This window comes from Bos grunniens, chromosome 6, assembly GCF_055505025.1.
Source record: "Bos grunniens cultivar Pamir isolate PY7600 chromosome 6, Bosgru_T2T1.0, whole genome shotgun sequence".
Taxonomy (NCBI): Eukaryota; Metazoa; Chordata; class Mammalia; order Artiodactyla; family Bovidae; genus Bos; species Bos grunniens.
In genome coordinates, this window is record NC_141170.1 from 83430334 (window position 1) to 83700523 (window position 270190).

Consider the following 270190-nt stretch of genomic DNA (forward strand, 5'->3'; position numbering starts at 1 on the left):
CACTTGGCTGTTTTTCTGAAGTGTTTTTTTTTTTTTTTTTCTTTTATGATTTAAAGAAAAGATGGTGTAAAGAAGCAAGGTAGTGGTGGAAACAATGTCCCAAGTATTTTTTCCACCATTATAGAAATTTCATTCATATCAGGAAAACAGTGTTTGGTAAACGTTGCCATGTATGCTAAGAAATTATGAGTGTCATGTATCCATTGTCCAAAAACATTATTGTATTTAGGTGTGGAATTCTCAGTAATAAAGAATTGCACATACGTGAGGAAAAGCATCAAAGAACGCTTTCATATTTTCTAATGCAGTTCTAAGCACAGTGAATTGGAATAGAATTCAATCAGTGGCTTGATTGTAGCTATACCAAAATAGCCACAGAATGAACTGCTATGCAGTTCATCTCTAACTGCTGTGTCGTGCTGTTAGCGTCAAGCCTCATTCATTTCTTGAGGGCTCAGGGTGACGTACCCACTTATGCAAAGCTATCCTTGTACACAACTGAAAGAATGGAAGAGAAATTTGAATAATTGCTTTTGTAGATGTGACGAATATACATAAATTACTCTAGCGGGATCTTTTAGTCTGCTAGTGGAAGAGGAGGTTTTACTTTAACATCAGAACTCCAGTTAAGGCATTGTAAGTCTGTCCAGTTCTCCTTTACTATATGCAAATGATTTCTGGTGGGAAAACGTTTATATCTTATACCTCCTCATCACTTGCATGTTAATTTTAAAAATTTTAGTATGTTTTTGATGAGTCATACTTAACATTTGTCAAGACATTTATTTTCTTATATGCATGATACTTTTAAAATAATTTTTATTGGGGTACAGTTGAATTACAGTGTTGCATTTCAGATGTATAGCAAAGCGAATCTGTTATACAGATACATATATCCACTTTTTATAGATTCTTTTCCCATATAGGCCACTACAGAGTACTGAGTAGAGTTCCCTGTGCTATAGAGTAAGTTCTTACCAGTTATCTATTCTGTATACAGTACTGTGTGCTTTTACATTTCTTAATTAAATTCCCTTTGATACTCTTTAGGAAAATACTATGTGCATATTTTTAATAGTATTATGTTAGTGATAAATACTTACATTGAATAAAACAATAAAATAGTAGAATGTATTTCTAAATCATCCTTCTCTTAAACCCTTTTAGTATTTCTCTCCCAATTTTGATGAACTGCTTCCCCCACGTACATACCCTTCACTCAGGTATGCTGCTGCATTAAGGTTCCCATCACCTCAGCCCATGAAGACCAGCCCTTCCTTATTAGGGTTTAATGTTTCTTCCAATAAAATTTAATTATCTTATGTCTTATATCCCCAAGATGTTAGTTTCAGCAGGTTTTCTGTTGGAAAGGAATGTAAAACATTGGTACTAACAACAATTGAGATGCAACATTTCTGAGATGCTGCTATCTAAGATGTAACCAATAAGAAAAGAGAAGGCAATTGCAACCCACTCCAGTACTCTTGCCTGGAAAATCCCATGGATGGGAGAGCCTGGTAGGCTGCAGTCCATGGGGTCGCTGGGAGTCAGACACGACTGAGCGACTTCACTTTCACTTTTCACTTTCATGCATTGGAGAAGGAAATGGCAACCCACTCCAGTGTTCTTGCCTGGGGAATCCCAGGGACAGCGGAGCCTGGTGGGCTGCCGTCTCTGTGGTCACAGAGTTGGACACGACTGAAGCGACTTAGCAGCAGCAGCAGCAGAGTTACAGATAGAGAAGCAGTAACAGATATAGAGGCCTTTGAGAGGGGGATCTCTGGTGTTCTTTAAGACATATTACACAAAAGCCCTTGTTGGCCCTGAATGATGTTTCAATAAAGTATTAAAGTTAATGCATCCAATTTGTTTTATTTGTAAATGTTAAATGTTTCTCATTTATCATATTCCAACAGAAGAAGGGATGGATATTCCTAGCCATAGCATCGTTTTTGTTGTTTCCAAGTTATGTCTGACTCTTTGTGACCCCTTGGACTGCAGCACCAGGCCTCCCTGTCCCTCACCATCTCCTGGAGTTTGCCCAAGTTCATGTCCATTGCATTGGTGATGCTGTCCAGCCATCTCATCCTCTGATGCCCTCTTCTCCTTCTGCCCTCAGTCTCTCCCAGCTTCAGTGTCTTTTCCAGTGAATTGGCTTTTCACATCAGGTGACTAAATATTGGAGCTTCAACTTCAGCATTTCCAATGAATATCCAGGGTTGATTTCCTTTAGGATTGAATGGTTGGATCACCTTGCTGTCTAAGGGACTCTCAAGAGTCTTCTCCAGCACCACAATTCAAAAGCATCAGTTCTTCAGCACTCAGCCTTCTTAATGGTCCTACTTTATGGTCTTTCACATCTGTACGTGACTACTCAAAAAAACATAGCTTCGACTGTATAGACCTTTGTCGACAAAGTGATGTCTCTGATTTTTTAGTACACTGTCTAGGTTTGTCGTATCTTTTCTTCCAAGGAGCAAGCGTCTTTTAATTTCATGGCTCCAGTCACCATCTGCAGTGATTTTGGAGCCCACGAAAATAAAATTGATCACTCCTGACACTTTGTTACCATCTATTTGCCATGAAGTGATGGGACCGAATGCCATGCTCTTAGTTTTTTGAATGTTTTTTAAGCCAGTTTTTTTCACTCTCCTCTTTCACCATCATCAAGAAGCTATTTAGTTCCTCTTCAATTTCTGCCATTAGGATGCTATCATGTGCATATCTGAGGTTGTTGATATTTCTCCCAGCAATCTTGATTCCATCTTGTGCTTCATCCAGCCCTGCATTTTCATTATGTACTGTACATATAAGTTAAATAAGTAGGGTGACAATGTACAGCCTTGATGTACTCCTTTCCCAGTTTGGAACCAGTCCATTGTTCCATGTCTGGTTCTAACTGTTGCTTCTTGACTTGCATACAGGTTTCTCAGGAGGCAGGTTTCTCAGGAGGCTGCTGCTAAGTCGCTTCAGTTGTGTCTGACTCTGTGTGACCCCAGAGATGGCAGCCCACCAGGCTCCCCTGTCCCTGGGATTCTACAGGCAAGAACACTGGAGTGGGTTGCCATTTCCTTCTCCAATGCGTGAAAGTGAAAAGTGAAAGGGAAGTCGCTCAGTCGTGTCTGACTCCCAGTGACCCCATGGACTGCAGCCTACCAGGCTTCTCCGTCCATGGGATTTTCCAGGCAAGAGTACTGGAGTGGGGTGCCATTGCTTTCTCTGGGAGGCAAGGAAGGTGATATGTAACTCCCATCTCTTTAAGAATTTTCCACAGTTTGTTGTGATCCACACCGTCAAAGGCGTTAGTGTAGTCAATGAAGCAGATATAGATTTGGGGGAGATTTTCCTTGCTTTCTCTGATACAGTGGATGTTGATAATTTGATCTCTTGTTCCTCTGCCTTTTCTAAATCCATCTTGAATGTCTGGAAGTTCTTAGGTCACCTACTAATGAAGCCTAGCTCAAAAGATTTTGATCATGACCTTGACAGCATGTGAAACGAGTGCAGTTGTGCAGTAGTTAGAGCATTTTTTGGGACTGGAATGAAAACTGACCTTTTCCAGTCCTGTGACTGGAACTGCTGAGTTTTCCAAATTTGCTGGCATGTTGAGTGCAGCACTTCAACAGCATATTCTTTTAGGATCTGCAATAGCTCACCTGGAATTCTATTACCTCCACTAGCTTTGTGGAGCTTTCTAATGCCCACATAGAAATGCTTCCTAAGGCCCACCTGACCTCACTCTCTAGAATGTCTGGCTCTAGGTGAGTGATCACACCATCATGGTTATCTGGTCATTATGACCTTTTTTGTACAGTTCACCTGTGTATTCTTGCCACCTCTTCTTTTTTTTTTAAATTAATTCATTTATTTTAATCGGAGGCTAATAACTTTATAATATTGTAGTGTTTTTTGCCATACATTGACATGAATCAGCCATGGGTGTACATGTGTTCCCCATCCTGATCCCTCCTCTCACCTCCCTCCCTATCCCACCCCTCAGGGTCATCCCAGTGAACCAGCCCCGAGCACCCTGTCTCATGCATCAAACCTGGACTGGCGGTCTATTTCATATATGATAATATACATGATTCAATGCTATTCTCTCAAATCATCCCACCCTTGCTGTTTCCCACAGAGTCCAAAAGTCTGTTCTTTACATCTGTGTCTCTTTTGCTATCTTGCATATAGGGTCATCATTACCATCTTTCTAAATTTCATATATATGTTAATATACTGTATTGATGTTTTTTTTTTTCTGACTTACTTCACTCTGTATAATAGGCTCCAGTTTCATCCACCTCATTAGAACTGATTCAAATGCATTCTTTTAAATAGCTGAGTAATATTCCATTTTGTAAATGTACTACAGCTTTCTTATCCATTCATCTGCTGATGGACATCTAGGTTGCTTCTGTGCCCCGGCTATTATGAACAGTGTGGCAATGAACGTTGGGGTACACGTGTCTCTTTCAATTCTGGTTTCCTCAGTGTGTATGCCCAGCAGTGGGATTGCTGGGTCGTAGGGCAGTTCTATTTCCAGTTTTTTAAGGAATCTCCACACTGTTCTCCATAGAGCTTGCCATCTCTTCTTAATACCTTCTGATTCTTTTAGGTCCTTGCCGATTCTGTCCTTTATTGAGCCCATCTTTGCATGAAATGTTCCCTTGGAATCTCCAATTTTGCTGAAGGGATCTTTAGTCTTTGTCATTTTATTGTTTTCCTCTATTTATCTGCATTGTTCATTGAAGAAAGCCTTCTTATTTCTTCTTGCTATTCTTTGGAACTCTGCATTCAGTTCAGTATATCTTTCCTTTTCTCCTTTGCCTTTCACTTCTCTTCATTTCTCAGCTATTTGTAAGGCCTCCTCACACAACCACTTTGCGTTCTTAAATTTCTTTTTCTGGGGATGATTTTGGTTACCACCTCCTGTACATTGTTAGGGATCTCCGTCCATAGTTCTTCAGGCACTCTGTCTATCAGATCTAATCCCTTGAATCTATTCATCATTTCCACTGTATAATCATAAGGGATTTGATTTAGGTCATACCTGAATGGCCTAGTAGCTTTACCTACTCTCTTCACTGATTCCTAAGAAGTCAATATTCACTCTTGCCATCTCCTGCTTGACTGCATCCAATTTGCCTTGATTCATGGACAAAATTCCAGGTTCTGATGCAATATTGCTCCTTACAGCATTGGGCTTTAAAAGTAACATCTTGTAAACATATAGTACAATACTACCACCAGAATCCTTACATTGATTCAAGTAAAATATAGAACAGCTCATCATAACTTTGATTCCTTAATATTTATTGAGTAAATGGATTAAAATTAGTGAGAGTTTACTATGCAGTGTGTTTTATATTCTTTCTTTTATTAATTCTAAGCATAGGGCTGCCCTATGGCTCAGCTTGTAAGGAATCTGCCTGCAGTGCAGAAGATCTGGGTTTGATCCCTGGGATGGGAAGATCCCCTGGAGAAGGGAAAGGCTACCCACTGCAGTATTCTGGCCTGGAGAATTCCAGGAAATGTACAGCCCATGGGGTCACAGATTCAGACACAACTGAGTGACTTTCCCTAAGTATAGGCCACTTTTGATGAGGCCAGTTGAAAGTAGAAGAGTAAGGTTCAAGGTCTAGCTGACATTACAGCAGTCATTCTTTCTGATATAGCATGCTGCCCCTGAAAAAAAATCTCCACAGTGTGTCTCTGCTTTGTATGCCATCAAGTTGCATTGCACATATAACTGGGAATATATGGGCATCTGTTTCCATTAGGAAAACTTTGCTTATGCAGCTTTGTGGAGCCTCAGATATAGGAAGATTTAAAACATGTCCAGGTCATCCAGCCCATCAATTGTTGAGTCAGGATTAAATTTGCAGTGTTTGTCTTCTGGATGTCCTCCTTTCTGTTTCACCTTTTGTATCATAGTCTCATCCGCTGAATGATCAATGTTAGAGCAATGCAGAGAAAGAAGCAAGGACATTATCGAAGGAGTCATTTGTATGTTCCAAAGGAAGAAAAGTATTTTTATAGTAAAATCTGTGCAGATGAGTTATTTATGTTAAAACACATGCAGTTTATTACAAAATAATAAATGCAAAACTGAAAACTAGGTTATTTCAACAGTCTTCTACCATCACGCTTCCAGTCTTTTGGGGTGTCAAAAACCAACGTCTTTCTGAGCCTCTAGGAACTCAGACCCTTACCAGTACAAGGCTGCAGTAACAATTAATTTATAGAGCAAATATGCATTGAATATCTACTAAATGTCAGACTTAGAATACTGGGGACAAAAGCCCCTAATACCTTTCTAAAGGGGGGGCACAGAATTTTAATGAATATGAAACAGGTGGATACATTTCATATGCTTTGTGGAGGGAATCAATAAGGCTTTCAGTTCAGTTCAGTCACTCAGTCATGTCCGACTCTTTGCGACCCCATGAACCGCAGCTCGCCAGGCCTCCCTGTCCATTACCAACTCCCGGAGTTCACCCAAACCCATGTCCATTGAGTCAGTGATGCCATCCAACCATCTTATCCTTTCTTCTCCCCTTCTCCTCCTGCCCCCAATCCCTCCCAGCATTAGGGTCTTTTCCAGTGAGTCAGCTCTTCGCATCAGGTGGCCAAAGTACTGGAATTTCAGCTTCAACATCAGTCCTTCCAATGAACACCCAGGATTGGTCTTCTTTAGGATGGACTGGTTGGATCTCCTTGCAGTCCAACGGACTCTCAAGAGTCTTCTCTAACACCACAGTTCAAAAGCATCAATTCTTCAGTGCTCAGCTTTCTTCATAGTCCAAGTCTCGCATCCATACATGAACACTTGAAAAACCATAGCCTTGACTAGATGGACCTTTGTTGGCAAAGCAGTGTCTCTGCTTATGAATATGCTATCTAGGTTGGTCATAACTTTCCTTCCAAGGAGTAAGCATCTTTTAATTTCCTGGCTGCAATCACCATCTGCAGTGATTTTGGAGCCCCCAAAAATAAGGTCTGACACTGTTTCCCCATCTATTTCCCACTTCATGGGAAACCAGATGCCATGATTCTAGTTTTCTGAATGTTGAGCCTTAAGCCAACTTTTTCACTCTCCTCTTTCACTTTCATCAAGAGGCTCTTTAGTTCCTCTTTGCTTTCTGCCATAAGGGTGGTGTCATCTGCATATCTGAGGTTATTGATGTTTCTCCCAGCAATGATTCCAGCTTGTGCTTCTTTCAGCCCAGTGTTTTTCACGATGTACTCTGCATATAAGTTAAATAAGCGGGGTGACAATTTACAGCCTTGACATATTCCTTTTCCTATTTGGAACCAGTCTGTTGTTCCATGTCCAGTTCTAACTTACTTCCTGACCTGCATATAGGTTTCTCAAGAGGCAGGTCAGGTGGTCTGGTATTCCCATCTTTTTCAGAATTTTCCACAGTTGATTGTGATCCACACAGTCAAAGGCTTTGGCATAGTCAATAAAGCAGAAATAGATGTTTTTCTGGAACTCTCTTGCTTTTTCAATGATCCAACAGATGTTGGCAATTTGATCTCTGGTTCCTCTGCCTTTTCTAAAACCAGCTTAAACATCTGAAAGTTCACGGTTCACATATTGCTGAAGCCTGGCTTGGAGAATTTTAAGTATCACTTTACTAGCATGTGAGATGAGTGCAATTGTGCAGTAGTTTGAGCATTCTTTGGCATTGCCTTTCTTTGGGATTGGAATGAAAACTGACCTTTTCCAGTCCTTTGGCCACTGCTGAGTTTTCCAGATTTGCTGGCATTATGATGATGCATAAAAGAGCAATTTCATCAAATGTGAGAGCTCAGAGAAAACTCTTTAAGGAAGTAACATTTAATATGAGGATACAATGTTGAAAGGATAGGTTCTTTTTGCTCGGAAAGAAGTCTTGTGGCCCAGGAACTAGTTTTGTCTAAGTGCTTGCCTATTCATTTACCAGTCAATTCTGCTGTCCACTGAGTCCTAATTGGAATTATCAGTGGCAACACTTACATATGGCCTCTCCTTGTGCCCTAAGCTTCTTCACAACATGGTGGCTGAATTTCAAGGATCGGGAAGAAGAGGGAGAGGGAGCTAAAGCATGATAAAATTTTTAGTAAATGTATCCCTTATTTAGGTAATTCTGAGAGATATTTATGATTGATAGTTGATACACAGTTAAATGATCAAATAGACATTAATACATCTAAAATTAAATGTGTGATAAATATTCAATTTTTTACTAAAGAAAAAGTCTGAAATTAAAATTTATATCTATGGTACCAAAATAGACTTGCAACTTTTTACAGATTGGCTAAAAGGGTTAAGGTGGCAGCTAAACCGTACTGTATATTGTAGGTTTGAACCATAATAGTTAATATTCCTCCACTGTCTGCTCCTTTGAACAAAAAATTACTTGCTTTCTAAGTGAATTTCCTCCAATCACATTAACCCATGTCCACTTCTTTCTCTTTAGCTACCTCTATCCTGCCATTTTACTTATTCCTGGGTGAGCAAACCTAATGTTCTGACTTCAACAAATAGCTGCAGCTGTGTGTGCTAACAGAGAGATTCTCAAGGGAAAAATGGGACTAAGCAGAGAGAAAGGAGAAACACAGACCAGTGTTGTTAGTGCTTAAGTGCACGGGCTTTCAATTCTGAGTTTGAAATTCCACAGTTTACCATTTGTGTGACTTGTTTACTTAACGTCTTTGTACAATGGTTTTCTTTCTATGACATAAGGTTTAAAATATAGTGCATGTTTAGTTGGTCAGTAGTGTCTGATCTTTGCAATCCTTTGGACTGTAGCCTGCCAGACTCCTCTGTCCATGGGATTTTTTTCAGGCAAGAATACTGGAATGCGTTGCCATTTCCTACTCTAGGGGATCTTCCCAAGCCAGGTATCAAACCTGTGCCTCCTGTGTCTCCTGCATTGTTGGTGGATTCTTCCCCCCACGAGCCATCAGTGGAGCTCTTAGAAATAGTACCAGAGAGAATGCCCATAATAAAAAAAAAAAAAATCCAAAAATAACAACTGCTGGAGGAGGTTTGAAGAAAAGGGAACCCTCCTACTCTGCTGGTGGGAATGTAAATTGATACAGCCACCATGGAGGACAATATGGAGATTCCTTAAAAAATTAGGAATAAAACCACCATCTGACCCAGCCATACCACTTCTAGGCATATTCCCTGAAGAAACCAAAACTGAAAAAGACACACGTACCCCTATGTTCATTGCAGCACTATTTACAATAGGCAAGACATGGGAGCAACCTAGGTGTCCATCAACAGATGAATGGATAAAGAGCTGTGGTACATATACACAATGGAATCCTACTCAGCCGTAAAAAGGAATGTATTTGAGTCAGTTCTAATGAGGTGGATGAACCTAGAGCCTATTATACCGAGTGAAGTAAGTCAGAAAGAGAAAAGCAAATACCGTATAATAACACATATATATGGACTCTAGAAGGATGGTACTGAAAAATCTATTTGCAGAGCAGCAGTGGAGACACAGACATAGAGAACAGACTTACGGATAAGGGTAGGGAGAAGAGGGAGCGGGTGAGATGAATGGAGAGAGTAGCACGGGTGCATATACACTAACATACGTAAATAGATGCCCAATGGGAATTTGCTGTGTGACTCAGGGAACCCAAACGGGGGCTCTGTAATAACCTAGAGGGGTGGGAAAGGGCAGGTGGTGGGAGGGAGATTCAAGAAGAACGGGACATATGTACACCTATGGTAAATTCATGTTGATGTATGACAGAAATCAAACCACTCTTGTAAACCAATCATCAATCAATTAAAAATAAATATTTAAAAAATAGTACCAATCAAGTTAAGTATAAAGCAATATAAAGTTTATGAAGCATGGCTCAGTACTTAGCATATTTTAAGTCCTCAGGAAATGTGAACTCTTAGGCCATAATTTTTTTTTATTAATAAGAAGAATGGCACTAGTGAGGGTGAGCACATGGAGAATTAGGGTGATGTGAGTGTCTACCATGGCATACCCTCCAGGGTCTAGTCTTGCAGTCCAGTAGACTGCAGGGAGACCCAGGAGAGTAGCTTAGTATCACCGCGAGCTAGCATGAGTGCAAGCAACACTGGCTTCTCTGTGTATCTGGACCTCTCATGCATCCTCAGCAATCTGAGTCTGTTAGCTCCATTATCATCCACAATGGCTCTTGCATTTTCACCTAGACATAGTTTCTTTAGCTCTGTAGGTCAAATCAGGTGAGGTTTGTTTGCTTCTCTCACTGGGGCTCACAACAGGTTTATTTGTGCTTAAAAGGGAAATATGGGCCAGGCAGATTCTAGAGTTTGATAAATTCTCTCTGAAAATAGGCATGCTTGGACAAAAAAAAAACACACAGCGGAGTTCCTATCCATCCCAGATAGATGAGGAATTCCTCTCTCTGATGCTTTTGTCATGTTGCATATCATGTTGTCGAATGATGTTGCTGTCATTACGGGCCGTTTAAAGTTGGCCCCACTCTCTTGTGTAGCGGCAGTTACTTAGCTTTCCATCCTGATGACAGTTAAGTCCCAAGTTGACTGTGTTACTCAGGGCTTTGCAAAGAAACAGAAGCAATAGGATATATAGAGATAATAAAAGAGGAGATATATTATAGAAACTTGGCTCATTTGTTTATGGAGGGTGGAAATCCCATAGTCTGTCATCTGTAAGCTGGAGGACCAGAAAAGCCAGTGGTATAATTCAGTCTGAACCCAAAGACCTGAGAATCAGGAGACCAATGGTGTAATTCCCAGGCCAGAGGCCTGAGAGCCAGGGGGCACTGGTATAAAGAGTCCCAGATTCTGAAGGCCCAAGAACCAGAAGCTCCAGTGTCTGGGGCAGGAAAAGATAGACATCCTAGGTGAAAAAGAGAAAGCAAGAATTCACCTTTCCGTTGCCTTTTTTTTTTCCATTTGGGCCCTCAAAAGATTGAATGATGCTGGCTCACTTTTGTGAGAGTGGATCTTCTTTACTCAGTCTATTGATTTAAATGCTAATCTCTTCTGGAAAGACTCTGTCACAACCAGGAGTAATGTTTTCCTAGTGTCTGGGCATTCTTAGGTCAGTCAAGAGGACACAAAACCACCCATCATGTTGACCAATTGGCTGTAATTCACCTTCATGGTCTTATCATTAGGACCCAAGGTCAACCTGTTCCATGTCCTTATTTTTTTCACCTGTTACCCAAACACAGACTCCTGGGATTAAGTAGTGCTTTGACTTACTCTCGTGTCAGTACAACTTTATGTTTCTGTTTCCTGACCCCATCCTCTCCTTGGTTCTCCCTAAACTACTTTCCTAGGTCTACCACTCCATTGTTAATAAACTTCAGAGATCCTAAAACTCTTCACTAAATATTTTGTGCCCTTGGTGCTAGATGGAATCTCGTTTTTCCTAGAAGACCTTGACTAACCTTTTCTTCTTCCCAGCAAATCTGCATATCCTCTCTCTTGTCTCTCAGAGCACAGGAATAGCATCTGAGCATCTTTGCACACCACTGTCACTGAGCACACACACACTCCTTGGCCTTCTTAAAAAAACTGCATGCTCTTTCATGGTTCATGCCAATCACCCATACGACCTCCATCTCTCTTAGGTCTAAAGAGCAACCCATAAGCTGTTTTTTTTTTTTTTAATGGTGTTTAATTCTCTGCTGTAGATGACACCATCTACCTGCAAAATCCTTGGTTTTTATGCTGTGAAATTCATACTAGGGCTTTCAAATGTCCATACAACATGGGTTTTTTTTCCACCTCAAGTGATAGTTCACATTTTTAAGTTTGAAAGTGTAAAAGACACGAGACATTATTCCACCTACAAGTTAATGAATTAGCTGGCCTTTCTTCTTCTATCTACCTACCTACCTCAGTTCAGTTCAGTTCAGTCACTCAGTCGTGTCCGACTCTTTGCGACCCCATGAATCACAGCATGCTAGGCTTCCCTGTCCATTACCAACTCCTGGAGTTCACTCAAACTCATGTCCATCGAGTCAGTGATGCCATCCAGCTGTCTCATCCTCTGTCATCCCCTTCTTCTCCTGCCCCGAATCCCTCCCAGCATCAGAGTCTTTTCCAATGAGTCAACTCTTCTCATGAGGTGGCCAAAGTACTGGAGTTTCAGCTTCAGCATCAGTCCTTCCAATGAACACCCAGGACTGATCTCCTTTAGGATGGACTGATTGGATCTCCTTGCAGTCCAAGGGACTCTCAAGAGTCTTCTCTAACACCACAGTTCAAAAGCATCAATTCCTTAGCGCTCAGCTTTCTTCACAGTCCAACTCTCACATCCATACATGACCACTGGAAAAACCATAGCCTTGACTAGACGGACCTTTGTTGGCAAAGTAATGTCTCTGCTTTTGAATATGCTATCTAGGTTGGTCATAACTTTCCTTCCAAGGAGTAGGTGTCTTTAAATTTCATAGCTGCAATCACCATCTGCAGTGATTTTGGAGCCCCCCCAAAATAAAGTCTCTCACTGTTTCCACTGTTTCCCCATCTATTTCCCATGAAGTGATGGGACCAGATGCCATGATCTTTGTTTTCTGACTGTTGAGCTTTAAGCCAACTTTTTCACTCTCTTTCACTTTGATAAAGAGGCTCTTTAGTTCCTCTTCAATTTCTGCCATTAGGATGCTGTCATCTGCATATCTGAGGTAATTGATGTTTCTCCCAGCAATCTTGATTCCAGCTTGTGCTTTCTCCAGCCCAGCATTTCTCATAATGTACTCTGCATATAAGTTAAATAAACAGGGTGACAATATACAGCCTTGACGTACTCCTTTTCTTATTTGGAAGCAGTCTGTTGTTCCAAGTCCAGTTCTAACTGTTGCTTCCTGACCTGCATATAGGTTTCTCAAGAGGCAGGTCACCAACCATCTATTTATCTACTAACAGAGACCGCAAACTAATGTATGAGAAAACAGATGGCTTACCTACAGAGCATTTCAGCAGTGCCCTAACTCCTCTTGGGCGAGCACAGTGAGGGCCAGGTATCAGTTCTGCATGCAGAGGTTGCACTGTAGAATAGGAGCCCTGAAATTAGGATAACTAGAATTTATAGGGCAGCTGGCACATCTGCCTTCCTCCTCTCCAGAGAGAGACTTTTGCTCCAAAATATAAACAAATTTTCTCCAGGGAGGAGAAGAAAGCATTTCTAGCTTTTATGCAGCACTTTGGTATATAAACACATGGCCTCACGGGAGATCTATATTTGGGGTTGCTGTTCAGCCATCCTTTTTTTTTTTTTTTTTTCAAAAAGCCGGGACCATCCAGGAACATGAAGACAATAGTAGTTTCACAGGACTCTGGGCCAAGTGGTCAAACTGCTTTCACAGCAGCCCAGACCCACTGCAGGTCCCTTTCCTGCCCTGGATCCCACTCACACATGGCAGTCTTCCATGGCATCCACTGCAAGTCAGAGTACTATTCTTACCAATGCAGTGTTCTGCCGTGGACCCAAAGATACTTCTTTCTTAGCTTTCTACATACTAAAGTCCTTTTAGGTGTAATGTGCATTTATTTGTAGGGGACATACCGTCATGGCCTAGGCCATTGGGCTCCTCAAAACTTTACCAATATAGTTGGTCCTGATTAATTCTTCATAGGGTTTATCTCCTAGTTTCCAGAGTTCATGCATTTAACCAAAACCTCTAACATATTTGCAACTTTTTGCTCAGCTGGTTCTATCAATGTGATGTTATCCATAGAGCATACTAATGTGGTATTCTGTAAATGTTCAGATGGCCCACAAGTCTTCTAAGTATGTTACGAAAGATGGCAGGAGAGCTAATGTAGCCCTAAAGTAAGACCATAAAAGTATACTGCTGTCTGTTCCAAATAACCACAACATTTTCTTAAACCTTCCTTCGTAATAGGAACAGAAATGAAAACATTTGTTTGATCAGTGGCCATGCACCATGTATCTGAGCCCATATCCACATCCTACACAGCAAACAGAATTTATATGTTTGATTAGAAACTAATTTGGGATATAGTAATAATCCAAATAATTTGCATTCTCTGAGAATTTAATTTCTGCCATTCTCTCTAAGATACATTACTGTTTTTGATTTGCTAACTTGGCCAGTGGGAGTAGGATGGGATGATGACAGTTCAGATGTTTCCAAGTGGCCTTTGCCACTACAGTATAATCTACTATTGCATCTTCCCCTATACAGAAAAGCACTAAATGCATTAACTTTAGATTCTTGGCTTTCTTTAACAGTAATCTTTTGATAGTCTGACTACCTGGTTTATGTTTCATAAGCTCCTATGAATCCTCATTCCTCTCTTACCTCTTTGGAGTAGTCCCTCAGACAATTTGAAGCTGTCTTCTAGGCTTAAGTCCTCAGAAAATCCACCAAATAAAATATATTTCTCAACTTTTAGGTTGCCCATTTTTTTTCAGTTGGCACAGTTTCTTTAGATAGATTATACTGTCTATCAATCAGGAAAAGAAACTGTGCCAACTGAAAAAAAATGGGCAACCTAAAAGTTGAGAAATATATTTTATTTGGTGGATTTTCTGAGGACTTAAGCCTAGAAGACAGCTTCAAATTGTCTGAGGGACTACTCCAAAGAGGTAAGAGAGGAATGAGGATTCATAGGAGCTTATGAAACATAAACCAGGTAGTCAGACTATCAAAAGATTACTGTTAAAGAAAGCCAGGAATCTAAAGTTAATGCATTTAGTGCTTTTCTGTGTAGGGGAAGATGCAATAGTCTGGGCTCACTGAAATCACTTCTTTGATATACACCATAAGTGTCTAGGGTCAACTTTCCTGTTTTTATTCTCTTGGATCCCCTTAGGGTGCATAGTTGGGAGTGGCTGCTGGCTTGATGACTGCAACATCCTTTGTTTACTGATATGGCAAGAAACATTTTTCACCCACAAAACTTATTTTGTTGTTGTTGTCTCTTAATCGTGTCCAACTCCTTGTGACCCCATGAATGCCAGCACGCTGGGCTTCCCTGTCCTTCACTATCTCCCAGGTTTTGTTCAAATCCATGTCCATTGAGTCAGTGATGCCATCCAACCATCTCATCCTCTGTCATCCCCTCCTCCTGCCCTCAATCTTTCCCAGCATCAGGGTCTTTTCCATTGAGTTGCTTCTTTGCATCAAGTGGCCAAAGTATTCAGCTTCAGTATTAGTCCTTCCAATGAATATTCAAGGTTGACTTCCTTTTGGATTGACTGGTTGGATCTCCTTGCAGTCCAAGGCACTCTCAAGAGTCTTCTCCAGAAGCACAGTTCAAAAGCATCAATTCTTCACTGCTAAGCCTTCTTAATGGTCCAGCTCTCACATCTGTACATGACTGAATTCTAAAGACAACCAAGAATATCTATACCAATGGTACTATTTAGGACCAGGTACTGGAGAAATGACCATTGAGTGCTTCTGGGGACCCAAGAAACTCCCCGTGACCCAACCTGCAACAATATTGTACTTATAAGTTTCACATTCTTGAACATCAAGTTAGCTCAGGATCAGTGTCTAACTTTCTTGGAAATATTTCATACCCCCATCCTGTGAGTATGTGGTTACTTGAGTGAATGGCTGTAAATCTCTTTGAGGAAAGACTGGGAATCATTTTTCTACATGCTTGGCCACTTGCATGGTTTTGTAGGGTCTTTCCTCCTGAAGACTTTAGTCAATACGTTTCAGATCCGCAAAAGGCTCAGGTCAAGAAACTGGGCAAGAATTGGAAATATTTTGTAGGCAGAGGCCCTCAGCCTTCTTTATTAAATTCTTTTGATTTTATGGATTGAGTAGTACCCTTGTTGGTTACCACCTAGGTGTGTACAGGGGAGCTATATTTTACTAATCATTTCCATGGTGCCCCTTGCTTCAGGTCCCCATCTGCCACTCCAAGCTTGCAGCTCATTGACTTCATTGCAACTTCTGATGGTTAAGTGCCATTTCCTAGCTTGTATTATTTTGAAATTCTGACATTCCTAATTCTGTTTTTTGAACCCACTTGTAATAGAATCTCCTTCTGTTCTCCCTTGCTTACAGATGAAAAGTCATTAGGTGTCTTAATGATGCTAGTGGCACTCTCACTGGAGTATAATTTATTAATTTTATAGATAAAAGTATCCTCTAACTCGATGCATAGAACATGGTCAACTGGTAGATTTTCTAACTTTGTGTTGATGTCCATCTAGATGCCTACTTCTACTACCTGCAGTTATTCCATTTCTGTCTCATTTACTCTGGGCCAATGGTCTCTCCAAACTTCTAAATGTCGTCCAAATTAGAACTATCTAATTAGCATATTAGCACCATCTTCTGGCGTCCTTGCAGATTATTAGATTTTGTATTATGGAAGAATACACTTATGTTAATAGACTTTCCAATATCCAGCCTTCTGTTCATCTACATGCTCCTTGTCCAACTTCACAGGATAGCACTCTCAGCATCCAGTTCCTTATATCATGTCCAGGCTCCTGCTGGGACATGCTGGCTAAATCATGCAGTTTTCCAGGATATAGTCCATTTCCTTTCTTTCAGTTACAGCCCTTCACTGGCCATGCTTTGTTGCAGCTTGATGCTACTTTTTGGTCTGGGGGCTAGGAAAGAATGCAGGGCTAGGTTCTTATGATTGGGTAGGAGTATGATCTAGAGGCTGCTGCCTTGTCTTCAAGCAAGAGAAAACTGGGACCTTCTGATTCCCCCTGTAACAGGGAGGTGTGGAAATTTCCTGTAGATCCAGAGGGCTCAAGGGGATCTGAAGCTTAATTATTCTCTATCAACATGGCCTCACCTCATGTCTCAGAGTCTCACTACTTTTTAGCCGGAGCTTTGGCTTGATGGCATCACCAACTCAATGGACATGAGTTTGAGTAAACTCCAGGAGTTGGTGATGAATAGGGAGGCCTGGCATGCTGCAGTCCACGTAGACTTTTTGTTAAAAAGTCAGACATGACTGAGCGAATAAACTGAACTGAGTTAAGACTTCAGTATTCTTTAGATATGAGCTACTGGCCCAGACCCTTTGCTTTATCTGTCTTAGACTGTAGAAAACATGCTAAAGAGTTACTTTATATGTGGCCTAGGAGGACCTCTAACTTTCACATTTTGCTTTTAATTTGTGAAAGTACCCTTGACTTTTCAGTGTCTTTCTCCATATATCAGTTACACTTAGCAAGAGCAATCAGATTCCATTGTCCTTATAATTAGTGCTTCTACTGAACCTTCCAAAAGCCTGATGTGTTGAGCCAGCCCGTGCAGTTCCCTTTTTTGGTGTTTCATCCATTTCATCTGGAGAAAATGTAATAATGATCAGTTGCATCAAACTTCATTCTATTTTGCTTGATACCTTTCTTTTCCATTAAAAATTCAAACTGAGTTGCAAGCCCCTACTTCAGTGTTGGGCACAACATAATTGTTTATTAAGTATGTAAATATTAGATTTCTTTTAGGGACTGTGTGATGATTTTCACTAATTCCAATAATTTATTCCTTTTTAATATAGTACAACTAGAACCATCTAATTTTCATAGCTTACATACTGGAATTGGATTCTTTCTATTGGAAACAGATTGCAGTGGTTATCACTGATCAAAAATCTGCCTGATCAGGCCAGTGTGATGTGTTAGGGTCTGATCAGATGGCTCCAGGCCATAGCTTTTGCTCAAGCTTTTTGGAAGCAGACATTATTATTCTTGACAGAAGCCTCTCTGCATGTAGTGAAATAAGCTTCAGTTATGGTTCTAGATTAAAATTAGAACCAATTGTGTCAACATTAGTTGCATCAACCATATTACTTACATGGAGAAGTCATCATCTTTATATACATATACACACATTTCCTATATAAAATTTTAAAACTGAATTATAACTCACTATGGATACCAACAAAATTCTGGTAATGTTTCCTTAACCTGTGGAACATAATGAATCAGTTTTCATAGCCTCCTTTGTCTATACTCACAGAAACCTCTGCCTTTCCTTCCTAGTTCAAGGGAGAATAGCATGCTCTCATAGAGGGGGTGCCATTTTGGCTAGTTTTTGTCCTTGAGGGTGGAGAGGGTCCAAGAGGAGCAGGAGAAGGGGATGACAGAGGATGAGACGGTTGGTTGGCATCACCGACTCGGTGGACATGAGTTTGAGCAAGCTCCTGCAATTGGTGATGGACAGGGAAGCCTGGCTTGCTGCAGTCCATTGGGTTGCAAAGAGACATGACTGAGTGACTGAACTGAACTGAGGGTGAAGGTCAAGATATTCAAGTGTAACTGATTTCCCTCTCCCAAAGAGAGAGAGGATGAGAAGGATGGAGCTTTGTGGAAAATTCCTGGTGTTTGCCTGGATGTCATTTGCCAGTGTGCAAAACAGCAAGGCTTTCATCTCCTCACAGACATCCATGCTTGGCTCTTGCCACCTGTGCACTGCTGGTATCTGGCCCTGAATCTAACACACCACTGAATATACAAAGGGATCTGTTTTTTTTTTTTTTGTAATTTCTGTTCTTGCTTGAGCCCCACTGATGTTGCTCCAGCTAGGCAGTCAGCTGCTCAGACAATGAGAGCCTGTCTCTTCATCTTGCAATTTCCTGCTTCCCATTCTCCACTCCTATGATCCAACAAAAGGAATTCATTAAAGGAGTTAAGTGCTTGGTTATTATCAGAGGAGGGAAAACAGATTGAGCTATTTTTGCCCACAGAGGTCTTTCACAACAGCCACTGAAGTCAGCTCTTTCCTCACTTACAATAATCATAAAGAATCAGCAACAGTTTCTACCGATCACTGCCTTATGCCAATATAGAATAGGCAGAAAAGTAACTGATTTGTGTTGCTAAAAAACAAGTACAAACTATGCAATTATTTAAAGAACTCATCATTTTCTTTTGTTCTTTGCTTATTTATGTGCCTCTTGTATCATCGCTGTATTTATTGATAAGTTCTGAATGTAAAGCAAGTAAGACTGATACATGATTATTAATTTTCCTGAAGAGCAAATAAAAAACCTTCTTTACTGACTCCAAAAGCAGTCAGTAAACAGAGTAAAACTCTTTAAAAGTCAGAGTCTCTAATATCTTGTAAGGTATTTACAAAAAGAACTGCTAGCTTATTTCTAAAAAGAAATAATCCATTTAATTTTGATATATACATCATTATATAAAAAAGTTGTTATTCTTTTATCATACCACTGTTTTCCAATTTCTATAAAATTTAATAGAGTTGAATGATTGCACTTCACATTCAAAAAGCAAAGAGAAAAAAATGAACATTAAGGTCTATTGAGCTGAGTCTTTTGGTTATTCAAGTATGCCTGTGTGCATGTCAAGTTGCTTCGATCACGTCCGACTCTTTGTGACCCCATGAACTGTAGCCCGTCAGGCTCCTCTGTCTGTGGGATTCTATAGGCAAGAATACTGGGGTGTGTTGCCATGCCCTCCTCCAGGGGATCTTCCTGACCCAGGGATAAAATCTACATCTCTTATGTATCTTGCATCGGCTGGCAGGTTCTTTACCACTAGCATCACCAAGGAAGCCGTGTGTGCTAAGTTGTGGCCAACCTTGTGACCCCATGGACTGTAGACTGCCAGGCTCCTCTGTCCATGGGATCTTCCAGGCAAGAATACTGGAGTGTGTTGCCATTTCCTTTTCCAGGGGATCTTCCAGACCCAGGGATTGAACCCATGTCCCTTACATCTCCTGCATTGGCAGGCGGCTTCTTTACCATGAGCACCACCTGGGAAGCCCTATTTAAGTATTTACTTATATTAAATAATTTGGATGTATTTTGTCACGCTTCTCTCTGTTTTACAAAGGAAGGCTGAGCACATGTTTTAGTTGTATCACCTAAATGGGAAATAACCTGCTCATAACTGGCGAACAAATATTTTTAAATGTACAATCATCAACTTTGATAATCATTAAAATTTAACTAGGTCAGTGATCACTCTCTTTTTCTCTTTGGCTGTAGGAAATAGCTTTTTGGTTAGTATCTAGCTGGCAACCATTCTCCTCCTTTGGAAACTGTCCCTGATACAGAAGGGATGGGTCTCCACCAGTTCTGGCTGTGCTGTGTGACCTGCTTCATCTGCTGTGGCTGACTGGGTCAGAGGTGGACACCTCACCAGTGGCCATTACATGATCCCAGGAATTTAGAAAGGTAAACTGAGAGACACAGAGGTTGGGAGCTTCTGGTAGTTGAGTTTTATTAGTGGCAGTTCCCCAGAGCCCTGTAAACCCCAGCGGCTGGTACCTGCTCTGATATTTACCTGAGATCCAGTTATTCAGCTCTAGCTGAGCTTCTGTGAGATGTGCCAGTATCTTCCAAAGACTGTGTTTACCTGTTTAGATCCACTTGTCATCTGTTACTTGCAACCAGATGCAATTCAACTATATATTGTCCTTATCACACATATATATTTGTTTTCACATTGTAAGTATTAATCCCATTTTACATTTCTCCTGCCTATTAACAAATGTATGATAAACATTTTTCTCTGAAAATCTGTACTCAAGTTAGAACATTTGCATTAACCATAATGAAACAAAATTTCAAGGATATATATTAGAAAATCTATCTTTAATATTGTAGTTCTCTGAATATTGTTGAAAAAAGTCCTTAATCTAAATATGCAGAAGGTAATCAGTCAAAATTGATTAATTTTTAAAAATTCAGTTATTGTATTTTTGGATAACTATGTTCCTAGAGAGCATATTTCTAGTGCTCAGTACATTGCCTTAATTTTTTGATAATTCTGTATTCTAATGATAGCAGTGTAAAGGGTAGTTTTAAAGGACACAGTGTAATAAAAATTATCTTAGCATTTTAAATAATGTTACAGGTCTAACAGAGCATTTTTTAGTAACACAGATTCTCTAAAAATATTTGTAATTCTTTTTAAAATGTGCACTTCTTGCCATTTTACAAATAAGTAATATCAGCATCCAAAGCAACCTTTTTGTAATATCAGAATGTCATTCCCTAATGAGGAATCAAATAAGTGATCCCCTATCTCATTTACTACACACACACACAAAAGCCACTTATCAAAAATTCAGCTTATTCTTGGCAGATAAAGTAGCAACTATTTTTGTCCTTTGTTCCCTTGTGTGATTATCAGCGTCTCTCAATTGTGAAACACGTCTTCCCAAATGCATATATTCGGTCTCATGCTCATCATGGATGCTCCATCAATATTATTGAGTGAAGATATACCTCTCTGGGAAGCTAATGAAGAACAGAGGCAGGGAAAGCCAAGATGGTGCACCTAGAGGAGAACCCAGAAGCTATGAAACAGTAGTGCGAACAGAGGGAATGAAAGAAAAATACCAGTTGTCAGCTTAAATGGAGACAGTGGAGATAATTGAACAGCTGATATAGTAGATAGGAACGGAGAGGATGACCCACAGCATTATTTTCTTTCTTTAGGCCACAGCTGTGATTCTGGTGCAAATAAAATGTGTTTCTGATTCACTCATAAGGAACATCAATCCATATGGTTTCTGCAACAGGAGAAGCAGATACAAAGAATGAGGCTTAGGAAGTATGACAACTAGATTCACTGCTGCTGTTGCTGCTAAGTCACTTCAGTCATGTCTGACTCTGTGCGACCCTGTAGACGGCAGCCCACCAGGCTCCCCCGTCCCTGGGATTCTCCAGGCAAGAACACTGGAGTGGGTTGCCATTTCCTTCTCCAATGCAATGAAAGTGAAAAGTGAAAGTGAAGTTGCTCAGTCGTGTCCGACTCTTAGAGACCCCATGGACTGCAGCCTACCAGGCTCCTCCGCCCATGGGATTCTCCTATACTCGTTTAATTGTGGGAATGTTTGAGTCTTTCTTTTTGGTTTTTATTAGTTTGTTTTGACATAGATTTATAATGAATTCTATTTCAAATCCTGGTAATCATACAAATAAAATACTGTTCTTCGCTTTACTTTATACATTTTACAGAATTTCACCAGTGACTATAATTCCATGAGCTTTAGCTAAGACATTTTCTCTTTTTTTCTTTTCTTCCCTGTCTTTTATGGTTCTTATGTTTTTGTTTGTTTTTTCAATATACCTGCTGACTAGCTAGAGAGGAAGTAGTAAGGATCCTGGGGCAGCAGAGCTGGGCATTACATTTTTCGAAGATAATTTGCCCACATGATTGAAGAATATGCAAAGAATTATTCATCCAGTTGAGACCTACCAGTAAACTTACCCAGTTGTGCATAACTCTTGTTATTATTCACTAGAGAGTAGTGAAGCCCATGTAACTGACTAAAATTAGTTGATTTGAATTAAATTCTAACATCCTCACTTGGGTATCTATCACTGAATATTTGGTCAGGAAGTGAGCTCTTAAATCATCATTCCCCCAAGTGTTTTCCTTAAAACAGTGGAGCTGGAAATGCTTCCACTAGAAGTTTCACTGAGTTTTGGAAACACTGCCTATAATGTTACACTCATAGAAATGAAAAAAAAAATAATATTGATAAATTGAAAATATTAGATAAAATGCTAAAATTTTAATGACTCTGAAAAGTACTGCTGTAGAGAAGTTTATCTATCACATTTTTTTATATCTATTTAACTTACTAGAAACTAGTCTTTCCTGGAATACATTTGATGGAAATAAGATTTTGTGAGTTTGAGATGTCTAGTAATTATAGAGTATTATTCTTTAGTTTATTTAACCTCTTCTGAGTCATACTCAGTTTAGAAATGGATGAAGGCTGTAAATGTTTTTAGCCAAAGAAAGATATATAGACATATGGACATTAAATTTTACATAATGTTCAAAATTTTGCATATTATTTAAGGGTGATTGCTAAAAGTCACCACTGGCACCATGTTAAGGAAATGTGAACCTTCTGCTTCACTCACAAATTAAGCTCCTCTTTGGGTACTGCTACCATGAAGAGGGCATGGCAACCCACTCCAGTGTTCCTGCCTGGAGAATCTCACGGACAGAGGAGCCTGGTGGACTACGGTCCATAGAGTCACAAGGAGCTGAACACGACTGAAAAGACTTTGCGCTCACACATGCACCATGAAGCATTCTTCATGGTATGTGTTCAAAACTTTTACTACTGACATTTACGCAGTGCGATATGTGCCTTTTGTCCTTGTCATGACCCTCTTAAATCACCTTCAAGAGGAAAGATATAGACATTATCAGAGAACCTGGAGTAAGGAAGTCAAGGTAGATATTTTTGTCCCCTTTTTATATACAATATAAAATTGTAAATGCTTTCCTTTAGTGGATTAAGTTCAGAGATACGATTTCCTTACTCCATTTGTATTATGCATATTCAGAAGCATAATATTGAGTTCAAGTCTGTAAAACATTCTGAGCTTTATTATAGTCCGAGTACACAATGCATAATGTATTTGGTTAGTGTGAAGTCTATGCCAGATATATTTTTAATAATTTTTTCTATTATTTTCTTTTTTTTTCTATGCAAGTTAGGATTGTGTAGGTAAATAAGTAGATTTTCATTTGCAATTTAAGTTTCTTTGCTTATGTATATTTTTACTAAATCAAAAGCCTTTTTGGAATTTTCAGATCTCCAAAATACAAGAAGTTATTTCTTTTTTAAAAATATATTTATTTTTTAATTGAAGAATAATTGCTTTACAGAAGTTTGTTGTTTTCTGTCAAACATAAACAGGAAAAGTTATTTCTTTATTAACAAACTTGAAAACTTTATTTCAGATGTTTTTCCTTTGGTTTATTTTGTCCTAAGTTTTTATGGGTCAAGGTTTTGTTTGCTTGTTTGCTTTTTTTTTTCCTCCTCTTTTTTATAGTATTCCTCATAGTAGAATAAGGAATTACTACATTTAATCCCAAATGTATATTTATTGGATTGTATATTTATTCAAATAATATTTTATATTGTTTTAATTCTATTACACCTTACTCCTAAAAACTTGACTTTTTCTTACAACATTGAAGACAAGAAATGAAGAAATACTATATGTAATAAAGAGTGATTTAATTAGAGTTCATTTGATCTTTTTAATGAAGTATACTAAATACCATTATTTCTAATTTACATCTAATTTTCAGAGATACAAAGCTATTTCCTAGGGTCACATAGCTAGAAAGTGGTTGAGCTGAAACTTTAAACTGACAGATTCTGATTTCAAAAGTCAGTATGTTTTTATTCAGGATTGGGAACACGTGTATACCCCTGGCGGATGCATGTTGATGTATGGAAAAACCAATACAATATTGTAAAGTAAAAAAAAAAAAAATAATAATAATAAATAAATAAATTAAAAAAACATAAACTGATGGAATCTTTGACCATTAAAAAAATAAAAATAATTTCAAAGAAACTGGCAAAACAAGTTTTTGGGTTGAGGTTGTTGAAATAAAAAAGAATTTGCCTTTAGAGAAGCATATTGCTATGGCTAAAAGCACAATAAATATTGAGTTAGTTGTACAATAGACAGAGATACCTTTCTTCTTTATGTTTTTGTGTCTCTTACCTTTGTTTTCCCTTGTTTTTTTCCCTGTTTTAGGATTTAGATCTATGGCATGTCATATAGAAAAACACTCATAATTTTTAATGCATTACACATACACACACAATTTTGTATTTTTTCTGAAGTATATCCATTCCCTAACCCCGAATGTGAAAGGCCTTAAGTAGCTGGCCTAGTTTGGAATCTTGTCTCTGGTGTATTTGCTGAGTTCACACCTGCTGCTTCTCCATCTGCTACAAATTTAGATCTGTATAGGACCTTCTTGAAATATGTGGAAAATGTCAAACATACTCCCAAAAAAGCAGTCTTTTTTTAAAGCTGATTGTGTCCTTAGATGACTGAGGTTTTTCTTTCCCTAAAGATTCAGTTCAGTTCAGTTGCTCAGTCATGTCCAACTCTTTGCAACACTATGGACTGCAACATGCCAGGCTTCCTGTCCGTCACCAACTCCCAGAACTGGCTCACACTCATGTCCATCAAGTTGGTGATGCCGTCCAACCATCTCATCCTCTGTTGTCTCCTTCTCCTCCTGCCCTCAGTCTTTATCAGGATCTTTTCCAATGAGTCAGTTCTTCACATCAGGTGGCTAAAGTATTGGAGCTTCAGCATCAGTCCTTGCAATGAATATTCAGGATTGATTTCCTTTAGGATGAACTGGCTTGATCTCCTTGTTGTCCAAGAGACGCTTGACTCTTCTTCAACACCACAGTTCAGAAGCATCAATTCTTCAGTGCTCAGCTTTCTTTATGGTCCAACTCTCACATCCCTGCATGACTACTGGAAAAACCATAGCTTTGATTATATGGACCTTTGTCAGCAAAGTAACATCTCTGCGTTTTAATATGCTATCTAGGTTGGTCATAGCTTTTCTTCCAAGGAGCAAGTGTCTTTTAATTTCATGGCTGCAGTCACCATCTGCAGTGATTTTGGAGCCCAAGAAAATAAAGTCTGTCATTGTTTCCATTGTTTCTTCATCTATTTGCATGAAGTTATGGGATCAGATTCCATGATCTTCATTTTTTGAATGTTGCGTTTTAACAGCTTTTCCACTCTCCTCTTCCACGTTCATCAAGAGGCTCTTTTTAGTTCCTCTTCACTTTCTGCCGTAAGGGTGGTGTCATCTGCATATCCGAGGTTATTGATATTTCTCCTGGCAAACTTGATTCCAAATTGCGCTACATCCAGTCCAGCATTTAACATGATGTGCTCTGCATATAAGTTAAATAAACAGGGTAACAATATATAGCCTTGAAGTACTCTTTTCCCAATTTGGAACCAGTCCATTGTTCCATGTCTAATTCTAACTGTTGCTTCCTGACCTACATAGAGATGTTTCTCAGGAGGCAGGTAAGATGGTCTGGTATTCCCATCTCTTTAAGAATTTTCCACAGTTTGTTGTGATCTGCACAGTCAAAGGGGCTTCACTTGTTGCTCAGCTGGTAAAGAATCTGCCTGCAATGTGGGAGACCTGGGTTTGATCCCTGGGTTGAGAAGATCCCCTGGAGAGGGAAAAGGCTACCCACTCCAGTATTCTGGCCTGGAGAATTTCATGGACTGTATAGTACATGGGGTTGCAAACAGTTGGACACGACTGAGCAACTTTCACCCATCACTCACATAGTCAAAGCTTTAGCATAGTCAGTGAAGCAGACTAGATTTTTTCTGGAATTCTCTTGCTTTTTCTATGATCCAATGGATGTTGACAATTTGATCTCTGGTTCCTCTGCCTTTGCTAAATCCAGCTTATACATCTGGAAGTTCTTGGTTCATGTACTGTTGAAGCCTAGCTTGGAGAATTTTGAGCATTGCTTTGCTAGTGTGTGAGATTAGTGTAATTGTGCGGTAGTTTGAGCATTCTTTGGCATTGCCTTTCTTTGGTATGGAATGAAAACTGACCTTTTCCAGTCGTGATGCCACTGCTGAGTTTTCCAAATTTGCTGGCATATTGAGTGCAGCACTTTCACAGCAGCATCTTTTAGGATCTGAAATGGTTTGGCTGGAATTCCATCACCTCCACTACCTTTATCCGTAGTGATGCTTCCTAAGGCCCACTTGACTTCACACTCCAGGATGCCTGGCTCTATGGAGTGATCACACAATCGTGGTTATCTAGGTTATTAAGATCTTTTTTGTATAGTTCTTCTGTATTCTTACCACTTCTTCTTAATAACTTCTGCTTCTGTTAGGTCCATACCATTTATGTCCTTTATTGTGCCCATCTTTGCAACAAATGTTCCCTTGGTATCTCTAATTTTCTTGAAGAGATCCCTAATCTTTCTCATTCTATTGCTTTCCTCTATTTCTTTGCATTGATCACTTAGGAAGGCTTTCTTCTCTCTCCTTGCTTGTCTTTGGAACCCTGCATTCAGATGGATATATGTTTCCTTTTCTCTTTTGCCTTTCACTTCTCTTCTTTTGTCAGCTGTTTGTAATGCCTCCTTAGACAAACATTCTAACTTTTTGCATCGCTTCTTCTTGGGGATGGTTTTGATCATTGCCTCTTGTACAGTGCTATGAACCTCCGTCCATAGTTCTGCAAGCACTCTGTCGATCAAATCTAATCCCTTGAATCTGTTTGTCACTTTCACTGTGTAATCTTAAGGGATTTGATTGAGATCGTATCTTAATGGTCTAGTGATTTTCCCTACTTTCTTCACCTTAAGTCTGAATTTGGCAATGAAGAGTTTATGATCTGAGCCACAGTCAGTTCCTGATCTTTTTGCTGACTGTATAGAGCTTCTGTATCTTCGGCTGCAAAGAATATAATCAATATGATTTTGGTATTGGCCATCTGGTGGTATCCATGTGTAGAGTAGTCTCTTGTGTTTGGAAGAGGTGTTTGCTATGACCAGTGCATTCTCTCAGCAAAACTCTGTTAGCCTTTGACCTATTTCGTTTTGTACTCCAAGGCCAAACTTGCCTGTTACTCCAGGTATCTCTTGACTTCCTACTTTTGCATCTCAGTCCGCTATGATGAAAAGGACATCTTTTTTTTTTTTTTGGTGTTAGTTCTGAAAGGTCTTGTAGGTCTTCATAGAGCCATTGAACTTCAGCTTCTTTGGCATTAGTGTTTGGGGCATAGACTTGGATTACTGTGATATTGAATGGTTTGCCTTGGAAATGAACAGAGATGTTTCTGTCGTTTTTTGAGACTGCACCCAAGTACTGCATTTTGGACTCTTTTGTTGATGATGAGGGCTAATTCTTCTAAGGGATTCTTGCCCACAGTAGTAGACATAATGGTCATCTGAATTAAATTCTCCCATTCTGGTCCATTTTAGTTCACTCATTCATAAAATGTTGATGTTCACTCTTGCCATCTCCTGTTTGACCTCTTCCAATTTACCTTGATCATAGACCTAACATTCCAGGTTCATGTGCAATATTGTAATGTTGTTCTTTACAGCATCAGACTTTACTTCCATCACCAGTCACATACACAATTGGGCATTGTTTTCACTTTGGCTCAGCCTCTTCATTCTTTCTAGAGCTATTTCTCCACTCTTCTCCAGTAGCATATTGGGCATATCCAGTAGCATATTGCCTAAAGATTAGCACTCCCTCCTTTGTTTTCAGTGGTTTAGAGTTTATTTAAAGGATGAAGTCAACTTGATTGTGGTTTAAAGAACACAGAATTATCATTTCAAAAATAAATGTCACTTACTTGATGGTAGGCACTTAAAAGATGTTATCTATGCTATACTTATATTAGTTATACACCTGAAGGGATTCCCTGGTGGCTCAGTGGTTAAGAATCAACCTGCAGTGCAGGAGTGGCAGGGGATGCAGGTTTGATCCCTGGGTCTGGAAGACCCCCTGGAGGAGGAAATGTCAACCCACTCCAGTATTCTTGCCTGGAGAATTCCATGGAATGAGGAGCCTGGTGGGTTATGGTCCATAGGTTTGCAAAGAGTCAGACATGACTGAAGCAACTGAGCACGCACACATACACCTGAATTGTATAACAAGTTCTAGTCATGAGTTTATTTTTAGCAATTGTACAAATGAGTTTTTTTCCATCTTACTCTTAATACATCCAGTGAAAGATATTTGATATTTAGAAATGACATCTAATAGATTGAGTTATTCATTCAAATATTTACTCTGAGCAAGTTTCTACCTGAAACTGTACTATGAAAGTTCAAGAACGTGTTCAGTAAGGAACTTTATTAAATTATATTTGTGTGGGTATATGGGTCATTCTTAAATACTAAGTTCCTATTTTTTGTGCTGAAAATTTAGACATTTAATTTTGTGTTTTATTTTCTTGGACACTTGTATGTAAATTTATTATACTTAAATTAATTACTTAAGAATTATATATTCATTTGCCAACAAGCAATAAAGAAGTTATTAGGTTAAGAGTGGATATAGTGGTTTGGAGAAAGATAATGAATCCTAAGTCTGTTGTATATGAGAACTTTCAAGGATTAGAAGCATGATTATGCTTCCAGGCTATGTTGGATTTTACTGTTAATAACTTTTATCCCTTCTAGAGACATATACTAGAATATTGCCATGAGTTCAGGTGAATTTGCTTGGAATAGTTTTTGCAGCAATTAAGTGTTATTGGTTGAAAGTCTATTTTAATCTAGCCACGATGACAAGACCATACAATCTTAGGTGTTTGCTTATTTATAAAATGAAGGCATTGGACAATTATAAAGTGATGGTCTAATGCTCAGAAAGTTCTAGGCTATCAGGCAGCTTTTTTCTGTTAGTTTACCCCTGGGAAGGGTTGACTGGGGAGGATCACTCCCCAGGATCACTCTTCTGTAAGAGCTGTGGCCACGAATTTGTTTTCTAGACTCTGATATACAGAACTGCTAAGGTTGTTTAGTCTTCCTACATTTGCATCAGATCCTAAATCTTGACTTTGCCTCACTCCTATTTTTTTTTTTCCTACCTTTTCGCAATCTAGACTGTCTTGAATTATTATTGCTTTGCTTGGGGGGGAAATTCACTATAGCAATCTCACTCTCAGCTTCTGTCTGAACTTAACAGAATGAAAGCATCCACCAAAAAGAAAACTTAACTAGATAACCACAGGCAACATAAATTCAGTCAAGAATCCACCTAGGAAATTTGGCCTTTTACAAGGCTTTGTGTGCTTTGAGGATTTTCCTAAAGCATGATGTCAATCAATCAGATTCTTGGAATTCATATGTTAGGAGGCTTTGATTTTTTTTTCCTGAAATAAAACAGTGAACTTCTACAAGGTGAATATTGTATCTCAGAGATTGTGAGGCCCAAATACATGAAAATACACCTTTTTTATATTTTTGTTTCACCTCTGCCCAAGATATGTATGAAATCACTTGGTTTAGAACAAAATTCTCAGCATAATCTTTCTTTAAAATTCTAATTTTAAAATTCTAAATTTCTAATTTCTCAAAGTGTCAAGATTACAATAAAAGCTTGATTATTTTGCCAAATGCCATGAGTTAAAGTAGACATTTTGGGCTACCCAATGGATATAGTGATAAGGCATTTTAAGTGGTTTATTTTTATTCTCTTCAGTACTCACCTTTTTGGTCTGGAGCCTGACCTTGGTCTTGCCAACTCACAGGGGACTCCAGAATCTCAATGGGAACCCCTGGCTTTGATGGAAACCACGCTGCTGTGCTGTCAGGATTCCCTGATGCTGCCTGGATGAAGAGTACTGGTTCCTCTGTCCCTAGAGCCACATCTCACCCACATGCCCCTGGCCATTTCTTTCTGGACCGTTAGTGGGTTATCATTTCAGGGATTTTTTCCCCTATTACCTGTATATCTAAAGTTTACCCCAGTATGTCCTTCTTCGCACAGATGAGTAAATTGCAGAGTATTTTTTCTCCCAATATGTTCTGTACTACAAAGCATCCAAGCCTTCCCTAACTAAATGTTGTGAGGTACCTTCACAGTTTGTGCCAATCACTCCATCGCGTCTTTTCCTTAAGGAAAAGAAATGCTTTTAATTCTATTGCTCGGTGGACAGCAACTGGGACTTCTGGTTAGAGCTTCTAGACACCTAGAAGAAGCGGCAAGTCAGAACATCCATCTCCATCTATTCTGGACATAATGTGGGCCTGCAATAAGGAGGAAGTCAGTGCAATTTGCCCAGCCACCCATCCTTAGGATGGTCTGGGACTTCTTTCTTTCTTAAGAAAGAACCTGATTATGAATGGCCTTGACTATGGGGAGTTATGATTTAGAAGGATTCCATTTGACTGTGTTATGTTTTTAAAAGAGCTGTTTGGTCATACGTTTCTACTAGACATAAAAATAGAAGAAAAATGGTTCTTCTGCCTCTCTGCAAAATTATAACAATGAAAATAACCAGAAACAACAGCAATAACAAAGTATCTTCTTCCTGAAGACATTGAAAATTATACAGTCTGTGTTTCCCGTTCAGATTTTGGTTATTAAGAAACTTAGACTTCTAGGGTTTAAATGTATTGTTCCACACCATATTCTCAAGACATTTTTCTCCACTCTCTATAAATGAGGTCTCACATTTTAAAACATTTCAGATTTATTTTACAGTGCAGAGTGGTTTTTTGGTTTGTTCATTATTACTGTAAATCAGGTCTGAATATTTCTTATGTAGATTGGATAAGAACAAAAAATGCATTCAGAAATCAGAAACATTATACAGATATTAAGTGGTAAAGATTAAAATGTGAACAACTTCATGCTGAATGCATTCCATAGTTAAATATGCAAGATTACAAGATTGGTTTATTTTAAGCTAGTGATGGGTGTGTGTGGCAATAGGGATGGAGAGGTTTATCTGTAAAGAAATTGCTCTAAGAATTCAAGTCAATTACAGACTATCAATATGAATTATCATCTATAGGAAGGTGACTATTAGTGGAAATTATTGCTACTCCAAAAAGAATTACTTTGAGCAACCTGTTCCTAGTGCATCCAGGAATTTTTGGCATGAAAACAATGACTAAAAGCTGTGTCTAATGGCCTGGAACTACATAGGACAGTGACAAAACAGTGAGAGCAAAACTCCTCGATATTGATTTGCAGAGCTGTTCTTAAACATGACTGACATAGCTTTGAGTTGGACTAGAATCTTTTTCAGAATGACATCAATGTTCAACAATATTTCATCTCCAAACATTGCTCTCATATTCAGAACTCAGTATCGGTTATTAACAATATATAATATACAAATGTTTTAAAACATGCTTTTATTTTTGGTTTAGAGGACATGAAGAAAATTGTGAAAAAGGTTTTTGTCTTAGTTTTACCCTTTTGCTCACCATTCTCTGGCAGATGGCCTAACTAAAAGCGTAGTACAGGTTGCTAGGCGAGCTCACAGCTGATTGCTGGGGAAGCATGCCAAGAAGGCGTGCCAGATTTCTCATCATTCAACATGGCAGTCCATTTTCAACAGGAGTGTGTCCTGCAGAACTCCAATTGCTTAGCAGCTTCTCAAGACTTGCCTTGATCATTGCTATAAAGATCTGGGTGAGGCCTTATATGACAAATAATATGTGCTAGATGTTCATCTATCTGGATTTAGTCTTTGGTTATTTTTACCCCAAGAATTGATCACTGTCAAAAACTGTAGTATTGGATAATAATTTTCTGCCACTCTAACTTAGTTCCCAGAATAATCTGTTTCAGACAGTTCATGTAGCACAGGATCCTGGCAAGCATCTTACCAGCTCACTTGCTTTTTTGGCAGTGATCCTAGGGACTCACTAAAGAGGAAACAATATTTTCCTTTGTGACTACTGGCATTTCTGTTGCATTTTGTGTAATACAAACAGTTTTGTGTAAAATGTTGCCTCCTTTGGGGTAAAAAATGAGAGTAGTATTGGGAAAGATAATGGGAAATGAATGAGATTTGTGAAATGAATGGAAATTCAAGTGCCTGTTTTTCTCCTTTCACTTTGTGGTTAGTACAAAATCTATTTTAGACCATATATATATATATATATATATATATATATTTATACATAAAGAAGTGAAGTGAAACTTGCTCAGTTGTGTCCAACTCTTTGTGAACCCACGGACTATACAGTCCATGGAATTCTCCAGGCCAGAATACTGGAGTAGGTAGCTTTTGCCTTCTCCAGGGGATCTTCCCACCCAGGGATCAAACCCAGGTCTCCTACATTGCAGGCAGATTCTTTACCAGCTGAGCCATAAGGGAAGCCCAAGAATACTGGAGTGGGTAGGCTATCACTTCTCCAGTGGATCTTTTCTACCCAGGAATTGAACTGGGGTCTCCTACATTTCAGGTGGTTCTTTACCAACTGAGATATCAGGGAACCCTATATATATATATATGGAACTCTCTCTCTCTCTCTCTCTATACACACACACACACACACACACACACTCATACATATACTTGTCTTTTTTTTCCTGTGACCAGAACCAAAATTACTGAATATATGATTATACATATACGTATAAAAAACATATCACTTGAATGTGAAGATGTATGACTTGATGAGTATAGCTGTGTCTAAAGACAGATGTGTTCCATGAATGCAATGTTTGGATTTGGTACATATTTATCTCTTAGTAAGTTATGATTTCTCAACTTTCTTTGATGCTAAGTGATATTCTACAAATATCCATACTGGTTATTCAACCATTAAAATCCTCCTGTAACTCTTAGTAAATAGTCTCTGCTCAAGTCTCCAGAGTGGCTCTGTGTGTGTCCAGCCATGATCTACCATCATCCTAATCTTGATCACTGTTTTATTTATTGAGATATAATTGACACATAGCATTACATTATTTTCAGGTGTACAATATAAGGATAAATATTTGTATATGTTTTGAAATGATCATAATAAGTCTTAACATCCATTACCACCATATTTTTTGTTGTGATGAGAACTTACATTTTAATACTCCTTATTTTATTTGGTTGTGTTGGGTCTTAGTTGCAACATACAGGATCTTCACTGCAGTGCATAGACTCTTTAGTTATGGCACACGGGCTTGGTTGCTTTGCAGCATTTAGGATCTTAATTCCCTGACCAGGGATCAAACCTGTGTCCTCTGTATTGCAAGGTGAATTTCGAACCACTGGACCACCAGGGAAGTCTCAACCTCATGTCTTTTTGACAATAGCCACTCCAAGTGTGAGGTGATATCCTGGTGATTTTGATGTACATTTCCCTGATTATTAGTGATGATTCACCTTTTCATAACCATGTTGGCCATCTTTATGTCTTCTTTGGAAAAATGCCTGTTCAGATTTCCTGTCAATTTTTTATTTGAATTATTTGCTATTGAGCTCTGTGTGTCTCTGTGTATTTTGGACCATATTAACCTCTTAACAGATATATGATTTGCAAATGTTTTCTCCAGTTCAGTAGATTGCTTTTTCATTTAGTTGATTATTTCCTTTGCTTGCAGCTTTTTATTTTGATATGGTCCCACTTGTTTCTTTTTTTTTTCTTGCTTTTATTACTTTTATTATTTTCTTTCGAATCCAAAATATAATCGCCAGGACTGATGTCAAGACCTTACTGCTCATGCTTTTTATTCTAGGAATTTTATGGTTTCAGGTCTCACATTCAAGTCTTTCAACCCTTTTGAGTTAGTTTTGGTTTACAGTGTAAGATGGTAGTCCAGTTTCATTCTTCTCCACGTGTCTGTCCAGTTTTTCCAACATCATTAATTGAAGAGACTGTCCTTTCACCATTGTACATTCCTGGCTTCTTTGTTGTAGATTAACTGACCTTATATGCAGAGATTTATTTTAGGGATCTCTATTCTATTTCATTGAGCTATCTGTTTTTATACCAGTACCATATTGTTCTGACCATTACAGTCAAGGAGTATGGTGCCTCCAGCTTAGTTCTTTTTCAAGATTGCGTTGGCTATTATAACTTTTATTTTATTTTTTTAATTTTATATAATTGTATTAGTTTATATTAGGATATATATTAGGAATATAGCTAAACATTTAAAATATTTATTTCTTATTTACCTTTAAAAATAGTGTCCCCTACTACTACCACCACCACTCCCGACCACCACTTGTACTACTACTACGAGTAGCATCACTGATTCGTTGATCACTTATCATAGGTAAGTCATGGTCCTCAGCATTCTACTTATATCAACTCATGTAATCCACACAACACTGCTTTGAGGTACTATTACTGTCTTCTGCATTTTTACAGACAATAAAACAGAAACATCAAGAGCTACGTAACTTGTGCAAAGTAACACAGGTAGTAAATAACGTACCTGGGAGTTAAACCTGCATAGTCTAGTTTTCGAATCCAGCATCCTCACCACTACTGCTCCCAAGCTAATTAAGCAAGCACTCCTGATTATTTTCGGTAAAGAATATTGTATTCTTTTCTAAATTAAACACACAGACTTGCCACTATATTTGTTTAGGTTTGACTTTACTGGAGCCCAGCTTTGCTTTGACATTTACAGATGGTCTAGCTTTCATCTCACTGCAAGACATAAAGCAACCTGGTATTTAGTTCACCTGCAAAAGGCAGTTAGGAAACCCTAGAGGAACCTAATTAAAATGCAGCACATTTCCAAGGCACCATATCTTGCTGTGTTGCCATAGAAACAGTGGGGATTTTTGGTCACTGACCTTTAAGGGAATCTGAGGATACATTTTCATAAGGTTCATAAAAAGAGCTACTCAAGAATATTAACTGTATTTGCAGTATCAACTTTCAAAATCCCTATGCAATCCTATCTGATTTTAGAAGTATATTCTATCAGCAAAACCTACTAGAGGCTCAAACTAGACTTTTTGAAGGAATGTTTTTTAACTGCTTCCAATATGCCATCTGTGCCACTGGCTTTAAAATAATCAAAGGCAGTAGAAAAGAAACATAAAAGAAAATCTTAGATAATTAAATGGGAGACACTGAAGCTAAAATAAAATTTAGAAATAGTTTTGGTATTATAGCTATTCTATTGCATTTTGATTTTTGAAAGTTATCTTACTCAAAGAATAAAATACAGCATTACTATATCACAAAATACACTTAGAAAATCAAGGCTTATATAATTTGAAAATACGTTATTAATTCACGTACTTTCATTTGTTCATTTATAAATTCATCCATTAATAAATATGTATAATTGAAAACATTTTATTTATACTTTATATATGTACTTTAGCCATTTGATAGAAGCTAAGTACCCATGATGCAATAGGAAGATGAAAAAGCCTGCCTTACTATAATCTAGTTACTATGTTAATATTTTTCTCTTCTACTGAAAATAAATAACTTAGTTTTAATGACATGATCTGCATAATTTAGTTATAAGGAAAGATTGATCAGGGTATTAGGAGCTAATTTTCCTAGAATTAGAAATAAATCTCCATATGTATGAGTATCACTTATTTTAGACATAGACACCTGAAGAAGACTAGAAATATAGTAATAATTATATGTAGAAAAGCAAGGCTACTACCCCATTCTCTAGACTTCAGTGAGATACTGACATACTTGTGTGTCCTCACTCTGAGAAACGGTGTGGCATTGGCCCCATATTGATTGGACTTCTGCTTTGGCCATTTCCCAGCTCTGTGGCTATGAGAACGTTACTTAGCCTGCAGGTACTCCCGTTTGCTCATATATAGTGAGGACAGGAATGGAACTTAGAGCTGTTTTGAGAATAAATCAAGTTACTATTGATCAATCACATCTATATTTGATATATGGTAATTAAACAAGTATCTCCAATTCAAATTCCAGGGACAGAGCAAACAGGGAGGTACCAGCCTGGTTGTACTCTTTCCCAAGACAGAACACAGTAGGATGAATTCATGCCAGATAAAAAGACATGCAGTAGACAAGGAGTCTGTCAAGTTTTCAGTTGGAATTTTTCTTCCTCAATATGGATGTGGGAAGCACTATGATTGTCCTTGAAGTGTGTGTATGTGTCTGTGTATGCGTGCCATGAGTGCTGATCCAATAGTTACCCACTGGATGAGCCAGGACAGGGAATATTAATATCTCATGCTGGTGGGGAGCTTTTGAAAAAGATCTGACTTGGAATGTTCAAACCACATATTCGATTGTTGTACTGCCAATTGTGGCCAAAGCCCATCCTAACCTGTTTTGCTAAAGTGCATGGAGCATATGAGGCTAAATAACTCAAATTTGGGGGCATGAGTTCTGCAAAATAAACCTGAAAGCAAGCTAACCATCAGGCCACTTGTCAGGCAGTTGTCTCAGGAGTGGCTGAGACAAGATTCCTGACAAGGCTTATGTGCCTTGCACTACTTTTTAAGTGCTTTGTTCAAAATAACCACTTCTGGTGTATGTCTTCCCATGGTATTTTCTAGGCACATATTAGTGCTAGAATAGAAGGCTTCTTGTACAAAAAGATCTCATTTTCCATGTGGTTTCTTCATTAATGTATCTAATAAAACAAGAGTTACCACTTTTTTCCAGTTTGACTACAGCAGTTTAACATTCTCTCTAGTCTGTTTCCAGTTATGCAAAAAGGAAAGTTTCTGTGGTGATCAGGCTTATAATCATTATATTCATCCTAACTTGCTTCCTTGCCAATGCCTAATATACATCAAATTACTCATGATTGCATATAAGCTGCCTAGCACTTCTAGAATTGTTCCTTAAAATTCTATTTTCTACTGGTGACTTTTTAAAAGGACTATGCTATTTTTCTCCTGAATAATTAAAAAGATAAATCAAAAGATTGATTTGTATAGGTCTTTTGACATGCAAATTTATTGTCAGTACTCATGTGGAGTTAACAGATCTTCCCTAATTAAAAAAAAATAAGAAAATAAACTTTTTTAGAGATATATCCTGGAATTCATATGTTTAGCAGAATTCAAAGGCATGCAGGAAATTTTCGTAAATCTAGAGATCTTAAGGCAATTCTTTGGTAGTTCCCAGAGATGTTTAAAAGGTATTTCCTAAAAGGAAAAGCATTTTTTTTTTTAAAGAAAATGCTAGGTTAAAGTTAAGTTCTCTTAGAGCCTTTAATGTGCTAATATGCCTTATGAGTATCCAAAGAAGACATCATCAAAATTATCTTATACTTCACTATTCCATAGAACTCAGTTTTTGTTTTTATTTATTTATTGAAGTATATAGTTGATTTACAATATGTTGGTTTCTGCTGTACAGCAAAGTGATTCAGGTGTGTGTGTGTGTATTCTTTTCCATTATGGTTTATCCTGCGACACTGAATATAGTTCCCTGTGCTATACAGTAGGATATTGTTTATCCATTCTATAAATACTAGCTTGTATCTGATAACCTCAGACTCCCGATCCTACCCTCCCCCTGGCAACCATAAGACTGTTCTCTACATATGAACACGTTAGTCTGTTGCATAGATAACAGTAGTTTCCTTTGTGTCATATTTTAGATTCCACATATAGCTGATACCATACCACATTTGTCTTTCTCTGACTTACTTCACTTAGTATGATAATCTCTAGGTCCATCTATGTTGTTGCAAATGGCATTATTTCATTCTTTTTTTGGCTGAGTAGTATTTCATTATGCATATGTGCCACATCCTCATCCCTCGTCAATGAACATTTAGGCTGTTTCCATGTTTTGGCTATTGTGAACGGCTGCTATGAATATAGGGGTGTATGTATCTTTTAGAATTATAGTTTGGTCTGGATATATGTCCAGGAGTGCAATTGCTGGCTTATATGATAATTCTATTTTTGTTTTTCTGAAGAATCTCCATACTGTTTTCCATAGTGGCTGCACCAGCTTACATCCCCACCAACAGTGTAGGAGGGGAACCCACTTTTTTAGTATAGCCTCTTAAGGTACTAGTGCATATCAAAACAAACTTTGGACAGTGTTGCTTCAGGAAATTTCCTCAGTAAAGGGTTAATATTTCACCTCTTCTTTTTTAAACACCTCTAAAATTCCTCCTCCTTCACATGACTGTTAAGAACTTTTAGTTGCGTTACTTCTCGTTTCATGTTTATAAGCATGGTTTTATCATTAAAGTGAGAGGGGATGAAATTTTTGTAATGAGATACATTTTATTTTAATTTTCACCATTTATATACAAACACAAGTTAATAAAACATACCACAAAACAGTAAAATTTTATAGTTAATATTTATAGGTGCATAGTTTCATGCTCACATATTTATTATATATATTAACAAATTTCACAATACATCATTATTCTTTAGAATCATTAAAAGACACCATAGAATCTTATAATCTATGATAGTAAATCACTCACAATTTTTCAACAGCAACAAAAAAATAGTGAAGATTTAGAAATTAGTCACTTAGGTGTTTTTAATTTGTTTTAACATTTTATATTTGAAGCCACAATATCCACAGCACACAAAGACCCTGCTACCATTTATTCAGTGAGAGGGAAGCACCGAAATGCTGAGTTGGTGGGGCAGGTACAGATAATCCAATCACTGCTGATGGAAGACTTCAAAACACACTGTGAAAACTTTGAGAAAAATGTCATGACTGGGCATGTTGGAACCGAGCACTTATACAGGGTGGAACATCTGTCAGCAGGTCTCAGGAAATTGGGAGCAAAGATTTCTCTTAGGCTTCGGGTTCGTAGTCCTGATACCCTTCCTAGTATAAGGAAAATCAGAAATGCAACATGAAGTTGAGTATAAGTGACCAGTAACCAAGGGCTTCAGGGAAAATGGGACAGGACATGGCTTGCCATTTTGAAAAAAGGATATAGTCCTACAGTTCTAGAACTATTCTCCTACATCCAGTACAATTTTCTTTTTAATAATTTCATCTGCCTGTCAAATAAAAAAGTGAATTAATTAGGGTGGTAGTCAGATATCCAAATTCTACTTCCAGATGTGCTGTTTAACAATCTGTGACCTGCTCCTGTAGGACAAAGTAGCTAGTCTGTCTTAATCTGACTCTCATTTTCTTCAATTAAAGTGTGAGAACCAAATCAGGTAATTTTTCAGAAAGAAATTAAGACACTTAAAGACAAGTCACATTTTCCCTCCTTTTACTTTCCCAATTGAAAATTTCATCTTCATCTGCAGCTTTAATTATTCCTATTTCAAAGCTCCTCCTTTCCCCTCCAATATTTGAATAACATGTACAATAAAAATACTAGTGGTCTTAACCAAAGAGGCCAAATTAGTCCTCCTAAAGAACAACTCTAATAATATCAGAATCCTGCTTAAAAACAAACATATTTTCAATACTCAAGCTGCTTTCTGAATAAAGTACAAACTTAAGTGGCTAGGTTCTTCTAGTAGTTCCCAAGTCATCTTGGACCAATCTCTGCAGCCTTCATCTGTCACTATTCTCAGAGCTTGAATCACATTTAATTACTCACTGTGCCTCAGACATATCCACCTGGATTCCCAGGCATGTGTGCCTTGGAGATTTTCCTGTGCTAGAATGTCCTTCCTTCATTTTGACCTGTCACATCCCCCACCCCTTCCCACCCACCTCTTCTATAAAACTTACCCTGATTGAGCTAAAAAAAAATCTTGTAAAATACTAACTTTGTGCATGGTGTATATTTTTGCCCCTGTGATACCTCGTGCATAAAAGGCAGTAATGTTTGTCAAGGGTACCATGATAGATAAATGAAGGGATACATTTGTATTTTTTTTTTATCAAACATACTAAAGTGTAAACTCCTTGTGTTCTTATACTAGCAAATACTCTCTTATTCTCTATAGTGTTTAGCACTGTGCCATGCATTGGGAGCCCAAAAAGTTTGTTTGGGATTTTCCATAAGATCATACAGAAAAATCCCAAATGAACTTTTTGGCCAATCCAATATAAAAAAAAAAAAACAGAATATTGGTAAAATTAGGAAAATAAACAATTTAGTCTGTTTCTACAGGTGAGAGATTATCAATATACTTTTAAAAATGCCATGAAGAAGAACCCTACTATAACACACTTTAACTCAGGTTTTAATGGTGATGTCTCATTTTGATATCAAGGTTAATATTGTTCTCACAGAATTAGTGCTCCCTCTTCTATTTTTTTGATAAGTTAATTGACATTAATTGTAATTAGTTGATATTTCTTTAAATGTTTGGCAAAATTTACCAGTGAAGCCATCTATCTAGTCCTGGAATTCTCTTCATGGCTAGGTTTTTATTTTTTTAATCATTCAATATTTTTGTTAGAAATCTATTCAGATTTTCTATTTATTCCTGAGTCAGTCATTCATCTAAAGGTATTTTCTAATTTCCCTTCTGAAACATTTTCTATTGAAGAAACTTTATGCTGTTTAGAATGATGGACTGAAATATATCCATTATTAAAAACCATGCATTTATCATATTTCTACTCTATAATTTTGATTTACTTTTATTATGCACACATCCAGCTGGAAATGTATGGTCAATAATAATTACGTTCTCTTGGTATTTAGTTGATTTCTCTAACTTCCCATTTTGGGATTTGTTTTAGAAGGTAACGTTTCTAGTAAAAAAATTCTTTAATGTAGGGATCAGCAAACTCTTTCTGTAAAGGGCCAGGCTGAAAATATTTTAGGCTATGTGGTGCACATATGGTCTCTGTCACTGCTTCTGCCTTTTTAAAAAATAACTCTTTACAAATGTAAAAACGATTCACAGCTTGCAAGTTGTCCACACGCTAGACGTCCTGGATCTGGCCAACTTGTGCATCTAGAGAGTAAGTCATTCTCTTTAAGAACAAAGGTAAGGGAGATCTGAAGGTACTTGGGGTACTGATTATTAGACCCAATTTGAACTTCTAAGCTTTCTGTTTGGAGTTTTATATGTATAAATTCTTACCTCAGAAGGCATTTCATAAGCCTCATTGTCAGGATCCACAGGCATATCTTCCAGAATTCCTTCCTGGGAGGCTCCTTCTTCACCCTAATATTTAAATGAAAAGCAAACAAAGATTATGAAGAGGTACTGTTATTTACTTCTAAAAATCACAATCATATTTTGAAAAAAATCTTATACACAGTATGGCAGGGATGTGGTAAAAAATGACACTCTTTAATATTACTGTTAATATTCTAAATTATACAGTGCCTTTGGTAAAACATTGAGGCTACATGTGTTATTTACCCTAAAAATGTATGTTTTTTTTTTTTTTGCCAAGTAATTTACCATTCAGAAAACAGTCCAAAGCTAGAAAACAAAGGTGTTCTTAATAGGATCAGTGACAGAATAAAAAATTATTAACCTAAATATTCTAATAGATGATGAAAAGATAGAAAAATTATTCAGCCATTCAATAGATAATTATGAAAGCATCTATACTATGACATAAGTTATATGAAAATAACCTCTTTTATAATGTTTAGCAGTATGTAAAGTGTTGTATATATTATAGATATAATAGGTAGAATTCAGATACAAAGGTGAAACAGACTGGAGGAAGGCACAACAAAATATTAAGGGTACTATTTGTTGGGCAGTTATGCATATATTTTTGTAAGCTTTTAACTTATGTATACTTTTATATTATAAATGGTTATATATTTTATACTTTATGTCTAAAGATGGCAAAGAAACAAAAAAACTGAAATTCCAAGATTGAAACTGTACATATTTGGAGGAACAAAAATCAAATATTTGGTCAGAAAAGGGATATCACAAATTCAACCTGAAATGGCCATGGTTTTACTATTGTTCTTCATTAAGTACCTTTTGTTGCTTTGCATTTATTCCAGAAAAGGAATTATATAAAGGAGTCATTGAAATTGAAAAAGCAAGGAAGCAACATGAGCCTATATAGAATTACTCAAACATATCAAATAGTCCTTCAGTCAATGTGGCTTCTATTTAAAACTATGCCTGATGTGGGGCGCTTCCCAGGTGGTACTAAAGAACCTGCCTGCCAGTGCAGGAGCATAAGAGATGCAGGTTCGATCCCTAGGTCAAGAAGATCCTCTGGAGGAGGTCATGGCAATCCAATTGAGTATTCTTGCCTAGAGAATCCTATGAACAGAGGAGCCTGGCAGGCTATAGTCCATAGGGTCACACAGGGTCAGACATGACTGAAGCAGTTTTGCACGCACACGTCTGATGTAAATAACATCTCCCCATGTCTTCATCATGTGAATGACTGATAGGTAGGGAGAGGGATAAGGAAATGTCTGACTGCAAGAAAAGGTCAAATTAAAGCCCATTCTTAAATTAGCTGGGCAGAGAATTTTATAGGTCATCCTCCTCTGCCCAACTCCTGTTTAATTGATCTACAAAGTCCTAGTTGTTTACAAATGAAATAAGGTAATATAAACCTTCCCTAAAATACTTCTAAACATGGAGTAAAAGTGGTGTTTTCAGTGTTTTGCCTTAGGTAATGTCAAGAATACAAGTTCTGCTGATTGGTGGTTAGATATAAGGACTGTAATATCACACTTGAGTTCAAATCCTAGCTGCTAAAGATTCCAGACCTTTTGTGATATTGGGCATGTTTCTTAAGCTTTCTCTAAGCACCAAATAGCCTTGGTGATAAAATGGGGCAACGATTCCATTTTTTCATTGGGAAGAGCCAGTGACATCATTAGCCCTCTCAGAAGTATTTAGATTAACTTTTAGTGATAGTCAAGTATGAAAATAGTAAGGTAAATTTCCCGTTACTGTCATTTTAAGCTCTTAGAGCTTTATTTCTCTAACCTAATTTGTTTAAAGATTCTGATACAGACTGGACAAGTCAATATGCAGAACTGACTTGCTTTCTATCACAAATAAGGTGTTAACTGTACAACTAAGACTGGTGAATGTTATTGGATATGTGTGTCTATGTGTACTTGGGTGTGTCTTTTGCACCTTTCAAAGTTCATCCAAGTAATGAATTCTTTGGCTAGATTGATCATGTATTGGGTTCAAGCAAAAACTACCTCTATTAATTTTAATGATTTACTTAGGTTGCAAGTATTTAATAATCACTTATTTTTAAAAGTACATGCTTTTCTGATCATGTATTTACCTAATCCTTAAAATTACACTTCAAATATCCAGTTTTTGAAGTAAAATATGTCACCTGTGGGTCAGGGCTTGAGAAACCATAGATATACTATTAAAGAGGCCAAGTGATGAGGCAGAAATGAAGATACTTAGATAAATGGGGAAAAGTGGAAACAAGTGAAACAAATACCATGATGGTCAGTAAGTATTAACATGGCATAAGAGGCCTATATTTTCAGATGATCGTTATTCTCTAAAGGAATATATGTTGATTTCACAAGTCTGACTGCTGACTTTAAATGTTGTTTTTTAGAGAATAAGACTATTGATTTCATTAAAATAAAAACACATTAATATTAATAAGCTATCATTAAGATATTTACCTGTATTATATTACATGAAGTAGAAATAGCTCATAGACCTCCCATGAGGCAGAATATCCTTAACCACATCTTCCCAAGAAAATTTGGATTTAAAGAGGTTTAGTAATTTGTTCAAACTAGCACAGGTGACTCTAGACTCTGTGCCCTTAACAACTATCCTGAACTACTTCCCCAAAAGAATTTTGGGATTCAAAATGTTTTATCTACAGATTGTAGAAACACCAATAGGAAATTCTGTCATATCCCTGACTATGCCTTGACTGTTCATTTAGGACCCAGTTAACAGTCTATTCCTTGTAAACAAAATTGTCTTATAACTTGATTGCTGAAATCCATCAAAGAAGTTTATTCACAAGCATTATATGTTCTCTGGGCCTGTTGTACCCTTCATACTATAAAAGTTTACCCAGAAGGAAAAAAAGAACAAAAAGTATTAGTCAAAACACAACTGAGAATTGCCTTTATCAAAACACTGATAAATTCTCTAGTGTGTAAAAAAAAAAAAAAAAAAAAAAGAGAGAAACTAGTGAGGGTTAAGGAAATAGTGGGGATGAAGTGGAGTATAAAAGATAATTACTCAAAATTCTTTAAAAATAGGGGTTATGATGCTCAATTGCCTATTTTCTGTCCAGTCTTGTGCTGCAGTATAATTTCACCATCCTACCATATCCTTTACACATAGCCTATTGGCTCTAAATATTCATTAAAGTGCTACCCAGGGGTCAGAATAGGATGGGGCAGTATGAGGAAAGCACAGCACAGGTAGGAGATGGACTGCGGAATTGGAATCAGCATTGACCAGGAAAAATGTGTCACAGGAAAGTCATCAAACATGTATCTTGCCTTTCTGGTAAAAACTGTACCCCAGGGTAAACAAATAGTTGGCCACAGGTTTTCTTTATACAGATACAGCCTTTTCTTCTATGAAATGATCATTAACGGCTTGCCAATGTGACAGGAAGAGAGATAACCGCATACATGTGCCCTGATGGCAGACATATCAACACCTATAAAAATATCTTTGCCAAACATTAGAATTTCACTGAAACCTAAATATCACTAGAACTGACAGTTTACAGCAAATATAAGAGACTGAAAAACAAGTTCACATCATTGGATGCAATCAGCAAATTTTGGACTGTGGGAAACGATACAGGACAAATAATTACTTTAAGTAAATTTTGCAAGAAAAACAAGTTTTGGGAAACCTATAAACTGGACTTGAGAGAGCATTAGAAAATTACAATTTAAGAATCTTATTTCAGTCTTATTTGGAATCCTAGTTTAAGAAAATGAGAAACAAACATGAGGGGAGAATTTCAACATTGCTTTGGATATTTAATTAAGGAGTTACTGTTTATTTTTAAAATGTAATATTGGGGTTTTACTTAAAGAAATTCCTTAAATTAAAAAAATAATCAAAAGTTTTTAGATCAAAGAAGATATCTGGGTATTTGCTTGGAAATTATGTGGTGTGGATGGACAGAAATGAGTAGGCTGTATGAGAAACAGGAGTCTATGTGGTGGTGATTGGCTGCATTTGAAGGGAAGCAGGATATATACACTAAAATGTGACACTTTGGCAAGTGGATTACTTGAAGTGAAGGCAATCAAGGCCCAGCAGACTCCGGAGTAGCTTTTTACCTCCTCCATAACTGCCAAAAAGAGCATGGATTAGAGGCCGGTACCAGAAAGAGCTCTTACCAGAGATAACTTTATTATTTTTTTTTAATCTGAAAGCTTCATCTGCATGGCAGGGCAAACATCTGATTACCAGACATCTGTTCTTCTCATCTTCCTGTGAATTACCCTCCTCCCCTTTGAAACTCAGGCCGCTATCCTATTCTTTAGCTCAGGGTAGTATATAAGCCTCAATTGCCTGACTGCCTTTGAGTTTCATGTCTTTGTGGGGCTCCCATATGTATAAAATCAAATTTGTATTTCTCCTGTTAATCTGTCTTATGTCAAAATTTAGTTACGAGACCAACCAAAGAACCTATAATGAATGAAAGGAAAATGTTTCCTCCCCAGTAGTCTGGCACCCAATGTGGGGCTCTCCTTTGGCTGGACATCCTGTGTTCCATGGCTGCTATAGCTGAGAGATCCTGGAAGCTCTGGTAGAAGGTAAGAGTTCTTACCACATCAGTTTCCTGGGTCTCTGCCTGCAGGACGTGGTGGAAACAAAAGTAGGAAGAGTTCTTTTCTTTTTCTACATTTAGATTAGCAGGAGAAAATATTGTGTGAACCACTGTCTTTGGTATAGTGACTCTGGTAAAGATTTGTTACGAATATTCTTATTTTCTTTTGTCTTTTGTGTGGTTTGTCATAAACAGGAAAATAATAGGGTTGAATATAGGCACAGATTTCATAAGCTTGTTGTTTAAACTGGTCTCACAGACTGGTGAATTCATTGTTCTCACCAGGCTGGTGTCTCTTTAGACAAGTTTTGCTGTGTTTCCCCTATATTAAAAAACAACAACAAATGAAGTATTCTTTTTGTCTTGCTCAGCCACATCTGCCTGTTTCAATTTCCCTTTCCTATTAAGATTTGCAGAGAATAACTCTGTCCAGATCACTAGGCCCAGAGTATAAAGAATACTTGTATAAATCTTGAAAGTCAAGAAGTGAATTTAGCACAATCACTTGGGCTGGCTTCACTGCTCCTTACAACAACTCCTACTTTTTCCAGGGGCCTGTAATTGGGTTGGGTTCTGCTGGCTTCAGGCTTTCCTATGCAATGCAAATATATTCTGGTCCCCCAAGGTAAAGGGGGACCATACTCTGGTAGTTCGAGTAAATTACCAAGTCCTTTTACCTCCACTTTCACAGATTTAGAGAGGCATTAAAAAGATTAGTTGCACATTCTCAGTCCCACTTACAGGGACTCTGATTTGCTGCTAAGATGTATTCTCCCGACCATAAACATTATTTTGGATATAATGTAGTTAACAGAGAAAACAGAAAGTTCCCTGTGGGGAGAAGGGGCATTCTTAAAGAAGAAACAGATGGCCCAGGCCCTCCTAAATAATCAGGGAAAGGATCAGGTTGAGGCCAGTATCCAGGGGCTAAGGGAAGCAATAGTAGGTTTTTCCTCCTGAGGTGAGTTGGTTGAAGATTGAATTGTACAGTCAGGGGAAAAAAAAAGAAAAACATTAAAAACTTTATCCAGAAGTTTAAAACACATATAGCGTTAAACCTTGAATTCCAGAACATAGAAATCTTTTGATTTCCATCTTCTTTGGAAATCTCCTTGATATAAGGGGGCAAATTAAGATAATGTATTTGAATGGGTGAACCAGCCATTTGATATCACTCAGACTGCAACCCAACTCTTTGAGGAATTAAAATCAACAGTCCTTGTCTAATAAACCTTCACAAAACCAGAAATGCACCTCTAGAAAACAATGCAAAATACACCTATCTTTTACCAGCCTCCAAACTTCCCCTTTTGATTTCAAAGTGCTTGTACACACTGTAAAAGATCAAGACGTTGAGACAAGTGTTCTAAAAAGAAGGAAAGTAGTAATTATTCTAGACCTTGGATAATAAACACACTCCAAAACTCCTTGGAGACATCATGCATTCTTTGTCCCTTGAAAAAGTAAATCTTCCATATCTTTCAAATGTAAACACCCCAGGGAGGTAACTAATACACAGCCCACAATCATCTGAGACAGAAGTAAACAAGGGGGCATGGAGAAAAGGTTTTTGAAAATACAAACTGCTATAAGTTTTCCCTCCCTCAAAATTTAATCCACAGCTCCCATAAGATTAAAGTCTTCTCCACAAAAATTAGTAAAATGCTTTAGCCATTTGAGTAGGTGAACTTCACTTGTTCCACCTTCCAGACACACAATTTGGATTCAGCTGTTACTTATGAACTAGTGAGCTCTGTTCTGTTGTATCTGATTCTTGGCTACAATTTTGGGACGGAAGCTATATGTTGACTACAAATTGGCACTTGCCATCTACCTCTACAAGGATTAAATCACATGCTGCAGCAGCTGCTGATTTTCAACACACCCTGAAAGGAGTTCAGGGTGGAGAGCTGAGATGAGGCAGTCTGTGCTCTGGGAAAACTCGCAGGACAGGTCTTTAGATATTTTCAGGAGCCGATTTTTATTAAGCCCAATTCTTGTATCTCCTTATGCCTAGAAAAAGCACTAAAATATTTCATGGTGATGACTGTTCCTTGTGACTAGCAGAAAGCTTCTGAAAAATGTGTCTGATTGTATGTCTCTCTCCCTTTACCAAAATCACATATATACTGACCATTCCCCTGCTTCTTTACAGCAGTTTCTCAAAGCTATCTGAGGTGCTGTCTCTCAGACTTGCAGTACTCATTCTGCCCCCAAATAAAACTTAACTCGCAGCTCAGATTGTACATTTTTTAGAAGCTGACATATAGGATCTCTGGCTGTGTATTTATATACATCTATAGATGTATGTTGGGAGAAGGCGATGGCACCCCACTCCAGTACTGTTCCCGGAAAATCCCATGGATGGAAGAGCCTGGTAGGCTGCAGTCCATGGGGTTGCTAAGAGTCAGACAGGACTGAGCGACTTCACTTTCACTTTCCACTTTCATGCATTGGAGAAGGAAATGGCAACCCACTCCAGTGGTCTTGCCTGGAGAATCCCATGGACGGAGAAGCCTGGTAGGCTGCAGTCCATGGGGTCGCACAGAGTCGGACACGACTGAAGCGACTTAGCAGCAGCAGCAGCAGCATAGATGTATGTTATGCATATGTGATATTTTTCTACCTCTGGAAGGTATAGCCACAATTACTTTGTTAAAAAACAAAACAAAACTGACTTTAACTGGCTTAAAGAAAAATATGCACTTATTAATTTATATATTTTTAAACCCTCAGAAATAAGACACTAATCCAAATGCTTTCCAAGTTCATGTGGTCTGTGGTAATCTTTGATAAATAAAACTAGTTAAAAAAAAAACTAGTTTAAATTTGTTAGTTTAATTAAAATATCTTCAGAGCTTTCTACCTAGGTTTACTAAAAGTCAAATAAGCCCATATTATCTCTGTTACAGAATTTGTCAGAAGGAAAAATAACCTAAGATGATGGCTTGCTGCTTTAATGTCTCATTTTATGAGTATTCTAAACATGGTTATTAAAAACAAGTGAAATAAATAATTGTAACAGAGATACAAATTTTAAGTGAACTTTTCAAAAATAATTATGTTTTACTGTATGTCCTAAATCTCTTTGGTAATTTAGAGTTTTGCTATATTAAGTTAAATGATGGAAATTCATTGAGGTCATTTCCAAATAAGATAAAAGACAGAAAGATCAATTATTGGTTTTCACTTCTTCTTATAGAGAAATTGAAGATATCTGCACCTGTCAGTAACATGTCTTGTGCCATATTAAAAAATTGTACTATGAGAAAGTGTACACTTCTAGAAATTATGCAATATACTCCTAAAACTGCTAATCTATGGAATATTAGTCTGACAGTTCACAATTTCTTACTTAGTTTTCATTAGATATTAAGATTTCCAAGACTTAAGAATTATAATTAATGTATGTAATTAAAACTCTGCAAGAAGGTAAGATGTGTTTGAGAAAAGATATAAAGTATAGAGATATGATTTATTAAGGGAAAAAGACTAATTTTGTCCTAAAGTAACAATTATTTCTCTTATTTTCTGCTTTTTCATTTTGAAACTAAATGGATGTACAAAGTTGAGGAGGAAAATGGGGATGGAAGAAGAAAAGAGAATATTGCCTTGTGTAGTTAAGTTGGGTAAAATTGAATAAATTTATAAATCTTTTCAAGAATAAGCTTTAATAACAGTATATTCATATTTGTATAAAATTTTCTTTCATCTGTTAAAACAACAAGATTTCCTTAGCCTCCTGGTGTGCCCTCTGTAAGACTGTGAAAGGATCTCATCACCCTTTGAAGTAATCCAACTAGAACAAAGATTCCATATTTTATCAAAATCATTTCTTGTGCTTCATGTTATATTTACAAGTATTTGATTACTTAAGAAAACTGAGTCTTATCTATTAAAAGAGCTATTTTTTTTAACAACTATATAACTTTCTGTGTCTGCCTGCAAAGTATTTTGTTGTCACTTTGGTTATGTGGATAACTAAATATTATATCACAATGACCTATGATCCTATTTGAATTCCTCATATCATACTCTAAATGAAATATTTTTGCCCTTGAAATAATTGGCATTTTCAAGAGTGTCCCTGAAACAGCTCTAAAGATTTATTCTCTCATATATATATATAAAGGATGTAAAACATTGTTTATTTGATGTTAAATTACATGGTAAGCATTGTCAGGCAGGAAGTAATACTAAATCTTTAAGTTATATTTCTCTAGATATATGTTATTAATGTGTACTACAGAAATTGTGTACAATTCCTAAAAACATTATATGTAACATTTTCAGTCATAATTCCAGTTATTACCTAAAAATGTCACAAAAAATAATCAAATTTCCTTATCAACTGCATTCTAATGAATTCGCATCAAATCTTTAACTATGACTTTTTTCTCTTTTGTGATTAACAAACACCTTGTGTTTTACTCTAGTGCTTTGGGAAAAGTGTACCTGCAAAAGTGCTTCACCTTTAAGAGGACTCCTGGAAAGAAATATAACAAGTACTGGTTTCTGATACTTTCCAATCATACCATGGAACAGACACAAGACTTCGAAAATAAACTATGGTACCAATGGGAAAAGGTGGGAGGGAAGGGATAAACTGGGAGTTTGGATTACCATGTATATATTACTATCGATAAAATAATCAACAAAGACCTACTGTATAGCCCAGGGAATAATACTCAATATTCTGTAATAACCTATATGGGGAAAGCATCTGAAAAAGAATAGATACATGTATAATTAAACAAGTTTGCAGTATACCTGAAACTAACACAATACTGTAAATCTACTATACTGCAGTATAAAACTGGACATGGAACAACAGACTGGTTCCCAATAGGGAAAGAAGTACATCAAGGCTGTATATTGTCATCCTGCTTATTTAACTTACATGCAGAGTACATCATGAGAAATGCTGGGCTGGAGGAAGCCCAACCTGGAATCAAGATTGCCAGGAGAAATATCAATAACCTCAGATATGCAGATGACACCACCCTTATGGCAGAAACTGAAGAACTAAAGAGCCTCTTAATAAAAATGAAAGAGGAGAGTGAAAAGTTGGCTTAAAACTCAACATTTAGAAAACTAAGATCATGGCATCTGGTCCCATCACTTCATGGCAAATAAATGAAGAAACAGTGGGGGGCGGGGAAAAAGGATTTAGATAGGGCCTTGTACCAGAAAGACAGCTTTAACCAGAGGTAACTTTCAGATAAATTTTATTTTATCTGAGAGGCAAAGCAAACATCTGATTATCAAACATCTGCTCTTTGCCTCTTTCAGTGAATCTCTTCCTCCCCTTTGAAGCTATAGTCCCTATGCTTTAGCTTAGGATGGTGTTATGAATTTCAATTTCCTGGCTGCCTTTGAATCCTGTATCTTTGTGGAGATCCCACATGTACAAAATTAAATGTCTTTCTCCTGGCAATATGTTTTATGTCAATTTATTTATTAGACCAGCCAAAGAATCTAGAGGGGAAGAAGGAAAAATTTTTCTGCCCATTTTCCATCTTTAATTTTTGTAAGTTTTTAAAAGTATGTGTTCATTTCAATAGCTTTTATGTTTTCTGAATATGATTATTCTAAATTTCTCAACTCCATAGTATTAATATATATTTAAACATAGTGAAATATTTGGTAACTATTCCAAGAAAATATAACAAGAAACATTTCAGAGAGTCACTAGTTATAACTTTACCCAGATACCTGTATATTTACTGTTGTATAAACCTACCTCTAAAAAACTGTTATTTAGAAAGATCTCAACATAGTTCAACTCATTTAGAACTGTACCTAAGTATGCATTGAATGCTATAAAAGGAACCTTGAAATTTTGTATTTTATGGATATTAAAGACTTGTTTTTAAAACAATCATATTTGATGTGAAATGCAGCTTCTATTCATTTTTACCACAAAAGACAAAAAATAACAATATAACAAATGTTGAACACCTTTGAAAAAACATTCTGTTCCCATTTTTACGTTAATGATGTATAAACTCAGAACATGTTAGGGTAATAAAATACAGGATAAAAATATATGGATTATGATATATGCCTGCATGTTTAGGAAGAGAATCTGTGTTCTATAGGTTCTATAGGGTAGTATATATAGATGTGGTAAAATAATACCTTTATTCTCTCTAATAATACCATTTCCAGAATATCTCTGGCCTCCTTTTAAAAATGGGATTGCTTTAAGGATGCCAACATATTGTACATGTAGTATCTCACCTCTGCCCACAAACCCTGGAAATAAAAATGGTTATCAACAATATTACAGTGGTACAGCCCTCCATTGCTAATGAGCAAAGACACAGACTTACGAGAAGCTGCATGGAGCAGAAATGGTTGTGACTGACCTTTCCCACTATAGGACACAAACTCATGTTATTTTTAAAATGGAGCTCTTCTGTCAAATAGCCGATATATAACCAATTACCAACTGATATCTGTCTAGCTGAATTCTCTATAAAACAAGTCATAAAATGAGACTTAACTCATAATACTTTATAGGAAACCAGCCAAGGAAGACAGAAAGCATATCAGCTTAGAGAAACAAGACACAGCAGATCACTCAGACCATTCAACTAGTCTATTCCTTTCAACTCAGTTACATACAGAGAGGGCTAAGAACTGCATTATTTGTGCAGTGAGTTAGATGTAAGAGAGAATGAGTAAGTGGAAGGGCAAGGCATTGACAAGAATTAAAGAGTGATAGACCTGGTATAGTCATAAAGACAAAGCTATAATTACAGCATTTTGAATGTTTTTGCCCTGTTATTTCAATAGAGCAGTATTTTTTTTTCTTTTTTAAAAATTTTATTTTATTTTTAAACTTTACAATATTGTATTAGTTTTGCCAAATATCGAAATGAATCCGCCACAGGTATACCTGTGTTCCCCATCCTGAACCCTCCTCCCTCCTCCCTCCCCATACCCTCCCTCTGGGTCGTCCCAGTGCACCAGCCCCAAGCATCCAGTATCCTGCATCGAACCTGGACTGGCGACTCGTTTCATACATGATATTATACATGTTTCAATGCCATTCTCCCAAATCTCCCCACCCTCTCCCTCTCCCACAGAGTCCGTAAGACTGATCTATACATCAGTGTCTCTTTTGCTGTCTCGTACACAGGGTTATTGTTACCATCTTTCTAAATTCCATATATATGCGTTAGTATACTGTATTGGTGTTTTTCTTTCTGGCTTACTTCACTCTGTATAATAGGTTCCAGTATTTTAGATTTTGTTGAACTTTTCAAGAAGAAAACTATTTCAAGTTTTTATAACATACTGCCATGTTATGCTTTAGATCTCCTAGTCTATAATCTTTCCATTAGCATTTACTACTAATTTGTATAAGATATGGTCTAAGATAAAAGAAAGCACACACACACACACACACACGCACAACTCTAGATCACTGATTATCTCTGGGGTTATCTCCTGAGACCATCTTAAATCTCCTAATTAAAAAGTGTAGCTGCAGCACATCATTTCATCACAAATTGCACATGTTACCAACAAGCAAAATTAGCAACAGGCTGAGTGAAGATGGGGCTTCTGGTCATCTGTTAGGCTTTCTTATTAGCAAAATGACCTACACCCCTCATTAGCTGTGTTAGATACCTATTGAAGATTGTCTCAGCAAATTTACAAATTACTGCATCACTTGGGGTTAGTCAAACTGATGACCACCATTAAATCATGTAGTAAGCACAATATATTATATACACCTACAAAGAAAATTCACACCTACAAAGAAATGTTTTCAGATTAAAAATGTAATTCTAACTCTCCACAGAAAAACTACTAGAACTGATAAATGAATTTGGCAAGGTAGCCACATACAAGATTAACATACAGAAATTGGTTACATTTCTTTACCCTAACAATGAAATAGCAGAAAGGAAATGTAAAAAAAAAAACCTTTAAAACTGCACCCCCCTCAAAAAAAAATACTTAGAATAAACCTGACCAAGGAACTGAAGGAACAAAGGAAATCAAAGATTATTCAAAGAAATGGGAAGATATCCCATGCTCTTCAATAGGAAGAATTAATATTGTTAAAATAGTAATATTACCCAAAGCAATCTATAGATTTAGTGCAAACCCTATCAAATTATCCATGGCATTTTTCACAGACCTAGAATAATCCTAAAACTCATATGGAACCATAAAAGACCCAGAATCTAAGAAATCCTGAGGAAAATAGGAAAAGCAGGAGGTATAACTCTCTCAGACTTCAGACAATACTACAGAGATACAATAATCAAAGCAGCATGCTATTGGCACAGAAACAGACATATGGATCAATGGAACAGAATAGAGAGCCCAGAAATAAACCTACACTCCCACAGTCAATTAAAATTAGATAAAAGAGGCAAGAATATAAAATGGGAAAAAGACATTCTCTTCAAGTGGTGCTGGCTAAGTTAGACAGCTGTATGTAAATCAGTGAAGTTAGTACCCACTGTCACACATGCACAGAAATAAACTCAAAGTGACTTAGACTTGAATATGAGACAAGACACGATAAAACTCCTAGAAGAGATCACAGGCAAAACATTCTCTAACATAAACTGAACCAATATTTTCTTGGGTCAATCTCCCAAGAAAACAGAAATAATAACAAAAACAAATGGGACCTGATCAGACTTAAAGTTTTTGCGTAGCAGAGGAAATCATAAAAAAATGAAAAGGCAACCTGCAGAATGGGAGAAAATATTTGCAAATGATGTGACAAACAGGGCTTAATTTCCAAAACACACAAACAGCTCATAAAACTCAACAACAACAAAAACCCAATAAAAAAAAATGGGCAGAAGTCCTAAATAGACATTTCTCCAAAGAACTAGTACAGCTTACCAACAGGAACATGAAAAGATGCTCAACACAGCTAATTATTAGAGAAATGCAAATCAAAACTACAACAAGGTGCCTCACACCGGTCAGAATGGCCATCATTAAAAAGTCTCCAAATAACAAATCCTACAGAGGATGCAGAGAAAAGGGAACCCTCTTAGCATTATTGGTGAGAATGGAAGTTGGTGTAGCCACTATGGAAAACAGTAAGGAGGTTCCTCAGAAAATTAAAAACAGAATATATGATCCAGCAATCCCACTCCAGGGCATATATCCAGACACAAATATAATTCAAAAAGATATATGTGCCCCTATGTTCATAGAGAACTATTCACAACAGCTAACACACGGAAACAGCCTAAATGTCCATCAACAGATGAATGGATAAAGATGTGGTTCATGTACATAATGGAATACTACTGAGCTATAAAAAGAATGAAATAATGCCATTTGCAGCAACATGGATGCAACTAGAGATTATCATATCAACTGAATTAAGGCAGAAGGAGAAATACAAATGCCACATGATATCACTTATATATGGAATCTGAAACATGGCCCAAATGAAGCTATTGATGAAACAGAAACAGACTCACAGACATAGAGAAAGGACTTGTGGGTGCCAAGGGAAGGTGGGAAGGGATGGACCGTGATTTTGGGGTTGGTGGATGCAAACTGTTATGTATAGAATAGATAAACAACAAGGTCCTATTGTATAGCACAGAAAACTATATTCAGTATTGTAGGATAAACCATAATGGAAAATAAAATTTTAAAAAGTATATATGTATGTAACTGAATCACTTTGCTGTACAGAAGAAATTAACACAACATAGTAAATCAGTAATACTTCAATTGAAAAATAAAATGAAAAATGCAAATCTATTATAAATAATAGTTTTAGAGAAACCAATCTGATTTTGAAATAAGTACTTAAAAATTGGTCATGCTCTATTTTGGATTATACATTATCATATTACTCATTTTCTTGCCTTTTGCTTTTCTAATTCTTTCTTTAGTCTTGGCACTCCTTTCACAAAGAAAGAGAAAGGGAACAGATGAAATGAAAACTAGTTTGTTTTTAAAAGGTTTGGGAGAGAGGAGAGAGTAAAGCTAACATATTAAATCTATTTTAGTGCTATTCTTTGGGTGTTCTTTATCAGTAATCCTGAATCCAGCTTTAAATATATTCAGCCATAAACTATAAAATAATTAGTCTGTTAATTGGTCTATAAATCAAGAATCAGTGTGAAACCATTTTTGAGAAGAAATTTTCTTTCTATAGCAAAGAGGTAGTATTCTATCTTAAATCTTCATCCTTGGTAAGCATAACAAGTAGCTTAGTAAAACTGCCATATTTATGAAAGTGGCATGTAATTAGCTGACTCACCTAATACAACTTCACAGCAGAGCAACAATTGCCAGCTTTTCTCATGTTATGTGGATATAGATCTAGCTGCAAATACTAATACACAATAGGGAGTCTGGGAATAATGTAGTTTCAGTTTTCAGGTCCAAAGATTAATCCTCTTCTTCCATTAATAAAATATTTTATGTCTAAATATATATTTATATTTGCTTATTACTTAAATCTGCATGGATAGAGTTCTTGAAGAGCTTCCACTTGGGAAGTGCTTGCATAAGACATCAACATGAAAGTGGGTCAGCCTTAGGAAGATCAACTCCTCTACTTAGCTAAGAAGGAACCAGTCCTTTCACCTTTGCAAATGCATTGATATTTGGCGGCAAGTCTTAAAACTAGTGGGAAGATCCCCTGGAGAAGGAAACAGCAACCCACTCCAGTCTTCTTGCCTAGAAAATTACATGGAAAGAGAAGCCTGGTGGGCTACAGTCCATAGGGTCGCAAAGAGTTGGACACGACTGAGCAGCATATATTCATGCACTTAAAACTAGAAACTAGAAGAGGAATCAGTGGAGAGGGTAGATTTTGGCCTTAAGAAGCCTCACTACAAACAAAGCTAGTGGAAGTGATGGAATTCCAGCTGAGCTATTTCAAATCCTAAAAGATGATGCTGTGAAAGTGCTGCACTAAGTATGCCAGCAAATTTGGAAAACTCAGCAGTGGCCACAGGACTGGAAAAGGTCAGTTTTCATTCCAATCCCAAAGAAAGGCAATGCCAAATGTTTAAACAGCCGCATGACTGCACTCATCTCACGTGCTAGCAAAGTCATGCTCAAAATTCTTCAAGATAGGCTTCAATAGTACTTCATCTGAGAACTTCCAGATGATCAAGCTGGGTTTAGAAAAGGCAAAGGAACCAGAGGTCAAATGGCCAACATCCATTGGATCATAGAAAAAAGCAAGAGAATTCCAGAAAAACATCTACTGCTTTACTGACTATGCCAATGCCTTTGGCTGTGTGGATCACAGCAAACTGTGGAAAATTCTTCAAGTGATGGGAATATCATACCACCTTACCTGGCTCTTGAGAAACCTCTCCATGCAGGTCAAGAAGCAACAGTTAGAACTGGACATGGAACAACAGAGTGGTTCCAAATTGGGAAAGGAGTATGTCAAGGCTGTATATTGTCACCCTGCTTATTTAACTTACATGCAAAGTACATCATGTGAAATGCTGGACCTGGATGAAGTACAAGCTAGAATCAAGATTGCTGGGAGAAATATCAATAACCTCAGATATGCAGATGACAGCACCCTTATGGTAGAAAGCAAAGAGGAACTAAAGAGGCTCTTAATGAAAGTGAAAGAGGATATTGAAAAAGCTGGCTGAAAACTCAACGTTCAAAAAATTAAGATCATTGCATCCTGCCCCATCACTTCATGGCAAATAGATGAGGAAACAATGGAGACAAAGATAGACTTTACTTTCTTGGGCTCCAAAATCACTGCAGATGACGAGTGCAGCCAAGAAATTAATATATGCTTGTTCCTTGGAAGAAAACCTATGACCAAACTAGACAGCATATTAAAAATCAGAAACATTACTTTACCGACAAACAGCCATATAGTCAAAGCTATGGTCTTTCCAGTAGTCATGTATGGATGTGAGAGTTGGACCAAAAAGAAAGCTGAGCACCGAAGAATTGATGCTTTTGAACTATGGTGTTGGAGAAGACTCTTGAGAGTCCCTTGGTCTGCAATGAGATCAAACCAGTCCATCCTAAATGAAATTAGTCCTGAATATTCATTGGAAAGTGAAAGTTACTCAGTCATGTCCGACTGTTTGCAACCCCATAGATTTAGTCCATGGAATTCTCCAGGCCAGAATACTGGAGTGGGTAGCCTTTCCCTTCTCCAGAGGATCTTCCCAACCCAGGAATCGAACAGGGGTCTCCTGCCTTGCAGGTGGATTCTTCACCAACTGAGCTATGAGGGACTGATGCTAAAGCTGAAGCTCCAGCTCTTTGGCCACCTGATGCAAAGAACTAACTCTTTGGAAATGACCCTGATGTTTGAAAAGATTGAAAGCAGGAGTAGAGGGGGATGACAGAGAATGAGATAGTTGGATGGCATCACCAACTCAATGCACATGAGTTTGAGCAAGCTTCGGGAGTTGGTGATGGACAGGGAAGCCTGGCACACTGCAGTCCATGGGGTCGCAAAGAGTCAGACATGACTGAGTGACTGAACTGAACTGAACTGAGATACAGAGTGTGCTTTCGTATGTTAGGGATCCTAGGGAATGCTGAAAGGCCCCTCAGAAAGAAGGAATTTCTATCAAAAACCAAGGCTCAAGTGTTTGCTTTCAAAAACAAGTGGAAAACTCATCTTAATACCTGAAGGGGAGAAAATACTTCAGGCAAAACAAACTGCTCAGACACATAAGGGTGCATAGGACCTCTAAGGCTCTGAGGCAGAAAGAAAAGCCAAGATCTTCAAGATCAGGGCATGTGAAACCCAGGAAGAGAATCTTAAAGAATGAGTAAACATCTGTCTTCTTCATCTAAGAGAGAAGACACTAGGAAAAGATGTAAAATAAATGGCTGAGCAGGAATGCAATACAGCCATGTGCAGGTGACAGCCTGAGGTTTCACGATTCTCCATGATGCTGGGAAGAGATCCTTGTCAGATGTGAAGGGTTTTCAAGATCTGGAAGGAAAATTCTTCAAGAGAACCTCAGCTTTCAAGTTGGAATATTTTTGTCTAGCATATAAGACAGGGGATGTGGAGGGATCCCACAAAACACAGTGGTCAACTGCAGTAGGTACTGAAGTTACTCTACTGTGTAAATTCTACCCTTGTTAAGATTTGTCATATCGGGTGTGGTTGTTTCTTTTGGATACTGAGAAAAACCTTCCTCTATCCATGTCTCAACAAATATGAGATAAAACAGAAGATTATCAAGACTTAGAAGACTTGGAAGATTATCAAGAAAGATAATGGGTTGTGTACATCCTCAGTTCAGTTGCTCAGTCGTGTCTGACTCTTTGCAACCCCATGAATCCCAGCATGCCAGGCCACCCTGTCCATCACCAACTCCGGCAAAACAAACTCCAGGAGTTTACCCAAACTAATGTCCATCGAGTTGGTGATGCCATCCAGCCATCTCATCCTCTGTCGTCCCCTTCTCGTCCTGCATCAGAGTCTTTTCTAATGAGTCAGCTCTTCGCATCAGGTGGCCAAAGTACTGCAGTTTCAGCTTCTGCATCAGTCCTTCCAATGAACACCCAGGACTGATCTCCTTTAGGATGGACTGGGTAGATCTCCTTGCAGTCCAAGGGACTCTCAAGAGTCTTCTCTAACACCACAGTTCAAAAGCATCAATTCTTCAGTGCTCAGCTTTCTTCACAGTCCAAGTCTCACATCCATACATGACCACAGGAAAAACCATAGCCTTGACTAGACGGACCTTTGTTGGCAAAGTAATGTCTCTGCTTTTAAATATGTTAGCTAGGTTGGTCATAACTTTCCTTCCAAGGAGTAAGCGTCTTTTAATTTCATGGCTGCAGTCACCATCTGCTGTGATTTTGGAGCCCAGAAAAATAAAGTCTGACACTGTTTCCACTGTTTCCCCATCTATTTCCCATGAAGTGATGGGACCGGATGCCATGATCTTAGTTTTCTGAATGTTGAGCTTTAAGCCAACTTTTTCACTCTTCTCTTTCACTTTCATCAGGAGGCTTTTTAGTTCCTCTTCACTTTCTGCCACAAAGGTGGTGTCATCTGCATATCTGACGTTATTGATATTTCTCCTGGCAATCTTGATTCTAGCTTGTGCTTCTTCCAGCCCAGCGTTTCTCATGATGTACTCTGCATATAAGTTAAATAAGCAGGATGACAATGTACAGCCTTGACGTACTCCTTTTCCAATTTGGAACCAGTCTGTTGTTCCATGTCCAGTTCTCAGTTGCTTCCTGACCTGCATATAGGTTTCTCAAGAGGCAGGTCCGGTGGTCTGGTATTCCCATCTCTTTCAGAATTGTCCACAGTTTATTGTGATCCACACAGTCAAAGGCTTTAGCATAGTCAATAAAGCAGAAATAGATGTTTTGAAGGTCATTCAAATGAAGTATCCTTAAATGCTTAATTATCCATTGTACTCTTACATGAAATAACAGCTAAGGTGTATTTAGTGTTTACTCTATATTAGTTGTGTTTCAAGTGTTTCACATGCATTATTTCATTTTAAAAACCAACTCCAGGTGGTTACTACAATTATTTATTTTTTCAGTGAATGAACAGAGACTCGTAATGTAGCTCCAAGCCCCAAGCTCAGCTACAAAGCAATTTCTTGACAAAAGCATCTTACTAAAACATTAAGTTAGGCAGAATGTTAAAAGATAAGTTAAACAGAAGATAAAATTCAGTTTAAAAAAATTAATACTCTCAAGATGCAGTGTAAAATATGCTATGAACAAATATCTGAGCTATCTCTATTACTTAAACATTTGTCACTATTAGGAAAAAATGTTTAGAGGCTCAAAGAACTGTTGATATATATCTGAGTGGTATATTTACACAGACAAAAATCAGAACAGCATTTTAATCACAGGGTTGTTAAATCTGCAAACACTAAGTTGATTAACTTTCTGTTACAGGGTAAAATAGCTTATTATGAATTCAATACATAACATTTTTCAAGTTTAGTCCTTTTCATTACACTGGTTCTTATAGACTATATCATCAGAAAAAAATTGTTCATTTTTTCCCCTAAATATGTGACACAGAAATTACAGTTTTCAAAATGGTTTGAAACATCACCTGAGTTTCTTTCTTCACTCCTTTGACCAACAGTAAAGCTTTTGCCTGGGTCACAGAGCTTCTCCTCCTCAGTTCTGCACTGGAAATGGTCATCTCTACCAATAGCAGCAACATAATTTATCATTCTCATAATAAAAAGTAATGATCCAATAAGTCCCTGGGCAGATGTTACACTTAGTCATGGTGTTTATTGATTGATTGATTCTGTATTATTCCAAAGAGAATTGAGAAAATTAAGATTTATTCATCACAGCCAATGAATAACCTTTATTTTGTCTAATATTATCTTTTTTATACCTTTAATTAAGCACTAAATGCTTATTTGTGTTCTTTTAATTACTTTTAAAGCATCTTTTATTTCTGGATAACATTACTGAACTCTCAGTAACTCAATAGAGTTCTATATTTTTTTCAAACATTCTTGCTCAATTTGGTTCATTTATATCTCCCTTTTGTTTTGGGTTTTTGTTTTTGTTTTTTTTTTTTTTAGTAGAAACTCACGATTAGTATATATCAGAGGGAGAAAAAAACAAAGAACATGCAGAATATTCTGTATTTAAGGTACTACAACTGTTTCGATGGCCTTAAGGAGTAGGTGGGGTGGGTAGAAGCATGTGTGTGAGTGTTGCAAAGACTATCTACTGAGGATGATTCCTAATTCTAATTAATTGCTGAGAAACAGAAACTGTATATACTATTTGTAATGTGGAAGCACAAGAAAGAAAATATGCATTAAAGAGCACCGGATGTGGTGGCAGACTGACCTAGTGGCAAATTCTATCTGTGAGATTTTGAGCAATGCAGATGTCTCAACTAGAAGATGGTAACATAACAACTTTCTCTCAGAGGACAAGATGGTGGAGGAGTAGGTGGATGTGGAGTACATCTCTCTCCACGGATACATCAGGAATACATCTCAGACACAGAAGTACAGGCAGAACATCAGCTGAGAGTGGACAGGAGAAAAGAATATATAGAGCCATGCAAAACTCGAGATGAAGCCCTGAGCCTTTGTAGTGGGAGCACTGACTCCAAGACCCTAGACTACCAGAGAACTAACCCTAGTGGGTATCGAATAGTGAGAACTCACACAAAGGAAACCACTGGATTACAAGACCCAGTATCACCCAACCACCAGGAGCACCCTGTGCAGGATGCCTCGTCTAAACAATAAACAAAACAAAAATAGAAACCCAATCATCAGCAGACAGGATTACCACCTCACTAGGCCTTGCCAATAAGAGAAAAAACAAACAAACAAAAACTCAGCACAAATCTCACCCTATAAAAAGCTTACACGAACCACTGGACCAAACTTAAGAGGACGGAAACCAAAAGGAAGAAAGAATTCCTTGAAGCCTGGGAAAAGGAGACCTCAAACACAGTTAGTTAAAAAAAAAAAAAAGAAAGAAAAGAAAAGGCAGAGAAATACTACACAAATGAAGGAACAAACTAGAAACACAGAAGTCCAAATAAATGAAGAGGAAATAGGCAAACTACTTGAAAAAGAATTCAGAATAATGATAGTAAAGATGATAAAAAACCTTGAAAACAAAGTGGAGAAAATGCAAGAATCAATTAACAAAGACCTAGAAGAATTAAAGAATAAACATGCAGAGAAAAACAGCACAATTACTGAAATTAAAAATATTCTAGAAGGAATCAATAGCAGAATATCTGAAGCAGAAGAATGAATCAGTGAGGTGGAAATAACTTCTGAAGAGCAGAATAAAGTAAAAAGAATGAAAAGAACTGAGGATAGTCTTAGAGACTTCTGGGACAATATCAAACACATTGACATTTGAATTATAGGGGTCCCAGAAAAAAAAGAGAAAAAGAAAGGGTATGAGAAAATTTTTGAAGAGATTATAGTTGAAAATTTCCCCAACATGTAAAAAGAAATAATCAAGTCCAAGAGGCACAAAGAGTCCCATACAGAATAAACCCAAGGAGAAACACACCAAGACACATACTAATCAAACTAACAAAGACTAAACACAAATCAAGAATATTAAAAACAGCAAGGGAGAAGCAACAAGTAACATATTGGGAAACCTCATACGCTTAACAGCTGATCTTTCAGCAGAAACTCTGCAGGCCAGAAGGGAATGGCAGGATATATTTAAAGTACTGAAAGAGAAAAATCTGCAACCAAGATTACTGTATCTGGCAAGGATCTCATTCAAAATTGATGGAGAAATAAAAAGCTTTTCAGACAAGCGAAAGTTAAGAGAAACCAGAACCACCAAATCAGCCTTACAACAAATGTTAAACAGCCTTCTTATATTTTGAAGAAATACAAAAGAAGAAAAAAGATCTACAAAATCAACCCCAAACATAAGAAAATGGCAATAGGAACATATATATCAATAATTACTTTAAATGTAAATGGATTAAATGCTATAGCCAAAAGACACAGACTGGCTGAATGGGTGTGAAAACAAAACCCATATATATATATATATATATATATATATATATATATATATACTGTTTTCAAGAAACCCAATTCAGACCTAAAGACACATATAGACAAAGTGAGAGGATGGAAAAATATATTCCATGCAAATGGAAAGCAAAAGAAAGCTGGAGTAGCAATCCTCATATCAGACAAAATAGACCTTAAAGAAGATTACAAGAGGTAGGAAGGACACTACATAATGATCAAGGGATCAATCCAAGAGGAAGACATAACAATTGTAAATACCTATTCATCCAACATAGGAGCACCTCAATACAAAAGACAAACACTAACAGACTTAAAAGAAGAAATTGACAGTAACACAATAATAATAGGAGACTTTAACACCCCACTCACACCAATGGACAGATCATCAAAACAGAAAATAAGGAAACACAAGTCTTAAATGATATGTTGGATGAGATGGATCTCATTGATTGAAAGATAAAAAGCACATGATAATCTCAATAGATGCAGAAAAAGCCTTTGACAAAATTCAGCACCCATTTATGATTAAAACTCTTCAAAAAATGGGCATAGAAAGAACCTACCTCAACATAGTAAAGGCCATATATGATAAGCCTACAGTAAACATTATTTTCAATGGTGAATAACTGAAAGCATTCCCCCTAAGATCAGGAACAAGACAAGGGTGTCCACTTTCCCTACTATTATCCAACATAGTTCTGGAAGTCCTAGCTACAGCAATCAGAGAAGAAAAGGAATAAAAGGAATCCAGATCAGAAAAGAAGTAAAGCTCTCACTATCTGCAGATGACATAATACTATACACAGAAAACCCTAAAGATAGTATCAGAAAATTACTAGAGCTAATCAGTGAATTTCACAAAGTTTCAGGATACAAAATCAGTACACAGAAATCACTTGCATTTCTATATACTAACAATGAAAAATCAGAAAGGGAAATAAAGGAATCAATCCCATTCACCATGGCAACAAAAAGAATTAAATATCTAGGAATAAACTTACCTAAGGAGATGAAAGAACTGTACACAGAAAATTATAAGACACTGATGAAAGAAATCAAAGATAAAACAAACAGATGGAGAGATATTCCATGTTCCTGGGTAGGAAGAATCAATATTGTGAAAATGACTATACTACCAAATGCAATCTACAGATTCAATGCAATCCCTATCAAATTACCAGTGGCATTTTCCACAGAACTAGAACAAAAAATTTCACAATTCATATGGAAACACAAAAGACCCTAAATAACCAAAACAGTCTTGAGAAAGATGAATGGAGCTGGAGGAATCAACCTTCCTGACTTCAGATTATACTACAAAGCTACTGTCATCAAGACAGTATGGTACTGGCACAAAAACAGAAATATAGAGCAATGCAACAAGACAGAAAGCCCAGAAATAAACCCATGCACCTATGGGTATCTTATTTTTGACAAAGGAGGCAAGAATATACAATGGGGCAAAGACAGCCTCTTTAATAAATATATCCTCTTTTACATGGAGAGCTTCATGTAAAAGAATGTAATTAGAACACTTCCTAACACCATACACAAAGATAAACTCAAAATGGATTAAAGATCTAAATGTAAGACCAGAAACTATAAAACTCTTAGAGGAAAACATAGGCAGAACACCCAATGACATAAATCAAAGCAAGATCCTCTATGACCCAGCTCCTAGAGTAACAGAAATAAAAATAAAAGTAAACAAGTAGAACCTGATTAAACTTAAAAGCTTTTGCACAGCAAAGGAAACTATAAGCAAGGTGAAAAGACAACCCTCAGAATGGGAGAAAATAATAACAAATGAAACAACTGACAAAGGATTAATTTCCAAAATATACAAGCAGCTCAAACAACTCGATGCTAGAAAAACAAACAACCCAATCAAAAAGTGGGAAAAAGACCTAAAGAGACATTTCTCCAAAGAAGACATACAGATGGCTAACAAACACATGAAAAGATGCTAAACACTGCTCATTATTAGAGCAATGCAAATCAAAACCACAATGAAATATCACCTCACACAGGTTAGAATGGCCCTCATCAAAAAGTCTACAAACAATAAATGCTGGAGAGGGTGTGGAGAAAAGGTTACACTCTTGCACTGCTGGTGGGAATGTAAATTGATACAGCCACTATGGAAGACAGTGGAGATTCCATAAAAAACTGGGAATAAAACCACCATATGACCCAGCAATCCCACTCCTATCCACAGACCCTGAGGAAACAAAACTGAAAAAGATACATGTATCCCATTGTTCATTGCAGCACTATTTACAATAGCTAGAACATGGAAGCAACCTAGATGTCCATTGACAGATGAATGGATAAAGAATATGTGGTACATATATACAAAGGAATTATCTTATCCATAAAAAGGAATGTATCTGAGTCAGTTCTAATGATGTAGATGAACCTAGAACCTATTATACAGACTGAAGTAAGTCTGAAAGAGAAAAACAAATATCATATATTAACACATATGTATGGAATCCAAGAAGATAGTATTGATGAACCTAGGGCTGCAATGGATATGCAGTTATAGAGCACAAACTTGTGGACACAGTGGGGGAAGGAGACAATGGGAAGAATTGACAGAGTAACATGGAAACTTATATATTACCATATGTGAAATAGATGGCCAGAAGAAATTTGCTGTATGACGCAGGAAGCTCAAACTGGTGCTCTGGGACCACCTAGAGGGGTGGGATGGGGTGGGAGGTTCACAAGAGAGGGGACATGCGTATACCTATGGCTGATTCATATTGATGTATGGCAGAACAAAACACTCTAAAGCAATTATCCTCCAATTAAAAAAAATGACAGCTTTTGCCTTATCTTACTGACTAGTTGGCTTTGACTCTCCAATGAACTGCAGTGTTTTATTTGCTCAAACTGGTGCACAGGCTCTCCTCTTTGTTTTCCTTTTGGCTGCCTATGATACAGCTGAAAGCTTTTGTACTAAATGATAGATAGACCTGTTACATCATGGGTACATCTTAGAACTTAGATGAGAAGCAAAACTACAGAGCTATCAGTGTAGATGCTACAAATACAATGTTCTAATTGTTTTTAACTGAAGACTTTTAAGCAGAAGCAGTGTTATATTTAGACAATATCAAGGATGAGAAATTCACAGAACTTGTACTTGAAGATAAATATACTTTTCTTGATATTTATAACGTTGTTAAAGAAGCACCTCTTATCCTTGCAATAATTAGCTTTTCATAATTGAAGCAGAACACATTATATTTTAAAAGCCCTGACTTTTCCTTTGCAGACTCTTGGGTCAACCTCACAAAAGGGGCAGTACTGTACTTGTGAAACTCTAAAGTGCTAGATCAGTCAATTATAACCTCATCATAAGAACACAACACAGGAGGAAATATACAGCACTGAGATCTTAGAAATGGAAAATACCAATTGTGTAACATGACTACAGATCTTCCTTGACTTAAAATGTATTTACATCCCAATACCCTATGTAAGTTGAAAACCTAAGTTTAAAATGCATTTAATACAAGTAACCTACCTAACATCATAACTTAGCCTCAGTTCAGTTCAGTTCAGTCGCTCAGTCATGTCCGATTCTTTGCGATTATATGAATTGCAGCATGACAGGCCTCCCTGTCCATCACCAACTCCCGGAGTTCACTCAAACTAACATCCATCAAGTCAGTGATGCCATCCAGCCATCTCATCCTCTGTCGACCCCTTCTCCTCCTGCCCCCAATCCCTCCCAGCATCAGAGTCTGTTACAGTGAGTCAACTCTTCACATGAGGTGGCCAAAGTACTGGAGTTTCAGCTTTAGCATCATTCCTTCCAAAGAAATCCCAGGGCTGATCTCCTTTAGAATGGACTGGTTGGATCTCCTTGCAGTCCAAGGGACTCTCAAGAGTCTTCTCTAACACCACAGTTCAAAAGCATCAATTCTTCGGCGCTCAGCTTTCTTCACAGTCCAACTCTCACATCCATACATGACCACTGGAAAAACCATAGCCTTGACTAGACGGACCTTTGTTGGCAAAGTAATGTCTCTGCTTTTCAATATGCTATCTAGGTTGGTCATAACTTTCCTTCTAAGGAGTAAGCGTCTTTTAATTTCATGGCTGCAATCACTATCTGCAGTGATTTTGGAGCCCAAAACAATAAAGTCTGACACTGTTTCCACTGTTTCCCCATCTATTTCCCATGAAGTGATGGGACCCGATGTCATGATCTTCATTTTCTGAATGTTGAGTTTAAGCCAACTTTTTCACTCTTCTCTTTCACTTTCAACAAGAGGCTTTTTAGTTCCTCTTCACTTTCTGCCATAAGGGTGGTGTCACCTGCATATCTGAGGTTAATGATATTTCGCCTGGCAATCTTGATTCCAGCCTGTGCTTCTTCCAGACCAGCGTTTCTCATGATGTACTCTGCATGTAAGTTAAATCAGCAGGGTGACAATATACAGCCTTGATGTACTCCTTTTCCAATTTGGAACCAGTCTGTTGTTCCATGTCCAGTTCTAACTGTTGCTTCCTGACCTGCATATAGGTTTCTCAAGAGGCAGGTCAGGTGGTCTGGTATTCCCATCTCTTTCAGAATTGTCCACAGTTTATTGTGATCCACACAGTCAAAGGCTTTGGCATAGTCAAGAAAGCAGAAATAGATGTTTTTCTGGAACTCTCCTGCTTTTTTGATGATCCACCAGACGTTGGCAATTTGATCTCTGGTTCCTCTGCCTTTTCTAAAATCAGCTTGAACATCTGGAAGTTCACGGTTCATGTATTGCTGAAGCCTGGCTTGGAGATTTTTGAGCATTACTTTACTAGTGTGTGAGATGAGTGCAACTGTGCGGTAGTTTGAGCATTCTTTGGCATTGCCTTTCTTTGGGATTGGAATGAAAACTGACCTTTTCCAGTCCTGTGGCCACTGCTGAGTTTTCCAAATTTGCTGTCATATTGAGTGCAGCACTTTCACAGCATCATCTTTCAGGATTTGAAATAGCTCAACTGGAATTCTATCACCTCCACTAGCTTTGTTCGTAGTGATGCTTTCTAAGGCCCACTTGACTTCACATTCCAGGATGTCTGGCTCTAGGTAAGTGATCATACCATTGTGATTATCTTGGTTGTGAAGATCTTTTCTGTACAGTTCTTCTGTGTATTCTAGCCAGCTCTTCTTAATATCTTCTGCTTCTGTTAGATCCATACCATTTCTTTCCTTTATCAAGCCCATCTTTGCATGAAATGTTCCCTTGGTATCTCTAATTTTCTTGAAGAGATCTCTAGTCTTTCCCATTCTGTTGTTTTCCTCTATTTCTTTACATTGATTGCTGAGGAAGGCTTTCTTATCTTTCCTTGCTATTCTTTGGAACTCTGCATTCAGATGCTTATATGTGCTCAGACCAATTACTTTAGCCTATAGCTAAATCAGCCTATAGCCTATGGCAAAATCATCTAACACAAAGCCTATTTTATAATAAAGTATAGAATATCTCATGTAATTTATTGATGTTCTCATGAAAGTAAGAAGCTGAATCGGTGTATGGCTATAGAGTGGTGGTGGATTGTTTGTTCACCCTCCTGACTGCATGGCTGACTGACAACTGTCACTGCCCAGTATCATGAGGGTGTATTGTACCACATATTGTTAGTCTTAGAAAACATTAAAATTCAAAGTATGGTTTTTACTGAATGAGTATCACTGTCACACCATCAGAGAGTCAAAACAATCCTAAGCTGAATCCTCACAAGTCAGGGACTGTATTTATGACAGTCCCTGTATAATCACAATGACTTGGGAACAGTGTGACTTGCTTCCAAAAATGTGCCATACATTTTTAAAATGTCTAACATTTTGGAAGGCAAGTTTAGAATTAAACTTGTTCTGTATTGAGATCTGACCTAATAATGATGATTTTTATCTTATTATTTATCAATGAGCACCTCCAAATTTGATAAAAACTATGATACAGAAAATGTTTCTCTACAGCTTAATTCAGATAGAAGTTCTATGTTTTGTGTTATACTACCAAATATCAAACATGCGATCATATTGCCAATATTAACATATTCAATTAATCAAAAGGAAATAATTAGCAGTATAAATCTAATAAACATAATTTTGCATAGTACATATATCAGGAATCATAGAATGTACAATGGTTTACCTCAAGCAACCTCAAGTCTAGATAAATAACTAAAAGATACATAAAAGGTGGTAAAATACAAGGTAGTAAATGTGATAAAAGGGCAGAAGAAAGGTAACAATGAAATGTTCAGAATGAGTTGTGATGACTTCTGGTTAAATGAAACATCATTAGAACTGGATCTGAATGTTTTTGTCAGACTAGCAACTTCAGGAAGAGGACACATCACGGAAAAAACACAGTGACAGAGAAGTGGTTTTGGCTGACTGGAGCAAGGGTATGGAGGTGGAGGAGTACTATGATGGTTACTCATGGGGTTTAAACAGAGAAGAATACTTCTGTGTGGACTTTCCTGGTGCTCCAGTGGTAAAGAATCTGCCTGCCAATGCAGGCAACATGGGTTCAATCCCTGGTCCAGGGAGATTCCACATGCTGTGGGACAACTAAGCCCAAGCAACACAACTATTGAGCCCACCACCCAGCTACCTGCACCCTAGAGCCTGTGCTCCACAAGAGAAGCCACCACAGTGAGAAGCCTGCTGACCACAATGAACAGTAGCCCCGACTTGTGGGAACCAGAGAAAGCTCACAAGCAGCAACAAAGACCCAGGACAGCAAATAAATAAATAAATGAATATCTACTAAAAACACCAAACATAGAAAAAGCCCAAAGAACTGTTCTATGTATCACCTAGAAAAGTTGTATGGTATGCATTTTGTTTGAGGAGAAATGTACTGGCAATGATGCACAGAACAGTTTGGAAGGAAGGGGACCAGAAATGGATGGATCATTTGTAGGGGAGCACTCACAGCAATAATCCAGAGGAGGGGATGATATGACTAGCAGAAGGGAGTGAAAACAGAGCAAAGGGATTGCTGTTGTGAGCTACTGTAGAAGTTGATTGGACATAATTTAGCAACTGTTATTTACTAACTGTGATAACTCATTTTATCCTACCTGCAAGCCAACAAGTTATCCTGCCATAGCTCTATGAATGCTGGCCAAAGACACAAGAGTCCTGAGTCAAAGACAAATGACTTCATTCCTCATAATAAAAGCAGTAGCCAGAGAAACATCATTTTCTTCTAAACAAACTTTTATTGTTTTGCTTACCCTCATCCTAGATTCCTATAGACTTTGATTAATTTGATAGCTCTGAATTATAAGTCTAGGGAACTATTTCTCTTTCACTCTAACCTTTTAAAGTGCTGGGAGTCTTTTTTGATGTGACTCTTCTATCCCTTTTTTTCACATCTCAAACCTAATCTGGTGTAGAGTACCATGCATCCCATCCCTGTGGAAACCAAGACAGGCAGTACAAAGATGGTTTTATCAGAAAGTCTACTGCAGCAGAAGAGCCAGTGCCCACAGTTTACTTTCCTAACAGACTCAGCAAATCTTCCCTGGAAAAGAATATCTGCCTCTCTTGAATTTTTTCCTAGGCAAAAGGAATATTTGAAAGCCACTGGATGTTCCAAATAAAACAAAAATAGAACTGTATTGGTGTTGTCATGCGCTTATGCTCAGAAAACAGCAGGTTGGAGCTTCTCTGAGACTAATGGTTATCACAGCAGAAAAATTCCTGCCCAGAACTGACAATCTAATCATTTTAAACCTTTTTATCATCATCATATAGTAATTACTATAAAGTATAAAATAACTATTTTTATAAAAAAAAAACTTTAAAAAGGTCTCTGCATAAACAGATAAAAGTGGCTCCTGCCCACCATTCCCACTGCCCTTGGGACAGGGGACATAGGCACATCAAAGGAATTGACAGAAATCCTTGAAGCAGGTGTGAAAACCAGAAGGATCAACTATTGACACATCAATGTTTCTCACAAAAGATAGATACAAGCATTTTACTTCAGGGAAAATACAGACTGATATAATACAATTGTCACTAGTTAAGAAACTTCTCGAAGCCATTTTCAATGTACAGCTGATAAGGTATTTTGACAGATTATCTAATCTGTATTTTACCTGCACACCTGTAAAATAAGACCTCCAAAACCCACATACCCACTAGTTACACAGACGTGATATAAAACAGGTTTTTACCAAGTATCTAAACGTGAAAGCTTAGTCCTTCAATTTTACGTTCTTCATGGCCAAGCACAATACATACTGAATGGATTAATTATCAGTCCAGATTGACGTGGGTTACTTTGAATGACGTTCAGAACAGAAATTATTTCCACAAATTATTTAACGATGAACCTGTATATGCATTACCCCTAAATCGCTCCATAACTAATATCCCACTTTTACTCTCAGCTATTCAACCTCAGGTGTTAAGTACACCTCTCTCCTCTGGGCCTCTTTTTAATTTCACAGCTATTTCTGGCACGTGAGACAACCGCCTTGGTGCCTGTGAACACACAACACCATGGAGTGCAAGGCATCTGGAAAAAAAAGGATCTCACAACAGGGAAATAATTCAGGGAACAAAGACATGTTGGAAATATAGCATCTATGCACTTTTCTACTTATAATCTAATTTATATCTCAGTCATTTTAAAAAGAACAGAAGGTGTTAGAAAATTCAGTGCTGCCTGGCTGTGCTTCATACTGTGGCCACTTAATACAAAGCAGTGTCCTTGGTTGGTATCACAAAGGACAATTTAGAATTGAGAGCTCAATCTCTAAGGACGGTTTATACACTCTATCTTGAGGCAAACCAAGGAGAGAGAGTTTATCATTTTCAGAAAACACTGTCATTATTCAAGTTAGAGAGAGGACTGATGAGAGATTTTTTTTAAGATTTAGAAAGATCATGAAGGCAAACTGGCTTTTAACAAGAAATAATTTTATGCATTTCCTGGCTGACTGAAATTATAAAGTCCAGAAACTCAACTGATGGCTTAAGTTTTTTTTTTTGTTTTTTTAATTACAATGGAGGAAAACTGAGTATTATTTGGACTATCAGTTGTGAAATTAAGCAAAAGGGAAGTGTGGCTAATGGGTTGTTTTAATATTCATGAATGTGATGGTTCAGCATTTTCTCCAGTGTTTCCTCCAGCAAGACCACTAATTAACGATCATCTTTACAAATGGAACATATCATTGTCTGAGACTATTTTTTTCTTTGCCAGGAGTTAATACTTCTTATTTTGAATATATTTTATTATGCTACTCCATATTTCTCTGTTTATTTCTACTTGAAAATGTCTTGATTTTTTTTTCATTCGGTCCTCTTACTCTCACTATAGGATTTTTAAAAGGCTGGTTTACTATATCGAAATCCTCCAACTGTGAAGTCAGCAACATTTTGATTTCCTAGGATCCATCTGACATTAGGCTGACTTTGTGAAGCTTAGACATCAGCATGAAAGAAAATATTATTTTTAAATAAAATGTATGAATCAAAATGAGAGGTCAAATTTTTACAGAATGTTTTGTGTCTTTAAAATCTCCCTGCTGTAATTACCTGAAGTTCTTGGCTAGATAATTATTAAGGGACTCTTGTGATTGTCCCTTTTCTCTACATAGATCACCACATTAATTAAGAGAGGATCACTGGAGACACACTGCTGTTCGGTACCTTTAAGTACTTTTAGTTCTTCATTATCAAAAGAGAAAAAAAATGTATTGAGAAACACGTTGCTTCTCAGCCAAATTTTCTTATATACAGATATACTCAAAAAGGTCTCCAGAATGGGCTTAATTTTATTTCTGTACTTTTTTATAAGAGGTCATTATGAATTTTACACCTATTTTATAACCTGTAATGCACTTTTCTGATTTCAGCTGAGCTAATAAAGAAATAGGAATCAGTTGCTTGTTGCAATCAAAATGCTAAAGTTATATATTTACACTGTATCACTCTCTAAGGTGTGAAAGCTTAGGGAGACAAGATGCAAACTGATAACTGATTAGTCACCAAGAGATTCAAATCTACGTAGAGGGGCCTTCCTCACTTAGTGCAGTGATGAGAGATCCTGGCTGCTGGCTATAGGGATGCAAAGCAGAGCATAACCATTCCTACACTTTGGAGAATGTCTTATTACATTGTGCTGCATTAAAATAAAAACACAAGCAAAAGCATGCAAATTGAGTGTTAAAAACTGCTTCACTTTCCTCACCAATTTTCTTAATTTTTTCTAAGGCCAGGTCACATGCCCACTAGAAGAGAAGGGATCTGAGAGAAGTAACCTATATCCCGGAACAGTCTAGGCACCCAGTACTTGCTTTGTAAGTATTCATCAAATGAGCAATCATACCTCTTATATGAATTCTTCCATGATATCCTCTCTCAGAGCTAATCTCTCTCCTGTGTGTACCCCTAAACATTTTCCCCACAGAGGTAGCTCAGTAGAGACTGCCTGTTTCAAAATTATTGGTATAGGCTGATGTCCTCTGTTGGGTTGTAGGTTTCCGAGAGGAGGCATAACATTATACTCAACATTACCTTCTACAGTTGCCAGGTGGCAATAAAGGTAAAGAACCCATCTGCCAATGCAGGAGATGCAGGAGACCAAGGTTTGATCCTAGGTCAGGAAGATCCCTTGGAGGAGGGCATGGCAACCCACTCCACTATTCTTGCCTGGAGAATTCCATGGACAGAGGAGCCTGGCGGGCTACAGTCCATGGGGTCACAGAGTGGACACAACTGAAGTGACTCAGCATGCACGCATGCATGCACCTTGTACAGTTACACCTTTGCCCAGTGCCCAGCAAACAATGCCAAGTAAGTTTTAAAATAAAGAATAAATTAATGTGTATAAAACACCAGCAGAGGAAACAGAAAATCTGAGTTACTGAAAAATTAACTCAATTTAATTGTTTTAAAATAGGAATCCCTCAGTGATTTGTAACAGAAATTAGGATTCAGATCCGAGTAAGAAGAGATATAACCACCCCAAAAAGATAACACAATTTGTTATATGTTAAATACATACTGTGTGACATTATGGTTTTACACATTTTTATTTACCTTTTATGTACAGCTAGATATAGAACATTAACATCACTACAAATGGGCAACATTTGAAGTCCTTATTATAAATACAGAGCCCCAGGCTTTGTCCTTTAACTACTGAATCAGAATTTTTGAGGAAGAACCAACAGAAATTTGAATTTAAAAAATAAGCTCTTCAGGTAATATGCAGAGATTAAGACTAACATTTTCTTAATCCATTGTTGCAAAATTTTACCTATGCATTGTCTGGTAAGACTCCTTTGAGAAAGGAATTTTTTCCTCGGGAGAAGGAAAAAAGATTTTCCCAAAGCATACACTTCTAGAAAAGCCTTAATCCTTGGTACTCCATATCCCAAGGCAGTGAGAACCACCTCACTCCTTAGCCTTACTCCCTTGCTGAAGAAGCTCCCAAATCTCATTACAGATGGTGCATTTTATATTCCTGGTGTTATCTATGGGACTCTCACAGCAGTTTAGTGTTCTGGATAAAGAAAGAAACTACCTACCCATCTTAAAGTACATAATAATACAGTGGCCTTTCAGAATTACAAAACATAAAGGAGTATAAACAAAGTTTAAACCAAGAGTGTCTTGACAATAGAATGAAATTGTAGACTAGGTATTAATAGTAGCTAATATATATTTCTAAAGTTTTGTTGTTGTTCAGGCATTCAGTCGTGTCTGACTCTTTGCAACCACATGGACTGCAGCATGACTGGTTAACCACTTGCTAATACTTATTAGGGACTTTACTATACGAGGTAGGTGCTAGGATGAAGTCCACTCTACAGACGTAACAAACGTATCCCAATTCTCTCAATGTGTAGAGTGTGGAACCAGGAAGCTTAGCTCCAGAAACTGTGCTCTGAAGTAACAGGCCACACTGCCCCGCAAAGCAAGCCTGGAAGTGTGCGGATGCACATTTAAGCATACTGCATACTAGGGAGTTATTTGTGTTAAAACTCTCAGCCAGTGCTTACTTTCATGGTTGGAATTCAAGCAAATGGAAAAATATTTGTACCTTCTAAACCATTAAAACTTTAGCAGAATTCATAAACAGTTTTATCCCTGTGTATCTCAGCAGAACATTGAAGACAGAACAGTTGGGTAGGAACTTACAGAACTATAATTCAAATACAAGTTCAAGAAATGTTGAAGGGAAAAACAAAAAACAAAAAACAAACCTCTCTATTACTAGCTACTCCTAAGTCTCTCCTTCCCTCTGGATTTAACTTTAAATCCTGCCACATTTCTCAGAAACTAATATCTTCTAACAGACTTCTACAAAGGTGTTTGCAAAAAGAAAAAACACTGAACACAAAGCATAGTGTTTACTTCTCCTATTAACTCCTTTTAAAGCATACCATATCAAGAAGCAGTGACAAGAACACACAGAAGAATCATACAAAAAAGATCTTAATGACCCTGAAAACCATATGGTGTGATCACTCACCTAGAGCCAGACATCCTGGAATGTGAAGTCAAATGGGCCTTAGGAAGCATCACTATGAACAAAGCTAGTGGAGGTGATGGAATTCCAGCTGAGCTATTTCAAATCCTAAAAGATAATCCTGTGAAAATGCTTCACTCAATATGCCAGCAAATTTGGAAAACTCAGCAGTGGCCACAGGACTGGAAAAGGTCAATTTTCATTCCAATCCCAAATAAAGGCAATGTCAAAGAATATTCAAATGACCACACAATTGCATTCATCTCACACACTAGCAAAATAACGTTCAAAATTCTTCAAGCTAGGCTACAACAGTACATGAACTGAGAACTTCCAGATGTTCAAGCTAGATTTAGAAAAGGCAGCAGAACCAGAGATCAAATTGCCAGTGTCCATTGGATCATAGAAAAGCAAGAGAATTCTAGAAAAAAACATCTATTTCTGCTTCATTGACCATGCTAAAGCCCTTGACTGTATGGATCACAACAAACTGTGGAAAATTCTGAAAGAGATGGGAATACCAGACCACCTTACCTGCCACATGAGAAACCTGTAAGCAGACCAAGAAGCAAAAGTTAGAAACAGACATAGAACAATGGACTGGTTCCAAACTGGGAAAAGAGTACTTCGAGGCTGTATATTGTCACCCTGCTTATTTAATGTATATGTAGAGGACATCATGCAAAATGCCAAGCTGGATGAAGCACAAGCTGGAATCAAGACTGCTGGAGAAATATCAATAACCTCAGATATTGCAGATGACACCACACTTATGACAGAAAACAAAGAGGATCTAAGAGCCTCTTGATGAAAATGAAAGAGGAAAGTGAAAAAGTTGGCTTAAAATTCAAAATTTGATAAACAAAGATCATGGCATCTAGTCCCATCACTTCATGGCAAATATATGGAGAAACAATGTTGAGAGGCCCTTGGACTGCCAGAAGATCAAGCCAGTCAATCCTAAAGGAAATCAATCCTGAATATTCACTGGAAGGACTGATGCTGAAGTTCCAATACTTAGGCCACCTGATGCAAAGGGCTGACTTATTAGAAAAGACCCTGATGGTTGGAAAGATTGATGGCAGGAGGTGAAGGGGATGACAGAGGACAAGATGGTTAGATGGTATCACTGATTCAATGGACATGACTTTGAGCCAGCTCCAGGATATGGTGAAGGACAGGGAAGCCTTGCGTGCTGCAGCCCATGGGATTGCAAAGAGTCAGACATGACTGAGCACCTGAACAAACCGACAAGAGCATACCACCTGCTATAAAATTAATTACAGTTTCTTATCATGTTTAGTTTTGTTAATATAAGCTAAGCTAAGTCACTTTAGTCGTGTCCGACTCTGTGCGACCCCATAGACGGCAGCCTGGGATTCTCCAGGCAAGAACACTGGAGTGGGTTGCCATTTCCTTCTCCAGGGCATGAAAGTGAAAAGTGAAAGTGAAGTCGCTCAGTCACGTCTGACTCCTAGCGACCCCATGGACTGCAGTCCACCAGGCTCCTCTGCCCATGGGATTCTCCAGGCAAGAGTACTGGAGTGGGGTGCCATTACACAAATACATGTGTAAACACACACACACACAAGCAAGCATGTATACATATCGTAGACTAGAATGCTTTTTTTTTTCATAAATTTTATAAATAGAATGCTTTCTTAGAGCATTTCTTGACCTAAATGATGTCAATTGTTAAGTTTTAATAGTACTTGCACACATGAGAAAATTAAAAACAGGAATAAAGAAAGGATTATTACTATGTGTCCTTTAAATGTTATTTTTAACAAGCTCACCAATGATTACTAAAATATCTAAAAGAAAATATCTGTATTAGATTGGGATGAACTATTTGATTCAAGCTCAAATAACTTGAGTTGTAAAATGTAGATTTTTGTACTGTAGAAAACATAATCTGAAAGAAAGGCAATGTCAAAGAATGTTCAAATTACCATACAATTGCACTCATTTCACATGCTAGCAAGGTAATGCTCAAAATCCTTCAAGCTAGACTTCAACAGTACATGAACTGAGAACTTCCAGATGTACAAGCTGTATTTAGAAAACCAGAGGAACCAGAGATCAAATTGCCGACATCCATTGGATCATAGAAAAAGCAAGAGAATTCCAGAAAAATATCTACTTCTGCTTCAGTGACTATGCTAAAGCGTTCAACTAGGTGGATCACAACAAACTGTGGAAAATTCTTCAAGAGATAGGAATACCGGACTACCCTACGTGCCTGCTGAGAAACCTATATGCAGATCAAGAATCAACAGTTAGAAGCGGACATGGAACAATGAACTGGTTCAAAACTGGGAAAGCAGTACGTCAAGGTTGTATATTGTCACCCTGCTTATACATAATGTGAAATGCCAGGTTGGATGAATCACAAACTGGAATCAAGATTGCTAGGAGAAATATCAACCTAAGATATGCATATGATACCACCCTAATGGCAGAAAGCAAAGAGTAACTAAAGAGCCTCTTAATGAAGCTGACAGAGGAGAGTGAAAAAGCTGGCTTAAAGCTCAACATTCAAAAAACTAAGATCAAGACATCTGGCCCCATTACTTTATAGCAAATGAATGGGGAAAAAATGGAAACAGTGACACTTTATTTTCTTGGGTTCTAAAATCACTGTGGATTGCAACTGCAGTCATGAAATTAAAAGATGCTTGCTCCTTGGAAGAAAAGCTATGACAAACCTAGACAACGTATTAAAAAGCAGAAGACATCACTTTTCTGTCAAAGGACCATATAGTCATGGTCATATAGTCCAGCAGTCATGTTCAGATGTGAGAGCTGGACAGAGAGAAGGCCGAGAGCCAAATTGATGCTTTTGAACTGTGGTGCTGGAGAAGACTCTTGAGAGTCCCTTTGACAGCAAGGAGGTCAACCAGTCAATCCTAAAGGAAATCACCTCTGAATATTCATTGGAAGGACTGATGCTGAAGCTCCAATACTTTGGCCACCTGATGCACAGATTCAACTCATTTGAAAAGATCCTGATGCTGGGAAAGACTGAGGGCAGGAGGCGAAGCGGGCAACAGAGGATGAGATGGTTGGATGACATCTCCAACTCAATGGACATGAGTCTGAGCAAACTCCAAGACAGTAAGGGACAGAGAAGCCTGGCATGTTGCAGTCCATGGGGTCACAAAGAGTCGGACACAACTTAGCCACTGAACAACAAAGAAAACATAATTCCAAAGGTTACAGTTCCTTGACTAGTAAAATATTAACTGGTTTTGTGTCTATTAGCCAATTCATTTCAGAAGTCCTATGACTTCTATATATTCAGAAGTCCTGTGACTTCTAACAGTCCTGTGACTGTTTCTATAAATCTTTATCCCTCAAATTCTCATTTGAACCAGTCTTACCAGCTTAGTGATTCTCATTTTTATGATATTATTAATAACAATAATAAAACCTTCAACATATATTTATTTTGGTGAAATATATTTTTTTATTTTCATATTTTTTTTTTTTACTTTTTGAAAACTATAGCTTATCACACTGTAGAAAGACAAAATGGTATATTTACCTATGCTTAGTCACTCAGTCATGTCCAACTCTTTGCGACCCTGTGGACTGTAGCCCATCAGGCTCCTGTGTCCATAGGGATTCTCCAGGCAAGAATATTGGAGTGGGTTGCCATGCCCTTCTGCAGATATTTACCTGGGGCATTGCTAAACAATTTTTCCTCTTTAAGTGTTAACATTCTGTATAATTCCATGTTATTTAAAAACTCACAAAATGTTTTGTGATAATATTTATAGTCTTCCTAAGTAGTATAATCTACTATCTAAATGACATAAGTAAACTTCCTTAGAACCTTTCATTCTTTAAAGGTAAAAAAAAACAAAAAACTATGTTCCAAATCTCAAGGCCATACTCAACATACTGACTCCTTAATTAGGATCTAAGCAAGAAAGTGGATTTTTAAAAAACATACATCCTATGCGTGTTTCTGTAAATTATTTTTATAAGTTATATTGTCTCATTCATTTCCCTTTTTATTTGGAATGTATAACATACTCTCATGGTTTCAGAGAAAGCATGTGTCTCCTTCCAAGCATCTTTTCTGGAGAGTATATGTATGACAAAATCTGAACAAGAACAATGGCTACTCAACTCATCAAGTGGCCTTGGCAGGACAAAAACCAGATGATCTAAAGCCATGAAGGGGTCTGACTATTGAGAAAGCCCCAGGGAAGTGGCCGCTCCATTTCCTCTTTGAAAGGTTTTCATATAGAGCATCTATCTGCTCTCCTACAGAGATGAGGGTAACTCCCTAGACAATGACTCCTCCTTCCCTCCATGTTCCTCAGTTTACATATACACCCAAGGAGATTAATTAACACTTGTTCCAGGAAGAAACACAGACAATAGAATCCGATACTGGTATAGTCCTTAGTGAATAAGCATAAAACTTACCGATGGAGAGGGAGATATTTTGAGAGAGGAAACAAGCACTGGATTTTATTGTTTTAAAAAATTGGTATTTGTGGTAAAGGTATGAACAAAACATACTTTTTTTCCTGAAAAAACAGATTTTTTGAAAAACACAACACTGAAATTCTGCACCAAGTATCTGATGCTTTTGTGACAACAGTCTGTCGCTTTAAGAGGCTTACATAAAATGAGCCATTGGACCTAAAAGATCTATTATTATAGCATGTTCTGAAGATCTGACAACCTTCAACAAATGGATGGTTGTGATCCTACAGGTGGATACATAATTATAAAGGCACAAGTAGAATGCTATCCCTTTTAGGTATAAATCAGTTTATATAATATAAATACAGATTGTTTTTCCAAAACAAAGGCAGTCAGTTTTTAAATATCTCTACTCTGAAATGGACACTTCATCATTAAAATTCAAGAGTCCTTGTTTTTTGAAGGAAACTATGGAACTAAATGCTTTTGAGAACTTGGCTACATCTGAGTCATTTCAATAATTAAATTCCAAATTCACTTTTGAGTGATGACTTTGGAAGCTGTCAGAACCAACCAGTCATAATTTTTCTATTTATAAGAGTTACTTTCTTCAAAGAAACTTAAGTGTTTTATGTATACTACCTAACAATTTCTTTTCATAGCATTTCAGGAGGATAAAAAATGTGCATGCATTAACTCTGAGGTGAGGTGATACTGAGGTGTTTCTCAGCTGTTTAATTTAATGCAATAAATCCCATGTTTACACAATAATGCTTAATATTTACAAGCATATCCAAATTTATATTAGAAGATTTTTACATTTTGGAAATGGATATATAGCATTTTGTGACCAAAAGCATTACCACAGTTCCATTGCTGTTATTTCTTTTTTTGGTTTATTTCTTGCATATTTTTAGCTCATAAATCAGAGACTACATAAATAGGGTAATGAGAGAGGAATAAAACTTCAATGCCTTCCCATAATCTATGCATAAATCCAAACTTTTTCATTGAAAAATCTGAAATAGCTACAGCCTCTGTATCTTCCTTCTTCTCTCATATCCCCTATGTTCTATCTATGCAGGTCATTTCATGACTTAAAAACCCCCAGATTCTCCCATCCACAGGGCCTTCACAGGTCAGCTCATTCTGCCTTGGATTTTTCTGACCCACATTCTAATTACCCCACCCTAAGCATTCTCTGATCACACGGCGGGCCCCTTCTCACCTTTCTGATCTCAATCTAAATGTGACCTTCCTGTATGAACTTTTCATAAACTGAACTGGCTGAATCCAAATGGGTTTCCATTCTCATCCCTCTGTGCATCTATTTTATAATGGTTTGTTTGTGGGGAGAAAAAATGAGAGGGAAATGGTCTCAGGAGAGCAGAAGTACTGATGCAGAGGTGTAAAAGGGGAAACAGTATCTGTTCCCTGAATGGCTCTAGGGATCTTAAGGAGGGGAAGAGAGAGAGAGAAAAAAAACACTACAGCAAACCCTGAAGGTGCCTGTTCTGATTGACGTAATTGAAGTACTCAGGGCACCAGAAGCAAGGTCATCACTAAGGGTGGCAGCGGCATGATTCCTCCCTTAGTAACTCGAAGACAGTAGATTCCAAAAAGGAAAGGAAAGCAGATGAAAGCAAGCAGATTTGTTCTTGAGCACATGTGAGATACCCTTGGGGATGGCAATAAATCACTGGGAGGCTGCGAGGGGTGGCTGAAGCCCTGCAGATGGAGGGGATTGGAGGGGAATAATGTTTATCCTCAGGCTGTCAGGTCCAAAGATACTTGGGTCAAGTAAATGACCCCTGGGATGATAACAGTCAGTGATTATCTGCAGTTACAGATCTGTCTCTGTACGAAACCAGATAACACCATCCTGAAATTATCAAAAGCCACAAATCAATCCCAGTGCCTTGTCATGCACTCACATAGTGTTTTCCCTTTTCCTCCTTGCCACCTAATGGATACTGGCAAGCTGTCAAATAAACACAGAAGTGAGAACAAATGATGCTCTCTAAATATATAAGGTGAGTCATCAGTCAGACTTGGTATGGTCAGGGAATTGAGCTGTTTTCTGACTAGCTTTATTTTAGTACAGCCATAAATCTAGCTGTAATTAATCTCTAACTTCAATGACTCAATACATTTAAGCATTTCATTTGACTCTCAACCGTGAAAAATTGCAACTGATTTGACAGTAGAAATGTGCTCTCACTTGCATGCATATGATACTGCCAGTTCAACATATGCTTTCAGTTTTTTTCCTTGTGATATTGATGGATATTATGAAACATCTTCTATCTCTCCTAGTTCCCTCTGGCCTAATATGATGATGCATTTTAGGGGCAAGGGAACATCATAGAACTTGTGGCCAATGGTTAGATTTTTCTCCCAATATGAAATAAGTCAACTTGTACAGAAACTCAACAAAGCATGGAAATAACTTTTTATTATTTTTTAATAAATTTACCTGAGGCAGATTCATTTTGATATTTGGCAAGACTAATACAATTATGTAAAGTTTAAAAATAAAATAAAATTAGGAAAAAAAAATAAATTTACCTACTTTAAATATCATTCCGGTCAATGAAGAAACTCTGTCTTCTATAACTGATAGTAAAGATTATTTTTAACTGAGATATGGCAGGAAAAATTGCTGTTTTAATCACTGGGGTCACCATTTAAAATAGATAAGCATTTACTTTTTAATCTGGAAACGAGTTAAAGCAAATAGTATTTTATATCTAAATCACATTTAACATGTTTTAAAATTGACAGTAATTGTTTTTAAATTTTAAAAATGTATTTGAACATAGAAGCACCTCAATACATAAGACAAACACTAATAGACATAAAAGGAGAAACTAACAATAACACAATAATAGTAGGAGACTTTAACAGCCCAATCACACCAATGGACAGATCATCAAAACAGAATATTAATAAGGAAACACAAGTCAAATGATACATTAGATGAGATGGATCTCATTGGTATCTTCAGAACATTCCATCCAAATGCAGAAGAATACGCCTTCAAGTGCACATGGAATATGGAGAAGGCAATGGCACCCCACTCCAGTACTCTTGCCTGGGAAATCCCATGGACGCAGGAGCTTGGTAGGCTATAGTCCACGGGGTCACAAAGAGTTGGATACGACTGAGCGCCTTCACTTTCACTTTTCACTTTCATGCATTGGAGAAGGAAATGGCAACCCACTCCAGTGTTCTTGCCTGGAGAATCCCAGGGACGGGGAAGCCTGGTGGGCTGCCATCTACGGGGTCACACAGAGTCGGACATGACTGACGTGACTTAGTAGTAGCAGCACATGGAATATTCTCCAGGATAGACCACATCTTGGGCCACAAATCAAACTTCAGTAAATTTAAGAAAACTGAAGTCATATCATGTATCTTCCCCAACCACAATGCTATCAGACTAGATATCAATTACAAGAAAAAAAACTGAAAGAAACACAAACACATGGAGATTAAACAACACATTTCTAAAAAACCAACAGGGTACTGGAGAAATCAAAAGAGAAATAAAAAAAATTTCTAGAAACAAATGACAATGAAAACAAAATAACTCAAAACCTATGGGAGGTAGCAAAAGCAGTTCTAAGAGGGAAGTTTACTGCAATGCAATCCTACTTCAAGAAACAAGAAAAACATCAAATAGACAACATAATTTACACCTAAAGCAACTGGAAAAAGAAGAACAAAACCCCCAAAAAATTAGAAGGAAAGAAATCATAAATATCTCAGCAGAAATAAATGAAAAAGAAATGAAAGAAACAATAGTAAGGTTTAATAAAACTAAAAGCTGGTTCTTTGAGAAGATAAACAAAATAGGCAAACCCTTAGCTAGCCTCATCAAGAAAAAAAGAGAGAAGAATCAAATCAACATAATTAGAAATGAAAAAGGAGAGGTTACAACAGAAAATGCAGAAATGCAAAGGATTAAAAGAGACTATTACGAACAACTATATGGCAATAAAATAGGTAACCTGGAAGAAATGGATAGATTCTTAGAAAAGTTCAATCTTCCAAGACTGAACCAGAAAGAAATAGAAATTATGAAGAACCCAATTATAAGCACTGATATTGGAGCTGTGATCAAAAATCTCCCAAAAAACAAAAGCTGATGGCTTCACAGGAGAATTTTATCAAACATTTAGAAAGGAGCTAATGCCTGTCCTTTTAAAACTCTTTCAAAAAATTGCAGAGGAAGGAAGACTTCCAAATTCATTCTACAAGGCCACCATCACCCTGGTACCAAAACCAGACAAAGACAACACAAAAAAAGAAAACTACAGGCCAATATCACTGATAAGCATAGATGTAAAATCCTCAACAAAATTTTAGCAAACAGCATTCAGCGACACATCGAAAAGCTCTTACACTGTGAGCAAGTTGGGTTTATTCCAGGGATGCAAGGATTCTTCAATATATGGAAATCAATCAATGTGATACACCATATTAACAAATTTAAAGATTAAAAACCATATGATCATCTCAATAGATGCAGAAAAAGCCTTTGATAAAATCCAGCACCCATTTATAATTAAAACTCTTCATGGGCATAGCAGGAACCTACCACAACATAGTAAAGGCCATATATGACAAACCTACAGCAAACATTATTCTCAATGGTAAAAAACTGAAAGCATTCCCCCTAAGATCAGGAACAAGACAAGAGTTTTCACTTTTGCCACTATTATTCACATAGTTTTGGAAGTCCTAGCTACAGTAATTAGAGAAGACAAGGAAATAAAAGGAATCCAGATCAGAAAAGAAGAATTAAAGCTCTCAGTGTTTGCAGATGACACGATACTATACACAGAAAACCCTAAAGATAGTATCAGAAAATTACTAGAGCTCATCAGTGAATTTCACAAAAGTTTCAGGATACAAAATCAATACACAGAAATAATTTGCATTTCTATATACTAAGAATGAAAAATCAGAGCAATTAAGGAATCAATCCCATTAACCATGGCAACAAAAAGAATTAAGTATCTAGGAATAAACTCACATACAGAAAATTATAAGACACTAATGAAACAAATCAAAGATGACATAAACAGATGGAGAGATATTCTATGTTCCTGGGTAGGAAGAATCAATATTGTGAAAATGACTATACTACCAAATGCAATCTACAGATTCAATGTGATCCCTATCAAATTACCAAAGGCATTATTCACAGAACTAGAACAAAAAATTTCACAATTCATATGGAAACACAAAAGACCCCAAATAGCCAAAACAGTCTTGAGAAAGATGAATGCAGCTGGAGGAATCAACCTTCCTGACTTCAGATTATACAAAGCTAAAGTCATTAAGACAATATGGTACTGGCACAAAAACAGAAATACAGATCAGTGCAACAAGATAGAAAGCCCTGAAATAAAACCATGCACCTATAGGTATCTTATTTTTGACAAAGGAGGCAAGAATATACAATGGGGCAAAGACAGCCTCTTCAATAAATGGTGCTGGGAAAAGTGGACAGCTTCATGTAAAAGAATGAAATTAGAACACTTCCTGACACCATACACAAAGATAAAATAAAAAAGGATTAAAGACCTGAATGTAAGACCAGAAACTATAAAACTCTCAGAGGAAAACATAGGCAGAACACCCAATGACATAAATCAAAGCAAGATCCTCTATGACCCAGCTCCTAGAGTAACAGAAATAAAAACAAAAGTAAACAAGTGGGACCTGACCAAACTTAAAAGCTTTTGCACATCAAAGGAAACTATAAGCAGGTAAAAAGACAACCCTCAGAATGGGAGAAAATAATAACAAATGAAACAACTGACAAAGGATTAATTTCCAAAATATACAAGCAGCTCATACAACTCAATGCTAGAAAAACAAACAACCCAATCAAAAAGTGGGAAAAAGACCTAAAGAGACATTTCTCCAAAGAAGACATACAGATGGCTAACAAACACATGAAAAGATGCTAAACACTGCTCATTATTAGAGCAATGCAAATCAAAACCACAATGAAATATCACCTCACACAGGTCAGAATGGCCCTCATCAAAAAGTCTACAAACAATAAATGCTGGAGAGGGTGTGGATAAAAGGTTACACTCTTGCACTGCTGGTGGGAATGTAAATTGATACAGCCACTATGGAAGACAGTATGGAGATTCCATAAAAAACTAGGAATAAAACCACCACATGACCCAGCAATCCCACTCCTCAGCATATACTCTGAGGAAACCAAAATTGAAAGAGACACATGTATCCCATTGTTCATTGCAGCACTATTTACAATAGCTAGAACATGGAAGCAACCTAGATGTCCATCTACAGAGGAAAGGATATAGAAGTTGGGGTATATATACAGAATGGAATAGTACTCAGCCATAAAAAGGAACACATTTGAGTCAGGTCTCATGAGATGGATGAACCTAGAACCTATTATACAGAGTGAAGTGAGTCAGAAAGAGAAAGATAAATACCGTATTCTAACACATATATATGGAATATAGAAAAGTGATACTGAAGTATTTACTTACAGGGCAACAATGGAGAAATAGACATAGAGAATAGACTTACGGACATGGGGAGAGGGGAGGAGAGGGTGAGATGTATGGAAAGAGTAACATGGAAACTTACATTACCATATGTAAAATAGATAGCCAAGGGGAATTTGCTATATGGCTCAGGAAACTCAAACAGGGGCTGTGTATCAAACTAGAGGGGTGGGATGGGGAGGGAGATGGGAGGGAGTTTCAAAGGGAGGGTATATATGTATACTTCTGGCTGATTCTTGTTGAGGTTTGACAGAGAACAGAAAAATTCTATAAAGCAATTATCCTTCAATAAAAAATAATTTAAAAATATATTTGATATGTGTGGTTATTCCTGCACCTTTATCAAGATTTTAATTTCTCCAAGGATTTTTATTCATCCACAGAATCATAATAGCAAGGCTATGTAAAATCTCATCAAGCACTAATTTAACACCTAAGTTTTTATTAATTGATTTGTAAAGAAGACAAGATTCAAAGGAAGAGGGATCATCTGTGGACAACTCCATTTCCAGATTCCAAGAAAACTATTAAAACATTTATAGTACTGAGCATGAGTCAGACGGTTGTGTGCTTGCCTGTATGGCCATATTGCACAGCAGTGGGGGGTTTAGTGTAAGAAGGTTCAGTCATTCATTTAGTCTCCAATTGGAGCTCAGGCAACTGTAATTTGTGGTTACAATGATAAAGTTCCACAAAATGATGCACTATTTGTAGACCTATGTTAAAAATTGTTCAGTGGAAAGAAAAAATTACCTATTTTGAAGATAAAAATGCACAAATGCAGCAAGAGAAACTGGAAGATTTAAAAGGTTTGTTTTAAATAGAATTATCACAAAATTTGCAGATGGTGACTGTATCCATGAAATTAAAAGACGCTTGCTCCTTGGAAGGAAAACTGTGGCAAACCTAGACAGCATATTAAAAAGCAGAGACATTACTTTGTCAACAAATGTCTGGTTAGTCAAAGCTATGGTTTTTCCAGTAGTCATGTAGGGATGTGAGAGTTGGACCATAAAGAAGGCTGAGCGCCAGAGTGGATGCTTTTGAACTGTGGTGTTGGAGAAGACTCTTGAGAGTCCTCGGACTGCAAGGAGATCAAACCAGTCAATCCTAAAGGAAATCAACCCTGAATATTCATTGTAAGGACTGATGCTGAAGCTGAAGCTCCAATACTTAGGCCACCTGATGCGAAGAGCTGACTCATTAAAAAAGACCCTGATGCTCGGAAAGATTGAAGGCAGGAGGAGAAGGGGATGACAGAGGATGAGACGGTTGGATGGTATTACTGATTTCATGGACATGAGTTTAAGCAAGCTCCAGGTGATGGTGAAGGACAGAGAAGCCTGGCATGCTGTAGTCCATGGGGTCACAAAGAGCTGGACACAACTGAGTGACTGAACAACAACAACTCAGCATATGTTTGTTAATATACTATTTTCATTTCATTGGTTCAGATATATGACTTGTCTGTATACAAAAAAAAAAAATCTCACACTCAGTATACTCTATATGACCATAAACCACAAAGTAAAACTTTTTATGATTATTAGCATAAGAAAGGTGTAAACAGCTAGATACCTTTCACAAAGGTGTACTGGGATGACCCAGAGGGATGGTATGGGGAGGGAGGTGGGAGGGGGGTTCAGGATTGGGAACACGTGTACACCCATGGCGGATTCATGTTGATATATGGCAAAACCAATAAATATTGTAAAGTAATTAACCTCTAATTAAAATAAATTTAAATTTAAAAAAATAAATTATTAAATATATTTAATAGAAAGATTTCACCAATGACTTGAAATCTTAAATACATATGTGATTTCAAAACACACAATGTTAATTTGTCCTGAAAGTAACAGCTCTAAAAGAATTTAAGCAGAAATATTCTCCTAAATGCTTTGTGATACTTAAGATAAAGCACAGTCCCTCAGAACTCTTGACAAAACGCAACAGAAAGAAGCAAAGATTTCAGAGAAAGTTGAAAGAGTTCAGGCAAAGTCGAAAAATGGCCTGGCCTGTTTCACCTATTCCTTACATTTTTAAACAGTAAATGGTAGATAGTTTTCTAGAGAGCCTACAAAATTGTTAAAGTTCATTGTTTGGACATAAATGAGGAATGCAGTTAGCTACCCTATTTTTATTTTAGTATTTTCAAAGGCAAATTTTAAGCAACACTATATACTTTTAAAGTACTCAAATATATACTTTTAAAGTATTATATATACAATATATTTACAAATAATGCTTTATTTTAAATGTAATTGACTAAAATTTTCTATACTCTCCCTCCTTTGGCCTAGGATTTTTAACATTCAGCAAATGGACAAGCAAAAAATTCAGTGGAATAACTGGAAAGAACCAGAAAGTAAATCAATATCTGATAGCAGTAATGTGAAGAATTTTATGCATTATTTGGGCCTATAAATTATCTAATGTCCTAATAATAAACATAATGGTTTATCCAACTAATTGTAGCTGTCATCCTTAGAGGCTACTAGCAACTCAACATAGTGAATTACACCCTAATAAAGAGGTCCTTTGTATAGAAATTTGCTCTTATTCTAGTCTCCAAATACTTTTTATTCTCCAAATTCTTTTTAGGCTCTAACTACAAAGACGGCCAGAAACAAAAATTCTTCGTATACAATAAAGGAAGTCAGGTATTCATTTATTCTCTTCTTGCCTTCAATCTTTCCCAGCATCAGGGTTTTTTCCAATGAGTTGGCTTTTTGCATCAGGTGGCCAACTTATTGCCGCATCAGCTTTAGCATTAGTCCTTCCAATGAATATTCAGAGTTGATATCCTTTAAGTTTGACTGGTTTGATCTCCTTGCTGTCCAAGGGACTCTCAAGAGTCTTCTTCAGCACCACAGCTCGAAAGCATTAATTCTTTGGCACAACATCACTGTAATCCAAGTTTATACCCCAACCACTAATGCCAAAGAAGCTGAAGTTGAACAGTTCTGTGAAGGCCTACAAGATCTTTGAGAACCAACACCAAAAACAGATGTCCTTTTCATCACAGGGGATTGGAATGCAAAAGTAGGAAGTTAAGAGATACCTGGAGTAACAGGCAAGTTTGGCCTTGGAGTACATAATTAAGTAGGGCAAAGGCTAACAGAGTTAGGTAATAAAAAGACTACAACAAAACTTATTTCAGAAAACTGCTATTTTCCTAATATATGCACAGTTTTCAGTGTCTTTGAAACTGTAAACTCTGCCAGTGTGATGACCAGATGATGAGCAGGTGGCTGTGTGGTATGATCAATTAGAGTCAGAAATTAAAGTTTTTCTGTTTTACTTTATAAGCTGTTTCGGTAGGGGGGAGAGAGAGTAATGTGTATAATGGGTGCAGGAGGAGATTAAATGGTAAGCCATTATCTGATGCTGAAACCAACATTTATTAAGTCATCCATGACGAGACAGTTCGATAAGAGTTGAGCACTCATATAAATCTTCAAGGGCCAGAATCTCTGAAGTATGACAGAACACTCAACTGCAAGCACTCCTAATTTAAAATACCACATTAGGCAAATGTCTCTGGTGCTTTGAGCTCTACTCAGTGACAGGTTTGATTTCAATATGATTAACATTATCTGAGGACAATAAAATGATCTCAAATTAAAACCCCTTTAAAATTCTCTACGCAAGTCCCACATAGAACATCCCATGAGTATTATTTTTCAGAATGGTCTTTAACATTAAAGATAATTATAGATTTATTGGAAGCTAAAAAAAATAGCCATCATTCAATGCTGGTCTGTGCACCACTTGGAATATTATTATGAGAGGACAAAAATTTATTCCAGAGAAAGGATATTATTATCTAGCCACCAAAATCCAACTGGATTCAGTATAAGTGAGCAATGCATTAAACAGACCTGTGGTTTAAAACAGTGATGGTCAAGTGCATGGTCTAAGGTTCTCACACAAACACTTTCATTATCTAATTTTTGGACACTTAATCTTTTCATAATATTGTGTATGGGAAAAAGTCCCTATTACAGAATTCTAGATGCACATTACCACTTCTCTAACTGTGCTTGTATAATCACAGACAAGTGGGTAAACCCCTTGCTGGACTACATCATCATCTCTGCCTACACTGCCACACTGATTTTGTGAATTTGGGAGTTATTTATATTGGGAATGCTTCCCCATATAAGGCCTTTGGGAATAAATGGTGCTGAATTAACTGAGACACTTTTCATATACTTGTGGAATAAGAAAATGTAACCAGTAATCCTTCTATTGAGACATTCATACAGAAATGCTTATAGAAAAAAATTATGTTGTTTACCTTGGCATTCTTTCATGAGAGGAAAAATAAAGGTTATATCCACACAGATGGAACAGTCTAACTCACAGACACATTTATTCATGTTTCAGGCCTGTGACTGAACTCATTTTAAAAATATTTTCATTTATAATACAGACCTTCTCTTCTATAACTGGATATTTTTATACAAGTACACCATTGTCATTCTCTTATTTATAGTTATATCATCCATTTAATTTAACCCTTTAATCGTATTTATTTGCTGATGCTTTGGTATATTATATTTAATAAAACATATAAATGTAATATACCAGCATTAGTCAGGAACTATTTAGCAACTCCAAACTCTTTTATGTCAAGAAAGATAGTAGTTTTCCAAGAAACAAGCTTTTTAAACTTAGCATTGATCTGTGCCAGCTGCAGCCTCAGGAGAGGGCTGTGTGAAGTGCACAGAGGGCAAATGAATGGGTCAGTCAAACGCCTAGTGGGCTATTATTATAGTAATCTTTCCTATGGTACTTTACCAAGAATTCTTGCCTTTCCTCATAAAACCATGTGTGTGCTCAGTCACTCAGTCATATCTGCTCTTTTGTGACCTCATGGACCGTAGCTCGCCAAGTACCTCTGCCCACGGAATTTCCAGGCTAGAATACCAGAGTCATTGTCATTTCCTTCTCCAAGGGATGTTCCCAATCCAGGGATCAAACCCCCATCTCTTGCATTTCCTACATTGGCAGGCAGATTCTTTACCACTGAGCTGAAGCCCCATAAAATCATAATGATAGACAAACAGCATTAATCTGGGTAGGCACAGCCATCACTACTCTAAAGTCTAGCTGGTACGTGTCATATGAACAGAGAACTAGAAGTGTTATCTGAATAGCAAGTATGGCCACAGTGGATAGAAATGACAGTGGACTGGATATGTATCTAGATATGGCTTGGAGCCAAAGGACGTTCCTAAAATGGCATCTACTATTTAGAAACTGGGTCGAGAAAGCCTATAATTACATATCTACTCTATCTACGCAGCACTCATTCATCAGAGAGCTCTTCCAAGAAAACAGAGGACAATGCATAAAATATAAATTTCATTTCTTTCTCAACCCCAATGTACATAAAACTAGGCATGAGATATTTTCTAGCTAAAAAAGCAGTCATATGTTCTAGCATCAGCTTTCTGTCTCCCACATCCATTTTCTGCAACAATAAAGGGATGAAGCCATTTATATTTTATGCACATTTGTTACATCTAATTCTTTGTTTTTCATTTAGACAAATAGGCCTTTATACCCTAGGTACTACAGGAAATCCCAAAGCTCAGAAAATCGGTAATGAGAATGGAAGGAATTAACCATCATGAAAGCTGAGCACGCAGCTACTATGCAATACTGCTCAGAGTTCATTTAACAGTGTCACCAGTGGAACAGCTGTTCAATCAGCTTTATTGGAGCTCAAGTCTCACGTCCTAAATCTGAAATGTCTCATTTTAATAAAGATGGTAACTTTATGCCTTGCAAAACAAGCAAACAAACAAGAAAGAAAAGTCCTCAAACTTTTTTTTTAATGAATTAACCCTTTGTCTTTTCTCAGATCTTTCTCTTCATCTTCAGATCTTTGATAATATTTCAAGGACAAGCCTATGTAACAGTATAAACTCTAGACTAGGTACAAAATCTTATACATTCAGATCAGATCAGATCAGTCGCTCATTCATGTCTGACTCTTTGTGACCCCATGAATCGCAGCACGCCAGGCCTCCCTGTCCATCACCAACTCCCGGAGTTCACTGAGACTCACGTCCATCGAGTCAGTAATGCCATCCAGCCATCTCATCCTCTGTTGTCCCCTTCTCCTCTTGCCCCCAATCCCTCCCAGCATCAGAGTCTTTTCCAGTGAGTCAACTCTTCGCATGAGGTGGCCAAAGTACTAGAGTTTCAGCTTTAGCATCATTCCTTCCAAAGAAATACCAGGGCTGATCTCCTTTAGAATGGACTGGCTGGATCTCCTTGCAGTCCAAGGGACTCTCAAGAGTCTTCTGCAACACCACAGTTCAAAAGCATCAATTCTTCGGCGCTCAGCCTTCTTCACAGTCCAACTCTCACATCCATACATGACCACAGGAAAAACCATAGCCTTGACTAGATGAACCTTTGTTGGCAAAGTAATGTCTCTGCTTCTGAATATGCTATCTAGGTTGGTCATAACTTTCCTTCCAAGGAGTAAGCGTCTTTTAATTTCATGGCTGCAGTCACCATCTTTAGTAATTTTGGAGCCCAGAAAAATAAAGTCTGACACTGTTTCCTCTGTTTCCCCATCTACTTCCGATGAAGTGATGGGACCAGATGCCATGATCTTCGTTTTCTGAATGTTGAGCTTTAAGCCAACTTTTTCACTCTCCACTTTCACTTTCATCAAGAGGCTTTTTAGTTCCTCTTCACTTTCTGCCATAAGGGTGGTGTCATCTGCATATCTGAGGTGATTGATATTTCTCCCGGCAATCTTGATTCCAGCTTGTATTTCTTCCAGTCCAGCGCTTCTCATGATGTACTCTGCATATAAGTTAAATAAACAGGGTGACAATATACAGCCTTGATGTACTCCTTTTCCTATTTGGAACCAGTCTGTTGTTCCATGTCCAGGTCTAACTGTTGCTTCCTGACCTGCATACAAATTTCTCAAGAGGTAGATCAGGTGGTCTGGTATTCCCATCTCTTTCAGAATTTTCCACAGTTTATTGTGATCCACACAGTCAAAGGCTTTGGCATAGTCAATAAAGCAGAAATAGATGCTTTTCTGGAACTCTCTTGCTTTTTCCATGATCCAGCGGATGTTGGCAATTTAAGAACTCAAATACTTTTTCAATAAATGAATAAGTGAAGTCTGAACAGGAAATTACTGTAAATTGTAAACCGACTTTAAAATAGGTGTAGAGTTAATGTCTGCTGCTGCTGCTAAGTCACTTCAGTCGTGTCCAACTCTGTGCGACCCCATAGACGGCAGCCCACAGGCTCCCCTGTCCCTGGGATTCTCCAGGAAAGAACACTGGAGTGGGTTGCCATTTCCTTCTCCAATGCATGAAAGTGAAAAGTGAAAGTGAAAGTGAAGTCGTGTCCTACTCTTTGTGACCCCATGGAATGCAGCCCACCAGGCTCCTCCATCCATGGGATTTTCCAGGCAAGAATACAAGTTAATGTCTAAATTAGCTAAATTACATAGTGTTAAGTCACTAATTTTTCACCACTAAATTTCACTTTATTCATTAAGGAAAGATGGATGGATTATCTACAGATTCTAATATATCCAGAGGACATGAGTTTTCCTAATATGTAACTGTTAAAATATAAATTCAGAACATTTAAAGAAAAATATAAAGTCAGAACTTAAGTCTTTTAATTAACTTCAGATCAATGTTTGCTTTCCATAAGGAAAAGACTATTAATATGAACAACAGAAAATTTACAAATTATATGTACTATTGCAAGAAGTCTGAAGAGTGAAATTATGACCATAAAAATCAGCAGACCCAAACAAATGAACACATTTTTCAATAAAGCTTATAGGTACCAAAGGATATTCAACTTTAAAAATTCTACCTTGGAAAATAAAATGGGAAATGACAAAAGGATTAAAGCTATAATTAGTGATATAATTGCTGTCATCTACAAACTAATTTCTTTTAATATCTATACTGGAACCAACAAGTTATCTTTTTTTAACCTTAAAGAATATTTATATGACCTTGCTATGCAGAGCTATCTTAAGCAAGATCATACTCTTGAAGAAAAAGGAAATGAGGAGATATGAAAGTTCTCATTTTCTAATCCCAACAGATATAATTTCACTGATACTCCATTTCATTACAAATTTACGTGTGTGTGTGTGTGTGTGTGTGACTAAGTCATGTCTAACTCTGCGACCCCATGGACTGTAGACCACCAGGTTCCTCTGTAGTGTGTCTCCAGGAAAGAATTCTGGAGTGGGTTGCCACTTCTTCCTCCAGGGATCTTCCAGACCCAGGGGCCGAAATTGTGTCTCCTGAGTCTCCTGCATTGGCAGGCGGATTTCTTACCACTGAGCCACGTGGGAAGCCCCTATGAATTAGAGCATGAATATTTCTTGTAGACCAATTTTACTGACAATCAAATTGCACAAATAATTTTAGGACTATGTGGTATTCAGAGATATTGTACTGCTAATTGGCATCAATAAGTAACATTCTGAAATTAGTACAACTAGTTGAAGGTTTGTTTGGATATTGATAAATCATGTGCTTGATTTCTAAAAAGATGGAATTCATATTTTAATAGGCTTTATCCTTATGTTATCTGTCACAAATTTGGAACCCATTTCTTTTAATTTGCAATTTATATTAGAAAATTAAAATATAACTTTAATAATTAAGAGATGACTTTGAAATTTAATGCTCCCCATCGCATATCTTCTGGGATTCTTACACTTCCTTTTGCTTCCCTGGAGTCTCAGTGGTAAAGAATCTGCCCGCCAGCACAGGAGATGTAAGTTTGATCTCCAGGTTGGTAAAATCCCCTGGAGAAGGAAATGGGAACCCGCTCCAGTGTTCTTGCCTGAAAAATCCCATAGACAGAGGAGCATGGTGGGCTACAGTTCATGAGGTCGCAAAAGAGTCAGACACAACTTAGCAACTAAACAAAAACAGATTCTTTTTAGGGGTAAGAATTCTGTGGAAACCAAATTCTGTGACTGCCCTAACTTTTAAATCCCAAATTTCTAATTTGCATTTTGGCAAAGAGGCCAAAACCCTATGAATAGTCTTTTTTATCTGTCTTTCCCTTCTCCCAGATCCTGCAAAACCTAGGGCTTCTCTTTACCATCATCTTTTATTCTTTCATCACTGCCTTTAATCATCCTATAGCCAATTCTTTCCAGGCCATTCTCTAACCTCTATTTTATAGCGATACCTCTCTATCAGAACGCTTTTAAACATGGATATAAATACACTTCCCTTTAGAGTAATAACCACCACTCACTTTGCAACTGCTATCCTACAAACTTATCTGGGACTCAGCAAGTATACTGTGCCAAACACTTAAGTCCCATGAAGTAGAGGTATTTTTATCCTTACCTCACATGTAAAGAAACTGTCGCACATAAAGATTAAGGCATCTTGCCCAAAATCTCATAGCTGGAAAATGGTCTGACTATAAAAATGCAGCTTTCAATCATTGTATTGTAAAACTTCCTATGTATCACTATAAACCTTTCATTGCATGGTCTTTACATTTAGGATCTTCAGTTTTAAATGTATTCATCACACACTCATCACACTAGGTTTTCACTGACATTGGAAGTCAATTGCAAAAAAAAGTTAGTCTGCTGAGAAAATAAAGGTAGGCCTAGAGTACGTGACTGTGTTAACAAAAAGTCTGAACTTTATTTTGCATGGGGTAGAATGTCACTGAGGGATTCTACTGGGGATGGGCAGAATCGCACTGTGAAGAGCTCTAACTGAGGTCACAATGGGAGAGGAGAGAAGGCTCTAAACTATGTTAATATTGATAAATTTGGGAGGAGGGAGAGAATCAGAAAATACTTGAAAAGTGACATTTCCAGGCCCCTGTGAATGGCTGGATGGAGGGTTAGAGGGAGGTTGGCTGCTACATCTCAAACACTGAGGACTATCGTGACCACAGCATTAAAAAAGTGGTATGTTTTCTGCCCTGCTCTCAGTACCACTCTCAGCCTAGACTGAGCAACCCCCTCCCACCCCGCCCCGTGGCTGCTTCCCCATGCAATCAAATTTCCCAGACCCAATGGATCTGGATCATAGAAACAGGAAAGATCACGATAAAGCCTGAGGCAGCTGGGCTGTGAGTGATCAGGTAGTTTGGCTCTATATTTGCTTATATATCTTAGTCTCTGACAGACTTGTTTTGAATAATGTTTTTTTTTGTTTTTCTTAAACAACAAAAATCTAGTCAAAAACAGGATTTAAGTGGTTCCTTATATCTGGAGGTAAAACTCCTCTTTGCACCAAAGCAGTATTCAGAACACCATGGATGCTGACCAAATTTAGATAACTAATTCTCATAGTCATGCTTCTATAACTTAAGGGGATCCATAAATTATACACACACAAATATTATATAATTAAAGTCATGTGACTTGCAAGACACTTGCCCAGTTGCAAAAGTAAAACAGGTGTCATACTTCTCTACCTCTACTACTTCAGCAGAAAAGCTGACCTTAAAATGAATTTTTCTTAGCTCTACTTGTGAAAGAGCCATGCTTCATACCAGATAGGTCAGCACAGCTTAGGAGTCCAAAGTCACGTAAGGTAATGATTAACTAGCTCAAGAAAGTATCAAGAGATAAAATAAGGGGCTTCCCTGGCAGTCCAGTGGTTAAGAATCTGCCTTCCAGCACAAGCGAAGCAAGTCTGATTACTGGTGGGGGAAGTACGATCTCACATGCGTGGGGCAACTAAGCCTTGTGCTGCCACTGGAAAGAGCCTGCATGCTGCAATGAAGACTCAGCATAAGTCTATATACATAAATATATTTGTCCATGTGCACACACAGAAAAATCTCTAAAATGGTACACCCCAAATTTATGGTAGTAGTTTTATTAGAATAATGTATGTATTGTGAGTGAAAATATAGCTGATGGCACCCCACTCCAGTACTCTTGCCTGGAAAATCCCATGGATGGAGGAGCCTGGAAGGCTGCAGTCCATGGGGTCCCTGAGGGTTGGACACGACTGAGCGACTTCACTTTCACTTTTCACTTTCAAGCATTGGAGAAGGAAATGGCAACCCACTCCAGTGTTTTTGCTTGGAGAATCCCAGGGACGGGGGAGCCTGGTGGGCTGCCGTCTATGGGGTCGCACAGAGTCGGACACGACTGAAGTGACTTAGCAGTAGCATAGCTGTATTAAAAAATGGCTCACTTCATAAGTTCATAGTTTAGGGAGTATGGAGAGCAGATGATGACAATATAAGAAAAAGCACATCAAGGCAGGGATGAGCACAGAATAGGTGCTTCATGAATAGCTGGAGAGTGACAGTCATGGTGGCAGCAATTAGGACTTTAATGCAATTGACATATAAGTTCATTTGGCAAGATGCTGCATCTAAGCAGTGGCTTTCACTATGGTGCTGACTTTGAATATTCCCAAGAGGTGCAGGTCTGAGTAATAAAAACCTACTGCACATTGGATTCCTTGGACTTAATTCTCTCCAAGTGATAAGAATTTAGACTGCTTAGAGGGGAAAATGGCTTTCACTTAGCTAGGGCTGGATCCACTGACTCTAAAAGCTGGGGCTAGAGGGTGTCTATAAATACATCCTTCAAGAAACTCTTTGCAGCCAAAGACTCTACCTCTTTTCCATCATGTTTCTTTATCTCAAGATGGAGGCAAGAAGCCTGAACCCAGAAATCAAAAAACTCAGAGATGCTCTCTCATTTGAAGCTGGAGTGAAACTGTCCTGTCCTGAAAGCATCTGCCAAGACCAGAAATGCTCTCTTAACCAGATTGGGAAGTTTTCCATTTCTGTCACTTATGAGAGTTTTAGGGATATAATGCTGATAATTCAACTCTTTTATCTCCAGAGAGTTGAGAAAAATCCAGCCTTAATGAGTGCTCACTACCTGCCAGGCGCTTTTCTAAACACTTCATGTTATAGCTTGTTTATATGGAATATTCCTATTGTTCTGTCCTTGGGAGATTGGGAGAGAAGCAAACTGACTTGCCCCGGATGGCAGGGTCTTTAAATGGGAAAGCAGAACTCTTAACGCCAGTAATGCAACTCAGAGACCACCGTCAACATTTCTACTGTAAGCCTCCTAAGAAGTCAGGGCAAATTAAAAGTATGCCGTATCCTATTAACTTAGGCAGAAAAAAATCTCAGAAGAAAAAATCTTATATTCAACAGAAATATTTTAAGTATAAAAAACATAGTTTGTTTAAACAAAGTGGTCTTTTATGAACTTTGCGTGAAAAATGTATGTTTTGGTTGTTTTGTGTAATCTTTGACTGAGTGGCCTTTGTTCACAGGGATACTTCACATGCTTTCTCCCTCTGTTTTAGGAGAATTTATTTCTACTTAGACACCACAAGCCTATGGGTATCTGCAAATTGATTCATTTATTTTTCTCATTGCATTTCACCACTGTGAAAAAGCACAGGAAATACACCTATCTGTAATCATGCCCATCTACATCTATAAATAAGATTTTGTTATATAACATAAAAATATGAAAGACCACCATACTCGTTAATCTATAAGATAAAACCACTATTTGAAAATAAAGCTTAGTAAGTAGATATATGGGTAACACTAAGCTTATGACTTTCCTTTTTAATGTGTGGATTGTAAGTAAATTTGGGAGCTAATGGAGAAGTATAACAGTTAAAATCATGGGCTTTGAGCTGGACATGTCTGTGAATTCTAAACACTGGGTCTGAGCAAATACAAGTGTTTTTAACTTCTCAAAATGCCTACATCCTAGGCTACTGTGAAGATTAAATGAAAGAATACATGTAAAGGCCATAATTCAGTGGCTGGTATATATTAAATGCTCAATAAGTCAATGATAATAATGATTTGCCACCAAGTCATACCAAACTGAGCAGCTTAAAATATGGTGTTCCTCTGGTTCAATGACATAGTTATCTATATTTTTTTCTTTTGGTTACTGATATTGGGATACATTTTTAAAATTAATGTTATAGTCCCCTGTCTGTCTCCTTAAACTCTTACAGTATTATTAAGTTCATAGCATATGTTATTAGACTCAAGAACATATAGAATTAGTATTATGCTATATGTTTGGTTCAGTGGCATAAGTCTAAGAGCAATTAACCAAGACAAAAAGAGATATTCTTGGTCACTCTGAAGATTTACTCTTCAAAGATACTATATACTGATATTCTGTTAAATTGCTCCCAAGAAAGCTAATTCTGTTCCTTGTACATATTTTCACTCAACTCTTCAGCAAGCATCTGCTCTGTTACCAACACAGCAAAGGGGTTGGAAATTCCAGGAAGAATAAGATGCTACCCCTGGCCTTCAGGATCTCAAAGTCAGTAGAGGAAACACATGCACAAGACAGTCTTACAACAAAGTCCCTGTCTGCAGCAATAGATGGATATCCAAAGGATAAAATTATTTGGAGAAGTAAGGGGTTTCATTAGGAATTCTCACTACATGTTTGAGTAAAAAGTGCCTAGCCATTGGTAGATGACAAATTTATGATTTTGGAAGTCCTGTGATCCCCTTAGTCTTAAAAGATATTGAGGGTTTTTCTCATTGAAATGTGGTGATATAGTTAATCCTTATATGAAAGGAACACTGCTCCCAATCAGAAATTTCCTGCCTCCTAGAATCTCTTTGTAGAGAAGGCAATGGCACCTCACTCCAGTACTCTTGCCTGGAAAATCCCATGGACGGAGGACCCTGGAAGGCTGAAGTCCATGAGGTCGCTAAGAGTCAGACACGACTGAGCGACTTCACTTTGACTTTTCACTTTCATGCATTGGAGAAGGAAATGGCAACCCACTCCAGTATTCTTGCTTGGAGAATCCCAGGGACGGGGGAGCCTGGTGGGCTGCTGTCTATGGGGTCGCACAGAGCCGGACACAACTGAAGTGACTTAGCAGCAGCAGAATCTCTTTGAGCCTCAGATGAGCATGTGGGGGGAAGGACCTGTTGAACTAAGAATACCTTCAGTGTCAGATAGGTGAGCATAGACCAAGAGGTGAAATCTTGATGTTTGAAGTGTTCACAGAACTAAATTTCTTGCTGCATATTCCTCCCACAAAATCTGGGGAATAGAACAATGAGTGTGGAAAGTGAAATCTCTCAGTCGTGTCCGACTCCTTGCGACCTCATGGACTGTAGCCTACCAGGCGCCTCCATCCATAGAATTTTCCAGGCAAGAGAATTGGAGTGGGTTGCCATTTCCTTCTCCAGAGGATCTTCCTGACCCAGGGATCGAACCAGGGTTTCCCAAATTGCAGGCAGATGCTTTACCATCTGAGCTACCAGGGAGTTATGTTTAAAAGTGATGAGAATTCACTGCAATTCATTTAATTCTTTGTAACTATCCTCTTTTAAGTCATCATTGCTTCTGTATTAATTATCCATAGGGTTCTTTATCCAAAGCTATTAATTATCCATAGGCTTACAACTGATTAAGCAAGAGCAGATTTGAAAATACAGAACAAAAGAAGTAGTTTTCATTTCAGAATTACATTCTTCTCCTCCATGAACAACTGGCATCTTTTTCTTTCAGCTTAGGCTGAAACCACATTTTTCTCATTTGATTTCACAAGCATTTTAATGTTTGCTAAAAGATTTAAACAAAAATATTGGGCAGTGAAATTGAGAAACAAAGTAAATAGCTGACTACAAAAAAAGACCTTATAAGTTTCTAAGTCTACTGAAAATATACCTAATATTTAAATAGAGAAGCAATTGCTTTATAAAGTTATCTAAATTTAGAATATGAATGTATATCTATGCATGCACAATCACTTTAGTCATGTCCTGCCAGGCTCCCTGTCCATGGGATTCTCCAGGCAAGAATACTGGAGTGGGTTGCCATACTGTCCTCCAGGGGATCTTTCCAACCCAGGGATCAAACTTATGTCTCCTGCATTGCATGTGGATTCTTTACCCAGTGAGTCACCTGGGAAGCCCATAAATGTATAGCTATAAATTGGTTAAAAAAAAAAAAACAAAAACAAGTTTAGCTATGCTTAATGCTTATCTTGTTCTATATAGGTATTATGTATATATTATACATAAATGGACCTTAGGAAGCATCACAACAAACAAAGTTAGTTGAGGTGATGGAAATCCAGCAGAGCTATTTCAAATCCTAAAAGATACTGTGGCTAAAATCAATATGCTAGCAAATTTGGAAAACTCAGCAATGGCCACAGGACTGGAAAAGGTAAATTTTTATTCCAATCCCAAAGAAAGGCAATGTCACACAATGTTCAAACTACTGCACAATTGCAATCATCTCACACACTAGCAAAGTAATGCTCAAAATCCTCCAAGCAAGACTTCAACCATACTTTAATCAAGAACTTCCAGATGTTTAAGCTGCATTCAGAAAAGGCAGAGGAACCAGAGATCAAATTGTCAACATCTGATGGATCATAGAAAAAAAGCAAGAGAATTCCAGAAAATCATCTACTTTTGCTTCATTGATTACACTAAAGCCTTTGACTGTGTGGATCACAACAAACTATGGGAAATTCTTAAAAAGACTGGAATACCAGACTACCTTACTGGCCTCATAAGAAACCTGTATGAAGGTCAAGAAGCAACAGTTAGAACTGGACATGGAAAAATGGACTGGTTCCAAATTGGGAAAAGAGTACATCAAGGCTGTAAATTGTCACCCTGCTTGTTTAACTTATATGCAGAGTACATCATGCAAAATGCTGGGCTGGATGAAGCACAAACCAGAATCAAAATTTCTGAGAGAAATATAAATAACCTCAGATATGCAGATGACACCACCCTAATGGCAGAAAGCAAAAAGGAACTAAGGAGCCTCTTGACGAAAGTGAAGGGGAAGAGTAAAAATGCTGCCTTAAAACTCAACATTCAGAAAATGAAAATCATGGCATCTGGTTCCATCACTTTGTGGCAAATAGATGGAGAAACAATGGAAACAGTGATAGACTTCATTTTCTTGGGCTCCAAAATCACTGCAGATAGTGACTGCAGCCATAAAATTAAAAGATGTCTGTTCCTTGGAAGAAAAGCTATGACAAACCTAGACAGAATATTAAAAAGCAGAGACATTACTTTGCTGACAAAGGTCCACATAGTCAAAGCTATGGTTTTTTCCAGTAGTCATGTAAAGATGTGACAGTTGGACCATAAAGAAGGTTGAGCACCAAAGAGTTGATCCTTTTGAACTGTGGTATTGGAGAAGACTCTTGAGAGTCCCTTGGACTGCAAGGACATCAAACCACTCAATCCTAAAGAAAATCAGTCCTGAATATTCATTGGAAGGACTGATACTGAAGCTCCAATACTTTGACCACCTGATGCGAAGAGCTGGTTCATTAGAAAAGACCCTGATGCTGGGAAAGATTGAAGGCAGGAGGAGAAGGGGACGACAGAGGATGAGATGGTTGGATGGCATCACTGACTCAATGGACATGAGTTTGAGCAAGCTCCAGCAGACAGTGAAGTACAGTCTGGTGTGCTGCAGTCCATGGGGTCGCAAAGAGTCGGACACAACTGAGTGACTGAACAACAACCATCACCATTACAACCCTTATCTTGTTCTATATATAGGTATTATGCATATATTATATGCTTCTCTGTTTTCAAATCTGCTCTTGCTTAATCAATTATAAACATCATGAATCTATACTCAGAGGCATAGAAACGTATCTTTTTATTTTTCAGACTTGAGGTTTATTCTTGAGTTGCATGAGGTCTGTAGGCAACAAAACCAAAAGGATTATTTTCTTCAGCTACAAAACAATTCATTAAAATTCAACATTTATATTCATATTAAGCCCCCTAGCAAATTAGGAAATGGGCCAAACATTCACCAGATAAAAGGAATACATAAAAACATTTAAGCACATCATATTTACGAGGTTGACAATGAAAGGATTTTCTTTCAAATCAGGATGCCTGCTCTCACCACTGTACAATTCAATATTCCACTGGACGTCTTAACTAGTTCAGTGGATAAGAACCCTCTGTCCATTCTCTAAAAGTGCTCAAAAAGAAAGCCTAATAATTTAAAAAAAAGCAAAGGTGAACATATTTCTAAAAAGAAAAGGTGGAGGAATTGACCATACTAAAAATGAAGGCCTTAAGAAAAATCTATAATTATTAAAACACTATGGAATAGACATAGAGATAAATAAACCAAAAGTGATGGAGTTAAATGGAAAGCTCAGAAAAAAGAGCCATGCATAGTGGGAACTTGATCTATATCAGAGCTGTCACAGCAATCAGTGGGGTAAAGAATGACCATTAAGTAAAATGATTGCTTCCATTCACAAGAATATACCCTAAAATCAGCATATCTTTAAGATTCAAAATTTATGTTTATCTGGGTAGAGTAACAGAGTTGCCTTAGGTAAAGCTGCTGCTGCTAAGTCGCTTCAATCGTGTCCGACTCTGTATGACCCGATAGACGGCAGCCCACCAGGCTCCTCTGTCCCTGGGATTCTCCAGGCAAGAATACTGGAGTGGCTTGCCATTTCCTTCTCCAATGCATGCATGCATGCAAAGTCACTTCAGCTGTGTCCGACTTTGTGCGACCCTATGGACAGCAGCCCTCCAGGCTCCTCTGTCCAAGGATTCTCCAGGCAAGAGTACTGGAGTGGGTTGCCATTTCCTTCTCCCTAGGTAAAGCTACTTTCATCATATAGAGAGTCAACAATGAAAAATTTTTTAAATGAAGATGCCAAAGTAGGGCAGTGTAGGCAAAGAATGATTTAAGGTCCCTTTTCCTTACATCCATTTGACATTACGAAAAAAAAAGAAAATTGTAATGTTTAAAATATATACTTACATTAAGTCCTCTACATATGAACAAGCATGTTCGTAAGTTCAACTTGTCTGTAAATAGCCTAGGCACCCAACTAACACAGTCAGCTATATAGTACTATATTATAATAGGTTTATAAAGTTTTCACACAAATAATCCATAAAAAACATACACAAAAAATAAAGGAAATGTTTTTAATATTACAGTACAGTATCTTGAAAAGTACAATAGCACAGTACAATAGCTGGTATACAGGGGCTGGCATCATGTGAACAAGCAAGAAGAGACGCTGACTGAAGGAGGGAGAGGAGGTGGGGGATTGTAGAGTTGAAGGATCATCATCAATAGGAGATGGAGGACAAGCTGCAATTTCACCCACATGTGACACTGATGGTCCATGTTCTGGTCCCTTGTTGGATTCAATTATATCTACCCTTTTGAGAAAATGATCCAGTAATGTCCAGGTGCATGCATGCTCAATTAATACTAAGTTGTGTCTGACGCTTTGTGACCTTATAGACTGCAGCCGGCCAAGCTCCCTTCCCGTGGGATTTCCCAGGCAAGAATCCTGGAGTGAGTTACCATTTCCTTCTCCAGGGACTTTCCTGACCAAGAAATCAAACCCAGGTTTCCTGCACTGGCGGGCAGATTCCTTTACCACTAAGCCCCGCCCCAATGTCGGGGTGGTAGCTCTTTTTTTTCCTGTCAAAGATGACACGGTAGCACTGGATTGCATTCTGAACAGCTGATGCAACCTTTCTGCACCATTCTGTGTTTGGGTCTTATGCCTCAAAAACTAATAGTGCTTCCTCAAATAAAGAAAATCCCCTTGCCATTTTCTGTAATATGAATCTCTTAGGCTCTTCAGTTACTTTTTCCTCCTCTGGTCTCTATTCCTTCTTTCTCTGGGCACGTTTGAAATTTTGAAAGTTTGCAACTTGAAGTTCTGGATGAAGCACAAGCTGGAATCAAGAGAAATATCAATAATCTCAGATATGCAGATGACACCACCCTAATGGCAGAAAGCAAAGAGAACTAAAGAGCCTCTTGATGAAGGTGAAAGAGGAGAGTGAAAAAGCTGGCTTGAAACTCAACATTCAAAAAATGAAGATAATGGCATCCAGTCCCTCACTTCATGGCAAATAGACAGGGAAACAACGGGAATAGCAACAGACTTATTTTCTTGGGCTCCAAAATCACTGTGGACAGTAACTGCAGCCAAGAAATTAAAAGATGCTTGCTCCTTGGAAGGAAAGCTATGAAAAATGTATGCAGCATATTGAAAAGCAGAGACATTACTTTGCCAACAAAGGTCCCTATACCCAAAGGTATGGTTTTTCCAATAACCATGTATGATGTGAGAGCTGGACCATAAAGAAGGCTGAGTGCCAAAGAATTGATGATTTCAAACTGTGGTGTTAGAGAAGACTCTTGACAGTCCCTTGGACAGCAAGGAGATCAAACCAGTCAATCTTAAAAGAAATCTACCCTGACTATTCATTGGAAGGACTGGTGCTGAAGCTCCAAAACTTTGGCCGCCTGATGTGAAGAGCTGACTCACTGGAAAAGACCCTGATGCTGGGAAAGATTGAGGGCAGGAGGAGAAGGGGGAAACACAAGATGAGATGGTTGGATGGTATCATGGACTCAATGGATGTGAGTCTGGGCAAACTCCAGGAGATAGTGAAGGTCAGGAAAGCCTGGCATGCTGCAGTCCATGGGGTCATAAAGAGTCAGCCACAACTGAATGGCTGAACAACAAAACTTAAAGGTCACAAGAATGGCAAAATGTCTCAATAAAGTAATCTCCTTGAAATTAAGACATGTAAAAAAAAATGAAAAAAATAGAATGGTATATGACCAAAAAAAGCAAAGGATCCTTAATCTGAAAAACAGGAGGGGCCATGGAGAATCACGATACTGCTTCTTACTTTCTATCACTGGTGAATATTAATAGAACTCTGTAGCCAGAACCAGAACAGTTATGGCGTTTGCTCTAGAATCATTTTGAAGGGGAAGCCTGGAGCCGTGATACTAAGCACAGACAATTTGGCATTTGGCTCCAAAAATATGCTCAGTTTGTTTCATCTTCCCTCAGCAACAGGCTCTCAGCCAAATAATTTTTAACCAAATCTCAGGGCCCAATTTTGCTTCAACTACTGAGATTCTATTTCAAGTTGCTGTCAAGATAAGAAGAGAGTGAAATACTAACACTTGTGAGATCCCAAGACTAAAGCCATCCAGTTCTTGTTTCTGCATGAAAAATAAAAAGATATTGAGGAAAGAAAGTGTGATATTACTCATCCACTTAATTGGTTTCCTCCACCTTAAAGTCCAAGTGGGTACATTTTTGTGGTTTCTTGGTTTTCTAAATCTAGATTTGGTAGAAGACAAAGTATAGACTTTTTAAACAAAATATTACACTTCCAGAATAATGAGTCATTTAATATCTAAGTCTTAGACTTTCCTTAGACTGAGTCTTCAGTTTATTTTTACAAAAAGTAAAATATGAATTTGATTTCTGAAAGGTGCAGAAATGAATAAAAACACTTTACCTGTTTCATACTTCGATATTCAATTCTTTTAACACTATATAAAATTTCTGCTTTTTCTTTCCAAATGACAATACAATGAAGCATTTTCTTTTAAGATACTGATATAATTGATAAAATTTAGAATTACAAGGTATCTTTCACCTCCTGGTATAACTGTGAAGCTGAATTTAAGCTTTTTTTCCCTTCAAATATGAAATAATTGTTACACATCATAGCTATGTCTTAAGTTAGAAGTCAAGATCTAGCACCAACTTTAATCTCTCCTAAAATTTTAAATATAATAAATATGGCTTGATGTTCCAAACATGTCACATTTGCTGGCTGATAACATTTGTATTGTTTCCATTGAATAAAACATATCTTTTCCTTAATGTTTTTGCTTTTTAATCATATCTCATAACCCACCTCTGAATTCATGAATATAAGAATAGATAGATAACATAAGGTCCATTACAAAGACTTTCGGTGTAGTGTATGCTCTTTCTGTTTCTTTCTCAATGGCATTAACATAGATTTTAAAATTGTTATAATTCATTCTGCTTTTCACAATTCATCAAATAATAGTCTATCTACAAAATGAAAAGGGATCTTTACATCATTCAAAGGACTACATTTTAGAAGTAATAACATATTAAATTCCTATTTTGGTAACAAAACTCTTATGATCATTTCTAAATTCTTTTGGTATTATGCCCACTTAATTTTCCTTCATGATCTTTAGTTAATTATAGTTTTTCATTGCTGCTACAACAAAATACCAAATATGTAGTGGCGAAGACAATATAAAGGTATATCTTACAGTTCTAGATGTCAGAAGTCTGAAATGGCTCTCCCTGGGTTAATGTGGAGGTGTCAATAGGACTGTGCTTGTAGAGGTTTTAGAGCAGAAACCATTTCATGTGTGTTTCAGCTTCCTGAGTGTCCCCATTCCCCTTGGCATGTACTTCTTTTGGCATATGGCTTTTCTTGGAAAACCAGAAACAGTTTTCAAGCCTTTCTCAAGCATGATCTCTCTAACACTGACTCTTCTGCATCCCTCTCTCGTTTTCAAGAATCCCAATGATTAAACTGTGTGGCTCAGTGGTAAAGAACCCACCAGCCAATGCAGGAGACACAGGAGACTCGGGTTCAATCACTGGGTGGGGACGATCCCTTGGAGGAGGAAATGGCAACCACTCCAGTAATCTTGCCTAGAGACTTTCATGACAGAGGAGCCTGGCAGGGTCAGAGAGAATCAGACATGACAGCACACATGCATGTCATTAAACTGGCCCCATTGGATAAACCTGGTACCCTCCCCATCGCCAGGTTAGCTGACTAGCAAAGGTAATTCCATCTGCAACCTTATTTCCCTTTTTCTGGACATAATACTTCTACAGGTTCTAAGGATTAGGACATGGACAACTTTAGAAGTTGAAGGAGGAAACATTAGTCTGCCCACAACACTAACATTAACAGAGGATAAGATGGTTGGATGGCATCACTGACACAACGGACATGAGTCTGAGTAGGCTCCGGGAGTTGGTGATGGAGGGTGTGCTGCAGTCCATGGGGTCGCAAAGACTCGAACACAACTGAGCGACCAAACTGAACTGAACATTAACCTATCATTCTTAAAGGGAAGACAAAGTTTGTTTTGTAAATAATATTTTTCCTCAGTATTATGCCTTCCTTTCATTCAGGAATTTAGTTAGAAATAAGATGTATAAATATGAATTAAATACTAAAATGTACCAGTACTACCAATAAGACATATAAACTAATCCTAGTATTTCAAAAATACTCAATAATGGTACTTGTGTTGCATCTGACACTAATTTACTATAGTTCTTACCTATCAGAAGATGATTTATATCTGATTATATTTCCTTAATTCCAGGTCTTTCCCATAAGTATAGAAAAGACTCTACTGTGACACAAATTAAAAGGCTATCATCTCAGCATTTCTCTGTATTCCTTTCTCTTCAACGGGCTCCATGATTAGAACTATTATACTAACTAAAAAAATCACTGGGCCACCTTCTTTTAGAATCCTTTAGGCAATTACTTTTTGTTTTTAATTAATATATAGTATACATTTTTTTTCATATCTCCAAGTGACCAGTATTCTACATAAAGTGGTTAGGGATTTATTTATCCTCCAAATTATAAGTGTTTCAAGATTTCATCAAAGACTAATCACTGGAGACAGAAGTCTGTCTGTGTTTCCTCTCTCTTACATTCTGCTAAGACAAACACACACACACATCCACACACAAGGTTCCACTAATGATTATTTCTTTGGTTCCACATCAGCTCCCAATCCTAAATCACTGTATCCACAGGGATCTCATTTGCCTGCCAGTCCCTCCTCAAGTTCCCTCTATCAGAAGTACCTCCATTTAGGATGCCCTGCCTTTCTGATACATGGCAACAGATGAGATGCTGAGACTAAGGAGAGAAAGGGCATAACTCTCATCTTCGTAGAGCAAACGACCAGCAAACTGTCCCCTATTTAAGGGAAAGTGGCTTCACTTCAATATATTTTCAAGATATTTGAAAACTGGAACAGATCCTTTTCAGTTACTTTGCTTTCATCCATTACAGAAAAGACCAATTTTTAGACTGAGGCAATGAAAACTGAGAAATTTTTACTAGGATGGCCTTCGTGTTGAAGAGCTGACTGCAGCTTCAACTACACTTCAGCTACAACTCTTCCTCTGTATTCATTTAGGGAACTTTGATTCCAAGACACATCAACAGTTGTGCTTCTCCTGAGCTACCACTGCATTTATAGGTGGATAAATCAGAGATTATTTCCATAAATTTGATCACATTTTCTTCTTTGTGCCACTACACACTGGGACTGAAGACAGCATGTTTCAAACTTTTTTTTTTTTTTAATTGTCACAGAGAATTATTGGATCAATCACTGATTTCTGATTGCAGAAAAGTAAATAGTAAAGCATGCAATAACAGTAACACTAATTTGAAAGAGAAACCATTTCCAACAAGCAACATTTGAGTCTAGATATAGAGATCATGGACAAAATTCACAAAGAACACTGCCAGCAAAGAATTGAATCAAGTCTTTCCCTCCCAAAGAAATTTGCTTAATACTTTTAAAAAATGTTTACTCCCAATATTTACACTTGTTTATATACTTTCAAATATATAAAAGTTTATTTGTTTCATCTAAGAGACAAGTTTGGGGAGCACACAGAATTTTTTGATTTAAGTGTTTAAAAAGTTCATCCACACTCGGAGGAGCTGAGTAAAAAAAAAAAAAAAAAGAATAAACAATAAATGACTTATTTTTTTCTCCCTCTCACTTCATATCAAACCTGTTACATTCTCTTGATTACACATCATAAACATCATACATTGGTTGAAGATGACATTTTTCTCACAACTACATCATGGCAAATAGACGGGGAAAGTGCAAAAAGTGTCAGATGTTATTTTCTTGGCCCCCTGAAGCAAAGAGCTGACTCATTAGAAAAGACCCTGATGCTGGGAAAGATTGAAGGCAGGAGGAGAAGGGGACAACAGAGGATGAGATGGTTGTATGGCATCAACAACTCAATGGACATGAGTTTGAGAAAGCTCCAGGAGATGGTAAGGACAGGGAAGCCTGGCATGCTGCAGTCCATGGGTCCAAATATTCAGACATGACTGAGCAATTGAACAACAACAATTATTTTCCTGGGTTCCAAAATTACTGTAGACTCCGACTACAGTCATAAAGTTAAAAGACCCTTGCTCCTTGGAAGAAAAGCTTTGACAAACCTAGACAGCGTATTAAAAAACAGAGACATCACTTTGCTGACAAAGGTCCACATAGTTAAAGCTCTGATTTTTCCAGCAGTCATGTATGGATGTGAGAGTTGGACCATAAAGAAGGCTGAGTGCCAAAGAACTGATGCTTTGAACTGTGGTGTTGGAGAAGACTCTTGAGAATCCCTTGGACTGCAAAGAGATCAAACCAATCAATCCTAAAGGAGATCAATCCTGAATATTCATTGCAAAGACTGATGCTAAAGCTGAAGCCCCAGTAGTTTGGCCACCTGATGCAAAGAGCCAACTCATTGGAAAGGACCCTAATGCTGGGAAAGATTGCAGGCAGGAGGAGAAGGGGGTGACAGAGGATGAGATGGTTGGATGGCATCACTGACTCAATGGACGTGACTTTCAGCAAACTCTGGGAGATAGTGGCCAGGGAAGCTTGGCATCTTATAGTCCTTTGAGTCACAAAGAATTGGACACGATTTAGTGACTGAGCAACAACAAAATCATTACTCATCAAAATGGCCCTTCTGATTTTAGTTTTGCTGCCTTCAAGTCAGACCTCAACATTGGTGAGAAGTCATTCTAAAACACTAATCTTAAGGTCCTCCAGGAGCTTCTCACCATCTGTGGAATAAAGTCAACTCTCTCTAGCAAGAGATCTAGCCCTACCTAACTTTCTTATCTCAACTCCTGCCTCTCTTCCACATGCCTCCCTGTTCCGACTGACTCACAGTCAGTAAAGACACAATACGTCTTGCCTTTTCCTGAATTTAATTTGTGCTCTTTGCTGCCTATGTTTTCGCATGTTAATCCATTGGTCCAGTATGCCTTTACTAACCTGTATACAGGGGGAACTGTGGTTCAGAATAAAAGGAACATCAAAAATGCCACCCCTCATAGTCCCTTCCCAATCTTCTGATGTCAGCCGCTGCTGGTTGCACAATTTCTTATGGGCTTTGATTGATTTTGTGCCAGCATTGCCTTAAGTATGCTGTGCCTTCTTGCTTTCTGCCTAGCATTTTCTCCAGCGCCAGAGATAAGATGGAACCCTGGCAGAATTGCAGAGCTAATATTCTGGTGGCAGCTGTCAAACAATGGAGCACAGGAGCTAATGGGTAAATGTTTCTTCTTCTTGTCCTTCAGGCAGATAATTCAGGGAAGCTGTCTACATGGTTCTCAAGAGGCTGCAGAGACTTAAAGGCTCCGTTGCATCCAAAAGCATGCCTTTGTATTGGCTTTTTCTCCATACCTGCCACACTCTTTCTTGTTCCTTGGGATTACCATCAAAGTCAACTACTTGCATTCTCCACTGTGTATCAGACTCTGCTTTGGAAGACTCTGACAAAGCTAAGACGAGGCCCACAACACAACCTGTTTCTGTGCTCCCAGGTCCCTGAACCTACTTCTATTACAGAACTTAGCGCAGAAATTTCTTTTTTTTTAATTTAATTTTATTTTTTAACTTTACAATATTGTATTGGTTTTGCCATATATCGAAATGGATCCGCCACAGGTTTACATGTGTTCCCCATCCTGAACCCTCCTCCCTCCTCCCTCCTCATACCATCCCTCTGGGTTGTCCAAGTGCACCAGACCCAAGCATCCAGTATCGTAGTGTGAGGTTTTCTTTATTTATCCTGAAACTCTAGTTTAATACAGTCCCTGACAAACTACAGATGTTCAGTCAATGATGTTTAAATAAATAAATAGTTCTCATTTATGGACTTTTTGTTAAACTGCAAATTTTAGGAAACAGACCTGTAAAACACACCTATAAGTGTTATAGAACCTAGTACTGAATGTCAGCTCAAAAATGTGTGTGGAATGAAATAAAATGAAGGAAGCTGATTCACCAAAAGAAGAGACATTGGCCAAAGTCTGGAAATTAGATATACTGCCCCAGTGTAACTTCTGATAAGTTGTGTGAGAGAAAGAAAAACAAGACAGGTAAATTTTCTCAGCATTCACATCTACAGATATTAACCTAGGGAGAGGAAAAATGTGTAGTCTGAAGAAAAAAGGGAAGCAAGTGTGACTTTTACCTCCCTCAGACATAGTCAGCCTTGCTGTGAAGCAGGCTCAAGACAGCCCTGCCTGGACATATCACTAGCACTCTAACCAATGACACTTTTATGTTTCAAGATCCATCAGTTCAGGTCAGTCGCTCGTTTGTGTCCGACTCTTTGCGACGCCATGAACCGCAGCACGCCAGGCCTCCCTGTCCATCACCAACTGCAGGAGTCTACCCAAACCCATGTCCATTGAGTCGGTGATGCCATCCAACCATCTCATCCTCTGACATCCCCTTCTCCTGTCCTCAATCAAGATCCATAGCTATAAATAAATGGTGCTTCCCAAGTTTTCTTCTCTTTTAAAGTTTCAAGAAAACATTACAGGAGAGCACAGATACTGATGTTTTGCTGGGTCATGCATAGTTTCCTTTGACCCTTTGACTGCGACAGCTAGTGTGATGGTCACTCATGGTCTCCTTATACAATATTCACCAATCCACCAATGAAAGGTTATGAGATTTGCAATAATCAGCCCAGAGTCTCCTGACCATCCCTCTACTGGCATTCTGAAGGTCTGAAAGTGAATTCTGTTTGTGTGATTACATATAAAACACAAGAAAACTTTTTACTTGAAGGTAAAACTCATGCATATTCTTACAGCTATGTCAGCAATATCTTTAAGCTAATATTGCTTTTCAGATGTAAATGTTGATTCCAGTATCGTGGTTAGTGTGCACAGAAGTATACCTTATCAAGGTTTGGAGAAAATATTACTAGTAATTGTATAAAAATGTGAAATTATGTGAACAGCATCATTACAAACATAGAAGACAAAGTTGAAGTATTTTTATAATCATGTTATACTTCAAATGACCTGAAATATTGTGTATAATATTTCAAAATTATTTAATTAGTTAATTCCCAAAATATTTATTGTAGCATTTCTTTTTTTTAGGGAAAAATAATTTATCCAGTTGTAAAATTTTCAGGGGGCTTCCCTGATGGCTCAGTGGTCAAGAATCCACCTGCCAATGCATGAGATGTGGGTTGGACCCCTGGTCTGTGGCGTCCCCCTGGAAAAGGAAATGGCAACCCACTCTAGTATTCTTGCCTGGGAACTCTCATGGACAGAGGAGCCTGGAGGGCTACAGTCCACAGGGTCACAAAGAATCAGACACGAGTGAGTGACTGAAAAACAAATTTTTCAGGTTAGGGAAATAATTTATTTACCTTAAATATTTATGAAGATAAATGGTTATGATAAAAATTATTAAGATACAAAGCAAAAGCTCTACCCACACTTAATACACATGACTAGAGAAAAAGGACAATAAACATTTCATCTAGAATTCTGGGAGTAAGTAGAACTCTCTTGATTTCCTGCCCTAGGTTTTCAATGGAGTTTAGAGGCAAGGGAAAAGGCTAGACTCTTTTGTCAAACTGGGTCTACGAAAAAGGTTGTGAAGATTTATATTTTTTAAAGTCTTTGGCTGAAATGATAAATCGCTAACATTTTTTCATCGAAAAGCAAGTATTAGCCCTTATTAGCTCAAATACTCAAATTTCCATTCACTCCTAAGAAACGGTTCCACACTTAGTCATTCTTCACACACACACCCTCTTTCTCTCACCCTTCTCACACCGAAATTGTTAACTTTTTTCTCTATTATCACATTTGCAATCTGGTTCAGGCCTTCAGTGATCTCTCACCTACACTTGTGCTTAAATTTCTTAATTGCAATTCCCATCTCTAATCTCTTATTTCCATATGTGTCATGAGAGTTTTCTTTCTAAAATCAAATGTGATTTCACCACACCTCTGTTGAAAAATGGTCAATATGTCCATATTGCTACCAAGCAGAGTTCAAATTCACATCATACAAAGAGTCATCCACCACATGGTGCATGCCACTTCCCAGCTTCACTTCTTAGTATCTATCCCTTGCTGGTTTCTCAGCAAGGTGCTAAAGACACAAAAGTGACTGCAATAGCCATTGCTCTCACAGTCTGATTGGGGAGATGGACAATCAGATCACTATAAAAACAGCCTGGCTAGGGCAAGGCCAGGAATGTACACATGGGAGCAGAGAGAAAGGATATCTAATAAGCCAGAATGGGAGGAGGAGAGGGTTCAGGAGGAATTCCTGGAGGAGGCAGTGCCTGTGTGAAATAGTGAAGCAAAGAGAAGACTAGGTAAGGGGAGAAAAAGACACAGGAGCAGCACAATGGCACCAAGGCAGGAAAAACCTGGTTACACACAGTTTGGTGCTGCTGATGTTCGAATAACCCTTCTCTGAAGCTTTTCACTATCTTCTCATTCAGAGTTCAATCCTTGACTCCCAGTATTTTCACTTCACTTTATACTAACATCCATTGCTGTGTCTATCACATTCTTTCTAATACTTCGACTGACGTGCCATGACCATTGTTTGTCTTTGTCTCTCAAACCCACAGTGTGACCCACACAAGTTTTCTGTGCATATAGAGGCTGCATAAGACTGGGTGGTTTGGTGGGGCTGGAAATATAAAATCTCCTATTGTGGACTCGCAGAGAAACTGGGAGAAAAAGTCCCTGTTGTTAAGAAGGGACTCATGCTCATAAATTATCCCTTTTGAATATTATGTTAAATCTTGAACATTTTAGAAATTAGAGCCTAAAAAAGACTAAATTCAAGAAACATATACCCAAGAACTTAATATTTGGGGTCTCAAACTATTGTGAGATTGGTTATAATAAAAAAAACAGATGACCCTTCCCTATTTTTTTGAAACTGCTGTAATTTCTGAACCCACTGATTTCCCAGGAGGTTCATCTATGTCTCAGTTTCCAGAGCCAGCCTGACTTAAAGCTCTAGACACTTAAGCAACTTCAAATGCCTATCTACATCTCTATAATGGACTTCTGACCTATTTCCATGTCCATAACGTGTCCTTAATTCCCTTCTCTTTGGAGTCAGACCTGAAAAACATTAGACACCACGTCACCTTCCTGTGAGGCTCATCATGGAAGTGCTTGGGAACTATCACTAGGCATCTACCTTTTGATCTAAGTCTCCCATAAGATTTGTCTGTTAACGAGCTGATGGTATCCATCTGGCTCAGAGAATCATCTCCCTGTCTTATGTGCTCCAAAGTACACATATAAACTGATAACCCCCTGCATGACATATATGGCTCTGTCCCAAGAGGGTGCTTTCAAGCCTATATTCCAGAGATGCAGTTTCCCTGCCTGAGGTACCTCAACTTGTATACCTAGGATCCTGCCTTGAATTCTGCTTCTTGGTGCCAAGTACCTGTGCCCGCTCATTAGGTTGGGCCCTATCATGTTCCTGTGGAAACAGAAACCCACTCCTTAATGGTCACCCAGGATGCCTGTCAGTACTATCATGGCCCTCTCTCCCTGGCTCACCCACACACTCCCTGTGTGTGGTGGTGGTGGTGGTGGTTTCCACTGGGTTCCTGAGGAAAATCTCTCATGGATCTCATCTACCTGGTTACCTGCCTTTTGGTAAAACCCCAGTGTAGACCTCTGGTGCCACTGAGCTTTTTCACCAGTGCTACACATCTTAGATTTCTTTTTCCTGCCTGTTAAGAGATGTATATCCTTAGCCCATATCTGAATACAAAGATAGTGAATAAGGAGTGAAAGTCGCTCAGTCATGTCTGACTCTGCTACCCTATGGACTGTAGCCTGCCAGCCTCCTCTACCAGTGGAATTCTTCAGGCAAGAATACTGGAGTGGGTAGCTGTTCCCTTCTCCAAGGGATTTTCCTGACCCAAGAATTGAACTGGAGTCTCCTGCATTGCAGGAAGATTCAAAGATCACAAAGGTTAAATATGACACAAACTCTAAAGAGTTTTTAGAAAACATGTGATGTACAGAATATATATGGTCATGACCTCAACCCATAAGCAAAAATTTCACTTATATTTATAATGAGGACCTTAAGAAACACTACATCAGCTTATCATTTTATAAAAGTCTATCAATAAGTGACATGCAAATCATTTTTCAGAAGTCTACATCCATATTAGAAAATAGGAAAAATAATTTTCAAAAATTATTATAATGGGCCATTGTTAGCAATCTTTTTATCTTAAAGAAACTATCTTTTAAGCATTTGACGGCCAGTTAGAAATATAAATAAGCACTCCAAAATCTTGAGATTCCAGATGACTCTATTAGGGCTTTCAAATTATCATTCCTACCTGTAACTTCTCCCTTCAGTACATTCTGTGCCTTGCCATGAGTTTTATTATTTGAAAGCTTCAATTTTATCATGTTATTTCTTTCATCAAAAGTTTTCAAGGACTTCCCTGGTGGTACAGTGGATAAGAAACCCCCTGCCAATGCAGGGAACATGGGTTAGATCCCAGGTCTGGGAAGATTCCACATGCTGCAGAGCAATGAAGCCTATGTGTCACGACTACTGAGCCCACATGCCTAAAGCCTTTGTCCTAAAACAAGAGAAACCACTGCAGTGAGAAGCCTGTGCACCACAATGAACAGCAGCCCTCCCACACGGCAACTAGAGAAAGTCTGTGTGCAGCAACCAAGACCCAGTGCAGCCAAAAATAAATAAATACATTATTTAAAAAATTTCAAGGATCTGATTAAATTTCCCTATTGTATGTAGATCCCAGACAATCAACTCCTAGCTGTAACTATTTCTTCTTCTCCAGAATAATTGTTTATAATACTCATACAACTCTTTATTTATGAATGCATTGATTTTATTGTTTGATTATTAAATAACTAAAATATTAGTCATAGTAAGTGATTTTAAAAATTCATTAATTTACCTCTCCTTATCAATTAGTCTATAAACTGAATGGCTGTTGAGTAGAGGCCCAAATGACTGCAGAATTCAATTATATTTCTTTATATAGAGCCTCACATAGAGGGCCTCTTTTATGCACTTATATGTCAAACAAAATCAATAGCAAATCAGTTGATTGCCTCAACTGGCTAAAGTTTGTAACAAGACCTGCGTGAACAATATATTGTAAGAAAAAGTGTGAAATATGTTTCACTAACTTGAAAAAAGGCAACTGAAAGTCATGAAGTTCCCTAGTTTATACTCTCCTCATAAAGTCAAAGCCTGTATAGACTCATAGCTTCATACCAGGTATCGCTCTTTGACACAAGGGGAGAGCATCTCTAAGCCCGACTGGCTGCATTGCCACACAAACTGTAGTCACAAGAGAGGCAGACATCTCAGTACCATTCAGCATCATTCATTAAAAAGCAAGTTGTGTCCCAGTGAGTGCAGAATCCTCTTTATAGCTCACATTTAATGTTAAACAAGAGGCCAGCTTCTTTTACTCTCAGTTAAATGGCTCTACAGTAAGATAATAGGGGCTTCTCTGGTGACTCAGTGTTAAAGAGAACCCACCTGCCAATGCTGAGACTGGGTTTGACCCCTGGGTCAGGAAGATCCCCTGGAGAAGGAAGGGGCAACCTACTCCAGTATTCTTGCCTGGGAAATTCCACGAACAGAGATGCCTGATAGGCTCACAGTCTATGGGATTCCAGAGTTAGACATGAATTAGTGACTAAACAACAAAATAGTAAGAAGATGGTGCAGCATTTTACCTAATGCTGTTAGCATCCCACTTTCTTTTACAATTATACACTGGCCTTAGATTTTTTTTTTTTAAATCCTTCATACTTTGTTGCTAAACAAGCCCATAAAAGGGAAAAAAAATTCCTAACATTTATTTTATAAACTTAATTCTCAAAGGCGAGATAGCCAAATACCTAACTTTTGCTAGCTTTCTTTCAGATACACGTCTTTTACAAACACTGAGAACTAGTCAACTTGAGTAGTAAAAACGTTATTTGGTTCCTTTCTCAATCTCAGAGGGAGTATTTAATTTGAAATTTGTCATTAAAAAATAATGATGTGGAAGGTATTACCTTTACAGTTTTCTTTAAATATGGTGAAATTATTTAAGTAATGTGAGAATGAGTACAATCTAGAAAAAAAAGTCTTTAGATTTGAGACTAGATGGTTAATAATCATGACAGCAAAAAACATCTCCAAGGTGAATGACCTATTTGCTGAACTTGTTTTAATTTTTAAAAGCCACTACCAATTGAAAATATTCTGCTTTAGTTGAATCTGTTTTAGCTGAACCAACAGAAGCCTTTTTAAAACATTTCTTTAAATCTTTAAAAAGTACCCTCGCTGCTGGCCTCTCTGGAACAAGAGCAGGATTCTGTGTGGCTGGTCCTTTGTGAATACAAGGTGCATGCATATGGCCATAGTGGTTTCTGCATGCTAGGAAGACATGTTCTGACATACTAACATCTTAAGTACAAAGTTTTCTAGAATTATTTCATTTCTTAGAACTCCAAGCCTAATTCCAATCACCCTTGGACGAACTGGTCCCTCCAGCAATGGTTAAATTATTATTTATCTGCTAACCAAAGGCCACATTAAGGTCCATTCATATGATATTGGAAGACTCAGGTAAGACAAAAAATTAAGCTTATTCCAGTTGTCAACAGAACGATAAGAAAGATTTTTAAGAATAAAAATAGTAGTTCCAGGTTTCAGTTATTTGATAAATTTCACGAGGGAACAGGAAAGAAAAAAAGACTGTATCTACAATGTAATTTAAAGGTCTGCTGCTGCTGCTGCTAAGTCGCGTCAGTCGTGTCCAACTCTGTGCGACCCCATAAACGGCAGCCCACCAGGCTCCCCCGTCCCTGGGATTCTCCAGGCAAGAACACTGGAGTGGGTTGCCATTTCCTTCTCCAATGCATGAAGTGAAAAGTGTCTACTCTCCTACTTATATATATATATTTTCCATGATGCCTTGAGAAAATATACATTTCCTCCTGATCTTTATGTACATACTTTCAGTGTATCAAACACTTTTACTTGAGGTATGCAATCTCATATCACTACCTGCAGCTATTGTTCTTATGATCAAGTGAATGGGCCACTGGCAATCGAACCAAAAAAATCTGTTTCATATCCAGTTTTAGGATCTATAAGTATGGCTTCTGAATGGAAGAAAAGATATCTTCTTGAGTCTACATTTAAGCATAGTTAAAGTTACATTATGAGAAAAGCTTTATCATTTTTCATTCACATATGGTACAAAAATAAGGTTTAAACATTTTGTTATCTCTAGCTTTAATATCTACCTTTACAAAAATTTTAAAATATTTGTTTTGAAGACGAATTATATATTTGCATTCAAATTTAAAAGTCTAATAAGTAAATGGAAGTTTAGGAAACATACTTTTAACTGTGGGTTTATAAACTATATGAAGAGATCTTTATTTATAATGATAGGCTTTTTTCCAGGATAAATGTCTTAACATAGCTTTCCCCCCTTTTTTTTTAATGTTAACTTTCAGTATGAGGTTGGGATAATAAAAACTAATTTATATGAGGTTTGTATTTTTCAATGTTTGTGTTTGAAACACTTTGTAAATTTGACATAGACAGTACTATAGTTTATGGTCTATGTTCTTTTATAATCTTTCAGGTCAGAGTTACTTTCATAAGTGAAGAAACAAAATTCCCAAGAGAATAATCTGTGGTAGAGAAATAACTTTAAACCATAAGCAATTTGAAGTACAACAAAGAGACCAGGGTCAAGGCTAGATAAGATAGAGGAAAATATACTGAAAAAGGAAGAAAAAGAAAAGAATATGTGATGGCTTCACTCTAAATTCCTTCATGACTCAATGATAAAACTAAATCTAAGGGCAACTTAATAGTAGTCAGTAATTATAAGCTGAAATAACAAATGAATAGGTGAGAGATGGATGTATGTCTGGTGACCCTTGGCCATCTTGCATGAGTAGTCCAAACTTGTTAGACAAATTCCATGTGATATACTTCTTCCACCTGTGAATAAATGGACTCAATCATAGGCATTAGGAGAACACGGGATGGAAAACTTAGATTGCTATAATAAGGGGAGGGAAAGGCTTGAAAGTCCTTGTTGATGAAAAATTTTGTACAGTTGACAATGTGTAACATTTCTAACAATCAACATAGAAGTCCTGCCTTGGAGAGAAACATTTACATTGGATGTTGTCACTATCAATCATCTTTCAGTAAAAGGAGAGAAAAAGTGAAAGTGAAGTTGCTCAGTCATGTCTGACTCTTTGCAAACCCATGGAATGTAGCCTGCAAGGCTCCTCTATCCATGGAATTCTCCAGGTAAGAATACTGGAATGGGTAGCCATTCCCTTCTCCAGGAAATCTTTCCAACCCAGGGATCAAACCCAGGTCTCCTAGACTGCAGGCAGATTCTTTACTGTCTGAGCCACCAAGGAAGCCCATAAAAGGAGAGAGGATGATGATAATTTTTTTTAAGTTCTTTCTAAGATGTGTTGGAAATGGGGAACAGAGGAATTGTATCTCCACTGCTTGAAAACATGAAACATCAAGGAAAGGACATCAACAGCAAGAAGGGTCTTCGTAACTTTTGAAACAAAGAAGCCTTAGTAATAAAACTATAGCACTAGGGAAAGCAATAGTAATTTAGTGCCCATTCTACTACCTTCCATTTTTATGACCTTGGCCAAGTCACTTGATTAGACTGGGTCTAAAAATGAATCTGAAGATGAGGGCCTATAATGGTCCATTCCAATGCTAAATCTGGTGATCCTGAGTCCACAGTTACATCTCAAAATTTCCCTGGCATTTCAGAAGCTTCCCAAGGCTATCAAATTTAGTATATGTTTATAAAATATTCATGGTAGTAGTTTTTAAACATAACACTACCACACGTGTAAAGAGATGTTTTCATTAAAATTTCTCTTACGTGGTTCCTTCCCAAGGTAGTGGGCTGCCCCGGTGGCTCAGTAGTAAAGAATCCACCTGACTAAAAAGGAGACACAGTTTGATCCCTGGGTCAGGAAGATCCCCTGGAGAAGGGAATGCAACCCACTCCAGTATTCTTGCCTGGAGAATCCCATGGACAGAGGAGCTTGGCAGGCTACAGTCTTCAGGGTCACAGAGTCAGACACAACTATACAACTAACTGCTCCCAAGGTAATGGAATCTGAAAAAATCTTAGAAACTCATTTAGAATTGTTGATCATTCTACCTGACTACTAAATTTAAGAATCCAACAATTTTCCTTTTAAAATAACAAAATATTTTACTTTAAATATCTGAAGTATTAAATCATTTTCATCTACATGCATAAATTCACCTTAAAGTAACTCTTTTTTTAAGAAATACAGAATTAACCAATATTTATCAAGCAATGTTTACTCTTCTAAGAGTGTGGGAAGAGAATGTGAAGGTCTAGCAACATGAAAGAGATTGATCGCACATATTATGTAATACAGATTTGGAAGACAGGGTGGCACAATTTTATTATTAGAGAAACAAGCTGTTCTTTAGGAGCAAGAATATTGAATTTTCTGGTTTTCTCCTTCCAGTCCCACTATGCCTCTGGCATCACATAACTTCTGCCAATCAATTTTATCCAGAAGGTGGGATAAAATGCCAAATTATATTTTTGGCAATATTTCAGGGATTCTGATTTTTTTCCCCTCTTTAAAACTGTATCACATGAGCTAGATTTATTTTGAAATCTCCATGAAAAACAAGTCAGGTTTTATGAAATTGGCCCCTTTTAGAGTTAAATGTTTTTGAAGATGCTTCATATAATTCAATTTGTTCATTTTATTATTTTTAATCTTGTGTATAAATCTGTACTCTAAAAAGAGCTTCAAAATTTCACCATGCTCTGACATTACTATAGAATATTATATTTATTGAAAGATAGAGGTTAATATATTAATTAAATGTCTTATTAATCGTTAAGAAATGTTAGAGAAAAAATATAACCTAAAATTGATATTAAAGATCACTCAATGAAGTTGACCATTTTATTTATCAAAAGTGAATGATAATAAAAATATATAGCATTTTACCACTTGTTAAATACATAAGCATAAACACATATGTTTTCATTTATTCTCACAACTACTGTTATAGACAAGTAATATTATCCTCCTATAAAACATAAAATTTAGGGATGATAAATGACACAAATTAAGTCAGAGAGCTCTCAAACTATGTGATGATTATCATTCCTGAATTATTTCTAGAGGATCAGCTACTTCAATTGATATCAAAAGATATATTCAGTTATATAACTATGTAAAGTTCTAATTCTTTAGTGATTTCATATGCGTTTGTTCAGGAAATCACTGCAAAACCAACGTGAATACATTAAAAATAAAAATGTTTATTAAATATAACACAATTATTGTACATCAGAGATTTTCAATAGTTTTAGCAGCACATATGCATCTTCAACATTTACTTCTCCAATCCTTCCTAAGGAATTGGTGACAATATAAACAAAAGTTTAAACTTAAGGATATTCATCATAACATTATTTATAATACATAAAATTAAACTAAATTGTGTTATTTTATTCACAAATAAGTTGAGACATGTGATTTGCCCATAGACAAAGACGTAGTTAGGGACCAATTTGGGACTCAGCTGCATGTTAACTATCTCTTGATACAGAACTCTAACAGGACATTATACTGCAGAATCTATGGTTTTCCCAGTTGTTTGTTGGATATGGGTATGGATTTATGTATAATTGTTATTAAAATTATTAGTCTTTTAAAAGAAAGGGGAGGAAAAATAGATTATAGCTAGTAAGTTATTATGCTGCCACATGTATCAAATGCTAGATAATACACTTCATATTAAATATATTGTCAAGGTAGAAAAAAAAAATACGTAACACAATCAAGCTTATATACGACAAGCCTACAGCTAACATCATACTCAGTGGTGAAAAGCTGAGGCTTTTCCACTAAGGTTGGGAGAAAGACATGTATGCTCATTCTCATCACTTCTATTCAACACAGTATAGAAATCCTAGCCAGAGTGAGAATAGCATATGTATTTGTTATAAAAGGTGATGACCTAGCTGAAAGGGTGTCTGACCTCCAAAATACATCCAGTAATAAAAATATAAGGAGCATTATAATAAGAGTGTATAAGGCTATCTGAGAGTGGAAAAGGACTGACTCATTGGAAAAGATCCTGAAGCTGGCAAAGATTGAAGGCAGGAGGAGAAGGGGACAACAGAGGATAAGATGGTTGGATAGGATCACCAACTTGATCGGCATGAGTTTGAGCAAGCTCTGGGAGTTTGGGAGGGACAGGGAAGCCTGGTGTGCTGCAGTCCGTGGAGTTGCAAAGAGTTGGACACAACAGAGAGACTAGACTGAACTGAACTGAAGCATATCTACAACACAGATGGGTTCATGGCATTTTGCCCACATCTGCACTCCTAGCTGGATTAATCTTAATAGTCATTACAGTTCAAAATGGTCAACATGATTAGTTGATTGCATAAAATGTAGAACTCATGTTACTAACATGTTCTATTCTGGTCATGGCTATAAAAAACAGTCTCTACTCCCTGAATGTTAGCATGTATAAACATGTTTAAATACAGAATTTTGAGACTAAAAAAATTAAGAACTGATATTTACTATAATTATTAACTCCCAAATCCAAAACATCATCTGCCTCTTCTTGACATAATATTCAGGATGACTTTTAACCATCCAATAGAAATTAATTATTAAAATGGTACTCATGAATATTAATTTTTATTAAGTGACACAAGCCCTATGTATGATATTGCACATATTCATCCTTTGTGAGCTCGTTGACACAAATGATTATGTCCCTTCAAAAAATTTATAAATCTTCATTACTTAGATCAGTTTCAACCAAAGAGAAGGTGTACAATATATGTTTGTTGAAGTGAAAAGAAATCTCCTTCTAGTTAGCATGTATCTACAAACAATGCTTAAAAATAGGTTATATCAGAGTTTTCTAGCTATCCACCAAAATCTGTTTTCTCTCGTTGTCAGCACAGGTGGACTATATTCCATTGATACATTTTCCAGTCTACCTTGAATTAGTAGTGGTCAGCATCCAGTTAAGAGAGAGGGGAAATAATGCATGCTAATTCAAACTGGGAATGGATATGTCCCTTAGACAATGATGAGACTGCAAAATGGGAGGAGTCTGAATCCCTTAATCACTCTTTGGAGGAAACTCATTTAGCAGCCCAAAATATCCATGTGAAAGACAAATAGCCATTTATTATCTTTGAGTAATTTTATAGAAATGCAGTCTGTGGTATTAAATACATATATGTTTAGTAGATATTTACTGAATAAATTAATTCATTTTTGCAGTTTGATTTTTTAAAAACAACTCAAAATACACTCAAACAAATCAATCCAAGTCTGTGTCCCAACCACTAATGCCAAAGAAGCTGAAGTTGAACCATTCTTTGAAGACCTACAAGACCTTCTAGAACTAACACCCAAAAAAGATGTCCTTTTCATCATAGGGGACTGGAATGCACAAGTAGGAAGTCAACAGATACCTGGAGTAACAAGCAAATTTGGCCTTGTAGTGCAAAATGAAGAAAGCACTCGTCATGGCAAACACCCTCTTCCAATAACACAAGAGAAGACTCTACACATGGACATCACCAGATGATCAATACTGAAATCAGACTGATTATATTCTTTGCAGCTGAAGATGGAGAAACTCTATACAGTCAGCAAAAACAACACTGGGAGCTGACTGTGGCTCAGATCATGAACTTATTACCAAATTCAGACTTAAATTGAAGAAAGTAGGGAAAACCACTACACCATTCAGGTATGACTTAAATCAAATCCCTTACAATTATACAGTGGAAGTGAGAAATAGATTCAAGGGACTAGATCTGATAGAGTACCTAAAAAACTATGGACGGGGGTTCGTAACATTGTACAGGAGGCAGTGATCAAAACCATCCCCAAGAAAAAGAAATGGAAAAAGGCAAAATGGTTATCTGAGGAGGCCTTACAAATAGCTGAGAAAAGAAGAGAAGGAAAAGGTAAACGACAAAAGGAAAGATATATCCATCTGAATGCAGAGTTCCAGAGAATAGCAGGAGAGGTAAGAAACCCTTCCTAACTGAGCAATGCAAAGAAATAGAGGAAAACAATAGAATGAGAAAGACTAGAGATCTCTTCAAGAAAATTACAGATACCAAGGGATTGCAAAGATGGGCACAATAAAGGACAGAAATGGTATGGACCTAGCAGAAGACGTTACTTCTCCAGGGGAACTGTCCAACCCAGGAATTGAACCCAGGTCTCCCACATTGCAGACAGATGCTTCACCAACTGAGCTATGTGGGAAGCTCCAAGAATACACAGAAGTATACAGAAAAGATCTTCACAACCCAGATAACCACGATGGTGTGATTGCTCACCTAGAGCCAGACATCCAGAAGTTAAGTCCAGTGGGCATTAGGAAGCATCACTATGAACAAAATTAGTGGAGGTGATGGAATTCCAGCTGAGCTACTTCAAATTCTAAAAGATGATGCTGTTAAAGTGTTGTACTCAATATGCCACCAAGATTAGAAAACACAGCAGCGGCCATAGGATTGGAAAAGGTCACTTTCATTCCAATCATGAAGAATGGCAATACTAAAGAATGTTCAAACTACCACACAATTGCATTCATTTCACATGCTAGCAAAGCAATGCTCAAAATCCTCCAAGCTGGGCTTCAACAGTATGTGAGCCCAGAACTTTCAGATAGACAAGCTGGATTCAGAAAAGGCAGACGAACCAGAGATCAAATTGTCATAAACTACTGGATCATGGAAAAAACAGGAGAATTCCAGAAAAAAACTACCTCTGCTTCACTGAGTATGATAAAGTCTTTGACTGTATAGATCACAGTTAAAGAGATGGGAATACCAGACCACCTTACCTTCCTCCTATGAAATGTATATACAGGTCAAGAAGCAACAGGTAGACCTAGTCATGGAACAACAGACTGGTTCCAAACTGGGAAAGGAATATGTCAAGACTGTATATTGTCACCCTGCTTATTTATCTTATATGCAGAGTACATCATGTGAAATGCCAGGCTGGATGAAGCACAAGCTGGAATCAAGATTGCCAGGAGAAATACAATAACCTCAGATATACAGATGACACCACCCTTGTGGAAGAAAACGAAGAGGAACTAACAATTCTCTTGATGAAGGTTCACTTTCATTAGAGGAGAGTGAAAGAGCTCACTTAAAACTCAACATTCAAAAAACAAATATCATGGCGTCTGGTTTCATCATTTCATGGCATCCAGTTCCATCACTTCATGGCATATAGATGGGGAAACACTGGTGGACAGTGTCCAAAATCAGTGGATGGTGACTGCAGCCATGAAATTAAAACATGCTTGCTCCTTCGAAGAAAAGCAATGACAAACCTAGATAGCATATTAAAAATGCAGAGACATTATTTTGCTGACAAAGGTCCATATTGTCAAAGCTATGGTTTTTCCAGTAGTCCTATATGGATGTGTGAGCTGGACAATAAAAAAGGTTGATCTCCAAAGAATAGATTTCTTCAAACTGTGGTGTTGGAGAAGACTCTTGAGAGTCCCTTGGACAGCAAGATCAAATTTGTCAATTCTAAAGGAAATCAACCCTAAATATTCATTGGAAGGACTGATGCTGAAGCTCCAATATGTTGGCCACCTGACGCAAAGAGCTGACTCATTAGAAAAGACCCTGACAAAGATTGAGGGCAGGAGGAGAAGGGGACAAACAAGATGAGATGGTTTGATGTCATCAATGATTCAATGGAGATGAGTTTGAGCAAGCTCCAGGAGATGGTGAAGGACTTGGAAGCCTGGTGTGCTGCAGTCCATGGGGTTGCAAAGAGTTGTACAGGACTGAGTGACTGAACTGACTGAAACCTACAGAAAAGTGTTAATAACTGTACTAGAAATCCCAATACCCCTATTATCCAGAACCCCTAATTACTAGCATTTTGCCCTCAGTTGCTCTCTCTGCCCACATGTTTGAGTGTGTGTAATTTTTTCCCTGGTCTGGTGGTACATTAACCTTAACAATACTCCAATGTGTACCTCCCCAAAACAAAAGGATTCTCCTATACTGACACAATACAATTCAGAATCAGGAAGTTAACTGTGATATGACACTAACAACCAAAGCAAAATACATGAATTTATTATATATTTATTGTCCATTCAATCATTTGTTCAGTATGAGAAATATAATCATTCTGGCTACGTGTTTCACCCACCATCTTAGGACCCGTCTGTTCCTCTCCCACTTTCTTTGTGGGCACATTGCATTTAACCTTTGTTGGGCAACCCCTTCCCACAGACTTGCTCAGACATCTGGCACCAAAGTTAGCATGTCTCCATGCCAAAAGGGAAGGGAATTGAGGAAAGAAAAGACAAATGAGAAGAGCAAGAAAAGAATGTCTAATTAAAGCTACCTGAAAGGAAATGTTAGCAAATGACATTTTTGAAAGTCAGTAGCAAAAATTTCTGGGGACTGCTTAATGTGGACATTTATATTTCTCTCAAAACTCTATCTGAATTGAAAGGAAGAGTTGAAAGGGCTGAGAAATCAGAGTTGGCTGCCTGGACTTATAATTCTCTTTAATGAACAGCATCTTTTTGCTGCCTCTCTAAATAACAGGGTTTGGCAAACAAAGATGAACGTTTCACTCAGCTTGAAATCTCAATCTTTCTTCTCTTGTTTCCTTAATTGTGAAATATCTTTCTGGGCATGAGACAGTTTAAAAGCAGCATGAGAACACTGAACATTCTATTCAATGGTCCAGTAGCATAACTCGGATGACCAACGAGACCCTAATTACATGGGCCCAATTTTTTTTACCTTTTCATTGTCTTTATTACAAATCAGAATGCTATTTACCTTTAAAATCTATGTGTAAGCCAGCATGATTTTTTTAGTCAAAACAAAACTCTTTTCTGAAATCTAGCTACAGAACAAAAGAGGTTTATAGGTGTATAGTTCACATTCAGAAACATTTTGCCTCATAGATGTTTTAGTAAATGCTTCATTTCTGTGTAGGATGTATAAGATTCATGCTAAAAATACACTCCCTTCCTTGATTATTCACAATAGATGCAAAAAAATTCCCACAAATGAAAAAAGACAGAGGTGACAGGGCAGTATCTTATTCAAGATGCAACAATAATTTCGATTCTATATAATAATTTCATATGTATTCGTTATACTGAATAATCCTGTAAAAATCTCCTAATATGCTACATTTAGAATTTTATCAAGTACTTTGACACAGTAACAAAAAAGCAAAAGTTGTCTTCAGTATCTGTAATATTATTGCCAAACGGGGCTTAAAAGAACCCATGTATGTAAGGATAAATAAGTCATAAAACAAATTATGACTTAACGATTTCAACAGGAAAAGAACACTGTTACCCAGGGCACTATCTCCTCAATTATGAATGTGTTTCTTCCAAAAATGTGTTTGCAAATTATTTTCTGGAGCAAAGACCTTATTTCCAACACCGGAATCACATGAAGGGTGTTTTAGTTCCCAAGGCAAATCCAAAACAGTGTCTCTTATTCATGATGTCATGAGACTATAAAACAGTATTATTGGTACTACTATGTAACCAAGAAAACCAAAAGTTTATTTTCAAGGCCCATGTTTCTCTGTTAGCTCCAGTTGTTCTAGTTCTCAGTAGTAAGTTTTTCTAGTTTTCAAAAGTAAGAGAAATCCCAACATTCCAGGCAGGAGTGGAGTCTAAGCAGCAGAGGGTAAAAGAAGAGATGCTGCAGAAAGGGACTGAGTCTGCATGAGCAACCATGATCAGTACCTGTGATCTAGTTCTTTGCTGCCTAAATCTCTGTGCCCTAGGTCTCCAGCAGCAACTAGCAGAGAGAGGCAGGCCCACATTTTTGGTAACAAGTGATGGTCAAAGAAAAGTGAGAAGAAGCACAGGCAATGAATAAGGTCACTGAAAAGGTGGAAGGATAATGCCAGCAGTAGCCTCTGTGGGTAACTGAATCCCCACCTCAGGAAAATCACACCATTCATGAATACATGAACACACACACACATATAAATACACAATCAGCAGGTATCAATTTAATATCCTAAATGGAACCCTGCAAGCTAGTTCAAAATACTAGTTACTATTCAATATTTTTAACTGCCCTAATTCAGCATTTTCTGCCATGCTCTCTGCTATTAGTGAGAATGACTTACATTCTACATATTTAATTGATGTGTTGGTATATAACCCCAATTAAAGACTTTGTGCTAAGAAATATTTGTGGTCTTGTCTCACCTTTCTCAGGGGACATACAGACATAATTGAGACAGCTCAGTAAGTCATATGGAAAAATCTCTTAGAAAATAAAGGTCAAAGATTAAGCAGGATAGTCATTGAATTAATTTGTCTTCCTAACAGGAGTTACTCCACAGGTCAACACTAAAGTCATTGATGGATAGGTTTCTCATTCTGTTCTCCGTGTGTAAGAAGAACAAGTTGCTGATTTCCTCTGGTGGCCATTTTCTTGTCTCAGAAGAATATATTCATAAATTCTGCACAGCTGTGATTTAGTAGTATGACAAAAATGAAGAATGTGTTTCCCTTTCCACAAAGAAACCAAAGTACAAATCTTATCCTTTGATCACCCTCCCCCATCATCATCACTCAGCCAGGTGAAGGGTTTTTTATAACCCAACAATTTGCAAAGGTAATGACATATTGCTGCCTCAAAGTCATGCTGACTAAAATTTTCAAGCTTTGTGTAAACATACCTACTACTGAACTGCTGGCTTTTATGTTATATGGCAATGATTCCTACAGATAAAAGTGTCTTGCAAACAAGTAATTTTGACCTGCATGCTAAGTGCTCTTTGATCGTAACCGACTCTTTGCAACCCTGAGGACTGTCATCCGCCAGGCTCCTCTCTCCATGGAATTCTCCAGGCAAGAATATCAGAGTGGGTTGCCATGCCCTCTTCCAGGAGATCTTCCCGACCGACCCAGGGATCAAATCTGTGTCTCTTACATCTCCTGTATTGGCAGGTGGGTTCTTTACCACTAGCACCACCTGGGAGCCCAAATTTTGACCTATCCTCAGATATAAATAATGATCCCTCCAAATTGTTTTAGAGAATTAAAAAGAGCTCAAAATAGAAAAGGGCTTTCCAACTTAAGGAAATCAAATCTTTCAACTTGTACTAATATCACAAAAATTTTTCATCTTTGGATGGTTTGTATTGTATTGTTGACACATTTTGAAGAGAAATAAAGAAACAGAATCTAATCATTATGTTTTACTTATAGAATGCTTTTTTTAAAAAATGTTTTTTAAATGAGTTCTTCTGATCCCATCCATTTAGAGTATTTTAATATAACAGCAAATTTCCACTGTGGAAACAAGGAAGAGTTAAACAATTTTATAGCTAGAAAGAATCTTAGAGATCCTACAACACATATCCTCACACTTACAAATGAAACAGGGTATGTGTGTCTGAGAGACCTGCCTAAGCCATAAGTTAGTGGTGGAACTGGCTTATTAGGCCTATTGTGCTCAATTTCTCCCTAGGGAAACACAGCGATGCAGGTCATACCAAATTCCTTCACAACAGCCCAACAACTGGCCAGAGAATCATTCTGTGGACACCATTCAATATTAACACCATTATTTATTCATTCCCATTGCTAATTTCCTGGTAAAGACTGTCACCAGTATATAAAGTATGTCAACTTATTCTCTTGACATTTCCATCATCTCATTATTCTTAAACACAGACTAATCAGAGTCTACTCTATCCTTTAGCTTGCATTTTTCCTCTTAAAAGCCTACCATGGAGCTTGCATTGCCTTGTAAATTAGATTTAACCTGACAAAACATACAGTTTTCCCTAATTTGATAGCTGTTATCTATCCTTATACCCTCTATTCCAACCTCTACCTCAGCAAGGGTATCTTTTTTATCCCTCTTTATGTGCATGTCATTTGTCTTAGTGCCTAAATTTTGATAATCATGATAATATTAAAGCACCTATTACTTATGTCAGATTCTGTTCTCAGTGCTTTAAATCCATTTATTTCTTTAGCATTTACAATAATTCCACAGCTATAATTTGTCACATTCACATTTTATTGTTCCATGATTTAAGTGTTTTGATACAGTTTTTTTTTTGAATTTTATTTTATTTTTAAATTATTCTACTGTGGCTGCAATGAATTATCATACATTCAGAGGCTTAAAACCACACACTTATTAGCTTAGTATCTTGTACAAACCTGACAGGGGTCTCATTGAGTTAAAATTTAAGTGCTGATAGGGTTTGTTCTGGGGGTCTTAGGGGAGAATCTTCTTCTTTGGCTTTTCTACCTGCTTAATTAGCTCTTAATTCATTCTTAGCTCTTATCATGATCCAGTATCCTGTATATCATACTTGTGTGTGTGTGTGTGTTTGCTTAACCACTGTGAAAACGTAATTGCCCTGATGGCAAGACTTTTCATTTTCTATTTTTTGTAGTTATGTGCTAATGTCTTAGAACAATGCTTGATACATCATGAGCACTCAGTCCAGTTACGAATGAATGAGTCAAAATTTTGCTCTGCCACTTAATAACATGCTATTTGGGAAAAGATAGACTTTTAAAGCCTAATTTTTTCATATGTAAACTGGCATTATTAATACCAAGAGATTGTTTTTAAGGAGACATTGAGGTTATATCTGGGAATACCGGAGCACAAGACCTGGCATGTGGTATGAACAAATAGTATTATTATTAATTAAAATAGAACTCTGTTCTATTTTCTTCACAGAACCTATCCAAATTACCCTATTTCTTTACTCATATATTAATTGTCCCATGAAATTAAAATCTTATATACTTTGCCTCTGTATCTCTAGTACCCAGCCTAGGAACTGGTACAAAGTAGGAACTGAAGAATGTTTGCTGAATTAACGCTACTCGTACAGGTAAGAACTTTAGAGGCCTTTTATTCTACCACATGGAACAACAGACTGGTTCCAAATAGGAAAAGGAGTACATCAAGGCTGTATATTGTCACCCTGTTTATTTAACTTATATGCAGAGTACATCATGAGAAATGCTGGGATGGAAGAAACACAAGCTGGAATCAAGATTGCTGGGAGAAATATCAATAACCTCAGATATGCAGATGACACCACCCTTATGGCAGAAAGTGAAGAGGAACTAAAAAGCCTCTTGAGGAAAGTGAAAGAGGAGAGTGAAAAAGTTGGCTTAAAGCTCAACATTCAGAAAACGAAGATCATGGCATCTGGTCCCATCACTTCAGGCAAATAGATGGGGAAACAGTGGAAACAGTGTCACACTTTATTCTTTTGGGCTCCAAAATCACTACAGATGGTGACTGCAGCCATGATATTAAAAGACGCTTATTCCTTGGAAGGAAAGTTATGACCAACCTAGACAGCATATTAAAAAGCAGAGACATTACTTTGCCAACAAAAGTCCATCTAGTCAAGGTTATGGCTTTTCCAGTAGTCATGTATGGATATGAGAGTTGGACTATAAAGTAATTAGCCTCCAATTAAAATAAATAAATTAATTTTTTAAAAAAGAAAGCTGAGTGCCGAAAAATTGATGCTTTTGAACTATGGTGTTGGAGAAGATTCTTGAGAGTCCCTTGGACTACAAGGAAATCCAATCAGTCCATCCTAAAGGAGATCAGTCCTGAGTGTTCATTGGAAGGACTAATGTTGAAGCTGAAAACTCTGATACTTTGACCACCTGATGCGAAGAGCTGACTCACTTGAGAAGACCCTGATGCTGGGAAAGATTGAAGGTGGGAGGAGAAGGGGATGGCAGAGGATGAGACGGTTGGATGGCATCACCAACTCAATGGACATGAGTTTGGGTAAACCCCGGGAGGTGGACATGAGTTTGGGTAAACCCCGGGAGATGGTGATGGACAGGGGCCCTGGCATGCTGCAGTCCATGGGGTCACAAAGAGTTGGACAAAACCAAGTGACTGAACTGAACTGAATATACCACTTAAAGCTGTGCCCACTATTACAATGACTTTGTTGTGTGTTTTTATGGATTCAGTTTCAAAACTCAAAGTGGGATGCAGAGTAGTGTCTGAGTAACGAGGAGGGGAGAAGCTTTGAATTCTCCTTATTGTAAAAGTTCTTTACATTTTATGTGTTATTTAACTCTATTAGAATCTGATGAAAGCCAAGAACACTCCCCTCAAATTTCACATCCCTACCACAGCACAGTATTTTAGGTCCTAAAGACCATTTGATCAAACCTGTTCACAAGCCTCAAATAAAGAACCTTAAAATCTACCTAGAGGTTATGGTATATGATTAAATACGACACCGTATGTTAATATAGCAGGAATAGGCTATGGTGACAGAAAGCAGGCACCAAGTTATTATTATAGGCCAGGTGAGGTACTATTTTGAAGATGTGAATTAACACTGTTGTGGTGGAGCTGGAGAAAACACACTTAAGCAAAGCCAAGTCTATTATCTGAGTGTTTTGGAAAGTGTTGGAGAAGAAGTCATCCCTGACTCTAATATTGCCATCCTCGGTAGACCTGTACTTTGTATGTTTTTTACTTAAAAATAGTTATATTGGCTATGTGAAGAACTTGTGAAGAAAGAAAAGTTCAGAAGCACTTTAATGAACTTTTCCTCTATTTACTTCCCACATAATAAACTTAAACGTGTTTTAGCTCTCATCACATTACAATCCAGACCTCATCCACCAGATGATTATTCTTGGGGGATTCTTTGGCCTATAAAGAGAGGACTTCACAACCATTAAAAAGTCCCTAAAACACACTCTCACAGAACTGCTTCAACTGTCACCACAATACAGTGTTATAACTAGAAATAGTACCAAGTCATGCAACGAACATAATATTCCTACTTCTACTCTCAGGGTGTCAGGAAGGACCCTGAGCTACTTGATCATCAGATATTAAAAAGCAGCTGTTTCATGTCACATGAAGTGACCACTACTGCTTACAAGTCATGATAAGTAAATCCTGCCCAATCTTGATGGGGGATTGACACTTAAAATTGGCTCTAATATATACTGGCCAGAATAGACTGTAAAAAAATTTTTTTTAATTTCTCTTCTTTAATATTCCAAGAAGAAATAACTCCTCACCACAGACAAAAAAAAAAAAAAGAGTCCAATTTGGAAGACTTCAATGAAACTAATTTATACTACAATAGAAAAATCTAGCTTGATATCTGCCTCTATTAAAGTTGGTGAATTCAAAAAACTCCTGAGTCTTATTTGTCAAAATATCACTCACAAAGATACTGAAACGCTTATTTTTTTTTTCTCTTATGGAAAACTATTTTTTCTCTTATGGAAAACTAGGATGATTAGAGAAAGAAGCTGAAGAAGGAAATGGCAACCCACTCCAGTATTCTTGCTTGGAAAATCCCATGGACAGAGGAGCCTGGAAGGCTACAGTCCATGGGTCACAAAGAGTCGGGAACGACTTAGCGACTAAGCAAACAACAACAACATAGAAAGAATACTTTTAGAAAGTAGTATCTCCAGGTTCCCTAAAATTTATGTCAAACTCAGTATTATTTACTTTACAAAATAAAAAGATCATGACAATTTTTATTAAAAAATATACAAAGCAAAAGATAAATAACTCACTAAATAACGATTGATTTATTTCATTTGGGGAACCTCTCTGTTTAAGACTTGATAGAAAGCTGTGAATTTTTTAAAAATGAGAAAGGTACAACTCTTGCCCTCAGGAAGTTCCTTGCCAAATATTGGAAATAAATTATTTAACAAAGTCACTATTCATCAAAAGCCATAATATTTATTAAAAGATATTCGGATCACACCCAGAGAGCCCCAAGCATCCAGAAGTGAAAACATGGGGCAACAGAAGCAAGAGATGATGTGGAAAGCCTAAACTGGAAGCAGAGGGGCTTGCAGAGGCAGGTCAATGCCTGGGAGAGCATACTGAACATGGCGGGTGTTAACCCACCAATGGGGGTTGAGTAGGTGACAACTTTGACAATTGTGAAGCATAGATTTGGTGGCAGGAAAAGAAAAAAAAAAGAGATAATTTGGAGATACTGCAATTGCCCACCTAAGAGATTTTGAAGTCTTGAGGTGAATTCTAGAAATATGGTATCTAGAAAGCAAAATCATAGAACTCTATGACTGACAACAATGAGGCAAGTGAGTGAGGGAGAGGAAGAGCGGAGGATGACTGGAACAACTGACTCTGTCTGGGAGGAAGACAGAGGACAGTTGGGGGAGGAAGGTCAGGTCCTCATAGGGCCAGTGACAGAAAATGACCCCTGCATCAATTCCATTCCATGTGTTCTGAAAGTTCAATACCTCATCCAGCAAAGAGACCTGCTCTATTTTACCTCTGGACAAATCAACTAACCCCTTCATAGATCCAATATTTTATACTGGGAAAATACTGTAACTCTTTCAAAATGTATGTTATTAGTAGAACATTTTTAAGTTTGTTAATTTAGAACAAGGTACATCATCCCCTCCCTTGCTAAATGTCTTATGTTTCAATCATCTTCAAGTTAACTACTGCTATGCTGATCACAAGGCACCTAATTTGGGGGGAGGAGGGTGGTCTCAAATTGTTCTTACTATAAACCAGAGTCTGTAACTTTAGAATTCAACTATATTGAGGTATAATTTGGAGATCAAACCAGTCAATCCTAAAGGAAATCAACCTTGAATATTCCTTGGAAGGACTGATGCTGAAGCTAAAGCACTAATATTTTGGCTACCTGATGCGAAGAGCTGACTCACTGGAAAGGACCCTGATGCTGGGAAAGATTGAAGGCAGGAGGAGAAGGGGATGACAGAGGATGAGATGGTTGGATGGCATAATAGACTCAATGGACATGGGTTTGAGCAAACTCTGGGGAGATAGTGAAGGACAGGGAAGCCTGGCATGCTGCAGTCCATGGGGTCCCAAAGAGTCGGACACGACTGAACAACATAATTTGCCTAAAATAATATACACATATTTAAATGTACATTTCTAGAGTTTCAATGTATTAATGATCTCATATAACAACCACCACAATCAAGAAATCATATATTTCTATTACCTCCCCAAATTCTGCTATGTCTTTTTCTAGCTAATTCCCTCTCCCTGACCGTCCAGTGTGGTAACCATGAAGGTCAGTCTCTATTCAAAAGTTTATTTAGGGAAAGATGTGTTATCAGTCTCCCACTGCAGCAGCCACAAGATCCACTGCAGTGTAAGAACTAAGGTCAGGCTCCAGCCAATGACTGAGAACAGCAGAAACTAGGACCTGGACATTTCTGTCCAGTGTATGACTCCTCAACCAGCAATCTTTGTACCAGAGCTCTCTGTTGGAAGCTCAGACATCCCCTGAGCTGCACTGCAGCCTGAGGTTCTTCCTGCCCAATTCTCCCTTCAACCTCTTCTTAAATGGATCACAAACCTGCATGGTGGTCTCAAAGCTTTCTGAGCCTCCTTTTGCTCCCATTCTCCCTTCACAGGTTATTACCCTCAATAAATTTCTTGTAATTCTTACTCCATTTGGTATCTGCTTCCTGGATGACTCCCTGATGCTTCCTGAATTGATACTCTGCTTCCAACAACAGCTGATCTACTTTTTGTCAGCGGAGATAAGACTTGTGTTTTCTATGATTATAGTATGTATTCATTTGTGCATGGCTTCTTTCACTCAGCATGACAATTTGAGGACTTATTGATTTTGCTGAAGTTGTCAGGAGCTAATTGCATTTTTATTGCTAAGCAGTATTCTATCAGAACTTTTGACTGGCAACTGAGTTGTTACCAGTTGGAGCTAGTAATAGTGAAGCTGCCATGAATGGCTCTGTGTAATTCTCTGTATGGACATATCTTTTCATTGATCTTAAATATGCAGCAGTGAAACTACTGGTCATGAATTAGGTATGTTTTCAATTTTATAGGAAACTGCTTTTCTAAAGTTACTATAGCATTTTAAAATCTCATTGAAAGTATATAAAAATTCTAGTTGTTCCACATCTTATACCACCTTGCTATTAATAATAATGCTTTTTTCATTCCATGTATTACAATGGATATGTACTGATATCTCACTGTGGCTTTATTTTACATCTCCCTATTGACCAATGAAGCTGAGTGTTATATATCTTATTTTGCCCATTATTTTTTTTTATTGAGTTGGAGAGTCATTTAAATATTCTGCATACAAGTATTTTACCATGACATACTCGGTAATTTTCTATTGTTTATCTGAAAGCTTTATCCGAAATATTAACTTTAGCTTTATTGATAGAAAAGAAGTTTAAGATTTTTAAAGGACCAGGATACCAAGAGCAGTACCTAACATGTTTTGATGTAATACCATAGCATCTTTACTATGTACTATTTATATTCTACATCCTTAATCTCATTGAATCCTCAGAGCAACACTGTGGAATTTATCATTATTATCACTTTTCAGATGAAGAACCAGAAGCACTGCATGCATGTAACACTGCACCAGCAGGCGGCACAGGCTTTCTGGCTCTAGATCCAAGCTCTGCGCTGAATCGCTCCTTATGGAAGGCACCTATTTTTATTGAGCCATTTAGAGATTCCATAATGTTTCATGTTATAATTTAGGCTAAAAACAGTAAAAACTGGGACACAAACTCAAACACCCCAGGGATTTGAACAATTAGAAGAATAATGAGCACTTGACACGTGCAATCAAACTGTCAACATGCAACATACAACCCAAATGTTCCCAGAAATCTCAGTGTCATGAAAAGGCAATTCTTGAGTTAAGTATTCAGGTAACTTGGGTCCTTCCCTGTAGCCTTACAAGTTAGTCTAAAGATGAAAACCTGTAATTAACCTGCACTTAAACACCTACACATAAAGGAAAACTTTAAAAATAATGCAGCATCAAGCAATATTAATATTTTATCTAATCATATTGCTTGCACACACATTAAATACTCATTAATGAGTATGAATACTGCCAAAACAAATTTTTGGCAGTACTGTTCAAAACGAATTTTTTTGTGAGTCACATATGTAATTTAAAATCTAATTGCCACATTAAAATCTAAAAGGAAACAAATGAGTTTTATATTTTATTTAAGATATCATTCAAAATATTACAGCTTTAACATGTAATTTACATAAACACTCGAGAAGTTTTATTAATTTTTTCCATAATAAGTCTTTGACATCAAGTGTGCATTTTACACTTGCATCTCAATTTAGGCTGGCTACATTTCAAGTGCTTAATAGCAGCATGAGTTTAGGGTCTACCATAATGGATGATGCAGGTGTAGAAACCAACCTGAAACATTTATTAAGTACCTATCATACGTAAAAATTGTATTACCTACTAAGTAAACCAACAGGAAAAAAATCACAGTGCACCTCTAAGGTAATTACAATGAATTTGTGAAAAAAGATTTTCTACTGAGAAGACAATTGACAGCATGCAGCCATCTCTGAGAAGTTCAGTAGTGTTTGTAAGAGCAGGTTTGTAGAGCAAGTTTTGTAAGAATTTATGTCAGGGATTTCTGAGATATTGAGCAAAAGTATGTGTCTTAAGTATGTGAGATTTAGGAAGAGGATTTAGGTATAAAATATATACATATATATAGAGGTAGAAAAAGCTTGATACATTCCAGTGACAATAGATGAGCCAGCATTACAGACTTCATAAACTAGAAATTGAATTTGAAGAGTGTTCAAAGATTAGCCAGGTCTTAAGCATATGAATAAGCAAAGGAAGAGAGATATAACATTGAAACAAAAAAACGTAAACACTAAAATAACAGTCTAATGACATAAACATTCTTTTCTAATAAATGAGGTGCTAGTTAAATGTCTGAATGTTTGAATGGGATATGATGTGTCAAATGTATATATGGCAGCTAAAACTTTATTGGGAGGAAAAGAAAAGCCACAGGTTGATAAGCTGAGAGCCTAGTGTATTGATGAAGACCTAAGTTGATGAGAGTCTTATCCAAACCAAAATGGAAGCGATGGGAGAAATAATGGAAAAGATAAGGATCCTAGAATCATTTTATGACTAAATGTGGGAAGGATACACCAAAGGTTTACACTGTGGATCAAAGAGGAAACACTGGTATCAATGGTGATAAATGAATGGAGGGATTCATTCCTTGTTTGTAGGAAAGACTAAGTGCAACTATAGACTTAATGAAATCAAAGTGACTGTGATATCTAACTAAATATTTGCAGTGGACAAAGACATGAGAGTGCTTATAAGGAAAGAGATTCTGCTAGAAACATGCAAAGCAATAGTCATGAGACTATGTGACACTGCTGAGGGAAAAAGAACAAGAGTTACGGAGAGTAAGTCAGAAATCTACAAGGCAGATTAAAATAAAGGCCTACATTGTGAAAATGTGAGAAAGTTTTTGTAGAGAATGCTCTAGAGAATAAACTAAAGAAGAATAAAAGACTCAAATATCAGCTAGGTAGAAAGGCCATACGTATTGGTATGTGCAAACATACAGCTGCATAAATGTCAAGTTTACTATCTTATATGACAGTATTTCTATGTACACGATAACCTTTAACAGTACAGAAATGTAAGCAAGAGAGGATTGCCTGTGTAGTCACAAAATCCTTTTTCTATTATACCCTTGTCCCTGTCTTGCATAACACCACTGCATGTAATCTTAGTATTGTGTGTTCTCTTTATTAATAAATCCTTGTATAAATCTAAAGACAAACATGGCCTGCCAAGCCACACTCCAGGTTTAATTTTAATAAATTCCATAAAATGTTACCAAACATATTTTTGAGACCTTTATATTTTCACTGTTATTTCTTCCCATGCCTTCTATTTTTACTGATTTCTTTTGTGGATATACTGGTTTCTTTCTTTTACCTTTCAGAGACTCTCTCTACCCTACTCTTGTTTTGTGATAATAATGTGATACATTATTATAACTAAAGTCCAGAGTTTACCTTAGGGCTTACTCTTTGTTTTGTACAGTTCTGTGAATTCTAATAAATATATAATGCCATGTATCCATCACTTGGGCTTCAAAATCACTGCAGATGGTGACTGCAGCCAGGAAATTAAAACACACTTACTCCTTGGAAGAAAAGTTATGACCAACCTAGATAGCATATTCAAAAGCAGAGACATTACTTTGCCAACAAAGGTCCATCTAGTCAAGGCTATGGTTTTTCCAGTGGTCATGTATGGATGTGAGATTTGAACTGTGAAGAAAGCTGAGCACTGAAGAACTGATGCTTTTGAACTGTGGTGTTGGAGAAGACTCTTGAGAGTCCCTTGGACTGCAAGGAGATCCAACCAGTCCATTCTAAAGGAGATCAGCCCTGGGTGTTCTATGGAAGGAATGATGTTAAAGCTGAAACTCCAGTACTTTGGCCACCTCATGCGAAGAGTTGACTCATTGGAAAAAACTCTGATGCTGGGAGGGGTTGGGGGCAAGAGGAGAAGGGGACGACAGAGGATGACATGGCTGGATGGCATCACTGACTCGATGGATGTGAGTCTCAGTGAACTCCAGGAGTTGGTGATGGACCAAGTTGGTGATGGAGGGAGGCCTGGCGTGCTGCAATTCATGGGGTCGCAAAGAGTCGGACACGACTGAGCGACTGAACTGAACTGAACTGATCCATCACTACAGTATCATTAAGAATAGTTCTACTGGCCTGAACATCCTCTCTTCTCTATCTATTCACTCATCCCTCTGTCCTTACACCAACCTCTGACAACCACCGATCTTTTTAGTGTTTCCTTAACTGTCTTTTCCAGAATGCCATGTAGTTTGAACTACATAGGATGTAGGCTTTTCAGACTGGCCCATTTCACTTTGAAATATGCATTTAAGGATCTGCCATGTGTTTTGTAGCCTGCTAGCTCATTTCTTTTTCTCACCACATAATCTTTCATTATCTGAATGTACCAGAGTTTATTTATCCACTTACCTATTGAACGATGTTTTAGTTTTTCCCACATTTTGGCACTTATCTATAAAACTTCTAGAAACATCTATGCTGAGGATTTCCCAAAGAATATATTTTGAACTCCACTGGGTAATTGTTGAGGATAAGATTGCTGGAACATATGAGACACATATATTTAACTTTGAAAGACAGAGCCGAACTTTCTTCCCAGGTGGCTGCATCACATTGGATTCACACCAGTAACAACTGGTGGTTGTTACTGCTTCACATAATTACCAGCATTAGGTGCTGTGAATGCTTTGGATTTCAGCCATTCTAATAGGTGTGTAGTAGGCTTCATAGTTTGATAGCTATTTTGTGTGTTGGTAAATGTCTAAGGCAATAACAGAGGACCAAAGGTTCTGCTTTTCTATTCCTGTTGTGATTCAGTCACTCAGTCATGTCTGACTCTGTGACCCTTGGACGACAGCATGCCAGGCTTCCCTGTCCTTCACCATTTCCTAGAACTAGCTCCAAGGCAGGTCCATTGAATCAGTGATGCCATCCAATCACCTTACCCTCTGTCACCCGCTTCTCCTCCTGCCTTCAATCTTTCCCAGCATCAGGGTCTTTTCCAATGGGTTGGCTCTTCACATCAGGTGGCCAAACTACTGGGGCTTCACCTTCAGCATCCTTCTGATGAATATTCAGGGTTGATTTCCTTTGGGACTGACTGGTTTGCTCTCCCTGCAGTCCAAAGGACTCTCAAGAGTCTTCTCCAATACCACAGTTCAAAAGCATCAATTATTTGACACTCAGTCTTCTTTATGGTTCCACTCTCACATTCGTACATGACTGATGGAAAAACCATAGCTTTGACTATACAGAACTTTGTTGGCAAAGTGATATCTATGCCTTTTAATGTGCTGTCTATTTATGTCATAGGTTTTCTTCCAAGGAGCAAGCATCTTTTAATTTTATGGCTGCAGTCATTGTCTGCAGTGATTTTGGAGCCAAAGAAAATAAAGTCTGTCACTGTTTTCAGTGTTTCTCCATCTATTTACCATGAAGTGATGGGACCGGATGCCATGATCTTTGTCTTTTGAATGCTGAGTTTTAAGCCAGTCTTTTCACTCTCCTCTTTCACCTTCATTAAGAGACTCTTTAGTTCCTCTTTGCTTTCTGCCATTAGAGTGGTATAATCTGCATATATGAAGTTGTTGAAAGTTCTCCCAGCAATCTTGATTCCAGCTTGTGCATCATCCAGCCTGGCAATTCACATGAAGTACACTGCATGTAAGTTAAATAAACAGGATGACAATATACATCCTTGACGTACTCCTTTCCCAATTTGAACCAGTTCACTGTTCCATGTCTGGTACTAACTATTGCTTCTTGGATTTCCCTGGTGGCTCAGATGGTAAAGCGTCTGTCTACAATGTGGAGGACCTGGGTTTGATCTCTGGTCGGGAAGATTCCCTGGAGAAGGAAACGGCAACCCACTCCAGTACTCTTGCCTAGAAAATCCTATGGATGGAGGAGCCTGGTACAGGCTACTGTCCATGGGGTCGCAAAGAGTCGGACATAACTGAGCGACTTCACTTTCACTTTATTGCTTCTTGACCTGCATACAGGTTTCTTAGGAGTCAGGTAAGGTGGTCTGGTATTCCCATTTCTAAGAATTTTCCACAGTTTGTTGTGATCCACACAGTCAAAGACTTTAAAGTAATCAATGAAGCAACAGATGTTTTTCTGGAATTCTCTTGATTTTTCTATGATCTGACAGTTATTGGCAATTTGATCTCTGGTTCGTCTGCCTTTTCAGAATCCAGTTTGTATATGTGCAAGCTCTCGGTTCACATATTGCTGAAGCCTAGGTTGGAGGATTTTGAGCATTACCTTGCTAGCATGTGAAATGAGTGCAACTGTGTGGTAGTTGGAACGTTCTTTGGCACTGCCATTTTTGAAATTGGAATAAAAACTGACCTTTTCCAGTCCAGTGGCCACTGCTGAGTTTTCCCAAATTTGCTGGTATACTGAATGCAGCACTTTAACAGAATCATCTTTTAGGATTTGAAATAGCTCACCTGGAATCCCATCAACTCCATTAGCTTTGTTCATAGTGATGCTTCCTAAGGCCCACTTGACTTCTCATTCCAGGATGTCTGGCTCTAGGTGAGTGATCACATCATCGTGATTATCTGGGTCATGAAGATGCTTTTTGTATAGTTCTTCTGTGTATTCTTGCCAGTTTTTAATATCTTCTGCTCCTGTAAGGTCCATACAATTTCTGTCCTTTATTGTGCCCATCTTTGCATGAAATGTTCCCTTGGTATCTCTAATTTTCTTAAACAGATCTCTAATCTTTCCCATTCTGTTGTTTTCCTCTATTCCTTTGCATTGTTGACTTAGGAAGTGTTTCTTATGTCTCCTTACTATTCTTTGGTACTCTGCATTCAGATGGATATATCTTTCTTTTACTCCTTTGCCTTTTACTTCTCTTCTTTTCTCAGCTATTTTCAAGGGCTCCTCAAACAAGCATTTTGCCTTTTTCCATTTCTTTTTCTTGGGGATGATTTTGTTCACTGCCTCCTGTACAAAGTTATTCTGTCCCTAGTTCTTCAGGCACTCTATCAAATCTAATCCCTTGAATCTTCTTGTCCCTTCCACTGTATAATCATAAGGTACTTGATTTCTATTATAGTGATGAGGAAATGTATTGAAATTATAAAAAGGCTGGTTGCTAAATAAAAGAATTTTCTAACAGCCAAACTGTTCAACTAAGGAGTGAAGAAGGTTGACTTAACGACACACATAGGAAATAAACCTTTCCCTGTCTATTCTTGCACTGATATCAGTGTTCCATTTGGTAAAGATTTGAACACTACTGACTGTCTATACCTATTAATCGCTAGCAAGTTTGAGTAGCGGACACTTTTTCTGATACATACAAATTCACAAGTGAGAATCATGTGACTCGAGATGCGAGACTCTCCTGGGACATGCAGTGATCTCTATAATGTGGGGCAAGCACTTAGCCTGGCATCACTGAGCTTCAGTTTGTTCCATCTGAGCCACTCAATAATTGTGTAAAGTTGGTTCACTTGATTTCTAAAAATTTCAAAACTGATTTTGTGAAATGGAAAATACATTCCTTTTCTCTAGCCATCTTATTGTGAAGCTGTTGTAATAAAAACAAGCACTTAATAATAACTATCTGTGTGTCTGATACCATGCGAACAATTTGAGAAAGATAAAGCACTACCTATAAGGTCGTACCCATGATGGTCTTTACCCCAAAGAGTTCACTGTGTGTCAGGAAAGCTCACAACTAAACATAGAACAAAATGATCTGTGCTGCAGACACACTACTACACGTGTCCTCTGGAACACTAAAGCAGGATGGGAGAGAACTATATAACTATGAAACTCTCTTGTGCCAGGCTCTGGGCCCACTCTTGTCTCAGGTTGTTACCACACTTCTGAGATATGAATTTTAGTATTCTTACTTTATACAGATCATGTGACTGAATAACGAAGCAACTTGTTCATGGATACATAGCTAATGAATTTAGTTTAATTCCACTTTTCATGGAGAATTCGAGAAGGCTACATCATATACCCTTAACTACAGTGGCCATTTCTAGAATTCAATCGATACTACATATAGTAGATTATTCTTGTTAACAGCAGGAAAATGTGGGAACACTTTACATGGGATCCTTAAAGGCAAGCTTCCTATTTATTCAATAATTATTTTATTTGGTTTCTTTAATAAATGATACTGGGAAAACTGGACAGCTACATGTAGAAAAAATGAAATTAGAAAATTTTTTAACACTATACACAAAAATAAACTCAAAATGGATTGTAACGGCTGTGTGCAAAGTCACTTCAGTCATGTTCAACTCTTTGTGACCCTATGGACTACAGCCTGCCAGCCTCCTCTGTCCATGAGATTTTCCAGGCAAGACTCCTGCCTGGAGTGGGTTGCCATGCCCTCCTCCACGGGATTTTCCCAACTCAGGAATTGAACCCATGTCTCTTATGTCTCCTGCATTGGCAGGCGGGTACTTTACCACCAGTGCCACATGTGTTCTTGTCTGGAGAATCCCAGGGACGGGAGAGCCTTGTGGGCTGCCATCTATGGGGTCACGCAGAGTCGGACACAACTGACGTGACTTAGCAGCAGCAGCAGCAGCAGCAACCACATGGGAAGCCCCAGAATGGAGTAAAGACCTAAATATAAGACTGGATACTATAAAACTCTTAGAGAAAAACACAGGCAGAACACTCTTTGACATCAATCACAGAAATATCTTTCTTGATCCATCTCCTAGTATAATGGGAATAAAAACAAACAGATGGGACATCAGTTCAGTTCAGTTCAGTTGCTCAGTGTTGTCCAACTCTTTGTGACCCCATGAATCGCAGCATGCCAGGCCTCCCTGTCCATCACCAACTCCCGGAGTTCACTCAGACTCATGTCCATTGAGTCAGTGATGCCATCCAGCCATTTCATCCTCTGTTGTCCCCTTCTCTTCCTGCTCCCAATCCCTCCCAGCATCAGTCTTTTCCAATGAGTCAACTCTTCGAATGAGGTAGCCAAAGTATTGGAGTTTCAGCTTCAGCATCATTCCCTCCAAAGAAATTCCAGGGCTGATCTCCTTCAGAATGGACTGGTTGGATCTCCTTGCAGTCCAAGGGACTCTCAAGAGTCTTCTCCAACACCACAGTTCAAAAGCATCAATTCTTCGGTGCTCAGCTTTCTTCACAGTCCAATTCTCACATCCATACATGACCACTGGAAAAACCATTGCCTTGACTAGACAGACCTTTGTTGGCAAAGTAATATCTCTGCTTTTCAATACGCTATCTAGTTTGGTCATAACTTTCCTTCCAAGGAGTAAGCGTCTTTTAATTTCATGGTTGCAGTCACCATCTGCAGTGATTTTGGAGCCCAAAAAAATAAAGTCTGACACTGTTTCCCCATCTATTTCCCATGAAGTGATGGGACCAGATGCCATGATCTTTGTTTTCTGAATGTTGAGCTTTAAGCCAACTTTTTCACTCTCCACTTTCACTTTCATCAAGAGGCTTTTTAGGTCCTATTCACCGTCTGCCATAAGGGTGGTATCATCTGCACCCTTATGCAGATGAGGTCCTTATGGGACCTAATCGAAAACAAAAGATTTGCATAGCCAAGGAAACCATAAAACTAAAAAACTGGCAGAATGGGATAAAAATATTTGCAAACAATGAGAACAAAACAATGGGATTAGTCTCCAAAATTTACAAACAGCTCATGCAGTACAATATCAAAAAGAAAAAAGACCCCAATCAAAAATGGACAGAAAACCTAAGTAGATATTTCTCCATAGAAGATACTCAGATGGCTAGTAAGCACGTGAAAATATACTCAACTTCACTAATCATTACAGAAATGCAAATAGAAACTACAGTGAGGTATCACCTCATACCAGTCAGAATGGAGATCATCAAAAAGGCTACAAACAATAATGTTGGAAAGGGTGTGGAGAAAAGGAAACCCTCCTACACTACTGGTGGGAATGTAAATTGGTACAAACACTGTGGACAACAATATGGAAGTTCCTTAAGAAACTAAACACAGAAGTGCTATATGATCCAGCAATCCTACTCCTGGGCATATATCCAGAGAAAAACATGCTTTAAAAGGATACATACATCCCAATGTTCACTACAGAAATGCTTACAATAACTAAGATATGGAATCAGTCTAAATGTCCACTCACAGATGATGAATGCATAAAGAAGACATGGCACATGTATACAATGGAATATTACTTAGCCATTAAAAACAATAAAATAATGCCATTTCAGCAACATAGGTGGATCTGGAGATTGTCATATTAAGTGAAATAAGACCGAGAAAGACCAATATCATATGATATTGCTTATGTGATGTTGCTTATATAGAGTCTTAAAAATGACAACAATGAACTTACTTACAAAACAGAAACAGACTCTCAGACTTGGAGAATGAATTTACAGTTACCAGAGGGTGGGGAAGCATGAGGGGAGAGACAGACCAGGAGTTTGAGATTGACATGTACACACTACTATATTAAAACAAATAACCAACAAGCACAGGGAACTCTTCAGTACTCTGTAATAACTTAAATGGGAAAAGAATTTGAAATAGACATATGTACATGTATATGCATAAATGAATCACTTTGCTGTGTACTTGAAACTAACACAACATTGTTAATTAACTCCAACATAAGACAAAAATTTTTTAATTAGTTTTAGATATTGGCTCTGGGCTCATATTGCTATTTTATTTTTCCTCTTATCAACCAAGAAAGAAAAAAAAGAAAGGGAAAAAAATCCACACAAAACAGCTACACTTTATTTGTGACCTTCAGTACCAATCAAGACTGAATAGTATATCAAGATAAATTTGTGGCAGATGTAGTATCCTCTCTATCTCATTTTCATGGTTGCCCAGAAGTTAAGAGGCTTGGAATGATTCCAGCTTGACAAGGAGAAAAAGATATTGAACTAAGCGCCTAGAGTCTAAAATAGATCTGGGAAAACTATTCCTTTAGCTTTACTGAAATTTGTTGCAATAGCTGTTACACAGAGTTGGGTTGGATATTCTTTACTTTCCTAAGATCAAAGAACATTTTTATTCATTCTTGTATCCTAAAAGTTATCAGTGCATATAGCACTGGACATAAATTCATTAAATATTAATTGAATATCAGATGTGAAAAGAGGTAGGAATGTAAATAGGACCTCATATAATTTGTGGGAGCTATTTATGGTCTCTATTTGTCTATGAGGTTGCTCTTTAAACAGTTTTGCTATTAGAGTCATTACTGGTTGCTCTCTAAGGAATCCCCTTCAACCTTCACTGAAAATACAGTGTTTAAAAAGAACACGTGTACACCTGTGGCAGATCCATGTTGACATATGGCAAAACCAATACAATATTGTAAAGTAATTAGCCTCCAATTAAAACAAATTTATATTAAAAAAAAAGAATGAAAACGAAGAATGCAAACTGTGTCTAACATAGATCACCTAAAGGATCTGAAATGAGCAGATAAAAGATGACAAGTTTTAATATCCAGACATAATTGGTTCTGAAAAGAAATGACTCTATCAAATAGTGTGAAATGTGCCTGAATGAAACCCAACAATGGTGTTCTCAGAAACAATGCACCTTAGAAAAGTTAATATCAGCCAAGTACATTATAACACACCACCCAACTTTTCTCCCAGTGAGATTTACAGAAACAATGTATCTCCAACAGGAAAAACTCCAATGTTATATTAAATGAGAACTACACTTCAAATATTTTAAAACAGATTCCTAAAGTAGCAAAATGAACTCTAAAAACACTAATAAATCGTCTATCAATAATCCTAACAAGAACGTACAAAAAACAAATTAAGAAAGAAATATTTAGAATTGAGAGAGACGCTCATAGGTACTGCCATTAAAAGCAAGTTGTGAATCAATCTGAAAAATAATATTAGACATATAACCAAAGTAAAAAAAGAAGAAAATTCACAAAAATATTACACAGATAAACACTTTTAAAAGTCTATTTTACCAAATTTAAGAAATAAATTTTAAAAGAATTAACCTTGGGGGAAGTAAAATCCATCTCTTTCTATGTGGCTGATTTGAGTTCAAAGTTTGGGTAGGCAACCACTAAGTGAACATTTTAGGCTGAAATAATTCCACAAAATGTTACAAACAATAAACAAAACAAAATTTGGCACCCTGATTCATATAACCAATTTTCCCAAAAATTTTAATTCAGTAGAGAGCATGAATTCCAAGCAAATATCCAAGACTTTTTTTTGTGTAGGCATAAAAAAGTACAGATGATCACCATCACTGTGGTTGGCTTTGGGAGTCAAGTGTGGAGAGGGATACAACCATCTGCTCTCGGGCCCCTCAAATTTTACTCTATCAATTAAAAGGGGTCCTAACACAGAAAGTGAAAAGGACTGTGGCCCTCAAGTTATCCTGCTCACACCACTGACCCAGGCATCTCAATCTGAGAAATATATTTTGGATCAAGAAAGAAAATATATGCTAAATTTGCCTTGATTGTGAAGCTAGTGGCCCTTAACACATAGTTTTCCTATAGGTAGGATATCAATTAATTCCCTTCTACAAAGGAGGATATGTTAAACTAAAATGGTTTCAACCAGATCAGACATTACATTAGGCAGAATTTATCCCTTGTTTTTAATGAATTGTTTACTGTAAAGAAAATCTATCACACTCAAAGATACACCTTGCAGTTAGAATATTCTAGATAAACCAGTACAACCTATGAATAAGTTATCAAGTTTCACTTGATCAAAATTCAGAGATGACTACTGCATATCACAAAAATTATCTAGCTCTTAATGTTTTTCTCTGCTCCTAATGACATCTGTATTGCTGAAGTATTCCAGAAGAAATAAGTGAAGGAGCCTGTTGTCTCAGCCAGTACCACTCAGAGTTGCACATGGCTGATGAGTCCGGGTGGTAAGAAACGACACACTGTTCCTCAGCGGGCAGCCTTTCCCTCCCTCTTATCTTCTTGCAACTGAACACTGTCACATTCCTTGCAGAGGAAACACATTTCAGAGCTGTCATCCTTGCACAAAACGCAGAAGCAGCGGGGGGAGTTCCTTTTTCAATCTGCTTAAACATTTCATTTTATTATTTATATATCAATTACCATGTGAAAGTCTTAAGTTTGTGTTTGGATATAAAACACAGTAAGTTGTTTTGGAAGGCATTACTTTCAAAGGAAGACACACAGCAGCAAGTCAGGAGCAAGGGCTCATCCCTTTTCAAGAGCAATCGGAAGCTTTCTGCCTTGCTAGTCTCAATCTTCTTTCTGGCATCTTCTGCTCACCAACTGCTTAATATTGGATGCCTGCAGTTCGGCCCATCTGTCCAACAGTCATTCTAACTTATGTGGTTTACTAAGAAAATGTTTATTGCCATATGAATTATGTATAGTGATGAGAAGTTTTGAAAATCGCCAATATTTATCTTATGAATGACATGGTTGCTTTGTTCTTAAGGAGAAAGTTAATTTCTTGTATCCATGTACCATCAACCAGAGTTGTGATAAACATGTGCAAAAGCAAGAACTTATGTGAAAGGAATGAAGGATAAATGTAATCTCATTAGAACAGGCTCATATTTCATAATATACCAAATTACTAACAGGCATCAAGATCACAGGGAAATCTGAAGGAGAGACTATCTTTGCCATTTTATACATTCTTGTGTTTGTTTTTTTTTTTAATATCGGAAATTCTGAGTAGTCAGGTTTTGTTTTTTTAAAGACTATACCATTTGCACTTGCCTTCAAAAGAAGGAAACAGTCCACATTTAAATGCATAAAACTCATCTTATATGTATTTCTTGACTACTGGAAATGTGCTCGGCAGGTCTGAAGGACAGCAAAGAGTCCAGTGCAGCTGGAGGACAGTGCACCAGGGGAAACGGGGGGCAGGAAATGAAACAATGAAAAGCAGATGACGTGAGGCCTTAACCCCAACCCTTGAGAAAGGGCCTGGATTCATTCTGTGTGATAGGAGGCACTGGATGATGGAAAACAAGAGAGGGATGATTTGACCTGCTTCAGAAGAATTTCTCCTACTAGTGGAGAACAGACTATCTAGGTTGCACGAGTGGAAACAGGGAGATCATTTAAGAGGCAGGGGAAGGAATGCAGGTGAGAAATGATGAAGGCCTGGCCTAGGGTTCTGGCAGTGGAGAAGGGAGACGTGGTGAGATCAGACATATATTTTAAAATACAGGTAAACTAATTAGCTAAAGGACTGGACAGAGGATGTGAAAGGAAAAGATGGTTTTATCCTTAGCAACAAAATACATATGTGTATGGGTGTGTGCTTGGTTACTCAGTAATATCCAACTCTTGGCGACCCCATGGACTGTAGTCCATCAGGCCCAGTCTATTCATGGGACTCTCCAGGCACGAATTCTGGAGCAGGTTGCTATTTCCTTCTCCAGGGGATCTTCCCGACCCAGGGATAGAATCTGTGGCTCCTGCATCCCCTGCACTCCAGATGGATTTTTTACCGCTGAGCCACAGGGAAGCCCCAAATATGTACCATAGGACATATCTGCAAATGCTAAGAGATCTAAGTGAGGTGAAATTATTATGCATTTCAGCAGTAAGGGAAAGTTTTTGGAGTTCTGAAGGCTTGAGCTGGGCTTTTCAGCCTGGATAAAATTCATATAGGAGTCATAAAGCCTTCTCAAAGTTATGGTAGAATGAACGAACTTACATACTGTTTTAAGTAACTGGAAGGTCTTTTGAAGACACTTGTCTGTCTCAACTGCAATTTTCTTGAGTAACTGTGGAACATATGGTTGAATAGGAAGGAAGGATCTTGAATAACAGGATTAGGTCTTGGGGTTTGATTCTATGGGTAGTGGACATGGTTAATGTTCAAATTTCCAGAATACTAAAGGAAGTACTGTCAAAGTCATTTCATGTATGCCAATGACAGAAATTTATGGAGATGCATTTATAAAAATTTTGAATTCTGAAAAGAGTAAATAGAGTTCTAAAGAAAATGCAACCATAAATTGCATTTTGCACACACACACTGCACATTCATATAAAACCATCAATGATAACATAAGCACTTCCCTCCAGTAAGTCTTTACAGTTTCTTTTTATAAAGGCATCAATTAGTTTCAAATAAGAACAAGAAATATGTGGAGGGAAGAAATTTCATTCTTTCTATAAAGAATGAAAACAATATCTAAAAAGAGGCACTTTGGGAATTTTTTTCCCTCTTAAAGCCTTTTTGTTTTAATCATAGTTGCCTATATTTTTAAGTGTGAAAAACTAATTTTTATTTGCAAATGTAACTAAATTCTACTTTCAAAAATATACAATATTGGTTCAATTCTTGTTATATTTCAATAAACTTTTAGGTCCAAAAATGTAATTTATATTGAAATTTGACCCTAGCAATTTGGGATGATCAGATTTGTTAGTTGCTATTAACCAAAGGCAGTACCTATTAATGAGATGATATTCAGATTATAGAGAGGCTAAAGAATGTAAGGTCCTCCTAGTCCAGGGACAAAGCTTTTGTTTCTTTATAAAATAAACTGAACACTGAAGATGGAGCTATCTTCTTCCAATAGAAATAAACTGACTATAGTAAAAAGTCTATCAAAAAGTGACACTTTTGCAACTTCCTGTGTATTATAAGAGAGGTTAACAAAAACATTGAGAGGTTATTAGTAATTCTGGGGATTTGGTCATGCTGTGGGCATGCTGGTACTTCACTGGTGGCTCAGATGGTAAAGAATTCACTTGCAATGCAGGAGACCTGGGTTCAATCCCTGGGTTGGGAAGATCCCCTGGAGAAGGGAATGGCAACCCACTCAAGTATTCTTGCCAGGAGAATCGACAAAGGAGCCCAGTGGGCTACAGTTCACGGGATCACAAACAGTCAGACATAATTAAGTAACTAAGCATGTGTCCATATACTGAAATGAGAAAGGCAAAGTTTTGAGGATACGTGAGTATAAGAAGATGACCTCTTTCTCAGAACCCAAAATATTTATAATCACATTTTGTAAAAAGATTTGGCAAAGTCAAATTGTGAGTAAGGCCCTAAATGAGTAGATATACTTGCCAAAAAAGAGAGAATAAATAATTTAATTCAATTGGGATGAACACTCCATTACTCTTCAAAAACCTTTGTTAAAATTTATCTTGAAATTTGGATTTCCAATATTCCAAATATTTGGAAACAAATATTATTAGATAGCAAAATAGACTTTATTATTAGATAGCAAAATAGACTTGCTGAAATAGTTTTTTAATTTTGTTTGATAACTGTGATCAAGAGGAGTAAATGGAAAAAGTGTACCATAACCAGAATTTTTTGAGAAATAATACGAGACTATGAGTGGTATGACATCTCACTCAGAGACACCCTTACTTCAAATCTGAAGGAAAGAGAAGCAGCTGGAGATGCAATCTTCAAACACAGGCAACACTATGAGTAGACAGACTCCTACATACTCTCACCGTGATTAACAGCTAGATGTCAATGCCTAAAGCAGAAGAAATTGGTCTCCTATATCCCCATATTTCTGATGATGCCTGGCACAGTATTTTACACATGGCATGATTTTAACAAATATGGATCAAAGAAATGGATGAATAGATAGGTGAGTGGCTGAACAGTAAATACTATACTTGTATTCTTCAGTACCTATAAAGCTAAGATGACTTTTGTTTTTCAATCAGTTGAACAAATATAAGCGGGAACTAGGGCACTAAGAAGGAAATTAGTCTCTTTAAGTTCTAATTACAGTTAAAGCAGAAGAATGCTTAGTCAAATAAATGTTGAATAGTGTATGATATTACAAATCCCATTTATTATTCTTTTGTTATGAATGCAATACATACTTATTAAAGGAAATTGAAGAAAGTATAAGTAAACAAAGGAAGACAATAAAATGACTGTAATCTGTGACCTGGAAATAATCACTCAGTCACAGTGTTTCCTCAAGGGGTTTTTCTGATTGGTACGATGCCTGGGGAGCACCACTGGCATTTAACAAGAAGGCCCAAGGCTGAGAAACATCCCACAGTGAATGAGAGAGTCCCCAAAGCAAAGAACTGCCCAGTTGGAAATGCAGAGTGCTGCATTGAGAACAATTGAGAGTCTGGCACATTCACTTCATGTCTTTGTACACATGCATCACACACACAGTTGTTTTTTTAATAAAGGTGGATTATACTATACAAACTGTCCATATTGTTTTATAATCTGCTCTTTTCACTTGCTGCAGCAAGAGTATCCTTCCTCTCCATCAGTTATTCTTCCACACCAACATTTTGACGACTGCTCAGCGTAACCGCTCTAAGGATCAACCAGAATGCCTTAAACTAAGTCCCTACTGTCAAACTTCTAGCATATTTTAAAAACTTCATATGATAATCAATGCTGAAGTGAGCATCCTTATATAATTTTTATGATCATTTAAGTTCTCTGAAGTGAAACTGCTGATTTGAAAAATATGCATAATATCAATGTTTTTAATATAGATTTCCAATATGACCTCAAGAATGATTTGAATCAATTTTTCTCCAACCCTTCTGTTGAAAGAACATCTCCAACATAGAGTGGCTGAAAATGTAGCACCAGCTGAAGGCACTGTGATCCAAAATAATAGCTGGTCCCTTTTCTATCCCACATCCAAGTAGGTACCGGGACTCATTGTTGAGACAATTAAACTAAATCATGAAAGTTCAAGTACCAGACTGTTTCATTATTCTTCCATCAATAAAATACAAAAAGAAAGAAGAAGAAGGGATTTTCAGGGGAACAGATATGAAGTGGAACACTAGGGTTAGTCTTTTCTCATGAACCCTCCTCTGTGGAGGCAGGTGGTACCTCATGAGGTTGCAGATGTCTGTCAGCAGAGAGACTGGCGTCTTATTCCCTGACAGGATGCAACCTGAGAAGCAGGGCCTGCTGAGCTTTCCTGGTGCCAACAGAGTATGAGCCCACAACCTCTCGGACCTGGGGACTGACATACTGCATTGGAGAGTTCAGTTTCCATCGCCCGCACGTGCCCTGACTCCTAAGAGTTAAGGCTGATGTGGGAAGGCTCCTAGGTTTCCCATGGGTCCAGATAAGGCCTTGAAAAGAAGTGTTGGCCAGGGGTCGGCTAGCAAAGATGTGAAGACAATGACAGGGCAGCATGCTTGTCCCAGACCCCTGAGATGAGGCAGTGACCAGTCCAGCCAATTTAGGCCATGTTGGAGAGTCACCAGGATATCAGTGGCTGTGTGAAATGAGACCCACACCCCCTCAAGAGCAAAGATATTCCTACCCACATCTATCATACCTTCCCCCTCTACAGACCTACCTTCCCATTTCAGCTGAACTTGGGGGAAAGGGAAATTTGAGCTCCTGGTAAGCTCTAGCAAAAAATAAATCTTGATTTGATTGAATGTTTATAAAATGAGTCTGTTTTACATTGGAAATAACTAAAATAAGTTTAAATACAAGGCCTTAAAGATGAAACTAAGCCTTAGTGCTTATCATGAAGTTGTTAAAGTCAGATGAGCTTGAGGTTGTTCCTCCTCTGGAAATGCTCTCATTCTAGAAATTGTTGGCATGGAAAGTTAGCTTGAGGAAGCCCTCTCTGGTCCTTTTCCTTTTGATGGACTTCCTTGCCTTTGAGTAAAATGGAAAAGGGCCAAGAAGATGCCTAAGCCAATTTTCACAATTGCAAACTACTTAGACTTGCCCCCATCTGGAAGCTCTATCGGAACTGGGTACCAAAGCTTCATAAGAACAGAGTCCTTTTCTTGGCCTTGCCCCAGGGAAAATGGGCTTCCCAGGTGGAGCAATTGGTAAAGAATCTGTCTGCCAATGCAGAAGATGCCTGTTCAATACCTCAGTCGGGAAGATCCCCTGGAGTAGGAAATGGCAACCCACTCTGGTATACTTGCCTAGGAAATTCCATGGACAGAGGAGCCTGAAAGACGTGGTCTCAAAAGAGTCAGATACAACTTAGTCACTGAACAACAACAAAGGATCTTCTAGAAAATGAGTATAAAAGAGGATTTGGATATGGGATGCTGAGTCCTCATAATCTCTCTAAACACCTCTAATCCAGAAGCAAAAAAGCAAGTCGTAAGAAGATGAGGCACTGAGTGAGTGGCAAAAGTTTCAGTTAGCCTGGGGCACCTCAAATCTGTGTTCCACAGAATACCCAGTACTACTCTCCATGGGTTTTACATCAAAAAAACACAAGGAAAGACAGCAACTATGCCACTAACACAATATATTAGGGCTCTAGAGTCTCCTCAGTTTAAAAGAAAGATTGCTAACTTTGTTTTCTCCAGCATTTCCCAAAATTATTTCTTTCCAATTTTCAGTTCAGTTCAGGCACTCAGTCATGTCCGACTCTGTAACTGTGTGGACTGCAGCACACCAGGCCTCTCATCCATCACCAACTCTCGGAGTTTACTCAAACTCATGTCCATTGAGTCAGTGATGCTATCCAACCATCTCACCCTCTGTCGTCCCCTTCTCCTCCTGCCCTCAATCTTTCCCAGCATCAAGGTCCTTTCAAATCAGTCAGTTCTTTACATCAGGTGAACAAGTACTGGAGTTTCAGCTTCAACATCAGTCTTTCCAATGAACATTCAGGACTGATTTCCTTTAGGATGGACTGGTTGGATCTCCTTGCAGTCCAAGGGACTCTCAAGAGTCTTCTCCAACACCACAGTTCAAAAGCATCAATTCTTCAACACTCAGTTTTCTTTATAGTCCAACTCTCACATCCATATATGATTACTGGAAAAACCATAGCCTTGACTAGATGGACCTTTGTTGCCAAGGTAATGTCTCTGTTTTTTAATATGCTGTCTAGGTTGGTCATAACTTTTCTTCCAAGGATAAGCATCTTTTTATTTCATGGCTGCAATCACCAACTGCAGTGATTTTGGAGCCCCCAAAAATAAAGTCTGACACTGCTTCCACTGTTTCTCCATCTATCTGCCATGAAGTGATGGGACCGAATCCCATGATATTCATTTTCTGAATGTTGAGCTTTAAGCCAACTTTTTCACTCTCCTCTTCCATTTCCATAAAGAAGCTCTTTAGTTCTTCTTCACTTTCTGCCATAAGGGTTCCAAATTTAACATGTAATAATCATTGGAACTGCACTGGGGAAATCGAATGCAAAATAATAGCAGTATGACTTTATTTTATTTATATAAATAGATTATTCAGACTTCCTTGGTGGCTCAAACGGTAAAGCATCTGCCTACAATACAGGAGAGATCCAGGTTCAGTCCCTGGGTTGGGAAGATCCCCTGGAGAAGGAAATAGCAATCCACTCCAGTACTCTTGCCTGGAAAATCCCATGGATGGAGGAGCCTGGTAGGCTTCAGTCCATGGGGTTGCAAAGAGTCAGACACCACTCAGCGACTTCACTTTCTTTCTTTTTTTGTGTTTGAAATTCACTTGTTAAACATCATCAAAATATAAACAAATATAGAAGAGACCTTCTACAATCACTAATCTAACACAACTCAGGGAAAATGTAGGCTCCTTCTTCACAAAACGTTTTAACTACAATGCATTACAGTTGGTTGTCTATTTCTTGTCCGCAATATCTCATCTCATTTATACTCTCACTTTGTGCAGTTACAGACAAGTAGGTTTGGTTCAGAAAGGTTAAATGAGTTGCCAGAGGTCTGGAAATGCATAATTGAACAAACTGGCCTAAAAGTCAAGCCATTAAACAGACTCAAAATATTCTGAACTCATTTAGTCCAACACGTTTATTTCACAGATGAGAAAATCCATGCTCAGAGGGATGAAATGACATCATCCAGAGAGACAGGAGCAACTCCATGTTCCCTGACTTAAAAGTGCATGCACTCTGCACTCAGCCATGCTTCTCCTAAATGTGACCAAATCCAATAGTGTGGATAAGCCAGGTGCTCAGTACGAAGACCGGAGAAGGCAATGGCAACCCACTCCAGTACTCTTGCCTGGAAAATCCCATGGATGGGGGAGCCTGGTGGGTTGCAGTCCATGGAATCGCTAAGAGTTGGACATGACTGAGCGACTTCACTTTCACTTTTCACTTCAATGCATTGGAGAAGGAAATAGCAACCCACTCCAGTGTTCTTGCCTGGAGAATCCCAGGGACGGGGGAGCCTGGTGGGCTGCCGTCTCTGGGGTCGCACAGAGTCGGGCACGACTGAAGCAACTTAGCAGCAGCAGCAGCAGTACAAAGACAGAGACCAGTTAGCTATCATAGAAAGCAGTTTTAGTCAGAAGACTTGTGATCTGCCCTTGATTCAAACACCAATATTAGTTTCCTTTTTCAGGAAGAATACTATAGAATAAGGATTGTTATTATAAGCAGTTATTAATATTTAATGGAGATTATTTTTTTAAGTGCTTATTTTATATATATTGCAATGTTAGAAATTAAAGATGAAGTCTTTTTAGTAACATTATATGTTTTGTGTGATGATTATATTAAGCCCTAAACTCAGTGACACACACAGGAAGTACATGCTTTTCCCAATTTTGCTACAGATAGTAAATAATATATAACCCACTGCATAATAACTGAGGCCTTAAGGCAAATCTGTGTGTGCTCATTCAGGAAACACATATGGCATGAAATAATACAGTGTATGATGAAAGGGCAATTTTCTGCTTTTTTATAAAATGCATATACATGTGAATTGCAGAAGATATGCTAATAGGGCTTCTCGGACTTACATCATTCCCTTGTGAGCACAAACAGTTAAATTCTATGTGATTTTCTTAAATTACAAATTCACATTATTCTCAGTCCCCAAAGCTGCAACTGAATTCATTCTTATGAACTGAGATCCAAATACATTCACCATATTGTGTAGGTGTGAAGAACACAAAAGAGAAATAAAATAGTTTCCATCTTTAATCAGGAAGATAAAATATATATATCCCTTCTTTTTATGTTTGTATTTATTCAATTATTTATTTATCCAAACAGTGTCTCAGTGTTCTTTGTATTAATGTACACTACAACCTTAATAGGAATTAAATAATACTTTTGGAATTTTTAAAACATCTCTTAAGTGATACTAGAACTACCAGGTAAAGAAGAATATTTAAATTGCAACTTACATATACAAATGTTTGGTAAAGTTTTAATAAATTTTTTTAAATAAAAGAATTATCTCATATTTGAGTTATAAATTACTAATTTTCCCCTCAGAGAAGAACAATTAGATTGATGAATCACCTAACTCTAGTTCTCATAATTGTGTATTTGCATGCAAAACACAATTGGCATCTCATTTGTTTTTATTCCTCTGAATTCAAATAAACAAATTTTGTTCTAGATTTGTATTTTGAATGTTTTGAGAACCTAGGATCTCTTTTTATATTGTACCTTGACAAAGTAAAAATCACCAAACACTTCCCGAAAATTAGAAAACTAAAAGCCTTTATCTGACGGGACAAAAAATCAAATTATTCTTACTTTTTAGGAACATGCAAGTTGATTATCACTGAAGTATGGAATAAGATTACTGTATGCCATAATCAATAAACACATCTTACTCATTTTATTCCTGCCACTTAAAATTATTAATGTTATTTTCCAGGCTTTTGATTAAATTACAAGGTGAAAATATGGCTCAGATGGTAATACAAGTTAAAAAAAAACCTAAATTTAAAATAATCTGACATATAATAGTATCTGGTTAATGCATGTGTGTGGGCTCAGTCGTGTCCAACTTTTTGCAACCCCATGGACTGTGGCCTGCCAGGCTCCACTGTCCATGGAATTTTCCAAGCAAGAAAACTGGAGTGGGTTGCCACTATCAAGAATATTGTGAATTTTGCATGTGAAGGACTGGTAGCAGTAGACGTTAACCACAGGCACAATGAAAATTAATTCATAGAAGTATGAACATTGCTCTCACACAGCATTCGGCAGAATTTTAATCCATGTGGAAATGGCAACCCACTCCAGTATTCTTGCCTGGAGAATCCTATGGACGGAGGAGTCTGGTGGGCTACAGTACACAGGGTTGCAAAGAGTCGGACATGACTGAGCAACTTCACTTTCACTTTCAAGCATTTATGAAGGAATAAACCAAATGTACAAATATTATCTGAAGCTGTTCGATGGTGTGCCTTGGAGCAGTTCTATCACACTCTTCCTGTATTTCTCTAACAAACAAAACTATCATCACGATCAGTTCTCTGCAGACTAAAATTGGATCTGCAGTCATGTATATTTTGCAGGGTTGTGATGCTTACAAATTATTAACCACTGGTGCCAGAACTCAGGTGCAAGTCTTTTTATGTTCCTGTGTCTCAACAACTAGAATATTGTGGCTCTTATCTCCATGTGCATGAGGTGATTCCATAGTATGCTGTCAAAAACAAAGGATAGTATTTATTGAAAGGATAAGTCTCTCTCATTTCAAACAAAGTGTTTTTCCTATGATGGATATATACGTGTTACAAAAACAAGTTCTCAAAGACCAAAGATGCTCCTTTTTCCCAGGGGTTAACAAATCAGTCACCTGCCTGGATTTTACATTCCTTGGGACCAGAGCCATTCACGTGGTATTCAACTTTGCATTCCCCATAGTGCCCAGCTGAGCAACCAGCACATACAAATACCTATTAAATGACTGAATGCTATTGAATTGTAATGAAAATGTAATCCTAATTCTATGTCCCTTATAATCTTGTATGTAATTAGAAGGTGCTTTCCTGCTTACAACTTTATAAGATTAAGAGTCATTAGGAAACATGGCTCAGCGGGTAAAGAATCCACCTGCAATACAAGAGACACAGGTTCAATCCCTGGATCATGAAGATCCCATGGAGAAGGAAATGGCCACCCACTCCAGTATTCTTGCCTGAAAAATCCCATGGACAGAGGAGCCTGGTGGTTTACAGTCCACGGGGTCACAAAGAATCTGACACAACTGAACAACTAAGCATAGGAATCATGATTCATCCATCAAGAATCTGATGAAATATTAGATAAGAGAAATCCCTTCATAAGAGATGAGTTTCTAAATGGAGACAGTTTACACAGCATTAGTAGGCTTTCATAAAAGTATAGAATATAGACTTTTACATACTACATTGCAAAATATTATTGATTATAGTCATTTTGAAACAAAGCAATTGGGTAAATTAGGTTTCTCCCCTATTTACCACATTATGTTTTAATCAAAGATTACAATGATATTAATAGCATACACTTGTTTCCACCACAAACACAAATCAGGCAGTGCATTGTTCACCAAAGCTTTTAGTTTAGGTTTAAATACAATGAACAATTATGTTGGTTATGCTCAAGCACAAGGAAGGACTCAAACTAATTATTTGAGAAAATATATTATTTCAATTATTAAAAAACATTAAAGGAAAATGTTTACTGTAAATTAAAATATTTCACTAATCTTGACATCTATTACCACCTTATAAACAATAATAAAATCATGTATATGATATGTGTATACTTCAAAGAAATCTGAAAGGTCACCTTTGACCTTTGGCTTATTTGTGAAATCAGCCTTAAATGAATTAGCTGATGGCAACATTCATCATCTGATTAATCATTTAATTAAAAGGTCTGTGGTACTCCAGTGTTCCCATACAAATGTGTATCAAGCTAAACATGACAGCTCTGGTAAATCAAGGAAAATAAGGACACTTAAATGTTATAAATCATAATGTCAATCTGACATTTTTCATTTCAGCTTTGTCTTATTCACCTCATACATATTAAGGTAGGATCACAGAGTATACATGCTTCTACATATTTGACATCAACATTTTCTAGGATACTGTTTATTTATAATCTCAGCTAATTTTTCAAGATGGCACTGTTTAGGAACTTTATTCTGGCTCTGAAGAAAAAAACAGATGAAACCTGAATATTTCAATATTTCAAGTATCTGAGATTATAAAAATTTCAAGTTTATTTCTTGCACAAAATCTATTCATCTCCATGTACATAGGTCAGTGCCTAAATGGGATGTGATAATGAAGTTGACTGCTGTACTAATGGCAGAAAGCCAAGAGGAACTAAAGAGCCTCTTAATGAAGGTGAAAGAGGAGAGTAGAAAAGCTGGCTTAAGACTCAACATTCAAAAAAAGAAGATCACGGCATCTGGTCCCATCATTTCATGGTAAATAGATGAGGAAAAAATGGAAACAGTGACAGACTTAATTTTCTGGGCTCCAAAATCACTGCAGACAATGACTGCAGCCATGAAATTAACGCTTGCTCTTTGGAAGAAAAGCTATGACAAACCTAGACCACATATTAAAAAGCAGAAACATCACGTTGCCAACAAATATCCATATCATCAAAGCTATGGTTTTTCCAGTAATCATGTATGGATGTGAGACCTGGCCATAAAGAAGGCTGAGCACCAAAGAACTGACACTTCCAAATTGTGGTGCTGGGGAAGACTCTTGAGAATCCCCTGGACTGCAAGGAGATTAAACCAGTCAATCCTAAAGGAAACTAACCCTAAATATTCATTGGAAGGACTGATCCTGAAGCTGAAGCTCCAATACTTTGGCCACCAAATGAGAAGAACCAACTCGTTGGAAAAGGCCTTGATGCTGGGAGAGATTGAGGGCAGAAGGAGAAGGGGACAACAGAGGATGAGATGGTTGGATGGCATCATTGACTCAATGGACGTAAGTCTGAGCAAACTCCAGAAGATAGTGAAGGACAGGGAAGCCTGGTGTGCTGCAGTCCATGGGATCACAAAGAGTTGGACATGACTAAGCGACTGAATAACAAGCCGTACTACTTGTCAAGCAGTGGCCTTAATTAGTTTATTCAGAATTTTCAATTTCTACATGGGCAGAAAATTACAAAAATATAAACTTCAAGGACACTGAGGATCCAACTCTTTTAGGGCATTCCAGATAATATTAAAGAGATGTTTATTTGTTCATCAAGGATTTACTTGAGAAAAAACACATGCAGAGCACTATTGAGCGAATGGAATGGAGCAAACGCTGCAGTGAATGGCTGTATATTGTAAACCTACATGCACTACATAATAACATTCAAGTGCCTTTCTTTTATAATATTCTTGGTACAAGAGGATCATCTGTTCTCAATAGAACTTACAAATTTTACTTGTATAACATCGCTGTTTGAACTTAAAAGTTGAATACTTCTGCCAATGCATATTTAGACTATTATTACTATGCCAATCAAGTGAATGAGCCTCAAGTAATGAATTGTATGGCTCGCAACCTCTTGGTTGTACACAGGTAAAAATATAGATCAGTAGATGGATTATGCTGATGTATTAAAGGAGCTAATAATATCTGATTTTAAAAATTCTTAAAATTCATGATAGCTGATTTGTCCTTTAATCTAGTATCATAGAAATCATTACCAAGGGTGGCTTCATTCATATTGTCAAATTCACAAAAACACTTAGGTATCTGTAATCATACATCTCTGTTAACATCAAAAGGAGACGAGTACACCAGAATAAATATTCTCAAAGGCATAAATTTAGAAAATAGAGAAAAATAAAAATGAGCTACTAGAACTGTTGGTTTAGAAAAACAAACAAAATGGAAATAAGAAAGAAAGGAGAAAGGAGGGAGGGAGGGAGGAAGATTTGTCCCTTCATCAGTCAGGGAATGATGGGCCAAGTACCCTCAAAGTGCATGAGGACTGAGCGCTAGTGCAGCCAGTCACTTTGCAGTAATCATGACATTCAAGGGAGGCATCAACCACCAAGACAATGGCGCAGCTGTTAACCCACTTCAACAAGCAACGCCCAGTAGCTCTGCTGGTCACATTCCTCTTCCACCAAGCCTTGTGAAATATATCTCTGAATCGCTTTGATATTACTTCCTGTGTAGTCTTTGAATTAAACCATTTCTTTCTTTTTCCCTCACCAACACCTTGGTATTCACAATCATCTCCTCTTTCCATCTCCTCTTTCCATCTCCTCTTTCCACGGTAGTCCACTAACTGGTTCTGATTTTCACTATTTCCCTTCTTTAATCTGTTTCCCACTCTACAGGCAGAGATATCTTTTCAACATGCAAACCTATAACCTGAAATCCAGATTAAGTGCTTCCAATACTTGAATAGGTCCCTTTATTTTTAGAATAAAGACCAATATTTTTACCATGGCTAGCTGAGATGTGGGCTACATCCTTATCTTCCCCGGCTCCAGCTGTCCTTTGATTTGCCATGGTCCCCTCCTACACATTAGACTTTCTCATGCTGATGCTTTAGCCTGGAATGCTTTTCCTTTAACTCTCACTTCTGATAACTGCTAGTCATTTTTTGGATCTCAGTTCAGACATCACTTCCCCAAGGGCGCATCTGGCCTTACTCCTAACCCACAGTAACTGGGTCAAGCATTCAGATAGATATTCTTGGCATTAGGCACACCATTGCATTTATCACAGTTTATAACTATACACTTATTATGGGTAATTAGGTGATTATTACTGATCTTTGTCACTAGACTATAAGCACAATGAGGAAAAAACAGTGTATGGTTTTCTCATAATTTTAACCTCAATATCTAGCAAAATTTATGGCACACAGTGAACAAGTATTATTTCTTCAACGAATAATGTGTGTCAAAATGAGGTCATTAACAAGTGGTTAAAGCTACAACAAATTGCTTTATTTCCATTCACCAGAATCACTCTGATCAGAGTCTGAAGGGTGAAATTACTTCACATTTCATAATGAACAAATTCAATGATTTTGTTTAAACTCTAGAATTTTTAGCATCCCATAGATGTGGCCAAAATGAAAGTTCATTAGCATCTTTCATTAGTTATTACAGAAACAGAATTCTACTGCTAAATTGGCATTTTAAAATTTTCTATTATAGATCCCTCATTATATAAGAGTCTTAGGAGATCTTCAAAATGTCATTCAGCCTGTTGGTGACAGCATAGGGATGAAAATCAGCCATTTAAAATCCCAATTTTTCTTTTTTCTTTTTTTTTTTTTTTGCTACAACTATGCTGTAACTTTTAGGTTTATGACTTCATTTTCATTTTTGGACATTTGTAAGACACAACAAGTACCCATAAGAGAAATATCTCCAAATGGTTAACTTTGTCACATTATTTAGACTTCTGCTTTAAAACATTAAAATAAAGAGCAATATTTTTAGAAGTGTACGAAGCCTAATTTTGTAAGAAATTAAACATTTTCATGCCTTATTTGCAATTTACATTGTACACATTAAATGGGGGTGAGAGGAGGACAGTACAAGCTTTCCTGGTTTCTTAATATTCTGAGGCAAATAATTTTTCCAGTTAAGTCTACTTGTCCATAATTCTATTTATGAAAACTCAAAAGGAAGGTAAATTTTGAGGAAGGGGTTGGGGATGTGACAACAGCAGATGGAAAAGCACTACTGGAATCCAGTCTATTACAATTGGCTATGTGACCTTGGACTGAGTACTTCCCCTCTGTAAACTTCCTCATCTGTACAGTCAGGAAATTGGTCTAAATCACGAGCTCTATCTGTTGATGGGTTTCCATGATCCCATTAAGCCCTTTGGGGTGTGTATGTACATTTTTCTGGGAAGAGGATCCACAGTTTCTATTTTGTTGGCAAGGATCTGGGAAACAAAACATGTTAGTTGCCTCTGTCCTTCCTAGTTTTGAAAATGGAACAAAGCAACACATAGAATTATAATTTTAGATGGAAATCAGAAATAGTATAATTATTAGCGTGAGCAATAAGATTATTTGAAGAGCAGATTCTGCACAAAGGAATACTATCATCAACCACATATTTAAGTATTAGATGAAGAACTTCACTGGAAGGCCAGTTCAGATTTTCCATGAGTAGAATCAATTGTCGCAGACCAAGGTAATAACTACATATAACAAAATCTCAATATGTCACATATTTTCAGTCCTTCCTTTTTATCACTGTTTTAATGACCAATTCATGTAGGCCTGCTATATAGGATTACAAGGTGTGGAAGCAATTCAGGGAAGTTTGTCAGCAAATAAATACTTTCTTACACATTTCAGGATATCTATTCCAAAACATTTTGATGATAACTTTTGGATGGTTGAATATCCATGGTTGCTGTAGTACACACATATTTATTAAAGACAGAAATAAAAGTCACTCTGCATATCACTTATTTCCTTGTTCTATGTCTTAATGTAATAAATATTGCTTAGTTTTCTAGACACCTGTGAAATATCAGTGAACAAACTAATATCTTCTGTCCGCATAGTGCTTACATTTCAGAAGGGAAGAAATAAAATAAACAATATTCATAAAAATAATTAAGCCAGTTATTATTTTTAAAGGTGATAAATGCTTTGGCCAAAAATTTAAAAAGAGTAGAAAAATTAGGAACCAGAGGTAAGGAGAATGGTTCCAATTTTAAATATATCAGGGTAGGCTTCACTGAGAAGGTGTTATTTAGCAAAGACCTGAGGAGATAAGGGAGTGAGTCAGGGTTACTTATACACTGGAGAAGAGCTTTCTAGACAGTGGGAAGAGTCAAGGCAAGGATACACTTTATGGATTCAAAGAATAGCCATGAAGCCTTTGCGGCAGGGAAAAACCAAAAATCATTCTGCTGCTAATGATGTGACAGGCAAGAGCTTAATATCTAAAATATACAAACAGCTCATACAACTCAACAACAACAAGAAAGCAAACAACTCAATCAAAAAAATGAGAATACCATAATAGACATTTCTCCAAAGAAGACATACAGATGGCTAGGAGGCACATGAAAAGATGTTCAGCATAGCTAATTATTAGAGAAATGCAAATCAAAACTACAATGAGGTACCACCTCACATCTGTCAGAATGGTCATTGTTAAAATGTCTATAAACAATAAATGCTGGAGAGGGTGTGGAGAAAAGGGAACTCTCCTACACTACTGGTGGCAATATAAGTTGGGAAGCCACTATGGAAAACAGGATGATGGTTCCTCAGATAACTAAAAATAGAATCACCATATGATCCAGCAATCCCAGTTCTGGGCATATACCCAGACAAAACTATAATTCAAAAGAATCCATTACCCCTATGTTCGTAACAGCACTTTTCACAATAGCCAAAACTTGAAAACAACCTAAATGTCCATTGACAGATGAACAGATAAAGATGTGACATATGTACAATGGAGTACTACTCAGCCATAAGAAAGAACAAAATAATGGCATTTGAAGCAACATGGACGCAACCAGAGATTATCATACTAAGCGAAGTCAGAAAGAGCAAAATAAACACATGATACCATTTATATGTGAAATCTAAAGTATGATGCGAATGAACCTATCTGCAAAACAGAAATAGACTCTCAGACATAGGATCAGACTTGTGGTGGCCAAGATGGAGAGGAGAGAGAAAGATGGACTGGGAGTTGGAAGTTGGTAGATGCAAGCCATTACATTTAGAATGGATAACAATAACCACCTACTGTGGTACAGGGAACTATATCCAATCACCTGGAATAAACCATAATGGAAAAATATATAAAAAAGAATATGTATATGACCATAACTGAGTCACTTTGTTGTACAGCAGAGATTGGCACAACATTATAAATCAACTATACTTCAATTAAAAAAAAAAAGCATCTGCTTATGGTCATGAATTTTGTAAAATGTTCATCTTCCAGTTGATACCTCATTTTCTGTTGCTTATTTGTTTAAAATCAAAGTCCTAACTCTTGAACAATTTTCCTAGAATCTCATATTTGTCAAGAAAGGAAAAGTGAAAATTCTGAGAATTTTAAAATCACCCCAAAACCATGATTGTAGTTTAAGCCCTTCAGTTTCCACAAACATATATTTGGCAATGAATTGTTATATAATACACAAATATGCCATTTAATAAGAGATGATGTCACTATAAAGACATTAAGTAAAAGATTTTCATTTTGAACATTTAGAGATTGGGCACAAAGCATTTGCTATACTCCAACAAAGAAAAATTCCAAGATTCACAGCCAACATAAAAGCACCCATTCTTTCTGAAATGTCACGGTTCTTTTAGACATTTGTTACACTGTTCATTTCATTAACTTTTTTTTTTCCAGAAAAAAAAAATCACAATTATTGTGCAATTTCCACAGCATTTATCTGGGTGAATATCTCCAAAAAGAATACATATAAAGGTAGTACTTTTTTTTTAACAAGGGAAGCTCAGTCAGCTCTCCCGCAAGTAAGCATCTTATTCTTGCCTCTGTGCCTTGCTAAAAATTCATGGTGATCCACAAGCTTAGAAATGTAACAAGATGTACACAGTCCTACCTTGCCCATATGATCCTTTTTGCCAAAGCCAGTGGCAGCTGCAATGCTCCCTGCTCCTTCTACTGTCTTCTGTGCTACTGCAGTCACCCCTGTCACCACTGCCTCGCCAACGTTTGTCACTTGCTCTTTGGTCTTCTCAGCCACTGGGATGAATCAAAAACAATGACAGATTAAGGGATGGTGGGCCAGCAGCCACTAGGAATAATTTCACTTCCACTAACTATCAACTTCCAAAGACCTATATTCACACACATAGATAACTGGTGAGTCAGGAGAAGAAAAAGTTACTGAGATTGCTAAGTGAGCGTGGCTTAGCCAAACAACAGATTCTTTGCCAAGACAGTCTATGCAATCATGCAGATATTTAAAGGTGTTTCAAGCCTAATGATCACAAATTTAGGGCTATAAGCAATTTCGCTCTGATTTACATTTTATGAAAGAAAGTTTACAGAAAGCAAGGCTTGCAGGTGTAGTTGTATCAAACTCAGCACGAAATATTTCTTTATTGCAATTTCAATGCCAAGTCTTTGATCTCACTCAGCATGTTTTTTTCATCACACCTTCTGAGTCACAGAACACATACATGCTCTCACATGGTACCATCAGAAATAAAACAATAGAGTGAGGGATGACTATGCTGATCCTTTTATGAAACAACAGATAGTTGAAACAGAATGAGTTTTAGTGTTAAGATTTATTTTCAATCGTTTTAATGGGAACAAAAGAGCTAGACTTAAAGTATGAAATGAAATGGTTTGTTGAGCACACTTAATTTCTTTTCATTAAAAATAAAATATGGAGATTCAGTAGGATTTTAAAAATAAGTTAAATTTTAAGATGATGGTATAAATAGTTTGGGATTAGATTTAGAAAGAGATTTGATCTCATATAAAAAATTATCCAAGACTATATATAACTGTTGAATTAATCTTTCTATATTAACTCCATACAAATATCAAATAAACAAAGCTTCAATAAAATAAAAGTTTGTTTCAATTAATTAAGAGTTTTATGAAAAAGGAGTAAAAGATGAGGTTCTACACTTTTAACAATTTCAAGGTCAAGGGAAACAAGACAACTCCCCACCCAAACCTTTTTCCAGTCATGTATGGATGTGAGAGGTGGACTATAAAGAATTCATGTTTTTGAACTATGGTATTGGAGAAGACTCTTGAGAGTCCCTTGGACAGCAAGGAGATCAAACCAGTCAATCCTGAAGGAAATCAGTCATGAATATTCATTGGAAGGACTGATGCTGAAGCTCCAATAATTTGGCCATCTGATGCAAAGAACTGACTCATTGGAAAAGACCCTGATGCTGGGGAAAGATCAAAGGCAGGAGAAGGGGATGACAGAGGATGAGAATGGTTGGATGGCATCACCAACTCAATTGACATGAGTTTGAGCAAGCTCCGGGAGTTGGTGATGCACAGGGAAGCCTGGCATACTGCAGTCTATGGGGTCGCAAACAATCAGACACAGCTGAGCAACTAAACTGAACTAAAACCTTATAACACTTACACTCATAAAGCCTGGGTCTTGCATTCTTATCTATATGTAATGTTTGTCTTCTTTTCTGAGGAATTCAATGAGTTGTACTATGTGAGCTGTTAAGTGTTATGTGCTAGTCACCTGATTATTGTACAGATTTCATTTCACCAGTTGGGAGGGGCCAGTCCCTGGGTCAGGAAGATTCCCCTGGAGAAGGAAATGACAACCCATTCCAGTATTCTTGCTTGGAGAATCCCATGGACAGTGGAGCCTGATGGGCTACTATTCAAAGCACTGCAGACTCTGACACGACTAAACAGTAATAGTGTGGTCAGAACAATTGGGTTTTGAACACAATTGGGTATGTAGGGTCATGGAAGTTGAGGAGGTACATAAGGAAAAAAGGAAAACGAGTCTCACTCCTTAGTGTAGACAATAGGGGGAAATGAAAGTGGCCCCAAGAGTCTAAAAGCACCAAGAGTTCACAGCAGGTATTGCTTGCTATTTGCCTTTTGCTACTTCTGGGGATGTGGTGGATGCTTACCAACTAGTCATGGCTATACTCAATGCAAAGTTCAATTTAAACGCCAGTGAAAAACTGTACTGGAAATCTCATGTTTTTAAACATTTCCAGAATGTTGATGCTTTAAAAATAGTGAATTATGGGCTTCAAGTTCTCTTTTTTTTTCTTTTCTAAGAACACAAGTAGAAAATTTTACTTGAAAACGAACATTTCTTGTTATAAAATCTCAAAGACAAAAATAAATTTTGATCTTTTTAGAGATTCATAATTTTTCTTCTGCCAGCCATGAAACTTTATTTTTATAATTCTAGATTTATATACATACTTTTTTAATGCACATAAACTGCACAGTAAAATGCACTTTGTAGTTTATTATAATTTATTAGATTTTACCACTGTAAGAATAAGTAAATTATTTACATTACAAAATGGCAGAATTTACATGTAGCAGTGGTGAACCTTTTACTTTCTTAATTTATTTTTATTTTTTGGCTGTGCCATGCAGCATGTGGGATCTTTCCCAACCAGGGGTCGAACCCAGGTCCCTGCATTGGAAGCATTTAATTTTGACCACTGTACCACAAGGGAAGTCCCTGATAGACACATTTTAAGATTTCTGTAGGAACTGATTTACCTAGCAGATAATTTACTGACCTTAAACCCCTTTGTTAAAACCCACCTCAAAAGTTAAATTCCATGTTAATAACCTCTTTTCCCAACAACTGTCCTTCCTCCTCCTCCTGTGTGCTCATAAAATTTTAAGTATATCTTTACTACTGAACTTTTTATTTGCACCATAATTATTGATTTCCCAGTATGTCTATCCACCTCCACTAGTATATTTTGAGTTGATCAAAATCAGAGATCATATTGTCCTTATATTATTTCATTGTAATACTCATTAAATAATTTTGAGTACATTAAAAGAAATTTTGTGTATATGTCTAATTTATACATTAATTTCAACAATTGTTGACTCTAATTAACAATAAAATTCCACAAAGGAAATGTGGCACCAACTTTTAGAATAAACAGTAAATCTAACCTATAACATTAAAAAAAATTACAAAATTAAGATCTAGTTTTGAATTAGTATACAAATTACAGATATGAAGACAAGAAATGTATATTTTAAAGCAGTTTAACAGGGAAATTTAAAATGTAACATGTTGAAAATTAACTGTGTTCATTATTGTATAACAAATTTCTGTGTGTAAGAATCAAAGCCTGCAGAAGATCTCCAACAATAGGAATTTCTTTATATCATACTTTAATGAGGGAAAAAATGAGAATGAGTCAGCTTATATCAAATCATTTTTTTTAATACCTTCAAAGGCATGTCATTCAATAAGCCCAGATTAAGTGCACTCTCATATTTTCCTATAATGTGATGTACTGACAAGTGAAATAATAATGTCCTGAGATCAAAAAGCCAGGGATTAACGTAGAGTTTTCTGGATTTTATCTTCAGATTATCTAACTGGGAGGATTAATTTTCCCTGGATGTTGTAGGTAGAAAACGCCCAGCCTAAGTTTACTGAAGTCTGTATTTCTACAAAATAGTTAATGAAATGAATCTTGTGGAAATTTTTCTTTTAACATTAGCTGATAATGTTATGCACTTTATAACAGTTTCTCAATTCCCTGCTTTAAAAGTAATAACAAAATTAATAACAATTATTTAGTATTTATTATGTACCATGATAAACATTTTAGGTCATATATAAAAAGCAACCAATTCTCTCTCTGATTAACTACTGAGGTTATTACCTTAAACATCTATTTTCCCTTATAATATGAATTTAGAATTTTACATGAAATAACTTTACTCAACAAATTAATTTATCTGATATGAGAGAGGGATGGCCCTTATTGCAACTGGTTTATCCTACTGCAATTTTCATGGCCAGATTACTTATAACTACATTTTTGATATTTTACTACTGCCAGGGTGATTGACTGGTGCTGTGCTAAGTCACTTCAGTCATGTCTGCCTCTTTGCAACCTGCAGGGACAGGCTTTTCTGTCCATGGGGATTCTCCAGGCAAGAATACTGGAGTGGGTTGCCATGCCCTCTTCCAGGGGAGCTTTCCAACCCAGGGATCGAACCCAGGTCTCCCATATTGCAGGCAGATTCTTTACCATCTGAGCCACCAGGGAAGTCTTTGGTGCAATGATGTAAATACATTTTACGTCACTGGTGCAATGGTGTAAATACTGCCCATACCAAAATCATCATGGTCTCCCTGCTTAGAAGGATTTTCCATAGTGTTCTGGGGAACACTCACTGAATTGAACTCTAGTAACTATCGAAAAGGCTTCCCTTGTGGCTCAGCTGGTAAAGAATCCGCCTGCAATGCGGGAGACCTGGGTTTGATCCCTGGGTTGGGAAGAGCCCCTGGAGAAGGAAACAGCTACCCACTCCAGTATTCAGCCCTGGAGAATTCCATGGGCTGTGTAGTCCATGGGGATCACAAGAGTGGGACACTACTGAATGACTTTCACTTTTTTCAACTATTGAAAGAAAGTCAAATGAGTTTTGGAAATCCTGGGTTAAACTAAACTATGTAAATTTATTTACTATAGAACAGCTCAGTTTCTTTAATATGCTAAAAGGAAGACAGGATATGCAAAGTTTCCAAACACTTTAAAACCATGGAAACATTAGCTGGCAGGCTACTGTTTTTCAGAAACAATTTGCAAAATATTGTCTTATAGTACAAAACTTCAGTCACTTGTACCAGGCCAAGTGTGTATGCATGCATGCACACAAACACCTCAAAAACTCATGTTTACATTCTATCATTCTAAAAAAAACTCGAAAATTCTGACTTTGTCAATAGTTATCCTTGCAGCCCATCTGCATAGCCTCCATTGGATGGTAGTATTAGTTTATTCTCTAATTTTTACCACAGGCTCTAAACTTTGCAATATGCTTATCCTCTTTTTCATCCATATGGATTCTCCTTCAGTTATTACAATGAAAAGCTGTTAATCCAAGTAGATTATCTTCATATAGCATAGTCTACAACTGTCTGATAACTAGTTTTTACAAAAGTCATACTTTATAACATGCCATTTATAGAAGGTCCCTACAGGGCAGTTTATATATACTGAATCCAACAGAGCAAATGTATGTTGCGCACTTTAACTTAGCTTCTAGAAGAATTAGTTTCAAAGGGTTGTTTTTTATTTATTTACTTTCAGCTGCACTATGTGGCTTACGGGATCTTAGTTCCCTGAACAGGGGTTGAACCCAGGACACGGCAGTGAAAACCCATAATCCTCACCACAAGGCCACCACAGAACTCCCTGTTTTGATTTTATACTCTAACTTTTTTAGTCAAAAGTATGTATAAAAGGGCTTCCCTGAGAGCTCAGTTGGTAAAGAATCTGCCTGCAATGTAGAATACTCTGGTTTGATTCCTGGGGCAGGAAGATCTGCTGGAGAAGGGATAGGCTACCCACTCCAGTATTCTTGGATTTCCCTTGTGGCTCAGCTGGTAAAGAATCGGCCTGCAGTGCGGGAGACCTGGCTTTGATCCCTAGGTTGGGAAGATCCCCAGAGAAGGGAAAAGCCACCCACTCCAGTATTGTGGCCTGGAGAATTCCATGGACTATATAGTATGTATAAAGGTATATATAAAAGTCATATAAATATCTTTCTCCACTAGCTACCAAAATGTAGCTCAAGGTAGATTTCACTACAAAATGATAGTAAAACCTAGGTAATACATACCATTTGCCTTTAGTATTCTAGGTATTTATATATATTCTCATTCACTGAATTATTTTATAGATGAGGAAACTGAATCACAGAAAGGTAATGAATCTTGCAGAATAGTCACACAGCTAGTAAGGGGTAAGCAGAAATTTGGACTAAAGACTTCCGGCTTCAGTGTTTGTGGCCTTAACCAAAACATTGTATTAATATTCCCATTTGATTTTCTCAAAATCTATTTTATAACTTAGCAATAGAAGCATGTTATTTTGCTGAGGCCCTGCCATATTTACTGTTTTCTCATCATATGAGTTATATTTTATATCTGATTGTATGATTATATCTTATTTTATCATGCCTGTCAGAAAGCTTGGAGTACATAAAACATAAAACTCAATCACAGCAAGTCCATATATTAAAGTTGCTAAATTGTGATTTTTCTATTTCTATCATTATCCTCCTGCTCTTCCTCATCATCACCACCATAATTTTCATCATTTTTGCTATTCACTTATTGTAATCTTGTTACAGACCTAATTTCAAAATTTGGGTGAAATTAGGCCAAACAGAGATAAATACAATAAATAATTCACTGATCATCCCAAGGGTATTTCCTAAAATGTCTTCTGAATCAAGGAAGTATTATAATTTGTATATTTTAGTGTCAGAATATTTCATTGTACTCTATAGAAAATTTTCATTCAACTCTTTAAAAATGGCAGTCCTTTTATGATATTCCACTATCATTTGCCAGAACATTAAGTTGACCAGAATACTCAAATGTTATACTACTATAAGTTAAACAATGAAACTAGTCAATTCAGTCATCATTCTTGACAATTACAAACACTTTTACTTATTTATAACAAATACTTAACATACTTAAAATATTTAATATTTAATAAAGAATCAAGATTAAACAAAGCTGATGTTTTCTAGAATGCTCCTCTATGGGCAGAGTGGTTATTTATATTTACATTCTGAACGATACGTGCTGGGCTATCCTGCTTACTAGATATTTTCAATATCATCCTTGAATATAAGTTCCACAAAGCTTACCTGTTGTCACACCATGAACTACCCCTTCCTTGGTTTTGGATCCTACAAAAACAAACAAATTCAAACCATAAGCTTCAAAGTCACCTTTACTGCTAATGAGCTACTTTTAAATACATCTAATGGAAAAACAATATCTCACTCTTCAAAAACCCATATGTAAAGATATCCTCAGGGAGCAAAAAATTTTAAACAAAAAAAGTCAGTAACCATTACAACAAATACAACAAAGCAAAGCTAACAGGATACTCTCCAATTAAGATTTTAGCACACAGTAACAGCTTTTCAACCCCTTGTGTCCCACTTCACATATCAACTTACAGAAAGTTAAAAAGAAAAGGTGAGAAAACACAGGGTCTGGCTGGGAAGGTGATTTTGGATTCAAAACTGCAGAAGCTCTACTAAAATGCAATACAGAGAAAGATTCCTTAACCCATGGAACACAAATGGATGGGGGAAGGAGAGAAGGAATTCATAGTTGTTGAACATCTATTATGAAAAAGGCATTTTTCATCTCATTTAATGTTTGTGATAACCCCCCATTTCAAATCATGCCCATTTTATTCCACATGAAGCAATTACAAATTAAAGTTAAATGATTTGTCTGAAGTCACCAGCTATAAGCATGTTCAAATTAAGGGCTCTGTGACCCTAAGCCCATATTGTTTCTATGAAACCAGGCAAGCCTTCAGAAGGAATACTGTATTTGATCACTGAAGTATGACTAATGCTAGCTTCAAGAAGGGGTAAGATAGGAATTTTCCCCAAATCTTGACCATTACCAAACCTTTACACAAAGAGTTTATGAATATGTATTGCTAAAATTAAGTTTGTGAATAATTTTATTCATCAGCTCTCTAATATTGGATTTTTAGTGTAATTCATACAGCTTTATAATGATCTTGGAGAAAATAACAACAAAAAGAAAATTCATTTGAAAACTACCCTGTAAGCTAAATAAAGTAATTCTATCAGACAGAGAAGAATGTAAGGAAATTAGGACCAAAAAACTGGGAAATGAATATTTATCATACACTACCTGCCACCCCTTCAACCCCTTATTTTTAAAAACAACTAGTAAAAATATATTTTAACAGTTGGCCTGTAGTCTATTCTCTCTGCCTCAGTTATACCTGATAATTTAATCTTTGGCTAAATCATGGAATGTATCCTGAACCAAATATACAAGAAAGACTTAATGAGGTTGCTTTGTATCAAACCAATCACCTTTTTTTGGCTGTCATAATTGTTTAGTAGTATATGTTACTGATGATTAACTTTTAATTGATAAGTAATCTGTAATGAAAAGATAAAGCTACAAAATACGTGCCAAGTGGTATGTCACCAGTAATGTGATAGACAGATAGACCTTATAGATAATTAGATCTCATAACAGATAACAGCTGAAGGGATCCTAGATCTGATGGCATCCCTAAGCTGATGTAGCCCACATCCATTCCCTTCTTCTCTGTTATGACTTCACAAAGCTGCAGAGTGGAGATCAGAAATAACGCCTGGGCACTGCCAAGGACTCAATTATGCTGTTGTGCATGTCATGTTGACTATCTCAGTATGTTGGAGGTGAAGCAAATTGTGACTTGGGAGTTTGATATCAATCTACAGTCCAGACCACTGCTACTTATTGAGCAGAATTTCACTGGAAGAGTTTTGAAGGTCATTTTCTTTCCTTTACTGTTACAATACTTAGCATAGAACTACATTTTTTTTTGCTTTTGAATTTCACTCTCAACTTATAATTTATAAACCATTTGATTGAGAAATTTTTGGTCCATTAAACTGAAGTAGGTTGATTGAAAATTTGTATACAAAGATATCACAAAAGGAGAAAAAAACATAAAAATAATACTGATCCTTATGGTGGTTCATCAATTAGCATTAAAAGCTACTCTCTCATGAGGCTTAAGAAAACCATGTGCTAAACTTGTTCAGCCATAAGTGAAACAGGAAAATTTTCCCTAGTTACTTCTAATCTTTCAAGCTAGTTATTGATAATAGTTCTTATAATGAAGGATAAAATTATAGAAAGAAAATAAATGGACAAAGAAATTATTCTGTTGCAGAGTTTGTGTGCATGAGTTAATCGTTCAGTCCTGTCAGACTCTTTGCAACCCCGTGGACGGTAGCCCACCAAGCTACTCTGTCCATGGGATTCTCCAGGCAAGAATACTGGAGTGGGTTGCCATTCCCTTCTCCAGGGGATCTTTCCGACCCAGGGATCGAACCCAGGCCTCCTGCGTGGCACAGGTTCTTTACCATTGGAGCCACCAAGCAGCGTTTATTTGACAATAATAACCATGGCTCCTACATATAAAAGTACACTAACAAAAATTCTCAATGAAATGTTAATGAATCAAACACAACAATGCATGAAGAGAATTATACATCACAATCAGGTGGCATTTATCATAGGTATGTAAGGCTGGTTCAATGTTTGAAAGTCAATTAAGTAATTCTTCACATCAGCAGGACCAAAAAGACAAATGTCATGATCATATTAATAGATGCAGAAAGAGCATTTGCAAAACCGAACACCTGCTGCTGCTGCTAAGTCGCTTCAGTCGTGTCCGACTCTGTGCGACCCCATAGACGGCAGCCAACCAGGCTCCCCTATCCCTGGGATTCTCACTTGTGATAAAAAACCCTCCCAGTAAACTAGAAATAGAGAAGTTTCTCAACCTGATAGAAAATATCTACCAAAAAGTCTACAGCTAACATCATATTTCATTGTGAGACACTAGTAACTTTATTACCAGGAACAAGGCAATAATATCCCCTTTCACCATTCCTTCAACATCTTACAGGAAGCCCTAGCTATTGCAATAAGACGAGGAAATAAAAGATATCTGGGAAAGATGAAACAAAACTGTCAAGAATGAATAAAAAATATTCTGGTGCTAATAAGTTATTATAGAAAGATTGCAGGATGCAAGGTTAAAAAGTCAATCACCTTCCTATATACCAGTAATGAATGGAGCAGAATTTGAAATTAAAAACACAGTATCATTTACATTAGCATAAAAAATAAATAAAATACCTGGGCATAAATTTAATGCAATATACAAGATCTATATGGGAAAAATTATGAAGCTTTGATAACAAAATCAAAGAACTACATAAATGGAGAGAGATTCCACATTCATGGATAGAAGACAGAATATTAACAACATGTTGCTGCTGCTGCTAAGTCACTTCAGTCGTGTCCGACTCTGTGCGACCCCACAGACAGCAGCTCACCAGGCTCCCCCATCCCTGGGACTTTCCAGGCAAGAACACTAGAGTGGATTGCCATTTCCTTCTCCAATGCATGAAAGTGAAAAGAGAAAGTGAAGTCGCTCAGTCGTGTCCAACTCTTTGCGACCCCATAGACTGCAGCCTACCAGGCTCCTCTGTCCATGGGATTTTCCAGGCAAGAGTACTGGAGTGGGGTGCCATTGCCATGTTAGCTCTTCCCAACTTGATTTTACAATTCCATGTTCATGTATGTATACACACACACACACACATATATATATAGAGAGAGAGAGAACCACCAACTCAATGGACATGAATTTGAGCAAATTTCGGGAGATAGTGGAGGACAGAGGAGCCTGTTGTGCCATGGTCTATAGAGTCACAGAGTTGGACACGACTTAGCGACTGAGCAACAACAATCTCAAGCAAAACCCCAGTTATTTTGTGGATGTTAACAAACTGATTCTAAAGTTTATGTGGAGAGGCAAAGATCAAAAGTAGCCAAAATGGTATTGAAGAAGAACAAAGTTAGAGGACTGACACTACCAAATTTCAAGACTTCTTACAGAGCTGTCATAATCAACACAATGTGATATTGGTGAAAGAATAAACAAATAGATCAAGGGACTAGAAAAGAGAGCCCAGAAATACACAAACATAAATGTAATCAACTGATTTTTGACAAAGGAAAAAAGGCAATAAAATGGAACAAAGATAGTCTAAACAAATGGTGTTAGAACAACTGGACATCTACATGAAAAAAAATAATTTCAACTTTATACCCTTCGCAAGCAAATAATCCAAAATGAATCATAGCCTTAAGTGTAAAATGTGAAACTATAAAACTTCTAGGAGATCACATTGAAGAACATCTACATAATCTCAAGTATGGCAATGACTGTTAAGCTATACCACCAAAGACACATCCCATTAAATCATTAATAAGTGAGAATTCACTTAAATTAAAAACTTCTATGAAAGACAATTTCAAAAGAATAAGAAAACAATCTACAGACAGGAAAATATTTATGAAATATCTGGAAAGAAGACAGAGAACTCTTAAAAATCAAAACTAAGAAAACAAATAACCTGATTAAAAAATAGGCCAAAGATCTTAATAGATACTTCATCAAAGAAGATGTGGAGATGGCAGATAAGCATTTGAGAAGATGCTCCACATCCTATGTCACCAGTTTTAAAATACAAATTAAAATAACAGTGCAATGCCACTACATATGTATTAGTATGGCCAAAGTCCAGAACACTGACAGCACCAAATTTTGTCAAGGAAGTAGAGTAACAAAAACTGTCATTAATTGCTGGTGGGAATGCAAAATGGTGTAGTCCCTGTGGAAGATCGTTTGATGGTTTCTTTGAAAACTAAACATATTTTATCATATGACCCAGCAATTGTTGTGCTCTTTGATATTTACCCAAAGGAGCTGAAATCTTATATACACACAAAAACCTGCACACAGATGTTTATAGCAGCTTTATTCATAACTGCCAACTCTCTGAAGCAAGTAAGATGTCCTCCAAGTACCAAAATGTAGGAGGTGAATGATAAACCTGAGACAACAGAATATTATTTGGCACTAAAAAGAAATGAGCCATTCAAAGACATGAAAGAATTTAAATGCGTATTATTAATTGAAAGAAGCCAATCTCAACAGGCTAAACAATATGTGATTCCATTGATATGACATTTTGGAAAAGGCAAAACTATGGAGAGAAAAAGATCAGGGATAGCCAGGGGTTGGGAGAAGGCCATGAATAAGTAGCGCACAGAGGATTTTTAGGACACTGAAAATACTCTATATATTATAATGATGAATGTGGGTGTATGTTAGTCACTTAGTCGTGTCCGACTCTTTGTGACCCCATGGACTGTAGCCTACCAGGCTCCTCTGTCCATGGGATTCTCCAGGCAAGAATACTGGAGTAAATTGCCATTTCCACATTTGTCCGAACTCACAGAATGTATTGCAGAGTGATCCTTAATGGAAGCTATGGAGTTTGGATGATTATGATGTGTCAATGTAGGTTCATCAGTTGTAACAAATGTACCATCTGGCAAAGGATGTTGGTATTTTGAGAGGTTATGCATGTGTGGGGGTTGGGGTACATGGGAAACCTCTATACATCAATTTTTCTGTTAATTTAAAACTGTTATAAAAATTAAGTCTTAAATTTTTTTAAGGGATGCCTTTTTACTTATAGGTTCTGCTTTATTATGATATTCTCACAAGAACTCTGCAAGATACTCGCATTTATTCAAATTGTATTTTTACAAATGAGTAAAGTGATGCTTAGATATGTTAAGTACCTTCCCCATTATCCTAGAGGTAAAATGTGGTATAGTCTGGACTGGAATTTATTTATTTTTTTTCATTTTAATATTTTTTTTTGGAATTTAAGTTTAACATCAAATCTACATTTTTTCCTACTTTATCAGGAGTCAGTAAACTATAGCCTATGAGCCAAATAAACTCTCCAGATGTTTTGGTAAGTAAAGTTTTATAGGAACATAGTCACCCTAATTATTGTTTATGGCTGCCTTCACTTGAGAGCAAAGTTGATCAGTTGAAACAGATATCATACCCTAAAATTATTCAGTACCCCTTTACGGAAAAAGCTTGCCAAAACCTGGTAGTACTATAACTTCACAAGATCATACTTCATCCTGAATTATGTATTTGTGTTCAACTTTTAATTGACTTTAAAATATTAACTGATAAATAGTATATAGAATGTACTCTGCTAAATACCATAATAAACACTGAAGATTATTTTTTAAAATATGTGCACATAAATCGAAATTTCATATAATAATCTCAGAGAAAATAACAAAATTAATCTCTAAAAAAATTAAGTCATTTTATTTGCCCAAACTCATGGTTGAAAATGAAAACAAGTACAATGTTTTCCAGATGATAATCCTGCTTATTACCTGGAAAATAGCAACATGTTAATGTAATAGTCAGTGGTTCTTGGACTCATTCAAAACTAACAAATCAATATTATCCAACTAAAAAAAATCTTAAAAGTAACTAAGTTATAAAGTAACTGAAATCAAGGAATGGTTACAAAGCATGCGCTTGCACAACTTGGAACACTGAGGACAAATATAAAAATACTGATTATCTAAATGTCACTGATTCAGTATTCCAAATTCCACCTAAAAAGGTACAATCCACATTTCACAAGAAAAAAACTGAGATTAACTCATTGAATTTTCCCTCTTGTAACATCTTTTAATTCAATGACTTTCTGAAAATATACTTTAAGATAAAGAGTAATTTAACTAGAGGTTTGTGGTAAGATTAAACCAAAATAAAGAGTCTATGAACAGTGAGAAAAATATGAGAAATATTCATAAAAATCATTCCAAGTATAACTTTTCTCCAGCCCATCTATATCAAAGAGACAATATAGCTTTCTTTCACCCCATAGACATAGACAGAGTATTCTACACAATCCATTATGCTCATCCTCCACTTTCTTACTCATCCTTTGGCTACTGTTGCTACACCTGCTACGAGAGAATGTGACCTAGCTCAGAGGAGGAGCTCTTCTTTAAGAGACAGAATGGGCAGTGGGTGAATGTATGTTTATGTGCCTGTTTGTATCCCAATAGATGAGTGTGTGTCTATGTGTATGCCTATTTCTTCACCCAAAGAATTCCAGGTGACTTGTGAAATAACACCTAACCTAACACAGTTTAAGATAAAAAAAAAGAGTAGGGCTTCCCTGATAGCTCGGTTGGTAAAGAACCTGCCTGTAATGCAGGAGACCCTGGTTTGATTCCTGGGTCAGGAAGAGCCTCTGGAAAAGGGATAGGCTACCCACTCCAGCATTTTTGGGCTTCCCTTGTGGCTCAGTGGGTAAAGAATCCAGTTGAAATGTGGGAGACCTGGGTTTGATCCCTGGGTTGGGAATATCCCCTGGAGAAGGAAAAGGTTATCCACTCCTGTATCTCCATGGACAGTCCATGGGATCACAAAGAGCCAGACAGGATGAAGCAACTTTCACTTCACTGCAAGAATACTCTGATGTGGGAATTTATAAACAAGGAAAAACAGTAAGCATCTAATTTATTGTATCATTTGATAAATGAACTATATAAATGTCTCAGAGATATTAGCAGCCTTCAAGCACTTTCTTGAGTTTAGTTCCCAACTTACCAAGTGGTCACAAGAAGCAACTCCAAAGACTTGTCTGTCCTTTCCTTTTTAGGGTCACAGTAGGTCTCTCTTTACATATCTCAAGATTGTATCAACATCTTACTTTTAAATTAGGATACACTGAAATTAGCCTACATTATTCATGAAGATAAATCAAAAGCTCATGAAGGAGTTTGATTTTAAGATACTATTGAATATTTTCTAAGACTGAGTTTTTAAAACTGTCCTCAGAGCTATAGTTACTTACACATAAAAACATTCATTTTAAAAAAGAAACAAAGTCCTAAATATTACTGCAAAATTAAATAGTCTGTAAAAACAAAATAGCCCCACTTTGTATATTAGCTCAAACACACACATTCACCTACTTACACACACCTCTGATTCAGCCCATCACTTTGAGTGGAGATGCAAAACTGAATCAAGTGAGAAATACCAGCATTTAAAGCAACAATCATCCTAACCCATCAATCCCAAATAAATATCAAAGTGACATTTAGGGCTTACCTACCTACATAGAGAACACCCTCTTTTGTCCTTCCTGCTGCTTCTGCCACACCCTGCTTGGTTTTTTCAGCAGCAGCCACGACTCCCTCCTTGGCCTTTGAAAGTCCTTTCATGAAAACATCCATGGCTAACGAATTCCTTTACACCACACTGGAGAACACAAAATACACTTTGAGAACTTCGGCGTAAAATACGAAATTAGAACCACCCAAAGTAAAAACTATTGAAAGATCAATAGAATCCTCAAAAGAGTGAGATTCTCTTAAGTGTACCTCCGTTTCAACCACTGGACAAAGGAGGCTTTTCTTAGCTTTTGCATTAAAAATTTAGCATCTCCCATCCATCTTGGCTGGATAAAGTCTAGCCGCCTAAACATGGATTAGGATGAATCATATGAGCTGTTCTTAACGCGTTTCCTAAGTGGAATTGCACGGAAAGATAGACTCTTCTTTTAACTTCCCAGGGTCCAAATAGTGACAGTGTAAGTTAGAAGTGCGTTTAGAAGACACCACAGGAAAAGGAAAGGGACCTGAAGGCAGGGGGTCAGGGACACGCTTAAATTCCAGAAGGCAGCTAACAGATCAACCACGAATAGGGGAGGGAAGGAACCACTCACTCTGGGTGTAGCTGAACCTCAGGCCAACTGCGAGCCCACCGCCCTCTCTCTAATTCACCCAACCATGCACCCGACCCTGGGCTATCAACCCAGAATGTGCAGGAGGGCGCGAGTTCACAACCGCGGAAGCCTCAGGAGGCGCCCCAGCCACCCGTGGGGGCGTTCTCAGTTCCTGGAACCCGCCCCCAACCCTGCGCCGCACCTGTTAACCCCTTATCACCTGTTGACTCGCCCTCTCAGCGCTCCCACTTAACCATTTGCCAAACACAGCTTGTTTACTTCACAGAGAGAACAGAGAGGGCGGACTAGGGAAGGGGGGCGGTTAAGGAAAGCGACAAACAAAAGTTGAATACTCATACTCCCTGGAGCATCCTCGCGTTTCCCAAAGGAAAAGCTTATCCCTGAGAATCCAGACCTCTCGGCCTCTGAGGACGAGAAGAGGGAAGTAATCGAAGCAGGAGGCAAACAGGTCAATTTTCTTTCCTCAAGCTCACCCTAGGGATAAGTACTCACCTCTGAGAGAGACGCGACTACAGCTGGTCCTCAGCAGCGCGCCCACCCCCACCCCGCGCGCGCCCCCGGGCGTCCGCAACGACTCTTCTCCCACCAGGTGTTCTCCATGACTTCCAAAGCTGCCCAGTTAGTTCCGCAAGCACTTACCAGATTTCCTCGGCTCCTCGGAACTCCAATTTCTCCCCCACCCCCACTTAAAAAAATTTAAAAACAATTCCCAAATGTTATTTAAGTGGGAAGAGAGAGGATAAAGAGCGCACAGGAAGGGTGGAGGCGGCACCAGAAGAGGGATGGTCCCCAGGGGAGGCGCCTGTCAGCACAAGCCTGCGCTGGGAGGCGGGGGGCGTGGGAGGCAAACCCACAAACCTGCCGTCGAATTGCCACTCCTCGTCCCCCGCACGCGAGGATTCGAGAGAAAACAGCAGAAGGTCGGAAGGGAAGGGTTGGGGGGGAGCGGGAAAGAGCGCCAAGGATGCTAAAGGCGCGGCTCGGTCCCTGGGTCCGCTCTAAAGCCAGCACACACCTCACCCGGCGTCGCCGCGCTCGGTCGCTCGCCCCCTCTCCTTCTAGTCTCCGTGGTCCTCCTCCTCCCCTTCCTCTCACCGCCTCCGCGGCTGATTTGTCAGCTCCTCTCCCCGCCCCTCTCCCGGCGCTTGCTGCTTTCCCAGCCGCGTGCACTTCACTCTCTCCTCGGATGGGGATGGGGGCGGGGGAAGACGGAACCTCCAACTCCCGCCTCCCGCCTGGACCTAGGGTACTGGAAGATGGGGTGCTCTTCGGCTCACCTCGAGTTCAGGGTCACGGGAGCTCTCGTGGAGATCCCGAGTGTTAGGCTTGGGCTGAAGTCTCTCCCTCTTTCCCATCACCCCCCATCCTTGTCTCCGCCTTTCCCTCTGGTTCCTCGCGGGGACCCCCACGTCAGATCCAGCCTCGGGAAGCGGGGAGTGTGACAGGTCGACCACCAAAGACAGAGCCAGTCTCTCGAGGAGCTGCTGAGACAGGCAATCTAGGAAGCGTGCTCACATTAGCTCTGCCAAGAGCACGTTTCCCTCAAATCAATGTTAACGATGCTTTTGTTTAAATATCCCCCAGATTTGGGCCTACTCTTAACCTCTCGTGAGCCCGATATGGTCTCGCGGGCGGAGAGGAGACTAGTAACGAAGAGTTACAGGTTGAAGAGGCAGGAGGAGGCTAGTCAAATCCTCTCTCCACCCCACTATCACCATTTTCTTTTCCACCAATCAGCGGCTGCCAGACGCTGTTTTCTTTTCGCATCAGTGGAACAAGGAATAAACATTCCGCAGCCGTCGAAACCAAACGGCTGGACGGTTTTTCATTCTCAGAATGGAATTTACTTTCCAGATGCAGGTGCCTAGATGGAAGAGACATATCCAGCGTGATTGATTCTCCTGAACCAGTATATCCAGTTTTTTCAGAGCCTTCTGAAAAGGGAGATTCTATCAACACATACCACTCACTTTCCTGACTTCGAATTCGCGTTGTCCTCGGTGCTGACACGCCAACCCCATCTCACACACCGGCACGTAGACAGACACACGCAAGGGGTTCGAGACAATTTTTACACTGTTTAACACAGTTTCACCTTTAAAAGCTGGTGGGGAAACAGCTGGTCCTGGATCACACCGGAATGGAGAACGAAACTCCTCCCCTCAACGGACTCCCTCTGCTTTCTTTGCCTGGAAGGGAGGATGCTTTTAGACCTGTAACGGAAAACGCATCTTTGCTATATGTTTTTTGTTCCTTTGTATTGTGCTTATTTTTTGTAGGACGGAAAAAAAGGCTTTCTCTGAACCTTGCACCTCTCTCTGATCCTTGCACTCACACTCTGAAATGTGAGTAAAAAGCAATTTAAATCTACAAAACAACCGTTTGAAACCAAAAGAGATGGGAAGCGAGTATATGCTACGTAAGCAACTCTTTGCACTATTGGTCGGCTCATTTGAAAAGTGGCTTTCCAAAACACTCATATTTTGCTTCCTTGGGATCGGAGAAGGAAGTTGGGAGTTGGTTTGCTTTATGACTTTGAGAGTTTCAACAAGTCATATCCTTCTGTTCATTGATCCCTCTCTTTTCAACTTTTTACTATGGGAAATGTTCAAACATATACAAAAGTGGAGAAAATAAAGGATTCACGGTGGAATAGCACCCAACTTCCACTATTTTCCAGTTCATGATTAATCATGTTTCATCATATTCTCATCCACTCCCCTTTTTTAAATCACTACTCCCATTCCCCATTTTTAACTAAATCCCAAGAATTATGTATATCTTTTCATTTGTAAATAATTCAGCATACATTCATAAGATATCAGAACTATTTTAAAGTAAACACAATGATGTTTTGCTGGTCTTTTAAAAAACTTTAAAAGTAAAGTTTGCATGCAGTGATATGTTCCACTCTATATTCCTTTAAATCCGTTTTTTTTTATTTTATTTTATTTTTAAACTTTACAATATTGTATTAGTTTTGCCAGATATCGAAATGAATCCACCACAGGTATACCTGTGTTTCTTAAATCTGTTTTGAAAAGTACATGCATTAATGTACCCCACACCATTTTGAAGAAATAAGACATTTTCATCCCCTAGAAATTTCCCTTGTGCCCTTTTCAGTTGTACAGATTCTATGTATTTTATTTCATAAAAATAAAACCATACAATATGAACTTAAAAAAAAATCTCTCTGGCTTCTTCACTCAGCCTAATACTTGGTCATTCATGTTTTTGCATAAACTAGTGGTATTTATTACTTTCAATTGTTTCTTTTTATTACTGCCAATAATAGTGTTTTGCACTGTGACGCATCACAACTAGTTATTTAATATATTTAGTACATATTAATATTCAATTATGATATATACATAGTTAACAGAGACCTTCTTGAGTAGTCAAAGGGATGAATAAAGTAACAGATATTTTAGACTCCGTACAGACCAATGAGAGGATTATTTTTAGGCCCTGTGAAGACCAATAAGAGAATTATTTTGGAGCAGTTGTTAAATTTTGCTACTTCTTACAGCATTATATGATTCCACATCTTTATGTGTTATATTATGGTTGGCAAAAGACTATTGTATGATCATTTAATCATAACAAATGGGTAAGTTAAGTTTTATTATGTAACTTTTATAGTCAGGGAATCTAAGGCTCAAAGAATTTTGGTAAAAGGCAGAAATTGCATAGCTTTAAAGTAGCAGAGCTGACATAAGCCAGTAGGAACTATTCCAAAAGGCCAGTTGTCTCCTGAACTGGCAGTACTCTCTGGTACCTTACTCTCTGGGAATGGGATAGGGTGGGAGGTAAAAGGTGAGACCCAGTTCTGTTAGAAATAGCCTTTGAATTTGGATATGACCTTGGAAATCAAGGAGAGTTTCTGTTCCAAAACATTGCCTTCATATTTGAAATGTTGCCATTTCTATATTAGTAATTATAGGAGAAGTTGATTGCTCATCAACCACAAAAAAGAAAATTATAAAATTATAATTAAATCAAAATTATAAAATATTTTTTTGCCATTTAAAACTTTACGTTTTACTCCTCTTTTCATCCCTCAAAGTGCCTTGAATACAGTAAGCATTCAATAAACTTTTAGTTACTGGTGATATCAGTAGTGACTTTTCTTATGTTCTACCTGTATATTCTGAGCTCAGTATTCCTAAGGAGGCAGAGCAACTCAAGCACAAAGAAGGGAACTGGAAGTTAATAAAGGGTTGTTTTGGTTTGTTTTTTTTTTTTTTTCACTTTCATCATTAGTTTACAACATAGCCTTGAGATAATTTTTAACTATTAGGATATAACTTTAAAGCTTAAGCTAAAAAAATTTAACTAATTGAATGACTTGAACCTCATAAGGAATATGGAAGGATAATTGTTTGGGAGGCCTTACTGACTGTATGTTTTGTTAATGACTACACTCATGTTTGTTTTACTCTTTGATAAATGAAATCTAGATATTTTGCTTCTTTCTAATAGGAATGCTTGAGTTTAATTAAGTAATTTAGCTTAAGAGTAACATTCTATGAAATGCATGATTAATCTAAACCCTCTGGCTTTAGCATAAAATAAGTAAATTTTTACGTGTGCCATGTGGTAAGCTTGAACTACAAAGTGGAATGATGTGAAAAATAAGGAAGCTTCAGTGACTATAAACGAAAGGAAGGATAAGAATTGATTTAATGTGTGTCAGTAAGGGAAATGCAATCTTTACTATCTCTGAATGTTTTTATTCTATATGTGTTGTAAACACAAGGAACAATGTAATGTTGATTCTTGGGCCACTTGTTTCTTATTCTCTGTTTGCACCTTACCCTCGTCTTCTGTAGATGTATGAAAAACAGGAGGTAGTGAGATCTTGGTATGCTTCTCTTCTATTTCACAGTGGGTACAGAAGGGAAAGCCTAATGCATCCAGTTGGGATGGCATTGTATGTGGTACTGGAAAGGGTTGCACTTGAGACAAGGCAGTAGGGTTACTCCAAAGAGATAAAAAGGAATTTTAAAAGTGTATAAAGTCCAAAGAAGATTATCTAATTTGACCCTGTGTAAAACTTCATGTTGTTTCTACAATGTCATATACAGCAAAAAATAAACTAAAAAAACTAAATGCACTCACACTCAGTTGTGTCCAATTCTTTGTGGTCCCATGGACTATATCCCTCCAGGCTTCTCTGTCCATGGGGTTTCCCAGGCAAGAATACTGGCATGGATTTCCATTTCCTACTCCAGAGGATTTTCCTGACCCAGAGATTGAACCTGCATCTCTTATGTCTTCTGCATTGGCAGGAAGGTTCTTAACCATCAGCGCCACCTGGGAAGCCCAAAAAACAATGGACATTTATTCTAGCACAATGTCATTTATCACATTTGTCAATATTGTAGTATATCCTCATTAATGTTTAGTGACCATAAATTGTAACCACAAAAAATGTCATATGAAATATGTAAAATTCAAATGGATATCATTTTAAATATCCTTGTCATTTTGGTGCTAAGAATATTAAGACATGCAAGATCCAAGATTAAAAATTTCAAAACTAGATATAAAAGATTGTTTAAATATTTGGGGATCTAAAAGTTCAAATGGATGGCCAGCAGATGCATGAAAAGATGCTCAGTATTATGAATTATTAGAGAAATACAAATCAAAACCACAATGAGGTATCATCTCTCACCAGTCAGAATGACCATCATCAAAAAGTTTATAAATAATAAATGCTGGGAAGGGTGTACAAAAAGGGAACTCTCCTATGCTGGTGGTGGGAATGTAGTTTGGTGCAGCCACTATGCAGAACACTATGGAGATTTCATTAAAATATAGAATTATCATATGATCCAGTAATTCACTCCTAAAGCAAAAAGATAAGAAAACACTACTTTGAAAAGATACATGCATCTTAATGTTCATAGCAGCAATATTTACAATAGCTAAGACACCTCTGTGCCCATCCACATATATATGCAATGGGATACTACTCAGCCATAAAAATTAATGAAATAGTGCCATTTGCAGCAACATGGATGGATCTAGAAATTATATTAAGTGAAATTAGACAAATATGATATCACTTATATGTGGCATCTAAAAATGATACAAATGAACTTATTTATGAAAGAAACAGACTCACAGACATAGAAAACAGACTTATGATTATCAAAGGGTGAAGATGGAGGGAGGGATAAATTGGGAATTTGAGATTAACATATACACACTACTACCTAGGAATAAACCTACCTAAGGAGACAAAAGATCTGTATACAGAAAACTATAAGACATTGATAAAAGAAATCAAAGGGAACATAAACAGAGAGATATATCATGTTCTTGGATTGGAAGAATCAATACTGTGAAAATGACTATCCTACCCAAAGCATTCCCAATCAAATGCATTCCCTATCAAATTCAATTCATTTGAATTGGGATTCAATGCATTCCCCATCAAATTACTAAAGGCATTTTTCACAGAACTAGAACAAAAAACTTCCACAGTTCATATGAAAACACAAAAGATCCAAATAGCCAAGGCAATCTTTGGAAAGAAAAATGGAACCAGAAGAATCAACCTTCCTGACTTTAGACCATACTACTAAGCTACAGTCATCAAGACAGTACTGTACTGGCACAAAACAGAAATATAGGCCAATAGAACAAGACAGAAACCCCATAGATAAACCCACACACCTATGGGCACCTTATCTTTGACAAAGGAGACAAGAATACACAATGGAGATAAGATAGTCTCTCAATAAGTAGTGCTGGGGAAACTGGACAGCTACATGTAAAAGAACAAAACACTTCCTAACACCACACACAAAGATAAAATGGATTAAAGACCTAAATCTAAGACCAGAAACTATAAAACTCTTAGAGGAAAACATAGGCAGAACACTCCTTGACATAAATCAAATCAAGATCCTGTTTGACTGGCCTCCTAGAGTAATGGTAATAAAAATAAAAAATAAGGAAATGGGACCTAATTAAACGTAAAGGCTTTTGCACAGCAAAGGAAACCATAACAAGATGAAAAGATAACCCTAAGAATGGAAAAAAAATAGTTTCAAATTAAGCAATTGAGAAAGGATTAATCTCCAAAACACACGAGCAGCAAAATATACAAACTCAGTATCATAAAAACAAACAACCCAGTCAAAAAAAATGAGCAGAGGACGTAAATAGACATTTCTCCAGGGAAGACATACAGTTGGCTAATAAACACATGAAAAGGTGCTCAACATCACTTATAATTAGAGATATGCAAATCAAAACTACAATGAGGTATTACCTCACACTGGTCAGAATGCCCATCATCAAATTTCTACATACAATAAAATCTGGAGAGAATACGGAAGAGAGCCCCTTTGCATGGTTGCTGCTGCTGCTAAGTCGCTTCAGTCATGTCCAATTCTGTGCGACCCCATAGACGGCAGCCCGCCAGGCTCCCCTGTCCCTGGAGTTCTCCAGGCAAGAACACTGGAGTGGGTTGGGGGAATGTAAATCAATACAGCCACTATGGAGAATAATATGGAGATTTCTTTTTAAAAAACTAGGAATAAAACTCCCATATGACCCAGCAATCCCACTACTGGGCATATACCCTGAGAAATCCACAATTCTGAAAAACACATGTACCCCAATGTTCACTGCAGCACCATTCACAATAGCCAGGACATAGAAGCAACCTAGATGTCCATTGACTGATGAATGGATAAAGAAGCTGTGGTACGTATATACAATGGAATATTACTCAGCCATAAAAAGGGATGAATTTGAGTCAGTTCTGGTGAGGTGGATGAAACTAGAGCCTGTTATAGAGATTGAAGTAAGTCAGAAAGAGAAAAACAAACATCATGCATTAAAGCATGTAAATGTAATTTAGAAAAAGGTACTGATGAACCTGCTTGCAGAAGAACAGTAGAGACACAGACATAGAGAACAGACTTGAACACAGACCATAGGAAGGAAAGGGTGGGACGAATTGAGAGAGTAACTCTGAAACATACACATTACCATACACTTTACACAAACATTCACATTACAGATGGCCAGTGGGAATTTGCTGTATGACACAGGGGGCTCAAATCTGCTCTTTGACAACCTAAAGAGGTGGGAGGAAGTTTCAAGTGGGAGGGAACTTATGTATACCTATGGCTGATTCATGTTTAGGTATGGCAGAAATCAACACAACATTGTAAAGCAATTATCCTCCAATTAAAAATAAATTTAAAAACTTACACACATATCTGTATCTACTGTATAGCACAAAGAACTATATTCAATTTCATGTAATAATCTATAAAGAAAAAAGAATGTATATATTCTGAATCACTTTGTTGTACACTTGAAACACTGTAAATCAATTATAGTCAAAAAATGTTTTAATTATAAATGACACAAACTAAAAATAAAATGCTTTAGTACTAAAAGGGAAAATATATTTATGAACTCAAGACATGCATAAGCATGGTAGACTTCAGAAAGTAGAGGTACTGGGTACAAGTTAAATGCAGGGACTTATCTAGGCTCTTCTACTTTGTAGCCTGACTGAAAGCAAGTGTCCATACTCTCTAACTTCTAATTTTTGTTTATCTGTAAAATGGGGATTATATCTTATGACTATTGCAAGGAATAAATAATACACGTAGCAAAGAACCAAGCACAGTGAAATCTCTCTATACAAGTAGCCATTATTATTATCTGGCCACTATGTTTCCGAGTGCCCTAGGAAACACTTTTTTCATTGCAGTAGTTTTCAATATCATTTCCAGCCCTCTGCAACTTCCCCTCCCCCACAAAACAGCTGAGGTATCTGATGCCTCCCCACCAATAATATTGATTTATTATGGCAGGTAAAATACTTCCAGCCTGGGACAGAAGTTGTGGGGGGATTAAAGACATTGTTAGTGGTCATTAGATGAAAATCTGCCAGTATCTTTTGTCTCTCGTTAATGCATAGATTACAATAACAACATCACTCATGGCAATTTGTTTCAAGAGACTGAATAAATACAGTAATAGAAATATTTTGCTCTCTTTATTGACAGTATTACATTCTTGGAATTTGGTTTCTTTAAAGGGGTGGTGGCTGAGTTCTATATGAATTATGTTAATTTTCCAACGGAGAAAAATAAAATGAAACAACAAATGGAGTTCCAAGTTTGACAGACTCATTGTGACAGCACCTCTGAAACACTTCAGAATGAATATCCAGTTCAGAGATAAACTGAGCCTCTAATGTTCCAGGTGAGTGAAGAATGGACAGTCTGATGAGACAGTGACAGATTGACTTATACTTTTCAACAGCATCTGTGTGCAGAAAGGCAGAAAATAAATGGATGAAAAAGCATTTCATGGGAATTTATAATTTGTGTGTATGTGTGTGCGTGGTGTTTTAAATTGAAGTTATAATGCCCTTGTAAGCAGAGAAATCATAACAAATTAGAAAAATGAGTACATTTCTTATAATATTGTAATTATCTGGGCATCTGATATATTTTCCTCTGAAGACAATTTGACAGTATGAAATGGCATTTAAGAAATTTTCTTCAACACTATAAAAAACACATCACTAATATTTTGAAAGCTTGTTATCCCACCTAAAATTGGGAATTTGTAAGAGGGTAAGATAAGAAAATGAGAATAAATTATTTCTTAATGGTTACATTCACATCAAAACATATTCACATAAATAAATACAGATTTGTTACATCGTTTTGCCTGAACTATTATAATGTATCATGTATTTAATCAGTTGTCTATTTTAACTTTTTATTTTTTATTTTTATAAGCATAACTTGACAATTTTTCTAGTATCTTCACAAAAGTAGGATAAAAACTTATCTATATATTCAGTCTAATAATTTTTCATATACAAAGTATTATGAATGAGTTTCTTTTAAATCAACTTCTCTGTAGTAAAATATGATTGTTCTGTAAGTCATAGATTCTTTTCTGAGTCTATTTTTATTTAAGTTTCTCTTAACTTTCCTCCTTAATATATATTGTACTAAATGTTTTTTGTTTCTGTTTTCAGGTTAGGCTAAGAAGAAACATGTAGTAAATTCCAGGGTACCACAAAGAATGAATTTTTAAATAGAACTGAGATAATTTGAAAATGGTTAAAAAATAAAGTTGTGTATTTTTATTTTTAAATTACCAAAAGTTAAAGTGCAGAAACAAACCTGCTTAAATATATAAATCTCCAATTTCCACAGGATATCTGACTAGATGTTTCACATGTCACATGACTACATACTCAAATCACAAGTATAAGAAAGAAAAAATAGCATTCAACACCTTCACATAGTGCAACCATCAATAAAAAAACTGATTCATATAAAAATCTAATTGATAGTAATTACTTAAGGGTGTGCAGCTCATTTTCAGATAAGGAAGTAGTGCATACCTACCAGATCATCAACATGTTGACAAAATAATTTTGTTGTTTAGTCTCTTAGTCATGTCCAACTCTTTTGTAACCCCACGGACTGTAGCCCATCAGGTTCCTCCATCCATGGGATTTCTGAGGCAAGAATTCTGGAGTGGGTTTCCGTTTTCTGCTTCAGATCAGATCAGTCGCTCAGTCGTGTCCGACTCTTTGCGACCCCATGAATCGCAGCACGCCAGGCCTCCCTGTCCATCACCAACTCCGGGAGTTCACTCAGACTCATGTCCATCAAGTCAGTGATGCCATCCAGCCATCTATCTCATCCTCTGTCGTCCCCTTCTCCTTTTGCTCCCAATCCCTCCCAGCATCAGAGTCTTTTCCAATGAGTCAACTCTTCACATGAGGTGGCCAAAGTACTGGAGTTTCAACTTTAGCATCATTCCTTCCAAAGAAATCCCAGGGCTGATCCCCTTCAGAATGGACTGGTTGGATCTCCTTGCAGTCCAAGGGAGTCTCAAGAGTCTTCTCCAACACCACAGTTCAAAAGCATCAATTCTTCGGCACTTAGCCTTCTTCACAGTCCAACTCTCACATCCATACATGACCACTGGAAAAACCGTAGCCTTGACTAGACGGACCTTTGTTGACAAAGTAATGTCTCTGCTTTTGAATATGCTATCTAGGTTGGTCATAACTTTCCTTCCAAGGAGTAAGCGTCTTTTAATTTCATGGCTGCAGTCACCATCTGCAGTGATTTTGGAGCCCAGAAAAATAAAGTCTGACACTGTTTCCACTGTTTCCCCATCTACTTCCCATGAAGTGATGGAACCAGATGCCATGATCTTCGTTTTCTGAATGTTGAGCTTTAAGCCAACTTTTTCACTCTCCACTTTCACCTTCATCAAGAGGCTTTTGAGTTCCTCTTCACTTTCTGCCATAAGGGTGGTGTCATCTGCATATCTGAGGTGATTGATATTTCTCCCGGCAATCTTGATTCCAACTTGTGTTTCTTCTAGTCCAGCATTTCTCATGATGTACTCTGCATATAAGTTAAATAAGCAGGGTACAATATACAGCCTTGACTTACTCCTTTTCCTGTTTGGAACCAGTCTGTTGTTCCATGTCCAGTTCTAACTGTTGCTTCCTGACCTGCATACAAATTTCTCAAGAGGCAGATCAGGTGGTCTGGTATTCCCATCTCTTTCAGAATTTTCCACAGTTGATTGTGATCCACACAAAGGCTTTGGCATAGTCAATAAAGCAGAAATAGATGATTTTCTGGAACTCTCTTGCTTTTTCCATGATACAGCGGATGTTGGCAATTTGATCTCTGGTTCCTCTGCCTTTTCTAAAACCAGCTTGAACATCAGGAAGTTCACGGTTCACATATTGCTGAAGCCTGGCTTGGAGATCTTCTTACTCAGGGATCAAACCCACATCTCCTGCTTGTGGCGGATTTTTTACTGCTGAGCCACCAGGTAGGTCAGCCCTTCTTAAACTATAGGGAACATTGAAATAATTGAAATCACTCCCACTCTAAGTCAATTCAATTGTGTCTGACTCTTTGGGACCCCATGGAGTATAGCCTACCAGGCTTCTCTGTCCATGGGATTCTCCCAAGATATATTAAAAATCAATCATAATGGGACAGACTGATGATAGTCTATAAATATAATAATTACTTGAAATAGCAGAAGAGCTTTCAACATTGCTGTATATATGTAATATTTAGTTAATAATCATGCTGCTGCTGCTAAGTCGCTTCAGTCGTGTTCGACTCTGTGCAACCCCATGGACAGCAGCCCATGAGGCTCCTCCATCCCTGGGATTCGCCAGGCAAGAACACTGGAGTGGGTTGCCATTTCCTTCTCCAATGCAGGAAAGTGAAAAGTGAAAGTGAAGTCGCTCAGTCGTATTCAACTCTTCACGACCCCATGGACTGCAGCCTACCAGGCTCTGTCCATGGGATTTTCCAGGCAAGAGTACTGGAGTGGGGTGCCATTGCCTTCTCTGATAATCATATATATACATATATATATGTATATATATATATATACACCTGTGTGTAATGAAAAGAGTTGTTTAGCAAAAGTGTATTTAAAATGCTACACTGCTTTTCTTTAGGAAGTTTAGAACCTTGACTAAGGATAGTGCCAATGGTGAGGGTCCCCTATCTTTATTACAAAGTTTCGGGATGCATCTTGCAATGTGACACAGAGAGTTATCTGGAGATGAGCAGAGGTTCACAAGCATCTAGTATTATAATGGCTAAACAGATGGTGACTGCAGCCATGAAATTAAAAGATGCTTGCTCTTTGGAAGAAAATGTATGACCAATCTAGACAGCATATTAAAAAGCAGAGACATTACTTTGTCAACAAAGGTCTGTCTACTCAAAGCTATGGTTTTTCCAGTAGTCATGTATGGATGTGAGAGTTGGACTATAAAGAAAGCTGAACACTGAAGAATTGATGCTTTTGAACTGTGGTGTTGGAGAAGACTCTTGATAGTCCCTTGGACTGCAAGGAGATCCAACCAGTCCATCCTAAAGGAAATCAGTCCTGAATATTCATTGGAAGGACTGATGCCAAAGCTGAAGCTCCGACACCTGATGGGCATCTGATGCAAAGAACTGACTCATTTGAAAAGACCCTAATGCTGAGAAAGATTGAAGGTGGGAGGAGAAGGGGACCACAGAGGATGAGATGATTGGATGGCATCATTGACTCAATAGACATGAATTTGAGCAATCTCCGGGAGTTAGTGATGGAGAGGGAAGCCAGGCGTGCTGCAGTCCATGGGGTCGCAAAAAGAGTTGGACACGACTGAGCAACTGAGCTGAACTGAAACAGGACCTGGCAGAGTAGCAGAGGAGAGCAGTAGTGAAGCAAGGCAAGTGCCTTTCTTCACTGTGAAGAGGGTCAGCATCTCAGAGACTGCTCCTCAAGGGAAAACATCTAGAGAGAGTTACTTGTCCCTTTCAGAGAGAGACGCAGGCTCTCTAATTCCCATGCAAACCAGAGGACACTGCAGAACATATGTACTATTGATTCCTGCTTTACTAACCAGTTGGAAATATCCATGGAATTATTTTTACAAGATATTCTTCTCTATTAAAGCATTGGGTTTTTCTTTATTAAAGCATTTGGCCTGGATGATTTATAGCCTCATGATCACTTTAATTCTACTTCTCAAAATTTCTTTCACATTTTTCTTCTCCCCATGGAAAAAAGCATGAATTAACACCTTTCAGAGTAGAGCTTAATTGCATAGAAAGAATGTTATACCTTTTAGAGTGCTAATTAGAGACAATAATAATATGACAAGTCTCATCTAAAATCCTTCAGTGTTGGAATGTTGTTGAGTGTCTGCATGCTTGCCAAATGTGCAAATTTATTTTTTCTGTGATTTAGAGACAGTATCATGAGGAAATTTCCCATATATGAACTGTGTATTCTGATCAGCATATTGAGACCTTTTATGAAGGTAAAGAGAAATACAGAAAACTCTGTGATTACATAGAAGATAGGATGCAGAAGCCTTACATAATTAGGGGGCCTATCATCTAGTCAAGATTTTTCTTTCCCTCTTCTCACCCTAACCTTTCTCTCTTTTAGTTTTGTCTTTTGATTTCTCATGCCTTTCTCTAATACTGGTCTTCCTTTACCAAGGAACTAACAGCTAGTAGAATTAATATCTCACGTGTTACGGGCTGAATCATGTCCCTTCCAAACACATATGTTAAAGTCCTAACCTGTAGGATTTCAGAATATGACTGACATTCGAAAGATCATCTTGAAAGTAGTAGTTAAGTGAAGTCATTGAGTTGGGCTTGATTCAGTATAACTGTGGCCTGATTAAAAGAGGAGTTTAGGATAAAAATACGCACTCAGAGAAGACAGTGTGATGACGCCAGGGGAAGACAGTCAGCTACAACGAAGGAGAGAGACCTTCGATGGAAGCAACCCTGCTGACACATTGATCTCAAGCTTCTAGCCCCAGAATAACAAAAAATAAATTTGTTACTTAAAACATCCAGTCTGTGACACTTTGTTATGGTAGTTTTAGAAAACGTATGCTTCACAATGCTAGTTATGCTGCTGTGGTTAAGTCGCTTCAGTCGTGTCCGACTCTGTGCGACCCCATAGACGGCAGCCCACCAGGCTCCCCCATACCTGGGATTCTCCAGGCAAGAACGCTGGAGTGGGTTGCCATTTCCTTCTCCAATGCATGAAAGTGAAAAGTAAAGGGAAGTCATTCAGTAGTGTCCAACTCTTAGCGACCCCATGGACTGCAGCCTACCAGGCTCCTCTGTCCATGGGATTTTCCAGGCAAGAGTACTGGAGTGGGGTGCCATTATCTTCTCCAAGAATGCTAGTTATAGTTTCAAATAAAACTGTGTAGCTACACAATGAGCCTTGTCATCATATTTTCCTGAGGAAATCTGAAATTTGTAGAAGCTATATGACTGGCTCAGGATTAACCAACCAGCATCACTCCAGTGGATGATGGGGAGGCTATAATTTTCCTGCAGATACTAATCTCTTTGTCTATTCTCTCATAATTAAATATGCCAGGGAATAAAATATGTACAATTAACACCAACCCATCTCCTCCTTCGTAAGTGCTTGTCTTGTACTTTATAGGCTTCAGATAGTGGAGGACAAAATCTGGGGGTGGAGAACAAAAGTTGGCACTGTGAATATTTTTAAATAAATATGCACAACCAAAAGTAACATTCTGAAGCTTGAATTTAAGGCTCTAAATCCATTCTAACCAATATCATATGACTTCCTATCTCATCTCTGATTATTAAAAAAGGTGTGGTAAACAGGTTAACCTAAAAATTATTGATGTATTAAACAGTTTGGAACTGAGAATTTGAAGACCTGAATTATAATCAGGTTATAAGGAATGTCTGAATTCACCACCCTTATAACCAGCTGGAATATCAAAAGCATCCATTTACTCTTAAACTTCCTACCCTATAGCATTTTCATTTCCAAACTGCCCAGACAACTCAATAGAAGGTGGAGATGTTGACTACTAAATAGGGCATAGAAGATAGACAGCATCATTTATATTCTAAGGGATTCATCTTTTAGATGTATCTTTCTTGGCCTTGAAATTCTGAATGTGAACCTATGTGTTACTAAATACTCAGTACATACAATCGCTATTTATTGAACAAATGGGAGCCATTCTTTTTCTATATTTGGTGCCTAGCATGTGTCCAGGGGAAGGACCCAGGAGGTTCCCAAGCACTTCCTCACCACTTGATCTCTAGTTTACAGGACTCAGTCTCTCCTTGAATACCCTTGTTTACTTTTGCAGGAAACTATTTACTTACCCAAGGGATCCTGTGAGGACTAGGGTTCTGCTTTAATTTTGACAGTACTTATTTGAAAACCTGGCAATTTGCTCCAAAATCTTCCGAAAGGCAGACTGCTGCATTAATGAGAAGATATAAATGGTATTTTGATTTTGATTCAAAATGTTATTCCAAAAATTATTACAAAAATGAAAATCAAAACAACAATGAGATATTACTTCACACATGTCAGAATGGTTATAATTAAAATATCTTCAAATGTTGAAGAGGATGTGGAGAAAAGGGAACCCTTGTACACTCTTGGTGGGAATGCCAATTATCGCAGCCACTATGGAAAAGACGGAGTTTCCTGAAAAAATTAAAAATAGAACTTCCACATGAGTTAGCAGTTCTAATCCAGGGTATATATCTGGAAAAACAAAAAACACTAATTTGAAATAATCATGCCTCCACGCAAGATGGGGCTTCCCTGCAGGCTCAGACAGTAAAGAATCTGCCTGCATTGTGGGATACCTGGGCATGATCCTTGGATCAGGAAGATCCCTGGAGAAGGGAATGGCTACCCACTCCAGTATTCTTGCCTAGAGGATTACGTGAACAGAATGTCTGGTGGGGTCCAGCCCATGGGATTGCAAAGAGTGGGACATGACTGATCGTCTATCACTTTCACTTTCAATGTTCATAGCGGCACTATTTGCAAAAATCAAGCTATGGAAACAATTCAGATGCTCATCAACAGACAAATAGAGCCAGTGGAGGTGATGGAATTCCAGTTGAGCTATTTCAAATCCTGGAAGATGATGCTGTGAAAGTGCTGCACTCAATATGTCAACAAATTTGGAAAACTCAGCAGTGGCCACAGGATTGGAAAAGGTTGGTTTTCATTCCAATTCCAAAGAAAGACAATGCCAAAGAATGCTCAAACTACCACACAATTGCACTCATCTCACATGCTAGTAAAGTAATGCTCAAAATTCTCCAAGCCAAGCTTCAGCAATACGTGAACCATGAACTTCCAGACATTCAAGCTGGTTTTAGAAAAGGCAGAGGAACCAGAGATCAAATTGCCAACATCTGTTGGATCATCGAAAAAGCAAGAGAGTTCCAGAAAAACATCTATTTCTGCTTTATTGACTATGCCAAAGCCTTTGACTGTGTGGATCACAATAAACTGTGGAAAATTCTTCAAGAGTTGGGAATACCAGACCACCTGATCTGCCTCTTGAGAAACCTATATGCAGGTCAGGAAGCAACAGTTAGAACTGGACATGGAACAACAGACTGGTTCCAAATAGGAAAAGGAGTACATCAAGACTGTATACTGTCACCCTGCTTATTTAGCTTATATGCAGAGTACATCATGAGAAACGCTGGTCTGGAAGAAGCACAAGCTGGAATCAAGATGGCAGGGAGAAATATCAATCACCTCAGATATGCAGATGACACCACCCTTATGGCAGAAAGTGAAGAGGAACTAAAAAGCCTCTTGATGAAGGTGAAAGTGGAGAGTGAAAAAGTTGGCTTAAAGCTCAACATTCAGAAAACGAAGATCATGACATCTGGTCCCATCACTTCATGGGAAATAGATGGGGAAACATTGGAAACAATGTCAGACGTTATTTTGCTACTGCTGCTGCTAAGTTGCTTCAGTCGTCTCCGACTCTTAGCGACCCCAAGGACTGCAGCCCACCAGGCTCCTCCAACCATGGGATTTTCCAGGCAAGAGTACTGGAGTGGGGTGCCATTGCCTTCTCCGTAGACTTTATTTTGGGGGGCTCCAAAATCACTGCAGATGGTAATTGCAGCCATGAAATTAAAAGATGCTTACTCCTTGGAAGGAAAGTTATGACCAACCTAGATAGCATATTCAAAAGCAGAGACATTACTTTGCCAACAAAGGTCCATCTAGTCAAGGCTATGGTTTTTCCAGTAGTCATGTATGGATGTGAAAGTTGGACAGTGAAGAAAGCTGAGCACTGAAGAATTGATGCTTTTGAACTGCAGTGTTGGAGATGACTCTTGAAAGTCCCTTGGACTGCAAGGAGATCCAACCAGTCCATTCGAAAGGAGATCAGTCCTGGGTGTTCTCTGGAAGGACTGATGCTAAAGCTGAAACTCCAATACTTTGGTCACCTCATGCGAGGAGTTGACTCATTGGAAAAGACCCTGATGCTGGGAGGGATTGGGGGCAGGAGGAGAAGGGGACGACAGAGGATGAGATGGCTGGATGGCATCACTGACTCGATGGACGTGAACTCCAGGAGTTGGTGATGGACAGGGAGGCCTGGCGTGCTGCGATTCATGGGGTCGTAAAGAGTCGGACATGACTGAGCGACTGAACTGAGTGATACTTCAATAAAAATATTGTATCATTCTAGTTTGGTTATTTAATATTTTTATTAGAATAAGATTTGTTGAGTCATTTAAATTCTTTCCCTTTCCTTATTCAGGTTTCTATTTTTTTTGTTTTTATTATTCTTACTCTCCTATTAATAAAACAAATTTATTCAGATGATAAAATTATCTATTTTTGTAGGATGAAGAAACTTGTCAGAATAGGAAAGAACAACTGTAAAGAACTCATACATCTTTGTTTATTCTTTTTACCTAGATGTTGGATTATTTCCCAGACTCAGTTCTATATCCATCAATCCTAGCAAAAACACTTTTCAATGACAGAATTATTGGAAACTTTGAAAAGAAAATGAAAACGTGAGAGCTGTCATCCAGTAGCATGTAGATTCATGGAACCTTTGGGAAAAATTATAATACTCTGCTTATTGTGTTAATTTTAGACTATATTCCTCAAATTTCCATCCTTCCAACTATGGGAGATTGTGCTTTGTGTTCTGCTGTGTATTTTCAGCAACAAAACTGTGATTCAAGTGAAACTTTTAAATGCAGCCTCATAGGTGCTGAAAGAGGCACCAGGAACAGAGATGATTATGGAAGCAGGGAAAATTATGGCAACATGAAGGGCTAGTGTTTTTATATACTAAACTATATATTTATATGCCTAATAAAATCACTATTATATTTTCCATTATTGGATACAGTAAACAGAGGAGCTTGATTTTAACATTGGGCAGATTCGTCATATAGGACTCTGCTGTATAAATAAATCACTAAAGTGGAGTATATGTGCAGTAGATAAATAATAATAGTTTATAATAATTTTTGTCATTTTACAGAGTCATAAAAGGAGATATATCTTATTAATCAATATTTAGAGTTTTGATAAAAAGTAACAATTTATCAGAATTAATGCTAACTTTATCACTAGACCCTCATATTTGGGTAATCAATTGAACAAATGATGATACTTCAACAGTTCTCAGATTGTATTTACATCAAGATATTTAACATTGAATTGAAAATTATATGACAATATGAATTTACTTTCCACTAGGAGAAGGCAATGGCATCCCACTCCAGTACTCTTGCCTGGAAAATCCCATGGACGGAGGAGCCTTGTGGGCTGCAGTCCATGGGGTCGCACAGAGTCGGACACGACTGAGCAACTTCACTTTCACTTTTCACTTTCATGCATTGGAGAAGGAAATGGCAACCCACTCCAGTGTTCTTGCCTGGAGAATCCCAAGGACGGGGGAGCCTGGTGGGCTGCCGTCTACGGGGTCGCACAGACTCGGACACGGTCTACGGGGTCGCACAGACTCGGACACGACTAAAGCGACTTAGCAGCAGCAGCAACAACAGATATTCAATTCTTTGTTGGTGGAGAAAAGTACACATTAATACCTGGGTATTTGCTAAACAACAGTGATGGTGAGAAAGATTTATCTAAACTTATGAAATGTCACTCTGCCAGTTACAAAGCTACTGCTGTTAAGTCCAAGTTTATTTTACCTTTCTTTTTTATCTGGTATTGGGGCTTGGCTCCAGAAATCATGTTCCTTTGCTTGCTGACTGTTTGGATTCTGCCAAATGAGGACCTTAGAGGTACAGTAGAAAGAGGGGGAAGGGATTTAATCCTTCTTACCTGATGACTGTGATCACTGACATCCAATTCCAGCCATCTTCCCATTCCAGCAGCAGCAATCGGTCCTCATCACTAGCTTCATTCTTGCTTTCTAGAACCAATCTCATTACTCCCCTCAGGGTTTCCAAAACCAGGAGGGCAGCACCCTCTCCTTGGATATCTGAGGTCCTACTAGGGACTCTTCTCCTGGACTTGTGAGTTATCAGCACCAGCTGTCTAAGCAGTGCTTCTTTCTCTGGATTTGATTTCCTCATCAGATCCTTCCTTGTGGGTCTGACTGCAGCTCTGAGCTCCTGCCACGCCAGCACAAGCCTGGAAGCACCCTTCCTCAGGAGCATGAAAGCCAGTTCTACAGGAGGCCTGCTTCCAGACTTTAGGTTTCCATAATAACCCCAACCTTTGACCTCCATTGCCCTAGTCTCAGCAGCAACATCCACTTTTGTACTTAGTAATCTTTGTGTTATCCTATTATGTCCTTTTCAGTCCCTCAATACCATTTAAACAGTTCTTATATTAAATTTCCTCCTTTGAAAATCAACTATTGTTCCAGTTTTCACTAAAACTTATTGACTGAGTGATTTAGGTAAATAAAACATAGTTAAGACTATTCTGATCTAGTGAAAATAAAATTTTAGAATAGTTCACAAAAAGATTATCTTAGAACATAAAAATAGATTTAATAAACCAAGTTTTTTAGGTTATTGTTCTTATTTAATACCCAAAATACTTAATATTAAATGTATTAATTATTCAAATACACAATAATAATTTAGTATTTTTAATATCATTTTTGTAGTTCTTTCAGTAAGGCAAGAAAAAGTAAACCTTAGTCTCTGTCTCAGTAACTAATTTAAAAATTTGAATTAGGATATGGAGGAAAAGTTTAATTCTTTTAGAATTTCACAGTGGAAATTCTGTAAACATATCAATGTATAGAATTCTGTTTTACTATTCCTAAACAAAAGTCTAAAACCTAGCAGTCTCGCTATCTAATATGTGTGTGTGTATTAGTCACTCAATCGTGTCCAACTCTTTGCAACCCCCTGGACCATATGTAGTCTGCCAGGCTCCTCTGTCCATAGAATTCTCTGAGCAAGAACACTGCAGTGGGTAGCCATTCCCTTCTCCAGGGGACCTTCCAGACCCAGGGATTGAACCCAGGTCTCCTGCATTGCAGGCAGATTCTTTATTGTCTGAGACACCAGAGAAGCCCCACAATCTAGTATAGCACAAGGACAATTTGACTGAAAACATATTTTCTTCAAATCGCAGATTTAAAAGAAGTACTCAAGGTAGTTTCTTGCCTTTACCTACCTGGATATAAAACAAATAAGAAAATGTACAGATTAAGGACTTGTCTCCTCTCATAAGGAGAAAGGGAAGGAATAATATTACTTGAACACTCACGGCAGGGACATTCTCATTGCTTTATTATAGCATTTAATCCTCACATTAAGTTTTGAGGTATTAATCATTAGTCACTTTCTTTCTTTTAGTTGGAACATGGAAACTGAGGAAACCAAGTCCTTAGAGAGCTTTAAGAGTCAGTCCTGGATTTGAACCAGATCTCCTGCCTCTAATCCCAGTGCTTTTTCTATTTAATGCATTTCTAGCCTACTTGGTGCTTAGTACAGTCATTACACGAAACAGTGGGTCCAATTTCTAGTTGCCAGTATGAGTCACTTCTCTATTACATAACGTTTTCAGAATGCACCGAGTTATCAAACTATCCCAGGGGCACTTCCCATCGCCCTCCTACTTCCTCTTCTTCTCCCTTCTTGCTTCTCCTCTCTTTTCACTTCTCAAATGTTTGTATTTAGAATCTGTGAAAAGCTTAAGAGTTGCTTTCCTACTAATGCATTGTTATGATTTTTTTTAAATCTTGTAACATATAGCTTTGAAATATATCTATATATTTGGACATATAAAGATACATGCATGTCTAAAAATATATGTATTTATGGTGATCAGTAGGAATTCATAACTGCCATAATTTCCTGAGCCACACATGCATGCTTAGTTGTGCTTGTGGAAACTCTTTGACTCTTTGAGACTCCATAGACTGGGGAAGCCCTTTCTCAGGTACATTAGTTTCTAAAATGGCCAATCTCACAGTAAATCCATTTGTCTTTCTTTTGGCATACAGTCTAAATTAAAGTACATGATTATCATTAAGAATGCAAAATTAAATCCTCATTTATGTCTGAAAATTTTGTCTAATACCAATTTTTGTGAAAATTTTTAATTCATATTCTTTTCAGAAACAGTCAAGCATGTTAATATATAGGTCTTATATTTCTTTAAACTGATTTTAATAATTTAATAGATCCATTGCTCGAATGCTTCAGTAGTATCACATGCTTATTACTGTTCTTCTTTAAAATAACAAATTACTTTTTATTATTTACAGATAAAACACTTGAGCTTTTAACATTCTTGAACTATGTCTTCAATTCTTTGAGATTCAAATTTTAAAAACATTGCAGTGTTTTTCACCTGATTTAACATTTTAACTTTCAGAGCTAGCAGGTGTTAAAAATCTCAAAGTGGCAAGAGGAAATTTGAAATGCATTAACACTCAATGTTTACTTCAAATATGAACAACTCCCACAGGACAGACAGTGCCAGACAGTTTTCATCCTGGGAGTATGCTGAATTCAGAAGAACCAGCAGTAAAATATTGAATTCATAATGCCAGACTTAAAGCTAGACCTTAAGTGATCAAAATGACAAATGGCCACTTTCAGCAACTTTCTCAGTAAACCTGAAATGTTCACAAGAATGCATAACATTTCAAGTGGTTAAAGTAGGGGGTTTGTTTTCCCCAAAGTAATAACTCCATATAAGACTATGGCTCAAGACCTTTCACAATGGTGTCATCACCAGGATAAGCAAGTATTTCTTCTCTTATCTACAAACACCTTCTTCCCCAAGCCTCATAGCCAGTTGATACTGACCATCAGTAGATTATGCTGCTAGAATTAGGAGCAGTCCAGACCAGTTTATCAACCAACCTTAAAAATGCACACACTGTTGGAAAGCTATATGCTTTAAGAAATATAAACATGCACATGTTTAGAACTGTTAAACTGTTGCCACTCTGGTAAAATTTAATAGATATTATTACCAACTGTAATGGCCAGAAAATTCTTAAAGGACCTAAATTGATAGTATTTACAAACTTATGTTTCATTGCAGGAAAGTGATACAACATAGCAAGAAAATTAAAATAAGTATATTCATCAGATAAAGACTATCTTCCAATAAGGGGCTCTGGGAGGTCAAGTGAGGGCTTCTATCATCATTCCCTCTGTAAGGGCTGTCTACTGCCACTCTTGAATTAGGAACAACATACCTGGGCACAGAATTCCTCTGAACCAGGGAGTGTGATATGGAGTGTAGGCCAGGTTTCTTATATTCTGCTGGTCATGTAGGTTTATTCTTGTTATGTAACCATCAAGTCCCTTGGACAGCAAGGAGATCAAACCAGTCAATCCAAAAGGAAATCAACCCTGAATATTCATTGGAAGGATTGATGCTGAAGCTCCAATCCTTTGGCCACCTGATGTGAAGAAACTACTCATTGGAAAAGACCCTGATTCTGGGGAAGATTGAAGGCAATAGGGGAAGGGGGCAACAGAAGATAAAATGGTTGGATGGCATCACCAATACAATGGACATGAGTTTGTGTAAACTGTGGGAGATCGTGAAGGACAGGGAAGCCTGGCATGTTGCAGTTCATGGGGTCGCAAAGAGTTGGACATGACTTAGCGACTGAACAACTATCTCCAATGACATAATTCTCTAAGGGTCTCACTGAGGCTAGGTGGAAATCACTGAACTCCTAGTTATTAACAAACAATACTGACAAGCTGATACAAACCCTCTGGAAACTTATCTCATCCTCAGGATTATAGAACAATGCTACTTATCACCACATGTCATGCCTTACGTAGGTGTCAGGGACAGGGAGGTAGATCTTTTACTCTCGCTCAACAACTAAGGCCAGTTCCAAGGCCATTGGAATCAGCTATTATGGGACAAAGTTTTTATAAGAAATTAGGTTCGATGCACGATACTGGATGCTTGGGGCTGGTGCACTGGGACAGCCCAGAGGGAGGGTATGGGGAGGGAGGAGGGAGGAGGGTTCAGGATGGGGAGCACGGGTATACCTGTGGCGGATTCATTTTGATGTTGGGCAAAACTAATACAATATTGTAAAGTTTAAAAATAAAATAAAATTAAAAAAAAAAAAAAGAAAGAAATTAGTGAGGCTTAGTGACTCACGTGCTCCCTCGCTGGTTCAAAAGGAGAAGGACAAGAGCCCACAGCTGACCTCTCTGGACTCCTTGTCAGGAGATAGTAATTGGCTCTGATGCTTTACTTACTTTAATGTTGTCATCATATTGTATCACTTTCCTGAAATAAAACATAAATTTTTAAACATTATTCTTTTGGTCCTCTAAGTTTTCTTCTTAAGCATGGAGGCTGCGCGGTGCTGGAGTGGTGCTAGAGCAGTGGCTGTAGCCGCTGGAGCAGCGGCTCTGCTGGAGTGGCCATGAAGAGATACCCCACGTCCAAGGTCAGGAGCAGCATCTGTGCTTCACAGGAGTGGCCATGAGCAGATATCCCACATCCAAGGTCAGAGAAACCCCAGCAAGATGGTAGGCACTGGAGTGGTGGCTGGACGGCACTGGACAAGCTGTGAGGAGATACCCCATGCCCAGGGACAAAGGAGAAGCCCCAGCAAGATGGTAGGAGGGTTGAATTCCTGTTTAGAATCAAACCCCATTCCCACCAAAGATACTCAGGGGGCTCAAACAAACCTTGTGCACACCAGGACCCAGGAAGCCCAAAGAGACTGAGACAGAACTCTGTTTGAGCATCTCCTGTGAAGGTCTGGGTGAGCAGTGGACTGCCACTGGGACAGGGGCTCTGGGTGCAGCAGACTTGGGTATTGCATAAGCCCTCTTGGAGGAGATTGCCATTAAACCCACCATAAAGCTGCCAGAACTTACACAGGACTAGGAAATAGACTCTTGGAGGGTATAAACAGAAACTTGTGTGGACCAAGACCCAGGAGAAAGGAGCAGTGACCCCACAAGAGACTGACCCAGACTTGCTGGGAGTGTCCAGGACTCTCCTGTGGAGGCGTGAGTCCAGGGTGGCCTGCTGTGGGGCTGGGGGCAGTGACTGTAGTGATGTGTGCATGGGATCTTTTGAAGGAGGTACCTTTATCTTCATTACCTCCATCATAGTTTCAAGGTGAAGTCGCTCAGCTGTGTCCAACTCTTTGTGACCCCGTTGCCTGTAGCCTATCAGTCTTCTCAGTCCATGGGATTTTCCAGGCAAGAATAATGGAGTGGGTTACCATTTCCTTCTCCAGGAGGTCTTCCTGACCCAGGGATTGAACCTGGGTCTCCCACATTGTAGGCAGACTCTTTACCATCTGAGCCACTTTAGTCCCAGGTAAATAGAGGGACTGAACACACTTGAAGAAAGTAGGGAAAACCACTAGACCATTCAGGTATGACCTAAATCAAATTCCTTATGATTATACAGTGGAAGTGAGAAATAGATTTAGGGGCCTAGATCTGATAGATAGAGTGCCTGATGAACTATGGAATGAGGTTCGTGACATTGTACAGGAGACAGGGATCAAGACCATCCCCATGGAAAAGAAATGCAAAAAAGCAAAATGGCTGTATGGGGAGGCCTTACAAATAGCTGTGAAAAGAAGAGAAGCAGAAAGCAAAGGAGAAAAGGAAAGATATAAGCATCTGAATGCAGAGTTCCAAAGAATACCAAGAAGAGATAAGAAAGCCTTCTTCAGCGATCAATGCAAAGAAATAGAGGAAAACAACAGAATGGGAAAGACTAGAGATCTCTTCAAGAAAATTAGAGATACCAAGGGAACATTTTATGCAAAAATTGGCTCGATAAAGGACAGAAATGGTATGGACCTAACAGAAGCAGACGATATTAAGAAGAGATGGCAAGAATACACAGAAGAACTATGCAAAAAAGATCTTCACGACCCAGATAATCACGATGGTGTGATCACTCACCTAGAGCCAGACATCCTGGAATGTGAAGTCAAGTGGGCCTTAGAAAGCATCACTATGAATAAAGCTAGTGGAGGTGATGGAATTCCAGTTGAGGTATTTAAAATCCTGAAAGATGATGCTGTGAAAGTGCTGCACTCAATATGTTAACAAATTTGGAAAACTCAGCAGTGGCCACAGGACTGGAAAAGGTCAGTTTTCATTCCAACCACAAAGAAAGGCAATGCCAAAGAATGCTCAAACTACTGCACAATTGCACTCATCTCACACGCTAGTAAAGTAATGCTCAAAACTCTCCAAGCCAGGCTTCAGCAATATGTGAACCGTGAACTTCCTGATGTTCAAGCTGGTTTTAGAAAAGGCAGAGGAACCAGAGATCAAATTGCCAACATCTGTTGGATCATAGAAAAAGCAAGAGAGTTCCAGAAAAACATCTATTTCTGCATTATTGACTATGCCAAAGCCTTTGACTATGTGGATCACAATAAACTGTGGAAAATTCTGAAAGAGATGGGAATACCAGGCCACCTGATGGGAATACCAGGCCACCTGATCTGCCTCTTGAGAAATTTGTATGCAGGTCAGGAAGCAACAGTTAGAACTGGACATGGAACAACAGACTGGTTCCAAATAGGAAAAGGAGTACGTCAAGGCTGTATATTGTACCCTGCTTATTTAACTTATATGCAGAGTACATCATGAGAAACGCTGGGCTGGAAGAAACACAAGCTGGAATCAAGATTACCGGGAGAAATATCAATAACCTCAGATATGCAGATGACACCGCCCTTATGGCAGAAAGTGAAGAGGAACTAAAAAGCCTCTTGATGAAAGTGAAAAAGGAGAGTGAAAAAGTTGGCTTAAAGCTCAATATTCAGAAAACAAAGATCATGGCATCCAGTCCTATCACTTCATGACAAACAGATGGGGAAACAGTGGAAACAGTGTCAGACTTTATTTTTCTGGGCTCCAAAATCACTGCAGATGGTGACTGCAGCCATGAAATTAAAAGACGCTAACTCCTTGGAAGGAAAGTTATGATCAACCTAGATAGCATATTGAAAAGCAGAGACATTACTTTGCCAACAAAGGTCCGTCTAGTCAAGGCTATGGTTTTTCCAGTGGTCATGTATGGATGTGAGAGTTGGACTGTAAAGAAGGCTGAGCACTGAAGAATTGATGCTTTTGAACTCTGGTGTTGGAGAAGACTCTTGAGAGTCCCTTGGACGGCAAGGAGATCCAGTCCATTCTGAAGGAGATCAGGCCTGGGATTTCTTTGGAAAGAATGATGCTAAAGCTGAAACTCCAATACTTTGGTCACCTCTTCACCATGTGAAGAGTTGACTCATTGGAAAAGACTCTGATGCTGGGAAGGATTGGGGGCAGGAGGAGAAGGGAATGACAGAGGATGAGATGGCTGGATGGCATCACTGACTCGATGGACGTGAGTCTGGGTGAACTCTGGGAGTTGGTGATGGACGGGGAGTCCTGGTGTGCTGCGATTCATGGGGTCGCAAAGAGTCGGACAGGACTGAGCAACTGAACTGAACTGAACTGAACACAGCTCCACCCATCAACAGATAACTGGATTAAAGATTCACTGAGCATGGCCCCACCCAACAGAACAAGACCCAGTTTCCCTCTTAGTCTAGTCGGTCTCTCCCACCAATAACCTTCCATAAGCCTCTTATCCTTCCCCATCAAAGGGCAGACAGACTGAAAACAGCAATCACAAAAAGCTAACCAATCTGATCACATGGGCCACAGCCTTGTCTAACTCAATGAAACTGTGAGCCATGCCATGTAGGGCCACCAAAGATGGATGGATGGGCCATGGTGAGAGTTCTGACAACTCTCACCTTGAGAACCCCATGAACAGACTGAAAAGGCAAAAAGATAGGACACTGAAAGATGAACTCCCCAGGTCCATAGGTGCCCAATATACTACTGAAGATCAGTGGAGGAATAACTCCAGACAGAATGAAGGGACAGAGCCAAAGAAAAACAACACCCAGCTGTGGATGTGACTGGTGATAGAAGCAAAGCCCAATGCTACAAAGAGCAATATTGCATAGGAACCTGGAATGTTAGGTCCATGAATCAAGGCAAATTGGAAGTGGTCAAATGGAAGATGGCAAGAGTGAACATTGACATTTTAGGAATCAGCGAACTAAAATGGACTGGAATGGGTGATTTAACTCAGATGACCATTATATCTACTAGTGTGGGCAAGAATCCCTTAGAAAAAATGGAATAGCCATCATAGTCAACAAAAGAGTCTGAAATGCAGTACTTGGATGCATCCCAAAATGACAGAATGATTTCTGTTCATTTCCAAGGCAAGCCATTCAATATCACAGTAATCCAAGTCTATGCCCTGACCAGTAATGCTGAAGAAGCTGAAGTTGAATGGTTCTATGAAGACCTACAAGACCTTCTAGAACTAACACCCAAAAAAGATGTTCTTTCCATTGTAGGGGACTAGAATGCAAAGGTAGAAAGACAAGAAAGACCTGGGGCAACAGGCAAATTTGGCCTTGGAGTACAGATTGAAACTGGGCAAAAGCTAATAGAGTTTTGCCAACAGAATATACTGGTCATAGTAAACAACATCTTCCAACAACACAAGAGAAGACTCTACACATAGGCATCACCAGATGGTCAATACCAAAATCAGACTGATTATATTCTTTACAGCCAAAGATGGAAAAGCTCTATACAGTCAGCAAAAAGAAGACTGGGAGCTGACTGTGGCTCAGATCATAACTCCTTATGCCAAATTCAGACTTAAATTGAAGAAAGTAGGGAAAACCACTAGACCATTCAGGTATGACCTAAATCAAACCCCTTATGATTATACAGTAGAAGTGACAAATAGATTCAAGGGATTAGATCTGACAGACAAAGTGCCTGATGAACTATGGACAGGGGTTCATGACATTGTACAGGAGACAGGGATCAAGATTATCTCCAAGAAAAAGAAACACAAAAAAAGCAAAATGCCTGTCTGAGGAGGCCTTACAAATAGCAGTGTATAGAAGAAAAGGGAAAGGTAAAAGAGAAAAGGAAAGATACACCCATTTGAATGCAGAGTCCCAAAGAATAGCAAGGGGAGATAAAAAAGCCTTCTTCAGTGATCAGTGCAAAGAAATAGAGGAAAACAATAGAATGGAAAAGGCTAGAGATATCTTCAAGAAAATTAGAGATACCAAGGGAACTTTTCATGCAAAGACGGACTCAAGAAAAGACAGAAATGATATGGACCTAACAGAAGAAGATATTATGAGGAGGTGGCAAGAATACACAGAAGAACTGAACAAAAAAGATCTTCATGATCCAGATAATCTCAATGATGTGATCACTCACCTAGAGCCAGACACCCTGAAGTGCGAAGTCTAGTGGGCCTTAGTAAGCATCACTATGAACAAAGCTAGTGGAGGTGATGGAATTCCAGTTGAGCTACTTCTAATACTGAAAGATGATGCTGTGAAAGTGTGGCCCTCAATATGCCTGCAAATTTGGAAAACTCACCAGTGACTACAGGACTGGAAAAAGTCAGTTTTTATTCCAATCTCAAAGAAAGGCAATGCCAAAGAATGCTCGAACTATCGCACAATTGCACTCATCTCACACGCTAGTAAAGTAATGCTCAAAATTCTCCAAGCCAGGCTTCAACAGTATGTGAACAATGAAATTCCAAATGTTCAAGCTGGTTTTAGAAAAGGCAGAGGAACCAGAGATCAAATTGCCAACATCTGTTAGATTATCGAAAAAGCAAGAGAGTTCCAGAAAACATCTATTTCTGCTTTATTGACTATGCCAAAGCCTTTGACTTGTGTGGATCATCACAAACTGTGGAAAATTCTCAAAGAGATGGGAATACCAGACCATCTGACCCGCCTCTTGAGAAATCTGTATGCAGGTCAGGAAGCAACAGTTAGAACTGGACATGGAACAACAGACTGGTTCCAAACAGGGAAAGGAGTGCATCAAGGCTGCATATTGTCACCCTGCTTATTTAACTTATGTGCATTGTAAGTACATCATGATAAACACTGGGCTGGATGAAGCACAACCTGGAATCAAGATTGCCGTGAGAAATATCAATCACCTCAGATATGCAGATGACACAACCCTTATGGCATAAAGCGAAGAAGAACTAAAGAGCCTTTGACTGAAAGTGAAAGAGAAGAGTGAAAAGGTTGGCTTAAAGTTCAACATTCAGAAAACTAAGATCATGGCATCTGGCCCCATCACTTCATGACAAACAGATGGGGAAACTGTGGAAATAGTGACAGACTTTTGGGGGGAGGACTCCAAAATACCACAGATGGTGACCGTAGCCATGAAATGAAAAGACACATACTTCTTGGAAGAAAAACTATGGCCAACCTAGACAGCATATTAAGAAGCAGAGGCATTATTTTGCCAACAAAGGTCTGTTTAGTCAAGGCTATGGTTTTTCCAGCAGTCATGTATGAATGTGAGATTTGGACTATAAAGAAAGCTGAGCGCTGAAGAATTGATGCTTTTGAACACCGAAGAATTGATGTGGTGTTGGAGAAGACTCTTAAGAGTCTCTTTGATGGTAAGAAGGTCCAGTCAGTCCATTCTAAAGCAAATCAGTTCTTAATTTTCATTGTAAGGACTGATGTTGAAGCTGAAACTCCGATATTTTGGCCACCTGATGTGAAGAATGGACTCATTGGAAAAGACCCTAATGCTGGGAAAGATTGAAGGCAGGAGAAGGGTCTGACAGAAGATGAGATGTTTGCATGGCATCACTGACTCAACGGACAGGAGTTTGAGTAAACTCCAGGAGTTGGTGATGGACAGGGAGGCCTGGTTTGCTGCAGTCCATGGGGTCGCAAAGAGTCAAACACAACTGAGAGACTGAATTGAAGTTTTATTTAGCAATTAAACTCTAACTGCCACCATTAATGCATTCTCAAATTTACTCTATAGATAGCTCCTCATTCTGCCTATTAATAGATTCAGTTCTTATTACATCATAAATAAAATAAGCATAATTTAAAAAATGAAAAACAACTTTAGAGCAGAACCTCATGCCTTTTTCTTTTTTTCTTTTTTTTTTTTAGGTTAACTTTCTTTCTTTTTTTTTATTTTTTTTTTATTTTATTTTTAAACTTTACATAATTGTATTAGTTTTGCCAAATATCAAAATGAATCCGCCACTATACTGGATGCTTGGGGCTAGTGCACTGGGATGACCCAGAGGGATGGTATGGGGAGGGAGGAGGGAGGAGGGTTCAGGATGGGGAACACATGTATGCCTTTTTCTTACTTCATGTCCACCATCCAAACAATCAATGTTACAAAGATTTAAAAAGACAGTAACTTGATTCCTAAGTTACTGGGAAACATACCTGGCCATTTCCTTTCTATGCATTTCTCCTAGTACAAACTTTTCTTTGTCCACAGCCTCCTCACATGAACCACTTTATGCCTGTTTCTAGTCATACCTTGGCCTTATGTAATTGGATTAGAAGTGGATTCATGACATCTGTCCAGGTTCTCAGCATTTTTCTTCAGGGAATTTTAGAGACAACTGGTTAGACAGCTGCCCTTGGGGAACTGAACTGGAAGGTCAGTCTCATTTTCCTGTTGAGGTAACTGATTAGCCATGGCCAAGCAGGTTGGGTGAGCCAAGAAGCCAATTTACAGAGAGAGAAGTGAAAAACCAAAGAAAAAGTCATTTGGTCCTAGAGAGGGGATGAGTGATAGAGCATAGTTCCCAGTGACTTTCTCAAATTCATGGGCCTCGTTATGACTCTCATTATTAAACTATACAAAATTATCCTACGTATCTAAATTCTACTTTATAGAGGGTAGCCAGATGGATTATTAAAATAATATTCTTAGCAGAAACACCAGAATCTCTTTAATGAATTCCTACTCATTCTTGAAAAGCCAACTCCAACTTGACTTTTGTTGGGAAGCTTATTCTGATTTGCATACTTTCCTTCCTATTGTTTTCCCTGTTTTTAATTATGGCCTCCTCTGTATTATTCTCTATAGTTTGTATGTGCTCATACTTTTCATACATTGTTGCATAGAACATGGTATTTTATAATTATTTATTTAATAGGTTGTTGTCTGTGACTTTCCCTTATTCCCAAATTTTGGCAAAGACCCCAAACTGAGGAATGAACAGTAAAGAATCCACATTCTAGAAGAGATTCACCAACAACTGGGGTTAGATATTTTTCTTTGGAATTCACTTAAAGACAAAACTATTTAATTCTATACTATGAAGATAAAGAGAGGTCTGGATAGCTAAGTTGGATCTGGTTCTAAGAAAATTACTCACAGAGTTAAGGTGTCCAGCACAAGAGACTGTGTCTGTTGCTTTGGTTGGATGGTTGCTGAGCTACAGGATATATAAAAGTTTTGGTGTGGTCACAAAATTGACATGGATCCATTTGTTAAAAGGGGGATGTAGACATTGTTAGTGTTAATCAATCAGTCGCGTCTGACTCTTTACAACCCCTGAACTGTAGCCCTCCAGGCTTCTCTGTCCATGGATTCTCCAACTAAGAATACTGGAGTGGGTAGTCATTTCCTTCTCCAGGATATCTTCCTGACCCAGGGATCAAAGCCAAGCCTTGTGCATCGCAAGCAGATCTTAACCATCTGAATCACCCACACACAGTGACTAGGGCCAGTTTCTGATTTAGAGATTTCTGATGATGGAAGCCACATGGCACCTAAAGTCCTTGAAAGGACAGAGATGGTGTGTGCCTGAGAAGACTTGGATAAGTGTCTCTCCACTACAGTCCCCTGCAGCCCTGGAGCAAGGAGATCACACTCAGTACTTCCTATACCTCCAGTGAAGGAGGACAGAGCTTGGAGGAGAGAGGTGTAGAGCTCCTGGGAGACTCAGTACTGAAGCACATGGAGTAGGGCTATGTGAGGGATGACACCTCTGCTCCATAAGGAACAAGAGACCAGGAGAAAGTGATACTGCCCACACACCATGCACAGAGCCACATATTGGCAAAGTGAAGTGAAGTGAAAGTCACTCAGTCATGTCCAGCTGTTTGTGACCCTGTGGATAGGCCAGAAAAGTGGAGTGAGTAGACTTTTCCTTCTCCAGGGGATCTTCCCAATGCAGGGATTGAACCCAGGTCTCCCACATTGCAGGCAGATGCTTTACCCCATCTGAGGTACCTAATATATCCTAGACTGAATTTAATAATTGAAATACGTCAGAAAGTTCTGATCTGGTACCAAAAAGAGAAAATAAACATAGTAAGGTTAAAGGCAATAAAGAATACTGTAAAGCTTCACATTTCTATGCAATCAAGGTGAGGTTGAATTTGCTTTTCTCTCTGGAGCCAAGATTCCTTGAGCAGAGCGTGGCCCATTCAGGTCAGTATTTACAGTTCCTTGCCTACAACTCAAAATTTAGAAGAACTATCTCCAATAAATGTGGAGTTGCCGTTGTTTAGTCACTCAGTTACATACAACTCTGTGACCCCATGGACTGCAACATGCACCATCTCCCAGAACTTACTCAAATTCATGTCCACTGAATCAGTGATGCCATCCAACATCTTATCCTCTGTCGTCCCCTTTTCCTCCTGCCTTCAATCTTTCCCAGCGTCCGGGTCCTTTCCAATGAGTCCATTCTTCACATCATGTGGCCAAAGTATTGGAGCTTCAGCTTTAAGTATCAGTCCTTCCAATGAACATTCAGGATTGATTTCCTTTAGGATTGATTGGTTTGATCTCCTTTTAGTCCAAAGGACTCTCAAGAGTCTTCTCCAACACCACAGATCAAAACCATTAATTCTGCTTTCAGCGTTCTTTATAGCCCAACTCTCACATCCATACATGACTACTGGAAAAACCAAAGCTTCGACTAGACAGATCTTTGTCTCCCACATTGCAAGCAGATTCTTTATGGGCAAGATAGTCTCCCCCAAATTGTCCCTCAGAGAAACAATGGCACATCTTCCAGGATTCAGTTAAATTGTCCTTTCTTTCATGAAGCTATTCTTTTCTCTGTGCACCCTGATGTTTGATCACATTGTCTTTTGTGCCCTTACTGTACCTCGAATCTAATTATAGCATCTTCTTGTAACACTTGTGCCCTTATTTGGTTACACCACTGTTTTGTTTCATTTTTTTTTTTCCAGTTTATCTGGCTCCAAGTATTACCAGGGCATTGCTCAACTGATACAGAGTAGGTGGCCAATAATAGTTTGTTGTTAGAGTAAATTAACATACTTAAAAGAAGATCAAAAACCATATGGCTATACCCAGTAATCAGAGGATAATACACTTGGACTATCCCTTGGACTGAAAGGAGATTAAACCAGTCAATCCAAAAGCAAATCAATCCTGAATACTCATTGTAAGGATTGAAGCTGAAGCTCCAATACTTCAGCCACCTGATACAAAGAGCTGCCTCACTGGAAAAGATCTTAATGCTGGGAAAGATTGAGGGCAAAAGAAGTGGGCAGCAGAGGATGAGATGGTTGGATGGCATCACTGATTCAATCACAAATTTGAGCAAATTCCAGGAGACAGTGAAGGACAGGGAAGCCTGGCGTGCTGCAGTCCATGTCTTGCAAAGAGTGAGATGCGACTTAATGACTGAACAACAATCACTGATAACAAAACTTTAGTTGTAGATATAACTATTCAAAATTTGATAATCATCATTAAATGCCTATTCACTGCCAAACATGGTGTTGAAAATTAGGTGGGCAAAAATGTTTAAGACACAGTCCATGATTTTGATGCACTCAGATTTTACAACAGACAAATCAGAGTATGAGGTCAATCTTATTTCTCTTAATAGAAAGATTCATATTGTGAGTGAAGTCTTTGCATATACAAAATACAGAATTCAAACTAAATAATGAAGGCAATGAAAAGAGCAATTAGATAATTTGTTATTCAAACCAGACACTTATAAGAGCAAAAGGAACACTACAAATAATCACACTAGGACAATGGATTGTAAAACTGGACTGCATTTGGATCAACATTTTGGGATACATAATTATTTTACAGATAGAGATAATGATAAAGAGTTCAAACAAAGGAGAAATGTAATCAGTGTAATCTGATTCATTTTGCTTAAAGAGCATACTCTGATGTTATCCTGTAGATGTTTAGAAGGGATGAAAACAACATTCAGAAAAATCAGTTAGGAAGTTGTAATTGTTTAGAAAGAAATTATGAGAGTTAAAGAGAAGATACTGACAGTGAGAATGTATAGGGAGAAAATAGATTTAAGAAATTCAGGAGATCCCATGGATATGACTTAAGGATAGCTTGGATGTGAGAGCTGAAGGAGAGGGAGAAGTCAAATGACTTTCTGATTTCTGTGTCGAAAGGATAGAAGGATGTTAAGAGACTTCAATGAGAAGATGTCTCCAAGATATATTTGATATGCTGTTAAGTTAATGAACTCTTTATTTAAAAGAAAGATTAAATGAGGCAAATCTATTTTGCTACTGAAAGTGTGATTTGAACTAATCTGAATAAAGCACGCTATTTATAATAGTTATACAAAATATAAATGTTTGCCTCTGGAAAACATATTTATCAGTTTCAAAATAAATGTGAATTTTATAATTTCTTCTTAAAAACCTTTCCTGATCTGTGAAATTGGCCTTAGTATTCACAAGCCACTGTGCATACTGTTGTTACTATGTCTATGACCATTGGGGTGCACATTCTTAGAATGCAGGGATATTAGCCTGTTAGTCTTCCTACCCAGTGCTTTGTCAAATACCCAGAAGGCATTAGGCACTCAATAAATATTTGTGTCTTGAAGTAAGTATTGTGTATATACTAATTTTTGTAGAAAAAAGGCATTTCAAAGTTTTAAATTAGAATGCTCATTTCATTGTGTGTCTATTATTTGCTACATACTGGTTTGGAGCAAAGATCTGTTTAGAATCTAAGGTCAAAGGCAGTCAATTAAGAATTATGTAATATAAGGGGTAGAAGTAATTAATTTTAAAATAAATAAAGCAGAAGAATGGATTGGAGAGTTCTTGGAGGGAGACGAGTGGCCATTTTTGATGAGTGGTCATAGAAAGACTACCAAGAAATGATATCTAAGAAAAAGATCTTCAGAAGAGACAGTGTGAAGATGTAAAAATATGAATACCATTCTAGGCAGAAGGAATAATGTGAACAGCGCGGAGACGGAGACTCTTACACAGACATTGTCTTTGGCACTTGGAGCTTCTCTGGGTTCTCTGGTAGTGCTGGAGGCTCCAGCTGTTTGAATGGGAAGTAGAAGAGGCCTGCGTTGGTGAGTACATTTGGATGCACATATAAAACAGAGCAGGCTGAGGGCTGTGGAGAAAAAAATTCTGTGACAGAAAGGAGACTAGGGTCCAGGGGACACAGGGGTGAGAAGAGAGACCGATGGGAGAAAACAGGCTGATTCTGGGTGTACATTAGAGTTCAGGGATGAGCACCTCCCTAAATACAGAACACAACAGAGGAAATACCTTGTGAAAAAAATGTTCAACTTTATTTTTAAACATATAGTTTGATCTGATTTCTATAAGCAGAAACATCTGAAAATGAGGAAAGTATCAATATCAGATTTCTCTTTTCCCCCTACATGATGCTAAGTACAGTGCTTTGGTTGGTTTTCCTCTAATCACACTAAAACAGTGGTTTTCAGTCAGCCCCAGAGCGAGGCCCAAGAATGTGCGTTTCTAGCTCCTTCCTCAGGTGATGCTAATGCTGCTGGCCCAGAAAGGATACATGGAGAATCACAGAACTAAGCTGGCTGAAACGTCCAAAGGGCTGAGTCAAGGAAACACAAATTATTGAAAATTTTACTATTTTAAGTTCAATTTCTTTTAGCAACTTAGACTACAAAAATGAATTTTTCTTTATATTAATTCTGTGGGTGTACATGCATGTTCAGTTTGCGACCCCATGGTAGCCTGCCAAGCTACTCTGTCCATGGGATTTCCTGGGAAAGAATACAGGAGTGGGTTGCCATTTCCTTCTTCAGGGGATCTTCCCAACCCAGGGATCGAAACTGAGTCTCCTGCAATCTCCTGTATTAGCTGACAGATTCTTTAACACTGCTATCTGGAAAGCCCATCTTGTGGATAAGTAAGTTATAAACATATCACTATGACTGCCTCACTCAAATGAAAGTAAAGATAGCTAACACCAATATGACTTAGACAGTGACCTAAGTGCTTTAAATTAACTTCATTCAGTCCTCTGTATTGGGTATTAATAATAATAATATTTGCTTTGCAGATAAGGAAACAGAGTAACAAAGGCATAGTTTAGTGCAATGGACCCTGTGGGTGGATCCAGAGTTTTGTTCTTGTGCATGCACTCTTTTCTGCTGCTTTAGGCAAAGAAGCTGACAACATTTTTACAAAGAGGTCGTCGACATAACCTGGAGCAACTCTTCCTCTTTTTCCAGTGTGAATGTCCCCAGCTTTGAAATATCAGGGGGTTTTGGCAGTATCACAGTGTAAAAGCATGTTGTTAATCCAATAAAAAACACATTGAGCTGCTGTGCATATTTATACATTTAGACAGCACTGAGTATTTTACTTTTTTGGCCCACAATTTGTTCTGTGGACAATAATAGAGCCTCGTGTAATTGCATGTTTATAGGGTCTGTGGAAGGATCCCAAATAGGGAAGTGGGGAGCTGTATTTCAGGAATGCAGGCATGACAATGCTCCAAATACCAGTTTGAAGGCTAAATCCTCTCATGGGACAGGGGAGTTTTGTGGCTGAAATCAATCATAAAACAGAGGTTATCTGAAGCAGAGAAGAAGTAATATTGAGATTTTTCGGAGTGGTTTTTAATTAGGAACCTTTTCACATGCAGCACTCTCAAATGACACAGGAAGTGAATGTGTACAAATGAGGTATTTGTACACATTCAGTTTCCCCCTCAGTTAGTCTCTACGATCAGGAACCTTCCATAAGCCTCTTATCCTTCTCCGTCAGAGGGCAGACAGACTGAAAACCACAATCACAGAAAACTAATCAGTCTTATCACATGGACCACAGCCTTATCTAACTCAATGAAAATATGAGCCATGTCATTAAGGCCACACAAGATGCACGGGTCATGGTGGAGAGTCCTGACAAAAAATGGTCCACTGGAGAAGGGAATGGCAAACCACTTCAGTGTTCTTGCCTTGAGAACCCCATGAACAGTATGAAAGGGCAAAAAGATAGGACACTGAAAGATGAACTCCCCAGGTCCGTAGGTGCCCAATATGTTACTGAAGATCAGTGGAGAAATAACTCCAGAAAGAATGAAGCGACAGAGCCAAAGCAAAAGCAACACCCAGTTGTGGATGTGCCTGGTGATAGAAGCAAAGTCCAATGCTGTAAAGAGCAATATTGCATAGGAACCTGGAATGTTAGGTTCATGAATCAAGGCAAGTCGGAAGTGGTGAAACAGGAGATGGCAAGAGTGAACATTGACATATTAGGAATTAGCAAACTAAAATGGACTGGAATGGATGATTTAAGTCAGATGACCATTATATCTACTACTGTGGGCAAGAATCTCTTAGAAGAAATGGAGTAGCCATAATAGTCAACAGAAAAGTCTGAAATGCAGTACTTGGATGCAATCTCAAAATGACAGAATGATTTCTGTTTATTTCCAAGGCAAACCATTCAATATTATAAAAATCCAAGTCTATGCCCTAACCAATAATGCTGAAGAAGCTGAAGCTGAACAATTCTATGAAGACCTGTAAGACCTTCTAGAACTAACACACAAAAAAGATGTCTTTTTCATTATAGGGGACTGGAATGCAAAAGTAGGAAGTCAAGAAATACCTGGAGTAATGGGCAAACTTGGCCTTGGAGTACAGAATGAAGCAGGGCAAAGGCTAATAGAGTTTTGCCAATAGAGTTTTGCTATGACCAGAGAATGCAGAGTCATAGCAAACACCCTCTTCCAACAACACAAGAGAAGACTCTACACGTGGACATCACCAGATGGTCAATACCAAAACCAGATTTATTAAATTCTTTACACCCAAAGATGGAGAAGCTCTATACAGTCAGCAAAAACAAGACTGGGAGCTGACTGTGGCTCAGATAATGAACTCCTTATTGCCAAATTCAGACTTAAATTGAAGAAAGTAGGGAAAACCATTAGATCATTCAGATATGACTTAAATCAAATCCCTTACAATTATACAGTGAAAGTGAGAAATAGATTCCAGGGATTAGATCTGATAGACAGAGTGCCTGATGAACTATGAAATAAAGTTGGTGACATTTTACAGAGGCAGAGATCAAAACCATCCCCAAGAAAAGTAATGCAAAAGGGAAAAATGGCTGTCTGAGGAAGCCTGACAAACAGCTATGAAAAGAAGAGAAGCGAAAGGCAAAGGAGAAAAGGAAAGATATACCCACTTGAATGCAGAGTTTCAAAGAATAGCAAGGAGAGATAAGAAAGCCTTCCTCAGTGATCAATGCAAAGAAATAGAGGAAAACAATAGAATGGGAAAGACTAGAGATCTCTTCAAGAAAATTAGAGATACTAAGGGAACATTTCATGCAAAGATGGACTCAATAAAGGACAGAAATGGTATGGGCCTTATAGAAGCAGAAGATATTATGAAGAAATGGCAAGAATACACAGAAGAACTATGCAAAAAAGATCTTCATGACCCAGATATTCTCGATGATGTGATCACTCACCTAGAGCCAGACATCCTGGAATGTGAAGTCCAGTGGGCCTTAGGAAGCATTACTATGAACAAGGCTAGTGGAGGTGATGGAATTCCAGTTGAGTTACTTCTAATCCTAAAAGATATTGCTGTGAAAGTGCTGCCCTCAATACGCCAGCAAATTTGGAAAACTCAGCAGTGGACACAGGACTGGAAAAGGTCAGTTCTCATTCCAATCCCAAAGAAAGGCAATGCCAAAGAATGCTCAAACTACAGCACAATTGCACTCATCTCACACGCTAGGAAAGTAATGCTCAAAATTCTCCAAGTCAGGCTTTAGCAATACATGAACCATGAAATTCCAAATGTTCAAGCTGGCTTTAGAAAAGGCAAAGGAACCAAAGATCAAATTGCCAACATCTGCTGGATCATGGAAAAAGCAAGAGAGTTCCAGAAAAACATCTATTTCTGCTTTATTGACTATGCCAAAGCCTTTGACTGTGTGGATCACAACAAACTATGGAAAATTCTTAAAGAGATGGGAATACCAGACCACCTGACCTACCTCTTGAGAAATTTGTATGCAGGTCAGGAAGCAACAGTTAGAACTGGACATGGAACAACAGACTGGTTCCAAATAGGGAAAGGAGTACATCAAGGCTGTATATTGTCACCCTGCTTACTACCTTATACGAAGAGTACATCATGAGAAACGCTGGGCTGGATGAAGCACAACCTAGAATCAGGATGCCAGGAGAAATATCAATAACCTCAGATATGCAGATGATATCACCCTAATGGCAGAAAGGAAAGAGGAACTAAAGAGCCTCTTAACAAAGTGAAAGAGGAGAGTGAAAAATTTGGCTTAAAGCTCAACATTCAGAAAACTAAGATCATGGCATCTGGTCCCATCATTTCATGGCAAATAGATGGGGAAACAGTGGAAACTTTGACAGACTCTTTTGTGGAGGGCTCCAAAATCACTGCAGATGGTGACTGCAGCCATGAAATTAAAAGACACTTGCTCATTGGAAGAAAAGTTATGATCAACCTAGACAGCATATAAAAAACAGAGACATTACTTTGCCAACAAAGGTCTATCTAGACAAAGCTATGCTTTTTCTGGTAGTTATGTATGCATGTGAGTGTTGGACTATAAAGAAGGCTGAGTGCCAAAGAATTGATGCTTTTGAACTGTGTTGTTGGAGAAGACTCTTGAGAGTCCCTTGGACTGCAAGGAGATCCAACCAGTCCATCCTAAAGAAAATCAGTCCTGAATATTCATTGGAAGGATTAATGTTGAAGCTGAAGCTCCAATACCTGTTGCCCATCTGATGCAAATAACTGATTCATTTGAAAAGACCCTGATGCTGGGAAAGATTGAAGGCAGGAGGAGAAGGGGATGATAGAGGATGAAATGTTTAGATGGCATCACTGACTCAATGGACATGAGTTTTAGCAAACTCTGGAAGTTGGTGATGGACTGGGAGGCCTGGTGTGCTGCAGTCCATGGTGTCTCAAAGAGTCAGACAGGACTGAGTGACCGAATTGAACTGAACTCAGGTATTTGAACCTTCAGATAGGTAATAAAGGAGTTAAAAATTATGATGTAAGTGAGCCAACTTTAAGCATTATTCATAAGGTTATCAGAAGAGAACATGGATTGGAAAGTCTGAGGATGAAAGAAACACTCTTCATCACATAGATACTGCTATGAGAGTCAATTTGGATAACTGGGACCAAGGTGTAGTAGGCAGGTGCAAGGACAAGCAAATGAACTTTTTTTTTTTTTTTGCAAATGAACTTTCTAAATTTCATTTCGATGGCTGAAGGAAAAGGTAGCCATTTCTATTATTAGGGTCTGTTTTCCCACATTTCTTGAATTTCCATGAAGAGAGATGTCCCCTAAATTCTCCTGAATTTTTTGCCTAACACCTTACTCTGCTCTAGGGCATTAAGGTAATTTAAACACTGGGCAAAACTGGGAAAGATACGTTTTTAACTTCTTCCTATTACCATTTGGGAGAAAGGGATTTTTTAAAACTTTCTGCATGATGGAACTCTACATTTAACCCTGCTGATTTTTGGAGTGAATGCCTTCTTCAAAACTCTCTAAGTCCTTCTCCCTCTAGAGCTGGGACCTGCCAAGTCAGCAAAACTTTCCAGAAGGGACAATCCAGAACCTGGAAAAGGATTCCCATTAGCATCCCTTCTCCCTACTTCCCAGTCCTGTTCCTTATGGAGTGGGCCACATGCCCCTAAGAATCCCAGGGCTCATGTTTATATTATTAGCTTTGTTTGGGGACTCTATGATGAGGACAGGCTTAGGAGGACACCGTGCATCACTTCCTGCTGGCTGGAGAAATATTTCTTTAATGAGACTATGCACAAAGGGACAGTCAGAATCTATCTTGCCAACACACTGTATTTACATGACCTGCTCGTGCTGAACACAGTACCAGTTCAAGGCTCTGGGCTAGGAGCCTACTACAGCTGGCTGAGGGGGCTTGAGTTCTGTGTCTGAGCTCCTGCAAGGACTCTTACCTGTTCACATTTCCTTCAGGGTGCCACCTCTGAAATATAGCACTATGCGTGCATGTGTGCATGCTAAGTTGCTCAGTCATGTCTGACACTTCGTGACCCTATGTACTGTAGCCCACCAGGCTCGTCTACCCATGGGATTATCCAGGCAAGAACACTGAAGTGGGTTGCCGTGCTCTGCTCCAGGGGATCTTCCCAACACAGGGTTTGAACCCGCGTCTCTTATGTCTCCTGCATTGAGAGGCGAGTTCTTTACCACTAGCACCACCTGGGAATCCTCCGAAATATAGCACTAGGATAGGCCAAAGTGCTGGAAGGCATCTTCTGTCCTGTGTGCCCTCCAGCCATTATGCCACTCATTCTGCAGGCTCCATTCCACCCATTAGATATATCTCCAGGTGCCAGGGTAGCCACACCTATCTGTTCAGAGGGCTTCTAAGACATTGCTCTACATCACCTATGGGTCTTTCTGATACATGTCCTCTCTTTCTTCTCCTCCATGTGATGAGGTCGTTTACTTGTGAACAGATCTTCAGCCAAGCTGGGGGTGGAATGGACACTTGTGCACAAATGTGACAGCTGTTTTTGCTCTATCCATGTCCCATCCCCAGTCCTCCGGTTGGTAGTGATGTGTAAGAGGCAGATGAGGACAACATCAAAGGAGATCACACTCTGAAAGCTTAGTGCTTATTTCCTAAAGAGTTCAAGAGAAGACATAACAGGAATATGGATTAAGTCTACAACATAAAATTACAAACAGTAAATGTAACTGTTCACTGTGAAGGCAGGAAATAGCTGTGGTTGACACTTCCCTGTACACTTAAAGACTTGCAAGAGTGATCCTCATCAACAAAATGCACAAAGAATCTTGGAGTCTTTGGAAGCCATTATTCACAGGCAACACCACAAGTTATTCTCTAAGGAGCATTAAATAAATTATATTAGGGAACTGTAATGGCAAGTCTCTTGTGTCTTGAAACTTCATAGGTGTGCAGTTAATTGTGTAAAAAAGTTTGCTTTAAAAGAAAATGGGGAGATCATTTGTTGCTGTATGGTTTAGGGAAAAATTCACAACAGAGATCCTTTGGTTCCATCTGCATGGATCATTGTAAAGAAATGATTGGGAAAGGGGAGACATTTTAAGTGAAGGGAAAAGAGCTGTGGAGAGCAGATCTAGGAAATCCCCAGTCCATTCAGATTAAAATAGACCAAATTTGGACAATACAAAAATATATATATAATGTTAGATTACCAATGCCCCACTGTTTTTGTAAGTTCAGACATTTGGTCTTAATTTTCTGTGAATAAAAGTGTTTAGTTTAGCTGCTGCTGCTGTCACTTCAGTGGTGTCTGTCCCTGTGCGACCCCATAGACGGCAGCCCACCAGGCTCCCCTGTCCCTGGGATTTTCCAGGCAAGAACACTGGAGTGGGTTGCCATTTCCTTCTCCAATGCTTGAAAGTGAAAAGTGAAAGTGAAGTCGCTCAGTCGTGTCCAACTCTTAGCGATCCCATGAACTGCAGCCTACCATGGGATTTTCCAGGCAAGAGTACTGGAGTGGGTTGCCATTGCCTCCTCCTTTAGTTTAGAGCCTATAGTGAAATGTTTTTGATTTGTTGAACTGAGTAGAACTGGAGTTCAGTGTTAGGTGTTAAAACTCCTTAAATATGTTTGTATGTATGTGGGGTGAGGCGGCATGCTTCAGGGAAGGTCCAGAGATATTGACTTGCACTAGGAAACGCTGAATGTGCTGCATGGAATGAATCATGTGAGCAAACAACAAAAGGTAGAGACTACTCGGGAGCTGACGCTGAACAGTTCAGATCAAGCTGAACTGCAGGGCTCGATGGAGAAGAGGGTTGAGTGTAAACAAGGCTGTATCTCTGTTATAAAATCATACATTTCTGAGTTAGTTTTTCTCTTGGGAACCTGGGAGAATGGTTTTAGCTTCAGTTGTGAATAAGAAGGTAGGAAAATAATTGAGCTAAAAGGAAAGTTGAATTAATTTTTCTTTATTTCAACATTTTAATGAATCATTGTATAAAATACTTCCACACTTGCCTTTTGAAGCTATAGATCACTGCTCGTGAGTGTAAGCTGTGCTTTCTCTAAGACACTTGGAGCTGGTGACGAAAGGTTAAGGGACTTTATCATTTCCTGACACATACTGAATCATTGATATCTCAATGCTCCTGATATTTGATTTAAATTCTGAGTATAACCATGTATCTAAGTCAGGGAGATGTTATACTCCAACCTGAGGTAAAGTTGGTAAGGCTGAATGTGAATGACCTAATAGCCATATTCAGACTGTTTTCCTTGTCTTTCTGTATGTAACATTATTGACATATTAGCCATAACATCAATAAAACTCTGAATAAGTGTTTCTAGTGTATTTAAGACCTGCCATTTAAAAAATTTTTAAATAATATAAAATTTACAAAAGAGTGGTAAAGCTCTGAGAGTCCCTGTGTATCTCTCACTCAGTCTCCCCTCATGTTACCATCTTATATAACCATGATGCATTTATCAAAAATACTAAATATTTTAAATTTTAGTTTTTGAAAACATAAAGTTTCTTTCTTTTTTTTTTTTTGTTTACAAGAATTGATTTTATTTATTATTATTTTTTAATTTTATTTTATTTTTAAACTTTACAATATTGTATTAGTTTTGCCAAATATCGAAATGAATCCGCCACAGGTATACCTGTGTTCCCCATCCTGAACCCTCATCCCTCCTCCCTCCCCATACCCTCCCTCTGGGTCGTCCCAGTGCACCAGCCCCAAGCATCCAGTATTGTGCACCGAACCTGGACTGGCGACTTGTTTCATACATGATATTATACATGTTTCAATGCCATTCTCCCAAATCTCCCCACCCTCTCCCTCTCCCACAGAGTCCATAAGACTGATCTATACATCAGTGTCTCTTTTGCTGTCTCGTACACAGGGTTATTGTTACCATCTTTATAAATTCCATATATATGCGTTAGTATACTGTATTGGTGTTTTTCTTTCTGGCTTACTTCACTCTATATAATAGGTTCCAGTTTCATCCATCTCACTAGAATTGATTCAAATGTATTCTTTTTAATGGCTGAGTAATACTCCATTGTGTATATGTACCACAGCTTTCTTATCCATTCGTCTGCTGATGGGCATCTAGGTTGCTTCCATGCCCTGGCTATTATAAACAGTGCTGCGATGAACACTGGGGTACACGCGTCTCTTTCAGTTCTGGTTTCCTCAGTGTGTATGCCCAGCAGTGGGATTGCTGGATCATAAAGCAGTTCTATTTCCAGTTTTTTAAGGAATCTCCACACTATTCTCCATATTATCCTCAATGGTGAAAAATTGAAAGCATTTCCTCTAAAGTCAGGAACAAGACAAGGGTGCCCACTTTCACCATTACTATTCAACATAGTTTTGGAAGTTTTGGTCACAGCAATCAGAGCAGAAAAAGAAATAAAAGGAATCCAAATTGGAAAAGAAGAAGCAAAACTCTCACTATTTGCAGATGACATGACCCTCTACATAGAAAAACCCTAAAGACTCCACCAGAAAATTACTAGAACTAATCAATGATTATAGTAAAGTTGCAGGATATAAAATCAACACACAGAAATCCCTTGCATTCCTATACACTAATAATGAGAAAACAGAAAGAGAAATTAAGGAAACAATTCCATTCACCATTGCAATGAAAGAATAAAATACTTAGGAATATATCTACCTAAAGAAACTAAAGACCTATATATAGAAAACTATAAAACACTGGTGAAAGAAATCAAAGAGGACACTAATAGATGGAGAAATATACCATGTTCATGGATTGGAAGAATCAATATAGTGAAAATGAGTATACTACCCAAAGCAATTTATAGATTCAACGCAATCCCTATCAAGCTACCAACAGTATTCTTCACAGAGCTAGAACAAATAATTTCACAATTTGTATGGAAATACAAAAAACCTCGAATAGCCAAAGCTATCTTGAGAAAGAAGAATGGAACTGGAGGAATCAACCTACCTGACTTCAGGCTCTATTACAAAGCCACAGTTATCAAGACAGTATGGTACTGGCACAAAGACAGAAATATAGATCAATGGAACAAAATAGAAAGCCCAGAGATAAATCCACTCACATATGGACACCTTATCTTTGACAAAGGCGGCAAGAATATACAATGGAGAAAAGACAATCTCTTTAACAAGTGGTGCTGGGAAAACTGGTCAACCACTTGTAAAAGAATGAAACTAGAACACTTTCTAACACCATACACAAAAATAAACTCAAAATGGATTAAAGATCTAAATGTAAGACCAGAAACTATAAAACTCCTAGAGGAGAACATAGGCAAAACACTCTCCGACATACATCACAGCAGGATCCTCTATGACCCACCTCCCAGAATATTGGAAATAAAAGCAAAAATAAACAAATGGGACCTAATTAAACTTAAAAGCTTCTGCACAACAAAGGAAACTATTAGCAAGGTGAAAAGGCAGTCTTCAGAATGGGAGAAAATAATAGCAAATGAAGCAACTGACAAACAACTAATCTGAAAACATAAAGTTTCAACCATGGTCAAAAGTTTAAAATTTGCCTTATCTTTCACAAGTTTTATACCCATTTATCCATATATGTGTATGTGTATATATATATATATATATCTTATATATGCACATATCATAAACAAAATGTTTTTCTGAATATGTGGACTATAACATTTTGTGGACTATAAGAACATAACCTTAATCTGTAGGTTACTTTATTATTATTATTTTTTAACATTTTTTCTCTTTACCACACCTCACAGCTTATAGGACCCTCCCCAACCAGGGATCGAACCCAAGCCAACACAGTGAAAGCTCAGAATCCTAACCACTAGGCAACCAAGGAGGTCCTGTGCATGCTAAGTCACTTCAGTGGTGTCCCACTCTTTGTCCCATACAGACTTTATGGACTGTAGCCCACCAGACTCCTCTTCCATGGGATTCTCTAGGCAAGAATACTGGAGTGGGTTGCCATGCTCTCCTCCAGGGGACCTTCCCAACCCAGGGATTGAACCTGCGTTTCTTACGTCTCCTGCATTGGCAGGTGGGTTCTTTACCACTAACTTCACCTGGGAAGCCCAGGAAGTCCTGTAGGTTATTTTAAATCTCTAGTGGCTGCCGTCTATGGGGTCGCACAGAGTCGGACACGACTGAAGCGACTTTGCAGCAGCAGCAGCAGTGACTGTACAATTGATGATGTTCTCTTTGAGATGGCTCAGATCCAGTGAAATGACTTGTTTATCTGTTACTGAGTTGCAAGTTAAAATTATGTTGACCAACCAACACATTCAGGTTTAAATTTTTCCTGTTTAGGCCTTTAAATTTCATTTCAAGTTAGTCATTGTGAGGATAAGATGAAAATTAAATTAAATCAAATAAATTACAGAGCTGCTAAAATTTTGTCAAATCAGTCAAAACTGTGACTTTTGCCAACTGAGAAACAAATACTCCTTTATACTCTGGTTATTAAGCAAACACTGCAGCAAATTTTTAAAATATATGCTTAGAAGTATATCTTTTATGCTGTGAAAATAATGCACATATTTCAACTATCTCAGTTACCATAACAACAGAGTATACTGCATCTTCCCTATTTTCAATTTCAATCAAACTCATTTGGATTTGATTGCCACAACCAATAATGAAAGAGGAAATCTGTACAGCAGTTGTACTTCCACTCTGGCTTTTTCATATTGATTACATAGTTTTCTGTGTTGAGAAATACTCTGGGATAATGTCCAGGCAGAGCGGGAAAAGATACATTTTCTATAATCTCTTGCAGTTTGGTGTGATATGAGATGAGGTTTTGGCCTATTAATTGTTAGCATGAGTGTTACAATGATAGCTTCTAGGACCTTCCTTAAAAGGAAACAGCTGGTGCACACCATTTGATCTCTTTTTCTTCTTCATAGATGTCTTCATGGTAATTCCTGAAACACAGATATGGTACTGTGGTTTTTACTGCTCTGTGTGTGTGTGTGTGTGTGTGTTTCTGTGCTGGGTCTTTGTTGTATACAAGCTTTCTCTAGCTGCAGCATGCAGGGGCTACTCTTGGTCTCCATGTACTGGTTTCTCATTATGGTGGCTTCTCTTGTGGAGCGCAGGCTCTAGGGTTGTGGCCCTAGGGCTTAGTTCCTCCGCAGCGTGTGGGATCTTCCCAGACACAGGCTTCACTGACTGAAGCTTGCAGGCTCAGCGGTTGTGGCCCAAGGGCTTAGTTCCTCCGCAGCGTGTGGGATCTTCCCAGACACAGGCTTCACTGACTGAAGCTTGCAGGCTCTAGGGTTGTGGCCCTAGGGCTTAGTTCCTCCGCAGCGTGTGGGATCTTCCCAGACACAGGCTTCACTGACTGAAGCTTGCAGGCTCAGCGGTTGTGGCCCAAGGGCTTAGTTCCTCCGCAGCGTGTGGGATCTTCCCAGACCAGGGATTGAACCGGGGTCCCCTGAATTAGCAGGCAGATTCTTATCCAGTGTACCACCAGGGAAGTCCTTGCTTTGTGTTTTGATGCTCACTGACGTTTTGGACTCTGAGGACATTGGCCATATACTAGAGACGGCAGAGCTGTGGATTACATATAGCTTTGTCAACTTTCTGGAATACAGTTGCCATCCCAGCGCTTGACTGTCTGTGAATTTCTCCACAAGGGAGAAGTTATTCCCATCTTATATAAGCCACTGCTATTTTGCATTTTTCTACTGTTTGCAATTGAAGGGAATCCTAATGTGCCACGTCTGTATGAAGAATGGAAATCGGAAAGATGGCACTGGATAGCTACATTTTTCTAGAAAGACTGATCTTCCTCATTCGTGTATGAGCTTATCTGTCACCTGTGAGCACCTCCGCTTGCTCCCCCTGCTACTGCTCTTATTCTCTGGGTGGACTCCGGGTGGTGAACAAGATATCAGCAGCCATGTTGGTGCTGTTGCCCCCTCCTTACCTGAGTCCCCCTCAGAGATTCCAATACATCTTAGATACTATTGAGTTTTGTCTTGGTGTTTTGGTTCATTTGCTTGTTTCTTTTTAAGAACATCACAACATTCCACTATAATAATATCCTAGAATTCAGCACAACGGAGGAATGAGGTTTTTTGTTTTGTTTTAAATTCTGGGAAAATAGATTAAAGCAGTTAAATCTTACTCTTGATGTGATTAAATCAGTAGAGCAAATGTACATTGCTTATAGCACAGTCAAAATAACTGAAAAAGCCATTTGTATAAATCAGTAGAGATGTGAAAATAGTGAATGTAAAAACTGCAGTGGAGGTCTCTGTTAAGCTACCCATGCAGTGATATTTTCATACAGAAAAGAGAAAATAGAAAAAAAAATACATTAAAGGGTATTAAAATGGTTTAGTTATATTCAAAATCTATCTTGTCAAGCATAGTAAGGATTTGAAAAGAATGAGGTAGGAAGCATGGAAAAGGATAAATTATTAATACTTAGCTAAGTCACGAGAACAGAGACATTTGATAACTCAACTTTTGAGTGGTAAAGAAAATAGGAAAAACGTTTTTAATGGAAAAATATATAAACAAGGCAAATGGGGTAACTATAATCATTCAAGAGAATAGCTTAGGCTAAATTTCCAAAATGTTGTTCTAAGAAAAGCATCTGGTACAGCAGCATGGTGTGTCACTGAGGATACAGGAAGTAGAACCTAACAGCACACTTAAACAGATACGCACCTCAGATTGCAACTCTACCTCCGGCACTACCTGGCAGCCCCGGGATGGACCAGAAGAGGAAAGCCAACAGGTTGGAGCTGCTGACTCTAAACTCTCCTGCTGATAACTCATGTTCGTGGCAAAATTCTTTATAAATGAATCTGTTCTTCCTACACCAGACTGGACTGTCTCTCTATTGTGAGAACAAACCTTTTTTTTTTTTTTTCCCCATCTTTCTTCCTTCTCCTCATCTCTTTTCCCACATCTCTACCCTAGACTATAGTTCTTGAATGGAAAACAAAAAGGCAATTTGGCAAAATTTTATATTTTATTTTGGCTTTGCTGGTGGCTCAGTAGTAAATAGTCCACCTCCCAGTGCAGGACACTTGGATTTGAACTTTGGGTCAGAAAGATCATCTGGAGAAGGAAATGGCAACCCACTTCAATATTCTTGCCTGGGAAATCCCATGGACAGAGGAGCCTGACAGGCTACAGTCCATGGGGACACGACTTAGCAACTGTTGCTGTTACTGTTAGGAGAAGGCAATGGCAACCCACTCCGGTACTCTTGCCTGGAAAATCCCATTGGCAGGGGAGCCTGGTAGGCTGCAGTCCATGGGGTTGCGAAGGGTCAGACATGACTGAGTGACTTTGCTTTCACTTTTCACTTTCATGCATTGGAGAAGGAAATGGCAACCCACTCCAGTGTTCTTGCCTGGAGAATCCCAGGGATGGGGGAGCCTGGTGGGCTGCCGTCTCTGGGGTCACACAGAGTTGGACACAATTAAACAGCAAATATTTTATTTTACCTTTTAAAATCTCTGTGTCTTGGCTTCCCAGTGGCTACTTAGTGTTACTCTATTTCAGTGCAGCACTTTCCCTCATCAGTTCAGTTCAGTCGCTCAGTCGTGTCCGACTCTTTGCGACCCATGAACCACATGCCAGGCCTCCCTGTCCATCACCAACTCCCAGAGTTCACCCAAACTCATGTCCATCGAGTCAGTGATGCCATCCAGCCATCTCATCCTCTGTCGTCCCCTTCTCCTCCTGCCCCTAATCCCTCCCAGCATCAGAGTCTTTTCTAATGAGTCAACTCTTCGCATGAGGTGGCCAAAGTACTGGAGTTTCAGCTTTAGCATCATTCCTTCCAAAGAAATCCCAGGGCTGATCTCCTTCAGAATGGACTGGTGGACCCTCCTAAAAGCTACTGATCCTCAGAGGAGATTATCCTGGTTTAACATTGGAGCATTCCAGACCTACTAGTGTAATCAATTAGACTATGAGTTTGACTTCATTTGTTTTGATGTTAAAGTCTCTGAAATTTGAGCAATCAGCTCTTCAACTACTGTCAGTCATTAATTCTGAAAGAACAGTATTTTGTTCAAGATTCTGCAAATATTTTTCTTCAAGACTGAATGTCAGTAAAACTGTATTTCTTGAATTAACACTGATTGTGTTTCTAATACTAAGAAAGTCATCATGAGCTTAAAATAAAAAAGATTAAAAAAGGAAAACATAGAAAAAAATTATAAAGTGAATAGTGAATTTGATGCTGCCATCTGTTGTTTAAAAACAAAATAGCACATGCCTTAAACCTACAATTTCTTTCTTGCTAAATTTCAAGAAAAAATAGTTTAGGACCAGTTTATCAATCACCAAAAAGAGAAAAACATGGTCCTTTATTCACACTGTATTTCTGAATATGGATTCAAGTGCATGTGACATTTCTTTTATTAATATATTGTATAACATGTGTTATAGCTTTGAAATTGCTAAAAATATAAATATAAGCATTTAAAAGTTAACAACTATTTTAAAAGATAATTATTTCAATGAAAATGAACTAAAAATGAAAAGCAAAAAAGCAGATATAGGAGATAATAAAGATAGTTTTAAAAGATAATAAACCCTAATTTTTTTTGCAAATGTTAAAGAGAATGACGTTGTGTTCTGAACAATGAAGATAATCAATTTTGAATGATTCTTCAACTATGGCAATACATAATTATATTTTTTGATTTGGAAGAATAAGATTTATGTTTTAAATTATTTGGCTTGTTTCAGTTCAGTTCAGTCACTCAGTCGTGTCCAACTCTTTGCAACCCCATGAATTACAGCATGCCAGACCTCCCTGTCCATCACCAACTCCTGCAGTTCACCCAAACTCATGTCCATCGAGTTGGTGATGCCATCTAGCTATCTCATCCTCTGTCGTCCCCTTCTCCTCCTGCCCCCAATCCCTCCCAGCATCATGATCTTTTATAATGAGTCAACTCTTCGCATGATGTGGCCAAAGCATTGGAGTTTCAACTTTAGCATCAGTCCTTCTAATGAACACCCAGGACTGATCTCCTTTAGGATGGACTGGTTGGATCTCCTTGCAGTCCAAGGGACTCTCAAGAGTCTTCTCCAACACCACAGTTCAAAACCATCAATTCCTCAGCACTCAGCTTTCTTCACAGTCCAACTCTCACATCCATACATGACCACTGGAAAAACCATAGCCTTGACTAGACAGACCTTTGTTGGCAAAGTAATGTCTCTGCTTTTCAATATGCTATCTAGGTTGGTCATAACTTTCCTTCCAAGGAGTAAGCATCTTTTTACTTCATGGCTGCAATCACCATCTGCAGTGATTTTCAAGCCCCCAAAAATAAAGTCTGACACTGTTTCCACTGTTTCCCCATCTATTTCCCATGAAGTGATGGGACCAGATGCCATGATCTTCGTTTTCTGAATGTTGAGCTTTAAGCCAAATTTTTCACTCTCCTCTTTCACTTTCATCAAGAGGCTTTTGAGTTCCTCTTCACTTTCTGCCATAAGGGTGGTGTCATCTGCATATCTGAGGTTATTGATTTTTCTCCCGGCAATCTTGACTCCAGCTTGTGCTTCTTCCAGCCCAGTGTTTCTCATGATGTACTCTCCATATAAATTAAATAAGCAGGGTGACAATATACAGTCTTGATGTACTCCTTTTCCTATTTGGAACCAGTCTGTTGTTCCATGTCCAGTTCTAACTGTTGCTTCCTGACCTGCATATATGTTTCTCAAGAGGCAGGTCAGGTGGTCTGGTATTCCCATATCTTTCAGAATTTTCCACACTTTATTGTGATCCATGCAGTTAAAGGTTTTGGTATAGTCAATAAAGCAGAAGTAGATTTTTTTTGGAACTCTCTTGCTTTTTCTGCAATTTGATCTCTGGTTCCTCTGCATTTTCTAAAACCAGCTTGAACATCTGGAATTTCATGGTTCACATATTGCTGAAGCCTGGCTTGGAAAATTTAGCTTGGTTAGAAACATAAATTATATAATTACTCTTAGTTTAAAAAAAATCAAAAAATTTCAAATACTCTATGTAACTGACATTATAGAAGCAGATAAAAGTAAAAGAATGACTTTATTCATTCACCAAAATATTCATTTTTATATTCTTATATAAAATAATCTTTATAAATATATTTTAATTATTTTGATAATAGAAGAAAAATATTTTATGTGATTATATATTTAATTACTATAGTTTTTATTTTGCCAGAATATCTTAAGTACTGATAATAACAAAATCAACATATTAAATAAATGTTGGTATTCCAGAGGAAAAGAGAAAATTAAAATTATACTTGATTGTTGTCTGTGATTATTTATTACTAAAAAATCTGGAGTTTATTTCAGCATGCTGAAAAATCAAACAATTCTATAATAGACTCTGTATCTTGATTAAATAAAAGCAAAATTCCAAAGAAATATGTTTAAACACTCTATTTTTTTCTTCATAATCAGCTAATCTTCTGTATTAAAAAGCAGAGACATCACTGCCAATAAAGGTGCGTATAGTCAAAGCTATGGTTTTTCCAGTAGTCATGTAGCGATGTGAGAGCTGGACCATAAAGAAGGCTGATGACTGAAGAATTGATGCTTTCGAATTGTGGTGCTGGAGAAGACTCTTGAGAGTCTTTTGGACAGCAAAGCAATCAAACAAGTCAATCCTAAAGGAAATCAACCCTGAATATTCATTGGAAGGACTGATGCTATAGCTGAAGCTGCAATACTTTGGCCACCTGATGTGAAGGGCTGACTTATTAGAAAAGACCCTGATACTGGGAATGATTGAGGGCATGAGGAGAAGGAAGTAACAGAAGATGAGATGGTTGGATGGCATCACCAACTCAGCTCAGTCACGTTCAACTGTTTGCTACCCCATGGACTACAGCATGCCAGGCTTCCCTGTCCATCACCAACTCCTGGAGAGTGCTCAAACTCATGTTCATCAAGTCAGTGATGCCATCCAACCATCTCATCCTCTGACGTCCCCTTCTCCTCCTGCCTTCAATCTTTCCCAGCATCAGGATCTTTTCCAGTGAGCCCATTCTTCACATCAGGTAGCCAAAGTATTGGCGCTTCAGCTTCAGCATCAGCCCTTCCAATGAATATTCAGGACTGATTTCCTTTAAGATGGACTGGTTGGATCTCCTTGCAGTCCAAAGGACTCTCAAGAGTCTTCTCCAACACCCACAGTTCAAAAGCATCAATTCTTTGGTGCTCAGCTTTCTTTATGGTCCAACTCTCACATCCATACATGACTACTGGAAAAACCATACATGACTACTGGAAAGACCATAGCTTCGACTAGACGGACCAACTCAATAGACATGAGTTTGAGCAAACTCTGGGAGATAGTGAAGGACAGGGAAGCCTGGTGTGCTGCAGTTCATGAGATTTCAAAAAACAACAACAATCTTCTGTGCATATAAATTATTTACTACTACATCTCTGTCATCTTCTTCTTCCCAGTTTGTCTAAAAGATTTGTTGGTGTAACGAATTTGTTAACATACTAATGCTGCTAAGTCGCTTCAGTTGTGTCCAACTCTGTGCGACCCCATGGACTGCAGCCTACCAGGCTCCTCCATCCATGGGATTTTCCGGACAACAGTACTGGAGTGGAGTGCCATTGCCTTCTCCCAACATACTAATAGATAAAAGGATATCCAGGAAATTTCTAAACAATTTAGGTTTGTGATGTTACAAAACAATCCTTAGTTTGAGCAATATTTCGAGTTACTTTATACTATTGTTCACAGAATTGGCTTAGCATTCCATAGTAGGTAATTTCAAATTTGCTTGAGTCAAAGTCTTTTCTAATGTTACTACATTTACAAGTGGAATTATAAAACTACTTTTTAGAATTACACTCTTATCTATAGTTATTCTAAGGGTGTAAATAGAAATAGTAAAAAAAAAAAATCCCATTTATTTCCAGAAAGAAGTATTATACTCATCTCTTGACACTACTGATAGCTCACATAAGGAAAGATTTCAAGAAGATTATTTTCTTCTCTGTGTTTAGCTGTATATGACATTCAGTGATAATAATCTCACAATGATGAATTGATTTTGAGTATTTTGAAAATAACCTTACAGATCAGTATATGTTACACAAATGTTTATACAAGTCCTCAGTGTTACATCTCTTAAACAGATACAGGTCCCTAAGGAATTTGAATGAACAAACTTCTAATTACATCTATCATGGAGTAACAGGGATTGGCTTTATTCCCTTGCTCTATACAACTAAAAAAAATCAGAAAAATATATAAAATAATGGCTTTCTTGGATATCAGGCAATAGTGATCACTGATACATGAGAAACAAAGGCAGTGAGGCTTTTGGTTGCCTGAGATTACAAACTAGAGAAAGAGTCCAGCCATGGCACAGGGAGTTGAAGGTTCTCTTTAAGTTCAATGAGTCAAATTGGAAGACTAGAGAAGTAAAGGTGGTGAGAGCTTGCAGGGCAGAGAACTGAGAGAAAGACCGGCAGAAAGAGTTCTCCAGAGGGCCATCCTGAAGTGCGTGGTTGAGTACTGTTGAGAATATTCATCTGAGGAAACAGTCTCAAGCCGGGGGAAAACCATGCAGACAGTTAGAAGAAACAAACTCTACATTTCACACAGGGTCAGGATAAGTGCATGTTCCTAATACACAAAGTGGAAAACCACATTACTTCATAAGACATCAGAGTACGAGGAATGCTGTTGACTCAGTAGTCAAGCAAAATTAGCCCTTAACTAAAGCTCCTCTCCAAATATCAAATTGTTAACATCTGTAGGATCACAGAAAAATCAAGAGAATTCCAGAAAAACATCTACTTCTGCTTTACTGACTACAGCAAAGCCTTTGACTGTGTGGATCACAACAAACTATGGAAAATTCTTCAAGAGATGGGAATGCCAGACCACCTTACCTGCCTCCTGAGAAATCTGTATGCGGGCCAAGAAGCAAACATTAGAACTGGACCGGGAACAACAGACTGGTTCCAAATTGGGAAAGAAGCATGTCAAGGCTGTATATTGTCACCATGCTTATTTAACTTCTATGCATAGTATATCATGTGAAATGCCAGATTGGATGAAACATAAGCTGGAATCAAGATTCCTAGGAGAAATATCAATAACCTCAGATATGTAGATGACACCACCCTTATTTCAGAAAGCAAAGAAGAACTAAGAGCCTCTTGATGAAAGTGAGAGGAGAGTGAAAAAGCTGGCTTAAAACTCAACATTCAGAAAACTAAGATCATGGCATCTGATTCCATAGATGGGGAAACAGTAGAAACAGTGACACATTTTTTTGTGGGGGTGGAGGGGGGGTGACAAAATCACCATAGATGGTGACTACAGCCATGAAATTAAAAGAAGCTTGCTTCTTGGAAGAATAGTTATGACCAACCTAGACACCATATTAAAAAGCAGAGACATTACTTTGCCGACAAAGGTCCATGTGGTCAAAGCTATGGTTTTTCCAGTAGTCATGTACAGATGTGAGAGTTGAACCATAAATAAAGCTGAGTGCTGAAGAATTGATGCTTGAACTGTGGTGTTGGAGAAGACTCTTGAGAATCCCTTGGACTGCAAAGAGATCCAACCAGTCCATCCTAAAGGAAATCAATCCTGAATATTTATTGGAAGTACTCATGCTGAAGCTGGAACTCCAATACTTTGGCCACCTGATGCGAAGAAATGACTCATTGAAAAAGACCCAGATGCTGGGAACAATTGAAGATGGGGAAAAGGGGACAACAGAGGATGAGATGGTTTGATGGCATCACCAACTCGATGGACATGAGTTTGAGTAAGCTCCAGGAGTTAGTGATGGACAGGGAAGCCTGGCCTGCTGCAGTCCATGGGGTCATAAAGGGTCAGACACGACTGAGTGACTGAACTGATTATTATTACTAATGCAACTAATTTGTTATACTAGCACCTAAATCATATACCTGCTATTTTATTTTTTAAATCATAGAGGACTTAGCTTACACACATAAAGTTTAGTTCGTCAAGGCTGTATATTGTCACCCTGTTTATTTAACTTATATACAGAGTACATCATGAGAAACTCCGGACTGGAAGAAACACAAACTGGAATCAAGATTGCTGGGAGAAATATCAATAACCTCAGATATGCAGATGATACCACCCTTATGGCAGAAAGTGAAGAACTCAAAAGCCTCTTGATGAAAGTGAAAGCGGAGAGTGAAAAAGTTGGCTTAAAGCTCAACATTCAGAAGATGAAGATCATGGCATCTGGTTCCATCACTTCATGGGAAATAGATGGGGAAACAGTGTCAGACTTTATTTTTCTGGGCTCCAAAATCACAGCATATGGTGACTGCAGCCATGAAATTAAAAGACGCTTACTCCTTGGAAGGAAAGTTATGACCAACCTAAATAGCATATTCAAAAGCAGAGACATTACTTTGCCAACAAAGGTTCGTCTAGTCAAGGCTATGGTTTTCCAGTGGTCATGTATGGATGCGAGAGTTGGACTGTGAAGAAGGCTGAACACCAAAGAATTGATGCTTTTGAACTGTGGTGTTGGAGAAGACTCTTGAGAGTCCCTTGGACTGCAAGGAGATCCAACCAGTGCATTCTGAAGGGGATCAGCCCTGGGATTTCTTCGGAAGGAATGATGTTAAAGCTGAAACTCTAGTACTTCGGCCACCTCATGCGAAGAGTTGACTCATTGGAAAAGACTCTGATGCTGGGAGGGATTGGGGGCAGGAGGAGAAGGGGACGACAGAGGATGAGATGGCTGGATGGCATCGATGACTCGATGGACGTGAGTCTGAGTGAACTCCGGGAGTTGGTGATGGACAAGGAGGCCTGGCATGCTGCAATTCATGGGGTTGCAAAGAGTCGGACACGATTGAGCGACTGATCTGATCTGAAACATTACATGTAATGCCTAGAGAAAAGAAAATGGAAAAAGCAGGCCAAGTGTTAACAGCATAGAAAATGAGAATGATCAGAAGGTTTAAATGTAGCCCAGGGTTCTTTTAAATAAGCATTCTTTCGACATGTTACAGTTAGAAATGTTAGGTCTTAGCTCCAATATTATTGTGACATATTTACAAAGCAGGATTTGACTTTGGCTACATGAAGACTTAGCAATAAAATCTGTCAGGATTTTTACAAAACCTTTCATTTTTCCTTCAAATATTTCCCCAAAAGTTACACCTGTGTCTTTATAAAATTAAACATTTTTCTCCTTTTTTATCTTAAACTTAATGATAGCAACTCTCTCTCTTAATGTATGTGTCATTTTAACGTTCTGTATTAGACACTCTTCAAAACCAAATCAGTTGGTGTAGAGAATGATCAAAATTATTGGATGCTGATGACCCCATTTTTTTAAATACTAAAAAAATATGACATGTCTTTTTCCATTGCACATTACTGAACTTGAACTGGACGAAAGAGACTCAACCTTAATCATTTTCTCCTCCTTTTCTCATAATCATATGCTGACTGATGATAAAGTTATCCATGTTTTTCAAGTTTTAGGGATGGGGGTTTGAAAATTCTAAGATGTTCAAGTCACCATACAAAGTTTTCATAATATAAGTTGATTTCTGACTAACATTGAATATTATGCCATCAACTTCCTGCAGCTAGAATTGCTTTTCCACCTTTACTATAAAATATGGTACACTTTTCCAATTTTACAGATAAACTTTAATTATAAGTATGTTCTATATGAATTAATTTTTGGTTGTTTGATCATTTTTTTCTTTCCAATGATCCAGTGCAGCTCCTAGATTCTTTTCTATACAAGTTTCTGTGGATTATTTAATAGAAAAAAATATTTTCTTTCAACTAACATGTCCAATTTAAAAATGAGTCGTATTCATTCAAGGATGTATCTCTCAAACGGATGGTTTAATTGTCCTATTAGGCTGGAGATTTTGTTTAATAATATACAAAGATAGAGGTAAAATAGATATTATTAATAACTAATATATATTGAATAGTTTCTAGAAGAAAAGTCTTTTGCTAAGTCCTAAGTTATTTCATTTATACTTCACTACAATACTAGGGCTTCCCTGGTGGCTCAGAGGTTAAAGTGTCTACCTGGAATGAGGGAGGCCCAGGTTCGATCCCTGAGTCGGGACGATCCCCTGGAGAAGGCAATGGCAACCCACTCCAGTACTCCTGCCTGGAGAATCCCATGGATGGAGGAGCCTGATAGGCTACAGCCCATGGGGTCTCAAAGAGTCGGACATGACTGAGCGACTTCAATTCAATTCACTTTCACAATACTAGGAAGCAAGAACCACTGGGATTCCCAGTTTACAGAAGAGGCAACTGAGGATGCCAAAGTGAGCATAACTTGGATGCAGATACTTCACTTATACTTCTCCTGAAGACCCAGACACCTTTATCTCTCAAGAAATTCAGTGACCTAAATGAAAAAAGTCTTCATGATATTCAGTTCCAAGTTGAAATATATGTCTAATCTCTGTGCTAACAGAAGCATAGAATATCAAAGAGTGTCATACTGGGAGTTGAATACACAGGTTTTGCTCTGGTTGGGGGGTGTGGAGCTTATATCTCAATGGATAGACAACCTGGCAATAAATAAGTAGAGCCTATAACATCAGAAAGTGATAGAGCAGTAAAAAAGATTAATAAAAGCAGTATATATCTTTATATATGTCATTTACATATACAATGAATATGTCATTTAAGGATGACCAATCTTTTTGAGCACTTGCATTACATTTTGAGTTTTCTACATTGAGTTTTGACCTTTCCCAAAATGGAAAATAGAAAACTTATTTTCATAGCCATCCTTCATCTAGGATTCAGGCAGTATCTTGGATTTTGTAAATAACATTCACTAACATAGATTTTAATATGGAACCGAACATCTTGAAGATATTTTTTTTTCATTCAGTACAGTGAGTTTCTTGATAGATGTAGTAATACACAGTCCAGGAGAATAGTACTGGCCATTTCTGGTATTTATTTCCCCCAAAATATTGATGTAAATGGGGTCCCAGCATCATTGGTATGAGTTTTGGTGCTGGTGTAATATGTTATGTAATATCTTTTAATACATTTATCTCTTCTTAAATTGCCTATAGTGAATTCTACTATTTGCAACAAAGAACTATGACTGATACACATGGATAGAAAGATTGTCATATTGATTGAAGTAGGTCAGACAAAGAAAAATGTCATATGATATCACCTATACGTGGAAACTAAAAAAAGGGGGTGGGGTATAAATGAACCCATATACAAAATAAAAATAGAATCACAGGTGTAGAAAACAAACTTATGGTTACCAGGGAGTAAAGAGGGGGAGGGATAAATTGGGAGACAAGGATTCACATATACACACAACTATATATAAAATAGGTAACTAATAAGAACCTACTGTTAGCACAGGAAACTCTGCTCAATACTCTGTAACAGCCTATATGGAAAAAGAATCTTAAAAAAGAGTGAATATATATATCTATCTGCATAACTGATTCACTTTGCTGTACATCTAAAACTGACACAATATTGTAAATCAACCATACTTACATAAAAATTTTTTTAAATGTTTAAGGTGACATTTGTTAGAAAACATACAAATTTAAGGGAGAAAAGCCCACAGAGATGAAACCAGAAGAAACAGTAAATAAAAAGTCCTGAAATAGGATTAGCTTGATGTGTTTTTGTAGCAGGAAGAACATCAATATGGCTAAGAGAAGTGAACCAGATGGAGAATTATAGGCAATGAGATCAGGCAGAGAGTCATGAAGTGACTTGAATATTATGGCAAAAAAATTCAGATTTTATAGTGACTGTGATAGGAAGTAACTGTGTAGTTTTAAGAAGTAGTTTTATAATATGACCTACAATTAAAAAATTCACTCTGACAGCTGTGCAGTATTTATAATAGAGAAACCAGAGTAGAATTGAGATACACAAAGGTCTAGGAGAGAGAAGAAGTGACTTACACTAAGTTGGAAATAGTGGAGGCCATAGGAATAGGTTGAATTCCAAATATATGTTGAAATGGAACCTATCACTTTTGTTTTTATATTAGATGTACATTTTGAGAGAAAGCAGTTGGGTGAATTATGATTATTTACTATAAGTGAAGCAGCTAGAGAACAAATATTTAGTTTTATTTTGTTAATATGGGGATAGAGAAATCAAAAGTTCAGTTTTGAAATTACCCATTATACATATAAATGAGGATTTATAGAAAAGTTAGTCAATTTTCTATGGATGTGGGGAGTTTAGAGGGCAAACATTGAATTAGAGACATGAATGTCTCTAAATGTCAGAGTCAACTGGACATAGGTTAAAAATCTTTAAATAGATGACCTCTAAGTACTAAATTGGAGAAGGCAATGGCACCCCACTCCAGTACTCTTGCCTGGAAAATCCCATGGACGGAGGAGCCTAGTAGGCTGCAGTCCATGGGGTGGCTAAGAGTTGGACATGACTGAGTGACTTCATTTTCACTTTCATGCATTGGAGAAGGAAATGGCAACCCACTCCCATGTTCTTGCCTGGAGAATCCCAGGAAAGGGGGAGCCTGGTGGGCTGCCGTCTATGGGGTCGCATAGAGTCGGACATGACTGAAGCGACTTAGCAGTAGCAGCAGCAGCAGCAAGTACTAATTAGAGAGATAGGGAATGCAAGAGGCCCATGTATTGTACTAAGCTAGGGGACATTCTAACCTCAGATGTTGGGAGTGTAGGAGGAGTAAGAAAAAAAAAACTGAGAAAAACTGCCCAATGAGACGAGATAAAAAAAACAAGACAGTCTTATTCTCCATATTCCAAGTGAAGATAGTGTTTCTAGAAAGCTGGCATCACCAACCATGTGATGTTGCTAATCCAAATGGTGATAATGATGAGGTCCAGCACATAGGCATGTCCATCCTAATGTTTTGCCCTGCATGGATTTTCATTTCTTGTTATTTTCATGATACCAAGTATTTATCAGAGCTCTAAAGATTCCATTTAGTAGGCAAGAGGAAGAGGCAAATAAAGATGCAAGTGTATTTCTTTCTTTTAGTGATACTTTCTGGCAGTTAGGTGCAGAATTTCTGCTTGCAACCACTGAACTTAGCTACAAGGCCATGACTGACTGCAGGGAAAATGAGGACATGTAGCCTTCATTCTGGGTGATACAGATAAAAATAAGGGGTTCTATTGGTATGGGAAAGAGGGAAATAAATATTTGCAGATGTTACATTTCAAGTTCCCTGGGAAGCAGAAACTGAGATAGAGATTATTTCCAAGGAAGTTTATTGGAGAGTGTTCTCGGGATCGACAGCTGATGAAAGGTTGGGGAAGAGAATGCCTGTGGGAGACGTTGAACTGCTCCACAGTCCCAACAAAGATCTAAGCCAATCGCATTCAGAGTTGTCCATTGTTGGAAGTGGGCAGGGGCAGTCAGTCTTCATATTTCAACTTTGGTCATTTACTGCAGGCTGCAGACTGTTGCTGAAAGATATGTTGGGCACGACAATTCTCTTCAGCTGAGAAAATTTCCAAAGAAAATTTCCAAAAATTGTCACAAATTTCCTCAAGTGACAATTGAGGGCTCTCTGCCAGCACTTGGGGAAAAAAATGTTCATTCCTGTAAAGGGACCTTGTAATATCTACCATTGATGACTACTTGAAGTATGATTGCTGTGGAGGATAAAGTAGGAAATAGAAAACACATTTGCCTCATTTGCCAAATGAGGACCTTGCCTTCAAGTTACATTCCAAAGAACTCAAACACAAGATTGGAAGAACTAAGTATTTAAAGAAAAATGCAAACAAAGAGGGGTGGGTTTCAGAGGGTACAGTTTATCCACTCATTTACAATCTTATTAAGCACTTACTGTATGTTAGATACCATGATAAAACAAATGAATGTGATGGTGTGTTCCTTTGCCATCATGACATTTAGTGACTCATTTGGAAGAATGATGGAAAACAAGTAAAATAAGTGAAATAATAGCTAATTTTGATATGTGATAGAAAGACAATATTAATAAAATGTAAACAAATGACTAATTATGAAATATGTATTTGAAGGAGATGCTCATAGGAAAGAGGGAACTCTATAAGTGAGGATTAGTGATGAGAAGGAAGCAGCCTCAGGAAGAACGGGAGCACAGATTTCTAGGCAAGGGGTCCATTCAATGACACAGTGACAAGTTTGAGAACTAGAAGAACATCTGCTTGACTGGGACACAGTAAGCAAAAAAGTGAGTTGTGTGAGATGCGATTAGAGTGGTAAGATTACTCAGTGCCTGAGAATCTGGGTTATTTTCTAGGCACAATGGAAGACAAGGATTTAACACCAGTGAAAGCACATACGATCAGAGTAATACGGTATATAAACTATCTCTGGGTGTAGTTGAGAAACTGATACTTAGGGATTAAAAAGACTTCAGAAAACTTGACATTATTTTTGAGAACTGCTTTCAACAATTATTTAATAAATACAGAAGTGTTCCACACTCTAGAAATACAGTGATGATAAAAAAGACAAAATATCTTGCTTCAGTTCAGTTCAGTCGCTCAGTCATGTCCGACTCTTTGCGACTCCATGAATAGCAGCACGCCAGGCTTCCCTGTCCATCACCAACTCCCGGAGTTCACTCAGACTCACATCCATCGAGTCAGTGATGCCATCCAGCCATCTCATCCTCTGTCGTTCCCTTCTCCTCCTGCCCCCAATCCCTCCCAGCATCAGAGTCTTTTCCAATGAGTCAGCTCTTTGCATGAGATGGCCAAAGTACTGGAGTTTCAGCTTCAGCATCATTCCCTCCAAAGAAATCCCAGGGCTGATCTCCTTCAGAATGGACTGGTTAGATCTCCTTGCAGTCCAAGGGACTCTCAAGAGTCTTCTCCAACACCACAGTTCAAAAGCATCAATTCTTTGGTGCTCAGCCTTCTTCACAGTCCAACTCTCACATCCATACACGACCACAGGAAAAACCATAGCCTTGACTAGACGAGATTTTCTTTCTATCCCTATCACTTCTCTATGCACAAACACAAATTTATAAAATTGAATATATGAAAAGTCATCTCTGAATGACTCTTATAGCTCTTCATATATTTATTTTTGCATTTTAAAAATACCATTCTTTTACCTTGTATTAGAGTTATTTGTGATACATACACACACTATCTATATGCATCCTGCATTTTATATATATATTCTATATGCTCTACATGTATATTATGTATGTGTGTATATGATGTATGTGGGTTCCAGACGGCACAGTGGTAAAGAATCTACCTGACAATGCAGGAGGTGCAGGAGATGTGGGTTTGACTGCTGGCTGGGGAAGATCCCCTGGGTAAGAAATGGCAACCCACCCCAGTATTCTTGCCTAGGAAATCCCATGGACAGAGGAGGCTGGCAGGCCACAGTCTATGGGGTTGCAAAGAGTTGGACATGAGCGACTGAACATGGGCATGAGAGCAACTGAGCATGAGCACGGTTATGTATGTATACACATGTATATATTATGTGTATATAGTATATGCATTATATATGTGTATAGAATACTATATAGATGTTATATATAATATGCTCATGCTAAATTATGCATTAATACATAGAGTTTTCATGTTTGTTAACTATTTGAATAAAAGTAGTAACTTTAATAGTTTGTAGTGTAATCTCAATTTTGTCATGCCCAATACTATATAACATACCACAGGATATTCTCTGTTGAATTCACAAACTTGTGTTCATACGTTTCTATAAGAATAATTTTATATTTTTATTTTAATAAATAATTATTTTAAATATCATATTTTCCTATTTTATGTGAAAATATACCTAAATAAACATTTCTTATTTTTAAATATAAGTCAAAAGTTAGTGTCAAGGCAAAAATATTTTTGTTTACCTATAACTAATTATTATTTAACTCATTCTATTTGTGATAGATATGTCAGGGGAGTGGATAATTTCCTCGGTTCTGTCTCATCACAACAAAAATTTAAAGCGACGGATGTTAAAGCCCTCGGTGTGTCACAGCTCTCAGACAGACCATGTTAGAACTCAAGAACACATCAGTGTTATAGCTCTGTGTTACAGCTCAGTTTTATTTAGAAAATAAAAGGAAAATACATCCTCAAGGCACTAGGACTTGGAACATGCTGACCCAAAAGATGTGAAGAGAAGAGAGAGAGAGAATGTCCACGCTCGTGCGCGAGGGAGAGAGAGACCCCCGGCCCTTTGGCTCCTCTTTTTATATGTTTTTCCTCCCCCTGGGCCTGCCCTATGTAAATTGGGCTAGCCAGGAGTGCTGTTTGTTCTACCTGAGGTCCTCACTCGGGTCCTCGGACCTTCTTTGTTCTATTTTTACAGGCTTTTCTCTTCCTTGTCTTTTGGCCACCGCCATTCTGGACTCCTTTGTCCTATTCAGATATTTATAAAACAATTTAGACGTTTTCTACATTGACTCTGAATAGGATAGCTTAGTGGAACATAGAACTGAATGCAGTGCTCTTTTATATGTTGTATTTTCACAAAACCTGTGATAGAATTTTGGATTATTTCATGTGAGAGATTTATGATACTTTGCTATGATTCTACCCATTTCATAAGAGTAGGGTAACTATTGGAATGCTTACATCATCAGAGAAAAAAGAACACCATTTTTTCCAAAGGTTATAAACAATTTTTGTATATGAAGCATGCAAATATTTGAAGCATAAACAGATTTTAAATTTTAAAAAGAACATTGTTCTAGTCAGGGTTTATATTTTTTGTTTGTTTTTTCTTAAATAGACTTTGTGTGTGTGTGTGTGTGTGTGTGAAAAGCAGAACATTGAAGACTCACTGGAATTTAGATACACTTCCATCCATATGCCTCTAAACTTTCAAATGTGTTTTAGACAGAGATCTGAATGTACTATAACCTAGAGACTGTTTTTCAGTCATAAGCCATGCATTTAGTTGGGGAGTCTGAGCTGATCAGGGAGAGAAAAATCTTTAAGGGAGCAAAACACACATCAAACTGATGTCAAAGCTTTTACTCCTTTGAGCTACAGAAAGGAACACCATGAACTGATCACTAATCATGGGCACTACTAAGCCTATGGGGATTCAAAAGACAACAGTGCACATGGCCCTTCCCACCAGCTTGTGGAGGAAAATCTTTTTACTCAACAGGAGAAATGTGACACATGCTGAAACAGAGACAGAAGCTAAGAGTAGAGATTTAGCTGACTGAAACTTTTCTAGACTCTAGAAAACTTCTGTCAGAGACAAACTCATTTTCCATCCACTCCCTAGAGCTGTATAAGAAACTATAGAGAACACTTTAGCAAAGAATTAGGGCAGATTTTATCAGCGAAGGGTGGCTGATTATGAAATGCTCTTACTAATGTAACCCAGACCTGCAGCAATTGTGTTAATTGTGTTCATCAAAAGGCTAGAGCAGGTTACCCTAGCTTTCACCACTTTTTTTGTTTTGTTTCCTAAATCTGATAGAATTAAGTCTAAATCGTAATACATAAGATTTATATATATTGATATATTATGCCTGTTTTCAATACTGACTTAAATGTTATTAATTACCAAAGTATAATGCCACCAAGTTTTTTGAGAAAACTCTCTTAGCCTTATATTAGTCAGAACACTTCCATTACAGTGGCTAAATCTCCGGGTTGGATAACACTTCTTAGTAACAGCCTTAGGATCACATCGGCATTGAAAGGATAGGAGCAGACTGGGGGTCAGTGCCCTCAGGCATCTTAGTTTCTCTTTCTCTGGGCTTCTATTGCTAGGCACTTACAGAGAATAAAGGCAGGGCTATTGTTTAAGGGTGGTTTCCCCCTTTCCCTCTTAAGCTCCTGTTTCTCTGGTTTCGAAATAAGTGACTATTTGGAAACAGACTACAAAGAGACCAACAGAAATTTCCACACCGTTACCATCTAGTTAATATCCCTGGGCAAAGAATTTTAAGGTAAGAGCTATCAAGGAGTTTTTCTAAATTAGTATTCTACTCGAAGGAAATTTTTTTAAACAGAAGTTTGATATTGTTGACTCTAATGAGATTACAGGTTTATTTTGAGTATTAACAGTATTAGTATTTTGTTGAACACACAATAAATTTATTTTTAAGGCATTGATTTTACTTTAAAATGTGTGGCACTTTTAATTCAGCGGGAACTTGAAAAAATCCTTTTGGCAGAATTTAACAATACAGACTGAAGGAAAGCATTTATGGTGAAAACTGTTATCATGCTATTATTGCCTATGGCACAATTATTTAACTGTTTCTTTAGTTGATAAACTAAATCAATAGACTTTGTACTGTGAAGCTGTCAATATTTTGGAAAAAGATTGCTGCTGCCTTAATTTTACAGATATTTCGATTGCTCTGGACACAGAAATCATGAAGGACATTTTGTCCATTTGCAAATTTGACTGCTTTCTTTCCTTTTGAAACCAAGCTCCATGTTAATTATTTCAACCAGTTTTCTAATATAACAGGAACTGGCCTCTGTGTGTCAACAAAGATGAAGAATCTAGCATAATACATGATATCAGGATAACCTGGGAAGAGGGCAAAGCCTCAAAGTTAAAGTATTACTACAATTATCAGGAGAGGTTATGTGTTTGTCTGTCGAAGGCCATAAGGGGAAACAGAAAAATGTATAAATATGTCCAACAAAAATTTTAAAAAGAGATGAACCACACAGAAGGATTTCTGGTGTTTTGAATAAGAAAAATCCTTCCTTGAAGATCAGAGAAATTCAAGAATAGGTGGGTCCAAGTCTTACTTTGTCAAGAGTATAGAATATAATGGAAGTAAAGCATTGTTGGTGGTGGTCAGTACCTAAGTCTTGTCCAACTCTTGGCAACCCTATGGACTGCTGCATGCCATGCTCCTCTGTCCTCCATCCTCCACTGTCTCCTGGCATGTGCTCAAGTTCATGACCATTGAGTCAGTGATACTATCTAACCATCTTATCCTCTGCTACCTCCTTCTCCTTTCCCAGCATCAGGGTCTATTTTAATAAATCAGCTCTTCAATCAGGTGGCCAAAGTATTGGAGCTTCAGGTTCAGCATCAGTCCTTTCAATGAATATTCAGGGTGATTTCCTTTAGGATTGATTGGTTTGATCTTGCAGTCCAAGGCACCCTCAAGAGTCTTCTCCAGCACCATAATTCTAAAGCTTCAATTCTTAGGTGCTCAGTGTTCTTTACGGTCTCATATCCATGCATGACTACTGGAAAAACCATAGCTTTGACTATATGGACCTTTGTCAGCAAAATAATGTCTCTGCTTTTTAATATGCTGTCTAGGTTTGTCATACTTTCTTTCCAAGGAGCAAGCATCTTTTGATTTCATGGCTGCAGTCACAGACCACAGTGATTTTGAAGTTCAAGAAAATAAAATCTGCCACTGTTTCCATTTTATCCCCATCTATTTGCCATGAAGTGATGGGACCAGATGTCATGATCTTAGTTTTTTGAATGTTGAGTTTTAAACCAGCTTTTCCACTCTCCTTTTTTACCTTCATCAAGAGGTTCTATAGTTCCTCTTTACATTCTGCCACAAGGGTGGTGTCATCTGCATGTCTGAGGTTTCTGGTGTTATTCCTGGCAATCTTGATTCCAGCTTGTGCTTCATCCAGCCTGGCATTTCACATGATGTACTCTGCATATAACTTAAATCAACAGGGTGACAATATGCAGCCCTGACATATTGCTTTCTCAATTTTGAACCAGTCTATTGCTCCATGTCTGATTCTAGCTGTTGCTTCTTGACCTGAATACAGATTTCTCAAGAGGCAGTTAAAGTGATCTGTTTATTCCCATCTCTTTAAGAATTTTCCAGGTTCCAATTTTTGTTTGACTGGAAAATTTGTTCTAGTCAAATTTTCCAGTTTGACTATTGATCCAAATAGTCAAAGGCTTTAGTGTAGTCAAAGAAGCAGAAGTAGATGTTCTTCTGCAATTCTCTTATTTTCTCCATGATCCAGTGAATGTTGACAACTTGATATCTGGTTTCTCTGCCTTTTCTAAATCCAAGTTGTACATCTGGAAGTTCTCAGTTCACATACTGCTGAAGCCTAGCTTGAAGGAGTTTGAGCATTACATTGCTAGCATGTGAAATGAGCACAGTTGTACTGTAATTTGAACATTCTTTGGCATTGCCTTTCTTTGGGATTGAAATGAAAACTGACCTTCTTCCAGTCCTGTGGACACTACTGCTGAGTTCTCCAAATTTGCTGCTGTGTTGAGTGAAGCACTTTAACAGCAACATCTTTTGGGACTTGAAATAGCTCAAGTTGGAATTCCATCTCCTCCACTAGCTTTGTTTGTAGCAATGCTTCCTAAGGCCCATTTGACTTCACACTCCATGACGTCTGGCTCTAGGGGAGTGACCACACCATCATGGTTATCTGAGTCATTAAGACTTTTTTTTTGTATAGTTCATCTGTGTATTCTTGGCATCTCTTCACTTTTTCTACTTTTGTTGGGTCATTGCCATTCTGTGCTTTATTTGCTTATCTTTGCGTGATACATTCCCTTGGTGTTTCCAGTCTTCTTGAGGAGATCTCTTGTGTTCCCCAATATTTTTTCCCTCTATTTCTCTGCTTTGTTCACTTAAGAAGGCTTTCTTATCTCTCCTTGCTATTCTCTGGAACTCTTCATTCAGTTGAGTATATCATTCCTTTTTCTCCTTTGCCTTTCACTTCTCTTTTTCTGTCAGCTATTTGTAAGGCCTCCTCAGACAACTACTTTGCCTTCGTGCATTTCTTTTATTTGGGATGATTTTGGTCACAGTCTTCTGCACAATGTTGCAAACCTCCATCCACAGTTCTTCAGGCCCTCTGTCTACCGGATCTTATCCATGAATCTATTCGTCTCCCCCTCCTCCAATCTATAATCATAAGGGATTTGATTTAGGTCATACCTGAATGGCATAGAGGTTTTCCCTACTTTCTTCAATTTAAGCCTGAATTTTTCAGTAAGGAGCTCATAATCTGAGCCATAGTCATCTCCAGGTCTTGTTTTTGTTCACTGTATAGAGCTTCTCCATTTTTGCCTGTTAGAACATAATCAACCTGATTTAGGTATTGGCCATCTGGCCATGTCCATGTATAGAGTGGACTCTTGGTTTGTTGGAAAAGGATGTTTTCTATGACCAGTGTGTTCTTTCAACAAAACTCTGTTAGCCTTTGCCCTGCTTCATTTTGTACTCCAAGGCCAACCTTGCCTGTTACTCCACTTGACTCTTGATTTTCTACTTTTGCATTCCAATCCCTTATGGTGAAAAGGGCATCTATTTTTTGGTGTTAGTTCTAGAAGGTCTTGTAGGTCTTCCTAGAACAGGTCAGCTATTCAACTTCAGCTTCTTCAGTTGGGGCACAGACTTGGATTACCATGACGTTGTATGGTTTGCCTTGGAAACAAACCAAGATCATTCTGTTGTTTTGGGATTGAACTCAAATACTGCATTTTGGACTGTTTTGTTGTCTATGAGGGCTACTCCATTCCTTTTAAGTGATTACTGCCTACAGTAATAGATATAATGGTCATCTGAATTAAATTCGCCCATTCCTGTCTATTTTATTTCACTGATTTCTAAAATGTCAGTGTTCATTCTTGCCATGTCCTGCTTGACCATGTCCGATTTACCTTATTTCATGGACCTACCATGCCAGGTTCTTATGCAATATTGTTCTTTATAGCACTGGACTTTTCTTTCACCACCAGAAAATATAATGGAAATTAAGCACTGGGTTGATCAAGTATAACTCTGGTTTCTTGATATAATAACATCTCAACTTTGACCAACATATTACTTTACATTGTATAAAAAGTCTCATGTATACTGACCCATGTAATCATCAGAAGGAGACTATAGAGGAGATAACAGAAGGTTGGCAGGATTGAGGGACATGTCTAAGATCATACCAGCAGTCCATGACAGAGCATGGATGAGAAAAATCTCAGGTTCAAACCTGAGACCTTTTGCCATGCTGCCTTCTTTCTACACTGCACTGCCTATGGTTCTAAAAGAAATAGGTAAAGAATTTGGAGAGAAAGGGCTCATGATAATATGAGAAAAATTGTGTGTTTTATGGGGTAGCTGTATTTGGAAAAGAGATTTATTTACTGAGATTCAGCAGCAGAAGTGCTGATAAATTTAAGGGAAAGCCATTTGTTGGCTGCTTCAATGCAAATCCAGAGAGGTTTTGAATGGATAATTCTCTTTTCTATTTCTTCAGTTTAACTAACAATACACAGATCTGCATACTCTATGCTAAGCAATGAACTGTAAATGTCAATGGAGGCAATTTCTTAATTTTACTGGCATGTAGGCTAATATTTGATGCTGCTGCTGCTAAGTCGCTTCAGTCGTGTCCAACTCTGTGCGACCCCATAGATGGCAGCCCATCAGGCTCCGCCATCCCTGGGATTCTCCAGGCAAGAACACTGGAGTGGGTTGCCATTTCTTTCTCTATTTAAGGTTTAAATTACAATCTGGCAAATATATACTTCAAAATTCCATTTGTGAAGTTGAAGCAAATGCATTTGCAACATACTTCTTAAATATAGGAATTGTTTATTCTAAGATATTAAAGGACCCAAGGTAATGTGGCTGTTTTCTAGTTATCACATATGAAAATCTTCAAAACTTGAGAATTACTGTTAGATACAGTTGTTTCTTAAAATGATTTCTTTTAACTATAAAAGTGTTAGAAATGAAATGAAAGTGTTTTCATTTTGTGTAAATGCTTATGTGTGTATGAATGAGTTATATGCCTTTTTAAAATGAAAGATTGAGACAGAAATGTTAAAGCTGTTTTATGTTTCTCAGAGCTGCCCATGGTGAATGTAAGATGTCTTATTCTACTCAGTACTGTTATCACTACTCTGATAATGGTTCTACTAGCATTGATTTATATTTCTATCCAGTCAAATACTATATACCTTCTTCAATCCATTGTATTTTTGTGAGTAATACACTGAATCATTTCTGCAGGTCTTCTTTTCAACTTACAGTTTTGCTTTTGGGAACATAACAGTAATGATACTACTAATGAAGGAGTTGAGTATAATAAGTTATGCATCACAACTGCTAAGAATCCTTCAGATGAATGCAAAGTCCTTTGTGAGCTATTTTTGTTCTGATTATAACACTGTTTACAACATCTGGTCATTTCCTAAATTTATTACTAATGAGAGTTTGTTAGCAGCTGGGATCGCTCTAAATTTAAGCTAAGCTTATTTAAATTAGGATATTAAACCACTTTCCTACTGCTTAAGAAAAGTAAACTTCTTAGGAAAATTACTTTCATATTTTGTCTCTGTGTGTTACAATCAAGTCTCTTCAGAATGACCATATTTCATTAATTCCTCTAAGATGTGACAAAATTATTGGCTTCTTATTTTCCTATTTTAGGGAAATTTTGTTCTGGTAAAAAAAAGTGAATTGTTTGATTGTTAGTCTACTACTTATCATCACTTATTATTAAGTCTGTGTGTGTGTGTGTGTGCACGCGCGCGTGCATATGTATCATGGTTAGTCAGTTGGAAAGAGCACTTAACATTTTTCCCAGTATTAAAATTAGACAAAATCATCTAAGCTCTGTAAAATTTACTAAGGTATTTTTAAGAGAATGTGTATGAAGACAGAATTAGGTATAAAAAGACTATTGATTTCATTTTGCAAAATCTGGATTTTAGTCCTGATTCTAACAGCAGAATTCACTGAGTGTCCTACTGTATTTTTTCTTTCATTTCGTGTTCTAGACATGTTATAGCCAAATGCTCCAGGAAACAAACTCATTCAGATGGACAGCGTGGATAGTGGAGTGCAGTTTATTACACCAGCGGGTCTGAGAGAGTCTCCTCTTTAGCCAGGGACCCTGACTGACTTTGTGAAAACCTTATATACCTTAGGTGTACTGCTCAAGCCCACATCCCCAAATTCATTAAACCTAGCCTGGAAAATGTTAAAGGAAGGTATAATCAGGTTAAAGCCATGATTCATAATCAGAAGGGTCAGCTGCTTATACATTGTAGCCTACACCAATGAGTGCCATAAAGATTACAAAGGTGATTGACTACATAGGGGGTTATTACATTCTTTTTGGCGATGGGAAATCTTGGTATGGAATCTGGTGTTTATCAGTCCAGGAGGCTAGTTCGGCCGTAGGTATGTTATTTCCATGGCTACCAGGCACATAGTTCAAAGTTCACTGAAAGTACAAGATGGAGTTTCCTTCTTTTTCAAGATGGAGTCAGCTTGGCCTGTTTCTTTCCTCCTTCAGACATACTAAATTTTTGGTTAATATCAATTCAAGTTGACTTTCTATCCTGGAGATCATCTCTGCTCTATAATATGAATATGAGTACTAGATTTGTTGTATTTGATAAAAGAAAGACTGTACACTTACATTAAGAAAGTTCAACTCACTGCTAAGAAGGGGCAGATGTTCTTGATTTACACTCATTAAATTCTTTTCCTACTTACAAAAAATTAATGTGTAAATTACATACATTAAAATTCACAGTAATTTAACAACTGTATATCCTCAGTACTCACAACCCAAAGCAAAATGTAAAATATTTACATCATCTCAGAAAGATCTTTCATGTCCTTTTCCAGTAAGTCCTCCCAATCCCAGAAAAACTATTTTCTGATTTCTACCACCATAATTTAGTACTTCCTTTTCTTAGATATCCTATAACTAGAACTGTGTTCTTTTCTATCTTTCTTGTTTCAAACCTCTCACTCAATGTATTGATTTTGAGATTCATTCATGTTATTGCACACATAAGTATTTCATTCCTTTTTGTTGCAGAGTACTGTTCCACTGTATGAACATTTCAATCTTCATTAATATATCCTTCTATTGATGGACATTTGGGTTGCTTCCAGTTTGGGGATACTATTATGAATAAGGCAGTTCTAAATATGAACAAAGTTAGTGGAGGTGATGGAATTCCAGTTGAGCTATTTCAAATCCTAAAAGATGATGCTGTGAAAGTGCTGCACTCAATATGTCAGCAAATTTGGAAAACTCAGCAGTGGCCACAGGACTGGAAAAGGTCAGTTTTCATTCCAATGCCAAAGAAAGGCAATGCCAAAGAATGCTCAAACTACTGCACAATTGCACTCATCTCACATGCTAGTAAAGTAATGCTCAAAATTCTCCAAGTCAGGCTTCAGCAGTACATGAACTGTGAACTTCCAGATATTCAAGCTGGTTTCAGAAAAGGCAGAGAAACAAGAAATCAAATTGTCAACATTTGCTGGATCATCAAAAAAACAAGAGAGTTCCAGAAAAACATCTATTTCTGCTTTATTGACTATGCCAAAGCCTTTGACTATGTGGATCACAATCAACTGTGGAAAATTCTGAAAGAGATGGGAATACCAGACCACTTGACTGGCTCTTGAGAAACCTATATGCAGGTCAGGAAGCAACAGTTAGAACTGGACATGGAACAACAGACTGGTTCCAAATAGGAAAAGGAGTACATCAAGGCTGTATATTGTCACCCTGTTTATTTAACTTATATGCAGAGTCAGATCAGATCAGATCAGTCGCTCAGTTGTGTCCGACTCTTTGCGACCCCGTGAATCGCAGCACGCCAGGCCTCCTTGTCCATCACCAACTCCTGCAGTTCACTCAGACTCATGTCCATCGAGTCAATGATACCATCCAGCCATCTCATCCTCTGTCGTCCCCTTCTCCTCCTGCCCCCAATCCCTCCCAGCATCAGAGTCTTTTCCAATAAGTCAACTCTGCATGAGGTGGCCAAAGTACTGGAGTTTCAGCTTTAGCATCATTCCTTCCAAAGGAATCCCAGGGCTGATCTCCTTCAGAATGGAATGGTTGGATCTCCTTGCAGTCCAAGGGACTCTCAAGAGTCTTCTCCAACACCACAGTTCAAAAGCATCAATTCTTCGGCACTAAGCCTTCTTCACAGTCCAACTCTCACATCCCTGCATGACCACAGGAAAAACCATAGCCTTGAGTAGACGAACCTTTGTTGGCAAAGGAATGTCTCTGCTTTTCAATATGCTATCTACGTTGGTCATAACTTTCCTTCCAAGGAGTAAGTGTCTTTTAATTTCATGGCTGCAGTCACCATCTGCTGTGATTTTGGAGCCCAGAAAAATAAAGTCTGACACTGTTTCCATTGTTTCCCCATCTACTTCCCATGAAGTGATGGGACCAGATGCCATGATCTTCGTTTTCTGAATGTTGAGCTTTAAGCCAACTTTTTCACTCTCTGCTTTCACCTTCATCAAGAGGCTTTTGAGTTCCTCTTCACTTTCTGCCATAAGGGTGGTGTCATCTGCTTATCTGAGGTGACTGATATTTCTCCCGGCAATCTTGATTCCAGCTTGTGTTTCTTCCAGTCCAGTGTTTCTCATGATGTACTCTGCATATAAGTTAAATAAGCAGGGTGACAATATACAGCCTTGACGTACTCCTTTTCCTATTTGGAACCAGTCTGTTGTTCCATGTCCAATTCTAACTGTTGCTTCCTGACCTGCATACAAATTTCTCAAGAGGCAGATCAGGTGGTCTGGTATTCCCATCTCTTTCAGAATTTTCCACAGTTTATTGTGATCCACACAGTCAAAGTCCTTGGCATAGTCAATAAAGCAGAAATAGATGTTTTTCTGGAACTCTCTTGCTTTTTCCATGATCCAGCGGATGTCTGCAAATTGAATCCTGGTCTCTCTGCCTTTTCTAAAACCAGCTTGAACATCAGGAAGTTCACGGTTCACATATTGCTGAAGCCTGGCTTGGAGAATTTTGAGCATTACTTTACTAGCGTGTGAGATGAGTGCAATTGTGCGGTAGTTTGAGCAATCTTTGGCATTGCCTTTCTTTGGGATTGGAATGAAAACTGAACTTTTCCAGAGTACATCATGAGAGTACAAGGACATCATGAGAAACGCTGGATAGGTAGACAGAAAATTCTAACTTAACTTTTTTTTTTCTTTGTGTATTTTAAAGATGTCATTCCATTGTCTTCTCTCATTCGTTGTATTTAATTAAAAGTCAGCCATAATAGCTGTACACTTTGCATAATGTAACTTATTTTTAAAAATTACTGAGTGCTTTCAATAATTTTCTTTGGTTATTCAGGATTTTACCTACAATATGTCCAGGCACAATCTCCTTCTCAGGATTTTCTGAGCTTCTTTAGTGTTTGGGTTAATGTGTTTCATCAATTTTGGAAAATTTTTATCTGTTATCTTTTAAAACTGTATCTTTTGTCCTAATCTCCTTTTCTTTTACTTTTATTAAATCCTACCTCTATGTTATAGCATATGAAAATGTTCCACAGATCTCAGGTACTGTTTTGTCTACACCTTTATCTTTTTTGTGTTGCAGTTTGGACAATTTGTATTTAACCTGCCTGTCTTCATATTAGCCCGTTGTTTCCCTTTCTATTTCCACTGTGCTATTAAGCTTATCAAATTATTTCTAATATCATATTTTTGTTTCTATTATTTCTATTTTCTTTAAGGTTTTTGTCTCTGCTGACATTCCCTCTGTATTCAGACATATTGCTCTCATTCTAGGATATTTAAGTTAAATTATATCAATACATATAATATCTGAGCTTTTCCTGGATCTTTTTCTACTACTGTTTTGTTTCTTGACTATGGGTCACATTTTCTTGTTTCTTCATTTGTCTCATGTTTTTTTGAGAGTATTATGTGTAAAAGAACTGTAGCAAATAATATTTCAGAGAGGGGCATATTTCTCCTGTCAGGCCTCAAACATGGGGTCCACTGCTGATTAGTCCCTTCAGTTGCGTCTGACTCTGTGCGACTCTATGGACTTCTCTGTCCATGGAATAATCCAGGCAAGATTACTGGAGTGGGTTGCCATGTCCTCCTCCAGGGGATCTTCCCAGCCAGGGATGGAACCCTGGTCTCCTGCATTGCAGACAGATTCTTTACCACTGAGCCACCAGGGAAGCCCCAATATAGGGTCTAAGTCACACCAATTTGTAGTTGAGGTAGGTTTAATCTAAGCTAAAGTTGTTACATCTTTTATTGCTTTAACTCAACACAGTTTTAAAATTGATCCTACTTTGAGATGATCAGGATTTTCCTTTCACTTAAGCTTGCGATCAGAGCACAAACAAAGGTCCAAAGAATTCTTTATTCTTTGCAATACAGAAAAAATATCTCTGAACTTTGTGTGTTACAGGCCTAAAAATTAGGTTTCCAATTATATGCTGCCGCAACATGTGAAACCTAGAGGGTTTCTTATGGCCCTAACCACAAGTTCCCTTCCCCTTTCTGCTCCAGTGGATAAGGTCCCCTGGCCGAATAATTCTCCTTATCAAGGGGACCAAGCACAGTTCCTCTTCGTCCCTGAGTAGTGGGATTCAGTTCTCTGCCAGCTTGTAGAATTATTCAAACAAGCCGATTTCACCCTCCATTGAGAGCCAGGGGGCAACCTACATTCTTGATATTATACAGCTGGCCCCTTACAGCCCCTGGCTATTTCACTCTGTTCTCAGGCACAACCTCGGTGCAGACTAGTGTGGCACGTAGTGTCTTCCTTCCCAGGACTGTGAGTGTACGTACAAACTGCTACCAGTCCCATTTGTCCATTGTCAGGTGTCATGTGTCATCCACCCCTACCATCATAAGGTGGGAATTCCTCACCAGTGAAGAGGAGGTGATTAAAATGCTATGGGAGATCTCCTGTTTTACAGTAAGAAATCTATTTTATTTTCATCTCTAGTGAGTTATCTTCCTTCTCCAGAACCACCCTGGATTTGTACACTATGGAAGATATTTCTCCCACCTTTTGCCTTCTGTTCTGCCTTTAGGAGACCACTGAAGTGTGCTCAGTGAAGACTAGCATACCTCAAAACCATTTTTATTTTCAGTCCTCTTGCCCTTTATCCAGCCTTTGGAGGGTTATGGCAGTGACTTAGTGAAAACTAATTCCTCCTCTATTAGCCTTTTCTTGTCACTACCCCAGGGAAGGGATGGAAGCTGAGGCTGCTTGTAACAATCCTGTGAGTGCAGAATCTAAGCTCTCCATTCAGCCTCTGCAGGCAGGGACAAGGGCAGTACCACAGTTCTTGCTGTGGTATTTGGTGGGAGTAGAACAATTACTGTCTAAAAATATTTCTGTCTTTCTAGGTTGACCATTTTCTTCTGGTCCTTTGGATTTTCTTGGGGTTTTATTGTTTATGCCATCAGTGTTTCTAGTTTGTCAAATTCTCCCATACTTGGTTGGGGAGATATTAGGCAAAAAGAAAATCCAGAGAACCCAATGCAGTTGTTCCTCAGGTCTCCTAGCCCATCCGCCTTCCTCACCTTCCAGAGTCTTCTTATGTTTATATTATACACAGTGGCCAGGAGTTTTAGACGTACTTAGTAGGAGGAAGAGGGAAACATATGCTTCTATACTTCCAGAAGCAGAGGTCATTAATGATAATCAATCAATGATTAGCCATAACTTTCATGAAGGAAAAGAAAATGCTGTTTCTAAAATGTGCAAAAGGAATTAGTCTTAAAGACTTTTTAATACTTTCAAGTATATTGCTCTACTTAAATGGAAAATATAAAATAAGCAATAGGAAATTTTGCAAACTACAATATAAACATTTCCTAAGAGGGTTATTTGGTCATCTTTTATCAGTTTGCTCTTAATGTTCCTAATTATAGAGATAAATTTTTTATATTAGGACAGAATATGTTCTTTCCTGACAAATTAATAAGCTTGTCTCATTTAATATTAAAAATTATTTGACTCATTATACTTCCATATCTCCTTTCCTACCAGACTACTGGACCTAAATTTTATAGTTAACTTTGGTTTGTTTGCACACCTGAGATTTTTCTAGCATAACTATTTCTTTATTACCCTTTATTATACAGCTCTTAGACTTTGCTTTGTAGTTCTCATGTGCCTGTGATGGTTTCAAGAAAAACTGTCTCAAACATATTTTGAAAACAGATGAGGTAAAAACAGTGATATTTCTGAGTTTTATTTTGGAAGGATTTGCATTCAAGAGGTAATTGCATTCAAGAGGTAATCTTATTAAAAGGGTATTCTAGGAGACTTCTTGAAGTTGTATTCATAGAAGGAGTACCTTGTATTTATTTACCTTGCATTTTTTTTTTCTTTTGTGTAGCTATGAACTGGGGAATGGATCCTCCCCTCTAACCCCTGACAGGTGCTACTACAGCTATATAGAAGTACTTCAACATTTTATGCGTTCATTCATTTTAGTAAACATTTATTGAATGTCTACCAAACACTATACTAGATGCTGGGGATGTAGCACTCATACTGTCCTGGAGGTTTCGCTCTAGCAAGTGAAGGAGCATGTTTTCTGTGCTTGTGAAGGATAAGGCAATTGCATCCAGTCCCGTAACTTCCCAGCCAATGGAAGGGGAAAAAGCGGAAACAGTAACGAATTTTATTTTCTTAGGCTCCAAAATCACTGTGGACAGTAACTGCAGCAATGAAATTAAAAGACACTTTCTCCTTGGAAGGAAAGCTATGACAAACCTAGACAGTGTATTAAAAAGCATAGACAACACTACTGACAAATGTCCATCTAGTCAAAGCTATGGCTTTTCCAGGAGTCATGTATGGATATAAGAGTTGGACCATAAAGAAGACTGAGTGCTGAAGAACTGATGCTTTTGAAATGTGTTCCTAGAGAAGACTCTTGAGAGTACCTTGGACAGTAAGGAGATCAGTCAACCCTAAAGGAAATGAACCCTGAATATTCATCAGAAGGACTGTTGCTGAAGCTGAAGCTCCAATCCTTTGGCCACCTGATGCAAAGAGCCAACTCATTGGAAAAGACCCTGATGCTGGGAAAGATAGTATCACTGACTCAATGGACACGAATTTGAGAAAACTCTCAAAGTTAGTGGAGGACAGAGGATCTTGGTGGGCTACAGACCATGAGGTCACAAAGAGTTGGACATGACTTAGCAAATGATCAGTGATATCACTTATAATACTGAATAGGAATTAAAAATGGCACCCAAACGAGAGAATAAAGTTGTAAAGATTAGACTAAAAGCAAATTTACAAACAAAAATCTCCCCTCTAATTCCATAAATTTAAACAAATATAAATCACAATATTATCAGCAGTATCTCACTATATGTTTTAGCTGTGACATAAAAGCAAAACATACAGTTAAAAACAAGTGACAAAATGAATGACGACAACTTGAAAATTTTCTCTAGATTTTTGTAAACTAGTCTTCTAGTTTTCTATTTTTGACGTGGGGTTGGGGGGCAGTGGAGTTTACTGTTAGATGATGGAAAGAAGAATTGGACATCAGTCTCAGTTCATTCGCTCAGTCAGGTCCAACTCTTTGTGATCCCATGGACTGCAGACACCAGACCGCCCTGTCCATCACCAACTCCTAGAGCCTGTTCAAACTCATGTCCATTGAATTGGTGATGCCATCCAATCATCTCTTCCTCTGTCATCCCCTTCTCCTCCCATGTTCAATCTTTCCCAGCATCAGGGTCTTTTCCAATGAAAAGAATCTTCTTTGCATCAGGTGGCCAAAGTATTGGAGTTTCAGCTTCAGCATTAGTCCTTCCAATGAATATTCAAAACTGACTTCCTTTAGGATGGACTGGTTGGATCTCCTCCCAGTCCAAAGGACTCTCTAGAGTCTTCTCTAATACCACAGTTCAAAAGCATCAATTCTTTAGTGCTCAGATTTCCTTATAGTCCAACTCTTATATCCATACCTGACTACTGGGAAAACCATAGTTTTGACTAGATGGACCTTTGTTGGCAAAGTAATATCTCTGCTTTTTAATATGCTGTCTAGGTTGGTCATAGCTTTTCTTATAAGGAGCAAGTGTCTTTTAATTTAATGGCTGCAGTCACCATCTGCAATGATTTTGAAGCCCAAGAAAATAAAGTCTGTCACTGTTCCCATTTTTTCGCCATCTATTTGCCATGAAGTGATGGGACCAGATACCATGATCTTAGTTTTCTGAATGTTGAGTTTTAAGCCAACTTTTTCACTCTCCTCTTTCACTTCCAAAAAGAGGCTCTTCAGTTCTTTTTCACTTTCAGCCATAAGGGTGGGGCTATTTGCATATCTGAGGTTACTGATACTTCTCCTAGCAATCTTCATTCCAGCTTGTGCTTCATCCAGCTTGCCATTTTGCATAATGTCCTCTGCATATAAGTTAAATAAGTAGGGTGCATAAGCAGCCTTGACATACTCCTTTCCCAATTTGGAACCATTTTGTTGTTCCATGTCTAGCTTTAACTGTTGCTTTTTGACATGCATACAGATTTCTCAGGAGGCAGGTAAGGCAGCCTGGTATTCTTATCTCTTTAAGAATTTTCCACAGTTGTGATCCACTCAGTCAAAGTCTTTGGTGTAGTCAGGAAAGCCGAGTAGATGTTTTTAGTCATGTATGGATCTGAGAATTGGAATATAAAGAAAGCTGAGCACTGAAGAATTAATGCTTTTGAACCGTGGTGTTGGATAAGACTCTTAAGAGTCCCTTGGACAGCAAGGAGATCCAACCAGTACATCCTAAATGAAATCAGTCCTGAATATTCATTGGAAGAACTGATGCTGAAGCTGAAACTCCAATACTTTGGCCACCTTGTGCAAAGAACTGACTCATTGGAAAAGACCCTGATGCTGGGAAAGATTGAAGGTGGGAGGAGAAGGGGACCACAGAGGATGAGATGGTGGATGGCATTACCTACTCAATAGACATGAGTCTTGAGTAAACTCTGGGAGTTGGTGATGGACAGGGATGCCTGGCGTGCTGCAGTCCATGGGGTTGCAAGGAGTCAGACATGACTGAGTGACTGAACTGAACTGAGATGTGCTTCTGGAAATATCTTGCTTTTTTGATGATCCAACGGATGTTGGCAATTTGATCTCTGGATCCTATGCCTTTTCTAAATCCAGCTTGAACATCTGGAAGTTCATGATTCACATACTGCTGAAGCCTGGCTTGGAGAATTTTGAACATTACTTTGCTAGCATGTGAGACGAATGCAATTGTGCCGTAGTTGAGCATCTTTGGCATTGCCTTTCTTTGGGATTGGAATGAACACTGGCCTTTTCCAGTTCTGTGGCCACTGCTGAGTTTTTCAAATTTGCTGGCATATTGAGTGCAACACTTTCAAAGCATCATCTTTTAGGATTTATCTCAAATGGAATTCCATCACCTCCACTAGCTTTGTTTGTAGTGATTTTTCCTAAGGACCAGTTGACTTCGCATTCCAGGATGTCTGGCTCTAGGTGAGTGATCATACCATCATGGTTATCTGGGTCGTGGAGATCTTTTTTGTATAATTCTTCTGTGTATTCTTGCCATCTCTTCTTAATAAATCAAATCCCTTGACAATTATACAGTGGAAGTGGCAAATAGATTCAAGGGATTAGATCTGATAGAGTGCCTGAAGAATTGTGAACGGAAGTTCGTGACACTGTAAAAGAGGCAGTGATCAAGACCATCCCCAAGAAAAAGAAATGCAAAAAGGCAAAACGGTTGTCTGATGAGGCCTTGCAAATAGCTGAAAAAAGAAGAAAAACTAAAGGCAAAAAGGAAAAGGAAAGATATACCCATTTGAACGCAGAGTTACAAAGAACAGCAAAGAGAGATGAGAAAGCCCTCCTCAGTGATCAATGCAAAGAAATAGAGGAAAATAATAGAATGGGAAAGACTAGAGATCTCTTCAAGAAAATTAAAGATACCAAGGGAACATTTCATGCAAAATGGGCACAATAAAGAATTGGACATACTATGCATCAATTAACAATGTGCTACTTTAGGAGGTTACTTAAATTCTTTAAGCTTGATTTTCTATCAGTAAAATGAGAGTCAGATACTTACTTGGCATGACTTACTTGGCATGGAGAAGGGCTATAGTGAAGTATTATTTTCAAAATTTTATACTATTTTAAAGATGAGAATTTCTTTGTGAGAAAGAAAGATGCTGCCAAGAAACCCTGTTAATCTAGTTGAAACTATTCCCTGCTTCCAATATTTTATAGAGGACAATAACTCTTGCAGCCATAAAATGGCTTTTAAATAATACATAGCACTATCTACAAATCTGACAAAGGTCCCTATAGTCAAAGCTATGGTTTTTCCAGGAGTCATGTATGGATGTGAGAGTTGGATCATAAAGAAAGTTGGGTGTCAAAGAATTGATTCTTTTGAACTCTGGTGTTAGAGAAGACTCTTGAGAGTCCCTTTAACTGCAAGGATATCAATCCATCAGTCCTAAAGGAAATCAGTCCTGAATGTTCACTGGAAGGACTGATGCTGAAGCTGAAACTCCAATACTTTGGCCACCTGATTCAAGGAACTGACTCACTGGAAAAGACTCTGATGCTAGGAAAGATAGAAAGCAGGAAGAGAAGGGGACCACAGAGGAAGAGATGGTTGGATGGCATCACCGACTCAATGGACATGAGTTTGAGCAAGCTCTGGGAGATGGTGAAGGACAGGGAAGCCTGGTGTGCTGTAGTCCATGGGGTTGCAAAGAGTAGGACATGACTGAGTGACTGCACAACAATCTACAAATCATGAAGTCCTTAATCTAAGATTCTCTTTTAACTCCTAATTACATTTTTGTTTCAACTTAATATGATTTTTTGTTTTTTCTTATGATTAGAAAAGACTAAAATAATAACAATGAATAATAATACATTACAAAAAGAAAATGGAAATAACCCCCATTATCTCATCAGCTAGAGAGAGCCCTTTTGCAAAATATATTCAATCCTTAAGGTACAATGAAAAATGACATACAAACTCGATGATAGTACATAATATAATGAGTTTTATAGTTGCTTTCTTATAAATTGCTCAATGAAGAAAAATGGCAATAGAGTAAAACAGTTTAACTTAAACAATTTAGCAACCACAGGGGTGTAGCAAAATGATTGGGTCCAGGTGTAAAAACTCTGATAATATAGTTTAATCCAGGGATAGTTTTTATAGTAATTAGAAGAATGACTGAATATTCTTTAGGCAATAATCCCAGGAATATTATTATTCTTAATTGTTAGTTGATGAATATTAATGAGTCTCAAAAGCAGAATTTGAGGCTAGACTTCTGACAGTTTCTTAAGTATAGATACTTATTTTATGTCTCCAATTAAGGACTGATCCATACACCTAAATCCCTCAGATGAGATGGTGTTTCTCTAGGGAGTTACAGCAATAGATGGCTTATTGGATTGATAATGAGATACAGAACCTTTAGCCTTCTGATCACAAGGTCACTTGTAAGCTAGGATAGGGGTAACCAAAATCATTATTGGTCAATGTGTTACAGGAGGAGAAATGAATTGCTTCACCTCAGCTCAGTTTTTATTACCATTTGAGAGCCATTTGTTATCTCTTATATGAGTGACCCTTACCACTCAAGTTCATTTGTCCTAAATAGGATCAAGATTTTTTTTTCAAATCATAGAAATAAGAAAATGTGTGTGTGTCATTATTCTGATTATTTCTTAAACTTTCAGGATGGTCTCTTAATCTACTTTTACTAAATCTAACAAAATGATTTAAAATTGTACACTAAATAGAAATACTTCACTTAGAGCTTTCTAATTACTATTCTGTTCTAAGTCAAAGATAGTTGCTTGTTGTCTTTTCCAGATAAAGAAGCTGTAATGTCTTTTTTTAGTACTGACAACTATACTTGTGTTGTGAAAATTATGCATTTCATCACTCTTTTTAGTAAGTAATTGCTGCCTGGATTGTCTGTGCTGGACCTATTTGCTCTTTTACAAATGCAAAGTTAGTTAGTTGCTCTGTGATATATCTGAGAAACAGATGTTTTGTATCACGTATCAAAGTCAGTTGGGTTGCTGCTGACTAATGTGTGTCATAGTTTAAATAACCTCATGTTATATACTCTCTAAATGTCAACAACAGTCTACAGCCATACCAACCTGAATGCACCCGATCTTGTCTAAATGTCAACAATAGCTTATATAAGAGAATGATGGAGATGAAGGGGAGAAAATGTATTAAGATCAAAAAGTTAGTAGTTCAGAGGAAATTTAGGTCTTGTTTCGAAACCTGGTGTCCTGTATACAGGATTAGAGACAAGAATATATATCTGTTGTTGTTTGGTCGCTCAGTTGTGTCTGACTCTTTGTAACCCCCTGGACTCTTTGCAACCCCATTTATAAAGGATTAGAGACAAGAGTATATATCTATAATAATATATAACCAAATAGTCATGAAGTTTCCAGTTTTTTGGTTCTGAAGAAAACGTTACAAGACTGAATATTTAACAAGAACTTAATACCAGGCACTGAAATTGACAAAAAGATTAATTACACAGAGATCTAGCTTTCAGGTAATATATAATAGAACACAAGTACATTGAGACCCAAGAATATTCTTGCTTTATAATCTTAGCATCTAAGAGAGCACCTCACTAAAGCTGACTGGCGATTTGGGTTATTACTGAATGAATGAAAGAAAGAAGAAACATATGGATGGATGAACTACTCTAGTTTGTTACTTACATGTCCGAAGGGTATGCTATGGAAAATTTTTTACAGCTCAGAGAGCTTAATGGAAGCCTGAGAATCAGACATTTGTTGGAACAGTGAAATCATAAATCCCATGAAGCATCTCTACTGGGAAAACCGCCATTGAACAGTCTTTGATCAATGCAATTCCCTACTTTCTGCTGCTGATACATTTGGCACTACAGTAAAAATACAAAAACTAATATGTATTATTCCACTTTAATTTATTTTCATATGAGTCCACTCTTTCTTCATCCTTTTTTAGTGGTAAAATACTAATCACTCTCAACCATGAGAAGATAAGCATTAGAAAATAGAGAATTAAATTTCTGATGCTTCATTCCATTAACTGGTTCCAATAGAAATTTCGAGAGCAAAATTTAAAGTGAGTTTCTTGTATACTCACATAATTCAATAATTTATCCTTTTCTTTTTTATTATCATCATTGAGATTGATTTCAAATAATGCTACAGCTAAAGTGTGTATAGAAAAATAGGG

The 270190-nt window shown here is 37.9% G+C and overlaps 1 protein-coding gene and 1 long non-coding RNA gene across 22 annotated transcripts; one reads left to right on the forward strand and one right to left on the reverse strand.

The window, feature by feature from the left end:
* Positions 1-19913: 19913 nt before the first annotated feature.
* LOC147370957 (uncharacterized) lies at positions 19914-50574 on the forward strand. Its single transcript, XR_015165657.1, has 2 exons — positions 19914-20131; positions 50280-50574. It is a non-coding gene; the product is annotated as an uncharacterized LOC147370957 (long non-coding RNA).
* On the reverse strand, positions 38422-187288 carry SNCA (synuclein alpha). Of its 21 annotated transcripts, none has more exons than XM_086406493.1 (6): positions 185380-187288; positions 183470-183615; positions 175526-175567; positions 168732-168874; positions 41190-41273; positions 38422-39009 (listed from the first exon to the last, which is right to left on the reverse strand). In XM_086406493.1, the coding sequence occupies exons 2-6, from the start codon at positions 183588-183590 to the stop codon at positions 38977-38979; spliced, it is 423 nt and encodes a 140-aa protein (XP_086262619.1). In that variant the 5' UTR covers positions 183591-183615; positions 185380-187288; the 3' UTR covers positions 38422-38976. The 21 variants fall into 21 exon arrangements, with proteins under 21 accessions (XP_086262619.1, XP_086262617.1, XP_086262616.1 ...); XM_086406491.1 differs by lacking the exon at positions 185380-187288 and adding an exon at positions 185118-185353; XM_086406490.1 differs by lacking the exon at positions 185380-187288 and adding an exon at positions 184961-185177.
* Positions 187289-270190: the final 82902 nt, after the last annotated feature.

Bases quoted from the DNA above. Each gene is read 5' to 3' on its own strand.
- SNCA (XM_086406487.1), bottom strand. From the start codon at position 183,590: ATGGATGTTTTCATGAAAGGACTTTCAAAGGCCAAGGAGGGAGTCGTG. The intron at 175,568-183,469 runs GTAGGTAAGCCC...TTGTTTTTGTAG, and splicing joins AGAGGGTGTTCTCTATGTAG to GATCCAAAACCAAGGAAGGG. The intron at 150,541-168,731 runs GTAGGACTGTGT...ATGTTTAAGCAG, and splicing joins AAAAGGATCATATGGGCAAG to ATTGAAAAAGGAACTCCCCC.